Source organism: Eriocheir sinensis, chromosome 6 (assembly GCF_024679095.1).
Source record: "Eriocheir sinensis breed Jianghai 21 chromosome 6, ASM2467909v1, whole genome shotgun sequence".
NCBI classification, from domain to species: Eukaryota; Metazoa; Arthropoda; class Malacostraca; order Decapoda; family Varunidae; genus Eriocheir; species Eriocheir sinensis.
The window spans coordinates 3354700-3585765 of record NC_066514.1 but is presented as its reverse complement, the minus strand read 5'-3'; the positions used below and the strand labels follow the sequence as shown (position 1 = coordinate 3585765).

Here is a 231066-nt window from a genome sequence, read left to right as displayed (position 1 = left end):
GTTTTTTCTTCTCTATTTCTCCTTTCTTTATTTTTCTTTCATTTTTTCTTTCTTTTGTCTTTCTCTCTTTATTTTGCTTGCTTTCTTTGTTTCTCCCATTCTTCTCTCTTTCCTTTTTCTCTTTCTCCTTCCTGTATTTCGTAAAGAATCCTTATAACCAAAAACTAAAATATCTGGATAGGTTACTCTTTAGCCCGCTACCGGCTATGGCTGCCAACAATCAAAGTCCCTCCGCCAAGCTTGTAACCCGCCATTTGGTGATTGTTAGGTACGCCTATTGTTAATGTCCACCAATCTTCATTAGTATAACCACGTAGTGTCTTGAACATGCTTTACTGTTTTACGATGGAACTCTCTAAATGTATGTCACCTCTCTCTCTCTCTCTCTCTCTCTCTCTCTCTCTCTCTCTCTCTCTCTCTCTCTCTCTCTCTCTCTCTCTCTCTCTCATTCACCCTGACACAAACGCGTACGTAGTAATTAAGTATTTACTGTATTAGTATATATGCATATTAATGTTTTCAGAGAGAGAGAGAGAGAGAGAGAGAGAGAGAGGAGGCAAATGTGTGTGTGTGTGTGTGTGTGTGTGTACTGAGACTGTGTGCAGCTACAAAGATAAAGAATGGCACCGATCTTTCATGGTGTTTGACCTCTCTTATATACCTGCCTCCATGTCTCGCTCGACTGTGACGCATCATGACCCTTTCTGAGTAGACACCCGGAGTAGCGATATATAGGGGCTGTTACACTGGGCAAATTTTCCGTGGATCTTCAGTCAAACCACGATTTCCGCTGGCGTGGTTCTCATATTTCCGTGGTTTTCTGGCGGGTCCACGATCTTCCAAAGCTACGGTAGATTTCACAGAAGGACGACTGTATGGCTGGTATTATGACATTTCGTCGCCCAAGAACACATATTTGACAAGGCTTTCGTAGGTGTTGCGGGCATTTCCAGTAGTAGTTTTATGACCCTGGTGATAGTTTAGCCCTTCTTCTGTTCGCCGCCCAAGTTCACTTATTTGACAAGGCTTTCGTAGGTGTTGCAAGCATTTCCAGGAGTAGTTTTATGACCCTGATGGAAGTTTGACCCCTCCTGTGTGCCGTGAACCTAAAGAAACACTCATTAGAACCCGACTGACCCCCTCTTTGACCTTTAGAAATAGCTGATGTGAGAAGCCAAGGTGTCTTATTATACCAACTTATTACTCATCATCATCATCAGCAGCAATAACAAGAAACAAAGTCAATGAGAACCACGCTAGCCGATCTCGTGGTTTGACTAAAGATCCACGGAAAATTTGCCCAGTGTAATATAGCCCCTCCTCCCCTGCCTGGAGTGCATCCCATGTGTTAGGGAGGCTTCACTGATACAATCCTATTTTTTTTTTTTTTTTACGTGTACGCCTATAGCGCCGGTAGGCTTGCTTGAGGGGCCTAGATGGTAGTCGGCCCCAGCCCGTCATGGCGCAGGCAAGTGTTTATAGTGGCGCCATCTTCTCTTGGCTCATGCTGCCCCCCGGAACTCGTTCTTGATTCACTTGGACGGTTTCCTCTAGAGTCCGGGTTGATGGGTGGTCTTCAGGACAGCATGTGGGTAGTTTTAAGCCACTCGGCGGTAACTGAAAAACCCGAGGTGGTAGCGTGGGGATTCGAACCCGCGTCGTCCATCACGCGGTGAATGTGGGCCCAGCACGCTACCACTCAGCCACCGCCTACTTACCTCCAGAATTATTGTAAAAGGGGTTTCGTCTCATGAACTCCCCTCCCGTTACTGACTGTCTATGCATCTCAATCTTGTATCGATATTTTCATGCAAACTGCTTTTCTGAATTTGTTAAATGATTTAGCTCATGATTATGTTGTCCAAATTCCTAATGCAAGAGTTAATCAGAGTAGGTATTCATTGCTTCATTCTCTTCAAATGGTTAGCTCGTCTTACCTTCGTCTTTCAAGAGGAGGGCAATGGCATCTATATGTAGACCCCTCATTGGCCGAATCTGATGCTCCTTTTTAGCCCTATTATCCTTACAGGAGGGGTGCATGCAGTGCTTTTTTACGTGTTTTGTTATGCTTCAGTGATGCCACCTTTGATGTAAAAAAACTAGCTTTTAACACCATGTAAAATCAAAGAAGTCTTCAATATGGTCCTTTGTTGAGTCTACCTTTATTCAGTCTGATCATTTTTTTCATATATGCATTTTTACGGAGGAGGGTAGCCTACGTTTCCTCACGAACTTTTTCCAGTGGGCTCTGTAAGTTGCACTCCCATAGCCTGTCACCGTCCACAGGGTATAAGTGATGTCCCTTCCCTTGTCGCCTGGTTCATTAATCATAACATTGTACCTGCCATTATTAAAGAGTACCCAAAGTTTGCTGCCAGCTGGTAATCTAGGTAATTTCATATGTATACCTACTTAGGGATATTGTCAGTATTTACTTACAATTCTTTTTTTGTTAGCTAACCTCAACTTGTGTTTTTATATTTGTACAATGGAGATTTTTATTTTTTGTAACTAGCCTAGTCAGGGGTTTGTCTGCTAGACCAGCCATCCCCCTTTGTTGTCTTTTACAACAATAAATATTTCAATTCAATTCAGTTGCACTCCTTGGAGACAAAGCTATCCAACAGGTGGTGATTAAAAGCAGGAAGACAAACGCTGGTCTTTATTTCTGCAAGCGTACAACCTTCACAGCTATGTAGCACTCTCTCGCCTGTGACAACCCATACAACTTAAGCCCCGTTCACACTGTGCCGATTCTGGGCCACGACTACCCACGATTCTAGGGTACACGAGGTCTTGGGTGTTGATGTGAAAGGGTCGGGCATGTCGTGAAAGAGGTCTTGAGACTGTTGTCGGATGCTGCGCCGACGTCGTGATGGGAGTCTGGAGTCGTGAGGGTTACCACGACAGTCGGTATGACACCAAGACCCCAATAAAACCTCCCCCCCTTCTTGGAGCGTGGGAACCAACTTGTCAAATTGCATCTTTTTCTTCACGAGTGACTGAGCTATGCACGTTAACCATCATTGGAGATCCTTGAGGGGGAGAGATACGATCATGGAGGTAGAACTGGTGGAGTCGACACAGCCCGCTAATCCCATTCATTGAGGTGAAGCCGACGAACTGTCAAATTTACGGCCAAAAGATGGGGGATGCCCGGCCCGGTTGAGAACTCCATCACGGCCATGGGCACTACCTCCAGACCCCGTGACCGTCTCATCCATTATGATGGTGGTGTTTTTTATTACCGTTTATTTATTGATGCTGTATACATTTCATAAATACCTTTGATCTTACTAAGGTATTTTTGTAAACTTAAAGGATAGACATAACTTGAAAACCCCACCTCCATGACCTCACCTGTACATAGGACTCAGCGACAACTTTATCTGAATTAAAAATGAGTCTACGATCACTCCATACAGCGGCGGATATCAAGGCCTCGTAAGGCTATCGTAGGCAGTGCGGAAAACCAGGTGGGCGAGCCTGGCCGAGCCCTGACCTGACCTGACCTGACAACACCTGACACCTGATTGATTGATTGATAGTTTATTGTTGCAAGTAAACAACAAAGGAGAAGGGAGGAACATGCCATCCCAACCCCCAGGCAGGACAGAGTGTGATTAGGGCGGATTCACTTAATTGGGCTGATGTCGACTCCACCAATTCTACCTCCATGGATACGATACACTCTACCGGAAGTGGGGGCCATTGTGGGGACCAGTGTTGCCAAACTATCGTACATATCGCATTGCATTTTCGTAGTTTCTGACCAATAACGAATGCAAAAACAAACAAACAAACATCAATAAATAAGAGTTTTAACGCTAACTTCAATTTTCTATCGTTATTTGTATAGGTACGAGAGTTTGAGGGTTAAAAGTAATAAAGACGATGTGGTGAATACGATAATCCGACAACGCTGATGTGGACAGAGGCCTAACTACCGAGGGTGAATGCTATATAGCAGTTCTTAGGGTATTTTCCACTTTATAGATGATAATAGAAAGATAGGATGCAAAACTGGCTACCCAACGACATCTGGGTATCCATGATGTTGATCGTGGAGATAACATGTTGTGTTTTAATAACATCAGAATTATGGCGCAGAGGTAACAAATTCTCCACAGTCCCTAACATGGCGGGCTGTCACATCTCTCCACCTCAAGGATCTCCAGCTCTTATACATGCATATTACCTCCGATTTTTCATTAGAAAGTTGTAGTGAGCGTCCCTCCGAAAGGAGCGTCTAGCATACCAGTCTAGAGGCGAGGACCAGGCAATGATGGGATATATACGAGAGCCACCCAGAATAATGCAGCGGTATAACATAATTCTAACTGTAGAAGAACATTCCATAAGTTATATGAGTGAACATCCTAAAGGTATGAAATGCAAGTAATACGGGACAATGGTGAGGGCAGAGCGACAAGCTGTAATTTGAAAGCAACATGAGACATAAAGAAAAATATCGAGTTGCCTGTCACAATATTCTGAGGATCCTTTGCATCATAAATAATTTGGACCGAGATGCACAAGCTTTTAAAAAGTGATAATTTCCATTTTCTGCACAAGCAATTCAGCGTGTATGGGCAACACACATACACACACACACACACACACACACACACACACACGTGTTTGTGTGTGTGTGTGTGTGTGTGTGTGTGTGTGTGTGTATAATATATATACACAGTGCTCGTCATTGAAATTGTCGCCAGGATCGCCGTTGAACATTTAACCCGGTAGCTGCGGGGGTCATGTTTCTTAGGTTAGGTTAGGTTAGGTTAGGTTAGATGAAAAGCCCCGCTAAGCTAAATAATGAGAAAGAATCATCACTCACGCAAACCATTTCATAATAAATATCAACGCATATGTGATCAGTTTATGCATCATCTATTTTGGGAGGTTTATATCATGGCAGAAATTTGGCCCGTCGTTGCTACACGGTAAAGCCACAAATTTGGCCCGTCGCTGCTACACGGTAAAGCCACAAATTTGGCCCGTCGTTGCTACACGGTAAAGCCACAAATTTGGCCAGTCGTTGCTACACGGTAAAGCCACAAATTTGGCCCGTCGCTGCTACACGGTAAAGCCACAAATTTGGCCCGTCGCTGCTACACGGTAAAGCCACAAATTTGGCCCGTCGTTGCTACACGGTAAAGCCACAAATTTGGCCAGTCGTTGCTACACGGTAAAGCCACAAATTTGGCCCGTCGTTGCTACACGGTAAAGCCACAAATTTGGCCCGTCGCTGCTACACGGTAAAGCCACAAATTTGGCCCGTCGTTGCTACACGGTAAAGCCACAAATTTGGCCCGTCGTTGCTACACGGTAAAGCCACAAATTTGGCCCGTCGTTGCTACACGGTAAAGCCACAAATTTGGCCCGTCGTTGCTACACGGTAAAGCCACAAATTTGGCCCGTCGCTGCTACCGGGTTAAAATTCGCTCACTCCTTTTGCCGGAGCGCGGGTGCCTTAAATCAAATTATTACGCATCTGTTAACTCAGTGTGTGTGTTGGAGGGCGTGCAGAGGCGGGAAACACCGACACTTGCCTGTCCATAGCTGTCAAGTAGTGGTGTTCCAGGTGATGTCTTCCCCCGTCACCCCCTACCCCCCTCCCAGACTGGCTTGCAATTGCCTGGTTGTTCATCGGTTTTACTGGACAATGGTTCACTACAGGACCTTGTCAAGTCATGGCATCACAAGCATTACATCTCCCCACAAGGCTGGACACTCGACACGAGATTATCTCCTAGCAGACAGGCGTCAGCATCCGCCAGACCCAAAGATGCGTGAAGCAGGCTTGCCAGATTATCGTACTCAAAACATCGCATTTATCAGTTCCAGGGCCCAAAACTTTCCTACCCACACAGATAACGAAATTCCAGTTCAAGTTATCGTTAAAAGCATTACATATTGGCGTTTGTTTGCGATAGCTGTGACTCAGAACCGGAAAATACGATGTGCTGAGTTTCTGAGTACGATAATTTGGTAACCCTGGCGTGAAGCGTGTGATGGAAACCGGTGACAACAAAGTACCAGAGAAGAAAAAGCCACCTGGCAAGACTCGCAAGACATCCGTGCGACTGGTACACCGTGAACTTGAAAGTCACCCTCGAGTACCAGCCAGAAAAATAAAGGAAGACAACCCAAGACTGCTGAGTGACGTGTCTGTGAGGACATTATCACGGCGTATCCACGACCAACGTTGCCAGATTATCGTACTCAGCCTCTCATGTTTGCCAATTTCCGACCCAAAAACTGCCTCCTCGACCCCAATAACTCCCTTCATATATAGTTATCGTTAAAATGGTTAATAATTGGTGGTTTTTGGCAATAGCTAAGGCTCAGAAACCGGTTAAGTACGAGGCTCTGAGTACGATAATCTGGCAACGTTGTCCACACGACCTCCGCTACATCAGTTATGCAGCGAGATCGACCGAAGCACATGTGGTTTCTGTCGCCCAGCAGGACCCTCGAGCAGGAGCGTGGTGTGCTGTGGAGCGAGTGATGAGGCACAATTTTAAGTGACAGCTAGCAGGCCCCTCGACCCCCGCTACCCTGCACCGGCCGTCTGGCTCCCTGATTCGTTGATGGTATGGAGCTGCTTTTCTTGTCATGGTGTGGGAAGTCTTGTAGTAATACCCAAGAACACCACAATGAATCAAGGGAACTACCTGGAACTTCTGTGTGACCATCTACCGGGGTATTTTGAGACGTGTCACGCCGCCACCCTCACACAGGACGGCGTGGTGTGCTGTGGTGTGTTGTGGTGTGCGTGGTGTGCTGTGGAGTGCGTGATGAGGCACAATTTTAAGTGACAGCTAGCAGGCCCCTCGACCCCCGCTACCCTGCACCGGCCGTCTGGTTCCCTGATTCGTTGATGGTATGGAGCTGCTTTTCTTGTCATGGTGTGGGAAGTCTTGTAGTAATACCCAAGAACACCACAATGAATCAAGGGAACTACCTGGAACCTCTGTGTGACCATCTACCGGGGTCTTTTGAGACGTGTCACGCCGCCACCCTCACACAGGACGGCGCCACACGGCTAAGTCAGGGAAGCAATGCTGCCCTCAAAAGGCAGAACGCATTAACTCCAAAAATGCCATTTTTGAGATTTTCATATCAATGGAATCTACACATTCAGTGAAATTTAATGTCATAAAACAACACTACAAAGATCAATTTATATGTCGAACAAATTACAGTGTGCAGATGGAATTAGCAAAAGAGCAATGACTAATCAAATCTTTATTATCAATTTTCTCAAAACCAAAATTTTGGAGTTAATGCGTTCTGCCTTTTGAGGGCAGAATGGCTCAAGGCCCAACGGCATCTCATGGCCCTTCAGGCAGCCTTCCCGCACGTTTGGAGGAGTGTAGGAAGCGTAAAGGGAAGACCACAAAGTACTAGTTGTAAGATAAATAAATTTGTTTGTTTATATTACCCCACACAGCGGGAAACGGCCTGCGACAATATTAATGACGAGCACTGTGTGTGTGTGTGTATATATATATATGTATACACGTTCAATAGTTTATCACTTTATTCATCTATCGATGTATGTATCTATTAAATTATAATAACTTGTTTATTTATTTATTTATTAGTTTATTCATTTCATTACAATTTTTAATATTCTGTAAAATCTTAGATTCATACGATTACATCAATTCTATATAGGTATATTCAGAATTTCACCCATGTATGACTTAAGACGCCAACTTCTTAATATAAGTGTCTAGCATTTGTTGACCTATTCGGTTACATGGTGATAATGACGAACACCATAAACTTACGTGATGATTTTCATGACCCAAATGGTTGGAACAGCAGCGGTGCCTCGCGGTGTTGTGCGATGTTTGACCCGCCTGGTGCAGCGTGTGGCCGCGGCGCACATGCAGGGCTCCACTCAGGCGTCGTTAGGGATTTAATATAATATACATTTCGATGGTGTATTATGACAAATGTTATATGCGTATACATACATATTCTGTATTCTCTTAACCTATAATTCTCACTTATCAATAATCATGTGACCCAGCACCGGTTTAATCTTATATGAATGCACTATGCACTGGGCGTGAACGATGTGGATGATACAATGTTGAAGTGTAATGGTCACGGCTGCCTCCATGGCCCGCCAGCTGTGTCAGAGGACGGCCCATGGTCCTGATTTCGGAGAGTCCCATCAACCTTGCCTTCTGGGAATCTTGGCCACCAGGTCGGACCAGTACTTGGCATAGTTCTCCAACACCGTGCCTCTGTAGGAGATAAAAACATGGCTACAGTATTTTTTTTACAACAAAGGAGACAGCTCAAGGGCACACAAAAAGGAAACAATAATAAAAAAAGCCCGCTACTCGCTGCTCCTAAAAAAAAAGAAATCAAAAGAGGTGGCCGAAAGAGAGGTCAATTTCGGGAGGAGAGGTGTCCTGATACCCTCCTCTTGAAAGAGTTCAAGTCGTAGGCAGGAGGAAATACAGATGAAGGAAGATTGTCCCAGAGTCTACCAGCGTGAGGGATGAAAGAGTGAAGATGCTGGTTAACTCTTGCAATACCTATCTAATCGTGCCTCACAACTGTCGGATGTCTTTTATTAGGGGTTTCCTTCTAGTGCATTATCGAAACAGAATTTGCTTAGCGATTAATTAGTCCTGACAATTTGTTTTCACAGCCAGAGAGGAGTTCTATTGGTCTGCACTGGCGAACTATATAGTCATGGTGGAGATCTTCCAAACCGCACGTATAGTTCAATTACAGCGTTAAAATAGCGCTACTGTAATACTGATACGTTTCCCTACAGGCGGTGGCTGAGTGGTAGCGTGCTGGGCCCACATTCACCGCGTGATGGACGACGTGGGTTCGAATCCCCACGCTACCACCTGGGATTTTTCAGTCACCGCCGAGTGGCCTAAGACTACCCACATGCTGTCCTGAAGACCACCCATCGACCCGGACTCTAGAGGAAACCGTCCAAGTGAATCAAGGAGTCCCGGGGGGCAGCATGAGCCAATGCAAGATGGCGCCACTATAAACACATGCCTGCGCCACAATGGGCTGGGGTCGACCACCAGGCCCCACTAAACAACAACAACAAAAAAAAACACTCTTGAAACTCCCGCAAGATTACCATGTAGCTACCCTTGAATCGTTGCACAACACGGCTACATTATCACAAGAAGAAAGTGACGGTATTTTATTACAGCCATGAAACGGTTCTGTTTACAACACAGTTAATGCACCGCCTCAGGAGGGCAAAAGATACTTGCTTCCGCTAAATGTAGTTCCTCCTCCGCTAACCTTAAGTCCACTGAAAAATCATATAGGTTTGTCCTTGTATTGTGTATGTTGAATTTAGTTTGTTTATTTGTGATCACCTTTATCATCATCTCATTTTGTCATGCTATACCTTTCTGGAAAGCTCTTTGTCTAAGCTACAACAGATTGAAATTTCAGGTCATTAGCTCTGTTTTTAAGGGTTTTAGAGCCAAAATACAAACAGATGCTAAATTCATATATAAAAAAGTTAGCGGTTAGCGGTTAGCATTAGCATCCACTAATTTATTTACCAGTTTAGCGGTTTAGCGTAAGCGAAGCCAACATTTTAGCGGTTAGCGGTGCCGCGATTTTTCTTCATCAGTGTGTGTGTGTGTGTGTGTGTGTGTGTGTGTGTGTGTGTAAATTCTGAAGCCCGTATTCTTAAACATTTCGCTGCCCAAGTACACCTATTTGACAAGGCTTTCGTAGGAGTTAGGGGTATTTCCAGGGGTAGTTATATGGCCCTGGTGGTAGTTTAACCCTTCCTCTGTACCATGAACCTGATAAAACACTCACGAGAACCCGATTAATCTTCTTTTCGACCTAAGGAAAACGTTGATGTGAGGAGAGAGCCTTAAGAATATCGACATAATTATCATCTATTACTGCAAACTCACAGGCATGATTACAAACGAAACCAAATTCTAGTGTAGTTACCTGTTGTTATTTTACCATCCTTGAGATTATATTATGAGTGGTGGGAAGTTTACTGGGGGTCGTATTACAAGACACAAGGCTTTCGTAGGAGTTGCGGGCATTTGCAGGGGTAGTTTTATGGCCCTGGTGGTAGTGTGAGTCTTCTTCTGTACCATGAACCTGAAGAAGCACTCACTGGAACCCGACTGACCCCTTCTTTGACCTTTAGAAATGGCTGATGTGAAAAGCGAGAGTGTCTTATGATACCAGCCCTATATGGCCGTATTGCTAAACATTTCGTCGACCAAGTTCACCTATTTGATAAGGCTTTCCTAGGAGTTTGGGGCATTTCCAGGATTAGTTTTATGGCCCTGGTGGTAGTTTGATCCCCTATTCTGTACCGTGAACCTAAAGAAACACTCATTAGAATCTGATTAACCCCCTCTTTGTCCTTTATAAATAGCTTATATGAAAAGGTAAATGTCTTATAATTTGATAATATAATTTGATACTTACGTGAAGTACACCTCCCCCTGGCCGTGGGAAGGCGCGTGCCAGGCCAGTACAACCTCTGTCTTGGGGGGCACTGTGCTGTGCGTCACCGCGGAGCACTCAGGGAAGACGGTAACATCCTTCGTCTCATGGAAGGTTCCGATCCACTTGTTGGTCTTCGCGTCACGGGCTTGCACGAAGAACCCCTTGAAGGTCCCACCGGTGATGTGCACTGTGGGGGCAGAGAGGAAGGAAGGAAGGTTTCGTTTAGTCGGTGCAACATCTGTGGTAATATGCCGGAGAGAGACAGAAGGGGAAGGAATTATAGGAGAAGGGAACAGACCCCAGGAGACGGGACACAACATCTGTGGTAATATGCCGGAGAGAGACAGAAGGGGAAGGAATTATAGGAGAAGGGAACAGACCCCAGGAGACGGGACACAACATCTGTGGTCATATGCCGGAGAGAGACAGAAGGGGAAGGAATTATAGGAGAAGGGAACAGACCCCAGGAGACGGGACACAACATCTGTGGTCATATGCCGGAGAGAGACAGAAGGGGAAGGAATTATAGGAGAAGGGAACAGACCCCAGGAGACGGGACACAACATCTGTGGTCATATGCCGGAGAGAGACAGAAGGGGAAGGAATTATAGGAGAAGGGAACAGACCCCAGGAGACGGGACACAACATCTGTGGTCATATGCCGGAGAGAGACAGAAGGGGAAGGAATTATAGGAGAAGGGAACAGACCCCAGGAGACGGGACACAACCCCCGATTAATACCTGGTACCCATTCACTGCTGGGTGGACAGGGGCGTAGGGTATCGGAAAAGCCGCCCAAATTTTTCTACTCCGCCCGGTTATCGAACCCGGGCTCTCTCGGTTGGGAGCCGAGTGTGCTAACCACTGCACCACGAAGCCCCCAAGGTAGAGAGGAAGGATGATTTTGTTATTTTGCGGTGGTGCCCAGTGAAAAAACACATCACTGCCCCAAGACGAACAGTGAAAGGATGGATGATTTTGATTTCTGCGGTGATGCCCAGTGAAAAAACACACCACTGCCCCAAGACGAACAGAGCAGACTTTAAGCCGTAGGAAATACACCTACAAATGCTGCTATTAACAATATGTAATGTTTCCTACATGTATAAGCATGCGGTGGCTGAGTGGTAGCGTGCTGGGCCCACATTCACCACGTGATGGACGGCGCGAGTTCGAATCCCCACGCTACCACCTCGGATTTTTCAGTCACCGCCGAGTGGCTTAAAACTACCCACATGCTGTCCTGAAGACCACCCATCAACCCGGACTCTTGAGGAAACCGTCCAAGTGAATCAAGGAGTTCCGGGGGGCAGCATGAGCCAAGAGAAGATGGCGCCACTATAAACACTTGCCTGCGCCATGACGGGCTGGGGTCGAATACCATCCAGGCCCCTCAAGCAAGCCTACAGGCACTACAGGCATAGACGTAAAAAAAAAAAAAATGATGTTTGTTTATAGCTAACCCCGTATAGAAACGATACCATTGCCATTGCCAGGCGTCAGGGTGTCAAAAATGTGTTAATTTGAAAACTATATAATAAAATAATCACATTCCAACCACAAATAATCATTACTAACTAAAGGTACTGGTGAGAATATATGAGAGTATATTTTTTGTTCCACAGTGTAACCTATGTCTAATATGTATTACTAAACATATCCTCACCCAAGTACACACATTTGACAAGGCTTTCGTAGGAGTTGTGGGCATTTCCAGGAGTAGTTTTATGACCCTGGTGATAGTAGGGTCGTTTACAAGACACTTCGCCGCCCAAGTACACACATTTGACAAGGCTTTCGTAGGAGTTTTGGGCATTTCCAGGAGTAGTTTTATGACCCTGGTGGTAGTTTGTGTCGTATTACAAGACACTTCGCCGCCCAAGTTCACACATTTGACAAGGCTTTCGTAGGAGTTGTGGGCATTTCCAGGAGTAGTTTTATGACCCTGGTGATAGTTTGTGTCGTATTACAAGACACTTCGCCGCCCAAGTTCACACATTTGACAAGGCTTTCGTAGGAGTTGTGGGCATTTCCAGGAGTAGTTTTATGACCCTGGTGGTAGTTTGTGTCGTATTACAAGACACTTCGCCGCCCAAGTTCACATATTTGACAAGGCTTTCGTAGGAGTTGTGGGCATTTCCAGGAGTAGTTTTATGACCCTGGTGATAGTTTAGCCCTTCTTCTGTTCGCCGCCCAAGTTCACCTATTTGACAAGGCTTTCGTATGAGTTGTGGGCATTTCCAGGAGTAGTTTTATGACCCTGGTGATAGTTAGACCCTTCTTCTGTACCGTGAACCTAAAGAAACACTCATTAGACCCCGAATGACCCCCTCTTTGAGCTTTAGAAATAGTTGATGTGAGAAGCGAAAGGGGTCGAATTACAAGATATTTCGCTACCCAAGTTCACATATTTGACAAGGCTTTCGTAGGAGTTGTGGGCATTTCCAGGAGTAGTTTTATGACCCTGGTGATAGTTTAGCCCTTCTTCTGTTCGCCGCCCAAGTTCACATATTTGACAAGGCTTTCGTAGGAGTTGTGGGCATTTCCAGAAGTAGTTTTATGACCCTGGTGATAGTTTAGCCCTTCTGTTCGCCGCCCAAGTTCACCTATTTGACAAGGCTTTCGTATGAGTTTTGGGCATTTCCAGAAGTAGTTTTATGACCCTGGTGGTAGTTTGACCCTTCTTCTGTACCGTGAACCTAAAGAAATACTCATTAGACCCCGAATGACCCCTTCTTTAAGCTTTAGAAAGAGTTGGTGTGAGAAGCGAAAGGGGTCGTATTACAAGATATTTCGCTACCCAAGTTCACATATTTGACAAGGCTTTCGTATGAGTTTTGGGCATTTCCAGAAGTAGTTTTATGACCCTGGTGAAAGTTTAGCCCTTCTTCTGTTCGCCGCCCAAGTTCACCTATTTGACAAGGCTTTCGTAGGAGTTGTGGGCATTTCCAGGAGTAGTTTTATGACCCTGGTGATAGTTTAGCCCTTCTTCTGTTCGCCGCCCAAGTTCACCTATTTGACAAGGCTTTCGTAGGAGTTGTGGGCATTTCCAGTAGTAGTTTTATGACCCTGGTGATAGTTTGACCCTTCCTCTGTACCATGAACCTAAGGAAACACTCATTAGACCCCGAATGACCCCCTCTTTGAGCTTTAGAAATAGTTGATGTGAGAAGCGAAAGGGGTCGTATTACAAGATATTTCGCTACCCAAGTTCACATATTTGACAAGGCTTTCGTGGGAGTTTTGGGCATTTCCAGGAGTAGTTTTATGACCCTGGTGATAGTTTAGCCCTTCTTCTGTTCGCCGCCCAAGTTCACCTATTTGACAAGGCTTTCGTATGAGTTGTGGGCATTTCCAGGAGTAGTTTTATGACCCTGGTGATAGTTTAGCCCTTCTTCTGTTCGCCGCCCAAGTTCACCTATTTGACAAGGCTTTCGTATGAGTTTTGGGCATTTCCAGAAGTAGTTTTATGACCCTGGTGGTAGTTAGACCCTTCTTCTGTACCGTGAACCTAAAGAAACACTCATTAGACCCCGAATGACCCCTTCTTTGAGCTTTAGAAAGAGTTGGTGTGAGAAGCGAAAGGGGTCGTATTACAAGATATTTCGCTACCCAAGTTCACATATTTGACAAGGCTTTCGTGGGAGTTTTGGGCATTTCCAGGAGTAGTTTTATGACCCTGGTGATAGTTTAGCCCTTCTTCTGTTCGCCGCCCAAGTTCACCTATTTGACAAGGCTTTCGTAGGAGTTGTGGGCATTTCCAGTAGTAGTTTTATGACCCTGGTGATAGTTTAGCCCTTCTTCTGTTCGCCGCCCAAGTTCACCTATTTGACAAGGCTTTCGTAGGAGTTGTGGGCATTTCCAGAAGTAGTTTTATGACCCTGGTGGTAGTTTGACCCTTCCTCTGTACCATGAACCTAAGGAAACACTCATTAGACCCCGATCGACCCCTTCTTTGAGCTTTAGAAAGAGTTTGTGTGAGAAGCGAGTACAAGTTGTCATATATAGTCAGGAGGAAGCGGTGGATTAGGGGGAGTCTGGGGGGGTCTCTCCGTCCGTACCTCGTTGCCACATCTCTTGTTTCCAGTTGTGGGATCAGAGAGAGAGACCTCCATTAGTCTCCATTCATTTCCTCCTCTCTCTCTCTCTCCATTTCTTTCTTTTCTTGTTCCTTCTTTATTTCCTTCATTCCTTCATCTTTTCATCACTTTCATTCTTCCTCTCTCTCTCTCTCTCTCTCTCTCTCTCTCTCTCTCTCTCTCTCTCTCTCTCTCTCTCTCTGTAATGACGTCATGCGAGACCTAATGCCATATTTTAAGATTTTAAGACACCATGGATCGTTTCTCACATCAACTTTTTCTTAAGGTCAGAGAGGGGATCAATCTGCTTTTCATGAGTGTTCTTTTAAGGTTCACGGCACAGAAGAAGGGTCAAACTACCACCAGGGTCATAAAACTACCCCTGGAAAGGCCTACAGCTCCTACGAAAGCCTTGTCAAATATGTGAACTTGGGCGACGAGATGTTTTAAAATACGACCCCTAGACCCTAGCTAGTTAATTGTCAGGTTGGTATTGTGAGATGGTCCCACCCCCCATACCAACTATTTTAAAGGACAAAACGGAGGTTAATCGAGTTCTAATGAGTGTTCTTTTATGTTCACGTCACAGAAGAAGGGTCAAACTACCACCAGGGTCATAAAAGTACCCCTGGAAATGCCCTAAACTCCCACGAAAGACTAGCAAATTACGAGGTTCATCGGGTTCTAATGAGTGTTCTTTTAGGTTCACGTCACAGAAGAAGAGTCAAACTACCACCAGGGTCATAAAAGTACCCCTGGAAATGACCTAAACTCCTACAAAAGACTAATAAATTACGAGGTTCATCGGGTTCTAATGAGCGTTCTTTTAGGTTCACGTCACAGAAGAAGAGTCAAACTACCACCAGGGTCATAAAAGTACCCCTGGAAATGCCCTAAACTTCCACGAAAGACTAGTAAATTACGAGGTTCATCGGGTTATAATGAACGTTCTTTTAGGTTCACGGCACAGAAGAAGGGTCAAACTACCACCAGGGTCATAAAAGTACCCCTGGAAATGCCCTAAACTCCCACGAAAGACTAGTAAATTACGAGGTTCATCGGGTTCTAATGAGTGTTCTTTTAGGTTCACGTCACAGAAGAAGGGTCAAATTACCACCAGGGTCATAAAAGTACCCCTGGAAATGCCCTAAACTTCCACGAAAGACTAGTAAATTACGAGGTTCATCGGGTTCTAATGAGCGTTCTTTTAGGTTCACGGCACAGAAGAAGGGTCAAACTACCACCAGGGTCATAAAAGTACCCCTGGAAATGCCCTAAACTTCCACGAAAGACTAGTAAATTACGTGTTCTTGGGCGCGTCTACATAGGTCTGCTGTTGACTATTGGTTGGTGAAGGTGTCTCGGGGCTTGTAGGTGACAGGGCAGGTAGGTGACAGGGCAGGTAGGTGACGGGGCAGGTAGGTGACGGGGCAGGTAGGTGGCGGGGCAGGTGGGTGACGGGGCAGGTGGGTGACAGGCCAGCAGTGAAGGGTGAGTTTGTGCGTGACGCTGCACCACGCTTCCCGCCGTCAGAGGCTGAGCCGGGTCATGTTCCCTCACTTTCTCCCTTTCTCCGCCTCCTCAGGGCAGCTGTCGACCTCTTTACCTCTCTCTCTCTCTCTCTCTCTCTCTCTCTCTCTCTCTCTCTCTCTCTCTCTCTCTCTCTCTGTACTTTGAAATATATATGTGTGTGTGTGTGTGTGTGTGTGTGTGTGTGTGTGTGTGTGTGTGTGTGTGTGTGCAATCAATTACAAATTCCACACCTGTAAACAGTTAATTAATGTAAAGTTGGTTGCATATGCTATAGCTGCGCGTAGCCTCGGTGCTCATTTCCGTCGCATGACCTTTGAGTTTCTGATGGGTGAGAATCATTAACCCAGGACACAGGCCGGTATGGCATCTGCTGGAATACCATCGTCTATAGTCTGTCGAATCCAAAGGCGCGTCCACACCAGGAATCGTAATTTGCATGTCAACAATGTATCACAGACGTTTCCCAGGTTTTTCGAGAAGCAGCTGAGAAACAACGTGGATACATTCACGAAAGAATTGAGAAACATTGAAAGAGAATATATATATGTGTGTACTTCACCACGGAATGATCAAGTGTTGGACTCGTAATCGCCAGCAGGTACCCTCCCCACATGAGCAAGTGCACTTTAGCGTCGATCTGTGTGTGTGTGTGTGTGTGTGTGTGTGTGTGTGTGTGTGTTCCTGTGTGTGTGTGTGTGTGTGTGTGTGTGTGTGTGTGTGTGTGTGTGTGTGTGTGTGTGTGTGTGTGTGTTTCAAGTCTTGATAGTAAAGCATAAACTATTTTTACAATACAGTCAAATTTCATTTATATATTTATGGATGAGAGAGAGAGAGAGAGAGAGAGAGAGAGAGAGAGAGAGAGAAGGGAGAGGGGCACACCCTGACCGCTGGGAGTGCCCTCGCTCAGGGGTGCGGGATAAAGACATATCCCACACCTCACTCACGGGGAAAAGGGATTGGGATCATAATTATCATTCATTCACATACTTCAATATCTAGCTAATTAACAAAATTTTAATCTCAAATGCTTCCCAACTGTTTCTGAGGACCGCCCACACCAGGAAAGTTTGTATGGAAACTCAGCTTTTACATTTGTAGCCTTTTCCATTTAGCGTAACCCGTTTCTGGGTCATGATCTGTAGAGTCCCTTGATAGATAGAGTCCCGACAGCCTAAGATTTGGACGCCATTATTGGCCCTGTCTTCGCCGCGAGACCGTGTGCTAGTGTTTGAAAAGCGCGGCGAAAACACAGGGTCAATAATGGCGTCTTGTCGGGACTCTGAAGGTGTTATAATGAGGCTCGTAAAAGGATCTCCGCCTGTCAGATTATAGCCGCGGGCTGATGGGAGCTGGAATGGCTTTTCTGTGCCTGGTGTCGATTCGTGGTATTTTGGGAGCCACCGTTCGTAATAGTTCATCAGAATCAGTGGTTGACCTTCCAAGAAAATTAATTAACTAAACCCTGCTCCGTTAACTCTCGGCTCCGCCAAAAGCAAGTCATTCTGTAATGGTCAACTTTCTATAAACGACCGCACCCATACGTGTTCCCTTGTGTTCTTCCTGCTCTCCAGTGAGTGCAATAATAAGTAAAACACAGAGGCCAGTGTAGCAATTTCCGCACACACCGACACCCTGAGAACAACCCTGAGGCGTGGACAAGAAACATCATTTCCCGAGGGTATTCAAATGTATGCCAGTGGTTTACCGAAACACTTGGGAAACGTCTGGGATTCATTGTTGTCATATAAACATTCCTGGTGTGGATGCACCTTAAGACCTCTGCTATTTACAAGGATCCGTTTTAGATCACTGGTCTGGCTGGAGAACCCGTGTTCTATTTACCACTGAGACCTGGATTCTCATGATCTGGGTGATCCGTATCATGATCTGCCTGATCGAGAGGCCGCGGCGGGTTGTAGCAGACGACACCTGCAGTCTCACGCGGTTACCTACACTCAGGATCAAAGGACAAAGGATCTACCGGAAAGCGCGTCAAATTTTGAATCAACCGGCGCATGACGTCATCAGGTGGAAGGTTGGTGGGTTCGGCTATGGTTTACGCGGCGGCGGCGGCCCATTGTTGCCAGATCTACCGGAATATCATGAGATTTACTGAAATTGTGATGAATCTCAGAAATAATTTATCAATCTCATGAATAATTTGTATATTGCTTTTCCAAATTTTCACCTAATAGTTATAAAGAAATACTGATATAATGCTTTTAAACTTAATTATATCTACATAACATATATCACAAGAACCACTACATATATATTTAAGTACGTCTGCCGAATTTTTACCGAACTACTGAATTCTCTCGCAATAATCTACTGAAATTTTCTCTGCACCGTCTGGCAACACTAATTACGCCTCAGTAGCCAGCCGGAAGCGGTGGTGTACGGCTTGCTTGTTCTTGTCAAATCACAATGCCTTGCAGTTGTTCAGTATCTGGCTGCAAGTCTGTAAGTAGGCTATTTAACGCTCTAGAGAAAGCACCTTATAGTCTGCCTAGATCAAGGGTGTCCAAACTTTTTTTCACAAACGGTCACATGCGGAAAATATACGAAGGGTCGGGCCACTCAGTACATCTATGGAAGGAGATAGATTTTAGAGTTTATAGTTTTACAGGAACTACCACGTGTAGGTCAACTGGCCTCTTGCAGATTCCTTACTTTCTTATGTATGTATTTTTTTAAGGAATGTAATTAAGTAGATATAGGTAAGTGTACCTTTAAAGGAACCCATTTTCTTTGTCTTATTTTTTTTATGTATACAGGATAAACTTAAATCCTATTGTAAGAGGATCGAGTAGCATCATGCTCGTTAGAGAGGATTTGAATGTAAGCTTATAGTTTTCATTTCAGCGTCGCCAAATTATCGTACACACCGTATTGGATTTTCGTAGTTTCTGACTGATATCTATAGCAAAAACAAACAAACAAACATCAATGAATAACAGTTTTAACGCTAACTTTAATATTCTTTCGTTATTTGTGTAGGTACGAGAGTTTGAGGCTAAAAAGTGATAAATACAACGTGGTGAATACGATAATCTGGGAACGCTGAGCAAGATGCGTTACAAAGGCGATCCCGCGCTTACTACTGTGACCCATAACAAAGGGACGGGCAGTCATTATTCTTAAATTTAAGGTTTAAGGTCTCCCATTGTGGCCAGAAAGGTATTTAGCATGTTTTGTATTTATATACCGTATCTAGAGTATGCATATATAGACAGTCAAGTGAATTATAGTGAGTATAAGCGAGAAACATTACCTAAAGATGTGTGCACGTAATTTCTTTGTGTGTTAAATCCACTACAGAAACCTATAGAAGATACGATATTTGTCAATCAAAGACAAAGACAATGAAAGCCTGTTTAGAATCTATTTGAGTTACCGCTCGACGTAAATACTTTCGATTTTATTTGCGTTACCGTTCGACGTGAATACTTCCGTTTTCTATTTCATCTCTCCTCGCTCCACCTGCTGACGTCATTTTCTGCGCGCCGGTTGACCCTGTGTCCTTTGATCCTGCTTACACTCAGCGTCTCCTCCGACTTTATTTCGAGTATACAACCCAAGAGCGCCTCCCATAATGAGTGAGGAGCATATAATAAGATGATGTTGCAGAAATGGTTTTGTAGGCAGTAAAGATGTTAAATAGAAGTTTTACAGAACATAATTGTGGGAGATTTACAGGCCACACCAAGCCCCCTTGTCATGACGTGTTTATAGATTATGTGGCATTATAATTACAATATTACTATTTATTGCTTCTTTTAGTCTTCCATAGATATATATGTATGTGAGTGTGCGCGTGTAATTCACCACGGCCTGATAACAAGGTGGACTCCCTTTCGCCACCAAGTACCCTCCCGACGTAAGCAAGTGCTCATTATCGTCGATCTCTGGGTACTGCCCGGACCTCACCTCATCCCCCTTGCTCAAGAGGGACAGTAACCACTCCTAGTCAACGGAAAGAATCCGGCCTGAGCGGGGCTCGAACCGCCGCCTGTTTGGCCGTGAAGCCTTGCAGCACGGCGCTCTAACCGACTGAGCTACCGGAGCGATATGTGTGTGTGTGTGTGTGTGTGTGTGTGTGTGTGTGTGTGTGTGTTTTGTTTTGATCTGTCGCTCTGCGTTCTATTTACCAAGAGCGAATCCAGATCAGATTCAGATCCGGGCCAGTGATCCAGAGCTGACCAGTGTTCTAACTGGCTAGCAAATAGCCGACCTACTGCAACACCACCACCCCATCACCCTCCTCAGAGGAGCTCGCTATCGCCCCCCCCCATTCCCCCCCCCCCTCTCTCTCTCTCTCTCTCTCTCTCTCTCTCTCTCTCTCTCTCTCTCTCTCTCTCTCTCTCTCTCTCTCTCTCTCTCTCTCTCTCTCTCTCTCTCTCTCTCTCTCTCTCTCTCATTTACGTTATATATAATATCTTTTGCTTGATATATATATATATATATATATATATATATATATATATATATATATATATATATATATATTTATTTTTGTGTGTGTGTGTGTGTGTGTGTGTAATTAAAGCTTTTGGTAAGGCGTCACGCGAGAGACGGCTCTGGAAATGTAGAGAATTATGCTGACTATATGTAACCTGAGTACAACGTATCTGTAGGGAGGAGAGACGGGAGCCGTTATGAGAGACAGCTCCCACGTGGAGGACAGGAACAAGTCAGGTGACCCAAGGGGCGGCATGGGCTCCTATTCTTTTTTTTATTTTTTTTTTACTTATATCAGTGGAAAGAGTTAATAGTTAGGTGGTCAAGAAGCGCCATGTGGATAAGTAGGACAAGACGCAGATGTAACTATCAAATAGGAAAAAAATAACCAAGTCCAAAAAAAAAAGACATGGGAGCAATAATATTTGGGTAGGCGGTGGCTGAGTGGTAGCGTGCTGGGCCCACATTCACCACGTGGTGGACGACGCGGGTTCGAATCCCCACGCTACCACCTCGGATTTTTCAGTCACCGCCGAGTGGCTTAAAGCTACCCACATGCTGTCCTGAAGACCACCCATCAACCCGGACTCTTGAGGAAACCGTCCAAGTGAATCAAGAAGTTCCGGGGGGCAGCATGAGCCAAGAGGAGATGGCGCCACTATAAACACTTGCCTGCGCCATGACGGGCTGGGGCCGACTACCATCCAGGCCCCTCAAGCAAGCCTACCGGCGTTATAGGCATAGACGTAAAAAAATAATCAGACAGCCTACTACCAGAATAGCACAAACAAGATTGCTGGAGAGACAGATCACGCGTAAATGTGAGAGTGGCTTTCATTTATAGGGATGAGGAAATAGTAAGGGAATCGTTCGTAATTATGGCGCAGGCAAGTGTTTATAGTGGCGCCATCTTCTCTTGGCTCATGCTGCCCCCCGGAACTCCTTCTTGATTCACTGGACGGGTTCCTCTAGAGTCCGGGTTGATGGGTGGTCTTCAGGACAGCATGTGGGTAGTTTTAAGCCACTCGGCGGTGACTGAAAAATCCCAGGTGGTAGCGTGGGGATTCGAACCCGCGTCGTCCATCACGCGGTGAATGTGGGCCCAGCACGCTACCACTCAGCCACTGCCTACCCAAAAGTGAGTGTCATGAGCTCTTCCCACCACTGCACAGGCTCAAATGGCCAACGGTACAGAGCCGAGCACCGCAGCCACGCGCACCAATAACGTATGCACCCAAATTTACCTTACCGGAACGAGTCTAGCGTGATCAGACCATGGTGAATGACACACACACACACACACACACACACACACACACACACACACACACACACACATATTGAGGCCAAAGCGTTAAGTCGTGAATGAGAGATTATATAGTTTCCTTAGCAGAGAGAGAGAGAGAGAGAGAGAGAGAGAGAGAGAGAGAGATAGATAGATAACACACACACACACACACACACACACACACACACACACACACACACACACACACATAAATACATACGCCCACACACACACACACACACACACACATATTTGGGCCAAAGTGTGAAGTCGTGAATGTTAAAAGTCAGGGCGCCCATTGATGTCATGCAGGTCATCAAGTCTTAAAACTCGATTCACAAGCCTATATGGATGTGGATAAACTCTGTCGAAGCAAAGGTGTGTGTGTGTGTGTGTGTGTGTGTGTGTGTGTGTGTGTGTGTGTGTGTGTGTGTGTGTGTGTATCTATCTATCTATCTATCTCTCTCTCTCTCTCTCTCTCTCTCTCTCTCTCTCTCTCTCTCTCTCTCTCTCTCTCTCTCTCTCTCTCTCTCTCTCTCTTCCTTCTTTATTTCCTTCCTTCCTTCTTTTCTTTCTTTCTTTATTCCTTCCTTCCTTCCTTCATTTTCCTCTCTCTCTCTCTCTCTCTCTCTCTCTCTCTCTCTCTCTGCTAAGGAAACTAATCATGAAAATAGGTCCAGTATGTACACGCTTTGTTCATTCAGCATTGAACACGTTTTTGGGTGGAGAAATGGAAGACAAACTTCTGGGAGTCAGTGCATGACGAGGCACGCCCTTTGTGGCGAAGACAATGAACAATCCCCTCTCGTGTGTCCTTGGTGCGGGAACTCACGGCGGTAGTGGTCAGGGGCTTCCCGTGGCTGAGTGGGTGGGGCTCCGCGCAGGCTACTGGAACCACTTAAATATCCCCCTCCTTCCCCCCACCCCTCCCCTACCCCACTCCCCATCCCCGATTCTCCTTGTCCTGAGCCCTGATCCTTCCCCTCAGAATTCGTGCCTCCCCTAAGAGCCCCGCCTTCTGAGACCCTAAACCCTCCTGGCAAGATTGGCTGGCTCAACAGTTCCCTCCCTTAAGAACCACGCCCTTCCGCTTGCTTAAGTTAGGTATTTCTATTACGAGCTCATTCGGGGAGGCCGCTGGCTGGCGATTACGGGTGCAACGCGTGACCAGCTCATGTTGACTGACACACACACACACACACAGAGAGAGAGAGAGAGAGAGAGAGAGAGAGAGAGAGAGAGAGAGAGAGAGAGAGAGAGAGAGAGAGAGAGAGAAGTAAGGAAGAATGATAGAGATGAAGGAAGGAAGGAAGGAATAAAGAAAGAAAGGAAAGAAGGAAGGAAGGAGAGAGAGAGAGAGAGAGAGAAGTAAGGAAGAATGATAGAGATGAAGGAAGGAAGGAGACAGAGAGAGAGAGAGAGAGAGAGAGAGAGAGAGAGAGAGAGAGAGAGAGAGAGAGAGAGAGAGAGAGAGAGAGAGAGAGACTGGTTAAACGAAGCAGGCCACCATCTGTTAGTCGTTACAGTTTGTGCATTGTGTCCACCGTATCATTATTTTGCAAGAGGTGTGGTCACAATCAACGCGTTATTTTCTTTCCCTTTCATAATCATAGCAGGGCCAGTTACTGTCTTGTTGTTGTATGATTCATGTTTTATTACTGTTGTTTTTGTGTTAGAATTGGTGTCATGTCAACTTTGGCGAGTGTTGTTTACGTTCCCATCGCTAACTTTTGCTATTGTTGCTAAAGCTCCCATCGCTAACTTTTGCTATTGTTGCTAAAGTTCCCATCGCTAACTTTTGCTAGTGTTGCTGAAGTTCCCATCGCTGTTATTGTTGTTTTTGTGTTAGAATTGGTGTCATGTCAACTTTGGCTAGTGTTGTTTAAGTTCCCATCGCTAACTTTTGCTATTGTTTGCTAAAGTTCCCATCGCTAACTTTGGCTATTGTTGCTAAAGTTGCCATCGCTAACTTTTGCTAGTGTTGCTAAAGTTCTCATTGCTGTTATTGTTGTTTTTGTGTTAGAATTGGTGTCATGTCAACTTTGGCTAGTGTTGTTTAAGTTCCCATCGCTAACTTTTGCTATTGTTTGCTAAAGTTCCCATCGCTAACTTTGGCTATTGTTGCTAAAGTTGCCATCGCTAACTTTGGCTAGTGTTGCTAAAGTTCCCATTGCTAACTTTGGGTATTGTTGTTTAAGTTCCCATCGCTAACTTTGGCTATTGTTGCTAATGTTCCCATCGCTAACTTTGGGTATTGTTGCTAAAGTTCCCATCGCTAACTTTGGCTAGTGTTGCTAAGGTACCCATCGCTAACTTTGGCTTGTGTTGCTGAAGTTCCCATTGCTGTTACTGTTGTTTTTGTTAGTAGTCGTAGTAGTAGTAGTAGTAGTAGTAGTAGTAGTAATAGTAGTAGTAGTAGTAGTAGTAGTAGTAGTAGTAGTAGTAGACGCACAGTAGAACGCTTGTAGTAGCATGATTCTATATGTTCCGCACCAGGTATATCATTGCGGCACGCTTTTCTTTGTCCAAGTCAAGGAAACATTGAATTCAAGGCGCGGAAAGAAAGAATAGACAGACAATAGTGGCAGGGGAGCACCCATCGCCTTTACCAACAATAGACTTGAAAACAGGAACAATCTTGGTCACTAGGGGTCGTATTTTAAAACATTTCGTCGCCCAAGTTCACATATTTGACATGGCTATCGTAGGAGATGTAGGCCTTTCCAGGGGTAGTTTTATGACCCTGGTGGTAGTTTGACTCTTCTTCTGTGCCGTGAACCTAAAAGAACGCTCATTGGAACCCGATGAACCTCGTAATTTACTAGTCTTTCGTGGAAGTTTAGGTCATTTCCAGGGGTACTTTTATGACCCTGGTGGTAGTTTGACTCTTCTTCTGTGACGTGAACCTAAAAGAACACTCATTGGAACTCGATTAACCTCCTTTTTGTCCTTTAAAATAGTTGGTATGAGGGGTGGGACCATCTCACAATACCAACCTGACAACCAGCTAGGGTCTAGGGGTCGTATTTTAAAACATTTCGTCGCCCAAGTTCACATATTTGACATGGCTTTCGTAGGAGCTGTAGGCCTTTCCAGGGGTAGTTTTATGACCCTGGTGGTAGTTTGACTCTTCTTCTGTGCCGTGAACCTAAAAGAACACTCATTGGAACCCGATGAACCTCGTAATTTACTAGTCTTTTGTGAAAGTTTAGGGCATTTCCAGGGGTACTTTTATGACCCTGGTGGTAGTTTGACCCTTCTTCTGTGACGTGAACCTAAAAGAACGCTCATTAGAACCCGATGAACCTCGTAATTTACTAGTCTTTTGTGAAAGTTTAGGGCATTTCCAGGGGTAGTTTTATGACCCTGGTGGTAGTTTGACTCTTCTTCTGTGACGTGAACCTAAAAGAACGCTCATTAGAACCCGATGAACCTCGTAATTTATTAGTCTTTTGTAGGAGTTTAGGTCATTTCCAGGGGTACTTTTATGACCCTGGTGGTAGTTTGACTCTTCTTCTGTGACGTGAACCTAAAAGAACGCTCATTAGAACCCGATGAACCTCGTAATTTATTAGTCTTTTGTAGGAGTTTAGGTCATTTCCAGGGGTACTTTTATGACCCTGGTGATAATTTGACCCTTCTTCTGTGACGTGAACCTAAAAGAACGCTCATTGGAACTCGATTAACCTCCTTTTTGTCCTTTAAAATAGTTGGTATGAGGGGTGGGACCATCTCACAATACCAACCTGACAACCAGCTAGGGTCTAGGGGTCGTATTTTAAAACATCTCGTCGCCCAAGTTCACATATTTGACATGGCTATCGTAGGAGTTGTGGGCATTTCCAGGGGTAGTTTTATGACCCTGGTGGTAGTTTGACTCTTCTTCTGTACCATGAACCTCAAGAAACACATATTTGACAAGGCTTTCGTAGGAGTTGTGGGCATTTCCAGGGGTAGTTTTATGACCCTGGTGGTAGTTTGACCCTTCTTCTGTACCATGAACCTCAAGAAACACATATTTGACAAGGCTTTCGTAGGAGTTGTGGGCATTTCCAGGGGTAGTTTTATGACCCTGGTGGTAGTTTGACCCTTCTTCTGTGCCATGAACCTTAAAAAACATCCATGAAAAACAAATTGATCCCCTCTTTGACCTTTAGAAATAGTTGATGTGAGAAGCGATGGTGTCTTAGAATACTGCCCTTAAGAACCAGCGTTACCAGATTATCGTACTCAGCCACTCAGCACATCGTATTTTCCGGTTTCTGAGTCACAGCTATCGCAAACAGACACCAGTAAGAAGTGATTTTAACGATAACTTTAACTGGAATTTCGTTATCTGTGTGGGTAGAAAAGTTTCGGTCCCTAGAACTGATAATTGCGATGTTCTGAGTACGATAATTTGACAACGTTGCTAAGAACCCAGTTGAAAATGCGAAAAAGTTGGAAAGTTTCGTTTAGTCGGCGCAACATCTGTGGTCATATGCCGGAGAGAGACTTTAGGGGGAAGGAATTATAGGAGAAGGGAACAGACCCCAGGAGACGGGACAAAACCCCCGATTAATACCTGGTACCCATTCACTGCTGGGTGGACAGGGGCGTAGGGTATCGGAAAAGGAAAAGTTGGAAAGTTTCGTTTAGTCGGCGCAACATCTGTGGTCATATGCCGGAGAGAGACTTTAGGGGGAAGGAATTATAGGAGAAGGGAACAGACCCCAGGAGACGGGACACAACCCCTGATTAATACCTGGTACCCATTCATTGCTGGGTGTTGAAAATGCGACTTGTGTATATGTATTGTATATGTATTATAACGAAATAGTTACACACACACACACACACACACACACACACACACACACACACACACACAGAACCGTGGTGCAGTGGTTAGCATATACGAATTAGCGTGTCCAGGTTCGAATCTCAGCCCGGGCAGTCGGCGGGCATCCCACCCAGCTGTTCATCCTCCCTTTCGGGCTATTCGATAAACAGATACCTGGCGAATGCGACGGAGATGAGCACCGAGGCCGCGCGCAGCTATAGCGTATGCCCCAAACTTAGGTACCTTAGCTATAACGATCGAGTCCACTGTAGGGAAAGGCGTTTTGCAATGATCTCTGCCTATATGATTATGTTCGTGAACCTCTCTTTCGGCCACCTCTGTTGATTCGTTTTTTAGGAGCAGCGAGTAGCGGGCTTTTTTTTATTATTGTTTCCTTTTTTTGTGCCCTTGAGCTATTTCCTTTGTTGTAAAAGAAAAAAAAAATACTCCACATTGCTCCGAAACAATCCCTAATTCCATCTCCTTCACTTGACCCTTGCCTGTCTTGACCTCTCTTACAGTTCTTGTGTTGTCGCTATATTGCTCTCGTTATCCCCCTGTCATAAGTTCTGCGCATAATCGACGTTACCAGATTATCGTACGCATAACATTGTATTTTCCGGTGGCCCATAAATATTGCAAAAAAGAGAATAATAACTACCGCTTTTAACAATAATTATAAATGCATATCGTTGTCTTTGTGGGTGCGGTAGTTTTTGGTCAGAAATCGGTGAAAACAATACGCCAAGTACGACAATCATGTACCGTTGCGCATAATACGACATGCTCCAAATCTTATGCGGCTATTCATTAAAACATCATCGAATTTTATATATTTTCTAATCCATTTTGTTATCCAATTCTCTTTGATTTTTTTTTAAAGTCTATGCTTATAGCGCCGGTAGGCTTGCTTGAGGAGCCTCCAAGGATGGTATTCGGCCCCAGCCCGTCATATGGCGCAGACAAGTGTTTATAGTGGCGCCATCTTCTCTTGGCTCATGCTGCCCCCCGGAACTCCTTCAATCACTTGGACGGTTTCCTCTAGAGTCCGGGTTGATGGTTGGTCTTCAGGACAGCATGTGGGTAGTTTTAAGCCACTCGGCGGTGACTGAAAAATCCCAGGTGGTAGCGTGGGGATTCGAACCCGCGTCGTCCATCACGTGGTGAATGTGGGCCCAGCACGCTACCACTCAGCCACCGCCTTCATGCATTGCTTTCTCCCTAATGAGATGAGGCAAATTTGTGAACCTAATGTAGGACTGGCAGCGTGTGTTGATTGTGGACCTTTCTCTCCGGGGAAAGCGACAGGTTATAATTTATGACATTACTGCGTGTTTAACAAAAGCTTTCCATCTCATTCCAACTTCTTAAACATTCATTTGACTGTATTCCCATCAAACTACACATTTAGGTCTATATTGCGACTAGGAATAACTAAACACTGACATTATGAACTTATAACTCAGTAGCTACCTGTTTAACCCGGTAGCTGCGGGGGTCATGTTTCTTAGGTTAGGTTAGGTTAGGTTAGGTTAGGTTAAAGGTCCCTCTAAGCAAAATAATGAGAAAGAATCATCACACAAGCAAATCATTTCATAATATATATCAACGCATATGTGATCAGTTTATGCTTCATCTATTTTCGGGGGTTGATATCATGGCACAAATTTGGCCCATCGCTGGTACACGGTAAAGCCACAAATTTGGCCCGTCGCTGGTACACGGTAAAGCCACAAATTTGGCCCATCGCTGGTACACGGTAAAGCCACAAATTTGGCCCGTCGCTGCTACACGGTAAAGCCACAAATTTGGCCCGTCGCTGCTACACGGTAAAGCCACAAATTTGGCCCATCACTGGTACACGGTAAAGCCACAAATTTGGCCCGTCGCTGCTACACGGTAAAGCCACAAATTTGGCCCATCGCTGGTACACGGTAAAGCCACAAATTTGGCCCGTCGCTGCTACCGGGTTAAGGGGAGAGTCCGGTTTAGATCGGGGGTGCCATATCTCCGGTAAATATGCATGAATCGCTCTGATTTTTATGTTGTGAAGTATTGGCATCATTTACATCAACATTAGACATTGACCCCCATTCTTGTCCCCCTCCCCCCCCCTCCAACTACAACTACAACGAAAATTTAAAAGCGAATCTCCGTCGTTATTATTGACCCCACAACCTTCATTTTTCTGTGACTTAGAGACGTTATAATATGAAATGTTTCTTCATCGTTAGATTTTTCATTTCAGCTTTTGAATTTGTTTGTTTCGATCGTTACGAATGGCGCCGATCGATGCTATATATTTTCCACGTGAAACTGGCCGATGGGGCAGTGCATGGCGGCTGCAGAGGAAGCAAGAGGTGTTGAGAGAGTGTGGCAATTAAGGTGCGGGGCTTGGCTAACCCCGCAGCCACCACTTACCCCATCGGCCAGTTTTAAGTGGTGGTTCTATAGCGGCGATAACAGCCATTAGTAACGATCAAAACAAAGTGACTGAAGGCGGCTCTAACAACTCAAGGCGTGACGTAAGGGTTAAACTTGCCTATCATTGTGGGGGTTGCAACACACTCGATCCCCTCCTCCCAGAAAACATTAAAGAAAACATGACCTACACAGCTTAATGATCGGATTCTCTGGATTGAAAAGAACACCAGGAAAGGAAAAGGCGTGACGCAAAGGTTAAACTTGCCTATCATTGTGGGGGTTGCAACACACTCGAGCCTCTCCTCCCAGAAAACATTAAAGAAAACATGACCTACGCAGCTTAATGATCGGATTCTCTGGATTGAAAAGAACACCAGGGAAGGAAAAGCCGTGACGCAAAGGTTAAAATTCCCTATCATTGTGGGCGTTGCATCATCCTCGAGCCTCTCCTCCCAGAAAACATTAAAGAAAACATGACCTACGCAGCTTAATGATCGGATTCTCTGGATTGAAAAGAACACCAGGGAAGGAAAAGGCGTGACGCAAAGGTTAAAATTCCCTATCATTGTGGGGGTTGCAACACACTCGAGCCTCTCCTCCCAGAAAACATTAAAGAAAACATGACCTACGCAGCTTAATGATCGGATTCTCTGGATTGAAAAGAACACCAGGGAAGGAAAAGGCGTGAAATAAAGGTTAAAATTCCCTATCATTGTGGGGGTTGCAACACACTCGATCCCCTCCTCCCAGAAAACATTAAAGAAAACATGACCTACGCAGCTTAATGATCGGATTCTCTGGATTGAAAAGAACACCAGGGAAGGAAAAGGCGTGAAATAAAGGTTAAAATTCCCTATCATTGTGGGCGTTGCATCATCCTCGAGCCTCTCCTCCCAGAAAACATTAAAGAAAACATGACCTACGCAGCTCAATTATCGGATTCTCTGGATTGAAAAGAACACCAGGGAAGGAAAAGGCGTGAAATAAAGGTTAAAATTCCCTATCATTGTGGGCGTTGCATCATCCTCGATCCCCTCCTCCCAGAAAACATTAAAGAAAACATGACCTACGCAGCTTAATGATCGGATTCTCTGGATTGAAAAGAACACCAGGGAAGGAAAAGGCGTGACGCAAAGGTTAAAATTCCCTATCATTGTGGGGGTTGCATCATCCTCGATCCCCTCCTCCCAGAAAACATTAAAGAAAACATGACCTACGCAGCTTAATTATCGGATTCTCTGGATTGAAAAGAACACCAGGGAAGGAAAAGGCGTGACGCAAAGGTTAAAATTCCCTATCATTGTGGGGGTTGCATCACGCTCGATCATCTCCTCCCAGGAAACATTAAAGAAAACATGACCTACGCAGCTTAATGATCGGATTCTCTGGATTGAAAAGAACACCAGGGAAGGAAAAGGGATCATTTCTGCCAGGTTCTGCAGAGTTCCTTCTAAAATAATATTGTTTTGCAAGAATTCTCCCTAAGTTGCAATGTCTCGCAAAATAAACGCGTGTCGCAACCAAGCTGTTGTTTTCACTTGTCCGAATTACCGAATGGCTAGTCTGCCTTGAGCCAAACCCAGAAATTTCCGTGCGTGGAGAGAGAGAGAGAGAGAGAGAGAGAGAGAGAGAGAGAGGTCGCCGCTTCCTTTTATTGTCTCATTTTCTTCATCGGATAATTCAGTTGTTCCCAAACTTTTTTACAAGGCCGCCTATTGTGTGTGTGTGTGTGTGTGTGTGTGTGTATTTACCTAGTTGTGAAATACAGGAAAAGAGACATACTAGGCTTGTGTTGTCCCGTCTCCATAACGCTTATTATCCAGTTTGGCTTTAAATTCATGAATCGTTTTTGCACACACAGTCTCCTCGTCAAGTCCGTTCCATGTTATGCTTCTGTATGGAAAACTGTATTTCTTGATGTCTCTCCTACAGTCGCTCTTCTTCAGTTTCTTACCATTGCCTCTTGTCACACTTCTGTCACGTTCCACTAGGTCTTCCCTGTCCAATTTCTCCAATCCCTCTTGTGTCCTGTACAGTGCTATTAGGTCCCCTCTCTCTCTTCTGCTCCCCTGTGTTGTTAGTCCCAATGTCTCCGGTCTTTCTTCATAAGTACGTTCTCTCAGAGTTTCCGGTAATTTAGTCGCTGCTCTTTGTATTCTTTCCAACTTTCTAATTTCTTTCTTCAATCTAGGTGACCGCACTGATGCTGCATACTTCAGTCCTGGACGTATCATCGATGTTACTAGTTTCTTCACCATTTCTTCATCTAAATATGTAAATGCTGCTTTTATGTTTCTAAGAAGATTGTATGTTTCCCCAGGTATCCGGTCTATATGTTTTCCAAAGGGTAACTTAATTGTCTGTTAGGATTTTCTTCATTTTTTTTTCATGAATCTTTGTGTGTGTGTGTGTGTGTGTGTGTGTGTGTGTGTGTGTGTGTGTGTGTGTGTGTGTGTGTGTGTGTGTGTGCAAAACTTAAATTTTCGGCAGACGGAATCATGCCCCCCCCTAGGCCCCCCCCCCCCCCGCGCCCCCCCAGTTTGCGAACCACAGCTCGGCTAGGGGAAGGAAAAAGCGGAACTGGAACCCGCAACGCCTAGTCTAACATTTGTTCAGCGAGGGGAAAGGAAGACGTGCGCCGGGAAGAGAATGGAGGAGGATGAAAGGGCAGGAAAAACTCTCACACCCTGCCAAGCGTTGCACCACGCGGCCTCTATTGCAACGTTGCCAGATCGTCGTACTCAGCCGATTATATTTCCCGACTTCCTACCCCTAAACTTCTGGGCTCCAAATAACGAAACTCATTTACAGTTATCGTAAAAAGAGTTAGATTCTGATGTTTCTGGGGCAATAGTTACTAGCTAGGCGTCAGAAACTGGTATATACGATGCTCGGAGTATGATAATCTGACAACGTTTATGGAAGAGTTGGAGGAGACTCAGGGACGCGCGTGATCGGGGACGCCTCACGTTCACTCTATCATTAACCACCTTATTTCATGCCAACCAAGTGATTTTCGTGCACTGGAAGCTTCTGGTGGCGTTGTTACAGAGCAAATTATACATCCATCAGAGTTGCTAGATCCTAAAATAGAAGTTAGACTTAATGCGATAAGACATTTCGGCGCCCAAGTTCACATATTTGACAAGGGTTTCGTTGGAGTTGTGGGCATTTCCAGGAGTAGTTTTGCGACCCTGGTGGTAATTTGACCCTTCCTCTGTACCGTGAACCTGAAGAAACACTCATTAGAACCCGACAGACCCCCTCTTTGACGTTTAGAATAGCTGATGTGAGAACCGAAAGTGTCTGTAATACCAACCCAAATCCACGACATTTTAGAAGAGATCAATCAACTTGTAAATAAAAAGGAAAGGGTCTTAATTACTACCTTATCCAAGCGTATGGCAGAAGAACTTATCGATTATTGGATACAAGCATATATGGGGTCGTATTACAAGACATCTCGCCGCCCAAGAACACATATTTGACAAGGCTTTCGTAGGAGTTGTGGGCATTTCCAGGAGTAGTTTTGCGACCCTGATGCTAGTTTGACCCTTCCTCTGTACCGTGAACCTGAAGAAACACTCATTAGAACCCGACTGACCCCCTCTTTGACCTTTAAAAATAGCTGATGTGTGAAGCGAAAGTCTTGTAATACCATCCGTTGACCTGTCCTTCCCCTGCTGGTCACACATTATACCTCATTGTGGGAGGGAGGGAGCTTCATGAATCACTTTTCCCTGTCTTTCCCATCGTGGTTACATGATTACGTAATTGCAGAGAAGCAGGTAGCTCTTGTTTAACCCAAGGGTGATGAGGTCGCTGCACGCTATAAGGAAATTGCACGTAACAGAAACTTAAGTTTTTCTCTAAGTCTACATGGGGTTTGAGCTGCGTGAAGATATAGAAAAAATAATTGAATAGATAATTAACCGTGTAGCAGCGACGGGCCAAATTTGTGGCTTTACCGTGTAGCAGCGACGGGCCAAATTTGTGGCTTTACCGTGTAGCAGCGACGGGCCAAATTTGTGGCTTTACCGTGTTGCAGTGACGGGCCAAATTTGTGGCTTTACCGTGTAGCAGTGACGGGCCAAATTTGTGGCTTTACCGTGTAGCAGCGACGGGCCAAATTTGTGGCTTTACCGTGTAGCAGTGACGGGCCAAATTTGTGGCTTTACCGTGTAGCAGTGATGGGCCAAATTTGTGCCATGATATAAACCCCCCAAAATAGATGATACATAAAATGATCACAAATGCTTTGATATATATTATGAAATGGTTTGTGTGAGTGATGATTTTTTCTCATTTTTCTCGCTTAGAGGGACCATTAAGAAACATGATCCCCGCTGCTACCATCGGGTTAAATAAAAAAAAAAGTCTATCAAAGGAAATAGATTGGAATTGGCTTGTTCAAAACCGGCGTTACACTTAAAAGTATCTCTCTCTCTCTCTCTCTCTCTCTCTCTCTCTCTCTCTCTCTCTCTCTCTCTCTCTCTCTCTCTCTCTCTCTCTCTCTCTCTCTCTCTCTCTCTCTCTCTCTCTCTCTCTCTCTCTCTCTCTCTCTCTCTCTCTCTCTCTCTAATCATCTACGGTTACTGGACAAAATATTCCTTGAGATAGGGGATTTTCCAACTTTCTCTCTCTCTCTCTCTCTCTCTCTCTCTCTCTCTCTCTCTCTCTCTCTCTCTCTCTCTCTCTCTCTCTCTCTCTCTCTCTCTCTCTCTCTCTCTCTCTCTCTCCCCTTTCCCTTTCACTTTCATAATGTACTTTTCTTCTGGTATACAAATAGGTAACCACTTTCCCTTCTTAAGTTCTTATGTTCTTATGTTCTTTTCCTCGCACCTTCCCCTGTTCTTCTCTCCTTATCACCTTAAAAAACCTTCTCGTTGGAGTTCGTTGACACATCATTCGCGGTATTAACCATCTTTCCTTAACATATATTTCTCTGTCCTTTTCGTATGGTAATTATCTTGTAGGGAATTATTAGTGCAGCGAAACATCCTTATTCCATTCCTGAAACAAAAACAAAATTCCTAGGCGTTCCAATAATCATACTATGCAAATTCTCAACGGTGTCTGCCGATCGCAACTGTAAAACCTGGAAAAGAAAAAAACTCTTCTGCTTCAGTGACTTGCACCAATGTTTTCTCTTCCCTTCACTGCAAGCAACGTGTATTTAGAGAAAGGAAGAGAACGGAGCGGAGGTTATGCCAGATGCTTCAACTTGTATTGGGTCATCAGAGGTTGCTGTGACCTTTCAGACTGTTGGCCAATGGGGTACATGACCTGCGAGAGAGAGAGAGAGAGAGAGAGAGAGAGAGAGATATTTATATAATTGCAATAAATAAGATGTAAAAATAAATAAATAAAAAAGAGAGAGAGAGAGATAGAGAGAGAGAGAGAGAGAGAGAGAGAGAGAGAGAGAGAGAGAGAGAGAGAGAGAGAGAGAGAGAGAGAGATGTATTCAATTGAAAATATAAGATTTAAAAATAAATAAAGAAAAAGAAAGTGAATTATAAGAGAGAGAGAGAGAGAGATGTATTCAATTGCAAATATAAGATGTAAAAATAAATAAAGAAAAGAAAGTGAATGATAAGAGAGAGAGAGAGAGAGAGAGAGAGAGAGAGAGAGAGAGAGAGAGAGAGAGAGAGAGAGAGAGAGAGAGAGAGAGAGAGAGAGAGAGAGAGAGAGAGAGAGAGAGAGAGAGATGTATTCAATTGCAAATATAAGATGTAAAAATAAATAAAGAAAAAGAAAGTGAATGATAAGAGAGAGAATTACATAGAATTATATGGAATTACATAGATAACCAGAGAGAGAGAGAGAGAGAGAGAGAGAGAGAGAGAGAGAGAGAGAGAGAGAGAAAGTTGGGACATCCCCTATCTCAAGGAAAACTATGTCCAGAAACCGTAAATGATTAGAGAGAGAGAGAGAGAGAGAGAGAGAGAGAGAGAGAGAGGACTATACAACTGGCTCACTATTTTATATTGATCCATGTCTCACACACACACACACACACACACACACACACACACACACACACACACACACTTAGAAGAATATGAAGCGAATGGGGAAGCAATAACCAAGCAGGGTAGTTAGTTTTTCAACATTCTGACAATGCTCCGTCAGTGAAAAAGCTTAGTTAGTAACTCAACACTTAACTTTAATGACTCAGCATCCCTACGGTGACTCAGTACTCCCCAGACTGACTCAGCACCCTCCAAGAAGCATTCAGCACCCTCTAAACTTAACATCCTATTTAGACCCTCCTAGACTGACTCAATCGATCCTCTTCAGACTCATCCAGCACTTAACACCCTCTGTCTGACTCATCGTTCCCTAAGACTGACTCACCAATAACCAGAGATAGCATAACACCGCCTGGGTTGACTCATTCATCCACAAGAGTGACTCAAAACTTCCGAACAGACTCAAGGTTAACGTATGATTTCAACATTCCAATTCTCAATACCAATCAGACTGACTCAGCTTCTCCAAGACTGACTCAACAATCCTCAGACTTACTCACCACTTGCCAAACTGACTCAACAGCAATTAGACTGACTCAAAACTCCCGGACAGACTCGATCTCAACATTCCAATTCTCAATACCAATCAGACTGACTCAACAATCCTCAGGCTTACTCACCACTTGCCAAACTGACTCAACAGCAATTAGACTGACTCAAAACTCCCGGACAGACTCGATCTCAACATGCCCATACTCAGTACCAATCAGACTGACTCAGCTTCTCCAAGACTGACTCAACAATCCTCAGACCTACTCACCACTTGCCAAACTGACTCAACAACAAGCAGACTGACTCAACTGACTTCACGCCCCAGACTGATTGAACACCTCAGATTGCGTCAACCCGAACCAGCCTGACTCAACTCTTGTCAGACAGAAGTCAACATCCCCCGACTGAGTCACCATTCACCAACCTGACTCATCATCTTTCAGACTGACTCAGTGCCCACCAGACTGACTCAACATATCTCATACGAATTCAACACCTCTAAACTGACACCGGGGCTTCGTGATGCAGTGGTTAGCACACTCGGCTCACAACCGAGAGAACCCAGGTTCGATTCCCGGGCGGAGTGGAAAAATTTGGGCGGCTTTTCCGATACCCTACGCCCCTGTCCACCCAGCAGTGAATGGGTACCAGGTATTAATCGGGGGTTGTGTCCCGTCTCCTGGGGTCTGTTCCCTTCTCCTATAATTCCTTCCCCTTCTGTCCCTCTCCGGCATATGACCACAGATGTTGCGCCGATTAAATGAAACTTTCCAAACTTTCAAGACTGACACACCATTCCTAGCATAATTCAACGCCCACCAGACTGACTCAACACCCTCTCAAATGATTCAACACTCCCCAGACTGACTATTTACGCTTTGGATGACTCGAACAATACCTTAGAGTGACTCAACACAGCTCCAGACTGACTCAAGAGCCTAGACTGTCTCAGCAACCTTCTACACTGATTCAATACCCAAGACTGACTCAACGCTCTCATAGACTGACTCAACAATAACCAGATTGATTTAACCCCTTGGCTGCGGATTTCTTACAGTCAGACATCACCAAGTTACAGGAGTGGAGCAATAAGTGACTGTTACAATTCAATGAAGAAAAATGTAAAGTCATGCACCTTGGGAGGGGAAATCCAGCACACCAATGCCACATGGGAAACACTCCACTATCCACCACAGAGGCAGAAAAAGACCTGGGAGTATATGTTACCAGGCTACCAGTGAAGGGATATCCAGCATACCAATACCACATGGGAAACACTCCACTATCCACCACAGAGGCAGAAAAAGACCTGGGAGTATATGTTACCAGGCTACCAGTGAAGGGATATCCAGCATACCAATACCACATGGGAAACACTCCACTATCCACCACAGAGGCAGAGAAAGACCTGGGAGTATAATTTATGTGTTAGCAGGCTACCAGTGAAGGGATATCCAGCATACCAATACCACATGGGAAACACTCCACTAACCACCACAGAGGCAGAAAAAGACCTGGGAGTATATGTGTTACCAGGCTACCAGTGAAGGCAAAATCCGTGCCAATCACAGCGGACGGGTTAACGTTCCCCAGACTGATTGAATGACCACCACCTATCCCTAGACTGACGCTAGATATTTTAAACATCGTATTTGTGATAATTACTTTTGGGACGAAGTTATAAGCGATAAGTGTTGGATTTTTTACATACACAAACTCACTCGTAAAGAAAATTGTATAATCAACAAATCCATCTAACCAAGCCTTAACCCGGTAGTAGCGACAGGCCAAATTTGTGGCTTTACCGTGTAGCAGCGACGGGCCAAATTTGTGGCTTTACCGTGTAGCAGCGACGGGCCAAATTTGTGGCTTTACCGTGTAGCAGCGACGGGCCAAATTTGTGCCATAATTTAACCCCCCCAAAATAGATGATACATAAACTGATCACAAATGCTTTGATATATATTATGTAATGGTTTGTGTGAGTGATGATTTTTTTCTCATTTTTCTCGCTTTGAGGAACCATTAAGAAACATGATCCCCGCTGCTACCAGGTTAAGAACGGATCCAAAAAGAAAATTCAACCACATTATTGTTGTTGATGAAGACAAATATAACAGGCGTGAGTCAATTAAGAACCCCAAGACTGACTCACCACTAACCAGCCTGACACAACACTTCTATACTTACTGGAAACGCTCAGATTTCCTCACCACTGGCCAGCATGACTCAGGACCCCAAACAGACCTACACCTAATTTTTTTAAACGTCGTCGTAGTCTTTAGCAACAGTAATGTAGGTGATTTCCCTTTTCTTTAACAGTTTTTCAAGGCGTGACCACCGTTGCTTGATTGTCGTACTCAGAGCTCTGGGATGTCACGTTATCGCACTCGCCACACTGGATTTTTCTGTTTCTAACGCATAACGATTGTAAAAAGCCGCCTTAGTTAAGATTTTTGGTGATAACTAAAAGAGGGTGAAGTTGTTTTTGACGGTGCAACGGTTTTTTAGTCTGAAAATGACGAATAACTGTTCCCAAGAAGCACCAATAATTAACCATTTTAAACGATAACTATATATGAAAGTATATATATGACAATTTGCCCAGTGTAATAGCCCCCGAAGTCAGAAGGGTAATTATGGTGAATGTTCCCTCCACACGAATGAAACTCTCACCATTCCTACAATTCATCCTGCTCATTATATCTACTTTTGCGACTTTCACTTTTATAATCATTCCTTAGCACGCAGCTCACGACTTGCTAACCATCAGATTATTGCACTCTCGGGCTGGTATTATAAGACACTTTTTCTAAAGCTCAAAGAGGGGATCAATCTGGGTCTAATGAGTGTTTCCTTAGGTTCACGGCACAGAAGAAGGGCTAAACTACCACCAGGGTCATAAAACTACTCCTGGAAATGCCCAAAACTCATACGAAAGCCTTGTCAAATGTGTGTTTCTTTAGGTTCACGGTACAGAGGAAGGGCTAAACTACCACCAGGGTCATAAAACTACTCCTGGAAATGCCCAAAACTCATACGAAAGCCTTGTCAAATGTGTGTTTCTTTAGGTTCACGGCACAGAAGAAGGGCTAAACTACCACCAGGGTCATAAAACTACTCCTGGAAATGCCCAAAACTCATACGAAAGCCTTGACAAATGTGTGTACTCGGGTGTTTAGGAATACGGACCTCATCTTCCCCGAGTGTTCATTTCTCGACTAACCAGCAATGAAGGATCAACAGCTGGCCAGATCATCCGCCGATACCCCGAGGCACGCCACTCAACAGAGGCTTGGAAAATCGTAACCAAGCATTTAGATTTGATCCTCTTCAATCGTATTTCGCTTAGTAATCGTGTGCTGCCTTGTTCAAATAATAAGTTGGAAAGTTTCGTTTAGTCGGCGCAACATCTGTGGTCATATGCCGGAGAGAGACAGAAGGGGAAGGAATTATAGGAGAAGGGAACAGACCCCAGGAGACGGGACACAACCCCCGATTAATACCTGGTACCCATTCACTGCTGGGTGGACAGGGGCGTAGGGTATCGGGAAAGCCGCCCAAACTTTTCCACTCCGCCCGGGAATCGAACCCGGGCTCTCTCGGTTGTGAGCCGAGTGTGCTAACCACTGCACCACGAAGCCCCCCGTGTTCAAATGATAATACAAATAATAATAAGAAGAAGGCTTTTGTAGGAGTTGTGGGCATTTCCAAGAGTAGTTCAATGACCCTGGTGATAGTGTGACCCTTCCTCTGTACCATGAACCTGTAGAAACACTCATTAGAACCCGATTGACCCCATTTTGACCTATAGATAATACAGATAAGAAGAAGGCTTTCGTAGGAGTTGTGGGCATTTCCAAGAGTAGTTCTATGACCCTGGTGATAGTGGGACCCTTCCCCTGTACCATGAACCTGTAGAAACACTCATTAGAACCCGATTGACCCCATTTTGACCTATAGATAATACAGATAAGAAGAAGAAGAAGGCTTTCGTAGGAGTTGTGGGCATTTCCAAGAGTAGTTCTATGACCCTGGTGATAGTGTGACCCTTCCTCTGTACCATGAACCTGTAGAAACACTCATTAGAACCCGATTGACCCCATTTTGACCTATAGATAATACAGATAAGAAGAAGGCTTTCGTAGGAGTTGTGGGCATTTCCAAGAGTAGTTCTATGACCCTGGTGATAGTGTGACCCTTCCCCTGTACCATGAACCTGTAGAAACACTCATTAGAACCCGATTGACCCCATTTTGACCTATAGATAATACAGATAAGAAGAAGGCTTTCGTAGGAGTTGTGGGCATTTCCAAGTGTAGTTCAATGACCCTGGTGATAGTGTGACCCTTCCTCTGTACCATGAACCTGTAGAAACACTCATTAGAACCCGATTGACCCCCATTTTGACCTATAGATAATACAGATAAGAAGAAGGCTTTCGTAGGAGTTGTGGGCATTTCCAAGAGTAGTTCTATGACCCTGGTGATAGTGGGACCCTTCCCCTGTACCATGAACCTGTTGAAACACTCATTAGAACCCGAATGACCCCCTTAAGTAATAGATAATTTGAGAAGCGGAAATGTCTTGTAATACCGCCCTAGTGTTTACGTTTCCTCCTGGGTGAAGGAAGATGAAGTCAACGATGGTGGTGGTGATGGAAATGATAACAAATGATATAATGATTAGGTAAGGTTTGGAGCATACGCCATTAGTTAGACGTGACCGCGTTGCTTAGCTCTGTACCATTGACCCCATTGAACCCATTAACCCAGGACACAGGGACAGAATGGGTAGGCGGTGGCTGAGTGGTAGCGTGCTGGGCCCACATTCACCGCGAGTTCGAATCCCCACGCTACCACCTCGGATTTTTCAGTCACCGCCGAGTGGCTTAACCCGCATGCTGGGACAGAATGGGTGGACGGTGGCTGAGTGGTAGCGTGCCCGCGTGATGGACGACGCGGGTTCGAATCCCCACGCTACCACCTGGGATTTTTCAGTCACCGCCGAGTGGCTTAAAACTACCCACATGCTGTCCTGAAGACCACCCATCAACCCGGACTCTAGAGGAAACCGTCCAAGTGAATCAAGGAGTTCCGGGGGGCAGCATGAGCCAAGAAAAGATGGCGCCACTATAAACACTTGTCTGCGCCATATGACGGGCTGGGGCCGACTACCATCTAGGCCCCTCAAGCAAGCCTACCGGCGCTATAGTCGTACACGTAAAAAAAAAACCAAAAAAAAAAACGCCCGCAGATTCGTTATTATTATTATTATTATTATTATTATTATTATTATTATTATTATTATTATTATCTTAACAATTATCATCATGTGTATAGCAGAACAATGTAAAATATGCAAACAATAACAGGATGTGGTTTTGCGTGATGGTGGTCAGCGAGCGGAACGTGGGATCCCAAGTTCAAATTCCGTTGCTGTGGAGTGATGATTTTCAGTATGGCAGAGTAACCGAAAATAAGTTGCACGCTGCCAGATGCCCAACGACCCAACCGGATTATCGTACTCAGCCTCCTATAGTTCCCAATTTCCGACCCCAATATAACAGTTTTCATATATATTTATCATTGATTGTCGTACTCAGCCTCCTATAGTTCCCAATTTCCGACCCCAAAACTATCCCCTCGACCCCAATAACTGGTTTCATATAGGGGCAGCATGAGCCAGTGCAAGATGGCGCCACTATAAACACTCGCCTGCACCAGAACGGGCTCCTTTCCTCCCCTCTGCTCTGCCATACAGCCCCAACACCCATCTCCCCTCTCATATGTTATCTACCTATAAGTAACATATAACAGGAAGAAATAGGTGTTGAAACTGTATGGCAGGGCAGAGGTGAGGAGAGGACCCGCGAAGTCAACACCACAACGGCCTCGTCAATGTCACAAGATAAAAACACAAAATTAGACTTACCGTAAATAACGCTTCCAGGTTCGTAATAGGAGTCACTGGCCAGGAAATTCAACTTCATGGTATGTCGTGGCTGAGGCTTCGTGCCATAGTGATTGGGCTTGTTGCCGTAGATGCAGGCTTCAATGGGCGCGCCGTCCGGAAAGGCAGAACAAGGGCCCCATACCACAACCACCACGGCCAGGAATACCGCTAAGGCTCCCGACGCGTACATCTCTCACGGCTTCTCTCGTTCACTTCTCTTCGAATTTACTTAGTTAACTTCTTTTTCTCTCTCCCTGTGTTGAGGAGGCGTCTTGAACTCTTGATAATCTTCGTCGATATTGTCTTTCCTGCTGGCCAAGACTGCTTCGCTATTTACTGCTTCCTGCGCCGTGGTTGCCTGCTGCTCACTCCGCCGCCCCTCCACTGTTCTGCTGCCTCCTTGGATGAAAGTGAATGTGCGATTGAAGGGGAGCCGCGAGAGACGTGCTATTTATACCTTCCTCCAGAGTGAACGCCCGCAACTCACGAGCGAGAGAGAGAGAGAGAGAGAGAGAGAGAGAGAGAGAGAGAGAGAGAGAGAGAGAGAGAGAGAGAGAATTACATAGATTTACATAGAAATCTCCATTAATCAGCAAGAGAGAGAGAGAGAGAGAGAGAGAGAGTTACATAGATTTACATAGAAATCTACATTAATCAGAAGGCTCCAAAACGTTGCATTTCTACTCTAGTTGATATTAAGTTGAAGGAAGTGACGGTCGAGCTTGTTTTTAAAGGAGTCAATCGTGTTCAGAGAGAGAGAGAGAGAGAGAGAGAGAGAGAGCGCTCATCGACATATATGCATTTAATTGCAATATGTAAGATGTAAAAAAAAAAAAAAAGAAGAGAGAGAGAGAGAGAGAGAGAGAGAGAGAGAGAGAGAGAGAGAGAGAGAGAGAGAGAGAGAGAACACTGACAATAACAACAGCAACAACAACAACAACAGCACCACCGTCACCACCCGAGACAGGACGTTCCCCGCCACTTAATGGATAGTCTGAAGGCCGCAGGAGGTTCGGTGCCCTCAGAGTGCTGCACAAGGCCCAGGCGCAGCACACACCACACCTCGCGGCCCTCGGAGTCCCGTGGAGGAGGTCAGAGCGAGCTACGAGGTGATCTGTGCCACGTTCAGCAGCAGTGGAACACCTTCACTCAGGTACAGGTGGAGGGAGGGGGTCGGGGGAGGCTGTTTCCTCTTAACCTGACAAATTGCATCTCCTTGGCCTCTTAGTTATTTCTAAATTATTTGAGTTTCCAAGTAAGCAAATTTTAACCAACAAAAATCACGGGTTTAATTAGGATATGCATCACCATCTTCGCCATATAATAATAATAATAATAATAATAATAATAATAATAATAATAAGAAGAAGAAGAAGAAGAAGAAGGAGGAGGAGGAGGAGGAAGGCAATAGTGGTGTGTTTAAGATGAGTTTATCCCTGACTAGTTTCGCTCATGTTTCTTCTGGGAATTTTTTCAGGGGGTTCCCCTCTGAAGAAGCGAAAGTTAAACTAGTCGGGGAAAACTCTTTTCAAACACACCGCGTTTACTTCCCCCTCCTTCACTTATTAAATTGTCGAAAACGTCCTTACAATAATAATAATAATAATAATAATAATAATAATAATAATAATAATAATAACTAGCGGGAAACACGAAAAATTGCACGGGGTCACCATTCCACGCCCCCCCCTTCCCTCCCCCCCCCTCACTGTTCGGAGAAAGATACTACTCTCGGAAAATAGATCCTCCCCCCCTACCTCCCCTCCTCCCGTTGCTACCGTTGCCGAGAACAATCCTCTTCAGCATCTCTCTCTCTCTCTCTCTCTCTCTCTCTCTCTCTCTCTCTCTCTCTCTCTCTCTCTCTCTCCGATGAGGGCGGTATGTGAACTGTGTCAATCCCGGGCTTCACTTCTTCGGGGAAATGGGTCTTTAGTATAGCCTACAACTTCTTACCAGCATTGCCAAACTGTCGTACTCATCGCATTGCATTTTCGTACTTTCTGACCAATAACGAATGCAAAAACAAACAAATAAACATCAATAAATAGGAGTTTTAACGCGAACTTCAATTTTCTATCGTTATTTGTGTAAGTACGAGAGTTTGAGGCTTAAAAGTGATGCAGACGATGTTGTGAATACGATAACCTGGCAACTGTGCTTCTTACCCAACACAGGAGACGGGACACAACCCCCGATTAATACCTGGTACCCATTCACTGCTGGGTGGACAGGGGCGTAGGGTATCGGAAAAGGAAAAGTTGGAAAGTTTCGTTTAGTCGGCGCAACATCTGTGGTCATATGCCGGAGAGAGACTTTAGGGGGAAGGAATTATAGGAGAAGGGAACAGACCCCAGGAGACGGGACACAACCCCCGATTAATACCTGGTACCCATTCACTGCTGGGCGGACAGGGGCGTAGGGTATCGGAAAAGGAAAAGTTGGAAAGTTTCGTTTAGTCGGCGCAACATCTGTGGTCATATGCCGGAGAGAGACAGAAGGGGAAGGAATTATAGGAGAAGGGAACAGACCCCAGGAGATGGGACACAACCCCCGATTAATACCTGGTACCCATTCACTGCTGGGCGGACAGGGGCGTAGGGTATCGGAAAAGCCGCCCAAATTTTTCCACTCCGCCCGGAAATCGAACCCGGGCTCTCTCGGTTGTGAGCCGAGTGTGCTAACCACTGCACCACGAAGCCCCCTTGCATTACCGGAAAATATCAAACTCCGAGAATATATATCTGAAAGCCGGAATAGTGGAAGTATGCTGCTCAGAATCATACAGTTTCAAGTAATGACTGAGAATTACAAACTGAAGTAAACTTGACTATAAAGTAAGAGATTATCAGTCATTGAGGTTTGTGGTGACGGACCTTTGAGAAGTTATGTTTGAGCACCTTAATTAAAAAAGTACATTTCTTTATATAAATTCTCGTTTCGAAATGACTTAGAATTACAATTTGAAGTAAACATGACTTCAAGAGGTTATCAGTGATCATTGAAGTTTGTGGTGACGGACCTTTGAGAAGTTACGTTTGAGCACCTTAATTAAAAAGTACATTCCTTTATATAAATTCTTGTTTCGAAATGACTTAGAATTACAATTTGAAGTAAACATGACTTCAAGAGGTTATCAGTGATCATTGAAGTTTGTGGTGACGGACCTTTGAGAAGCTACGTTTGAGCACCTTAAATAAAAAGTACATTCCTTAATGTAAATTCTCGTTTCGAAATGACTTAGAATTACAAACTGAAGTAAACATGACTAAAACGCAAAAGGTTATCAGTCATCATTGAAGTTTGTAGTGACAGACCTTGGAGAAGTTATGTTTGAGCACCTTAAATAAAAAGTACATTCCTTTATATAAATTCTCGTTTCGAAATAACTTAGAATTACAAACTGAAGTAAACATGACAATTAATAACGCAAGAGATTATCAGTTTAGACCTTTGAGAAGTTATGTTTGAGCACCTTAATTAAAAAGTACATTCCTTTATATAAATTCTCGTTTCGAAATGACTTAGAATTACAAACTGAAGTAAACATGACAATAACGCAAGAGATTATCAGTTTAGACCTTTGAGAAGTTATGTTTGAGCACCTTGATTAAAAAGTATATTTCTTTATATAAATTCTTGTTTTGAAATAACTTAAAATTACAAACTGAAATAAACATGACAATAACGCAAGAGATTATCAGTTTAGACCTTTGAGAAGTTATGTTTGAACACCTTAATTAAAAAGTATATTTCTTTATATAAATTCTCGTTTCGAAATGACTTAAAATTACAAACTGAAGTAAACATGACAATAACGCAAGAGATTATCAGTCTAGACCCTTGAGAAGTTATGTTTGAGCACCTTGATTAAAAAGTACATTCCTTTATATAAATTCTCGTTTCGAAATGACTCAGAATTACAATTTGAAGTAAACATGACTAAAACGCAAGAGATTATCAGTTTAGACCCTTGAGAAGTTATGTTTGAGCACCTTGATTAAAAAGTACATTCCTTTATATAAATTCTCGTTTCGAAATGAACTTAGAATTACAAACTGAAGTAAACATGACAATAACGCAAGAGATTATCAGTCTAGACCTTTGAGAAGTTATGTTTGAGCACCTTAAATAAAAAGTACATTCCTTTATATAAATTCTCGTTTTGAAATGACTTAAAATTACAAACTGAAGTAAACATGACAATAACGCAAGAGATTATCAGTCTAGACCTTTGAGAAGTTATGTTTGAACACCTTAATTAAAAAGTACATTCCTTTATATAAATTCTCGTTTCGAAATGTCTTTGTCTAACTGTTTTTTCTCGTTATTGTAAGAAAATGCCAGTGCCGAGTTCCTGATACAAGCTCATACCCTTAAGGAGAACCGCCGAGTCATCGCAGGCCGATTACACTTGCTTGTGACGTCGAGGGGAGTTCCTTTGTGTTCAACGGTTCTGTTAGTGAAAGTATGAGGCACAAAGACTGTCCCGTGTGTGTGTGCCTGAGTGTGTGTGTGTGTGTGTGTGTGTGTTTGTTTACAGCAGAGGAGACAGTACAAGAGCGTAAAAATAAAAAGAAAACAATAATGAAAGAAAAAAGCCCGCTACCTACTTCTCCTGACTAGAGTAGAGGGGCCGAAAGAGAGGTCAATTTCGGGAGGAGAGGTGTCCTGATACCCTCCTCTTGAAAGAGTTCAAGTCGTAGGCAGGAGGAAATACAGATGAGGGAAGATCGCTCCAGAGTTTACCAGGGTGAGGGATGAAAGAGTGAAGATGCTGGTTAACTCTTGCATAAGGGGTTTGGACAGTATAGGGATGAAAGAGTGAAGATGCTGGTTAACTCTTGCATAAGGGATTTGGACAGTATAAGGATGAAAGAGTGAAGATGCTGGTTAACTCTTGCATAAGGGATTTGGACAGTATAGGGATGAAAGAGTGAAGATGCTGGTTAACTCTTGCATAAGGGGTTTGGACAGTATAGGGATGAAAGAGTGAAGATGCTGGTTAACTCTTGCATAAGGGGTTTGGACAGTATAGGGATGAAAGAGTGAAGATGCTGGTTAACTCTTGCATAAGGGGTTTGGACAGTATAGGGATGAAAGAGTGAAGATGCTGGTTAACTCTTGCATAAGGGGTTTGGACAGTATAGGGATGAAAGAGTGAAGATGCTGGTTAACTCTTGCATAAGGGGTTTGGACAGTACAGGGATGAGCTTGATCAGGAAGTCGTGTGAGGCGAGGCCGCGGGAGGGGGGGAGGCATGCAGTTAGCAAGTTCAGAAGAGCAGTCAGCGTGAAAATATCGATAGAAGATAGAAAGAGAGGCAACATGGCGGCGGAATTTAAGAGGTAGAAAACTATTTGTATTTAACTATTTGTAGTCTACCAGGCCCGAGCTAAACTCTAATAGTCCCGTCTCCATATCTACATTTATCCAGCCTTTCCTGCTTTGTGTGTGTGTGTGTGTGTGTGTGTGTGTGTGTGTGTGTTTGCTTAGTTGCATTTACCTAGTTGTAGTTTTCAAGGCCTGGGGTTTACGCTCGGTGGTCCCGTCTCCATATCTGCGCATTTAACCAACTTTCCCTTCAAGCTTTGCACACTCCTCGCCGATACTACATCCTCACTCAGTCTGTTCCAAACCTCTATATTTCTTTGCGGGAAGCTATATTTCTTTGTCTCTCAAGCATCTTCCCTTTCTCAATGATTTACTATGTCTCTTGTGTTCCTGGTGGTAATTCCTTCTTGTGGTAGTAACTCCTCGTTGTCTACTTCTTCCATTTTGCTGAATAATTTGTAGATTTGTATTAAGTCTCCCCTTTCTCTTCTTTGTTCTAGTGTTGGTAAGTCCATTTCCTTATGACTGTTCCAAACCTCTGTGTGTGTGTGTGTGTGTGTGTGTGTGTGTGTGTGAATAGGTAAAGTAGGAATTAAAATAGCAGAAGAGTAATAGCATATAGTTAAAAATTCATCCCAGGGGTAGTTTTATGACACTGGTGGTATAGTTTGACCTTTTCTACCGTGAACCTAAAAGAACACATTTAGGGACTATCACACTGGGCAAATTCTCCGTGGATCTTCAGTCAAACCACGATTTCCGCTGACGTGGTTCTCATATTTCCATGGTTTTCTGGCGTGTCCACGACCTTCCAAAGCTACGGTAGATTTCACTGAAGGATGACGGTATTACCCACCATCATCAACATCAATAACAAGAAACAATTGAGGAACACGCCAGCGGAAATCGTGGTTTGACTGAAGATCCATGGAAAATTTGCCCAGTGTGATAGACCCTTTTAACTCTCCCCGAACCCCCCCGGGAAGTGGAATTAAAACCGCTATCTCAAGGTGGCAATCCAGACTCCATACCCAATGAACCATCCCATCGAACTCACAAGCTCTTGGGGGCTTTCCAAACACCAACACTGTATTTAATGAACCATGCTCTACTTAATATTGTAGTAGTAGTAGTAGTAGTAGTAGTAGTAGTAGTAGTAGTAGTAGTAGTAGTAGTAGGAGTTGTTGTTGTTGTTGTTGTTGTTGTTGTATAGTAAATGACATTACATGTAGCTAAAGTCATAAAATCATCAAGCTTTTCGAATCCCCTCTCTCTCTCTCTCTCTCGTTGTTGTCGTTGTTAATATTTCCTCCCTAGCGGAAGCGCGGGCTATGTGGGAGCTCCTCTGGGAAGGCTTGCTAGATGGATTTTCTTAGTGTGTCTCTCTGATTTCTATGTAAATGTGTGTAAATCTATGTAAATCTCTCTCTCTCTCTCTCTCTCTCTCTCTCTCTCTCTCTCTCTCTCTCTCTCTCTCTCTCTCTCTCTCTCTCTCTCTCTCTCTCTCCCTCAAAAATCATATTTCCTTCCTTATCTTACCTTTTAAACCTTCTCCTTTGCTGTTTACTCGCAACAATAAACCACCAATCAATCACTCACTCACCTGGCGGGAAGAACAATCACAGCAACAAAAAACATCGTCACATGAAACATACGTGGTTGGTGGAAAGTCCTAACCCTTTCCCTTCACTGACTCTGTAACTTTCTCTGCCAACCTCCTTGCCCCAGAGCCCCCTCACCACACACACACACACACACACACACACAAGCGCGCGCTAAGGCCGATTTTACTGGCTTCCACTGCTGGTAACTGGTTCTTTCAGTTCATCCTGCCTGATTACGGTTAAATTAACAGACTTGTGTTCACTTCCCGTCTTCCAGTAACTCAGATAAATGTCTGATATTTTGCTAACTTACTTGTAACAGACACATTCTCTCTCTCTCTCTCTCTCTCTCTCTCTCTCTCTCTCTCTCTCTCTCTATCTATATAAATCTCTCTTCTCACATCATTATTTAAAGCTGTGTTTCTCTCTCTCTCTCTCTCTCTCTCTGCTCACATCATTATTTAAAGCACTATTAAATAACGTGAACAACAACAACAACATCATCAACAATAACAACAACAACAAAAGGAACGTTCCTGATTCCTGCCACTCGTATACTCGCTCGTTCATACTTTCTGCCACTCTCACGTACACTCGCTCGTTCATACTTTCTGCCACTCTCACGTACACTCGCTCGTTCATACTTTCTGCCACTCTCACGTACACTCGCTCGTTCATACTTTCTGCCACTCTCACGTACACTCACTCGTACATGATTCATTCCACCCTCACACTCGCTCGTTCATGCTAAGTCTACATACACCAAGTCACGTCACACGCAGGTTTGTGGGAGGAGACACGGCCGAGGCGTGGTTTATGCGTGACGTTGCTTGGAGCCAAACTAGAGAATGTAGAAACAGGGATTTAGAGAAAACGAAGAAAGGCGGACTAATATAAATCAATCACATCAACATGCCCTCCCTCACACCCCACACCGCCGTTTGTAGGCATTGGAATTACAGTCACGCAATAGCACAATAAAAAGACATATTTCCGTCAGTGGCTTGCCTGAACGCGCTGTGAAAGAAGGCGAGAATGTACATCCAGAGTGCACATACGGCCCCAACTTTAGTCACCCCTGAACTGGCGGGTATTTTTTTTTTGGCTCCAAGTGACGTCATCCCGCTGCTCCGCCCCAAAACCGCCTCCTGCGCGTACCGGTCGCATTTTTGAAGCAGAGTGACTTGACTTGGTATATATAGACTTAGATTCCTGCCACCCTCACTCTCGCTTAATTCACTCGTACTGCATGACTCGCCACCCACTCCCTCACCCTATCATGACTCACCAGAAGAGTGGCTTACGCGTCCCGTTACTCAACTTTTAATTTCGCTAACAGATCCTTGGCTGGCTTCTGACCCACTACCCGGAAGAATTAAAACACCTTTGGGATAAAATTCTTATCATTCCTGTATTGGGGGCTTCGTGGTGCAGTGGTTAGCACACTCGACTTACAACCGAGAGAGCCCGTATTCGATTCCCAGGCGGAGTGGAAATAATTGGGCGGCTTTTCCGATACCCTACGCCCCTGTCCACCCAGCAGAGAATGGGTACCAGGTATTAATCGGGGGTTGTGTCCCGTCTCCTGGGGTCTGTTCCTTCCCCCTCCTGTCTCTCTCCGGCATGTGACCACAGATGTTGCGCCGACTAAACGAAACTTTCCAACTTTCATTTCTATATTTGTCTTTTTGCTTAACTCTGAGGAGCACCAAGCAGAGATTTTGTTTTCGTCTGCAATCTTTAATATATGAAATTGAGGTCATATTTGAATCACGACTCTCCTTGATCATTTCCTACTCCATTCTAATCATTCCTATATTTGGCTTTTTGCTTTACTCTGAGGAGCAGCAAGCAGACTTTTATTTTTTCGGGTGTATTCTTTAATATAAGAAATTGAGGTTACATGAATCACGAATTTCCTTACCCTTCTCTGACTCCAAAGATTTATTAAGCACTCAATGAACAAATGGTGACTCGTAAACAATAGGGCAACACATGTATTAATAGTTGTATAATCACATTCTGCCCTGCCTGGGGGTTGGGATGGCAGGCATGTTCCTCCCTTCTCCTTTTATTTATGTCTATAGCGCCGGTAGGCTTGCTTGAGGGGCCTGGATGGTAGTCGGCCCCAGCCCGTCATATGGCGCAGGCAAGTGTTTATAGTGTCGCCATCTTCTCTTGGCTCATGCTGCCCCCCGGAACTCGTTCTTGATTCACTTGGACGGTTTCCTCTAGAGTCCGGGTTGATGGGTGGTCTTCAGGACAGCATGTGGGTAGTTTTAAGCCACTCGGCGGTGACTGAAAAATCCCAGGTGGTAGCGTGGGGATTCGAACTCGCGTCGTCCATCACGTGGTGAATGCGGGCCCAGCACGCTACCACTCAGCCACCGCCTACCCCTTTGTTGTTTACCTGCAACAACAAACTATCGATCAATCAATATAGCAAGTACAGACCTTACAACATCATCATCAGCATCATCAACAGCGGGGGGGGGGGGCTTCGTGGTGCAGTGGTTAGCACACTCGACTTACAACCGAGAGAGCCCAGGTTCGATTCCCGGGCGGAGTGGAAAAAATTGGGCGGCTTTTCCGATACCCTATGCCCCTGTCCACCCGGCAGTCAATGGGTACCAGGTATTAATCGGGGGTTGTTTCCCGTCTCCTGGGGTCTGTTCCCTTCTCCTAGAATTCCTTCCCCTCCTGTCTCTCTCCGGCATATGACCACAGATGTTGCGCCGACTAAACGAAACTTTCCAACTTCATCAACAGCGGAAGCAGCCAAGATTCACAACAGGGTAAAGGCATTTCACATAATTTTCCACCCCTCGCTACCTGATGTTAGTTTCCTCCAAGCTGCTCCTTCCCTAAACCCTAACTTCAACATTTCATGGGTTGTCACGCTCTTACTTGAGTTGTTTGTCTGTTACTGATAATGAGCAGGATAAGTTATATGACCTGTCCAAGTTTTTTTTTTTTTTTTTCAAGGGCATGAAAAAAAAGATAAGAAATGTTAAAAAAAAAAAGCCCGCTACTCACTGCTCCTATAAAGAGTTAGAGGAGTGGCCGAAAGAGAGGTCAATTTCGGGGGGAGAGGTGTCCTGATACCCTCCTCTTGAAAGAGTTCAAGTCGTAGGCAGGAGGAAATACAGATGAAGGAAGATTGTTCCAGAGTTTACCAGCGTGAGGGATGAAAGAGTGAAGATGCTGGTTAACTCTTGCATAAGGGGTTTGGACAGTATAGGGATGAAAGAGTGAAGATGCTGGTTAACTCTTGCATAAGGGGTTTGGACAGTATAGGGATGAAAGAGTGAAGATGCTGGTTAACTCTTGCATAAGGGGTTTGGACAGGTTAGGGATGAAAGAGTGAAGATGCTGGTTAACTCTTGCATAAGGGGTTTGGACAGTATAGGGATGAAAGAGTGAAGATGCTGGTTAACTCTTGCATAAGGGGTTTGGACAGTATAGGGATGAAAGAGTGAAGATGCTGGTTAACTCTTGCATAAGGGGTTTGGACAGTATAGGGATGAAAGAGTGAAGATGCTGGTTAACTCTTGCGTAAGGGGTTTGGACAGCATTTTTAGGGATGAAAGAGTGAAGATGCTGGTTAACTCTTGCGTAAGGGTTTGGACAGTATTTTTAGGGATGAAAGAGTGAAGATGCTGGTTAACTCTTGCGTAAGGGTTTGGACAGTACAGGGATGAAAGAGTTAAGATGCTGGTTAACTCTTGCATAAGGGTTTTTTGAAGTATAGGGATGAAAGAGTGAAGATGCTGGTTAACTCTTGCATAAGGGGTTTGGACAGTATAGGGATGAAAGAGTGAAGATGCTGGTTAACTCTTGCATAAGGGTTTGGACAGTATAGGGATGAAAGAGTGAAGATGCTGGTTAACTCTTGCATAAGGGGTTTGGACAGTATAGGGATGAAAGAGTGAAGATGCTGGTTAACTCTTGCATAAGGGGTTTGGACAGTATAGGGATGAAAGAGTGAAGATGCTGGTTAACTCTTGCATAAGGGGTTTGGACAGTATAGGGATGAAAGAGTGAAGATGCTGGTTAACTCTTAATCGTCACGGTAGGCGATATAGGTTGGTATATTATAAGACAATTATGTGAACTTGGGTAGCGAAATATCTTGTAATTCGACCCCTTTCGCTTCTCACATCAGCTACTTCTAAAGGTCAAAGAGGGGGTCAGTCGGGTTCTAATGAGTGTTTCTTTAGGTTCACGGCACAGATGAAGAGTCAAACTACCACCAGGGTCATAAAACTACTCCTGGAAATGCTCACAACTCCTACGAAAGCCTTGTCAAATATGTGATCTTGGGCGGCGGAATGTCTCAAAATACGACCCCATGCCATAAAACTACTCCTGGAAATGCTCACAACTCCTACGAAAGCAATTGTTAAGTCTGTCAAGATACACACCGTAACTGCTTCATCGCTGACTCACAACGCGCACTTTGTCTCTGACGGAACCATATCTACAGCTGTTTCCAATTACCTCGCCACAACCCTTTTCCTGATTCATCCCTGACTAACAACCAAGTCGCCGTTAAGGCCTTGGGCGGCACTAAATTAAAAGTCTTGGTCTTTCTTGTTCCACCTGTGCTTCGTGGTTGTTGTTTTTATCTTTTGTAATTTCCTGTGTGTGTGTGTGTGTGTGTGTGTGTGTGTGTGTGTGTGTGTGTGTGTGTGTGTGTGTGTGTGTGTTTGTGTGTCTCTCTCTCTCTCTCTCTCTCTCTCTCTCTCTCTCTCTCTCTCTCTATGCTGTCGGTGGAAAATACACAGAGAGAGAGAGAGAGAGAGAGAGAGAGAGAGAGAGAGAGAGAGAGAGAGAGAGAGAGAGAGAGAGAGAGATTTACATAGAGTTGCATAGGCACTAAGACCCTATATACCGTCATTCCTGTTGCACTCAACCACTAAAGGCGAAGTTCCCTCCATTATCGCGTTACATCGTCGGTGAAAATATATTTGGTGCAGTCTTGAAGGATGTTCGATTCCATATGTTTGTCGTTGAGCCGTCACAAAATAGCCTGTTTTTCGACCCTTTTGCCGCGATTTGGACACTTCCTAGTTTTGTGCTTATAACTTTTTTTTTATTTATGTAGTTCTTTCCATTTTTTCTTATTATTAATCTGTGTTAATAGAGCTTTCATTTGCCACCAAGCACGCCTTTCTAGCTTTAGTAGTTTTCGCTCGAGCTCGATCAAAATTCGCGACGAACATTCGCCGAATCTGACTCATTTCACGCGCCGAGACGAAAAACCTTCCTCGCGCCACAAAAATTAATATATCTGCATAAAACTTCATATATGAGCGCTTCAACATGTTAACTATCTTGTAATAAAATAATTTTGAGATATCCATACAAAAAGTTACTATTTTTATATAATCATTTCACTATATAAATCAACCTATATTAAGCCCCTTATTATACATGTTATTTCTTATTCTATTTAGTATTCAACCATATTTCTTCCCATTTGTGAATAATACATTTTAGTTTCTTTTGATACCAAGTATGATTGATTGATTGATAGTTTATTGTTGCAGGTAAACAACAAGGGAGAAGTTCTACCCACACATGTATTAATAGTTGTATAATCACACTCTGTCCTGCCTGGGGGTTGGGATGGCATGTTCCTCCCTTCTCCCTTGTTGTTTACCTGCAACAATAAACTATCAATCAATCAATAAGCACAAAACTAGGACGTGTCTAAATCGCGGCAAAAGGGCCGAAAAACAGGCTACTTTCTGACGGCTCGACGACGAACTTGGAATCGAGCTATCAAAAAATCCTTCGAGTTGGTCAAACTACATTGCCACGAGGGGCTGCATGCCAAATTACAGCCTTCTAGAGGCAATAGCAAGGACACACTAGACGAAAACAGCAAAGTGTCTGGAGTTCGTCAAAATCGCTCTCGACAGGGTTTGCGTTTCGAGCTCTAGCGACGAAACTACTGGGAGTAGGGAAATGTTATGCACCATATTGGAAAGCACATTGGCAGGGCTAAATCATTTGTTAAATAAGGTTTTTGAAATTCTCAAAAAATGAGCGGGTTTCAAGGTTGGGAACCCAAAAACAGGTATTTTTCAGAGTCGTTTTTTGCGAATTTATTCAATTTTTTACCCTTACGAGTTGTTTTTTGAGCCCGGTCGCTTATTACAAAAATATAGCCCTTTCATTTTGCCGTCGATTGATACGAAAATCCATTGTATCTTTTTAATTTCCTGGTGCTGCTACCCATACATGTATTACTAGTTGTATAATCACACTCTGTCCTGCCTGGGGGTTGGGATGCCATGTTCCTCCCTTCTCCCTTGTTGTTTACCTGCAACAATAAACTATCAATCAATCAGTCAATTTCTTCCTACCATTGTATCTTTTTAATTTCATGGTGCTGCAACCCACACATGTATTAATAGTTGTATAATCACACTCTGTCCTGCCTGGGGGTTGGGATGGCATGTTCCTCCCTTCTCCCTTGTTGTTTACCTGCAACAATAAACTATCAATCAATCAATCAGGGTGTGCCGATACGAAGGCCTGACTCTCCAACGGGTCTGTACAGCAAGAGCAAGAGCAAGAGCGCGGAAAGTCAGCTGACGTGTACTGTCAATACTAGCGGCCGGCACAGCAGTCTGGCAGGACCACGCCCCCCACGCCCCAGGCACGCCCTTACAACAACCAGCCCTGACCACCCTGCACCACTGTGGCTCTGGAGGATGTGGCTCTAGAGGATGTGGCCCCTCAGCCCCTTGAAGCACTGATGACGGACGGCTGACCTTCCTTTCAACGGTGCAATGTTTACCTGAAGATCATGGACAGGTGAGACACAGGTGTGGTCCCATAGCCTAACTAGCCCCATTAAAAAGACCCAAGAAGAAGAAGGAGACAGGTAAACTTACGGGCACACGCTGTAGCTGCGCGTGGCCTCGGTGCTCGTCTCCGTGTTAGCCTTGAACCAGTGGCTTTCCTTGCTTTTGAGATTTGGGAATTTTCCTTAATTTAGGGATTTTTCTGGGGATATTCTGGAAGCCCATTTTTCAGCTGTGGCTTTTCTTACTTTCGAGATTTGGGAATTTTCCTTAATTTAGGGATTTTTCTGGGGATATTCTGGAAGCCCATTTTTCAGCTGTGGCTTTCCTTACTTTCGAGACTAGGGAATTTTCCTTAATTTAGGGATTTTTCTGGGGGAATTTTGGAAGCCCATTTTTCAGCTGTGGCTTTCCCTACTTTCGAGACTAGGGAATTTTCCTTAACCTAGGGATTTTTCTGGGTATATTGTAGAAGCCCATTTTTCAGTGATTTTGCCTGTCCTGTCCCCCCTAATACCCCCAGTTCCCCACATTTATTTATTTATTTATTATTGTTATTATTATTATTATTTTTTTACAGCAGAGAAGTCAGTTCAACGGCATAAAAAAAGCCCGCTACTCACTGCTCCTATAAAGAGTTAGCGGAGTGTCCGAAAGAGAGGTCAATTTCGGGAGGAGAGGTGTCCTAATACCCTCCTCTTGAAAGAGTTCAAGTCATAGGCAGGAGGAAATACAGATGAAGGAAGATTGTTCCAGAGTTTACCAGCGTGAGGGATGAAAGAGTGAAGATGCTGGTTAACTCTTGCATAAGGGGTTTGGACAGTATAGGGATGAAAGAGTGAAGATGCTGGTTAACTCTTGCATAAGGGGTTTGGACAGTATAGGGATGAAAGAGTGAAGATGCTGGTTGACTCTTGCATAAGGGGTTTGGACAGTATAGGGATGAAAGAGTGAAGATGCTGGTTAACTCTTGCATAAGGGGTTTGGACAGTATAGGGATGAAAGAGTGAAGATGCTGGTTGACTCTTGCATAAGGGGTTTGGACAGTATAGGGATGAAAGAGTGAAGATGCTGGCTTGTGTTGGGGGGTAGGGGGACTGGAGTGGCGGACTTGTAAAAACTTACCATTAGTTTAAATTCATTAGGCACGCAGTATGAGCTGGCGGATATATGTTGTGGCATCAACGGTGGGTCCACTACGCTGGCCAGTGATATTAGTGGGTAAGAGCAGGATGGGAGCGGGTGTACATCAAGCATTGAAAAACTATCTTTCTACTCATGCTCATCCCTATACTGTCCAAACCCCTTATGCAAGAGTTAACCAGCATCTTCACTCTTTCATCCCTATACTGTCCAAACCCCTTATGCAAGAGTTAACCAGCATCATCACTCTTTCATCCCTATACTGTCCAAACCCCTTATGCAAGAGTTAACCAGCATCTTCACTCTTTCATCCCTATACTGTCCAAACCCCTTATGCAAGAGTTAACCAGCATCTTCACTCTTTCATCTCTATACTGTCCAAACCCCTTATGCAAGAGTTAACCAGCATCTTCACTCTTTCATCCCTATACTGTCCAAACCCCTTATGCAAGAGTTAACCAACATCTTCACTCTTTCATCCCTATACTGTCCAAACCCCTTATGCAAGAGTTAACCAGCATCTTCACTCTTTCATCCCTATACTGTCCAAACCCCTTATGCAAGAGTTAACCAGCATCTTCACTCTTTCATCCCTATACTGTCCAAACCCTTATGCAAGAGTTAAGCATCTTCACTCTTTCATCCTACTGTCCAAACCCCTTATGCAAGAGTTAACCAGCATCTTCACTCTTTCATCCCTATACTGTCCAAACCCCTTATGCAAGAGTTAACCAGCATCTTCACTCTTTCATCCCTATACTGTCCAAACCCCTTATGCAAGAGTTAACCAGCATCTTCACTCTTTCATCCCTATACTGTCCAAACCCCTTATGCAAGAGTTAACCAGCATCTTCACTCTTTCATCCCTATACTGTCCAAACCCCTTATGCAAGAGTTAACCAGCATCTTCACTCTTTCATCCCTATACTGTCCAAACCCCTTATGCAAGAGTTAACCAGCATCTTCACTCTTTCATCCCTATACTGTCCAAACCCCTTATGCAAGAGTTAACCAGCATCTTCACTCTTTCATCCGTATACTGTCCAAACCCCTTATGCAAGAGTTAACCAGCATCTTCACTCTTTCATCCCTATACTGTCCAAACCCCTTACGCAAGAGTTAACCAGGATCTTCACTCTTTCATCCCTCACGCTGGTAAACTCTGGAGCAATCTTCCCTCATCTGTATTTCCTCCTGCCTACGACTTGAACTCTTTCAAGAGGAGGGTATCAGGACACCTCTCCTCCCGAAATTGACCTCTCTTTCAGCCACCTCTTTAGATTCTTTTAGTGAGCAGCGAGTAGCGGGCTTTTTTTATTATTGTTTACTTTTTTTGTGCCCTTGAGCTGTCTCCTTTGTTGTAAAAAAAAAAATTTAAAATCTCCACAATTAAAATCATCATATTTTACCCCCAAAAACAGTCAGTGTCTCAAGATTAGAAGGCTACCCTTTCCTCCACAATCCCCAGCAGATCTAACAGGGAGGTTGCCCCCCTCAACCCACTTATTATTGTAATCTAAACTATCCCTACTTAATCATAGCTAACAGGGGGGTATCTGCTCCCCCTCGATCCCTCCCGTATTCAAGACCAGTTATTTCAAGTTGGTCTGTGTTGATTTGTAGTGTACAGGAAATGACCTTGACCTTTTGGTGCACTTTAAGCTACTTTGTAGTTGCTTATTTTAACTGATTTACTTTTAAAATTAGATATGAAAAAAAACGGAAAAAAAAACTCCGGTTGGGTTTGAAAAAAAAAAAATGTCGGGTTGGGTTTGAAAAAAAAAAATGTCGGGTTGGGTTTGAAAAAAAAAAATGTCGGGTTGGGTTTGAAAAAAAAAAATGTCGGGTTGGGTTTGAAAAAAAAAAATGTCGGGTTGGGTTTGAAAAAAAAAAATGTCGGGTTGGGTTTGAAAAAAAAAAATGTCGGGTTGGGTTTCAAAAAAAAAAAATGCGGGGTTGGTTTTTAAAAAAAAAATGTCGGGTTGGGTTTGAAAAAAAAATGTAGGGTTGGGTTTGAAAAAAAAAAAATGTAGGGTTGGGTTTGAAAAAAAAAAATGTCGGGTTGGGTTTGAAAAAAAAAATGTCGGGTTGGGTTTGAAAAAAAAAATGTCGGGTTGGGTTTGAAAAAAAAAAAATGTCGGGTTGGGTTTGAAAAAAAAAAATGTCGGGTTGGGTTTGAAAAAAAAAATGTCGGGTTGGGTTTGAAAAAAAAAATGTCGGGTTGGGTTTGAAGAAAAAAAAATGTCGTTCCCAAGTACGGTTGCTAAGGGTCATAAAGTTTCTGCAATAATAGAGAGTTTCCAGGAATTTGGGGAATTATGAGGAATTTTCACGTGTATTTGTATTAAGGGAGAGGGGAAGAGAGAGAGAGAGAGGAACGAGGGAAGGAAAGAGAGAGAGAGAGAGGAACGAGGGAAGGATAGAGAAAGAGATAGAAGGAAGGGAGAGAGGTGAGGGGAAAGAGAGGGGAAGGGAGGTTGAAAAACAAAATGGCAGAGACTTTTTTGTGAGTACCGAACAGCAAAGTGAGATTTTAATGACTATTTAATTCATAAGAAGTCTACATACAATACAGTTATGGTATGTATCACTGATGAATAATGCTATTTATGATATTTTACGCTACCTCATGCAAGCGTATACCATCCTCTCCTTAACCCGTCCGCTGCGATTGGAACGAATTTGACCTTCACTGGTACCCTGATAACATATACTCCCAGGTCTTTCTCTGCCTCTGTGGTGGATAGTGGAGTGTTTCCCATGTGGTATTGGTGTGCTGGATATCCCTTCACTGGTAGCCTGGTAACATACACTCCCAGGTCTTTCTCTGCCTCTGTGGTGGATAGTGGAGTGTTTCCCATGTGGTATTGGTGTGCTGGATATCCCTTCACTGGTACCCTGATAACATACACTCCCAGGTCTTTCTCTGCCTCTGTGGTGGATAGTGGAGTGTTTCTCATGTGGTATTGGTGTGCTGGATATCCCTTCACTGGTAGCCTGGTAACATATACTCCCAGGTCTTTCTCTGCCTCTGTGGTGGATAGTGGAGTGTTTCCCATGTGGTATTGGTGTGCTGGATATCCCTTCACTGGTAGCCTGATAACATATACTCCCAGGTCTTTCTCTGCCTCTGTGGTGGATAGTGGAGTGTTTCTCATGTGGTATTGGTGTGCTGGATATCCCTTCACTGGTAGCCTGATAACATATACTCCCAGGTCTTTCTCTGCTTCTGTGGTGGATAGTGGAGTGTTTCCCATGTGGTATTGGTGTGCTGGATATCCCTTCACTGGTAGCCTGGTAACATACACTCCCAGGTCTTTCTCTGCCTCTGTGGTGGATAGTGGAGTGTTTCTCATGTGGTATTGGTGTGCTGGATATTCCCTCCCAAGATACAGGACTACATTTTTCTTCAGTGAATTGTAGCAGCCACTTTTTGATCCATTCCTGTAGCTTGGTGAGGTCTTCTTGTAGGAAATCCACAGTCAGCGGGTTAAGAATGGCCAAATCGCCCATGAGTCAAGATACAACATAGAATCTACACATTATATATATATTTTTTTTTTTTTTTTACAGCAAAGGAGACAGCTCAAGGGCACAAAAAAGTAAACATTAATAAAAAAAAAAGCCCGCTACTCGCTGCTCCTAAAAAGAATATATGGTATACAACTTTCTTGGACAATCAATTATTATTATTTTTTTTCACACAGATGAGGGAAGATGACGTGGGTCGTTGAACAGAGACGGACATGGGCAGAGTGGGTGGCGTTGCGGGTCCTGCGAGTTGGACCTGTTCCCACCCACCTCGCTATAATCATGGACGGGAACAGACGGTATGCGCGGCGAGAGCAGCGCGAGACTTTGGCCGGTCATACACAGGGCTTCCACAAGCTGACCGAGGTGCTTTCCTGGTGTCGAGACTTGGGTGTCACACACGTCACAGCCTACGCCTTCAGTATAGAAAACTTCAAAAGGTCCAAGAGTGAGGTGAATGGCTTAATGGAATTGGCAGCAGAGAAATTTTCTAAGTTGCTGGAGGAGCAGGACAAGCTAGCTGAACATGGGGTGTGCATCAATGTGTTAGGGGACATCTCCCTGCTTCCAAGCCACATCCAGCAGATGGCAGCACGCGCCATTCTGGCCACTCGCCACAACAACCACTTCTTCATTAACCTGGCCATGGCCTACACTGCACGAGAGGAGATCACCTCGGCTGTCCATGAACTGGCCCAAGGTGTGGCTGAGGGCTCGCTGCAGCCTTCTGATGTTACCGAAGAGGCATTAGAAGCTTGCCTGTATGGGAAAGGTAACCGGGAACCTGACCTATTGGTTCGAACCTCTGGGGAGCATCGTCTCTCAGACTTCCTCCTGTGGCAGAGCGCTTATTCGTGTCTGTTCTTCACCCATGTGCTGTGGCCGGATTTTTCCATCTGGCATCTATTTGGAGCTGTTTTCTTTTACCAGCGTCAGTACCACACCTTGGCTGCCGCAAAACGGGAAGCTCTGGCCCAGCGGTGCCGCACCCTTGAAGAACGGGACATGGAGCAGTGTCGACACCAGCACGGTGACAAGGTGACTCAGGAACACCTGGTTGCCCAAGGCGCTGCCCGCGCTGCCCGCCTGCAGGCATTTTTAGATCACCGGGAGCAGAAGCTTCTGACTCATCTATATAAATTAGTCTCCCTTCCACTGGGGGAACAAGAAGGGAAGGAGAGGGAAATGCAGTTAATTTGACAGCATAATCTCAAGTCTCTTTTGTCACCATCACAAAATTATGTTATTTAAAGTAAACAAACTCAGACATTATGTTATTTAAAATTATGTTATTTAAAGACAAACTCAGACATCACCAATATTTTCTTCACAGCATCTCAACCATCTCTTGTAGGGTATTTTGTTTGATGTGTTACTCTGTAAATAAAGCACCAATTGTTTGTACGGATGTATTGATATACTTTTATAATCCATATGCTTTTGTGCTGTGTGTGTGTGTGTGTGTGTGTGTGTGTGTGTGTGTGTGTGTGTGTGTGTGTTATTTTACCTAGTTTTGATATACAGGAAATGAGCTTTGCTTGTGGGGTTCCATCTGTGATTCTCAGTCAATCAAACTTTGCTCTAAATTCAATAAGTTTTATTTATTTATTTATTTATTATTATTATTATTTTTTTTACAGCAGAGAAGTCAGTTCAACGGCATAAAAAAAGCCTGCTACTCACTGCTTCTATAAAGAGTTTGAGGAGTGGCCGAAAGAGAGGTCAATTTCGGGAGGAGAGGCGTCCTGATACCCTCCTCTTGCAAGAGTTCAAGTCATAGGCAGGAGGAAATACAGATGAAGGGAGATTGCTCCAGAGTTTACCAGCATGAGGGATGAAAGAGTGAAGATGCTGGATAACTCTTGCATAAGGGGTTTGGACAGCATAGGGATGAAAGAGTGAAGATGCTGGATAACTCTTGTGTAAGGGGTTTGGACAGTATAGGGGTGAAAGAGTGAAGATGCTGGTTAACTCTTGCATAAGGGGTTTGGACAGTATAGGGATGAAAGAGTGAAGATGCTGGTTAACTCTTGCATGAGGGGTTTGGACAGTATAGGGATGAAAGAGTGAAGATGCTGGATAACTCTTGCATGAGGGGTTTGGACAGTAAAGGGATGAAAGAGTGAAGATGCTGGTTAACTCTTGCATAAGGGGTTTGGACAGTATAGGGATGAAAGAGTGAAGATGCTGGTTAACTCTTGCATAAGGGGTTTGGACAGTATAGGGATGAAAGAGTGAAGATGCTGGATAACTCTTGCATAAGGGATTTGGACAGTAAAGGGATGAAAGAGTGAAGATGCTGGTTAACTCTTGCATAAGGGGTTTGGACAGTATAGGGATGAAAGAGTGAAGATGCTGGTTAACTCTTGCATAAGGGGTTTGGACAGTATAGGGATGAAAGAGTGAAGATGCTGGTTAACTCTTGCATAAGGGATTTGGACAGTATAGGGATGAAAGAGTGAAGATGCTGGTTAACTCTTGCATAAGGGGTTTGGACAGTATAGGGATGAAAGAGTGAAAATGCTGGTTAACTCTTGCATAAGGGGTTTGGACAGTATAGGGATGAAAGAGTGAAGATGCTGGTTAACTCTTGCATAAGGGGTTTGGACAGTATAGGGATGAAAGAGTGAAGATGCTGGTTAACTCTTGCATAAGGGGTTTGGACAGTATAGGGATGAAAGAGTGAAGATGCTGGATAACTCTTGCATAAGGGGTTTGGACAGTATAGGGATGAAAGAGTGAAGATGCTGGTTAACTCTTGCATAAGGGGTTTGGACAGTATAGGGATGAAAGAGTGAAGATGCTGGATAACTCTTGCATAAGGGATTTGGACAGTAAAGGGATGAAAGAGTGAAGATGCTGGTTAACTCTTGCATAAGGGATTTGGACAGTAAAGGGATGAAAGAGTGAAGATGCTGGTTAACTCTTGCATAAGGGATTTGGACAGTATAGGGATGAAAGAGTGAAGATGCTGGTTAACTCTTGCATAAGGGATTTGGACAGTAAAGGGATGAGCTTGAGTAGAAAGTCATGTGTGATGAGGCCGCGGGAGGGGGGGAGGCATGCAGTTAGCAAGTTCAGAAGAGCAGTCAGCGTGAAAATATCGATAGAAGATAGAAAGAGAGGCAACATGGCGGCGAAATTTAAGAGGTAGAAGACTATTAGTATTAGTAGAAGACTATTATGGTCTGAACAACCTTTGTGCAGGCTGTCACACTTTTCAATACAATTTTTGGAAACGTTTTATATATGGAAATCTTTCAAGCATCTTTTCACTTTCCTTTTATGTTCTCTTGTTATTTCCGTATGATGAATTTCTAATAAAATGCTGAGGTAGGATTTTGCTTCGCTGTATTGAAGGAAGATTGCTTTATCAACATTTTCGATCCCGTTTACAATTTTATAAGCTTCAATTATATCTCCTCTCGTCCTTCTCTGTTCCAATGTTATCAGCCATGACCTTTGACATCTCTCTTCATCCTCCATGTCTCAGTTCCAGTGCTTGTTTCGTCATCCTCCTTTGCGCCCTCTCCAGTTCGAGGATGTCTTTCAATATTTTCGATCCCGTTTAGGATTTTATAAGTTTCAATTATATCTCCTCTCGTCCTTCTCTGTTCCAATGTTATCAGCCATGACCTTTGACATCTCTCTTCATCCTCCATGTCTCAGTTCCAGTACTTGCAAGTTCGAGGATGTCTTTCCTGTAGTATGGGGACCAGCACTGCACTGCGTATTCTAAGTGGGGGTTAACGGGTGAACAGTAGAGTGAAGAGATCAACCCCCCTAGGAATTTGCAGGCTATTATGTTTATTTATATAAGCTTCCACAAGCACAACACTTGGAGCTGGCTGAGGACTTGAGTGCCGAAACCTTTAATAGCGTCTTCCATTTAGCGTAACCTGTTTTTGGGTCGTGATCTGTAGAGTCGCTTATAGAGTCCCGACTACCTAAGATTTGGACGCCATTATTGGGCCTGTTTCCGCCGTGCTTTTCAAACGCTAGCACACGCTCTCGTGGTGAAAACAGGACCAATAATGGCGTCCAAATCTTAGGTTGTCGGGACTCTATCTATTAAGGGACTCTACAGATCACGACCCAGAAACAGGTTACGCTAAATGGAAGAGGCTATAAATAGTATAAGGATTCCTGTGATTCGCAGCTAAATGATAATGCCTAAGGTGTTTCATTTACTGATAACGCCAGTAATTTTTTAAGGGAGCTCTCATTATTATAAATCATGAACCATCTTCTGGTAAAACAGTCCCTGGAAGCACCGTTGCCAGATTATCGTACTCAAGATCCGCGTATTTACCGGTTTCTGGCCCATTGCTGTTGCCATGAAACACCAGTAATTAACCATTTAAACAATAATCTTACATGAAGGCAGTTATTTGGGTGATGAAAGCAGTTTTTGGGTCGGAAATCGGCAAACATAATTGGCAGAGTACGACAATCTGGCAACGTTGCCTGGAAGTAAGAAATCTCCCTTGGACTTTTATGAACCCTTAAGCAACTTGGCAAAACGGCTTCACAGAAAGAATGATTGGTATAGCAGCGGGCTACAACCTCCCATGTTCTCTGTATAATTCATTTTCAAAAACATTCCCCTAGCTACGCATACTCGATTTGCTCCCTCCACCCACACTCCCAACCCCTGAAGCTATGATGCCCTCTTGCCCCCCCCAAAATCTGCCAAATCTATGGGCCTGTAATTGGGAGTGACGAGTATATTTAAGTCAAACGAAATAGACGGTGTTACTTAAGCATGCGGTCTATGTGGCCGTTTCTACTTTAGCTTTTTCTTCTTCTTAAAGATAGCGCCCCTTAAGGGAGACTGGCCTTTGCCATATATGTGGCGGACCGTAGTGGAGTTGAGGATTCAGATCCTGGACGTGTGCGCGAGTTTGAAAAGCGCGGGGATAAGCAGGCCAAGGTTGTCGGTACTATTAAGGGACTCTAGGTGTATATATATAAAGGGAGCGTTGGTAATACAAAAAGGGAACTAAAATGAAAGAACCTATAATAATAATAATAACCATAAGAATAAAGTACAGTGCAGGGTCTGGGAGGTTTATACATTGGCTCCCTCAAGTCCCCGTACCAGATTATCGTACTCAGAACATCGTATTTACCTGTGTCTGACCCATAACAATCGTCAAGAAACACCAATAATAAACCATCTTATCGATAATCTTATATGACGCCAGGTTTTGGGGTGGAGGAAACAGTTTTTAGGTCGAAAATCGGCAAACATAAGAGGACGAGTACGACAATATGGTAGCGGTGCCTCCAGTCCGGACCACCGTTGCCAGATTATCGTACTCAGAACCTCATGTTTACCGATTTATGACGCATAACAATTGTCAATAAACACCAATAATAAACCATCTTATTGATAATCTTATAAGACGCCAGGTTTTGGGGTGGAGGAAACAGTTTTTAGGTCGAAAATCGGCAAACATAAAAGGACGAGTACGACAATATGGTAGCGGTGCCTCCAGTCAGGAGTCCAGCGTTACCAGATTGTCGTACTCAGCCTTCTCTGTTTGCCCATTTCCGACCCAAAAACTGCCTCCTCTACCCCAATAACTGCCTTCATATAGAGTTATCATTAAAATGGTTAATTACTGGTGTTTCCTGGCAATAGTTAGGCGTCAGAAACCGGTAAATATGAGGCTCTGAGTACGATAATCTGGCAACGCTGGGCAGGACGTTCTGGGCGGATGTAAACAAACCTGCGTGGACGAGGATCAGCAGGTGATGGCGACTCCCTTACGTATATAAAGAGCCTATTAGGGTGACGCGGCTCAAGGGCACAGTGTATGATTTGACAGTTTTTAGGTCGAAAATCGGCAAACATAAGAGGCCGAGTACGACAATATGGTAGCGAGGCCTCCAGTCCGGACCAACGTTACCAGATTGTCGTACTCAGCCTTCTCTGTTTGCCCATTTCCGACCCAAAATCTGCCTCCTCTACCCCAGTAACTGCCTTCATATAGAGTTATCATTAAAATGGTTAATTATTGGTGTTTCTTGGCAATAGTTAGGCGTCAGAAACTGGTAAATATGAGGCTCTGAGTACGATAATCTGGCAACGCTGGGCAGGACGTTCTGGGCGGATGTAAACAAACCTGCGTGGACGAGGATCAGGTGATGGCGACTCCCTTACGCTGATGTATATAAAGAGCCTATTAGGGTGACGCGGCTCAAGGGCACAGTGTATGATCTACCAGAGGACGGGGATCAGGAGAAGGTAGCCCCGATAATTTCCTCAAGGAGACGCGAGGGAGGGAAAAGACCTAAGCTGAAGTAAAGAAAAGGAGGAAAATACCCACGAGATGGCGGGCATGAGATAGTACTTAGGTAATTATTGAGGGGCGTGTATTTAAAGGACATGTATTTAAGGGACATGTATTTAAGGGACATGTATTTAAAGGACATGTATTTAAGGGACATGTACTTTTGGGACATGTATTTAAGGGACATGTATTTAAGGGACATGTACTTTTGGGACATGTATTTAAAGGACATGTATTTAAGGGACATGTACTTTTGGGACATGTATTTAAAGGACATGTATTTAAAGGACATGTATTTAAGGGACATGTATTTAAGGGACATGTACTTTTGGGACATGTACTTAATGGATCATGTATTTAAAGGACATGTATTTAAGGGACATGTACTTTTGGGACATGTATTTAAAGGATCATGTATTTAAGGGACATGTACTTAATGGATCATGTATTTAAGGGACATGTACTTAATGGATCATGTATTTAAGGGACATGTATTTAAGGGACATGTACTTAATGGATCATGTATTTAAGATGAGCTACAGTATACACCGCCTTGTGTCTAGAATTAGGAAGTCTCATTGGCTCTCTCTCTCTCTCTCTCTCTCTCTCTCTCTCTCTCTCTCTCTCTCTCTCTCTCTCTCTCAGACACCGAGGCGCCAACACCCTCATGTCTCGCCCACCCCTCTCTCTCTCTCATTTATATCATGGCAAAAATTTGACCTGTCGCTGGTACACGGTAAAGCCACAAATTTGGCCCATCGCTGCTACCGGGTTAAAAATATCAGAGAGAGAGAGTGATTAAGGCTTTTTTAGTGCTTATTTTGTATTCTTAATCTGCTTCTTTAACTTTCTTTTGTTTCCCTACAGAACGGCACACTATGGGGACAAAGAAGACATCCCTTGGAGTTGGAGAGTGAGCCTTCTCCTCTTGTCTCCAGTTGAGTTCCTGGTTCCAGTTCATCTCCAACCATGGCCTCAGAACAGGGGGACTCGTCCTCTTCTCAGGATGTGACTCCTGTCCCTGCCGTAGCCCTCGTACAGTCCCAAAATGAAGTTCTCCTCCCTTCCAACAACTGTCCAAATTGCAAGTTGTTGAGCCGGGTGAGTTTGGGCTGGGTAAGGCTGTGACGATCATTGGGTTATGCTACACCTGTAATTTAAATAACACTTACCCATCTTGTCATTTTGGTGAGTCATCCCTCTATCGCATTCATGAGTTAGTGTATTTAATGTTTCATGAGTTTGCATATTCATGGATTTGGGGGTCTAAGTGAAGGACAGTTCTTGCTTGGAAAACGTACAGTAGACTCACCTATTATACTTGATCATGCCTTTCAATGTCCCAGTGCATATACATGGATTTCGGGGTCTAAGTGAAGGACATTTCTTGCTTGGAAAACGTACAGTAGACTCACCTAAGATACATGAGCATGCCTTTCAATGTCCCAGTGCATATTCATGGATTTCGGGGTCTAAGTGAAGGACATTTCTTGCTTGGAAAACGTACAGTAGACTCACCTAAGATACATGAGCATGCCTTTCAATGTCTCTGTGCATATACATGGATTTCAGGGTCTAAGTGAAGGACAGTTCTTGCTTGGAAAACGTACAGAAGACTCCCATAAGATACTTGATCATGCCTTTCAATGTCCCTGAGCATATTCATGGATTTGGGGGTCTAAGTGAAGGACAGTTCTTGCTTGGAAAACATACAGAAGACTCACCTAAGATACATGAGCATGCCTTTCAATGTCCCTGTGCATATTCATGGATTTGGGGGTCTAAGTGAAGGACAGTTCTTGCTTGGAAAACGTACAGAAGACTCACCTAAGATACTTGAGCATGCCTTTCAATGTCCCTGTGCATATACATGGATTTGGGGGTCTAAGTGAAGGACAGTTCTTGCTTGGAAAACGTACAGAAGACTCACCTAAGATACTTGAGCATGCCTATCATATCCCTGTGTCCTGTACCCTCTCTTCTCTCTATTCTTTTCTATTCAGTGGGTGGACTTAATCTACCTAGTTTCACATTATCTCAGTGTCTCGAAACACATGAGAAATTGATTCAGTCTGGAGAGGGAGAAATTAACCTGGTAGCAGCGACGGGCCAAATTTGTGGCTTTACCGTGTAGCAGCGACGGGCCAAATTTGTGGCTTTACCGTGTAGCAGCGATGGGCCAAATTTGTGGCTTTACCGTGTAGCAGCGATGGGCCAAATTTGTGGCTTTACCTTAGTAGCGACGGGACAAATTTGTGGCTTTACCGTGTAGCAGCGATGGGCCAAATTTGTGGCTTTACCGTGTAGCAGCGACGGGCCAAATTTGTGGCTTTACCGTGTAGCAGCGACGGGCCAAATTTGTGCCATGATATAAACCCCCCAAAAATAGATGATACATAAACTGATCACAAATGCTTTGATATATATTATGAAATGGTTTGTGTGAGGGGTGATTTTTTCTCATTTTTCTCGCTTGGAGGGACCATTAAGAAACATGATCCCCGCTGCTACCGGGTTAAATGAATCTATGTAATTGTTTTTTGTGTGGTTTAAAAGAGTGATTATAACCCTCACTTATATGACAGCAGGAGTAATAAGCTTTTTCCTATTGTTTCAGCACTTGAAAATCAGCCGAGAATGGAATAACTTCTTCCGCCTCAAACTGGACCAAAGGGAGTGAGTATTGTTATATTTCCAGGAGCAGTAAGTCATTTTACTTTCACTGGGGTCAAAGAGTTTCCACTATTGTTTTTGTGCACTCATTCAGTTTTCTCCAGAACCAGAGGGCTTCGTGGTGCAGTGGTTAGCACACTCAGCTCACAACCGAGAGAGCCTGGGTTCGATTCCCAGGCGGAGTGGGAAAATTTCAGCGGCTTTTCCGTTACCCTACGCCCCTGTCCACCCAGCAGTGAATGGGTACCAGGTATTAATCGAGGGCTGTGTCCCGTCTCCTGGGGTCTGTTCCCTTCTCGTATAATCCCTTCCCCTTCTGTCCCTCTCCGGCATATGACCACAGATGTTGCGCCGACTAAACGAAACTTTCCAACTTTTCCTTTTCCGATACCCTATGCCCCTGTCCACCCAGCAGTGAATGGGTACCAGGTATTAATCGAGGGCTGTGTCCCGTCTCCTGGGGTCTGTTCCCTTCTCGTATAATTCCTTCCCCTTCTGTCCCTCTCCGGCATATGACCACAGATGTTGCGCCGACTAAACGAAACTTTCCAACTTTCCCTACCATGCCCTCTCTCCACTCTTGCCACACTTCCAAATCTAACCTCACAAATTTAAGATTTTATATATTTGTTGTTACTTCACAGCCATGTTGAATTAGTGTGAATCCTTCCCATTTAAGAATATAATCGTGTCAATAAACCATGGCTAACTAGTGCTGGGATTTAGCCTCATGGTTGGTCTACTGTCTCAAAATTTGGGTGAGTGTTGGAAGCTCTCCCGAAATTGACCTCTCTTTCGGCCACCTCTTGTGATTCGTTTTTGTAGGAGCGGCAAGTAGCGGGCTTTTTTTATTATTGTTTCCTTTTTTTGTGTGCCCTTGAGCTGTCTCCTTTGTTGTAAAAAAAAAGGGGGGGGGCGGGAATGTTGAGTTTGGTCCACACGTTCCACATCTCATAAGTGAAATAGAAGAGACAGCATTCATAAATCAGGTCACTACAGGGCAAGGTTCAATCAGGGGAATCTCATCGTTCTCAGCATGTTACTTCACGTGGCTGCCGACTACAAACGGCAGAAGCAGAGGTGTCTTCAGCTGCAGATGTCCCTGGACCAACAGAGCAGGGAGTGTGGGGAGATGCGGGAACAGCTGACCAATTTGCTGCTTGAAATGAACCCACTCAGGTAAGTACACTTCCTTCCTGTCCTTCTCCCTGTTTGGCTCTGTTATCTGTTGCTGTGATATTGTTTGAGCTTATCTTGTTCTCTTGTTTATCTTCCTCTCAGGTTTTTCATAGGGGGCTTCGTGGTGCAGTGGTTAGCACACTCGGCTCACAATCGAGAGAGCCCAGGTTCGATTCCCGGGCGGAGTGGAAAATTTTGGCGGGTTTTCTGGTACCCTACGCCCCTGTCCACCCAGCAGTGAATGGGGGGTATTAATCAGGGGTTGTGTCCTGTCAAACTACCACCAGGGTCATAAAACTACCCCTGAAAATGCCCACAACTCCTACGAAAGCCTTGTCAAATGAGTGTTTCTTCAGGTTCACAGTACAGAGGAAGGGTCAGACTACCACCAGGGTCATAAAACTACCCCTGAAAATGCCCACAACTCCTACGAAAGCCTTGTCAAATGAGTGTTTCTTCAGGTTCACGGTACAGAGGAAGGGTCAAACTACCACCAGGGTCATAAAACTACCCCTGAAAATGCCCACAACTCCTACGAAAGCCTTGTCAAATGAGTGTTTCTTCAGGTTCACGGTACAGAGGAAGGGTCAAGCTACCCCTGAAAATGCCCACAACTCCTACGAAAGCCTTGTCAAATGAGTGTTTCTTCAGGTTCACGGTACAGAGGATGGGTCATAAAACTACCCCTGAAAATGCCCACAACTCCTACGAAAGCCTTGTCAAATGAGTGTTTCTTCAGGGTCACGGTACAGAGGAAGTGTCAAACTACCCCTGAAAATGCCCACAACTCCTACGAAAGCCTTGTCAAATGAGTGTTTCTTCAGGTTCACGGTACAGAGGAAGGGTCAAACTACTCCTGAAAATGCCCACAACTTTTACGAAAGCCTTGTCAAATGAGTGTTTCTTCAGGTTCACGGTACAGAGGAAGGGTCAAACTACCCCTGAAAATGCCCACAACTCCTACGAAAGCGTTGTCAAATAGGTGTTCTTGGCCAACGAAATGTCTAATAATGTGACCCTTAGTGTTCTGTAGGGGTAATGAAAGACTTATATATATTGCAGGGAGAGAGTTCAAGTTGCCGAGGATGCTGTGAAGGAGGAAAGGGTGCGTAGAGAGAAGGCTGAATCCAGTGAATATAACCTCCGCTTTCTCGTCGACCAGCAAGCTCACAAAATAAAAGCCTGTGAGAAATTGAAACCCAATCTTACGGAAATCTTGGAGAAGAGGCTCGTCCTTCTCCGGAGCGAAGTGAAGCGATTGAAGGAAGAGAACTCACTGAAGTCACGTAAGTTATGTCTTCAGGTATTTTTTATTCCATACATGTCGATTTTCATTTATATTATTCTTGTTTTTTATTTATTTATTTATTTATTTTACGTCGTGGCATATTGCGCTGGTTGGCTTCTTTCTGGTGGAGCCTGATGGTCGGCCCAAGGCTTCTTCCTGGTGGGGCCTGATGGTCGGCCCAAGGCTTCTTTCTGGTGGAGCCTGATGGTCGGCCCAAGGCTTCTTCCTGGTGGGGCCTGATGGTCGGCCCAAGGCTTCTTCCTGGTGGGGCCTGATGGTCGGCCCAAGGCTTCTTCCTGGTGGGGCCTGATGGTCGGCCCAAGGCTTCTTTCTGGTGGAGCCTGATGGTCGGCCCAAGGCTTCTTCCTGGTGGGGCCTGATGGTCGGCCCAAGGCTTCTTCCTGGTGGGGCCTGATGGTCGGCCCAAGGCTTCTTCCTGGTGGGGCCTGATGGTCGGCCCAAGGCTTCTTTCTGGTGGAGCCTGATGGTCGGCCCAAGGCTTCTTCCTGGTGGGGCCTGATGGTCGGCCCAAGGCTTCTTCCTGGTGGGGCCTGATGGTGGCCCAAGGCTTCTTCCTGGTGGGGCCTGATGGTGGCCCAAGGCTTCTTCCTGGTGGGGCCTGATGGTGGCCCAAGGCTTCTTCCTGGTGGGGCCTGATGGTCGCCCAAGGCTTCTTTCTGGTGGAGCCTGATGGTCGGCCCAAGGCTTCTTCCTGGTGGTGCCTGATGGTGGCCCAAGGCTTCTTCCTGGTGGGGCCTGATGGTCGGCCCAAGGCTTCTTACTGGTGGAGCCTGATGGTCGGCCCAAGGCTTCTTCCTGGTGGGGCCTGATGGTCGGCCCAAGGCTTCTTCCTGGTGGGGCCTGATGGTCGGCCCAAGGCTTCTTTCTGGTGGAGCCTGATGGTCGGCCCAAGGCTTCTTCCTGGTGGGGCCTGATGGTCGGCCCAAGGCTTCTTCCTGGTGGGGCCTGATGGTCGGCCCAAGGCTTCTTTCTGGTGGAGCCTGATGGTCGGCCCAAGGCTTCTTCCTGGTGGGGCCTGATGGTCGCCCCAGCCCGTTCTGGCGCAGGCGAGTGTTTACAGTGGCGCCATCTTGCATTGGCTCATGCTGCCCTCCCGGAGCTCATCTTTAATCCTAGAATCTAGAATCCGGGTTGATGGGTGGTCTTCAGGACAGCATGTGGGTAGTTTTAAGCCACTCGGCGACGGCGGAAAAATCCCAGCTTGGTGGCACCGGGCGGGGATTGAACTTGCGTCATACTGAACGCGGCGCCATCACGCTATCCGTTGAGCCACCGCCTCCCCAACATGCAGCTTTAGTGTATGATTTCAACTCCTTTACAATGCCGGGCCCTCATCATAAGTGCGAGCGTTTGTAAGTCATGCACGCGTCATAACGTAAGGACTATCTCTATCATATAAGTAGGGGGCTTCGTGGTGCAGTGGTTAGCACACTCAGCTCACAACCAAGAGAGCCCGGGTTCGATTCCCAGGCGGAGTGGAAAAATTTGGGCGGCTTTTCCGATACCCTACGCCCCTGTCCACCCAGCAGTGAATGGGTACCAGGTATTAATCGGGGGTTGTGTCCCGTCTCCTGGGGTCTGTTCCCTTCTCCTATAATTCCTTCCCCTTCTGTCTCTCTCCTGCATATGACCACAGATGTTGCGCCGACTAAACGAAACTTTCCAACTTTTCCTTTTCCGATACCCTACGCCCCTGTCCACCCAGCAGTGAATGGGTACCAGGTATTAATCGGGGGTTGTGTCCCGTCTCCTGGGGTCTGTTCCCTTCTCCTATAACTCCTTCCCCTTCTGTCTCTCTCCGGCATATGACCATGGACGTCGCTGAAAAATGACTTAGGGGATTATTTTATGAGGGTGACAATGTGTTCATGTACAGGCCGAAAGTTTATAGGTATTAGAATGTCAAAAACAATCTTTTATATGTTTATTTTATATGCTGGAAAATGTATAAAATCAGCTTATGTGGTAGTTTTAGAGTGAGATTAGAAAGCAATCTATAGAGGTCACCAAAGATGTTGCACTGGTTATGTATCGGAATGATAGCGATGGTGTTAGTCCTGTTCATCCTTTACATGCTGGAAAATGTATAAAATCAGCTTATGTGGTTGTTTTAGAGTGAGATTAGAAAGCAGTCTTTAGAGGTCACCAAAGATGTTGCACTGGTTATGTAACGGAATGATAGCGATGGTGTTAGTCCTGTTCATCCGTGACGCTGCTATCGAAGCTGTCTGTGTCCCTGTCGTCAATCAGAGGCAGGTGGAGAACGCCTTGAGCTTCCACCCCAATCGGGCATTCATAGTGGTCTGCTTTCCTTCCTTGCCTCCAGCCGTACAGACTTACTCCTATCAAGGCCAAGATTAGCACGGCCGCCACTGCACCGGTCACTGCAAGTTGGACGCTGTAATCAGACCACCACACGGTCACACTCACCCGCGCCTCTTGCTGCTGGGCCATGAGGTGCTGCCGAGACCCAGGGCAGCAGGTGACGCGGATCTGTGGGACATAACAGTGTTACTCTCGTCTCTCAGGGCGGAGACACGCAACCCTCACACTTTGCCTTGGAGTACTCTCTGTGCGTCTATGAAAAACTACCTCGTAAAATCAACCCGCAAAGCTTTATATTCTTATTTGAATTTATTTATTTATTATTATTATTGATTGACGCAAGGGTTATGTTCCTGGAGATGGTGCGTTATTTAAACATAATTTCCCCATAAGAAACAAAGGTAATAGGGGGGGTTAGGTTCCTGGAGATGTTGTGTTATTTAAACATAATATCCCCATAAGAAACAATGGTAATAGGGGGGGTTAGGTTCCTGGAGATGTTGTGTTATTTAAACATAATTTCCCCATAAGAAACAATGGTAATAGGGGGGGTTAGGTTCCTGGAGATGTTGTGTTATTTAAACATAATTTCCCCATAAGAAACAATGATAATAGGGGGGGTTAGGTTCCTGGAGATGTTGCGTTATTTAAACATAATTTCCCAGAAGAACCAATGCTAATAGGGGGGGTTAGGTTCCTGGAGCTGTTGATGTAATTAAACATAATTTCCCCATAAGAAACAATGATAATAGGGGGGGTTAGGTTCCTGGAGATGTTGCGTTATTTAAACATAATTTCCCCATAAGAAACAAAGGTAATAGGGGGGGTTAGGTTCCTGGACACTGGGAAAGTCTGCCTATTTTTGGGAATTTGTTCCTCTCACCTTGAAAAAAACACATTATCAAAGAACAGACAAAAATGGACCCTCTTCACATACACAGACAAGCACACAGACTTACGCTTATGTACAAGATCACAAACACTCACATTGACCCACAAACATAGCTACGCAAGGCAAACAGTTAACATACTCGTAACACACACATCCATAAATACCAAACATATCACACTAACACTGACGCACACAAGCACACATACTTCCCACGCACCGTACACCCCTGGAACAGCCTCCCTCAACAGATTTTAGACTGCGGTACAATAGACTCACTCAGAAAACAAATACACACTCACTTATCAACACACCAACACTAACACTGACGCACACAAGCACACATACTTCCCACGCACCGTACACCCCTGGAACAGCCTCCCTCAACAGATTTTAGACTGCGGTACAATAGACTCACTCAGAAAACAAATACGCGCTCACTTGTCACAACAACACACCAACACTAACAATTAAACTCAATTCACTTCCCTCCCCTGCACACTTAGAAATCAACTTCAATACAAGCATATATAGTACATCCACACACAAACTGTACTCACCTGACACATATACTCTCCTGTGTGGTTCGCTCCTAAGCTGGAGAGCGTTAGAACCTGCCGCAGATAAGTACCATTGTTGTAGTCCGTCTCCGAGACCGCTGGAAAACCTGGGCACAAGTGGAGGGACTCATGAGGGGTGAGAGAACATCTGCCCTCGGGACTCCCCCCCGGATGGAAAAGCCACAGCTGTTCCTCCAGGATAAGATCAGGCACCAGAGACATATGGCACTCCAGGGTGAGGGAGGACCCAGCCGTGAAAACCACATTGCTGTTAGGTATAAGGTGGGTTGAGTTGAGGGCGTCCAGGCAGGATTGGTGGCATGGCAGTGGAGGCCCGGAGGAGGGGGTAGCTTGGGATGTTTGGGGTTGACTTGAAGTTGTGGAGGATAGCTTGATTGTTGATGTACTCGTGGAAGTTGATGTACTTGTCGAAGTTGAAGTGCTTGTCGATGTTGATGTACTTGTTGACGTTGATGTACTTGTGGCCTGTGGAGTCACTGACGCGGATGTTATTTCTGAGGTGTTTGGCGGAAGGTCGCTTGGTGGGGCTGCGTACATTGGTTGGGGTTCATTTGGCATCAACACTGAATGGTCATGATCGAGTGGTCCAACCCTAAATGGTCGACTTGTCCCGCCATTTGCCAAACGAACCACTGTCAACTGGCCTTCTGCATTGCAATTAAGACATGGGAGGGACAGCAGGAGGAGTAACTGGCTGATTGTAAGCATTGCAAGATGGCTTTGATTGTAATATATTAGTAGTCTGTGGAGGAATGGCAGAAATGTCAGACACAGTTGTATGAAAAATGCACACACACATACTTTAAATTTTTTTTTATATATATATATTTACTTTACGTCTAGGCCTATAGTGCCAGTAGGCTTGCTTGAGGGGCAACTGCTTCGTGGTGCAGTGGTTAGCACACTCAGCTCACAACCAAGAGAGCCTGGGTTCGATTCCCGGGCGGAGTGGAACAATTTGGGAGGCTTTTCCGATACCCTACGCCCCTGTCCACCCAGCAGTGAATGGGTACCAGGTATTAATCGGGGGTTGTGTCCCGTCTCCTGGGGTCTGTTCCCTTCTCCTATACTTCCTTCCCCTTCTGTCTCTCTCCGGCATATGACCACAGATGTTGCCGAACTAAACTAAACTTTCCAAACTTAGAGATGGTTAGCCCCCGCCTCCCATGCGCGGAGGCAAAGTGTTTATAGATGCTGCCCCATGCTAATACTACTAAGTTGTGTTTCAATTATAAAAAAAAGTCCTTGATTTTAAGAGCAACCTGTAACTTACTAACCCACAGCAAGGCAGGGTGTTTCTTAATCTATTCCTCCCAGCGAGAAAATGAGAAAATATCACAGTATAAAAAAATTAAATGCCTGTCGCTGCTACGGTAAGTAAACACAATTTGTTGCGCTTGCTCTACGGTAAAGCCACAAATTTGGTCAAGCATCTGCTACCAGGTTAATATCTCAGAATGATCCAACCCCCAGAATAGATGATACATATATGAAATGTTGTGTGTGGGGTTTTTTTTTTTTTTCGGCTTGAGGGACCATTAAGAAACATGATCCCTGCTGCTACTGGGCTAACTTGTTGTCTTCTGCTCGGAAATGCCCACAACTCCTGAGAAAGAAAAAATGGCTTTTTCTTCGATACCCTATGCCCTGTCCACCTCTGTTCCTTCTCCTATACTTCCTTCCCCTTCTGTCTCTCTCAGCATATGACCACAGATGTTCCCGCTTATAGTAAACTTTCCAACTTTTCCTTTTCCGATACCTGTCCACCCAGCAGTGAATGGGTACCAGGTATTAATCGGGGGTTGTGTCCCGTCTCCTGGGGTCTGTTCCCTTCTCCTATACTTCCTTCCCCTTCTGTCTCTCTCCGGCATATGACCACAGATGTTGCGCCCACTAAACGAAACTTTCCAAAAACCACCAGGGCCATAAAACCACTCCAGGAAATGCCCACAACTCCTACGAAAGCCTTGTTCAGTAGGTGTTCTTGGGCGGCGAAATGTCTGATGATATGACCATTAATCACTTGTTGCAAATATCTACTACCATCAGTAAGTAACAGCTTGCATTTGCCTCGGTCATCAATTACTTTTTTCCAAGCTTTATAAGGGCTGGGCTCTCACCAAATACCTCCTCCTTTCTCTGCAGCTTGAAACATGATACTTTCACTCACCTCCTGGCAAGGCGATGGTTGTGATAAGCGGGAGATAACACCTGATAAGCAATTGTGTCCGCCTCACACACACACACACACACACACACACACACACACACACTATAATCAGACCAAAGTTGGAATATGCAGAGCCAGTGTTGTCTCCCCTTGAGAAGAAACACATAAAGAATTTTGAAAGAATACAAAGGAAGGCAACAAAAATGGTTCCAGAGCTCGAGGGATTAACAGACAAGGAAAGACTTAAGGAAATGGACTTACCAACACTAGAACAAGGTAGAGAAAGGGGAGACTTAATACAAATCTACAAATTATTGACAACGCTACCGCCAAGTGGCTTAAAACTACCCACATGCTGTCCTGAAGACCTCCCATCAACCCGGACTCTAGAGGAAACCGTCCAAGTGAATCAAGGAGTTCCGGGGGGCAGCATGAGCCAGGGGAAGATGGCGCCACTATAAACACTTGCCTGCGCCATGATGGGCTGGGGCCAACTACCATCCTGGCCCCTCAAGCAAGCCTACCCGTGTTATAGGCATAGACATATATATATTTTTTTTTAAAGCAAGGGGTAAGTGTAGGTTGCCTTCACTCAGCACCATTGGGGATATTTTCAAATGTGAAACTCTACAAGCTGCAAAGAAGTACAGTAAACCCTCGCTCCTATGGATCTTGATATAATGAATTGCAGTTTTAATGAACTTTATTTGACGTTCCAGTATGTTATTATGAATTATTCCTGCATCCAACATGAAAGATGAGCACTCAGTTACATAATCAACCATTTATTGGATGATTCTACATGGAAAACAGTTTTAACCCAGTAGCAGCAGGGATCATGTTTCTTAATGGTCCCTCCAAGCGAGAAAATGAGAAAAAATCATCCCTCACACAAACCATTTCATAATACATATCAAAGCATTTGTGATCAGATTATGTATCATCTATTTTGGGATATCATGGCACAAATTTGGCCCGTCGCTGCTACACGGTAAAGCCACAAATTTGGCCCGTCGCTGCTACACGGTAAAGCCACAAATTTGGCCCATCGCTGCTACACGGAAAACCCACAAATTTGGCCCGTCACTGCTACACGGTAAAGCCACAAATTTGGCCCGTCGCTGCTACACGGTAAACCCACAAATTTGGCCCGTCGCTGCTACACGGAAAACCCACAAATTTGGCCCGTCACTGCTACACGGAAAACCCACAAATTTGGCCTGTCGCTGCTACACGGTAAAGCCACAAATTTGGCCCGTCGCTGCTACACGGTAAAGCCACAAATATGGCCCGTCACTGCTACACGGTAAAGCCACGGCCCGTCGCTGCTACTGGGTTAATGGATTCAGTAGAGGAGAATGTGCAAGTTTCTTTGTTTCTGAGCTGCAGGGCTAGTGTGAAGGAGCTGCGTTAGTGTAGTGATATTAATACAAGGTTTTTCTACAGGTTCTGAGTGGGAGCTTAAGCAACAGGTGTCCCTGGCTCACTCCAAGCACCAGCGGACCCTCAAGAAGACTCGCTGGGGGCTCAGTCTTGCTCTCAAATATGGAAGTCACCTCCTCAGCCAAGGTCGGTTTTAATGTCACTATTTTGTTAACTAATTAATTTAACCCTCCCTAATCACCAATGACCATATACTCTCCAAAGGGGCTTCATGTTAGACAGTACAATCTATATAACTCAGCACTATAGGAAAGATTAGCCTCGCCCATTTCTTCAGCATTCCCTCAGCAGCTCTCATAGGCAACTTTACTGAAATCAACAATTATCGTTCAATGAAACATTCACGGAAGGCAAGGAGATGCAGGAGAGGTGACGCTGCCCACAATCACATAAATACAAGGTCTCCTCTATTAACAAACACTGGAGTGAATCTGCTTGTAGTGAACCCGTGGATATGGGGTCACTGGTATAGATTTCTTAGCAATGTTGATTTCATCCAAATTTGGCGTGAATACACAAACCCGCAAATGACAAATCTGTAAAGAGCGGGGGGTCAGCTGCAGCATGTTTTAATATATCATGATGTTAGGTTTATGGAATACACAGCTCCTGTACAATATGCTAAGCCAAAGAAGCTGTATAGAGAATATAGTTGCTAACCTCTTTGGGGACTGCTGACTTGGTGATATCCTCATCTTATTATTTTCATCCTTCAAAAATTTAGATGAGTTGAGATTTATCCAATTATAATTTCGTGCTCTCAAAATGTTAACTGTAGTGATATTTTAACCCGGTAGCAGCGGGGACCATGTTTCTTAATGGTCCCTCCAAGCGAGAAAAATGAGAAAAAATCACCCCTCACACAAACCATTTCATAATATATATCAAAGCATTTGGGATCAGTTTATGTATCATCTATTTTGGGGGTTTATATCATGGCACAAATTTGGCCCGTCGCTGCTACACAGTAAAGCCACAAATTTGGCCCATCGCTGCTACACGGTAAAGCCACAAATTTGGCCCGTCGCTGCTACACGGTAAAGCCACAAATTTGGCCCGTCGCTGCTACACGGTAAAGCCACAAATTTGGCCCGTCGCTGCTGCACGGTAAAGCCACAAATTTGGCCCATCGCTGCTACACAGTAAAGCCACAAATTTGGCCCATCGCTGCTACACGGTAAAGCCACAAATTTGTCCCATCGCTGCTACACAGTAAAGCCACAAATTTGGCCCATCGCTGCTACCGGGTTAAACATTGGAATCCAGGTTAAATGACTTCCTGTATCCTGAACACAAGCATTGAATGTCATATTTTAATTTCATTGTGACTACCCTTCTTTCCAGGTCAACTCCTACAGGAATCATCTCCGGAGTGGGTTCGCCTGAAAACCGTGCATCGAGAGGTCGAGAATGTCCTGCACAAGCAATACTTAGCCCTCTGCCAACATATACAAGTGCGACCCCTCGAGGCAACTTGGCTAGATGACTTTGATGCAGAGTGTGAGGATGACGAGGTTGGTGGTGAGGACAGTGAGGGCAAGCAACTGGAGAATATCATTGCATCTGACAGAGAAGAGGAAATACGTGAGATAACCAAAGGGGATGGAGACCAGTACTATAAGTCAGATATCTCCAAAGCTGTGGAAAAAGGTTCACCTGAGCATAGAGCTGTCAGAAGGTGTGAAATGCCTTGCTCTAGGACCCCAAAAAAGGACTTGCCAGAGGTGGTCACAACTTCTGCTTCGTACACACCGCCTGGAAACCGTCACAACACTGTACATGGGGCAGCTTCACATGTAGTAGATTCATGTTGCAGTGAGGATGAGAAAGGTCTTACTAAATCAACTTCTATTCTCGACACCAGTGGAGAGGAGATTGAGAGCGATCCCTTACCCAATACAGATGACAGTAAGGATAGAAATGCTATAACTAAATCAATTTCTATTTTGGACTCCAGTGTTGAGGAGATTGAGAGTGATTCCTTACCCAAAACAGATGTCGGTAAGGGTAAGAAAGGTCTAGCTAAATCAACTTCTATTCTCGACACCAGTGGAGAGGAGATTGAGAGTGATTCCTTACCCAAAACAGATGTCGGTAAGGATAAGAAAGGTCTAGCTAAATCAACGTCTATTCTCGACACCAGTGGAGAGGACATAGAAACTGATCCCTTACCCAATAGAGGAGGCAACAAGCATGAGGAAAGTCTAACAAAATTACCTTCTATTCTCAACACCAGCGTGGAAATCCGTGAGACTGATCCCTTACCCAACAGAGGAGGCAACAAGCATGAGGAAAGTCTAACAAAATTACCTTCTATTCTCAACACCAGCGTGGAAATCCGTGAGACTGATCCCTTACCCAACAGAGGAGGCAGTCAGATTGAGAAAGGTCTAACGGAATTAACCAGCGCAGAAGACATTGCAAGTGACTCCATACCGAGATGTCATAAGAGTATAGCTGGAACAACTTTTGGCCCACCAGATACAGGGATGGACACAGTTAAACACATCAAAACAACTTCCACGGACAACATTGCCAGAAAAGACCCAGAAATTGACCCACGAAATACAGGGATGGACACAGTTAACCGTAACAGCACAACTTCCACGGACAACATTCCCACAAAGGACCCAGAAAGTAACCCCTCAAACAGTACAGTTGAGGCTGGTCGTCACACATCTGCCAGAGTGACGGCAATGTACCCCCGAGAATCGACTAAACAAAGATCCAATTATGAACTTTTGCCAAGACCACAGGACAGTGATGTTGACCCAGCCATACCATCTTTAGAGCCTAGTGACCCAGGTCCTTCAGTAACCTCATACCACTTGGATGAGGAGCTGAGGGTCATTCTGCAGAAGATGAAGCCACATGAAAAACTGGAAGATATGGACGCCCTTTCGCCTTATAGTTCAGAGGGACACAGCCATCCGAAGACAGGCGTTCATGACCCATATGTGATCCATAGCTTACTGGCCCCATTAAGTGAGTCTGAAGAAGAGGAACAGGAGATGAAAATACATAACGGAGAGGATGAGATTGGAGATGAGATTTCCGTTCCCCCGAGGATTTTCACCACGCAGATGTCCGAGGGGTTTTCCGTGGGGAGCTCATACAGGGACAACATTCTCCAAGAAGACCTTGATCTTTCTACGGACACTTTAGACCCGGACGACGAAAAGGAGGACGAGAAAGTACATCGAAAACGAGCGTCAACGTTTAGCTTCCCATCAACTCAAAGCTTCTCCTGTGATCTGGAGGATAGCGTTCCACCCCCAGGCCTGGAGTCCGAAGAAGCAGAGAAAGATAATGTTTCTATAAGGCATCAAAAACAGTGTCAGCACCACCTCCAGCAGCCAGTTCATAAGGGCGTCAACAACAATCGTCCTTGTACTGACACCCCAAACACACAAAATAAGGAGAGTCCCAAGGAGCAGAGGGTAAGGTTAGCTGTAGTTAACTCTGCTGGGCCTGATGGAAGGGGACCAGTGGGTGCAGATGCCCAGGAAATGTTTAATGAGGAGGATAAAGGAGATTGCGAAAATGAGGAAGCCTTGAAAGGGGTTCGGACAAAAACTCCTGAACCACGGAACAAACAAAATACCGGGGTTGTGAGAGCAGAACGCAGAACAATCGTGGAAGAATGTACGATTGAAACACCACAGGAAAGCCTTGAAAATATTAATAAAGAAACAGTTGGCAAGGAAGGAAGAACAGAAGTTACTGAACCCCAGAAAAAGCAAAAATTCGGGGTTGTGAAAGCAGAACGCAGAACAATCATGGAAGAATGTACGATTGAAACACCAGAGGAAAGCTTTGAAAATATTAATAAAGAAACAGTTGGAAAGGAAGGAAGAACAGAAGTTACTGAACCCCAGAAAAAGCAAAAATTCGGGGTTGTGAAAGCAGAACGCAGAACAATCGTGGAAGAACGTACGATAGAAACACCAGAGGAAAGCCTTGAAAATATTAATAAAGAAACAGTTGGCAAGGAAGGAAGAACAGAAGTTACTGAACCCCAGAAAAAGCAAAAATTCGGGGTTGTGAAAGCAGAACGCAGAACAATCGTGGAAGAATGTACGATTGAAACACCACAGGAAAGCCTTGAAAATATTAATAAAGAAACAATTGACAAGGAAGCAAGAGCGGAAATCGACAGAGAAAGCCTAACAGAATCTAAAACCCGAAAACCCTTAATAACCATGAAACAAAAACTCTCAACACACACGGAAGAAAGAAACACAGATGGGATAGGAAACGTCACAGAACCTGAGAACGAAAGAACCTCAAGAACCAGAAAAGGGAACTCCATTGACGATGAAGAAGAACAACCTCGTGAAGCTGACGAAGGAAAAAACGTAGATGGTATAGAAAGGATAATCACAGTTCCGAGTGAAAACGTTGAAGCCATCATAGAAAATGCTGCGGAGAATGTGGGGAAAAGACCGTCAGATGCTGTGGAACATATGTTTATTGAGGAGGAAAAAAGAACTGTCGCTGTGGTAGAAAAAGACTCTGAAATGATGAAAGGAAGAACTACAGAAAAGGCTGAAGAGACTCCTATTTGTGAGGACGAAGAAATCACAGATGCTTTGAAGGGAAGGACAAATGTTGCTGTGTTAAAACCTTCTTGGGTTGTGAAAGAAAAAGACTCTGAAATGATGAAAGGAAGAACAACAGAAGAGGCTGAAGAGACTCCTATTTGTGTGGAAGAAGAAATCACAGATGCTTTGAAGGGAAGGACAAATGTTGCTGTGTTAAAACCTACTTTGGTTGTGGTAGAAAAAGACTTTAAAATGATGAAAGAAAGAACGACAGAAAAGGCTGAAGAGACTCCTATTTGTGAGGACGAAGAAATCACAGATGCTTTGAAGGGAAGGACAAATGTTGCTGTGTTAAAACCTACTTGGGTTGTGAAAGAAAAAGACTCTGAAATGATGAAAGAAAGAACTACAGAAAAGGCTGAAGAGACTCCTATTTGTGAGGACGAAGAAATCACAGATGCTTTGAAGGGAAGGACAAATGTTGCTGTGTTAAAACCTACTTTGGTTGTGGTAGAAAAAGACTCTGAAATGATGAAAGGAAGAACAACAGAAGAGGCTGAAGAGACTCCTATTTGTGAGGACGAAGGAATCACAGATGCTTTGAAGGGAAGGACAAATGTTGCTGTGTTAAAACCTACTTTGGTTGTGGTAGAAAAAGACTCTGAAATGATGAAAGGAAGAACGACAGAAGAGGCTGAAGAGACTCCTATTTGTGAGGATGAAGGACTCACAGATGATTTGAAGGGAAGGACAAATGTTGCTGTGTTAAAACCTACTTTGGTTGTGGTAGAAAAAGACTTTAAAATGATGAAAGGAAGAACAACAGAAGAGGCTGAAGAGACCCCTATTTGTGAGGACGAAGAAATCACAGATGCTTTGAAGGGAAGGACAAATGTTGCTGTGTTAAAACCTACTTTGGTTGTGGTAGAAAAAGACTCTGAAATGATGAAAGGAAGAACAACAGAAGAGGCTGAAGAGACTCCTATTTGTGAGGACGAAGAAATCACAGATGCTTTGAAGGGAAGGACAAATGTTGCTGTGTTAAAACCTTCTTGGGTTGTGGTAGAAAAAGACTCTGAAATGATGAAAGAAAGAACTACAGAAAAGGCTGAAGAGACTCCTATTTGTGAGGACGAAGAAATCACAGATGCTTTGAAGGGAAGGACAAATGTTGCTGTGTTAAAACCTACTTTGGTTGTGGTAGAAAAAGACTCTGAAATGATGAAAGGAAGAACAACAGAAGAGGCTGAAGAGACCCCTATTTGTGAGGACGAAGGACTCACAGATGATTTGAAGGGAAGGACAAATGTTGCTGTGTTAAAACCTTCTTGGGTTGTGAAAGAAGGAAGCCCTGGAAGTATACGTCAAAGAGCTCTGTACACCTCACAAGAAAGTCTTTCAGATATTGCCGTAAAGAAAACGCATAAGAGTCTGGCAAAACAAACCACTGAAAATTTGGAAACTGTAGAGCACAAAAACATTCCAGTTGATGTGCAGCAAAGACCCACAAACATTTTAAGAGAGAAAAATAGAAATCCAATCGACGAAATAACCTCGGAAAGAAAAACTGTTTATGACATGGAAGAAAAAGTTATCGGTAAAAGAAGTCCCAATTTCACTGTGGAGAATAAATTTACTCATGTAGAAAGCAACACTCAAGATACTGAATACCAAACTACACATGCAATAGAGGAAATTCATGAAGGTTTTACCAAAGCTGCAGAAGATAATAATTGCAATGCCTCGGAAGAACAGGCAAGCAACACCATTAGAGCAAAATACTCTGAACCCATTGAACGGAGGGCTCTAGATCCCCTTGAAGATGCCGTAGAAAACACAACTGACACGTCCACGGAAGGAAACTCCAATGCTGTTGAAGGAAAACGAGAAAAAACTCATCAATCCGAGGCAGATCGATGTAAACAGATTATGGAAAATATTGACGCTGATGTTACAGAAGGAGAAAACACGACCACAGAGGAAGAAAGCAATGTTAGCAGTGAGGAGACCAACGCTCGATCGTCAAAGAGGAGGATGAAACAGGCGCTCTTCAGTGTGACTCAGCCGAAACGAGGGAAAGATGAAGGCGTTATCGATCAGGGAGAATTTCCTTGGATCCGACGGTTAAGGAGACAGGAGAAATTTGAGTGGGAGTCCGAGGAAGCATCAAGACCGGGGGAAAAAGGCAAGAAATTAAGAGTTTGTGGCGTGAGGAGAACGCGAGAAAACGTTAAATTACGAGAGAAAAGAACAACGAAACAGGAGCTTGATAAAATAAAGGAAGTGAAACGCATGGAAGAGGAGAAGAAGAAAATCAGAAACAAAAATAAACGGAGAGAAAAATCAACAGAGGAGGGAAGTGAGGAGGAAACGGAGGGAAAAATTAAACATCAAGCCTTAAGAAAAGAGAATGGAAGGAAAGGAAAACAGCAGGAAAAGAACCAGGAAAAGGAAGGCGCAATAAAAACAGAGAAAATTGAAAGAACGCAAAATGAAAATATAATGAAAGAAGTTGAGGGAGGAGGAAAACATGGAGGAGAAATGGAGCGGAACGAGGAAGATACTCCGGAAGAAACAGCGGAAAGTAGAAGGAGGGAGAGAAAGGGGAGAAAGAAGGAGGGAAATGAGAGAGAGAAAGCAGATGAGAATGAGCGGAAGAACCAGAAGGAACGGAACAGAATGGGAGAGAAGAGAAAATCATCACAAAAAGGGAAAATTCATGAACCCAAGAAGAGGAAAGCAGAGGAGAGCAAGTCTGGGCCGAGCCGGAAGGAGCTGGAAAAAGGGAAGGAGGAGGCGGAAACGGAAAACCAGAAGTGCGTCCGTGAGGGAGAAAACACCAGAGAAACACAAGGATGCATTTTGTTCAAGGGAGGCAACTTCTTAAACGTCAACAAGGGCCCGGAGAACATCCTTTTCAGTTGGCGTTTAAAGAGCACTGAGACAAAAAAGCTAACACTCACTAACTTCATCAAATGCGGCAAACTTACAAGAGTCATCCCCGACCCTCTTGGTTCTGTGCGGCACTCGGTATACACAATGGAGTGCCGAGTTCATCCCGGTGAGGAGCGGGTTACAAGTATTGAGTGTGGATGGACTGAACCCACAGAAGCCTCGTCTCAAGGAATGCATGAGGGACGGGTTATGGCTTGCACTGATAGGAATATAGAGAAAGAGAATTTACGGAAGGCAAACACATCAGTGGTAAGGAGAGGGTTGGTGAGCGAATCAAGAGAAGACCGGATTACTAAGGAAAACAGGAACAGACGCACAGAAGAGGGTACAGTAGGAAATGAGAAGGGATTTAAAATAGGGAATGGGAGAAAGAGAAATACGAGCTCTTCCTCAGATGCGGAGATGAGTCTATGTTCTTCAAGGGGACTGGAGAACAGGAAAAGGCCCCAGCAACTCATAGGAAATAGGAGACATACCAGCTCTTCCTCAGATGCAGAGATGAGTCTATGTTCTTCAAGGGGACTGGAGAACAGGAAAAGGCCCCAGCAACTCATAGGAAATAGGAGACATACCAGCTCTTCCTCAGATGCGGAGATGAGTCTATGTTCTTCAAGGGGACTGGAGAACAGGAGAAGGCCCCAGCAACTCATAGGAAATAGGAGACATACCAGCTCTTCCTCAGATGCGGAGATGAGTTTGCGTTCTTCAAGGGGACTGGAGAACAGGAAAAGGCCCCAGCAACTCATAGGAAATAGGAGACATACCAGCTCTTCCTCAGATGCGGAGATGAGTCTATGTTCTTCAAGGGGACTGGAGAACAGGAGAAGGCCCCAGCAACTCATAGGAAATAGGAGACATACCAGCTCTTCCTCAGATGTGGAGATGAGTCTATGTTCTTCAAGGGGACTGGAGAACAGGAAAATGCCTCAACAACTCACTACCCAACCAAGAAATTCAGCAGTCACTCACTCCAGCCGTGAACCGAGCAATACCAGTGGCGTTCGACAGCTCAAGACCAAAGCCTCTAAACTTAAGTTGTTCGGGTTAGACAGCAGCAACAGCTCGGAGATGGACGAAGAGAAAATGGTTGTAAATAAGAGCAGAAAATCTAAGGAAAGAAAGCATCGCAAGGTGGAAAATTTAGGCCATAACAGGGGTGTGCATTGCAGGCCGAATCTACCATTGTGTTCTTCTGTAAGTGAAATGAAATCCAGAGAACAGGTACAAGGTAGTCGAACCGGAGAGCTTCCCACGAGTAGAGTGCGTTCTCATGCCTCCTCGCTGGTGAAAAACAAGTTTGGAGAGAAGAGTACACCAGAAAAAACGCCTCCTGAACGATCTTGCGGGAGTCAGGAAAACGATTCAGACTCGTCCTCAGACATTCCCCGACATCCTTTCGCCAGAAGGTGCAAAGCGTTATTGATAGCGAGTGACAGTGACGACCAGGTTGACAACTCCAGGATTTTTCAGCGGAAGAGAAGGAGGAAGAGAAAGGCGAGGCTGAGCGATAGAACTGTGAATGAAGGCAGTGACTCAAGTAGCAACAGTGACCACTCCTCGTTAGGGAAGAAGAGACACCTAGCTCATCGCATCACCGTCAAGCCTTGTAGTCCCCATGCCAGGACTCAGACGGATATGCAGAGGAAGGTAAACAAGAAAGAAGTAATTCCTCAGATCGACCACAGACCAGTTGCAACTAAGAAAACACTATTATCATCCCAAAGCTTCACTCCCAACTCACTTCCAAGTACCGAAGGGAGAGCCAGAACACTTCAGGAAGATCGCCCTGCTGAGGAGACCCCTAGCACTCCCTCCAACACCATTAAGAGGAAGCGTAGCGTGTTGCTGTTTGAGACTCCACCACGGCCTCTCAGGAAACAGAAGAGAAATAGTCCGTTCAGCCAGGCTTCCATGGAACACAAGGCGGACTCCAGTGATGTACGCAATGCCACATATGACCCTGATGGAGTGGAGGATCAGGAGGAAGATTCTCTAATGTTGCCAAATGTGGAAAATGATTCAGCCATGCTGCCGGAGAAGGGGAAAGATACACAACCCAGGAGTGAAAGTGTGACTCGTGGGTTGTCAAATAGTAGCGACCAGGGTGAAAATGGTTCCCTGGTGCAATCTGAGAGTGACGCAGAGAATGGCTTGGTTATAGAAGAGAGCCATGACATCAACTGCACTGAATCTAATCTGAGCAGCCCAAGTACTCCTGTTGCTTCTGTTAAAACTCAAGAACTTGGACAGCGAGTTCCACGCCTGGGACCTGTTGTGTTGATCGACCGCCCAAAACTTAAACCAAAACCTGCTCCACTCCCTGCGCCAGCCCCAAAGTTCACGGCTCGCGCTGGCCCAGAATACATCGACAAGCTTTTTTCGAAGTTAAATCAGCAGACTGGAGTATGTTCAGAAGCGAATCAAAGTGGTAAGAAAAGTCCCCTTGAGCCTCCACAAGACAGCCGTTCGAAACAGCCTCAAAGAAATGCCAATGCACATACAGAAAGAACCAGCAGCGTGCCCCACCTTACCCAGCCTTTAAGAGGGGCAAACTACCAGGGTCAAAGTCCAAATTTTCTCCCAAATTTTTACGGCACATTAGGCCCTGGTGCAGCCAAAGACTCCTCAGCACCACCAAGACACGGCCCAAACTTCACTCTTGCACAAACTCAACCAAGCATATCTCTCTTGCCCCAACCCTCATCGAGTCATATTTCCTCCACAAGCGAGCAAGCCAAGGCCAATCTGACCTCCCACACACCTGGCTGTATGCGTCTCACCCATGACCAGCCTCAGCTCACATCCACCCAACCTTGTTCCATGCCTTTAAAGCCCGGCCCTGCTCCTGGTCAGCCCCACTCAACACCCGGCCACCCTCGCACTATGTCCGGCCAGCCTCACTCAACACCTGGCCACCACCCCATACCTGGTGAGCCATCTGAGTCTCTGGTACAAGTGTCTCATCCTCACCAAGTACCATGGCTGCCCAGTATCACTATGCGTCACGGCAAAAGACTCGCCCCTATTCCAAGTAAGTGTTTTTGTGTATATTTAAATTGGTTGTTCATTTCGTACCGTATGTGTTCATGTAAATGTCATAATTTTTGAGCGATTTCATAAAAAACATTTAGGTTGGTATCATCTCGCATTAACAATTTCTAAAGGTTAAAAAGAGGGTTAGTTGAGTTCTAATGAGTGTTTCCTTAGGTTCACGGTACAGAAGAAGGGTCACACTAACACCAGGGTCATAAAACTACCCATGGAAATGCCCACAACTCCCACGAAAGCCTTGTCAAATATGTGTTCTTGGGCGGCGAGATGTCTTATATACAACCCTTATTATCAATCTGTATCTTATCACATGTCCAAACCATTTCAGTGTTCCCCCTGTCACCCATTCAGCCACTCTACCGTACCCAAATTCTCACAAACATCATTCCACCAAATTCAGATTCAACAGGGACATAGGCAAAAATTGGTTTACTAACGATGGTGGATGAGTGGAATAGGCTTAGCAGTCATGTGGTGAGTGCCAATACAATCGTCACATTCAGAAATAGATTAGATAAATTCATGGACGGCGATATTAGGTGGGGTTAGGTTCAATGGAGCTGCCTCGTACAGACTTACCGGCCTCTTGCAGACTCCTATGTTCTTATGTTCTTATGTTCTTAACCCATCCTGACATACAACTCTTATATCTATTTATTTATCTATATCGCTGGTGCCCTGTTTCTGCACTCATTTTCAGCACACTCCCTCCTTCGCCTGCTAACATTATTAACTATTAAATGCTTCAGTTATGTGAGTGGGTTAAATTAACTATTCCTGATCATTGTGCTGTAGCTGAAGGGGTACTAACTCAAGTCTTGTTGCATGGGGGCTTCGTGGTGCAGTGGTTAGCACACTCGCCTCACAACCAAGAGAGCCCGGGTTCGATTCTCGGGTGGAGTGGAAAAATTTGGGCGGCTTTTCCGATACCCTACGCCCCTGTCCACCCAGCAGTGTACCAGGTATTAATCAGGGGTTGTGTCCCGTCTCCTGGGGTCTGTTCCCTTCTCCTATAATTCCTTCCCCTTCTGTCTCTCTCCGGCATATGACCACAGATGTTGTGTCCCGTCTCCTGGGGTCTGTTCCCTTCTCCTATGATTCCTTCCCCTTCTGTCTCTCTCCGGCATATGACCACAGATGTTGTGTCCCGTCTCCTGGGGTCTGTTCCCTTCTCCTATGATTCCTTCCCCTTCTGTCTCTCTCCGGCATATGACCACAGATGTTGTGTCCCGTCTCCTGGGGTCTGTTCCCTTCTCCTATGATTCCTTCCCCTTCTGTCTCTCTCCGGCATATGACCACAGATGTTGCGCCGACTAAACGAAACCTTCCAACCTTCCAACCATAAATAGAATAGTTTGAAATTCATGATATTTATTTTTTCAGTGGAACAAATGAAGGAGACACTGGAGGAGGTAGTGGCCACCAAAATACAGAGCAGGTGGTGGAAGGCTGGGCTGAACAAGATCTGCGTCTCCCTCACCGATGCCTCCCTTCCCTTCTTCCTTAGGTAAGTGCATTTGAGATGTAGGTCAGCATTACAAAACACACTCTCTTCTCACATTATCTATTTCTAAAGGTCAAAGAGGGGGTCAATCGGGTTCTAGTGAGTGTTTCTACAGGTTCATGGTACAGAGGAAAGGTCACACTATCACCAGGGTCATAGAACTACTCCTGGAAATGCCCACAACTCCTTCGAAAGCCTTGTCAAATAGGTGTTCTTGGGCAATGAGATGTCTTAAAATACGACCCGTAATGCCCCAGACAGAGGAAAGGTCACACTATCACCAGGGTCATAGAACTACTCCTGGAAATGCCCACAACTCCTTCGAAAGCCTTGTCAAATAGGTGTTCTTGGACGATGAGATGTCTTAAAATACGACCCGTAATGCCCCGGGGGTGGGTATAAGGGGTTTCTGTACGCTCTTTCAGAATTTTTTTTCTTCTTTTTTTTTTACGTTATGGCCTATTGTGCTAGTAGGCTTCTTCCCGGTGGGGCCTAATGGTCACCCCAAGGCAGCCCAGGGATAGCATGGGGAGACAGAGAGCATGAAAGCCATAAGTGTAAGCCTTCTCTCCTTCTGCCTCTGATATATACTTAACCCTTTCAGTACGTGACACAGACGTCGCCATCATAGTATGGAAAGGGTTAAAAGGAAATGGAAGAGGATTAAGAGGAAATGGAAAAGAATCTGGGGTCTGTTCCCTTCTCCTATGATTCCTTCCCCTTCTGTCTCTCTCCGGCATATGACCACAGATGTTGTGTCCCGTCTCCTGGGGTCTGTTCCCTTCTCCTATGATTCCTTCCCCTTCTGTCTCTGTCTCCGGCATATGACCACAGATGTTGTGTCCCGTCTCCTGGGGTCTGTTCCCTTCTCCTATAATTCCTTCCCCTTCTGTCTCTGTCTCCGGCATATGACCACAGATGTTGTGTCCCGTCTCCTGGGGTCTGTTCCCTTCTCCTATAATTCCTTCCCCTTCTGTCTCTGTCTCCGGCATATGACCACAGATGTTGTGTCCCGTCTCCTGGGGTCTGTTCCCTTCTCCTATGATTCCTTCCCCTTCTGTCTCTCTCCGGCATATGACCACAGATGTTGTGTCTCGTCTCCTGGGGTCTGTTCCCTTCTCCTATGATTCCTTCCCCTTCTGTCTCTCTCTCCGGCACATGACCACAGATGTTGCGCCGACTAAACGAAACTTTCCAACTTTTCTCATTCTTCCTCAATTCCTTCCTTTCTTTCTTGTTTTCTCTCTTTCCTTATGTGTAAGAAAATCATTAATAAAAGAAGTATAAGTATCGAGTGTCTTTTGTTTTCCAGAATGGTGCTTGAGACCATTTTACGCTCAGACCCGCTGGAGACTCTACAACATTACAACGGTTTGCCCCCAAGACTGTTCCGGCTGTTCCAGGTGGTGTGTGTGGTGGAGCAGCGACTGGCGCCCCAACACCCAAATGGCCTACGCAGGGCTTTGCTACGAGCTATTCAGGCTATTGTGACCCAGCCAGATAGTAGAATCAGGGTAAAGCCTCTTGTGGGTTCTGTCATGCATGTCATATACTTGTTTTACAGTCTGCAAGCATTCATGAAAATTGTATTGTATATCATTTGAAAGCAGATAGTTTTTTTCTCAAGAGTCAACTGTTGTTTTACATTACTATATGCCTTAGAATTAGATATAAAATCAACACTTAAAACTGTATTCCATGTAGAATCATCCAGGAAATGAGGGATTCTGAAACTGAGTGCTCATCTTTCATGTTGGATGCAGGAATAACTCACGTTGAATTAACCCAGTAGCAGCAGGGATCATGTTTCTTAATGGTCCCTCCAAGCGAGAAAAATGAGAAAAAATCACCCCTCACACAAACCATTTCATAATATATATCAAAGCATTTGTGATCAGATTATGTATCATCTATTTTGGGGGGTTTATATCATGGCACAAATTTGGCCCGTCGCTGCTACACGGTAAAGCCACAAATTTGGCCCGTCACTGCTACACGGTAAAGCCACAAATTTGGGCCATCACTGCTACACGGTAAAGCCACAAATTTGGCCCGTCGCTGCTACACGGTAAAACCACAAATTTGGCCCGTTGCTGCTACACGGTAAAACCACAAATTTGGCTCATCGCTGCTACTGGGTTAAATGCTTTACATATTTTTTTCATCTTGCAATGTTGTGTACAGATTCATATTATTAAGAGCCAAACAACAACTTGACCAAATACCTAAGTGTTCACATTCCTCCTACAGCCACACAGCCTGGCCTGCCTCGCTGCCTGGTACATAGCCTCAAGTTCCATCGACGGTCATCCCGAGGCCGGCCAAGAATGGGGGAGGGGTAGAGCTTTCCTCGTGGATCTTCTCTTCCACCATCCTGGCACGGTCCACTTGTCTATCCTAACAGCAGCCCGGACTTGCCGCAGTGTCTTTCTCAAGCATGTTAAATACAGAGGTTAGTGTGTACCTCAATCCATGGTACAGTCTTAATTAGCAAGAATTACCTTGGCTCTGAGATTTGTTTATAGTTTCTTCCTTTCTGTCAGCTATCCTTTAATGTGCTCACAACTTCTATTCTTTTTCCCAATTTGAGTCAGCGTAGTTTTGAAAGCCCTTCTCTTAAGCCCTAAATCTATTTCTCAGTCAAATATATTAAAATTTCAGGGATCAAATTCTTCATGAGATTGACTTACATGGTACTCTACTCTATTGTAATGCCAGTGTTTGACTAAGAACGGATGAATAGAAATTAGGGAGGAATAAGTAGTTTTAAGTATTATAAGTGTGTAATTCCAGTATTTAATTAAGAACGCATAAATAGAAATTAGGGAGAAATAAGTAGTTTTAAGTATTATAAGTGTGTAATTCCAGTATTTAATTAAGAACGCATAAATAGAAATTAGGGAGAAATAAGTAGTTTTAAGTATTATAAGTGTGTAATTCCAGTATTTAATTAAGAACGCATAAATAGAAATTAGGGAGAAATAAGTAGTTTTAAGTATTATAAGTGTGTAATTCCAGTATTTAATTAAGAACGCATAGATAGAAATTAGGGAGAAATAAGTAGTTTTAAGTATTATAAGTGTGTAATTCCAGTATTTAATTAAGAACGCATAAATAGAAATTAGGGAGAAATAAGTAGTTTTAAGTATTATAAGTGTGTAATTCCAGTATTTAATTAAGAACGCATAGATAGAAATTAGGGAGAAATAAGTAGTTTTAAGTATTATAAGTGTAATTCCAGTATTTAATTAAGAACGCATAAATAGAAATTAGGGAGAAATAAGTAGTTTTAAGTATTATAAGTGTGTAATTCCAGTATTTAATTAAGAACGCATAAATAGAAATTAGGGAGGAATAAGTAGTTTTAAGTATTATAAGTGTGTAATTCCAGTATTTAATTAAGAACGGATAGATAGAAATTAGGGAGAAATAAGTAGTTTTAAGTATTATAAGTGTGTAATTCCAGTATTTAATTAAGAACGCATAGATAGAAATTAGGGAGAAATAAGTAGTTTTAAGTATTATAAGTGTGTAATTCCAGTATTTAATTAAGAACGCATAGATAGAAATTAGGGAGAAATAAGTAGTTTTAAGTATTATAAGTGTGTAATTCCAGTATTTAATTAAGAACGCATAAATAGAAATTAGGGAGAAATAAGTAGTTTTAAGTATTATAAGTGTGTAATTCCAGTATTTAATTAAGAACGCATAGATAGAAATTAGGGAGAAATAAGTAGTTTTAAGTATTATAAGTTTGTAATGCAAGTATTTAATTAAGAACGCATAAATAGAAATTAGGGAGAAATAAGTAGTTTTAAGTATTATAAGTGTGTAATTCCAGTATTTAATTAAGAACGCATAAATAGAAATTAGGGAGAAATAAGTAGTTTTAAGTATTATAAGTGTGTAATTCCAGTATTTAATTAAGAACGCATAGATAGAAATTAGGGAGAAATAAGTGGTTTTAAGTATTATAAGTGTGTAATTCCAGTATTTAAGTAAGAACGCATAAATAGAAATTAGGGAGAAATAAGTAGTTTTAAGTATTATAAGTGTGTAATTCCAGTATTTAATTAAGAACGCATAAATACAAATTAGGGAGAAATAAGTAGTTTTAAGTATTATAAGTGTGTAGTTCCAGTATTTAATTAAGAACGCATAAATAGAAATTAGGGAGAAATAAGTAGTTTTAAGTATTATAAGTGTAATTACAGTATTTAATTAAGAACGCATAGATAGAAATTAGGGAGAAATAAGTAGTTTTAAGTATTATAAGTGTGTAATTCCAGTATTTAATTAAGAACGCATAAATAGAAATTAGGGAGAAATAAGTAGTTTTAAGTATTATAAGTGTGTAATTCCAGTATTTAATTAAGAACGCATAGATAGAAATTAGGGAGAAATAAGTAGTTTTAAGTATTATAAGTGTAATTCCAGTATTTAATTAAGAACGCATAAATAGAAATTAGGGAGAAATAAGTAGTTTTAAGTATTATAAGTGTGTAATTCCAGTATTTAATTAAGAACGCATAGATAGAAATTAGGGAGAAATAAGTAGCTTTAAGTATTATAAGTGTGTAATTCCAGTATTTAATTAAGAACGCATTGATAGAAATTAGGGAGAAATAAGTAGTTTTAAGTATTATAAGTGTGTAATTCCAGTATTTAATTAAGAACGCATAAATAGAAATTAGGGAGAAATAAGTATTATAAGTGTGTAATTCCAGTATTTAATTAAGAACGCATAGATAGAAATTAGGGAGAAATAAGTAGTTTTAAGTATTATAAGTGTGTAATTCCAGTATTTAATTAAGAACAGATTGACTAAAGCTACTTATTCCTCCCTAATTTCTATTTATCGGCTCTTAATTAAATACCTGCATTACACTATTATACTTGAAATATCCCTCAATGGAGTCTCAGTGTTTCCTTGAAGTGTTACTGGTTTAAGAGCTTATTTAAAGTGTTACACAATAGTCTGTTCATAGCAGCGTTGTCAAATTATCGTACTCATCGCATTGCATTTTCGTAGTTTCTGACCAATAACGAATGCAAAAACAAACAAACAAACATCAATAAATAGGAGTTTTAACGCTAACTTCAATTTTCTATCGTTATTTGTGTAGGTACGAGAGTTTGAGGCTTAAAAGTAACAAAGACGATGATGTGAGTACGATAATCTGCCAACGCTGGTTCAGAGCATGAGGCCGGTTCAGAGTGGAGCTGGTATCATCGTTTACCTCTCACCATGCTGCCAAATCAACCTTCGTAAACGCGTCTCTCTCTCTCTCTCTCTCTCATTTCCCATCCAAGTGCTATTTGAAAGTGATATTTTATGTATTGTTTATATAGTAAAGGAAGCTACATACTACAATGAGTGTCGATGTTTAGGATTATAACAACAATCTGTATAAATTCTATATGTGGTAGTGATTCCATGTTTTGGTGGTGGTGGTGGTGGTTGGTGTGTCCCACTAGGTCCTTCCCCTGGGTCGAGAGGCGTTTTGGTGGTAGTGGTGGTGATGGTGGTGGTCGGCGTGTCCCTCTAGGTCCTTCCCCTGGGTTGAGAGGCATTTTGGTGGTGGTGGTGGTGGTGATGGTGGTGGTTGGTGTGTTCCACTAGGTCCTTCCCCTGGGTTGAGAGGCATTTTGGTGGTGGTGGTGGTCAGCGTGTCCCTCTAGGTCCTTCCCCTGGGTTGAGAGGCGTTTTGGTGGTGGTGGTGGTGATGGTGGTGGTCGGCGTGTCCCTCTAGGTCCTTCCCCTGGGTCGAGAGGCGTTTTGGTGGTGGTGGTGGTGGTGATGGTGGTGGTTGGTGTGTCCCTCTAGGTCCTTCCCCTGGGTTGAGAGGCGTTTTGGTGGTGGTGGTGGTGGTGGTGGTGGTCGGCGTGTCCCTCTAGGTCCTTCCCCTGGGTTGAGAGGCGTTTTGGTGGTGGTGGTGGTGATGGTGGTGGTCGGCGTGTCCCTCTAGGTCCTTCCCCTGGGTTGAGAGGCATTTTGGTGGTGGTGGTGGTGGATGTGATGGTCGGCGTGTCCCTCTAGGTCCCTCCCCTGGGTCGAGAGGGAGAGAGAGAGATAAACAGGTGGGTTGTGGGTGGGTAGGTAGGGAGATGTTGCTTATCTGATAATTGGCCGTCGAACTTGCAGTGGGAATTCAAGAATCTGCCACACCTTGAACAGACTATACTTCCGTTCTTATGGTAATATTCTTCCACAGAACTGTCAGGGGTGGAACAAGTGCTGATATGGTTGGCACACTATGGGGCATGGGTGGGCCAGCCTAAGGTGCGCTCAGATCTCACCGAGTGGCTAGCCCAGCACCTCGACAGCAAGAAGCCTCCACAGAACCCAGCGACTGTTACCAAGAAATTGATCACCATGCTAGATCCAGAGATGAACAAGGACATACAATGGGGGGCAGTTGTTGGGCTTGTTGTGTTGGCGAGATGGCAAGGCCGACTTTGGGCACAGAAGCACCTACTCCCTGCCCTCTCAGCTGCTGCCACAAAGATTACAACCATTGTCAAAGGGGACTTGATACAGCAGGAAGATCTGAAGAACAAGATTTCTCACCTCTTTGGTAAGGCATTCTTTGGTTTGCATTGTTACTGAATGATTAATCTGTTTCACTTATATAAAAGAAATTAATGGAAGAGAAATCGAGAAATTTGGAAAGAATTGATAAGGAAGCTAAAATAGACATCAATCAATAGAGGCAATTTTTATATTTTTTTAATTTATTGATCTATTTTTTTAGAGTATGATAAAGTACAATTACTAACCCTTACATTGACACCAAACTCACCTCCTTAGACTGATTAGTAACTGTGCTATAAGTGTATAGACCTAAACATCATATAACACACACATTTTACAAACACCTCCGACATGAAAAGATTAACATGGTGTCTTTCTATACCTGCAGATAACCTTGGTCAAGCTCTGCCGTGTGGGCCAATGGAGAGTCAGACAGGTGAGTGAGATGTTCTTGTATACATCATCATCATCATCGTTTAACATCATTTATCCCCTGTGGCGGGGTTGGACGGGATATCAGCCTCGTCCACTGTTCCCGGTCCATAGCCATATCTTCTGTGATGTTAGCCTCCTCATATCTTCCGCCACCTTTCTCCATGTCTTCCTGCTGGTCTTCTGCCCTCTACCTCAAAGTTCAGTGCATGTCTTAGAATGTGTTCTCCTCTTATGTCCAAACCAGCAGTCTCCGTCTCTCCCTGTTCCAGCACTCCCTGTCAGCACATTCAATCCTGGTACTTCCAACTCTCCCTGTTCTGGCACTCCCTATCAGCACATTCAATCCTGGTACTTCCAACTCTCCCTGTTCTGGCACTCCCTCTCAGCACATTCAATCCTGGTACTTCCAACTCTCCCTGTTCTGGCACTCCCTATCAGCACATTCAATCCTGGTACTTCCAACTCTCCCTGTTCTGGCACTCCCTATCAGCACATTCAATCCTGGTACTTCCAACTCTCCCTGTTCTGGCACTCCCTCTCAGCACATTCAATCCTGGTACTTCCAACTCTCCCTGTTCTGGCACTCCCTCTCAGCACATTCAATCCTGGTACTTCCAACTCTCCCTGTTCTGGCACTCCCTCTCAGCACATTCAATCCTGGTACTTCCAACTCTCCCTGTTCTGGCACTCCCTCTCAGCACATTCAATCCTGCTACTTCCAACTCTCTCGCTCCAATACTCCCTCACCTTATTGATCCACTTAACCCAGTAGCAGCAGGGATCATGTTTCTTAATGGTCCCTCTAAGCGAGAAAAATGAGAAAAAATCACCCCTCACACAAACCATTTCATAATATATATCAAAGCATTTGTGATCAGATTATGTATCATCTATTTTTTGGGGTTTATATCATGGCACAAATTTGGCCCGTCACTGCTACATGGTAAAGCCACAAATTTGGCCCATCACTGCTACACGGTAAAGCCACAAATTTGGCCCATCGCTGCTACACAGTAAAGCCACAAATTTGGCCCGTCGCTGCTACACGGTAAAGCCACAAATTTGGCCCGTCGCTGCTACACGGTAAAGCCACAAAATTGGCCCGTCGCTGCTACACGGTAAAGCCACAAATTTGGCCCGTCGCTGCTACCAGGTTAAGGACAATAGGAGACACTAGTGGATCCATAAGCTCTCTGAGGATTCAAACCAGAGAGGGCATAGAAAACATCACTCTTTAGGAATTCTAATAACAGGCGTTGTGGAGTTGTAGGGGAGATGAGTAGGAGGAATATGCCCAAAATCGTCAAGAGTATAACAATTGGGGTAACTTTGAGCGATGAATTCAGGTTTTAAGAGACAGATGTAAGGGTAGAGGGTAGCGGGGCACCTATCAGGTCAGAGGTAAGAACGAACATGTGTTATCTGATAGGAGTGGTCATACAGGTAAGCTTGGAGGAAACCCACGACCCGCGTCCGGTATGGTCACTCCAATTAGATTACATGTGTTTGTTCTTGCCTCTGACCTGCTAGGCATCCCGCTACCCTCCGCTCCGCCCTCCCAGCAAACCATGTGCAGTGTGGCCGCACCCTAATAGCCGTGCTGCCACCAGGACTGAGGAGAGGAGGGAAAGATGAAGCGTTGAAATTGTTAGAGAAAGCAAGGTTGTGGGAGTTTCTACTGATGAAGGAATTTTTGATTAGGTGAAGAATATATCTCTGGTCCAATCCTGAGCAGAAATATAAGGATAGTCATTTGCAGGAGTCACCTGAGATGTTTTTTGTATGGAAAATTTGTTGATGATGAGAGGCGTTCGTGACCCGAGGTTCCTCAATGAACGTGTCGACAGTGATTAAACCAAATGTCTTTTATTCCTTCAGGTGATGTTGTGAAGGAGATGGAGGGGGCCGTCAACACCTTACTTGGCTGCCACCAGTGATCGTTGCACAAGACTGTCACCTCGCCCCCACATCAGTGACATCACATTGCTGAGCCGGTCACTCGTCTCATTCCCGGTGACCTCAGCACAAGTGTGTTAATTTTAAGTTTTTAATTGTGCTTTTCAAATATTACTCAAGTATTCATTATTTTTATGTAGATATTAGTCCCAACACATCTGTAAATATCTTAATGAATAGAGACCTTGGATGAATATTCAGAAGATTTATAAGTAGAGTTTGGGGCATGCGCTATGGCTGCTCATGGCCTCAGGGCGGTGCACTGGCCTGTGACCCTGTGGTGAATGAGAACCTATTACCCCCGGACCATCCAGGTTGCCACAGTTCACCTTCCCCAGGTGTCCCCAGGTACCCTTTTATTAACCAGCTCGTAAGGGAAGATGAACAGCCGGATGAGCTGCACACTAACTGCCCGTGCTGGGATTTGAACCTGGACCTGTTGATTTGTAGCCAGGCACACTGACACCACAGGAAAGATGGGAGGATACGCTGCAGCTGCACATGACAGTAGTGCTCATCTGTGACCTGTTGGCCCTTTAAGCCCACTGCACCTCAAAGGCATTGTGGGTGTGTATATAGATATAGATATAGATATAGATATAGATATAGATATATACACACACACTCAGCCCTCGATTTAAGGGACTGAAAGGGGGGAAGGGCGGTCCGTTGCTTGAAAATGCTTACATATGATAAATACCGGTATACAAAAAAATGACTTTAAAACTTATCCTTACCACTTTTCATGTGTCCCTTTAAGCCCACTGCACCTCAAAGGCATTGTGGGTGTGTATATAGATATAGATATAGATATAGATATAGATATATACACACACACTCAGCCCTCGATTTAACGGATTGAAAGGGTGGAAGGGCGGTCCGTTGCTTGAAAATGCTTACATATGATAAATACCGGTATACAAAAAAATGACTTTAAAACTTATCCTTACCACTTTTCATGTGTTTTCTTTGGGCTACTTTCGTTTTTTACTAGTGGACGCATCGGCACAGTGACTCACGGCACACTGCTGCAGCTTCTGTTTACTCATGATATTGTAAACTGTTTGTCTCTTAACAGTTAACACCACGCTCATCACACACGCTTGCTGCACTCAACCCACGTTCTAGTTTCTTTACCAAATCAGTTTCTGCATCACTGTTAGATTTACATGTTTGTTTTTCTTGTTTGGCCTCCACTGAATTTCCTTTCCTATTTTCTTCCCCTGCTTGAGCGCCGCCATGCGTGTTCACCTCCGCCAGTTTGTTCACCTCCGCCAGCTCATGTAAATCCCGTTCCATAGTAATCCCCCGCCACACAGTAAGCTAGGGGACCCGGGACAATACCTAAATGAGTGTTACCTCATGTAATAATCTGATATCAGTCTTGCCTGTAATATTTACCTCTGACAAAATGAGCGCTGCAGAGTCGAAATGAAGCAGCCGGCCGCCAGTTTTCCCTCCTCACAGCTGCTATCCGCTTCCCCCGCTCTTCTGGATTCGCTGGAAATCTATAAAATGACGCAGCATCTCTCCCCTGTCGGTTAGAACATCCACCCGCACAGCATATGTATCCCATGACGAACACACAGAGCACTTGTTTAGCCACCACCAAGGTTTGCTTTGATAAGTGACCACCAAGATGGCTGCGCAGGCCCACGCTACCCCCACGCCCCCACTAATGACGTCAGCTGCAAAACCTCTATACTGCTCCGCGGGGGTCGAGTTGCCATGACGACCCTCGACTCGCCTTGTTTTTTGTGTGGCCACAGAATCGCGCCTTTCCGCTCTCGCTCTTGTTCTGGCTAGCTTTCTCTCTTTCTGTGTGGCCGCAGCCTTAGTCGTGAACGTGAGGGGATTGCAGTGTCAGACAGATCTTCGATATCTCTTGCTTCCGCCATTTTGTTTTTTTATGGATGTTGATAAATGTTGACGGCGAAAACGCGGCTCAAACACCATGTAGGCAAAGTGTACGGAAAACTAGAGCTCAGAGCAGAGTGAGGTATCTTAGTGTGTAGAGTTAAGTATTTGAGTCTAAATAACCAAGAAGGACTTAAGAAGCATTTCAAAACAGTACAGGTTGAAAGAAGAAGAAGAAGAACACCAGTCTTCCTCCTCTTCTTCAGCCGTTGGCGGACCTGACGGCTGACGGCCATAGTGAACTCTACAACATATATTCCATCCCCGCTGTAACATATCGCTTTTAACCCGGTAGCTGCGGGGGTCATGTTTGTTAGGTTAGGTTAGGCTAGGTTAGGTTAGGTTGTTAGGTTACGTTAGTTTAGGTCAAAGGTCCCTCTAAGCAAAATAATGAGAAAGAATCATCACTCACGCAAACCATTTCATAATATATATCAACGCATATGTGATCAGTTTATGCATGGCAGAAATTTGGCCCATCGCTGTTACAAGGTAAAGCCACAAATTTGGCCCGTCGCTGCTACCGGGTTAAGGAAGGATTTTGCTTTATTGACTCATAAACTCATATTTCCTTATCGGGAAACATTATATATGAAGCATTTCATTGAAAATTGAAGAAAGGATGCAAGAGTTACACCTCCGAGGCTGGCGTAACTTACACCCGAGTTAATCCTTTTTCTGTTTTCTGAATCCCGACGGAAGTGCGGAGCGATGTATCTTGGAGTTTCATCAATGTAAGTGCTCTCTGAATCTGCCCCGGGGCAATATCATTTTATTTAAGAAGCTACTTTCAATAGCATCTATTTTACACAAAATCAACAAAAATTTGTATTTTATAAGATTAAAATCTTCCTTTGTGTCCCACCAAATGAAAAATGTAAAGAGTAAGAAATAATATAACTGGTGATGAGAAATATCCAGTTAGATGGAAGTACTTTACTGAAATCCAGTTAGATGGAAGTACTTTACTGAAATTCACGTTTTGAGAAAATGGTGATTAAAGGTTTTACATAGGAATTTTACGTAGGAATAATAATCCTACTGTCTCTTTGCACCTGTAATGATTTCTTCAGAATTTTGTCAAGTACACTATGCATTCTTTTTTTTGTGTGCAAATAAAAATATAAAGAAAAGTGGAAAATGTTCATGCCTTCATTAGTCACCCTGCATTTCCTCAAAATTTCCCTCCCCCATATCCCTCATCCTTTTCAGCCTGGCATGTCTTTTACTCCTTGGAAGGGATATTTCCAGTGATGGGATTCAACCGATTCACACCAGTTCGCAAAAACCTGTTCTTGAAATTTCTTTAATCCTGAGAACCGGTTGTTACCGTTCGCTTAAATCAGGGGTTCTCAATTTTTCCCCCATGAACACCTTTGGCTTATAACTTATTTTTGTAAATCCCTCATAGAGAAAACCTGTTATTAACCCCTTCAACACGAGAACACGTATACTGCGTCCTTGCGTGCCCCGTACCATATCCGAGGACTCTCATACTGGATCCAGGCTCACTTTAGCCAATATACAAGTTATTTTATCTCTTTATTTATGCTTACATCTCAACATTATCAATTAATCTATGTTTCTTTATGTGCACCATTTAATTCTGCATGTTTTCATATATTATACATGATGATTGTGTTGAGTTTATGGCTGAAAACTTGTTATATTCAATAGCGACATTTGAAATTTGGCGTGCACGGCGATCTCGGATACGGAACGGGGCACTGTTTTGGCCCAGCCGTAGTGAAGGGGTTAAAAAAATGGAATCCCACCACTGCATATTTCCATTCATTTTTGCAGTCTTTTCTTTTTCAATTTCACCTCCGTTCCACATTTATTAGCTTACTAAGTTTTTCCAGCTCGCTGTCACTAACTAGATTATTTTTCCGTTCCACACTCGTGTCTGCACTCTGTCCTGCCTGGGGGTTGGGATGGCATGTTCCTCCCTTCTCCCTTGTTGTTTACCTGCAACAATAAACTATCAATCAATCAATCATTCTGAGTGATTCACAGCTGGGACTTGCCTGAAGAGGTATCTGGTCGGACTGTACATTTCTCCATCTGAGACGAGAATTCTTCATCACATCTTTCCTCTTTGATTTCAGTCAGCTTGAGCGTCCCATGATTGCTGTCAGTGAAAACCAAAACAATAGATAATAGGCGAACCTCACATCACCAGACCCGATCCAGGATTCAGTACGTTTCCTAAGTTAAAGGCGGTAATGTTACAATTGTATTTCATAAAGAATCCTTATAACCAAAAACTAACTAAAATTATGAATATTCTTTTTTCTTGAACAGAACATTGAATAAACAACAGAACAATAATATGAAAATACGTATACCAACTGTTGCCAGATTATCGTACTCAGTACAGTACCCTCTCGAGTTTCGCGCTATCCGAGTTTCGCGATCCATGAGTTTTGCGGTTAGTCCTAAATTCTTACCATCCCGACTTTCGCGCATTATCACCCCGAGTTTCGCGCTGCATTGACACGTACGGGTCACGTCTACTTACCATCGGCGTCACGCACGCTACCTTTAAAGGTAATATCACACTGGACGTTTTCCTCCAAACATTGTGGCTATGACAAGAGAGAGAGAGAGAGAGAGAGAGAACGGGTCGTTTTGAAGTCACAGTTGAAGGCGGCTGCCTTACGATTGGCTGACAGTTCTGAAAACACGCTTGTGATTCGCTAGGAGTCCGATGACGTCATCACTGCCTTAAGGCGGTGTCACAATGGCCGTTTTCGTCCAACCGTTGGGGTACGGGCAATGCCCGTACCCCAACCGGGAGCGAATTCACGGCTATCCACACAGGGCTTTTTTCTTCCGCCGCGTTGGCGCCACCTTGGGCAACCGGCAACTTCAACATTTCCTGGTGTGCGTCACACACGGCCAAGGTCGGTTGCCTGTATCCACATCCACAATGTTAAGGGGCTATTACACTGGGCAAATTTTCCGTGGATCTTCAGTCATATATCGTCGATTTTTGCCTACGTGGACACATTAACGCCCGCGCTCCGTGGTCTTGCCAACGTTGCCAGATTGTCGTACTCAGCCTCTTATATTTACCGACTTCCGACCCAAAAACTGTCTCGTGGACCCCAATAAGGAGATTCACTTATAATTATTGTTAAAATAATTAATTCCTGATGTTTCTTGGCAATAGTTAGGCGTCAGAAACCGGTAAATACTAAGCTCTGAGTACGACAATCTGGCAAAGGTGGTCTTGACCGACACATTCTAACAACAAAAAAATATGGCTGACGCCTGACGTCACTGTTTGCACCCCCGTTTTCACTCAAAGTGACACTCAATTCGTACAAGCAACGGAAATAGAAAAGAATGTGGAGGCGGCAATGGCTTGCAAGAAGAGAGAAGGGCAGTGAAGTGATGCAGCCGTTGCAAGAACTATACGTCTAGAAAACAAAGGCATGTCCCGTATTATCTCAAAGTGACCTCGGAGGCCTTGGTCCAGGCAACAACACTCATAGCTGAGCGAATGTATGGGGACAGTTGGGTGTAGCATCCTCTTTTCTCTTTTCTTGTTATTGCTGATGATGATGATGATGGTGAGTAATAGCGTCGTCCTTCGGTGAAATCTACCGTAGCTACGTAAGATCGTGGACACGTCAGAAAACCACGGAAATGAGAACCACGCCAGCGGAAATCGTGGTTTGACTGAAGGTCCACGGAAATTTTGCCCAGTGTGATGCCCCTTAAAGCACGTACATGCCCTGTATCGACATGGCGTCGTCTGCTAAAGTAAGGGATGTCGTGGCTTGTGCTGCCATTACCCAAGTTAATTATGGACTTGTTGCTGCAGTTAAATGAAAGGAAAAAACAGTTGTGGGTGTGGCGTGCCTGTGGTTCCTCCGTGCCAGTTCTCATTGTCACCACTGCACGTGCGTGGCCAACCCACCCATCTTGACTCAACCAGATAAACACATGGATCGAATAACAACACACACGCACACACACACACACACCAGACTCATTAAGAACCATTGCAGATGTTTCTGACAAACAGAAACGACTTCACCATTTCTTGAGTGTGTTAGGGAGTACATATTTGGTGAGTGGCTCGATCACATGAACCAAACCTCCTGGCTCCTGGCAAGAAGAGAGCAGTCGTCTTTAACACTGCTCTCTTCTTGCCATTGGGTATGTTTGGTTTGTATGAACCACTCACCAAATAAGTTCTAACACACTCTAGGAAATGGCGAAGCCATTTTTGTTTGTAAGAAACATCTGCCATGGTTCATGGTGAGTCTGGCGTGTGTGTGTGTGTGTGTGTGTGTGTGTTGTTACTCGATCCACGTGTTTATGTGGTCGGAGTCACGATGGGTGGGTTGGCCGCTCACGCGCAGTGGTGACAATGAGAACGCCACACCCACACCTTCTTCTTTCCATTTAACTGCAGCAACAAGTCCTTACTTAAGCAGACAACGCCATGTCGATCCAGGGCAGGTACTTCGTTTATGTTGTGGATGTGGATACGGGCAACCAACCTTGGCCATGTGTGACACACACCCGGAAAAGTTGGAGTTGCCGGTTGCCCTAGCTGCCGCCAACGCGGTGGGAAGAAAAAGACCCAGTGCCCGTAACCAGGTTACGGACAACCGACAACTCGCTCCCGGATGGGCGCACGGGCGTTGCCAGTAGCCACAACGGTTAGAGGAAAACGGCCAGTGTGACACTGCCCCAAGGCAGTGAGGCCGCTGACCGGGTGAACGCCGGTGATGACGTCATCGGACTCCCAGCGAATCACAAGCGTGTTTTCAGAGCTCAGCCAATCGTAAGGCTTCATCTGTGGCTTTAAAACGACCCGTTCTCTCTTTCTGCTTTCTTCCTTTTTCCAAGTTACGTATTTTGAGATAGCAAGGGAGTAAAGGAGGAAAAAATGTGAGCTCCGAGGGGCAGCATGAGCCAATTATAATGGCGCCACTATAAACAGTTGCCTGCGCCATGACGGGCTTGGGGCCCACCATCAGGCCCAGATGGATAGTCTACCGGCGCCATAGCCCACATGTAAAAAAAAAAAAGATCTCCACGGGTCGGAACATATAAGCGCTTTTTCAGGGTTTTCAATACCTCAAGTTTAGCGCTATACCTTCGGAACGAAACGAGCGCGAAACTCGAGAGGGTACTACATGTATAGTATTTACCGGTTTCTGACGCCTTACTGTTGCCAAGAAACCTCAGAATCCAACTCTTTTAACGATAACTATAAATTGGTTTCGTTATTGGAGCCCAGAAGACAGTTTAGGGGTAGGAAGTCGGAAAATATAAGCGGCTGAGTACGACAATCTGGCAACGTTGAGTCTGCAGCCCTGAGGCCCGAGGCAGCGCGCACGCCATTTTGCGTGTATCAGATACCTTAAATAGCATATTTTTTACTGCGCAAAGCAGGTGATGTCACTTATTATGACTTCGTGAGCTTTCATATTTATCTATTTGTATATATTTCATGGCAAAACTTACATTAATTACTAGTTTCATTTTTACTAGTGACACGAATGTGTGACTTTATCAAAATAGAATTTCACTCAAATATAAGTGAATCAAACACCTCAGAAATATTACCAGTGTGTGTATGAATGAATACTAATCAGTCAACTTAGAGAGAGAGAGAGAGAGAGAGATCGGTGTAATTGTTAGAAGCAGGTAAAATAGAGCAAAATAAAAAGGCAAGTTCCAAAAAGTTCCAATTATTTTATACTTTACCATTTAAACTTTGCCACCTAAACCAAATGTAAAAAGATATATAAGAGAGTTGAAATTGAAACTTAAAAAACATAAAAACTGTCATCAATTTGCAAATCATGGTGCTACTTGCTCAACATAGCCTTTTCCAATTAGCATAACCTGTTTCTGGGTCGTGATCTGTTGAGTCCATTGATAGATAGAGACCCGACAGCCTAAGATTTGGACGTCATTATTGGTCCTGTTTTCAGTACGAGAGCGTGTGATAGCGTTTGAAAAGCACGGCAAAAACAGGCCCAATAAAGGCGTCCAAATCTTAGGTAGTCGGGACTCTATAAGGGACTCTACAGATCACGACCCCAAAAACAGGTTACGCTAAATGTAAAACGCTAATGTAGTCCCTTGTTGTGCTTTCCTGCTTACCATTGTATCTTTTTAGTTTCATGGTGCTGCCTACACATGTATTAATAGTTGTATAATCACACTCTGTCCTGCCTGGGGGTTGGGATGGCATGGTCCTCCCTTCTCCCTTGTTGTTTACCTGCAACAATAAACATTCAATCAATCAATCAGGTATATTCAGAGTTGCCGTACATCTGGTGTCGCCCAAAAACTTGAAATATTCTTCAATTATCGTTAATTACCTGTGCGTGTTTCTCTGGGACTTGTAACAATTATACTTCAATACAATAAATGACACTTTTGGTAATAGAAATGTAGATGATCATTCTTGTTGTTTTATTTATTTGTAAACGAGAGAAAATACTCTCTCTCTCTCTCTCTCTCTCTCTCTCTCTCTCTCTCTCTCTCTCTCTCTCTCTCTCTCTCTCTCTCTCTCTCTCTGTCTGTCTGAGAGAGAGAGAGAGAGAGAGAGAGAGAGAGAGAGAGAGAGAGAGCGGCGCATATACCTTGTTAATTAAAAGTCGTTCTCCATTCGTCCAGCAATTGAGCAGCATTCATTAGCAATCGGGCAGTATTACATAATGTACAATATTCGGGATAAACTCACAACAAATGCTCTGATTAATAGCTATTTATTATACATTATCCTGCCCTTACCTAACATATTTACTAGGCTTACCAATATGGGCCAGCACACGGCCATCATTCCTAGACAAGATAGGGGGCTTCGTGGTGCAGTGGTTAGCACACTCGCCTCACAATCGAGAGAGCCCGGGTTCGATTCCCGGGCGGGGTGGAAAAATTTGGGCCCCTGTCCACCCAGCAGTGTACCAGGTATTAATCGGGGGTTGTGTCCCGTCTCCTGGGGTCTGTTCCCTTCTCCTATAATTCCTTCCCCTTTCTGTCTCTCCGGCATATGACCACAGATGTTGCGCCGACCAAACGAAACTTTCCAACTTTTCCTTTTCCGATACCCTACGCCCCTGTCCACCCAGCAGTGAATGGGTACCAGGTATTAATCGGGGGTTGTGTCCCGTCTCCTGGGGTCTGTTCCCTTCTCCTATATTTCCTTCCCCTTCTGTCTCTCTCCGGCATATGACCACAGATGTTGCGCCGACTAAACCAAACTTTCCAACTGTTCCCTTCTCCTATAATGCCTTCCCCTTCTGTCTCTCTCCGGCATATGACCACAGATGTTGCGCCGACTAAACGAAACTTTCCAACTTTTCCTATAATGCCTTCCCCTTCTGTCTCTCTCCGGCATATGACCACAGATGTTGCGCCGACTAAACGAAACTTTCTTTTTTTTCCTAAACAGGATTGCCAAATCACGTAAGAGAGTTGTCAGATGGTTTTTTTTTTCTTAGGTAAGTTTGATTCTGTGTCCGATATTTTTCTTTAATGGAGACTTTGAAATTTGATTTAATACATAACTACTCATTATTGCTGATTTATAAAATGTTTTCAATTTTTTCAGATAATAAGATATTTAAATTTGACTAGAACCAATAATTAACGTAGATATTACTTGTCCAGTTTAGAACATATCTTTATATATCAATTGTATACTATGCACTGCCCCTAAACTCTTTAACAGCTTGCCACTGAATATAAAAGGACTACTCAAGACAAGTATCTATATAAGTTGCAGTCTCCCAAAATTTAAGAGAAAAAAAAAATTACTACGTAGTTATACAGAACCCCTAGCAGCCATATACTTTTGCATATAGTAAACTACTCACTAAGGAATGTATATATTGTTAGGTTGTATTTTATGTCAAATTTAATGTTATGTGTTAATTAAAGGTGGAATAAAACATCTATATAAATTTACATCTCTGTCACGAGCTAGGTACGGCTATACAGACTGTCGCTGAAATTATGTTAAACTGTAATTCTCTACATATGTATTTATTAATAGCGATAAATATTTACTTACACACACACACACACACACACACACACACACATACTTAAAGGGCGTTGCTAAACTTTGGAACAACCTTCGTTAGTGTGTTTCCTCCTGCCTATTATCAAGAGGGGATCTGTATATAGGCCTACATGCATCCACCGAATCGACCCTTCATCTTTTTTTCGGCTAATCCATTACAGTGGTCCTCTGCTGGGCGGCGCTAGCGGACTTTTTTCTCTCTCTCTCTCTCTCTCTCTCTCTCTCTCTCTCTCTGGAGCTGCCTCGATCCTTTACTGTAAAAAAGAGGAGTAGGACGTTAGTTTTAGCTTTCGTATTGATTTTAGTTGTTTATAACAGCTTCGCAAATATAAGAGTTGGCATACACGTACTGCAGGGTTAGCACCGGGTTTGCCATTAGGCCTAGAGAGAGAGAGAGAGAGAGAGAGAGAGAGAGAGAGAGAGAGAGAGAGAGAGAGAGAGAGAGAGAGAGAGAGAGAGAGAGAGATTATAGGCTATATAGTTATATTTACTCATTCCGAGTCAGATTTGGTAATGAAAAATCTATTTATTGGTATTGAATCTATAGCTATATAGGTTACTTTTGTAATTTGACTATAATTTACTGCTTTATCCGGTCAGTGGTTATAGCTAGCAGGCCGATCGAGCCACAAAATAAGCCAAGTATAAGCAAGTTAGATTGTAGCCTATCCATTTGTATTGCCTACGCGTATAGGCCTATGCAAAGTCGGGGATAAATAATAATTATAATAACAGATAACTCGATCATGGGTTCAAATAGCCATGCAGTCATTCAGCTAAGTGAAAACGAAAATACAAGATAGCTAGCTACCCCACGGAGGTAAATAAACTTTCTTAACAAAAAAGTGACACAATGAAAATCCGGATACAATCATACATAAAGCAACTAAACAACTTTACCGTATTGTTAAAACCCCTCGATCGATCTCTCCCTTCGCCTTTGTTGTTTACTTGCAACAATAAAACAATCAATCAGTCATGCAATCTCTCATTTCGACTATTTTCAAATGACAAAAGCTTATAAAAGGGTTAATAAATTCTCATGGCGCAATTAGAAGCAATTATGTAAAACTATCACAAGGCTCCACATTACCCATGAAAATTCCGACATAATATCATACGAGACCTTTTCATGTAGACACAATGATGTAGACGTTTATATGAATACAGGCCTATGTGCGATGTTCAGTAGTATGTATATCTCGGAAAAAAAGGATGCTGGGAGATGGAGCTGCCAGGAAAAAGGAAATTCAAAAGAGGAAGGCCTAGGAGAAGGTATCTGAAAAAGGATATGCTGGAGATGGAGCTGCCAGGAAAAAGGAAAATCAAAAGAGGAAGGCCTAGAAGGTATCTGAAAAAGGATGCTGGAGATGAAGCTGCCAGGAAAAAGGAAATTCAAAAGAGGAAGGCCTAGAAGAAGGTATCTGAAAAAGGATGCTGGAGATGGAGCTGCCAGGAAAAAGGAAAATTCAAAAGAGGAAGGCCTAGAAGAAGGTATCTGAAAAAGGATATGCTGGGAGATGGTGCTGCCAGGAAAAAGGAAAATTCAAAGAGGAAGGCCTAGAAGAAGGTATCTGAAAAAGGATGCTGGGAGATGGAGCTGCCAGGAAAAAGGAAAATCAAAAGAGGAAGGCCTAGGAAAAGGTATCTGAAAAAGGATATGCTGGAGATGGAGCTGCCAGGAAAAAGGAAAATCAAAAGAGGAAGGCCTAGGAGAAGGTATCTGAAAAAGGATGCTGGAGATGGAGCTGCCAGGAAAAAGGAAAATTCAAAGAGGAAGGCCTAGGAGAAGGTATCTGAAAAAGGATGCTGGAGATGGAGCTGCCAGGAAAAAGGAAAATCAAAAGAGGAAGGCCTAGAAGAAGGTATCGGGAAAAGGATGCTGGAGATGGAGCTGCCAGGAAAAAGGAAAATTCAAAGAGGAAGGCCTAGGAGAAGGTATCGGGAAAAGGATGCTGGAGATGGAGCTGCCAGGAAAAAGGAAAATTCAAAGAGGAAGGCCTAGGAGAAGGTATCTGAAAAAGGATGCTGGAGATGGAGCTGCCAGGAAAAAGGAAAATCAAAAGAGGAAGGCCTAGGAGAAGGTATCTGAAAAAGGATGCTGGAGATGGAGCTGCCAGGAAAAAGGAAAATTCAAAGAGGAAGGCCTAGGAGAAGGTATCTGAAAAAGGATGCTGGAGATGGAGCTGCCAGGAAAAAGGAAAATCAAAAGAGGAAGGCCTAGGAAAAGGTATCTGAAAAAGGATGCTGGGAGATGAAGCTGCCAGGAAAAAGGAAAATCAAAAGAGGAAGGCCTATAGGAGAAGGTATCTGAAAAAGGATGGTGGAGATGGAGCTGCCAGGAAAAAGGAAAATTCAAAAGAGGAAGGCCTAGAAGAAGGTATCTGAAAAAGGATGCTGGAGATGGAGCTGCCAGGAAAAAGGAAAATTCAAAGAGGAAGGCCTAGGAGAAGGTATCTGAAAAAGGATATGCTGGAGATGGAGCTGCCAGGAAAAAGGAAAATCAAAAGAGGAAGGCCTAGAAGAAGGTATCTGAAAAAGGATGCTGGAGATGGAGCTGCCAGGAAAAAGGAAAATCAAAAGAGGAAGGCCGAGAAGAAGGTATCGGGAAAAGAATGCTGGAGATGGAGCTGCCAGGAAAAAGGAAAATTCAAAGAGGAAGGCCTAGAAGAAGGTATCTGAAAAAGGATGGTGGAGATGGAGCTGCCAGGAAAAAGGAAAATTCAAAGAGGAAGGCCTAGGAGAAGGTATCTGAAAAAGGATGCTGGAGATGAAGCTGCCAGGAAAAAGGAAAATCAAAAGAGGGAGGCCTAGGAAAAGGTATCTGAAAAAGGATGGTGGAGATGGAGCTGCCAGGAAAAAGGAAAATTCAAAAGAGGAAGGCCTAGGAAAAGGTATCTGAAAAAAGGATGCTGGAGATGAAGCTGCCAGGAAAAAGGAAAATCAAAAGAGGGAGGCCTAGGAAAAGGTATCGGGAAAAGGAGGCTGGAGATGGAGCTGCCAGGAAAAAGGAAAATCAAAAGAGGAAGGCCTAGGAAAAGGTATCTGATAAAGGATGGTGGAGATGAAGCTGCCAGGAAAAAGGAAAATCAAAAGAGGGAGGCCTAGGAAAAGGTATCTGAAAAAGGATGCTGGAGATGGAGCTGCCAGGAAAAAGGAAAATTCAAAGAGGAAGGCCTAGAAGAAGGTATCTGAAAAAGGATGCTGGAGATGGAGCTGCCAGGAAAAAGGAAAATTCAAAGAGGAAGGCCTATAGGAGAAGGTATCTGAAAAAGGATGCTGGAGATGAAGCTGCCAGGAAAAAGGAAAATCAAAAGAGGGAGGCCTAGGAGAGAAGGTTCATGGACATCGAGGGAGGGATGACATGCGGGTGGTGTACTGGTTGGCGTGACAGAGAAAGAGATTCAGTTCGGTATTCTCAGCTGAAATGGAGTTTAATCGGGTTTCCATGGGTGTTTTTCACGTTTAAGGTACATAAGAGGGGTCAAACTACCACCAGGGTCATAAATGTACCTCTGGAAATGGCCAATACCCCTTCAAAAACCGTCAAATGGGAGGGTGTGAGCGGCGAAGCGTTTGAGAATATAGGTCCTCAGGGGAAAGAAGAGATGGAAACAGATGATCAACGGTAGCCAGGCGAAACAGGACTGCCAGGAAAACAGAAAATCAAAAAAGGAAGACCCATAGGAGAAAATTAACGGTCATGGGTATTCTAGGGGGGGATGACATGGGGGGGGGGTGAAGTTGTTAGCATGCGATTCAGAGGAAAGAAGAGATGCAAACAGATGATCACCGGTAGCCAGGCGAAACAGGACTGCCAGGAAAACGGAAAATCAAAAAAGGAAGACCGATAGGAGATAATCAACGGTCATGGGTATTCTAGGGGGGGATGACATGGCGGGGGGGGTGAAGTTGTTAGCATGCCAGAGAAAGCGCGATTCCTCGGAGATGGAGATGATCACCGGTAGCCAGGCGAAACAAGACTGCCAGGAAAACGGAAAATAAAAAAAGGAAGACCCATAGGAGAGAATTAACGGTCATGGGTATTCTAGGGGGGGATGACATGGCGGGGGGGTGGAAGTTGTTAGCGTGCCAGAGAAAGCGATTCAGAGGAAAGAAGAGATGCAAACAGATGATCAACGGTAGCCAGGCGAAACAAGACTGCCAGGAAAACGGAAAATCAAAAAAGGAAGACCCATAGGAGATAATTAACGGTCATGGGTATTCTAGGGGGGGATGACATGGGGGGGGGGAAGTGGTTAGCGTGCCAGAGAAAGCGATTCAGAGGAAAGAAGAGATGCAAACAGATGATCAACGGTAGCCAGGCGAAACAGGACTGCCAGGAAAACGGAAAATTAAAAAAGGAAGACCCATAGGAGATAATTAACGGTCATGGGTATTCTAGGGGGGGATGACATATGGGGGGTGGAAGTTGTTAGCATGCCAGAGAAAGCGCTTCAGAGGAAAGAAGAGATGCAAACAGATGATCAACGGTAGCCAGGCGAAACAAGACTGCCAGGAAAACGGAAAATCAAAAAAGGAAGACCCATAGGAGAGAATTAACGGTCATGGGTATTCTAGGGGGGGATGACATGGCGGGGGGGGTGAAGTTGTTAGCATGCGATTCAGAGGAAAGAAGAGATGCAAACAGATGATCAACGGTAGCCAGGCGAAACAGGACTGCCAGGAAAAAGGAAAATTAAAAAAGGAAGACCCATAGGAGATAATTAACGGTCATGGGTATTCTAGGGGGGGATGACATGGCGGGGGGGGGGTGAAGTTGTTAGCATTCGATTCAGAGGAAAGAAGAGATGCAAACAGATGATCAACGGTATAGCCAGGCGAAACAGGACTGCCAGGAAAACGGAAAATCAAAAAAGGAAGACCCATAGGAGAGAATTAACGGTCATGGGTATTCTAGGGGGGGATGACATGGGGGGGGGGTGAAGTTGTTAGCGTGCCAGAGAAAGCGATTCCTCGGAGATGGAGATGATCACCGGTGGCCAGGCGAAACAGGACTACCAGGAAAAAGGAAAATTAAAAAAGGAAGACCCATAGGAGATAATTAACGGTCATGGGTATTCTAGGGGGGGATGACATGGCGGGGGGGGTGAAGTTGTTAGCATGCCAGAGAAAGCGCGATTCCTCGGAGATGGAGATGATCACCGGTGGGGGACCCTAACCAGGAGAGGCCAAGGGAAGAAGAGGAGTAAGAAAACGTAAAATAGACAGCCGCTGAGACCTGGTAACCCCTCAGAGCACTACTTTGTGTGGCGGAGAGCCGTGACGTTGGGGCGGGCGGCGGCCGTCATGCAGGCTGCGGGAGGACCTTCTCGCTGAGTTTTTGGGCCGAGGACCCGATTTTCCCTTATACTCTGGCTATGGACCCTGCACCCAACACACCTCGGACCCCCATACGTCACCCTAAGCACCCCAGCGGCAACGTGGAGATAGGTGAGCGCCTTAAAACGAGGAAGGAAACCCTGGGAAACAGACGGGGGGGATGGTGTCCGAGGTGAGGCGTGTTCATCTATTTTCCCTTATTTTCCTTTTCCCAGAGTTATATTTCCTGATCGTCCGGTTCCTCTCGGCGGGGCCCTGCAACCAAGCAACCCAGGTGAGTATGGTTGCTGGGGGAGGCTGTGTAGGGGGCTTATTGAGGTGCTGAAGGGGGCTGACCTGTGATGTGCTGTGTTCCAGGTGCTGAGACGAGAGTTGCTGCTCCACCAGGTGAGACCACAGCCTAAGACCACGTGGACGGCGGGGCGGGGCGGGGCGGGGCAAGGCGGGGCAAGGCGGGGCACTCCAGCAACCTCCTCGAAGGGCGCCCCCCGTTACCACCCCAGCCACATGCTTTAAAACCCATAAATAGGGTTTTTAATGTTTTTTCCCCCTGTGGTTTTATGTGTTTATAGTGTTATATATTAGTATGTGAAATGTCCGGGCTGGGGAGGGTATTTATGGGCATTGGGGGAGTCTATCATCCATTTGACAAGGTGGAATTGTGTCTATGTGTTCTGTAAATTGATTTCTGGTCCTCGAGTGTGATTTCTGTCAAAGTGGAAGCTGGGCGGGGTCAGGGTACACATATTTCCCGCCCATTGCCACCGTTGTCATGGGAACCTCAATACCCAACTATTAATAATTTAACACTAATTTGCCTCTCTAAGTCTTCGGTTTAATATTTCCTACCACACCATGTAACGCTCATTCAGTCACCTCCATCATGCCACTCGCTAAGTAGCCCATTAGTGTTTTAAACTGTCAAAATTTACATGGGTTGGCAGGGTGATATGGGGTATGGGAGGGAGGTTCAGGGGTTAGGGTGACGGGGTGACGGGTACTCCCCCATGCCCGGTCATTTCCTCCCTCCTTGCAACAGTTCTAATACGAGTTTCTTATTAAAACGACTTCAGCTTCTCCCCAAGAGGTATGACTGGCAGGGAAATGTCCACACCAAGACCTTTGAACAGTGGGTAAGTACGGCATTTTGCTCATTTGATACTATTAAGGATGACTGCATTATTGTTTCTATAGCATTTATTGACGTGTACATTTAAGGTGCAGTGCTTAGCTTGTAACGTGTGTCATACTAGTATTTACAAGAGGGCATTTTATGTATAGTGGGGTACCCGCAGCCCCTTCATGGCAGCATACCAGGCAGTCCTCGGCCTAACACGCTCCTCAGCCTCCCTTCTCCTCCAGTGATCTTAAAACCTTGCAAACACCTTCCATTGATGTTCCCAGAGACTTTTCAGTGAGCATAGTCAGCTGTGATGCAATGCGAGCCTTAGAAATCATGGAAAAACATTAGTGTGCAACTCGTAGGCTGATGTTACAAGACTGCCATATCAGAGCACCTCTTTCTAAAGGTCAAAAATGGGATGAATCGGGTTCAAGTGACTGTTTCTTCACGTTCACGGTATAGAAGAAAGGTCACACTACCACCAAGGTCAGAAAGCGACCCCTTGGAAATGCCCAGAAGTCCCAGGAGAGACTTGTCAAATGGGTGTTCTTTGTGGCGAGATCTCATAAGGAGTCCCAAGTGTTGTGGACATGTGCCAGCCAACCAGTGACCGAGTACGCAGATGGTGGGAGAAGATGCGTAGTTCTGATAGGCTGAGACCAGGAAGGAGGCGGGGCTAGTGTGCGATCGATGTGGAAGTTCCCGCCAAACAAAGGAAATTTTTCATCCGCCATGATGTCCGCTCTGACTCCTCTTTTCCCCCCCTAGGCTTAGTATGTCATGCTTGATAGTTTGGTTATAAATGAATAGTCTGGAGTTATGGATGTATCAGTGGAAATATAGACGGCCTTGTAACCTCCTTGTCCATGTCCAATGACCCGCTGTGAGCTCTTGCAATCCTATACCGCTCGATTGCATTGCGGTACCCAAGTCCAGGAGGGAATTCTTGATACTAATCGATTGTCTTAGGAGTTTCTTCATAGATAGATTATACGGTATGCGAGAAATGCCGTCATATTCGGGGTTAGTCTTAAAAGATGATGTAGATTAGGACGATACATAGCTCTTAACTTTGTACCAGCACTGTCTACTGTAATTATAAGTTTGAAAGCAATTTGCGTTGTCTTGGGTCTTTGGGAGTTTCTTCATAGATAGATTATACGGTATGCGAGAAATACCGTCATAATCGGAGTTTGTCTTGAAAGATGATGTAGATTAAGACATTACATAGCTCTTAACTTTGTACCAACACTCTATAATTTTAAGTTTGAAAGCAATTTGCGTTGTCTTGGGTCTTGGGAGTTTGTCCATAGATAGATTATACGGTATGCGAGAAATACCGTCATAATCGGGGTTAGTCTTAAAAGATGATGTAGGTTAGGACGATACATAGCTCTTAACTTTGCACCAGCACTGTCTACTGTAATTATAAGTTTGAAAGCAATTTGCGTTGTCTTGGGTCTTGGGAGTTTGTCCATAGATAGATTATACGGTATGCGAGAAATACCGTCATAATCGGGGTTAGTCTTAAAAGATGATAGAGATTAGGACGTTACATAGCTCATAGTAACTGTACCTCCACTGTCTACTGTAATTATAAGTTTGAAAGCAATTTGCGTTGTCTTGGGTCTTTGGGAGTTTGTTCATAGATAGATTATACGGTATGCGAGAAATACCGTCATATTCGGGGTTAGTCTTAAAAGATGATGTAGATTAGGACATTACATAGCTCTTAACTTTGCACCAGCACTGTCTACTGTAATTATAAGTTTGAAAGCAATTTGCGTTGTCTTGGGTCTTTGGGAGTTTGTCCATAGATAGATTATACGGTATGCGAGAAATACCGTCATAATCGGGGTTAGTCTTAAAAGATGATGTAGATTAAGACATTACATAGCTCATAGTAACTGTACCAGCACTGTCTACTGTAATTTTAAGTTTGAAAACAATTTGCGTTGTGATTTGTTGATTGATGATTGATTGATAGTTTATTGTTGCAAGTAAAAACAAAGGAGAAGGGAGATATTTTGGCAGTAATCGATTGTCTTGGGAGTTTCTTCATAGATAGATTATACGGTATGCGAGAAATACCGTCATAATCAGAGTTAGTCTTAAAAGATGATGTAGGTTAGGACGATACATAGCTCTTAACTTTGCACCAGCACAGTCTACTCTAATTTTAAGTTTGAAAAAAGGCAGTGATCGATTGTCTTGGGAGTTTGTCCATAGATAGATTATACGGTATGCGAGAAATACCGTCATAATCGGGGTTAGTCTTAAAAGATGATCTAGATTAACACGTTACATAGCTCATAGTAACTTTGTACCATCACTGTCTACTGTAATTATAAGTTTGAAAACAATTAGCGTTGTGATTTGTTGATTGATGATTGATTGATAGTTTATTGTTGCAAGTAAAAACAAAGGAGAAGGGAGATATTTTGGCAGTAATCGATTGTCTTGGGAGTTTGTTCATAGATAGATTATACGGTATGCGAGAGATACCGTCATAATCGGGGTTAGTCTTAAAAGATGATGTGGGTTAGGACGATACATAGCTCTTAACTTTGCACCAGCACTGTCTACTCTAGTTTTAAGTTTGAAAAAAGGCAGTGATCGATTGTCTTGGGAGTTTGTTCATAGATAGATTATACGGTATGCGAGAAATACCGTCATAATCGGGGTTAGTCTTAAAAGATGATGTAGGTTAGGACATTACATAGCTCATAGTAACTGTACCAGCACTGTCTACTTTAAGTTTGATGGCAGTTAGTTTATTCTGTAAAGCGACATTCTCTGACTAATGACGCGATTTATCATACACCTTTGGTACCTGTTGTAGCTATGTGATGAGAATATATAGTGACAATATACGGTAACCTAACCAACTATAGATTGCTCTCCTCCAAGACTTTTTTTTTTGTCATTTTCACGTTTGAGTAGGGAGCAAAGTTTATGGTAGCGAGATATTACTTAAACTGCATTCATGAGTTATGCACATGTCGAAACTGAGAGAGCCCGGGTTCGATTCCCGGGCGGAGTGGAAAAAATTGGGCGGGTTTTCCGATACCCTACGCCCCTGTCCACCCAGCAGTGAATGGGTACCAGGTATTAATCGGGGGTTGTGTCCCGTCTCCTGGGGTCTGTTCCCTTCTCCTATAACTCCTTCCCCTTCTGTCTCTCTCCGGCATATGACCACAGATGTTGCGCCGACTAAACGAAACTTACATGATTTAATCTCATGCATCAATTACATGAAAACTTACTGAGAGGTCGAAGTTTGGTAATGAACACAAGTCCATGTTATTGCATAAATAGAGTATATACTTGTGTGATGGGAATTGGATGAGGGTATATTCGATACTACATTCTAAACCACATTTTCAACTTAGCAAAATGGGCATGTTTTATAACTTCATTGATTGCTGTGAACTAATGCAGTACAGGGTAATCCCATGCATCTTTAAAGTAATGCGGAAATGGGCGTATTTTACAACCATTGAATGATTGCGGAAAATAATAAAAGTTAGGGTATCTTTCTATTGTTTGCCGATACTCGCCCCTCGCAACCAAAACTGGCTAGGGGGCCATTGAGACTGCGGGGAATGCGGTGGTAAACATGAAATGCGTCACAAATGCATAGTTTTTGAGTTATCTGGGGTTGAAAAATACCCTGGATTTAGGGAAATTCCTTACAATTACTTAGATGTAGGGAAATTTCATACATTCCGGGATTTTTTTACAACGTACGGAAACCACGCAATTGCACTTTCTCTTCATACCAAAGAGTAATGTTCAGAACAAGTAATCCATGACAGGAAAATCCCTGCCCACTCTTTTCAGATAGGACTTTATCCTCTCATTTTAATTAGTATAACTTATTTAAACATGTAGCTACATAACACATGCATTTTTTATGTAATGTATTTCAATAATGATATTTGAAATCTTTCCTGATTGTCATTTCTTAGTTTTATCTTTAAAATATGATTTATTCAGTTCTGGTGAAGCTTACTTAGAGTTGCAGTTCAGCTTTCCTTGACTTTTATGCACATAATTATACTTTTCTTTCCATCTGACCTCCGGTGTTATAAAGTGAGATGCAAGAACTATTTCTGATCTGCAGGATGAGGAGAACAAGCACCTGCCGTCTGACCACCTGGCCCGTTTGGTGGCCAGGTTGCGTCCGGTTATGGACCAGCTGGTGCAACTGCCTCATCCCTCGGCTAATACTCTGCTTGGGGCAGGATCTCAATCTTTGCTGCGTACACAGGAAGGTGAGCCTCAGGGTCCGTCATATATATATATATATATATATATATATATATATATATATATATATATATATATATATATATATATATATATATATATATATATATATATATATATATTAAAGAGTAGAGGTATTGTTAGTTGGCATGTGCTCTCTGTGATTACAGTCATCTTCCCTCAAGGGGTTAAGCAGTGTTTGTACAATTGTAAACTGGTTTTCAAAACTCAGTAGGGTAAAAAAAATTACAGTGCCTCCGTGGCCTAGTGGTCAATCATGCCTGGCTAATACTGCGCGGACCCAGGTCCGAATTCTAGTCCGGGCAGTTGTTGTGCAGCTCACCCAGCTGTTCATCCTCCCTTCTGGGCTGGTTGATAAATGGGTGCCTTTGAAAATTTTGGAAAGGTAGACGGTGACAATCCCAGATTTCACATTGGCCTGCGTCCGAAGCTAACTGGCTCTTACCTGCCACAGGCTCAAAGGGCCAACGGTTCAGAAATTGGTACTGCAGCCAAGGCAGCCATAGTGCATGCAACACCTTTTGCCTCTGTAATGCAGAAAATAACATTCACTGTGTATACCACTTCTTCATTGTTATTGGTGTCTGCAGTAATTGTGGAATCAGTTTCAGAATAAATTATATCTTCTTGTACATAGATCCTCCTGAATATGACGGTGCTTTCTGAGTTGATACAAGAGGAGAAAACAAAGGATTTGCTTAAAGGTATAAATACAAAACAGTTTCCGCCTGACGGTCGCTCACCCTAATTACTCTTTTTTTAACCTTACCAAAGTTTGAAAATCATGTTCTAGTTGTACAATTACTGCTTAACCCAATTATGATAACAAAATTTGCCTAGCTTATGCAAAAGATGAGCTATGTGAAGAAATATGAACATTATCTGAATCATCCTCAGTTTGTTGGGTTACTCAGACGTCAGACACGACGTACGCCAACAGCCAATCAGCAGTATCCTTATCACCTGGCTAGAGATCGAGCCACTGCTGAGGGGATCTAGCTTAAGTGAGTGGACTATAGTTTATCTATGCCAGGGTTCACCACCAGCCAGCATCTACTGCAGAGCCTCAGAGTTCAGAAGTGCAGCTGGCTGGATGGGTAAACACCAACCCTTCCATAGAAATCCATGTGCTTTCTGCAATATGGTTGGTATGGAGCACATTGGGGCATTTTCAGTTATGTAACAAGTCAAACAAGCCATTGTGGAATATGAGACATTTTTGATAGCTCATGATTTGCATGGCAAGCATTTGATGGTAATTGTAAGTCAAAGTCTCCCCTGGTAATGTACTTCAATACAGGCCTTTTGCATGTATTATCCTTCACTTAGACATTGCTGAATGTTATGATGCTAGTGTTAGGTCAGTCAGCTGGTTCCTTAATCAAAAGCAGAGCAGGTCTGGGATTTTGCAGGGCAAGAATCTTGAGATTGATGGCAGGCCTTGGCATTCTGTTGCTAATGTTCTTTGATGCCAACCTCATGTAGAAGGTTTGTATCAAGGAACATTACCCAGGGAAGCCAGTGGTATGCCAATGCAAAATGTCAGTGATATAACAAAAAATATGTTTCTCGTGTTCCTTTGTGGCTTGTATGACATATATGTTTGAAAGTGCCACAATGTGCCCCGTACCCTCTTACTGACAAAATGTGTATTTGTCATGGGTGGGTCAGTGTGCTTCCCAGCCAGCCAGCCTGCCGGCCTGCTGATACTCCAAAAGTTAAGGCCCTCTGATGGCTACCAACCCAGGTGCTCTGTGGTGGACCCCAACACTGATGATCTACTGTCTACCTGTCAGGGTTGTTATGATTTAAATTATAAATCAAGTGGTTTAAATCAATTTAAATCGGAGTAAAAATAAATCATGATTTAAATCAAAATTAAATATATGTGTAAAATGCTTGAAAAAGTCCGTTGCTTGAAAATACGGTTTTGACATTTCTAAAGCTGATGTCACACCGGACAAATCTACCCAGCCTCCCTTCTAGCTCGGAACTAATTTTTTTTTCGTGATCCGGGCAGCCAGGCGCAAGTGTGTGAGCGGCCCCGGCCATGCGCTGGGCTTGAGCAGCTGATGGGCGGCTGATGATGGGTGTCAGCGGCTTGGCCCGTGCATCGGTGCCATTTTCGTTGGGGCCCGTGTGTGTGTGTGTGTGTGTGTGTGTGTGTGTGTGTGGCTGTGTTTATTGTGGGCCCGGGCTCCTCAATTTGCTAATTCTTGTTTTCCACTTGTTGCGTGGAACTTCTTTCTTTTCTTCCATCTCTTCTTTTTCAAAAAGAAGAGATGGAAGAAAGGAAAGAGGTCCCGTGCAACATGTGGCGGATGAGAAACCCAAACCCACAAACACAGCCACACACGCGCTGCTCCGATGTGGATGCCGTGCGGGTGGCTGACGTTCATCATCGCCATTACCGTCGTCAGCCGCCCGTCAGCTGTTTGGGCCCAGCGCGCGGCCGGGGCTGTCTGCACGCATGAACCGCATGTGTTTATTGTTATTTTAGGGTTTTGACGTTTCTAAAGCCGATATCACACCAGACAAATCTACCCAGCAACCAACAGAATGTCCGTTGCTGGCTATTTGTCCGTTGAGATTTTGTGGTCCGTTAAATCCGAAATCCAAAAAGATCCGATTTAAATCAAATAAAACTTTTTTTTTTTTTTAATCGTGATTTTTTCCAACCCTGCTACCTGTACATATTGTATGCATTCAGTGTGTCATTGATGATAGAGCGCACATCATTAATTCAGCATGGTGTTTGGAGATGGATTTACCATTTTGTGGGCAGATCAATTGCTACATGAAAATGGGGAAAGATAGGTTTGACCCATTAGCAGCGACGGGCCAAATTTGTGGCTTTACCATGTAGCAGCGACAGGCCAAATTTGTGGCTTTACCATGTAGCAGCGACGGGCCAAATTTGTGGCTTTACCGTGTAGCAGCAACGGGCCAAATTTGTGGCTTTACCATGTAGCAGTGACGTGGCAAATTTGTGGCTTTACCGTGTAGCAGTGACGGGCCAAATTTGTGGCTTTACCATGTAACAGTGACGGGCCAAATTTGTGGCTTTACCATGTAGCAGTGACGGGCCAAATTTGTGGCTTTACCATGTAGCAGTGACGGGCCAAATTTGTGGCTTTACCGTGTAGCAGTGACGGGCCAAATTTGTGGCTTTACCATGTAGCAGTGACGGGCCAAATTTGTGGCTTTACCGTGTAGCAGCGACGGGCCAAATTTTGGGGTTTAAATCATGGCACAAATTTGGCCCGTCGCTGCTACACGGTAAAGCCACAAATTTGGCCCGTCGCTGCTACACAGTAAAGCCACAAATTTGACCCATCACTGCTACCGGGTTAAGACTATTATATCTGTGTATGAGTAGAGGGTTATACTGTGGTCTGGGTTTAATGAAGAGATTGTACATGAAAAGTTGTAGTGATTCTTAACCTCTTACTTTCCAAAGATCTATGGAAGAGCTACAACACTGTTTCAAGTGTGGCGGTGAGGCGACAAGGGCGTGCTTCTCTTGATCCAATAAGACTGAGGGGGTTGCCATGCCTCACACACTCTTTGCTGGGCCGGGAGTTGGGGGCTGCCGTGCGTCGCTCCCACGTTCTCACCAACAAATTCTTCAGCCGCATGCAGCTGTGTCTACGTTCTATTGGTCATCTCTCAGCTGTTTACTGCATGCTGTTTGATCGGACTGGCAAGTACGTCTATCTTCTGCTTGTGTCTGGTACCTATATCTGTTATCTATTGCAGCCAGCCTACTTTGTCTCCTAGGATTAAGTTGATCGCAGGATAGGAGAGGAGAAACCCCAAAATGTTACAAGTGTGCTCCAATGCTGAAAAGAAATGCATAGATCATGTGAGGTTCAATAAGCCTGAAATCAACCATTCCGTGCATGACCAGTGGTGTGTAGTTCTTCAGACTGAAATTAAGGGTTGTAACATAACTGATCATGGCTATTAACTAGTGTTTGAGACGAGGATAAATTGTGTATTAAATGTTCAGTGAGTTTGAAATAGTCATTGGATATTAAATTGGGATACTTGTATAAAGAAAATATTAAATAAGTGGAAAATGGATAGCTTATGACAGACTCGATTGGCTGGTAAAGTGATGGTTTGTGAGCGGAGTTGAAGTGAGGTTGTGGATTTTGTATGCCCATATAGAGTGGGACTTGAATGTGAAAAAGAATGCAAGATAATTTTGAATGGTGAAGAAATGGAGGAGGTCAATGAGTTTAAGTACCTTGGATCAGTTTTGTGTAAGCATGGTGGTACAGAGGGAGAGACAAGAGAAAGGGCATTGCAAGGAAGAAGGGTGGTAGGGTCTTTGGGACGCATCATGAATGGCAGAAGTGTGAGCATGGAGGTCAAGAGGGATTTGAGAAATACAGTAATAGTACCAACCCTCACGTATGCAAGTGGGCCTGGAATGAGAGTCAGAGGTCTAGAGTGCAGGCAGCGGAAATGAGTTATTTGAGGAGTGCTTGTGGTGTGAGTAGAATGGATGGAATGAGTAATGAAAGTGTGTACGAGCGTTTTGGAATGTGTCATGTGGGTGAAGGGAAGAAGTGTGGAGTGGTGGAAGAAGTGAAGCGACAGACTTTAAAGTGGTTTGGCCACATGGAGCGAATGGAGGAGAGTAAGATGACCAGGAGGGTGTATGTGAGTGAGATAGAGGGAGGGAATGCTAGAGGACGACCTCCAGTGAAAGGGAGAGATAGGGTGCAGGAATATGTCAGGGAGAGAGGTGAAAGATCCTTGAGAAACTATGAGCAGGCAAGGAGGGAGTGCCTGGATAGAGAGAGATGGAAGCTCTCTCCCTCCATACCACCATGCTTACACATAACTGATCCAAGGTACTTAAACTCATTGACCTCCTCCATTTCTTACATCCCATATTTTCCTTATAAATCTTACATCCGATAAAATGAATGGATGTATTTCCTATGGTGTGGGGAGTTTTCGCAAGTCTTGAATACTGATTTATATTCAACGCCTCATTTTTCCCATATTATCCTCATAAATCTTACATTCAATATTTTCCTTATAAATCTTACATCCGATAAAATGGATGTAGTTCCTATGGTGTGGGCAGTTTTCACAAATCTTGAATACTGATTTATATTCAACGCCTCATTTTTCCCATATTATCCTCATAAATTTTTTACATAATTAATTTATCACGATCCTTACAGGTACATCATCACAGGTGCAGATGATACTCTAGTCAAGATATGGAGCACTCTGGATGGCCGTCTCCTAGCCACCCTGCGAGGGACCTCGGCGGAGATCTCTGACCTTGCCATAGACAGTGAGAACACATTGATAGCCGCTGGTTCCTGTGATAAGATAATTAGGGTGTGGAGCCTTCAAACACTGGCCCCAGTAAGTATCCATGAGTGGGAGTGTTGGTTCTCGGATTGTCACGCAAGGTTGTATGTTTAAGGATTTTCATAGTCTTTTAATCTCTTTCATTTTTATAATTTTTTGTTCTGCCTCTCTTGATTTATTAGTAGCATTTTTTGTTCTGCCTCTCCTGATTTATTAATAGCATTTTTTGTTCTGCCTCTCCTGATTTATTAATAGCATTTTTTGTTCTGCCTCTCCTGATTTATTAATAGCATTTTTTGTTCTGCCTCTCCTGATTTATTAATAGCATTTTTTGTTCTGCCTCTCCTGATTTATGAGTAGCATTTTTTGTTCTGCCTCTCCTGATTTATTAATAGCATTTTTTGTTCTGCCTCTCCTGATTTATTAATAGCATTTTTTGTTCTGCCTCTCCTGATTCATTAGTAGCACAGATTTTGAACAACATAGGAAAGGTCACATTACCGCACTATTTTAAAAGCCATCATTAGCTCACCACAATATGTACTGTAAAATTAAATCCGACTGTGTGAATGAATTATAAAAACTTGAAGAAATTATGACTTTCGATGGCCAGAAGGAAGAAAAGTTTATTACCTGAGCACAGATCGTGAGTTCTTCTTGTTGGTACCAGAGAATTTGGGAGTCTGTCCACCCCAGACCATGAGTGCTTCCAGTGGGTGCCTGAAGTGGTCTGGCCCAGGCTATGAGCTATTTGGTTGACAGAAACGATGCTGCAGTGTGATGCCAAAATTCAATTAAGTACGGGAAAGATAGAAATTAGTGAGGAAAAGTAGTTTTAAGTAAATATAAATTCCACCTGGCAACAGTGGTGACACTTATATTTACTTAAAAATACTTAAAACTAATTTACCTCCGTAATTTCTATCTTTCCTGTACTTAATTAAATTTTGGCATTACAGCAGAACTCTTCCTCGGTGAAAGGCTGCAACGATTTCGGTAATACAATATAATAGCATTTGTAAACATTATCCTCAGTTTGTGATTAACATTTACCTAAAACTTCCAGGTGGCCGTTTTAAGCAGTCACACGGGGATGGTGACAGCACTTCAATTTTGCCCTGCGCCAGACAATGAAGGGGTGCTGGTGTCCACAGGGGGCGACGGCTGCGTTGCCTTCTGGACATATGTGTGCCGTGGTGGAGACATTAGATTCGAGTGAGTTATAGATTTATGTGTGTCTCTGTTTGACCACAAGGATGACCTGGATGTGATGAGTCCCATATCTGTGTGGTGGAGACTAGAACATCAAAACTAGTAGTGGATTCTTAACCCAGTAGCAGCGATGGGCCAAATTTGTGGCTTTACCGTGTAGCAGTGACGGGCCAAATTTGTGGCTGTACCGTGTAGCAGTGATGGGCTAAATTTGTGGCTTTACCCTGTAGCAGTGACGGGCCAAATTTGTGGCTTTACCGTGTAGCAGTGACGGGCCAAATTTGTGGCTTTACCGTGTAGCAGTGATGGGCCAAATTTGTGGCTTTACCGTGTAGCAGTGATGGGCCAAATTTGTGGCTTTACCGTGTAGCAGTGATGGGCCAAATTTGTGGCTTTACCGTGTAGCAGTGATGGGCCAAATTTGTGGCTTTACCGTGTAGCAGTGACGGGCCAAATTTGTGGCTTTACCGTGTAGCAGTGATGGTCCAAATTTGTGGCTTCACCGTGTAGCAGCGACGGGCCAAATTTGTGCCATGATATAAACCCCCAAAAATAGATGATACATAATCTGATCACAAATGCTTTGATATATATTATGAAATGGTTTGTGTGAGGGATGATTTTTTCTCATTTTTCTCGCTTGGAGGGACCATTAAGAAACACGATCCCCGCTGCTACTGGGTTAAAAGTGTGTTATTGTAAGTTCTAATCTTCTTGCTAAGGAAAGGAGTTTTTTATTGCATTATACTTCAATATTTCTAACCTATTGATTTGCTGATGCTTATAATTACAATAACACATGAGAAAAGATACAAAAAGTGAGTGATTAAAAGTCCAATCTTCTCTTCTTCCCGCAGCTCAAAGCCTCTCAAGGTTAATGAACGTGTCCGGCCAGGCAACGCTCAGCTCATATGCGCCTCCTTCAGCCAGGGAGGACACTTTCTTGCTCTCGGGGGAGCTGACCACTTTGTCAGGTCAGTTTAGGTTGGCCTTGTTAGTTTGACCCTTAGAACAGCAGCTACTTTTGTACTCTCATAATTTGATAAAGGTGAATCTATCAGTCTATTTTGCTAATGCTTGTGATTTCCTATAGTTTGACCCTTAGAACAGCAGCTAGTTTTGTACTCTCATAATTTGATAAAGGTGAATCTATTAATCTATTTTGCTAATGCTTGTGATTTCCTATAGTTTGACCCTTAGAACAGCAGCTACTTTTGTACTCTCATAATTTGATAAAGGTGAATCTATCAGTCTATTTTGCTAATGCTTGTGATTTCCTATAGTTTGACCCTTAGAACAGTAGCTACTTTTGTACTCTCATAATTTGATAAAGGTGAATCTATCAGTCTATTTTGCTAATGCTTGTGATTTCCTATAGTTTGACCCTTAGAACAGCAGCTACTTTTGTACTCTCATAATTTGATAAAGGTGAATCTATCAGTCTATTTTGCTAATGCTTGTGATTTCCTATAGTTTTAAGATGTCTTCCTCATAGTTAACACCATTCATCTATCCATTATCAAGTTTTATTTATCTATATGTTTATTTATTTATTTATTTTTGTTGTTAAGGATGTTTTTCTACCTGGGTCTGCATACACTGTATATACTCAAGCCTTCTATAAAGCCTACCTATCATTTGTCATCATCATCTAAACCTCTACTACACTACTTGAAGTCTCATGGATGAAGAAAAATTAAATAAAAGGGGATTTTTATTTATTTATATGTTTGTTTATTTATTTATTGTTGTTTTTCTACCTGGGTCTGCATTCACTGTATATACTCAAGCCTTCCATAAAGCCTACCTATCATTTGTCACCACCATCTAAACCTCTGCTACACTACTTGAAGTCTCATGGATGAAGAAAAATTAAATAAAAGGGGATTTTTCCACCCGGGTCTGCATTCACTGTATATACTCAAGCCTTCCATAAAGCCTACCTATCATTTGTCACCACCATCTAAACCTCTACTACACTACTTGAAGTCTCATGGATGAAGAAAAATTAAATAAAAGGGGATTTTTATTTATTTATATGTTTATTTATTTATTTATTGTTGTTGTTAAGGGTCTGCATTCACTGTATATACTCAAGCCTTCTATAAAGCCTACTTATCATTTGTCATCATCATCTAAACCTCTACTACACTACTTGAAGTCTCATAGATGAAGAAAAATTAAATAAAAGGGGATTTTTATTTATTTATTTATTTATTTATTTATTTAATGCTTCTGTAAGGTTCCTGGCATTTGTTCCTGTATAGCGTAACTCCTTCAAATACTTACTCCGACCTTGCCAGGAAATCATCTATCATATCTTTTATTTTGGCCCTGCACAGCGTTGCCAAATTATCGTACTCATCACATTTAATTTTCGTAGTTGCTGACCTATAACTATAACAACAAAGAACGAAAAACATCAATATTCAACAGTTTTAGAACTAACTTTGATTTTCTCACGTTACTTGTGTAGGTACGAGAGTTTGAGGCATAAAAATGATAGATACGATATGTGGTTAATACGATAATTTGGCAATGCTGGCAGTGCAGAACAGTTCCATTTCTTCATGTCCTCTCCCTATGAAGGATCCGCCTTTTGACACAAGTCCACTTCAGAGTTTACCAGCTCGGGGGCGAGGAAGGCGTGGAGAAGTTGTTGGAATCTGAACGACATCAGGACCGCGTGGACAGCATTCAGTGGTGCCATCGAGGCCTCATGTTCGTGTCTGGCAGCAGGGACGGCACTGCCCTTATCTGGCGCTATGAAACCCAGCACTGGAAGACCACAACTCTTAACATGCTTCGTAGGTTACCGGGGTAAGTTCATAACGGTTAAGGTTTTCAGGATAGGCTTTGTTTAATCACAGTTATAAGTTGGCAACCCATTCCTCCATCTTAAATGTAAGGGAAGGAGTCTTGTTAGTTAGTCCCCATAATTAGTACGCATGTGTTTCCATTCCTCCTCGTGGGAATATTAAACTCACTTTACGAGAAATTAATTTTATGTTACGTTTCCAAGAACCAAAATTCACGCAAGATCTAAACAGATTGTACAAAGTCTGTCCAATGAGAAAAACATTTTAACCCGCAAACTGCTGTACACCTTCTGGGCGGCTGAGCGGTAAGCTGCTGTAAGCCTTCTGGAAGCGGGCTTTTCAAACAGGCGCCAAAAAGTTTCCGCCGCGGCTTCAGATACTGCCAGAAAAACATTTTTGTGATAGAAAAATCTAAGAAATATGCAGGATACAACACATTTCGAGCTACAGATATGTGTATTGTAATATTTATGACACGTTTATGTAACTTAGATATCATTTATTGAAGGTCAATCTCTCGCTGATATAGCCGCACTAGGCGATGCACTCAGAATCTCAGTCCCGCAGCTTACGGGTTAAACTCACTTTACGAGAAATCAAATTTATGTTACGTTTCCAAGAACCAAAATTCACGCAAGATGTAAACAGATTCTACAAAGTCTGTCCAATAAGAAAAACGTATTAAAGACTAAATTTATTGCTTTGCGTACAACACAAGCAGACGTTTCCTTCAATGTACTGCTCTTAACATTGACACACGGCCCAATGTTTTTTCAGGTGTTTATGGAATGCAAGTAGGAATGTGTCTGAGGGATGGTGTGCAAATCTCTACAGTATTTTTATTCCGATGGGTGCAAATGAGTAACCTTTCAGAGTGGATACAAATTTTGGGAGTAGGAATGTGTCTGAGGGATGGTGTGCAAATCTCTACAGTATTTTTATTCCGATCGGTGTAAATGAGTAACCTTTCAGAGTGGATACAAATTTTGGGAGTAGGAATGTGTCTGAGGGATGGTGTGCAAATCTCTACAGTATTTTTATTCCGATTGGTGTAAATGAGTAACCTTTCAGAGTGGATACAAATTTTGGGAGTAGGAATGTGTCTGAGGGATGGTGTGCAAATCTCTTCAGTATTTTAATTCCAATCGGTATAAATGAGTAACCTTTCAGAGTGGATACAAATTTTGGGAGTAGGAATGTGTCTGAGGGATGGTGTGCAAATCTTTACAGTATTTTTATTCCGATCGGTGTAAATGAGTAACCTTTCAGAGTGGATACAAATTCTGGGAGTAGGAATGTGCAGGGTCCAGATCGAGAGAATGGGATAGCTGGGGGAGGATTTTTATCATGTGCTTTTCAAAGAAGACATGGATGTGGAGCAATTCTCGATGCACTCATTATCTATTGACAATAAAGGGTTCAGGATCACCTTTGAAGGATGTTCCTCTCAATTTGAAACTGGTACCATCATTTATATTGTTCATGGCATAGATAGGGCTGTCAAACTCATGTGCTTTGGCAGGCTGAATTATTTACCTGGTAGCAGCGATGGGCCAAATTTGTGGCTTTACCGTGTAGCAGCGACGGGCCAAATTTGTGGCTTTACCGTGTAGCAGCGACGGGCCAAATTTGTGGCTTTACCGTGTAGCAGCGGCGGGCCAAATTTGTGGCTTTACCGTGTAGCAGCGACGGGCCAAATTTGTGGCTTTACCGTGTAGCAGCGATGGGCCAAATTTGTGGCTTTACCGTGCAGCAGCGACGGGCCAAATTTGTGCCATGATATAAACCCCCCAAAATAGATGATACATAAACTGATCACAAATGCTTCGATATATATTATGAAATGGTTTGTGTGAGGGGTGATTTTTTCTCATTTTTCTCACTTAGAGGGACCATTAAGAAACATGATCCCCGCTGCTACCGGGTTAAACTCCATACTCCATGCACTGTAATATGTAAATCTGAAAGGAAAATATATAACACATTTAGAGGAACTATACCTGGCAATGCAGCTGAGCCTTGGCAGGACTTTTGAATGTGGTTAATGGGAACTTAAACCCGTCCACTGCGATTGGCACGGATTTGGCTTTCACTGGTAGCCTGGTGAACTTATAATCCCAGGTGTTTCTCTGCCTCTGTGGTGGATAGTGGAGTGTTTCCCATGTGGTATTGGTGTGCTGGATATCCCTTCACCGGTAGCCTGGTAACATACACTCCCAGGTCTTTCTCTGCCTCTGTGGTGGATAGTGGAGTGTTTCCCATGTGGTATTGGTGTGCTGGATATCCCTTCACTGGTAGCCTGGTAACATATACTCCCAGGTCTTTCTCTGCCTCTGTGGTGGATAGTGGAGTGTTTCCCATGTGGTATTGGTGTGCTGGATATCCCTTCACTGGTAGCCTGGTAACATATACTCCCAGGTCTTTCTCTGCCTCTGTGGTGGATAGTGGAGTGTTTCCCATGTGGTATTGGTGTGCTGGATATCCCTTCACTGGTAGCCTGGTAACATATACTCCCAGGTCTTTCTCTGCCTCTGTGGTGGATAGTGGAGTGTTTCCCATGTGGTATTGGTGTGCTGGATATCCCTTCACTGGTAGCCTGGTAACATATACTCCCAGGTCTTTCTCTGCCTCTGTGGTGGATAGTGGAGTGTTTCCCATGTGGTATTGGTGTGCTGGATATCCCTTCACTGGTAGCCTGGTAACATATACTCCCAGGTCTTTCTCTGCCTCTGTGGTGGATAGTGGAGTGTTTCCCATGTGGTATTGGTGTGCTGGATATCCCTTCACTGGTAGCCTGGTAACATACACTCCCAGGTCTTTCTCTGCCTCTGTGGTGGATAGTGGAGTGTTTCCCATGTATTGGTGTGCTGGATATCCCCTCCCAAGGTGCAGGACTTTACATTTTTCTTCATTGAATTGTAGCAGCCACTTTTTGCTCCGTTCCTGTAGCTTGGTGAGGTCTGACTGTAGGAAATCCGTAGTCAAGGGGTTAAATCATTTTTCTTTTTGGTCCTTTTTTTATATATCTATTTTTTAACTTTTCCTGGAGGAGTACAACTGATGTAACTTAACGCTAATTATACAGGTTAAAATAGCTTTGTATGATGATGTATTTCTTATCTGTCTCTGCCGCCAGGGATGAGCCGCCGATGGAGGATGTGCGGCGGCTGCAGGTCACCATGGTGGGCTGGAACCAGACGGATGAGTTTGTGATCACCGCCAGCAACGACAAGTGGCTGCGAGTGTGGGATAGCTGCACGGGGGAGCTGAAGCAGATTCTCCGAGGCCACGAGGACAATGCCTACGTGATAGAGGCGCACCCCCAGGAGGCCCGACTACTTCTGACAGCGGCCCATGATGGTGAGTTTGCTTGTGACCTCAACTCTTTGCAGGGGGCTTCGTGGTGCAGTGGTTAGCACACTCGGCTCACAATCGAGAGAGCTTGGGTTCGATTCCCGGGCGGAGTGGAAAAATTTGGGCGGATTTTCCAATACCCTACGCCCCTGTTCACCCAGCAGTGAATGGGTACCAGGTATTAATTGGGGGTTGTGTCCCGTCTCCTGGGGTCTGTTCCCTTCTCCTATAATTCCTTCCCCTTCTGTCTCTCTCCGGCATATGACCACAGAAGTTGCGCCGACTAAACGAAACTTTCCAACTTTTCTTTTTCCGATACCCTACGCCCCTGTCCACCCAGCAGTGAATGGGTACCAGGTATTAATTGGGGGTTGTGTCCCGTCTCCTGGGGTCTGTTCCCTTCTCCTATAATTCCTTCCCCTTCTGTCCCTCTCCGGCATATGACCACAGAAGTTGCGCCGACTAAACGAAACTTTCCAACTTTTCTTTTTCCGATACCCTACGCCCCTGTCCACCCAGCAGTGAATGGGTACCAGGTATTAATCGGGGGTTGTGTCTCGTCTCCTGGGGTCTGTTCCCTTCTCCTATAATTCCTTCCCCTTCTGTCCCTCTCCGGCATATGACCACAGATGTTGCGCCGACTAAACCAAACTTTCCAACTTGGACCAACCAGTCCTTTCAATGTTGCCACTCATATTGCTATCATGGCTGATGAGGCAACAGATTGTATCTAGTTGTCATGTTTATGATTAATTAATATACAGTAGTATTCTATACAGCTTTAATGTACAAGCTTTATGATTAGGATTTCCAATCAAGCAACTTAAAACACATGAATAGTTCTTTTTGTTATGATATTCCAGTATGTAATGATTTATTGCATTTTGCTTGTGCTCTAATGCAAGTAAGATGACCAGAAGGGTGTATGTGAGTGAGATAGAGGGAGGGAATGCTAGAGGACGACCTCCAGTGAAATGGAGGGATAGGGTGCAAGAGTATGTTAGGGAGAGGGGGGAAAGATCCTTGAGAAACTTTGAGCAGGCAAGGAGGGAGTGTCTGGATAGAGAGAGATGGAAGCTCTTCTGCCGTGGCCATCCCCTGGTCGATGAAATGATGATGATAATGAAAAATGGTTGAATGCTTACTCAATCTCAAGCCCCCATTATCAGGACGGGGTAGGCCAGCAAGGGATGTTAACGAAGGTGGAGGAAGGTGGAAGCTCTTCTGCCGTGGCCATCCCCTGGTGGGAACTCCTAGGACCAGGCGTCAATGAAATGATGATGATCTAGTGCAGCCCATGTTAAAATTTTACAGCACTTGATTACTGGTTGGATGTAATTTATGTATTTTGACAGCTTTTTATTTTTCCATCAGCATTGTTCAGCTTTTCCATCTGTGAAGTTTTGCTTTCATTTCCAGTTTCTTCTATATTTTGAGAAGTAAATAAAAAGTTGAACTGAATGTTTCTTGAACCCAATCAGGCATGGGACATTTACAGGGGTATAGTGCAGTCATAGTTAACCCAGTAGCAGCGGGGATCAGTTTCTTAATGGTCCCTCTAAGCGAGAAAAATGAGAAAAAATCATCACTCACACAAACCATTTCATAATATACATCAAAGTATTTGTGATCAGTTTATGTATCATCTATTTTGGGGGGTTAAAATCATGGCACAAATTTGGCCCGTCGCTGCTACACGGTAAAGCCACAAATTTGGCCTGTCGTTGCTACACGGTAAAGCCATAAATTTGGCCCGTCGCTGCTACACGGTAAAGCCACAAATTTGGCCCGTCACTGCTACACGGTAAAGCCACAAATTTGGCCCGTCGCTGCTACATGGTAAAGCCACAAATTTGGCCCATCGCTGCTACACGGTAAAGCCACAAATTTGGCCCGTTGCTGCTACACGGTAAAGCCACAAATTTGGCCCATCGCTGCTACACGGTAAAGCCACAAATTTGGCCCGTTGCTGCTACACGGTAAAGCCACAAATTTCACCTGTCACTGCTACACGGTAAAGCCACAAATTTGGCCCGTCGCTGCTACACAGTTAATTATGGTTACCGTGTTTACTGGCATTGATGATACACATTTTTTTATTCTCAAAATAAGACAAAAAATTAACATTCATAGTCAACAGTGAACATTGCATCACACTCACCCCGCCCCCTCCTTTGAACAGGCCAGCTCATGATCTGGGATGTTGTGACGGGTGACCTGGTCTGGAGCTTCAAGAACACCATTGAGGGACAAGGTCATGGCGCTCTGTTTGATGCCAAGTGGTCACCAGATGGCCTCACAATAGCTGCCACAGATTCTCACGGACATCTCATTCTCTTTGGCATTACTCCGAATGATCGTTACCAGCAGGTATGGAAAACCTTTAAAAAACATTGACGTACACCAATTGTCACTAAGCATTTTTTTAGTTTTCTTTAATGGCGTAATGGTTGGTTTTGTTTATAAGTTCTTTTGGTGGTAAAATCAAAGTTGTAGTAAAACCAGTATTCCAGTGGTAGTGTAAGGTTAACCCACGCACTCCCTCGACCAAGACTGAGGGCCGCTTCCACAGTCACCAATGGCGGCGATCGACGCTGTAATTTTCCACGTGAAACTGGTCTATGGGGGTGTGTTGAGAGTGTGTGGTAAGGTGCGGGGCTAGGCTAACCCCGCAGCCGTCACTCCCCCATCGGACAGTTTGACGTGGAAATACTATAGCTCGATCGCCGCCATTGGTAACGATCAAAATAAAATGACTGAAAGTGTCCCTTAGTCTTGGTCTTTCCCCATGTGCTGCCAGTCAATATGTCCCAGGTTATTGAGGGTTGTGTTAAATATGTAACCTTGTTTCTGTTGTATGGAGTATATTATATTTGGTTTTCTAAATGTGTGGTGATTTGCCGAACACTTCTGTGACTAGTAGATGTGCAGTTCCTTACATCTAGCCCAAAGAAAATTGTAACAGTGTTCAGTATAAGTAACATGTATATTCTTCTGCTCGTCATTTTCCTTAGATTCCGAAGGAGTTGTTCTTCCACACCGACTATCGGCCTCTCATGCGGGACGGCAACAACCACGTGCTGGACGAGCAGACTCAGATGGCGCCCCACCTGATGCCGCCGCCATTTTTGGTGAACATGGATGGCGACCCTTACCCCCCACAGTTTCAACGGCTTGTTCCCGGAAGGGAGACTTGCCGTCAGGACCAGCTAATTCCCAATGTGCTTCTCAATGCCAATGGTGAGGGTAGGGATTAGAGCTCCTTTGTACCAGCTCTGATGACGTGGATGGAAAGGACTTCAAACCTGAATGATGCATTCATTATGAACACTTTGATGCTTGTTATAAAAAAATCTGAGAATGCAAAAGTTTCATAAGTGTGTGTTGGTAAGACTCATGCTTGTATGAATGGATTGTAGTAATGTTTGCTGTATTGCAGGAGATCAGGAAGTGCTGGACATTTCACTTCTTGATGCTGAAAGTGGGGGTGGCCCTGCACCAGGGCCACCCCCAGGACTAGGACCAGGGCCAGGCTCAGGACCAGGGCCAGGCTCAGGACAAGTGCCAGGGCCAGGGCCAGGCTCAGGACTAGTGCCAGGGCCAGGGCCAGGCTCAGGACTAGTGCCAGGGCCAGGGCCAGGCTCAGGACTAGTGCCAGGGCCAGGGCCAGCCTCAGGACTAATGCCAGGGCCAGGGCCAGCCTCAGGACTAATGCCAGGGCCAGGGCCAGCCTCAGGACTAATGCCAGGGCCAGGGCCAGCCTCAGGACTAATGCCAGGGCCAGGGCCAGCCTCAGGACTCATGCCAGGGCCAGGGCCAGCCTCAGGACTTGGGCATCATGGGGAGAGTAGTGCCACAGTGAGCGGTCAGCGGCCAAGCATTGATGACATGATTCAACGGTTGGCTCAAGAACAGGACCAGCGCATCGCTTATGACCGGCGACCCTCAGAGTCTGGGGAGCCGCAAGCAGGGCCAAGTGGGGTGCGCGAGCGTCGGGAGAGTAGCAGCAGTGGTCTGAGGGCTGGCGGAGAGCGCAGAGCTAGCTCAGCCGGACCCACTAGTGACCACTCCTATGCAGTGGCCAATCAACATGATCCCCTCTCTCCTCGAGCCAGTGAGTAAAGGTGTTCCCCAATTTAAGCTGTAAAAATGATTATCAGCTCAGTAAATGTACTTCACATGGTTCAAAGGACAGCAACGAGCCTGCTTTAAGGGGCTATTACACTGGGCAAATTTTCCGTGGATCTTCAGTCAAACCACGATTTCCGCTGGCGTGGTTCTCGTATTTCCGTGGTTTTCTGACGTGTCCACGATCTTCCAAAGCTACGGTAGATTTCACTGAAGGACGACGGTATTACCATCATCATCATCATCAGCAATAACAAGAAACAAATGAGAACTACGCCAGCGGAAATCGTGGTTTGACTGAAGATCCACGGAAAGTTTGCCCAGTGTAATAGCCCCTTGGCCCATAGGAAGTTTTAGGTCAGATATAATATTGTTCATGTTGAGAGGCTGTCATCACCTAGGAGACCCTATTTACCCTGGCGGTGTCCTCTGATGACGAGACAGCACCCATTGTTATGATGTTGGTGTTGGTCTTGGTGTGGGAGTCACCAACTTCTGGGTGTCATTTGTGTCGTATGGCCACGGCAGAAGAGCTTCCATCTCTCTCTATCCAGACACTCCCTCCTTGCCTGCTCAAAGTTTCTCAAGGATCTTTCCCCCCTCTCCCTAATGTACTCTTGCACCCTATCCCTCCATTTCGCTGGAGGTCGTCCTCTAGCATTCCCTCCCTCTATCTCACTCACATACACCCTCCTGGTCATCTTACTCTCCTCCATTCGCTCCATGTGGCCAAACCACTTTAAGGTCTGTCGCTTCACTTCTTCCACCACTCCACACTTCTTCCCTTCACCCACATGACACATTCCAAAACGCTCGTACACACTTTCATTACTCATTCCATCCGTTCTACTCACACCACAAGCACTCCTCAGATAACTCATTTCCACTGCCTGCACTCTAGACCTCTGACTTTCATCCCAGGCCCATATGTGAGGGTTGGTACTATTACTGTATTTCTCAAATCCCTCTTTACCTCCATGCTCACACTTCTGCCATTCATGATGCGTCCCAAAGACCCTACCACCCTTCTTCCTTGCAATGCCCTTTCTCTTATCTCTCCCTTTTCATTTATTATTACATTTTCATTACTATCAAAAAACATGTATCCTGCAGTGGGAACGCAGAATGTAGAAAAATAACTAAATAAAAAAGGCCTTATAAGAGATTTCATGAATAAGAGGGGACTCCATTTTAGATATTACATTCTGTTTTACCTTCCATTAACTTTTCCATGATTAGTTTTCTCAGCTACTCAGCACCTCATATATATTTTTATCACTGTTCAAATTTTTCTTCCTTATGTGTTCTTCTGAAATACCAATTCGTCTGCATGTGGGGGGTTGTGCCCTGTCTCCTGGGGTCTGTTCCCTTCTCCTATAATTCCTTCCCCTTCTGTCTCTCTCCGGCATATGACCACAGATGTTGTGCCGACTAAACGAAACTTTCCAAAACTTTTCATTGTTGTTAGAAGCTTTCATTCCTCAGTCCTCTCCTTACCAGCATTCTTACATTATTTTCAGTTTGTTGCAAATTTTGAATTCTATTTTACTATTAATATATAGACTCTACATTTTGTAAGTTTAACATTAGAAGTTTTAGCGTATATTATTAACCCGGTAGCAGCGATGGGCCAAATTTGTGCCGTGATATAAACCCCCCAAAAATAGCTGATACATATTCTGATCACAAACGCTTTGATATATATTATGAAATGGTTTGTGTGAGGGGTGACTTTTTCTCATTTTTCTCGCTTGGAGGGACCATTAAGAAACATGGTCCCCGCTGCTACCGGGTTAAGCACTCTTGCAGTCTCCCTATGTTCTTATGTTCTTAACCCGCCGTCTGCCGGCTATTTGAAGACCTGTAGCCAACCCCAGTGCCGGCTTTTTTTCGACTTTTCAAAAATTACCTAGATAGGTTCAGAATCATGCAAAAACATGGAAAACATCAATATAAGTACTCACCGAAGCCTGGAACGGATGAATTTTGCCTCCGTTATGTCTCGTCGTGGCCGTGAAAAAGTATGCGCAGGATCCGTAGACTTTATTTTTACACAGAACACTAACGAATGTTTTCGTTGGACTATTTGTTACTCCGTACACACTAAACCAATTGTTCTGAGTTTTTACCACCATGATCACTGAACCTGTGGGCGTTGTTCATGGGCACAGTGATGGGCGGGGGCGCTATAGGACACGCGAATAAGTAGCGGATATCTTGTAAACATACGTTTTTTGTAGTGTTTTTCACTATATATTTTTCTGTGGTTGCTGTCATGTCTGCGCACTACATAATAACATATTTACACATAAATGAGATCAGAATATATATGTACAGAGAATTTGTATAAAAAAACGTCGTCACTCAGTGAAGCACAGGGAGATACTGACGCCGGGCGATGCCCGCGCATGCGCGGTGGGGCTGGGTGACTCACATGGGTAGCGCCCAGCCCGCCAAAGTTCAAACGTGATGCCTACGGGATATCTTTGCTTTATCTTTCAACTTCCATTTATAATGATTTTTTTAACATCAGACCGTATATATACGGCGCTGGCATTGTCCGCGGCATAGGGTTAGACCGTATATATACGGCGCTGGCAGACGGCGGGTTAATATCAATATACCCATTTTCTCACCACCTGACATCTAGTATATTTGTTGGTGGAGGAGAATAGTCCAGTGTTTTTCTTGTACTTTTGAAGCTCCATTTCAGGTTCCACAAACAACAAACTTCTCCTGGCTGGCGGTGAATGGCCAAAGCCTTCATATTGGTTGTACTTCTCATTGCAGGCCGTGTAGGGGCGCGGAGGGTAGGGGATGTGGAAGGGGTGCGGCAGTCTACCGGAAACTGGCAACGTGACCCCAACATGAAATGGAAGAGACGGTTCATTGTGAGGCGGTTAAAGCCATCTGAAATCAAGCAGTCCGTGGAGGCTCGCACCGTCATGGGAGAAATGGAAATGCAGCTCTTCATGGAGGAAAGCAAGAAAAAGCCAGAACCAATCCGCTCTCCTCAGATGCACCACCACCACCACCACAGCCAGGCGGACAGGAAAAAGAAGAAACAGAAAAAGCAACAGCAGACACACGCCTACTCCACTCGGTCTGTGAGAGAAATGGAGTCTTTCGATAGGCACGACTCTGAGGTTAGTCTCTGTCTTGAGTTATTTACAGTGATAAAGTATTGTTTGATCTTAAAGACACCAAGGCTGGGGAGTATATGCTAAACTGCACATTGCATCAGCGTTCATCTCTGTCTCTCTGGCTCTTGAGCTTGTGTATGGATCTCAGACTCCTCCCGGGAAATACTTAATGTCTTGTGTCTGCACGCCCCAAAGGCAGAGCCACCCATTGCTGCTAATCTCGATAGCGAATATCCTTCAGAAATTACTTATATTTATTGCATCCTCACCAATAAGCCTCTGCCATTTCTTTTTAAACTTCAGGTGCTTAAGTGTATCATACCATACAACGCATTTGCTAATGAATTTCTATAAAAATCAGGTGATAAAAATATTATATGGATCATAACTGCAAGGAGGTTAGCGTCCCGCCCACAACCACGAGCTGGGATTAGTTAGTATTCAGAAAGTCTTAATGTGCGACAACTTATGAGGGAAATGAAGGAAGGCATATTAGGTCAGGGATAATAAGAAGCACTCAAAACAAATGCTTGACTTCCTGGCTATTGCTTGGAACATGTGGTCTGTCTCTCTGTGTTCTCCTACTCATAGATTGACAGTTTGGGCTGCTTTTCCGATACCCTACGCCCCTGTCCACCCAGCAGTGAATGGGTACCAGGTATTAATCGGGGGTTGTGCCCTGTCTCCTGGGGTCTGTTCCCTTCTCCTATAATTCCTTCCCCTTCTGTCTCTCTCCGGCATATGACCACAGATGTTGCGCGGACTAAACGAAACTTTTCATTGTTGTTAGAAGCTTTCATTTCTCAGTCCTCTCCTTACCAGCTTTTCAATGAGGTGAATCAGTATTTCTTAAAAGTAAGAGCGACTTGTAGATTTTCAGGGACTGGGGTTTGTTGGTTGACTGGCCGAGAGCAGTCTCATCATCCTTGTTCAACTTAACGTACAAGGCAGAGTATTTTGCATGAACAGTACAGATATAGACCTTCAACATGTCATATTCTTTAAGAGAGTTCTAAATAGCAATCACTCTATTAGGTGTTGACAGATAGGTGATTAGTTCTTGACATGATTTCCCTAAGTACCAAGTAGCATAATTTAAGGCTATTGATTAATGACGGTAACTGACCTCTCAGGATGCAGAGCCGGTGGGAGCCTCAAGCAGCTCGGGCAGCTCGTCAGGCTCTGAGGTGGTCAATGAAGAGCTACAAGAGTCTTCCAGCTCAGAGGAACAGTCCACTGATTACTCTGACTGGACGGCTGAGGCAGGCGTTAATCTGGAGCCCCCCAAACGTACTGCCCACAAGCAGAAGAAGAATCCTAAGAAGAGGCAGCGTCGAAGGGCCAGTAGTGAAGATGATGAAGACCGAGCCAAGGATGATGAGGATGATGATGATGATGATGATGAGGACAAGACCAAGGTGTGGGGCTCTCCTAGGGTGCAGCGAAAGGTGAGTGGGACAGATTTTAACCCGGTAGCAGCGATGGGTCAGATTTGTGGCTTTACCGTGTAGCAGCGACGGGCCAAATTTGTGGCTTTACCGTGTAGCAGCGACGGGCCAAATTTGTGCCATGATATAAACCCCCAAAAATAGATGATACATAATCTGATCACAAATGCTTTGATATATATTATGAAATGGTTTGTGTGAGGGGTGATTTTTTTCTCATTTTTCTCGCTTGGAGGGACCATTAAGAAACATGATCCCCGCTGCTACCGGGTTAAGAGAATGGCTGTCATATTAGCCTTGTTGGATGCGTAAAATATATGCATTTAAGCTTCTGAAAATACCTAGACTTTTGCATTGTTTTCTGTCAAAGTTAAGGTAATCATTTAGTTAGGAGCTGAGCAATTAGGATGTTAGTACACAAAACTCTGAATGTGTTTTGTCAGATTTGCCAACTTAGCATTTGCATCATTCCTTCCCCATTGCCCAGGGGAGCTTCGTGGTGCAGTGGTTAGCACACTCGGCTCACAACCGAGAGAGCCCGGGTTCGATTCCCGGGCGGAGTTGAAAAATTTGGGCGGCTTTTCCGATACCCTACGCCCCTGTCCACCCAGCAGTGAATGGGTACGAGGTATTAATCGGGGGTTGTGTCCCGTCTCCTGGGGTCTGTTCCCTTCTCCTATAATTCCTTCCCCTCCTGTCTCTCTCCGGCATATGACCACAGATGTTGCGCCGACTAAACGAAACTTTCCCTTCTCCTATAATTCCTTCCCCTTCTGTCTCTCTCCGGCATATGACCACAGATGTTGCGCCGACTAAACGAAACTTTCCCTTCTCCTATAATTCCTTCCCATTCTGTCTCTCCGGCATATGACCACAGATGTTGCGCCGACTAAACGAAACTTTCCCTTCTCCTATAATTCCTTCCCCTTCTGTCTCTCTCCGGCATGACCACAGATGTTGCGCCGACTAAACGAAACTTTCCAACTTTTTCCCCATTGCCTCATATAAACTAAGGATTTATCTGATTATTATAAAACCAGGATATCTTGAGGTAGTTTAGGTAAAGCAACTTCTTCTTGGTGCAGCGAGGGCCCGTCCAGTCCATGGCAGACATCAGTGGAGGCGCAGACGAGATCCCTGAAGAGTTTCGTCCCCCCGAGTGGCTGACGGAAACGTTCCCAAAGAAGGCGCCGTATTTCCCCCAAATGGGTGACGAGCTGATATATTTCATGCAGGGGCACATGCTCTACGTGGAGGCTGTCATGAACCGCAAATTGTACACCATCGACAAGAGGAACCTTCCCTGGAACAGAACTACTAACAAATTAAGGGTAAGTTTCGATTACTAGAATTATTAACCCGTACAATGACCATAGTAGTAGTAGTAGTAGTAATAACAGTAGTAGTAGTAGTAGTAACTCCCAGATAAGAAATGTCCACTTAAAATTCAACCTCTTAAACTTGGCCTTAGAAGGATAATTCAAGAGTTTTTTTTTTACAACAAAGGAGACAGCTCAAGGGCACAAAAAAAGGAAACAATAATAAAAAAAAGCCCGCTACTCGCTGCTCCTAAAAAAAAGAATCCAAAGAGGTGGCCGAAAGAGAGGTCAATTTCGGGAGGAGAGGTGTCCTGATACCCTCCTCTCGAAAGAGTTCGTCATAGTTGTGAGCATAGATGATACATAATGGTTAGGCATAAGTATAGACAGTACTTAATGGGATATTTCAACCTAGTTTCTATGTCCTATCAACCTTGCACATTCCGTATGACATAATACTTGATATACGTAATTTCATCTTCTCCCTCCTTTCTTCAGCGCCAGGATTGTGTCTGAAGCATGCAAATCCCTTGATACATAATACTTGATACATAATATTCATCCCTCTATGTCCTCTTCAGCAGGGGGCTTCGTGGTGCAGTGGTTAGCACACTCGGCTCACAACCGAGAGAGCCCGGGTTCGATTCCCGGGCGGAGTGGAAAAATTTGGGCGGCTTTTCCGATACCCTACGCCCCTGTCCACCCAGCAGTGAATGGGTACCAGGTATTAATCGGGGGTTCTGTCCTGTCTCCTGGGGTCTGTTCCCTTCTCCTATAATTCCTTCCCCTTCTGTCTCTCTCCGGCATATGACCACAGATGTTGCGCCGACTAAACGAAACTTTCCAACTTTTCCTTTTCCGATACCCAACGCCCCTGTCCACCCAGCAGTGAATGGGTACCAGGTATTCATCAGGGGTTCTGTCCTGTCTCCTGGGGTCTGTTCCCTTCTATAATTCCTTCCCCCTTCTGTCTCTCTCCGGCATATGACCACAGATGTTGCGCCGACTAAACGAAACTTTCCAACTTTTCCTCTTCAGCACCAGGAGTTTGTCAAGATCATTGGTGTGAAGTACGAGATCAAGCCTCCTCGCCTGTGCTGCCTCAAGCTAGGAATCCTCGAACCAGGCACGGGACGGCTGACCTCTGACGCCTTCACCATCAAGTACCACGATATGCCTGATGTGCTTGACTTCCTCGTGCTCAAGGCTACCTATGATGTGGCTGTTAACAGGAATTGGCAACCAGGTAAGGATCAGTGCCCGTGGTCTCCTTCTCACCTTGTCTGTGATTTTGTCCAACAGTGGTTTGAAAATATTTGTAATTCCAAACAATTTTTGAGAGTACATTAACCCGGTAGCAGCAGGGATCATGTTTCTTAATGGTCCCTCTAAGCGAGAAAAATGAGAAAAAATCACCCCTCACACAAACCATTTCATAATATATATCAAAGCATTTGTGATCAGATTATGTATCATCTATTTTGGGGGGTTTAAATCATGGCACAAATTTGGCCCATCGCTGCTACACGGTAAAGCCACAAATTTGGCCCGTCGCTGCTACACGGTAAAGCCACAAATTTGGCCCGTCACTGCTACATGGTAAAGCCACAAATTTGGCCCGTCACTGCTACATGGTAAAGCCACAAATTTGGCCCATCGCTGCTACACGGTAAAGCCACAAATTTGGCCCGTCGCTGCTACACGGTAAAGCCACAAATTTGGCCCGTCGCTGCTACTGGGTTAAAGTCTTTATTTCAGTTAGTATTTCCATGTATGAGTTATAAATATTCTGTGCATCCTTCCATAGACTTGCAAATGTGCTAAATATCCCCCTCTCGTATTTGTGCAGGAGAGAGGTTTCGCTGCATCATTGACGACGCTTGGTGGCTGGGCACCGTCGAGAACCAGGAGCCTCACCTTGCGGAATTCCAGGACTCCTTGTTCATGTGTTACCGTGTTCTGTGGGACAATGGAGAGAGGGAGCGACTCAGCCCTTGGGACATGGAGCTGATTGACGAAAACAGTGAGTGTCTTATTACTAAACATTTTGTCTCCAAAGTTCACATATTTGACAAGGCTTTCATAGGAGTTTTGAACATTTCCAGGGGTAGTTTTAAGACCCTGGTGTTAGTCTGACCCTTCTTCTGTACCATGAACCTAAAGAAACACCCATTAGAACCTGATTGATCCTCTCTTTGACCTTTAGAAATAGTTGATATGAGAAGGGAAAGTGTCTAAGAATACCTATCTAAGTGTCTTCCTCCTTCAAAATAACTTTTCCGATACCCTACGCCCCTGTCCACCCAGCAGTGAATGGGTACCAGGTATTAATCGGGGGTTGTGTCCCGTCTCCTGGGGTCTGTTCCCTTCTATAATTCCTTCCCCTTTTGTCTCTCTCCGGCATATGACCACAGATGTTGTGTCCCGTCTCCTGGGGTCTGTTCCCTTCTATAATTCCTTCCCCTTCTGTCTCTCTCCGGCATATGACCACAGATGTTGTGTCCCGTCTCCTGGGGTCTGTTCCTTCTACTATAATTGCTTCCCCTTCTGTCTCTCTACGGCATATGACCACAGATGTTGTGTCCCGTCTCCTGGGGTCTGTTCCCTTCTCCTATAATTCCTTCCCTTCTGTCTCTCTCCGCATATGACCACAGATGTTGTGTCCTGTCTCCTGGGGTCTGTTCCCTTCTCCTTCTGTCTCTCTCCGGCATATGACCACAGATGTTGTGTCCTGTCTCCTGGGGTCTGTTCCTTCTCCTGTAATTCCTTCCCTTCTGTCTCTCTCCGCATATGACCACAGATGTTGCACCCACTAGAAACTTTCCAACTTTTCCTTTTCCGATACCCTACGCCCCTGTCCACCCAGCAGTGAATAGGTACCAGGTATTAATCGGGGGTCGTGTCCCGTCTCCTGGGGTCTGTTCCCTTCTCCTATAATTCCTTCCGCATCTGTCTCTCTCCGGCATATGACCACAGATGTTGTGTCCCGTCTCCTGGGGTCTGTTCCCTTCTCCTATAATTCCTTCCCCTTCTGTCTCTCTCCGGCATATGACCACAGATGTTGCGTCCCATCTCCTGGGGTCTGTTCCCTTCTCCTATAATTCCTTCCCCTTCTGTCTCTCTCCGGCATATGACCACAGATGTTGTGTCCCGTCTCCTGGGGTCTGTTCCCTTCTCCTGTAATTCCTTCCCCTTCTGTCTCTCTCCGGCATATGACCACAGATGTTGCGCCGACTTAACGAAACTTTCCAACTTTCCTTCAAAATAACCTACTCATAGAATATCAACCAACCTTATAATCATGTCCTCTTGATCTATAACTATTTACTATATAACAGTGTGAAAGATCCTAACTCAGAAATAGGAAAGCTGTTTGTCACATTAAAATTGACCTTACAGATTCACACAACAAATTTTACAGTTAATTGTAATCAAAATTTTAGTTCATTTACTTAACCCAGTAGCAGCGGGGATCATGTTTCTTAATGGTCCCTCCAAGCGAGAAAAATGAGAAAAAAATCACCCCTCACACAAACCATTTCATAATATATATCAAAGCATTTGTGATCAGATTATGTATCATCTATTTTGGGGGTTTATATCATGGCACAAATTTGTCCCGTCGCTGCTACACGGTAAAGCCACAAATTTGTCCCATCGCTGCTACACGGTAAAGCCACAAATTTGTCCCATCGCTGCTACACGGTAAAGCCACAAATTTGTCCCATCGCTGCTACACGGTAAAGCCACAAATTTGTCCCATCACTGCTACACGGTAAAGCCACAAATTTGTCCCATCGCTGCTACACGGTAAAGCCACAAATTTGTCCCATCGCTGCTACACGGTAAAGCCACAAATTTGTCCCATCGCTGCTACACGGTAAAGCCACAAATTTGTCCCGTCGCTGCTACACGGTAAAGCCACAAATTTGTCCCGTTACTGAGAAAAAAATCAAATTAATGTAGTTCTTTTTCCCCCCAGTGGAGAGTGTGGAGTGTGGCGGAAGTGTGGCCGTCAAGAAAGAGGAGATGGAAGAGCTGCTCTACACGCCACAAAGTGAGGAGTGGGTCGGCCGGGATCCTGACCTGGAGTGTGACAGGATATCCCACGGTCTCTCTCAGATCATGAGCTTGGCCATAGCGGAGCCCTTCCTAGTGCCTGTGGACCTCAATGTGTACCCCATGTATGCCCTTATCATTGACTACCCAATGGATCTAACCACCATCAAGGTAAAGACGAGAGAGAGAGAGAGAGGGAAAGAGTGTGTGTGTGTGTGTGTGTGTGTGTGTGTGTGTGTGTGTGTGTATTTACCTAGTTGTGAAATACAGGAAAAGAGCTGTTCTGGGCTTGTGCTGTCCCGTCTCCATAAGGCTCATCATCCAGTTTGGCTTTAAATTCATGAGTTTTTACACACACAGTCTCCTCGGCAAGTCCGTTCCATGTTATGCTTCTGTATGGAAAACTGTATTTCTTGATGTCTCTCCTACAGTCGCTCTTCTTCAGTTTCTTACCATTGCCTCTTGTCACACTTCTGTCACGTTCCACTAGGTCTTCCCTGTCCAATTTCTCCAATCCCTCTTGTGTCCTGTACAGTGCTATTAGGTCCCCTCTCTCTCTTCTGCTCCCCAGTGTTGTTAGTCCCAATGTCTCCAGTCTTTCTTCATAAGTATGTTCTCTCAGTTTCTGGTAATTTAGTCGCTGTTCTTTGTATTCTTTCCAACTTTCTAATTTCTTTCTTGAATCTGGGTGACCACACTGATGCTGCATATTCCAGTCTTGGACGTATCATCAATGTTACTAGTTTCATCGCCATTTCTTCATCTAAATATGCAAATGCTGCTTTTATGTTTCTAAGAAGATTGTATGTTTCCCCAGGTATCCGGTCTATATGTTTTCCAAAGGATAACTTAATTGTATGTTAGGATCACTCCCAGATATTTTTCTTCATTTTTTTTCATGAATCTTTGTGTGTGTGTGTGTGTGTGTGTGTGTGTGTGTGTGTGTGTGTGTGTATACCCGAACAGGGCACCAGAGATAACAATAGAATAGATAGATAGATAGATAGATAGATGATATTCTGTTAGGCTCTTTTCTCATCTGACTCACGAATTTCAGTCTTCTAAGGTTGATCTCTGTATTTAATTCAGGAAACATGAGCCATCACAATGTTCAATTTTCTTCTTTTCTCTTAAATTTCAGAGCCGTTTGGATAACCGGTTCTACAGAAGGATCAATGCCGTGCAGTTTGATGTCCGCTACATTGCCACCAACACAGAAAAGTTTAACCAGAAGGGCAGCAACATTGTCCGCCATGCTAGGATAGTCACCGAACTGTGTCTTAAGCTGATCAAGTAAGTTAGCTTTGTACTTACTTAGTTACTGCTTCCCCAACTTAACCCGGTAGCAACGACGGGCCAAATTTGTGGCTTTACCGTGTAGCAGTGACGGGCCAAATTTGTGGCTTTACCATGTAGCAGTGATGGGCCAAATTTGTGGCTTTACCATGTAGCAGTGATGGGCCAAATTTGTGGCTTTACCATGTAGCAGTGACGGGCCAAATTTGTGGCTTTACCATGTAGCAGTGATGGGCCAAATTTGTGGCTTTACCATGTAGCAGCGATGGGCCAAATTTGTGGCTTTACCATGTAGCAGTGACGGGCCAAATTTGTGGCTTTACCGTGTAGCAGCGACGGGCCAAATTTGTGGCTTTACCATGTAGCAGTGATGGGCCAAATTTGTGGCTTTACCATGTAGCAGCGACGGGCCAAATTTGTGCCATGATATAAACCCCCCAAAAATAGATGATACATAAACTGATCACAAATGCTTTGATATATATTATGAAGTGGTTTGTGTGAGGGGTGATTTTTTTCTCATTTTTCTCGCTTGGAGGGACCATTAAGAAACATGATCCCCGCTGCTACTGGGTTAAAAAAGGAAGAAAAAAAAATCTCCTTTGTTATCAGCTCTTATACAAACTCCTTACTAAGCAGGATATAGGTGTTGCGTCCATTTCAGTTGCATGTTTTGGATTTTGGATAATTTTTCTCAGCATTCTTTGTTTTATCCTATCCCTTAACCCCTCCTGGACCGACCAGTATCAAGCAGCTCTGTGTGGGGATGAGGTCTGGCAGTGAGTGATACATTAGGTGCCTCCTCAGATGTGCTAAAATCAAGGTCTCTTCCCTTCCCCTTTCCTTCTCTTCTCTTCCCCTTCCCTTCTCTTCCCTTCTCTTCCCTTCCCCTTTCCTTCTCTTCCCTTCCCCTTTCCTTCTCTTCTCTTCCCCTTTCCTTCTCTTCCCTTCCCCTTCCCTTCTCTTCCCTTCCCTTCCCTTCTCTTCCCTTCCCTTCCCTTCTCTTCTCTTCCCTTCCCCTTCCCTTCTCTTCCCTTCCCCTTCCCTTCTCTTCCCTTCCTTCACTTCTCTTCTTCCCTTCCTTCTCTTCCCTTCTCTTCCCTTCCTTCACTTCTCTTCCCTTCCTTCCTTCACTTCTCTTCACTTCCTTCCCTTCCCTTCCCTTCTCTTCTCTTCCCTTCCATGCTATTCCCTTCCCTTCCCTTCCCTTCTCTTCCCCTTTCCTTCCCTTCCCTTCCCTTCCCTTCCCCTTCCCTTCCCTTCCCTTCACTTCCCTTCCCCTTCCCTTCTCTTCCCTTCTCTTCCCTTCCCTTCCCTTCTCTTCCCTTCCCTTCCCTTCTCTTCCCTTCTCTTCCCTTCCCTTCACTTCTCTTTCCTTCCCTTCCCTTCCCTTCTCTTCCCTTCTCTTCTCTTCCCTTCCCTTCCCTTCTCTTCCCTTCTCTTCCCTTCCCTTCTCTTACCTTCCCTTCACTTCCCTTCCCTTCCCTTCCCTTCACTTCTCTTTCCTTCCCTTCCCTTCTCTTCCCTTCCCTTCACTTCTCTTTCCTTCCCTTCCCTTCTCTTCCCTTCACTTATCTTCCCTTCCCTTCTCTTCTGCAATTTAGATCAACTAATTTTACTTATCTCTTGTTCCATTACTATTTCTGTCATGTTCTTTTCTCCCCAGGGATGGAACGTGCATTGACCCAACCAACTTGTACCATGAGCTGCAAGCCAACTACTTGTCACCAGACCACAGTGACAACAGTCTCGATGACCCTGAAGGCAGCAGCCCACCTGGGACCAGCAGGGCCAATAGAGGGGCAACAAAAAGCAGAGGACAAGCTAGCCAGGACAATCGTTCTTGGCAACAGATGTGCAAGGATCTTCTCAGGAGTATATTTGAAAGAGAGGACTCCATGCCATTCAGGTAAGGGAACTTGAGTTTGTTAGAGATATGTCAAAGCATAGTAGGGGGCTTCGCGGTGCAGTGGTTAGCACACTCGGCTCACAACCGAGAGAGCCAGGGTTCGATTCCAAGGCGGAGTGGAAAAATTTGGGCGGCTTTTCCGATACCCTACGCCCCTGTCCACCCAGCAGTGAATGGGTGCCAGGTATTAATCGGGGGTTGTGTCCCGTCTCCTGGGGTCTGTTCCCTTCTCCTATAATTCCTTCCCCTTCTGTCTCTCTCCGGCATATGACCACAGATGTTGCGCCGACTAAACGAAACTTTCCAACTTTTCCTATAATTCCTTCCCCTTCTGTGTCTCTCCGGCATATGACCACAGATGTTGCGCCGACTAAACGAAACTTTCCAAACTTTCTACTTGTTATTCTGTTACTGACTGTCGTTGTGAGTTGACTGGATCACACTGAAGGAGGAGTTAGCTGAAAGTGTTGCGATTGACAGGTGAAACTCATGCTAGATTGAGAGATGTTTGTAGAAATTGAGCTTTTAGTCTAAATATTTGGTTGCACATCACTATAAATCTTATGTATAAATCCATCATATGTAGGGACTCATTACTAGACATTTCGGTGCCCTAGATCACATATTTGACAAGGCTTATGTAAGAGTTTGGGGCATTTCCAGGAGTAGTTTTATGACCCTGGTGGTAGTGTGACCCTTCCTCTGTACCGTGAACCTAAAGAAACACTCATTAGGACTCGACTGACCCTGTTTTTGACCTTTATAAATAGTTGATGTGAGAACCGAAAGTATCTTATAATCCCGACCTTAATGTCCAGTTCCTCAGAGGTCATTGCTTCCACAGGTACCCGGTCGACCTGGAGCGTTACCCCGATTATAGCCAAGTGATAGACGTGCCCATGGACTTGACCACGGTGAGGGAAGAACTCTCCGCGAATGGTTACGCTGCGCCACATGACTTTGCAAAGGACATGAGACTCATCTTTACGAACTCCAAGAATTACAACACCAACAAGAGATCCAGGGTTAGTAGACTGTTAATCCATAAGTACTTTACTCAAATATTTGTTTTATTATTATTATTATTATTATTTTCATTTATTTATTTATTACTTTTTTTTACGTCTATGCCTATAGTGCTGATAGGCTTGCTTGAGGGGCCTGGATGGTGTTTGACCCCAGCCCATCATGGTGCAGGCAAGTGTTTATAGTGGCGCCATCTTCTCTTGGCTCATGCTGCCCCCCGGAACTCCTCCTTGATTCACTTGGACGGTTTCCGCTAGAGTCCGGGTTGATGGCTGGTCTTCAGGACAGCTTAACCTCTGACCCTGCCATCAGCTGTCCCTTTCTTTTACACTAAACATTCCCAATCTGTCCAACTCAAAATCTTAATTGTAAGCTTCATATTTCATCTCTCTCTTAACCCGGTAGCAGCGGGGATCATGTTTCTTAATGGTCCCTCTAAGCGAGAAAAATGAGAAAAAATCACCCCTCACACAAACCATTTCATAATATATATCAAAGCATTTGTGATCAGATTATGTATCATCTATTTTGGGGGTTTATATCATGGCACAAATTTGGCCCGTCGCTGCTACACGGTAAAGCCACAAACTTGGCCCGTTGCTGCTACACGGTAAAGCCACAAACTTGGCCGATCGCTGCTACACGGTAAAGCCACAAACTTGGCCGATCGCTGCTATCGGATTAAACATTCCCAATCTGTCCAACTCAAAATCTTAATTGTAAACTTCACATTTCATCTCTCGCTTAATCAGCTTCCTCGAGGTTCAGCGTTTTGCATCATCTCCAGCAATTCTTTTTTCCCTCCCAAATGCAAATCATACACAAAAGCCTTGTCTGCCCTTGTATAGAGTATGCATCTCAGTCTCATATATGGGGGCGGCTGTACACACATAGCCCTTCTGGACAATATAATCAAAGTATTTTTCCCTCATCAGCTTCCCTTGGGGGGCTTCGTGGTGCAGTGGTTAGCACACTCGCCTCACAGCCGAGAGAGCCCGGGTTCGATTCCTGGGTGGAGTGGAAAAATTTTGGCGGCTTTTCCGATACCTTACGCCCCTGTCCACCCAACAGTGAATGGGTACCAGGTATTAATCGGGGGTTGTGTCCCGTCTCCTGGGGTCTGTTCCCTTCTCCTATAATTCCTTCCCCTTCTGTCTCTCTCCGGCATATGACCACAGATGTTGCGCCGACTAAACCAAACTTTCCAACTGTTCCCTTCTATAATTCCTTCCCCTTCTGTCTCTCTCCGGCATATGACCACAGATGTTGCGCCGACTAAACCAAACTTTCCAAAACTTTCAGCTTCCCTTTTTTGTTTCTCTGCATTACTCAACACTACGATAGCAATAGATAACTAACTTCCGGCACTATCTCAACTATAGTCGGTTCACCCGAGTCTGAAATGAGCATTATCGTGTCCTGGGAACCTGCTGTCACCGACGTGTCCGATTTCGTGGATGCTGTATGTTAGCCTACGCATAGTAAACAGACATCAGTGTCAGTAATAAGCAGGCATCAATAACAAGCACCGTCAATTATAGCCGATTGTAAGGTTACCCAACTCTTGTATCAACTTCATATCATTCCAATTGTATGTTTATTTCAGATCTACTCAATGACTCTTCGTCTGGAGGCTTACTTTGAGGACCAGATTAAGTCCGTTTTGTCCAGTCACAAGTCTAAAGGTAAGCGCAATCCTTCTAAGGCTACGCCCCGCCCGGCCAAACGAAAAGCTGCCCCTCCTGCCCCCAAAGTGAGCAGTGGGCGGGCCGGCCCCTCCCAGCCTCCAGCCACCTCCCAGAGGGCACCCCCTGCCTTCATGCCCACCGACACCCCCAGAAGGTTGCCTGCCCCGCCAGCCCCGCCAGCACTTGCCCCCGCCAAGAAAGGCGCTGGACCCAGCAAAACAACCAGCCTGAGCAGAGTGACTGGACCCAGCAGGCCAACCACCTCTCGCCCCAAAAGTACGTGGGGCTGCTGAATGCTGCTGACCTTGGTGGATGGGGCCGCTGAGAGCCAGAAATGCTGTATGGTGCTTGCTGCCTGCCTGCTGGAGGGGCTGGCTGGCCTGTGGTGCTGGCCAGAGGTAGCTCACAGACACCACCACCCCTGCACCACACTCACCATCACCTCTACCACTGCCAAAATTGACTAACACATTCAGGAGCTTAGCAGGAAATGTTGATCACCTGTAGTGAAACCAAATTGTTGAGTCTGTTTGGGCGGAGGCTCCCACGGGTCCATTTCTCCCTTGCTTTGCCACATAGTCCCAACACATATCTCCTCCTCTCATATGTAAGGTAAAAGTAACATAGGATAGGAGAAAATAGGTGTTTGGACTGTGTGGCAGAGCAGAGGGGAGAAGTGGACCCGCGGGAGCCTAAGCCCAAACGGACTCGACAATTTGGTTGGACTATAAACTAAACGTGAACGTGTGTGCCGATGGGAGCAAGGCACAGGGCGGGGCAAGATGCATGACCCCTCATTCGACTTAAGATCAGTTTTGAAATGACCAATTGATCTCTTTACAGAATTACATGTAAGCATTAACTGCATGAACTAAATTACTTAATAATTTTTAATACTATATACTAATTTAAGCTATTTACTTAGTATTATGGTACGATCGTCCATAGAACCCCTGTGGACTACATTGGCTAAGGTTCACAGGGATGGAAGGGGAAAATCGGGGTATTCAGTGGGCATTGGTTAAGCTCAGTGTGAGGTGTGGTTGTCCTGTGGTGAAGTAGGGTTGTATTGCCTCCACCACACATCTGAAATATTGCTAGGGTAGTTTCCTTCTCACTAAAATATTTCCAAGTTATCACCATCTCTGTTATGCTTCTTTTCCTTTATTCTCTGCGGCTTCATTGATACTAATTCACCTTGATGTATGCTTCCCTCAACAACTCGCTCAAATGCATGTATGGATGAATCTCTCTCTCTTTCTCTCTGTGTGTGTGTGTGTGTGTGTGTGTGTGTGTGTGTGTGTTATTGGATTAACCTCTATTGTACTGGGCTTCATGCCACCAAGTCGCTCATTCAAGGTTTATTTTACCCCAATCGGAAATAATAGTAAGGTCTGAGGTTAAGCGTTCTGCAGCCTCCAGCCTTGAAACAAATTTGGTTTGAGTACTGGGGTTCCGTATCCCCAAGTTAATCCGTTTAAAATATTAACACAAAGATGTTTTCAGGTTAATTTGATTACTGTATATAGTAAGCCCTCTATAAAGTGGACCTCTGTATTCCAAATATTGGGTTATTTGGACCTTTTCATGGCTCAAAAAGGAGTTGTAAGGTGGTTCGGTCCTTTCCTGATAAAAATACTGACAAACTGAATGATCTCGGCCATCTTCAAAATTAACTGCAGGCCAATATTGTGAAACATGCTGCTTATTAATGCTATTTTCATGCTTAACAGTCTTGGGAATTTGCTAGCTGCATGAACCTCTGTTGCTAAGGTCTCTCTATGCAGGCTTATCTCTGTGGTGTCCAACTTCCTGATTAACAGTCTTGGGAATTTACAAGCTGCATAACCTCTGTTGCTAAGGTCTTTCTATGCAGGCTTATCTCTATGCTATCCAACTTCCTGATTAACAGTCTTGGGAATTTACAAGCTGCGTGAACCTCTGTTGCTAAGGTCTTTCTATGCAGGCTTATCTCTATGCTGACCAACTTCCTGATTAACAGTCTTGGGAATTTACAAGCTGCATGAACCTCTGTTGCTAAGGTCTTTCTATGCAGGCTTATCTCTATGCTATCCAACTTCCTGATTAACAGTCTTGGGAATTTACAAGCTGCGTGAACCTCTGTTGCTAAGGACCTTCTATGCAGGCTTATCTCTGTGCTGACCAACTTCCTGATTGTCTTGGGAATTTACAAGCTGCATGAACCTCTGTTGCTAAGGTCTTTCTATGCAGGCTTATCTCTATGCTATCCAACTTCCTGATTAACAGTCTTGGGAATTTACAAGCTGCGTGAACCTCTGTTGCTTAGGACTTTCTATGCAGGCTTATCTCTATGCTGTCCAACTTCCTGATTAACAGTCTTGGGAATTTACAAGCTGCATGAACCTCTGTTGCTTAGGACTCTCTACACAAGCGTATCTCTGCTGTCCAATTTTTTTATGCAAGGATCAATCACCGTCACTTCCCATCCCTTCACTATTTAACTTCTGAACAGCCTGTATTCCCTCCTTCATGTAATTAAGATTTTTCAGGAGTGTTGTATCAAGAATCTTTTGCAACCGTAAAGTGTGCTTGGTATTTTTGTTTGCTTTTTCAAGAACTTGTTGCATGGTTTTTTTTTCTCTCGCCCCTTTTCTAAATTAAAAGTGGGGCTCCGTTTAGAATATTTGCAACTGAAATTCTAAGCACTTTCATGTTATATCCGTTGACATGATCGTCCCACATTCAGCGTACTTAAACCATTGCAGATGTTACGGATTGCTATTTCAACGTCTGCAATAGCAAGGCTTTGTTTTAACCCCAAGGCTATTTTGATAAAGGTTGCAAGCACTGTAGCCCCCTCCTGTTTGCTGCTTCATAATTTCTATTGGAGTTTCACATACTTGCCTTATTCAGTTCTTGAGGGCACACTTGAGTCTGTATTTCATTTATAGTTAACTTTCTTTGCATTCCTGTAGCTCAATTTAATATGCCCTGTATGTCTTCAGTTCTTGAGGGCACACTTGAGTCTGTATTTCATTTATAGTCAAGTTTCTTTGCATTCCTGTAGCTCAATTTAATATGCCCCCTAAACCACGTCAGATAGGAACCTGTCCCCTGCATTGACCACATCAGGATATCAGTGTATTCCTAGCCTGCTCAACCCTCATTCATGGATATTTCTTCAGTACTCACAATTATCAGTTTCCCTCATTTTTGCATTCATATCATATCATATTGATCATGAGCATTCCTCTGGTAGTATCTTCAGATAGGAACCTGTGCCCTGCGTGACCACATCAGGATATCAGTGTTTTCCTAGCCTGCTCAACCCTCATTCATGGATATTTCTGCGTTTCACAATAATCAGTTTCCCTCATTTTTGCATTCATATCATATCATATTGATCATGAGCATTCCTCCGGTGGTATCTCAACATTTTTAAAAGTTCCTTGTTTTTGTACTTTCATGAACAAGAGGATTAATTTTGGACATTTTCAACAAACTGAGTAGGTGAAAGGATATTTACAATTTTGCCTTAGCGGAGCTGTAAAGGGATATACACAGCTCATTTCAACTATCATTAATTTATTATCCACATATTAAATTTTTAAACATATTGGATAATTTACGGCAAAATCTGAAACACGTTCTGCCAGTTATCATCTTTTTCGATGTGTCATTATTAAGTTATTCCTGAAAACAACGTAACACAGCTTCTGAAACCCATACTAATTGTCCTTTTATACCACAGTTAAAACATTGAGGCAGTAATATTTTAATCTGGCTAAATCTCATAGAATGCTTTTTTAACCCGGTAGCAGCGGGGACCATGTTTCTTAATGGTCCCTCCAAGCGAGAAAAATGAGAAAAAAATCACCCCTCACACAAACCATTTCATAATACATATCAAAGCATTTGTGATCAGATTATGTATCATCTATTTTGGGGGTTTATATCATGGCACAAATTTGGCCCGTCGCTGCTACACGGTAAAGCCACAAATTTGGCCTGTCGCTGCTACACGGTAAAGCCACAAATTTGGCCCGTCGCTGCTACACGGTAAAGCCACAAACTTGGCCCGTCGCTGCTACACGGTAAAGCCACAAATTTGGCCCATCGCTGCTACACGGTAAAGCCACAAATTTGGCCCGTCGCTGCTACAAGGGTTAACAGGTTTAGTGTGCGTATGGTTGATAGAAATGTAGACAAAATTTAAGTTCCCCTCCCTTCCTTACCCTTCCCTTCCATCCCATCCCTTCCATTACCCTCCCCTTCCTTACCCCAGTACCCACAGTTAGCCACATATAGCATTTAAGACAGCTCAAAAGGAATGGAGACGGGAGTATAACTTAAGATAAATTAGTAGAAAATGATCTGTTAGCCTTGAGTGTGATAGTATTAAATTGCAGCCTAGGGACAAGGATTATACCCAGGAGTCTTGTGCTAAATTTTTTAATGTCATTTAATCTACAGACTCGTCAGCTCGAACCAGTTGTGACACAAGGAGGACGACCACTCCCCACACCTCCTCAGGCCAACACGCATCTCCTCACTACACCAAACTCTCCTTCTCGACGGCTTATGACGACGGGGCAGATCTGGCGGAGGACGATCTTGACGATGAAGACGTGGAGGCGAGCATTGAGCGTTCAGCTGGAAAAGACAACATGCGTAGGTCTAGGAGAGTGGCCAAGAAGAAGCTGCTCAACGGGGAGGATGAAGATGACTCTGGTGAGGAATACAACCCTCGGAATCGGGCTAAAAGGTCGGCCAAAATGAAGAAGAAGGGAGTCGCTACGCGCAACCGTGGCCGCGTGACTGTGCAGTACAATGAAGACAGTGACGAGGAGGAAACATCTGTGACTAGAACCACCAGTGTTGTCAAGGTCACAAAGAAAGTGCGCAGTGATGCAAGTGAGAGTTCTTCGAGTAGTGGGGAAGAGGGAGCCGGGCCCAGCAAAAATTGGACTAACGGCCAGCTGTGTGGAACAAGGACTAGACTTGGTAGCACATCTTCCAGTGAGGATGAAGAGGCAGAAAAGACCAAGAAGTCCAATGGGGTGAATGGTGTGGCTAGGAGGGTCAGGGGTGGGTTGGTAGGGAAGAGAAAAGGGAAGGAGATTGCTAATGTGAGCGAGGACAGTGAAGACAGCAGTGATTCAGCAAGTGACAGTGAACCTCAGCCAGTGACGAAAAAGGCCAACAACAAGAGGAAAAAACCGAGTAGCAGTGATGGCAGCAGTAGTAACAGCAGTAGACCGAGAAGGAAGAAACCGCAGCAAAAATCATCAGTAGAAAGACACAGCAGTAGAATTCAGCATTCAAAAAACAACAAAAGCCAGGTTGTGTTAAATCGACAGGCAAAAGATGAGAGTGAGGTGGAGTTTGACGAAGAAGATCTCGAGTCCAGTTCGGAGGAGAGTCTGGAGGAGGAAGCCGTGAGCAAGAAGCTGCGTAACAATCGACGGCCGAATCGTGGGGTGGCTTCTGGGGTAAGGCGGGCCAGGAGAGTTATCGACTGTGACCCAGATGAAGAGGATGACGCTGACCTCTTGACCGACCAAGACTTTATAGATGATGATGATGTCACAGAGGAGGAAGATACGTCTGATGAGAGTTCCTCCAGTGACGAGGGAGGTCGGGGCCGCAGTGCCACTAACAACAAGAAGAAAAAGAGTAAAACACCCGCCAAACCCAAGTCAACCAAACAGAAAAAACAGCCTAAAAAAAAAGCCAAATCGGGTGAAACCAAAAGCGCACCAACCAAGAAGAAGCCACCGAAGAAAGCCACACCAGGCACCAGTCAACCGGCAACCAAGAAACGCACCCCGCCGGGCAAACGTCACTCGGTGCAGGAACTGATTTCGGTAAACAGGCCAGGTCAGGACCCAATCCCTTATCAGCCCATCAACATGACATCGCAGCAGGTGATGATCAACGACGTGAAGCATCGCGGCAGAGTAGTGGGTCAAGTGATAACATCTCGGTACCAGAATAACGATGAAGACAGTCAGAGTGAAGCGAGTTCCTCCTCCTCCTCGGCTTCGGCTTCCTCCTCGTCTGGGGATAGCGAAGATGAGAACCAAGACAAGGCAGCGCTATCACATCACAGGCACCTACACAAAGCCGGCAAGAAGGGCAAAATCCGCCGACAGAAGAGACCAAGGGTTAGTGAGGATGAGGAAGATGAGGTGAGTGTCAGCAGCCGCGGCAGAGTAAGGAAAGCAAGTATTATGATGAAGGATTTTATATAGTATTAGGTGGAGGTGCCTCAGGAATACCCACCCACAGCACGGGCCTCCTGCTGTGAGTCTTAGTCTTCCTCAGGTGTGCCTGTCGATTGGGTATATGCCCCAGGCCACTTGCACTACCCTCAAGGGATTTCCTTCACTGCCCTGGGTCTCAACCTGTCCCACATGTACCTGCCCCAGGTCTCGTTACGGTGCTTCAGGTGTTCCTCAAAACTTTAGGCAGGAGCTTATTACACCTCCAGGCTCCACTTAGCACACCTGACCAACCATTCACTGCCCTGGGGTACTCCACTGGACCCCCAGCAGGGACCTGGGTAGTCAAGTAGTATTGAACTGTGATACTCTGTAGATAATATAGGGAGGGAGAACAGGGAGATAGGTAGCCACATACATTTCTTTGTAATTTTCATTTTCAGCCATTCACTCACTTATCATCACTAGGGAACTTTTGTTTTATAAAGTGTGATGTACTTTTCATACAAACCACTCACTCAGGGTCACTAAAAAAAAAAAAAAAAAAATGCAGTGACAAAAAGCATATTTATTTTTCTTACTCTGGTGTTGTTGTTGTGCTGTTCTGTGTTAGCGTTAAGTTGCCCCGTCACTGCTGCCGCTGGAGAGTGTTGGACAGTGGCCTTAAACCCCCACACCCCAACACTGTGCCAGGGCTCCTCCTCGGCCAGCCGTGATTTGCTGTAACCAAGATGATCTCCCTCCGATTCTCCTCACCGAACCAGAGTCTGGAAGTGATGTAGAAGTTGAAAAGTTGTTTACACTGCCCCAGAAACTGCTATTAAAAATGTGTCCTTTAAGATATGATCGCAGGTAAATTCATTTTTCGAGGACTCTTTAACCCGGTATCAGCAGGGATCATGTTTCTTAATGGTCCCTCCAAGCGAGAAAAATGAGAAAAAATCACCCCTCACACAAACCATTTCATAATATATATCAAAGCATTTGTGATCAGATTATGTATCATCTATTTTTTGGGGGTTTATATCATGGCACAAATTTGGCCCGTCGCTGCTACACGGTAAAGCCACAAATTTGGCCCGTCGCTGCTACACGGTAAAGCCACAAACTTGGCCCGTCGCTGCTACACGGTAAAGCCACAAATTTGGCCCGTCGCTGCTACCGGGTTAAAGTGGTTAAAAGTGTCTTCATTGACCTGGTGCGTTACAAAAATTAGTTTATGACATGCTTGAAACTTGAAGGAAGGACTTGCATTTATATTTCTTCTTCATTTCGAAAGTTGTATTTTTAAATGTCTGCTGTCTGTCTCCTGTCATGGTTTTAATTGATGCTATTTATCTTTTTAAATGACAAGGTTGTTCTTGAAATATACGCTGTAATTTGAAAACACATGCTTCATCAGTTAATTCTTAATATGGACAATTATATAGGATGAAGATATTTGATAACTGCATGAATGAGGAGGCTTATGATTGCTGTGAATGTTCAGGGAAGTACTTGAAGAGGGTATTTCACGGGAACGATTTTGGATGAGCAGCCCCGTCGGTAAGGAAATGCTGACAGGTGGGACTCTGCTCATGAACCATAGGGGGTACTAGAGCGGGCAGGCTGGAGCTGTTTTCTGCTTCTCACACAGACCGCTCATGTTAGCACGGGCACCTCGCTTCACGCTGACTCGCTGGCTGGTTCTCACTCCTCCCACCTCAATGACGTCAGCTTCAAACTCACTCTCATCTCTCTCTCTCTCATCTCATCTCTCTCTCATCTCTCTCTCTCTCTCTCTCATCTCTCTCTCTCTCCACTTTTTTGTACTACTTTGAATGTTTATATGTCGCTTCATGGATAGTTTATTTATAGTAGTTTATAGATCTTTACATTTCCACCCAGAATCGTGCCAAATCTATTCTTCGACTTGTCAAAACCTTGCTTTTTCTAATTCTTTCCATGACTTCCGGCACCTGGCTAAAAATATCTCCTCCAATTTCACTTCTTCCTGTTTCCCTCCTCTTCTTAACCTTGACTTCCTCTTTCCCTCCTCTTCTTAACCCTGACTGCACTGCCGTCTCATCTATCTCTAAGGCTGAACTCTTCACCCAAACTTTCTGTAACAACTCCACTCTGGACGATTCTTAGCATATTCCTCAGACTCCTTTATGCCTGGAACTCTGGAGCGATCTTCCTTCATCTGTATTTCCTCCTGCCTACGACTTGAACTCTTTCAAGAGGAGGGTATCAGGACACCTCTCCTCCCGAAACTGACCTCTCTTTCGGGCACTCCTCTAACTCTATTTAGGAGCAGTGAGTAGCGGGCTTTTTATTATTATTATTGTTGTTTTGGTTTGCCCTTGAAATGCTTCCTCTACTGTAAAAGAAAAAAAAAGATAGCCCTCGCTCTCTCTCCTCTCTCCTCTCTCTCTCTCTCTATACTACATTGAATATTTATAGGTAGGGACTTTGCATATATCTTATTTATTCCTTGTTGGGTTCTGATTAAGCCTTTTGCAATCCAATGTTTACGCTCCACAATACTAAACTGAACACTTGTTATTCATTCACCTTCTGCCTTCCCTGTCTTTAAAACTTTAACGTAACATTTAAACCTCCAACCGTATTTGTATCACATGAAAAACTCTTAAATTCATCTCATTCATCCAGGTGAGGTGAGGAAGGGTGAGGCGTGTATTGATTGTAAATGAATGTTTTTCGGCGTAAAAATAACTTTATTAAAACAATATGACCGACAAATTAATCAACATCTATTTTTATTTGAAAGTAGATATTTTTTTTTTTTTTTTTTTTTACAGCAAAGGAGACAGCTCAAGGGCTCAAAAAAGTAAACATTAATAAAAAAAAGCCCGCTACTCCCTGAAAGTCAAGATCAAGACCAAGATTGCCTAATGCCCATCCAACGCAGCATCCCCGTGTGATTAGTGCGTGTCTGTTCCCTCAGCAAAAGTCACCACCCGAAGGTCCCGAGCAAAATCGTTCCCGTGAAATCCCGGCTTAAGTGGTTGGAATCTAAATATTTTGATACGTTGATAATTAAGAAGAATCTAAACCATCTGCTATTTCCCCTTGTGTCGGATCAAAATGTCAATTACAGCTTTAATCTGCAACATTCAATGGTTTTATCTGTTGCCTCAGAGAATTTTCTATTTTAACCATAAATATTCCTGACGATATCAGCGATTTCAACACAGTCAAGATATACTAACATCAGAATGGAAGGTATGCATTGACCCCCCAGTGTCTGCTTATCTTGTATATACACATAAACACACACACACATATACATACACATATATACACTACTCTGGATTTCCTGGATATCAGATTTTCCAGACAAGGCAGCCCAAAATGGCGGACACTATGTAACCATCTTTGTTGACGTTTCATGGAAGTTTTCAGATAACGTGTTTTAGCTAATCTCTCAGATGTCCTACTTCAACATGCTGGACAATGTGCTAAAAGTTCAGGGCACAAACACAGCCCCTCCGCCAAGTTGTACCCCACACTTGGTAATGTTAAGTGGGCCTATTACTGGACCCAAGATTTTGTACGAGAAATCTGATATCCTGGAAATCAAGGGTCGAGTGTATCTGATATCCTGGAAATCAAGGGTCAAGTGTATCTGATATCCTGGAAATCAAGGGTCGAGTGTATCTGATATCCTGGAAATCAAGGGTCAAGTGTATCTGATATCCTGGAAATCAAGGGTCAAGTGTATCTGATATCCTGGAAATCAAGGGTCAAGTGTATCTGATATCCTGGAAATCAAGGGTCCAGTGTATCTGATATCCTGGAACTCAAGGGTCAAGTGTATCTGATATCCTGGAAATCAAGGGTCCAGTGTATCTGATATCCTGGAAATCAAGGGTCCAGTGTATCTGATATCCTGGAACTCAAGGGTCCAGTGTATCTGATATCCTGGAAATCAAGGGTCAAGTATCTGATATCCTGGAACTCAAGGGTCGAGTATCTGATATCCTGGAACTCAAGGGTCAAGTGTATCTGATATCCTGGAACTCAAGGGTCAAGTGTATCTGATATCCTGGAACTCAAGGGTCAAGTGTATCTGATATCCTGGAAATCAAGGGTCAAGTGTATCTGATATCCTGGAACTCAAGGGTCGAGTATCTGATATCCTGGAACTCAAGGGTCAAGTGTATCTGATATCCTGGAACTCAAGGGTCAAGTGTATCTGATATCCTGGAAATCAAGGGTCAAGTGTATCTGATATCCTGGAACTCAAGGGTCAAGTGTATCTGATATCCTGGAACTCAAGGGTCAAGTGTATCTGATATCCTGGAACTCAAGGGTCCAGTGTATCTGATATCCTGGAAATCAAGGGTCAAGTGTATCTGATATCCTGGAACTCAAGGGTCAAGTGTATCTGATATCCTGGAACTCAAGGGTCAAGTGTATCTGATATCCTGGAACTCAAGGGTCAAGTGTATCTGATATCCTGGAACTCAAGGGTCCAGTGTATCTGATATCCTGGAAATCAAGGGTCGAGTATCTGATATCCTGGAAATCAAGGGTCGAGTGTATCTGATATCCTGGAAATCAAGGGTCGAGTGTATCTGATATCCTGGAAATCAAGGGTCCAGTGTATCTGATATCCTGGAAATCAAGGGTCGAGTATCTGATATCCTGGAAATCAAGGGTCCAGTGTATATGTTTGAAATGTCTTGTGTATTTTGCAAGTAAATTCTGCTAAAGAGACTGGCTTACTCTGATGTCTTTGCCAAAACTTGTTATCAGTTAATTATTATTTGGGAGATAACTAGTACGAGGTGGTCACTCACTTCCCTGGAGCTGTTTCAGTATCTCTTAGACTTTTCTCTGTCATTTTATCTAGCTTCCATGGTGACGCAGTTAGTACGCCAAGCTAAGAATCTGCAGGCCCAGGTTCGAATCCTGGCTCAGGCTGTTCGCCCTCCCTCTCAGGTTGGTTGATAAGTGGATACCTGCGTGAACCTAAAGTGAAATCAAATTGTCGAGTCTGTTTGGGCATAGGCTCCCGCTGGTCCATTCCTCCCCTCTGCTCTGCCACACAGTCCAAACACCTATTTTTTCCTTACCTTACATATGAGAGGAAGAGATTGGTATTGGGACTGTGTGGCCGAGCAAAGGGGAGGAAAGGACCAATGGGAGGCTCAACCCAAGCAGACTCGACAATTTGGTTTCACTGGTAATTCAAATATCACACCTCCCCTGTGTTCCAAACTAATGGGTTCTTACATAGGCTAAAGCCCATGCATAGCTATAGCATAAAACCCCAACTCTATCTTTTTGAGTGTTTTGACAGTACTCAGAAGGATAGGTAAAATAGATCTGAAAATATCTAAATACCTTGCAACAAATCTATCTCTGTCAAAACCTGGACATATTTAACCCAGTAGCAGCAGGGATCATGTTTCTTAATGGTCCCTCCAAGCGAGAAAAATGAGAAAAAATCACCCCTCACACAAACCATTTCATAATATATATCAAAGCATTTGTGATCAGATTATGCATCATCTATTTTGGGGGGTTTATATCATGGCACAAATTTGGCCCGTCGCTGCTACACGGTAAAGCCACAAATTGGCCCCGTCGCTGCTACACGGTAAAGCCACAAATTTGCCCTGTCGCTGCTACACGGTAAAGCCACAAATTTGGCCCGTCGTTGCTACCGGGTTAAATTGTATTCCTGAGCGACATAACTTCAACTTGCAAAATTTAAAAGTTACCATCAGCATAGTCTTCAGAAATACAATCCACTGCAGTTATTGGGTTTCTACTTATCTTAAATCTGACTAGCTTGAGAGTTGATGAAGGAGATAATTAGAATTGCCCTGGATGATATAAGTGGATGACGAGAAACTGATGATAAAAGATACATGTGATTTTCATTTATCTTGTTTTTGCGATAAAAGATACATGTGATTTTCATTTATCTTGTTTTTGCGATAAAAGATACGTGTGATTTTCATTTATCTTGTTTTTGCGATAAAAGATACATGTGATTTTCATTTATCTTGTTTTTGGTTAAGGTTAGTTATTCTCTGCATTGCTATGTTACCCAACCCAGACAGCTTTTAAAACCAACAGTTGATATTGATATGTTAACCAACCCAGACAGCTTATAGAATTAACAGTTGATACTAAATATATTTTGAGGTCATTTACCACTGAGGTTTCTGCCTGTACCATTCTTATCCTGGTAGACACTGTAATACCATCCATGCAAATCAGTGCAGAGAATAATAGACCTTTTGCTAAAACATGATGAATGAAAATTACATGTATCAATAGTCCAACCAAATTGTCGAGTTCGTTTGGGCGTAGGCTCCCACGGGTCCGTTCCTCCCTTCTGCTCTGCCACACAATCCTAACAGCTATCCCTTCCTCTCATATGTAAGGTAGAGGTGTTGGGACTGTGTGGCAGAGCAGAGGGGAGGAATGGACCCACGGTAGCCTATGCCCAAACAGACTCGACAATTTGTTTTTTTGGGTTTTGTTTTTTTGGTCTTGTGTGAAAAAGTTAAAAGCAATTAAAACAAAAATCACCAATCCTGCATTTTGGTTTTTTGGTCTTGTGTGAAAAAGTTGAAAGCAATTAAAACAAAAATCACCAATCCTGCATTTTGGTTTTTTGGTCTTGTGTGAAAAAGTTCAAAGCAATTAAAACAAAAATCACCAATCCTGCAATGTAATTTGACAGCTCAGGAGCCAAGGATCTTACAAAAAAGGTCACTTACCACGGAGAGGTGCGATCCTTCCTTGACGTTTCTGCCTGTACCAATGTTATCCTTGTACCAATGTTATCCTTGTACCACTGTGAAGCACTTTGTAACACCAGCCTTGCGTACTTGTTCAACAGTCTGCTGGATTAAATTTTTTCATTAGTATAAGTAATCATATTTTCATACATAAGAATTTTTAAACCAAGCTGCTGCCAATCACTATTTATTTATTTATTAACTATTGAACGTATCTTTTATATTCACTTGCAGGATGGAAAAGCAATGTGTTTAAGGTATTTAGAGAAGAACATTGTATTAACACGACTTATTTTGTGTCCCGAGGTAATGTTTCTCACCCACCAAAATCTTAAGGACCAAGGCGAGGGAAATGACGGGACACACAGCTACAGTGCATGCCCCAAACCTTACTTCTGTCGCCTCACCAACCTCAAGACTCTCCCTTATTTTGTGTCCCGAGGTAATTCTTTCTCACCCACCAAAATCTTAAGGACACACAGCTACAGTGCATGCCCCAAACCTTACTTCTGTCGCCTCACCAACCTCAAGACTCTCCCTTATTTTGTGTCCCGAGGTAATGTTTCTCACCCACCAAAATCTTAAGGACCAAGGCGAGGGAAATGACGGGACACACAGCTTCAGTGTATGCCCCAAACCTTACTTCTGTCGCCTCACCAACCTCAAGACTCTCCCTTATTTTGTGTCCCGAGGCAATGTTTCTCACCCACCAAAATCTTAAGACCGAGGCGAAGGAAATGACGGGACACACAGCTTCAGTGTATGCCCCAAACCTTACTTCTGTCGCCTCACCAACCTCAAGACTCTCCCTTATTTTGTGTCCCGAGGCAATGTTTCTCACCCACCAAAATCTTAAGGACACACAGCTTCAGTGCATGCCCCAAACCTTACTTCTGTCGCCTCACCAACCTCAAGACTCTCCCTTATTTTGTGTCCCGAGGCAATTCTTTCTCACCCACCAAAATCTTAAGGACACACAGCTACAGTGCATGCCCCAAACCTTACTTCTGTCGCCTCACCAACCTCAAGACTCTCCCTTATTTTGTGTCCCGAGGCAATGTTTCTCACCCACCAAAATCTTAGGACCGAGGCGACGGAAATGACGGGACACACAGCTTCAGTGTATGCCCCAAACCTTCCTTCTGTCGCCTCACCAACCTCAAGACTCTCCCTTATTTTGTGTCCCGAGGCAATGTTTCTCACCCACCAAAATCTTAAGGACCAAGGCGAGGGAAATGACGGGACACACAGCTTCAGTGCATGCCCCAAACCTTACTTTCGTCACCTCACCAACCTCAGGACTCTCCCAGATGAAATGTCAACCTTTGTATTTTTTTTTCTGAAGTTAATTGGTGTAAAAACAACCCCGAGATATTTGCAAATTCAGCATTTTTTCTTGTCACCAAATCTCTCTCAAATCAATGTACTTTATATTTTTTTTACCCTTTGGTTGTGACGAAATATAAATCCTTAAAACAGATTAGCATACAATTATCAAGACTTGTAGTAAGCGTAGGGGTTCTTCCTCTTAATCCTCTTCTAAACATCTCAAGAGGAAATGGAAAAGGATTAAGAGGAATTCAGAGGAGGATTGAGAGGTTCAGAAGAGGATTAATCCCCTCTCATTTCCTCTTGATCCTTTCCATACTGTGATGCCGATGTTTGCGTCACGGATGGAAAGGGTTAATATAATTTTGGCAAGCATATTCTTTGGGACCAAATTTTAATTGAAGTAATTTTGATGGAGTTTGTTGGCACTGTTGCTAGGTACTTAAATTAGGGATGCATCCAAAAGACATTCAAATTAGGTGCATAAATGATTTTTCTCATGAAACACCGACATTCCTGCCAGAGAATAGTCTAAAGAATTATCATTGGCTAAAAGCAAAGTGTTTTTAACCCAGTAGCAGCGGGGATCATGTTTCTTAATGGTCCCTCTAAGCGAGAAAAATGAGAAAAAATCACCCCTCACACAAACCATTTCATAATATATATAAAAGCATTTGTGATCAATTTATGTATCATCTATTTTGGGGGTTTATATCATGGCACAAATTTGGCCCGTCACTGCTACACGGCAAAGCCACAAATTTGGCCCGTTGCTGCTACACGGTAAAGCCACAAATTTGACCCGTCGCTGCTACATGGTAAAGCCACAAATTTGGCCCGTCGCTGCTACACGGTAAAGCCACAAATTTGGCCTGTCACTGCTACACGGTGAAGCCACAAATTTGACCCGTCGCTGCTACACGGTGAAGCCACAAATTTGACCCGTCGCTGCTACACGGTAAAGCCACAAATTTGCCCCGTCGCTGCTATACAGTAAAGCCACAAATTTGGCCTGTCACTGCTACACGGTAAAGCCACAAATTTGACCCGTCGCTGCTACACGGTAAAGCCACAAATTTGACCCGTCGCTGCTACACGGTGAAGCCACAAATTTGGCCCGTTGCTGCTACACGGTAAAGCCACAAATTTGACCCGTCGCTGCTACACGGTGAAGCCACAAATTTGACCCGTTGCTGCTACACGGTAAAGCCACAAATTTGGCCCGTCGCTGCTACACGGTAAAGCCACAAATTTGGCCTGTCACTGCTACACGGTGAAGCCACAAATTTGGCCTGTCACTGCTACACGGTGAAGCCACAAATTTGACCCGTCGCTGCTACACGGTGAAGCCACAAATTTGACCCGTCGCTGCTACACGGTGAAGCCACAAATTTGACCCGTCGCTGCTACCGGGTTAAGTCACATGAAAGTTAATGGCCAAATAAGATAGAGATCCAAATATTGAATTCGACAGTTATCTAAAGTTGCCAATTATTTCAAAGAATTATACGTAAGTTATTTCTGGGAGTGGAATGTTGACAGACCTTAACATTTACCGGTCGATAAGGTTGATGAATTTTGTGTAATCCATATTGCTGAAAGATACATTTTAACCTAACTTAAAGAAATGCAAGAACATCTAGATCGGTTGTTTTGAAATTTCATGTATTATAAATCTTGAGCTATATCCATGAGGTGATGTGCTGTATATTCATGCCTTTGAATGCATAAAATTAACCTGGTAGCAGCAGGGATCATGTTTCTTAATGGTCCCTCCAAGCGAGAAAAATGAGAAAAAATCACCCCTCACACAAACCATTTCATAATATATATCAACGCATTTGTGATCAGATTATGTATCATCTATTTTTTGGGGTTTATATCATGGCACAAATTTGGCCCGTCGCTGCTACTGGGTTAATGTTACTGTCCTACTCATGGAACAAAAGACTGACATTATATGGAACCATTTCACAAACAGACAAGATCATTGTTTAAGTTTTTCACTCGGTCACTAGACATCGAAGTGCACAAATCTGGCTGCAAAAGACATACTGTAAAAAGTTTAAAAAAGTGTGTGCTTTCATTAACATTTTTTCACCAACTGAATCAAAGTAATTTCCCAACTATAGCTTTTCAAATATGTCGAGGCTGGTCTGGCGTAGGCTCCCGTGGGTCTTTTCCTCCCCTCTGCTGTCCCACACAATCCCAACAGCTATCCCTTCCTCTCATATGTAAGCTATGGGTAACATATGATAGGCAGGGATAAGGTGTTGGGACTGTGTGGTAGAGCAGATGGGAGAAATTGGACCCATGGGAGCGTACGCCAAAACGGACTCGACAATTTGGTTTCACTATGGTGGGGAAATCTGATGATGACAAAAACAGGTGCATCTCTTCAGCATCCACAGGTGTTAATACTGTTCATAAAATCCTTCATGTCCTTTCATCATATTTGTATATTTTGTAGTTAACTGCTTAGATCAATGCCATTAAGGATTTGCTCATTACTTTTTTAATAAACAAATTATGAATTTTTTGTTTTAATTTAGTCAGCGATGGGTGGATGCTCCATGAACATTGCAACTCTGAGTAACATAGTACATGTGTGATATATATTGTCAGTTGAGAAATTCAGTGATTGGCCAAAAATTAAACTGGAGAGGGATAGAATCAGTAGAGGATAGTTTAGAAAGGAAAGATCTGCCATACTCCTTAAAGCTTTCAATATGTAAAGCAACAGATAAAGTTTCACTAGTCAGTTATTAAGGGAAGAGTATCACCAGTAGAATGACCCTTGCGAAATCTGTATTGGTGATCAGAGAGAAGGTCAAAAGTTGATAGATGCTTACGAACTTTCTTAAGGATTATTTCAAAAGCCACTCTTTAGATGGTCTTTTGAGGTATTAAGAGTGCATGGTTACTCATCTTAGGCAGAGGTGTTCTTCCAGCAACAAGGAAAGATAGACATTAAAAGGCAGAGACCAAAGTTTGTCCAGGCAAGATGTCAACATGTTAGCGAGAAAAAAATAGTAAAAATCACCCCTCACGCAAACCAATTCATAATATATATCAAAGCATTTGTGATCAGATTATGTATCATCTATTTTTGGGGGTTTGTATCATGGCACAAATTTGGCCCGTCACTGCTACACGGTAAAGCCACAAATTTGGCCCGTTGCTGCTACATGGTAAAGCCACAAATTTGGCCCGTTGCTGCTACACGGTAAAGCCACAAATTTGGCCCGTTGCTGCTACATGGTAAAGCCACAAATTTGGCCCGTTGCTGCTACACGGTAAAGCCACAAATTTGGCCCGTCGCTGCTACATGGTAAAGCCACAAATTTGGCCCGTTGCTGCTACACGGTAAAGCCACAAATTTGGCCCGTTGCTGCTACATGGTAAAGCCACAAATTTGGCCCGTCGCTGCTACACGGTAAAGCCACAAATTTGGCCCGTCACTGCTACACGGTAAAGCCACAAATTTGGCCCGTCGCTGCTACCGGGTTAAAAATTATGCGAGCCACTCCATCAGGTCTATATACCTTCTGAGGATTCAAGCCAGAGAAGGCATGAGAAACATCGTTCTTATAAATCTTAATAACAGGCATAGTGGGGGGGTGGTAGGAGGAATGCCCTGAATCGTCAAGAGTGGAATTTTCAGAGAAATTTTAGATGGTGAGTTCAGATTTATAAACAGACCAAACATCGTGCTACCATCAGGCCTAAGGAGGGATGGAAAAGATGAAGTAAAATTTTGAGGTTTTTGTCTAGGTGCCAAAAGTTTAATAAGAGACACCAAGGTTTTGGCATTTTCTGTTGGAGTTTTTGGCAAGTTGAAGAATAAGTAAAGATTATGAAGAGCAGGAGTTTTAGGCTCAAGTATCTATTGTGAGCTTGGAAAGTTTCGTTTAGTCGGCGCAACATCTGTGGTCATATGCCGGAGAGAGACAGAAGGGGGAAGGAATTATAGGAGAAGGGAACAGACCCCAGGAGACGGGACACAACATCTGTGGTCATATGCTGGAGAGAGACAGAAGGGGAAGGAATTATAGGAGAAGGGAACAGACCCCAGGAAACGGGACACAACATCTGTGGTCATATGCTGGAGAGAGACAGAAGGGGAAGGAATTATAGGAGAAGGGAACAGACCCCAGGAGACGGGACACAACATCTGTGGTCATATGCTGGAGAGAGACAGAAGGGGGAGGAATTATAGGAGAAGGGAACAGACCCCAGGAAACGGGACACAACATCTGTGGTCATATGCTGGAGAGAGACAGAAGGGGAAGGAATTATAGGAGAAGGGAACAGACCCCAGGAGACGGGACACAACATCTGTGGTCATATGCCGGAGAGAGACAGAAGGGGGAAGTAATTATAGGAGAAGGGAACAGACCCCAGGAGACGGGACACAACATCTGTGGTCATATGCCGGAGAGACAGAAGGGGGAGGAATTATAGGAGAAGATAACAGACCCCAGGAGACGGGACACAACATCTGTGGTCATATGCCGGAGAGAGACAGAAGGGGAAGGAATTATAGGAGAAGGGAACAGACCCCAGGAGACGGGACACAACATCTGTGGTCATATGCCGGAGAGAGATAGAAGGTGGAAGAATTATAGAAGAAGGAAACAGACCCCAGGAGACGGGACACAACATCTGTGGTCATATGCCGGAGAGAGACAGAAGGGGGAGGAATTATAGGAGAAGATAACAGACCCCAGGAGACGGGACACAACATCTGTGGTCATATGCCGGAGAGACAGAAGGGGGAGGAATTATAGGAGAAGATAACAGACCCCAGGAGACGGGACACAACATCTGTGGTCATATGCCGGAGAGACAGAAGGGGAAGGAATTATAGAAGAAGGGAACAGACCCCAGGAGACGGGACACAACATCTGTGGTCATATGCCGGAGAGAGACAGAAGGGGGAAGGAATTATAGAAGGGAACAGACCCCAGGAGACGGGACACAACATCTGTGGTCATATGCCGGAGAGAGACAGAAGGGGAAGGAATTATAGGAGAAGGGAACAGACCCCAGGAGACGGGACACAACATCTGTGGTCATATGCCGGAGAGAGACAGAAGGGGAAGGAATTATAGAAGAAGGGAACAGACCCCAGGAGACGGAACACAACATCTGTGGTCATATGCCGGAGAGACAGAAGGGGAAGGAATTATAGGAGAAGGGAACAGACCCCAGGAGACGGGACACAACCCCCGCTTAATACCTGGTACCCATTCACTGCTGGGTGGACAGGGGCGTAGGGTATCGGAAAAGCCGCCCAAATTTTCCACTCCACCCGGGAATCGAACCCTGGCTCTCTCGGTTGTGAGCCGAGTGTGCTAACCACTGCACCACGAAGCCCCCTCTTGATGAGAACGTGTATGATACAACCAGGGCTTTTTAACACAAGGAGTAATGAAAGAATATGGAATGTGTGCCGCCATTCCAGAGACAGTCACCTCCGTAATGCACTTTGCAAAAATAGAAGAGTTTATGATGTGGAAGTAGTAAGAGAAGGCGGTGGCTGAATGGATAGCGTGACGGCGCCGCGTTCAGGACGAGTACGCGAGTTCAATCCCCGCCCGGTGCCACCAAGCTGGGATTTTTCAGTCACCGCCGAGTGGCTTAAAACTACCCACATGCTGTCCAGAAGACCACCTATCAACCCGGACTCTAGATTCTAGGATTAAAGATGAGCTCCGGGAGGGCAGCATGAGCCAGTGCAAGATGGCGCCACTATAAACACTCGCCTGCGCCAGAACGGGCTGGGGCGATCATCAGGCGCCGAATCAAATATTAAATACAATATATGCTGACAATATATGTTGAAATAATGAATTATATTGTAAAACTACATAAGACTGGTTAGAAATAAAAATTATGATTTAAAACAATTAATAAAAGTATATAAAACCGCCTGAAATTAAAAACACGTGGGTCCAGGCAGCGTTGCCAGATAATCGTATCCAATGTTGCATTTACCGTTTTTAGACACCTAACTATAGCAAAAAGACACTAATAATTAAACCTTTCAACGGTAACTATAAATAAATGTAGTTATTGTAGTGAAGAAGACAGTTTTGGGGTCGGAAATCGGGAAACATAAGAGGCTAAGTACGACAATCTGGTAACGCAGGGTCCAGGAGCAATAGGTCTGGATATGGAAATGGTGTGATTGGAGGAGCCTACGGGATGGATTCATTGATTATATTATTGGGGCGTTTCGTTTTGGCGCCGCAAATACAAGTTAATGTGGCGCCGAATAAAAGAATAAGAAAATCATCACAATAGTTAATTCCTGATGTTTCTTGGCAATAGTTAGGCGTCAGAAACCGGTATTATGCTCTGAGTACGACAATCTGGCTACAGTGTGACAGCAACGGTGCCAGATTGTCGTACTCAGCCTCTCATATTTACCGACTTCCGACCCAAAAACTGTCTCGTGGGCCCCAATAAGGAGATTCACTTATAATTATCCCTAAAATAGTTAATTCCTGATGTTTCTTGGCAATAGTTAGGCGTCAGAAACCGGTATTATGCTCTGAGTACGACAATCTGGCTACAGTGTGACACTCAGACACTCCACCGTTGCCAGATTGTCGTACTCAGAGCATCGTATTTACCGGTTTCTGACGCCTAACTATTGCCAAGAAACATCAGGAATTAACTATTTTAACGATAATTATAAGTGAATCTCCTTATTGGGGTCCACGAGACAGTTTTTGGCTCGGAAGTCGGTAAATATAAGAGGCTGAGTACGATAATCTGGCAACGTTGCTCTATTCAAAGGTCCTGATTTCCGATTTGAATGCTGCCACACTGCCATCCTTGAGGGTTTTGGGATATTCAAGATGGCCGCCATTATGGACGCCGAAATATATTGTACTTTTGGTCATAATTTTGATAAAGAAACAAATTAGCCTACATACGCTAGAATGTTCATATTCAATAAGAAATATTTCATTTTATCGGTAAAAACTATTCAAAATGACCACTAACAGGTTCCCACATGTTATTAATGAGCGTTTAGCGATGAATATCTCGTCTGTTCCTTTCAGGCAAAACTCAAGGAAGCAATATTTAAACCCAACAAGATGTTTCCTAATTTCCAGACATTTCAGTATAAAATCAATGTACAAAGCAATGAAAGAAAACAACAAAATATAACTGCTCTCTGGTGTACATGAGGCAATAGGGAAACGGTTAGCGAGGTAATGGGAGGGTCTGAGGAGGGCTTCAGCGGCCTCCTCACTACCCATATATACCTCACCGGGAGTGGCTTGCGCCCGTTCGGTAGGTGTCTTTCTATCTATTCCAGCCAGAAGAGTAGTTTAAATACCTTGCATGCAGGGGTTAATTTGTCTAACATGTTGGTATGATGATTCGCCGATAATTAGAGAGAGAGAGAGAGAGAGAGAGACGGGGGAAGGGGGGGGGGGGGGGGGAGGTGCATTCATGATTGTTTCGAAACGAGCGAATACCTGACTCGGGTAGTGAATGCTATACTAGTGAAACCAATATCAACGTTATCTTACCATTTGGGTGATAATTTAAGTTCATAATCCACTATAAATCTATCATAAGGTTAGCTAAGTTTTATATAACCTCCAAGGCCCAGTGGAGACGTTATGTGGAGATCAGTCCGTGGGATTCACTATGATATCCGAATCCTGAATGACTGATCACTGCAAGGTTTTTATCATCGCCCCAAACACTACACAGAACTATATAGAACACAGATTAATCAACTTCGACTAAGCCTCCATCTGTGTCACTGTGCCTGCTCAAATTCTATTGCTTCACTTACGAGTTACGAGTCGAGCACACTCGGACTCACAACCGAGAGCCCGGGTTCGATTCCCGGGCGGAGTGGGAAAATTTGGGCTGCTTTTCCGATACCCTACGCCCCTGTCCACCCAGCAGTGAATGGGTACCAGGTATTAATCGGGGGTTGTGTCCTGTCTCCTGGGGTCTGTTCCCTTCTCCTACAACTCCTTCCCCTTCTGTCTCTCTCTCGGCATATGACCACAGATGTTGCGCCGACTAAACGAAACTTTCCTCTCTCTCTCTCTCTCTCTCGCTCTTTCCCACTTACGACAAAACTCATATTACACACACACACACACACACACACACACACACACACACACACACACACCGAACTCATCGCATTTCATTTTCGTACTTTCTGACCGATACGTGTAGCAAAAAAGAACGAAAGCCATCAATATTTAACTGGCCTTTAACGTTTAAGGAGCCTTATAGAATATATAGAAATAAATTAACGTCACTTTTAAAATTAGCCAAGAAGAAGTATAACCAAGAGCAGTTACTTAATAGCCAAGGTAATCCAAAACAACACTGGAGATCCATTAATACTATTCTTGGTAGATGCACAGGTGCTAAACATACAGTTATTGAATTAAAGCCACATTGTACTGACATTTCTGAAACATTTAATGACCATTTTTTGAAGGCTGGGGGGCTAGATCATGATATAGTAGGGGATGAATATATGACATATTTACACAACTCACCTAATTACTCGGTATACTTATCACCAGCTACACAGATAGAAATTGAAAACTTTCTTAAGACATTAAAAGGTACATCATCTGGTTTTGATGAAATTTCTCCCTTGGTCGTAAGACAAACTGCCAGCATAATTTCCTTGCCATTAACACACATAGTTAACCTCACATTAAAGAAAGGAGTTTTTCCGGACGAACTTAAGAAAGCTAAAATTATTCCATTGTTTAAGTCAGATAATAGAGATGATGTCAATAACTACAGACCTATATCAGTTCTTCCTGTGTTCAGTAAAGTCTTTGAAAAAGTGATATGCACTCGTCTTGTAAATTTCATTGAGAAAATAATTTATTTTCGAATTGTCAGCATGGTTTTAGACCAGGGCACTCTACTGAGTCGGCCATATTTCAGTTTACCAATAATGTGTATAAATATCTGGAAAAGAAACATTATTTAGTTGGAATTTTTTTAGATCTTTCTAAGGCTTTTGATTCGCTATGTCATAAAATTCTATTAAGTAAACTTAGTAATTTTGGGATTCGGGAGTTCCTTTAGAATTATTCAAAATTATTTAACAAATCGATTTCAAGCTGTTTACTGTAATTCTAAATATTCTTCTTTCAAGCCTATCAAAATGGGTGTACCGCAAGGATCTATCCTAGGACCTATACTTTTTCTCATCTATATTAATGATATTGTCAATGCTAGTAATAAATTTAAGTATACCATTTATGCTGACGACACTAATTTACTATTAGATGATAAAAATATAAATAGTTTGCATATAAACATTAATAATGAGCTCAATTCAATTAATATGTGGCTTAAACATAATAAGTTAAGGTTAAATATCACTAAAACAAAATACATTATCTTTCAAAACCGATCAGTCACTACTAACATGCCACCTATAACACTTGAAGGAAAAGTACTTGAACGAGTTTCTTATACTAAGTTTTTGGGCGTTGTCATAGATCAAAATATCAATTGGAAATACCAAATTAATTATGTTGCAAATAAACTATCTAGGATATGTGGCATACTGTATCGAATAAGAAATAGCCTTACACAAGAAGCACTTATCAGTATTTATTATACACTTTGTTACCCGCATCTCATTTATTGTGTATCTGTGTGGGCGTGTACGTGGCCTTCCTTTCTTAAAAATCTTCAGGTTTCTCAAAATAAGATATTTAGGTGTATGTTTTACATGAACAAGTTTGATTCCACACATAACGTATTTTCCACACATAGATTTCTTAATTTTAAAAACATTCATTGTTATTTTCTACTATTATTTATTTATAAAAACCTCGCACTGATGCATGGAACTCATCCTTTTCAAGTTATTAATACATTGCATAATACGCGCAGGAACAATATAAATCTTATCTCTCCACAGTTTAGGACAGTTCTTTTCAGAAATAGTATTTTATGCTCAGGACCTCAAGTTTGGAATTCTTTGCCAGTAGAAATAAAAAATCTCCTTAATAGTAATAATTTCTCTCTATTTAAAAAGTCAGTAAAAACACACTTATTTGCAATCCAAAACAATCACGGTTAAAATTATAATTTATTCCTGAAACATGAACACAAATTTACATTATTAAATCTAATCAGTGAATTGCATAGTACTATTGTCCATATTATTTTTATTTTTATTATTATTATTATTATTATTATTATTATTATTATTATTATTATTATTATTGTTATTGTTATTGTTATTGTTATTGTTATTATTATTATTATTGTTATTATTATTATTATTGTTGATGCTGTTGTAGTTGTTATTATAGTTAACATTTTAGATATAATTATTATAACTTCATCTGGTATTATAGTTAATGTTGTTATTTATTGTATATTTGTATTTAGCTTTATGGTTGGGAGCTATCTGCAACCTTTAGAAAGATAATAATAGTACAATGAAATAAATATACAGTCTGTCGGGAAGCTTCGGCTTGACAGGCTAGATTCGTTGCCAGAATTATAATTATATATATATATATATATATATATATATATATGTATATATATATATATATGTATATATGTGTATATATATATATATATATGTATATATATGTATGTATGTGTATATATGTATATATCAATGTGTGTATATTATGGCAATAAACATTACTTACTTATTACTTACTTACTTACTTACACACACACACACACACACACACACACACACACAAACGTTCATACAGGTTTGGAGTCTTCAATACTTTTCTTCGTGTCTACCACCACCAAAACAGCACTATTAAAGTAATTACCAAGGAGAATAGGAGTTAAGTGTTAATTACCTTATCTTAGGTGGTGATGGTGGTGGAGGGGGTGACGTTAAGGGCACAGTGGGGGTTCAGCCCATCGCGCCGTGCCCAGGGGTACTTGCGGGGTACTTGCGACGGCTCCCACGTTTCCCCTCCTGCGCCGGCGACCTCACTGACTGGCTTCAGACCTGTAGGGGAAGAAGCGGTTAGCAGACGGAACGAGGTTGGGGGATTCTCTCTCTCTCTCTCTCTCTCTCTCTCTCTCTCTCTCTCTCTCTCTCTCTCTCTCTCTCTCTCTCTCTCTCGACCGTCACTTTCTTGAGCTTAATATTAACTAGAGTAGAATTGCAACGTTTTGGAGCCATCTAATTAATGTAGAATCACCATGGGGTCTGTGTGGTCTAAATTTCTATGTAAATCTATGTAAATCTCTCTCTCTCTCTCTCTCTCTCTCTCTCTCTCTCTCTCTCTCTCTCTCTCTCTAGCTCCTCCTGTCTCTCCCCCTCTCCCTCCTTTCCTCCATGCCGTCCCTACCTTCCTCCCTTCTCTCCACCACCTTCCTGCGCTAACCTGTACACTCCCTCTCCTCCTTCTCCTCCCCCCCCCCCTCCTTCCCCTGGTCCGCAAGCCTCCCTCCCCCTCCTCGCTCGCCCCGCCGCTAGTTGAAGCTTCGGAGCGGTGATCAAGTCGAAGCTTCACGTGATTAGGACTCGCTGAGATCCATCCCTGTTTGCATGTATTTACTCTAACAGAAGTACTGACCCATAGTTATAGATACATGGACGGATAGATGAGTGGATGGGTTGAGGGTTTGAGTGTTACGGAGAGATAGGTATAGATCAGATACGACTTAGATGAATGGATGATTGAATGATTGATGGCTTATTGTTGCAAGTGAACGACAAAGGAGAAGGGAGAGATGGGTTAACGGACTGAATAATACGAAGAGTTGAATATACAAGACCAAATATGGAGATAAATAGGTTTACGAGTGGATGGGTAGGTCGGCATCAACGTTGCCATATTATCGTACACACCGTATTGCATCGTCGTAGTTTCTGACTGATATCTATACCAAAAATTAATAAACAAACATCAATAAATAACAGTTTTAACGCTAACTTTAATATTCTTTCGTTATTTGTGTAGGTACGAGAGTTTGAGGGTTAAAAATTATAAATACAATGTGGTGAATACGATAATCTGGCAACACTGGTCGGCATTCAACTATTTTCAAAGGACAAAAAAAGATTAGGTTATTAAGGATCATCACTCCAAACCAATAGTCGTTGTAATTTATGTAAGGTAGGTATTAAGACATCATGGCCTCTCATATCAGCTATTACTTAAGGTCAAATAGGGGGTCAATTAGGTTCTTGTGACTGTTTCTTTAGGTTCATGGTACAGAGGAAGGGTCACACTACCACCAGGGTCATAAAACTACTCCTGGAAATGCCCACAGCTCCTACGAAAGCCTTGTCAAATGTGTGTTTCTTTAGGTTCACGGTACAGAGGAAGGGTCACACTACCACCAGGGTCATAAAACTACTCATGGAAATGCCCACAACTCCTACGAAAGCCTTGTCAAATGTGTGTTTCTTTAGGTTCACGGTACAGAGGAAGGGTCACACTACCACCAGGGTCATAAAGCTACCCCTGGAAATGCTCACAACTCCTACGAAAGCCTTGTCAAATGTGTGTTTCTTTAGGTTCACGGTACAGAGGAAGGGTCACACTACCACCAGGGTCATAAAACTACTCCTGGAAATGCCCACAGCTCCTACGAAAGCCTTGTCAAATGTGTGTTTCTTTAGGTTCACGGTACAGAGGAAGGGTCACACTACCACCAGGGTCATAAAACTACTCCTGGAAATGCCCACAACTCCTACGAAAGCCTTGTCAAATGTGTGTTTCTTTAGGTTCACGGTACAGAGGAAGGGTCACACTACCACCAGGGTCATAAAACTACTCCTGGAAATGCCCACAACTCCTACGAAAGCCTTGTCAAATGTGTGTTTCTTTAGGTTCACGGTACAGAGGAAGGTTCAAACTACCACCAGGGTCATAAAACTACTCCTGGAAATGCCCACAGCTCCTACGAAAGCCTTGTCAAATGTGTGTTTCTTTAGGTTCACGGTACAGAGGAAGGGTCACACTACCACCAGGGTCATAAAACTACTCCTGGAAATGCCCACAGCTCCTACGAAAGCCTTGTCAAATGTGTGTTTCTTTAGGTTCATGGTACAGAGGAAGGGTCACACTACCACCGGGGTCATATAACTACTCCTGGAAATGCCCTCAACTCCTACGAAAGCCTTGTCAAATGTGTGTTTCTTTAGGTTCATGGTACAGAAGAAGGGTCACACTACTACCGGGGTCATAAAACTACTCCTGGAAATGCCCTCAACTCCTACGAAAGCCTTGTCAAATGTGTGTTTCTTTAGGTTCATGGTACAGAGGAAGGGTCACACTACCACCAGGGTCATAAAACTACTCCTGGAAATGCCCACAACTCCTACGAAAGCCTTGTCAAATGTGTTTCTTTAGGTTCACGGTACAGAGGAAGGGTCAAACTACCACCAGGGTCATAAAACTACTCCTGGAAATGCCCACAACTCCTACGAAAGCCTTGTCAAATGTGTTTCTTTAGGTTCACGGTACAGAGGAAGGGTCACACTACCACCAGGGTCATAAAACTACTCCTGGAAATGCCCACAGCTCCTACGAAAGCCTTGTCAAATGTGTGTTTCTTTAGGTTCACGGTACAGAGGAAGGGTCACACTACCACCAGGGTCATAAAACTACTCCTGGAAATGCCCACAGCTCCTACGAAAGCCTTGTCAAATATGTGTTCTTGAGCGGCGAAATGTCTAAATACGACCCATGAGTCATATAGCACGTTAAAGAACCTACCGTTGTATCCTTAGTTGTATAATTACACTCTGTACTGCCTGGGGGTTGGGATATCATGCTCCTCCCTTCTCCTTTCTTGTTTACTTGCAACAATAAACAATCAATCAATCAACGCATTTTCGTATACGTTTTTGGGGAGGGGCCAGGGGGGGCAAGCGCACTGCGGGTCGTATCACAAGACATTCGCCGCCCAAGAACACCTATTTGACAAGGCTTTCGTAGGAGCTGTGGGCATTTCCATGAGTAGTTTTATGACCCTGGTGGTAGTTTGACCCTTCCTCTGTACCGTGAACCTAAAGAAACACACATTTGACAAGGCTTTCGTAGGAGTTGTGGGCATTTCCAGGAGTAGTTTTATGACCCTGGTGGTAGTGTGACCCTTCCTCTGTACCGTGAACCTAAAGAAACACACATTTGACAAGGCTTTCCAGGAGTAGTTTTATGACCCTGGTGGTAGTTTGACCCTTCCTCTGTAACCTGAACCTGAAGAAACACTCATTAGATTAACCTAACCTAACCTAAGGGTCGTATATAAGACATTTCGCCGCCCAAGAACACCTATTTGACAAGGCTTTCGTAGGAGTTGTGGGCATTTCCAGGAGTAGTTTTATGACCCTGGTGGTAGTTTGACCCTTCCTCTGTAACCTGAACCTGAAGAAACACTCATTAGAACCCGACTGACCCCCTCTTTGACCTTTAGAAACAGCTGATATGAGAAGCAAATGTGTCTTAAAATACCAACCGCGCCTCGTTAATGTTAAAGCTGTATGATTATGACCTAAACTGAATGATGCGAGCAGATGAATATAAAAGATAGAGACTTACCAAAGAGACGAATGCACAACGCTCCACCATCGCAGCAAGAAGGACAGTGCAGGCGTCAACCGGGCGGGCAGCGGGGAACCGTAGCGAGGCGGGGAGCGGCGATTGGCGGAGGCGGGTCACGTGATTAAGCTGTCTCGTCTCCTATTGGCTGGCCGGCGCGTGCAGCCTCGGCCTTACCTGGGGAGGGCGGCGTGTGGTGTTTTGGTAATAAAATGACTCCACAATCACATTACATCCTGCCTGGGGGTTGAGAGCCTTTGTTGTATGGGTAGGCGATGGCTGAGTGGTAGCGTGCTGGGCCCATATTCACCGCGTGATGGACGACGCGGGTTCGAATCCCCACGCTACCACCTGGGATTTTTCAGTCACCGCCGAGTGGCTTAAAACTATCCACATGCTGTCCTGAAGACCACCCATCAACCCGGTCTCTAGAGGAAACCGTCCAAGTGAATGAAGGAGTTCCGGGGAGCAGCATGAGCCAAGAGAAGATGGCGCCACTATAAACACTTGCCTGCGCCATGACGGGCTGGGGCCGAACACCATCCAGGCCCCTCAAGCAGGCCTACTGGCGCTATAGGCGTAGACGTAAAAAAAAAAAAACAATCCTGCAACAATAAACTATCAATCATCAAAATGACCCTTCAGGAAACTTGTGATCTATTGATGCAAAGGAACTCGTGCAGATATTGACAATTAACATATACCTCTTTATTTTCCTCTATTTGTTGTTTTATCTATTGTGAGACGATGAGATGATTTAATTCGTTGTGTTGATAATCCCTATAGCAATGAATACAATACATATAACAATGACAGAATATACCATTTATTACTACATTATCGTTTTATCGTAAAGGGACTGCACACACACACACACACACACACACACACACACACATATCACATCATCTAAAGGTTAACCAAGCCCGTGATGATGGTGGTGGTGGTGGAGGTGGATCGAGGTGGTAGTGGTGGTGGTAGAGGTGATGGTGATGGTGGTGGTGATGATGGTGATGGTGTTGGTGGTGGTGGTGATGATGATGGTAGGTTTTAGGACCCACCACCTAGTCTGGATCATATGGGGTCTGTGTGGTCTGAATATCTATGGAAATCTGTGTAAATCTCCCCTCTCTCTCTCTCTCTCTCTCTCTCTCTCTCTCTCTCTCTCTCTCTCTCTCTCTCTCATTGTCAACACTAGTAGAGGAAGTTGGTTGGATTTACCTGTTCGAATGTGTAAGTGGCTCACGCAAGGTTTGCCATCACAGTCAGGAGTAAACGCCATAATTATCGGCATCTGGCAATGTACAATAGCGTCAAATATTAGCGGAGTGTGTGAAACAGTCTGAGCCAAAGCACCATGCTGATCCGAGGCTTTGAAACATGGTTGCGAAAAACGGTAAGTCATGGGGTCTGATATGGGTAGTAGGAGAGCATGGTTACTGTCCCCCATTGAGCAAGAGGGATGGGGTGTGTGAGTTGCCCCTGGAGTTTATTTTCTCTTTCTCTTCTATTTTCCAACACGTCCTCTGCGTGTATCGAAACACACGAGAAATGAATTAAGATCAGGGTATTCGCCGGCTGCCTGGGATTGAACCCGCGACCAGCGTGACGGGAGAGCCACTCCTTACCGAGTCGGCTAACTGGGTTATGGGACGCTCGTTCATCGATCAGGCCGTCGCCGCACTACACGACTTTCCCCTCTATGTAGAAAATTTATGTGTGTTGAGACCTTGACAGTGACCACTATCGGTTCACTATTCCACAGCGGCCATGGAAATTTTACAGTAAAGAGAGAAAGAAGAGGAAATTACTACCCTTAACTTACGCTGCTGGTGACCTAAGCTGTGGGGGAAATTATTAACACATTAAGGCTTCAGGTTGGATCCATGCTGTGTGTCTGAAATATGTGAAAAGGGTCAGCAAAATCATATACCCCTGAAGTACTTACCTAATGAAGATTTGAAGCTATTGAGATTCTGTGCGCTAACTACTGACGGCGGGAGTCTATTCCAGTGATCGATGACTCTCGTATTGAAATAACTTCTGCGCGCCAAAATTGTATTACATCTGTGTCTCTTTAACTCCCCCACACACACACACACAAAGCACTACACCACATAAACCGTTTAACACATTAGTGGACATACGTACCTTTGCCTGTCACACAGATGGTCGAGGTTCGAGTCGCGCTCAGACCTAAGTTTTGGGGCCGACTGGAGCTGGATATATATAGTAAAATAATAAACGATGAAAGGATGAAAGAAAGGAAGGTAGGTCCCAGGGCAAAAGGGGATGAGAGGTGAGATCCCCCGAGGTCATTTAAATCTGGCTATGACCAATGATTTTTGCTCAAATAATTTAACACTTCCCACAGATTGTAAGGTATCAGTAAAACACACGATATAAGCTGCAAAATGTTTTCTTTATTTATTTTATGTACAGTGCAGTGGGCTAGACGACCGCTGTTACTCAGTAGTCATAATTACTCTACGACCCTCGCCCGTTAAATCACTATGGACCTACTGCTGTCTGTTCGGCTACTTCCACTGGCGATGGGATTGTCCAGCGAAGAGTGGACAGTCAGAGGTTACCGACGGGAGCCAGACTGTAGGCCACTTTTACAGTCCTACTACGGGCGGCCAAACAATACCAGATACGTACTAATAAATAGATTTTCTGTGTGGTTTCCTAAAATTTCCACCTCCTTTTTTATATCGATGCCAGCCGAACACTGAACAACACTAACAAAAACTCAACAGTCACCCTCGTAGTCATAGTCCCCGTCTCCCTCGATCACTTCCTACCTTCTATAAAAAATAAAAAGAGGAAATTGTTACTTATGAAAAAGAACACAGGTTTGGTTAGGGGGCTTACAAACTCGGGCCGCTTCCACAGTCATTTCTTTGTTTTGATCGTCACCAATGGCGGCGATCGACGCTATAATTTTCCACGTGAAACTGGCCTATGGGGTAGTGGAGGCTGCAGAGGAAACGAGAGGTTGTGAGAGTGTGTGGCAAGGTGCAAGGCTTGGCTAACCCCGCAGCCGCCATTGATAACGATCGAAACAAACAATGGTTCAGTTCCACAGTTCCCCATGATGGGTTAGTAAGCTCCCAAACCAATACCAAAGCCTTGGAAATTTCCTTGTATAGTGTCTGGTGTTTATAAGTTCACAAATTTGATGAAACTATACAGGAAAAGTCTTGTGTATTTAGTGTGGCATCGAAGACCTCACCGTTTTGGATTGTATGGGATTCTGTAGTTTGGTTCGGGCTGTTACGAAGACACTGTGTTGGACTGTGGAACCGGCCCCAAATTTGTAAGCTCCCTAACCAAACACAAAATCCGACAAAAATTCCTATGTACTTTTTCGTTAATAATAATTTCCTCTTTATTCTTTATAGAAGGGAGGAAGGAAGGGAGGGAGGGGTACACTATTACATTACTACGAGGGTGATTGTTGAATTTTTGTTCGTATTGTTCAGTGTTCGGCTGGCATCGATGTAAGAAATGAGGATGAAATTTTAGGAAACCACACAGAAAATCTCTTTATTAGTACGTATCTGGTATTGAGTAGAAATTGTGGATCATTGTGGAGGATATAGTTTGCTTTGGGCGCGTACAATGGCTGTGTTGGACTGTGGAACTGGCCATGTGTGTCGGTTAGTTTAGGTACGGTGTCAGAAGATAAAGTTGTAAAGTTTCGTTTAGTCGGCGCAACATCTGTGGTCAAATGCCGGAGAGAGACAGAAGGGGAAGGAATTATAGGAGAAGGAAACAGACCCCAGGAGACGGGAAAGAAGTTGGAAAGTTTCGTTTAGTCGGCGCAACATCTGTGGTCATATGCCGGAGAGAGAGACAGAAGGGGAAGGAATTATAGGAGAAGGAAACAGACCCCAGGAGACAGGACACAACCCCCGATTAATACCTGGTACCCATTCACAGCTGGGTGGACAGGGGCGTAGGGTATCGGAAAAGCCGCCCAAGTTTTTCCACTCCGCCTGGGTATCGAACCCGGGCTCTCTCGGTTGTGAGCCAGAAGTTAAAGAAAGAAACTGGAAAGGGAGGGATGGACGCGCCACGCTCCCTCTCAACCCTAAACTTCCACATCAGAACCCCCAATCCAGGCAGTGTGTCAAGAGGTATTCGTATGGAGTATATCATCACCTCCGTAAACAAACCCCCTATTATTTTCTACTTTACAGGAAATCAGAAAAGAACTGCCATTATCTCATGTGGCTTAAGATATAGGCAGAAAATGAAAAGGCCAATTCTATAACACTGAAACCTTGAATGACGAAGGCAACTATACAGAAATGGGCGTCACATGGAAAATTGATGTAGACAAAAACCTGGAAATCGCTAAAAAATGACTTGGGTGATTATTTTACGAGGGTGACGATATTTTGCTGTGTACGTGATTTGCATATTTAATTATTTCACGTAGGAAGAGATATCAACACCAGCTGGTTCACTGTGGCGATTCACACAATATATGGCATTAGCGAAACTGATCTGTTGCTGAAAAGAAGGTCAGTGGGATTGCAACGAGCGTCTTTTTAGGTTCACGGTACAGGAGAAAGGTCAAACTACCACCAGGGTCATAAATCTACCCATGGAAATCCCTCAAACTCTTATGCAAGCCTTGTTAGATATGTGACTAGGGCGCCGGAGTGTCTGAAAATATGGCCCCTCCTGTGGCGCCAATCAGACTTCATAGCCGAGTCTGACACCGAACGTTGGTCTCATTCCGCGGAGGTAGAGTGCTTGACAAAATATTAGGTTTGTTTATCGTGTTGTATTATCCCGTGTGTGTGTGTGTGTGTGTGTGTGTGTGTGTGTTAACCACTGGGGTGTTACAGAGGGATCCTAGTGCACACATCTACAGTCTGGCTCCACGTAACTCTACACAAGGTAAATACATGTAGATATATATATAGAGAGAGCCACAGAAAATGACTGTGCCTCCCTGTACTGTACTCCATAATGCACACACACACACACACACACACACACACACACACACACACACACACACACACACAGTTTTGAGGGGAATAGTCCATCTTTGGTTTAAACAATTTGTACACACATGACAGACTTGAAAGGCGTTCACGACCTCACACGTACACAGACTTCAAACTCAACGTGATCAGTGTTTCAACGCGCGCACACACACACACACACATACGCACACACACACAGTTGCACGTACCTCTACACTATAATCTCTTTTCAATAACTCACATGTACTGGGAAATTCAATATAAACAATCAGATCTATTTACGACAACAGATTGCACCTCAGAGAGAGAGAGAGAGAGAGAGAGAGAGAGAGAGAGAGAGAGAGAGAGGATGGTGCAGTCAGTATCAGAACCGTACAAACATACATGGCCATCAAAAATCACACTCATACATTTGCAGACAATCTTTGCGTACATTCCAATATTTCATAACGAATCAGATATACGCCTGAAATGGCCACAGGACCCTGGTGTTTGTAGCCGCCCCGGAGCCTCAACATTCTCATCCCCTTTCCAGCTCTCCGGCACAGGGCACAGTGAAGGCCGCTTGTGTAGCCAGCGTCCCACGGCAGCACAGGGCCACCAGGTGATCTTGTGATGTGGTGGCGCGGTGCAGACCAACGCCAACATACTCTTCACTTTTCACCTACCGCACTTCGCCCTTGTTACGCCACCATGAAATTAAGGACAGTGAAGAGTGCGTGGAAAGTATACTCGAGGACCTGCGGCGTTGATTAGATAATAATGAAAGAAAATAATTAAGTACATGCATACATAAATAGGATAAAAATATAATTCTATATCAATATCTAATCAAGGCGGTAAAATCAATATATATAACATGTTAATAAAAACTTCAGTGTCTCTCCAAAACAAGATACAGTAGTCCCTCAAATAGTACGCTTTCCAATAGTTCGGTTTTGGTTTTATGTGGATTTTCTAAGATGTTTTTTTAGGATTTTTAAATTTCGCGACAAGCAGGAAATTTAAAAACCCAAAAAGATCTATGACAATCCGTATAGAACCGAAATCGAACTATTGGAAACCGTACTATTTGAGGGACGACTGTACAGTGAAAACAGAATCAGAGGTCGGTGAAACAACAGACAGTTCGACCAGAAAACCTCGCCTACCACTCTACGGCAGCCAACACGATCAATGACGCGCCGGTAGCCTTGACAGATCGGCTACTTCTGTGGAATGTCCCTGACAAGACGCTTATGATTAGTGACTGTACAATCTTCTCGCCCGCACATGTACGTTGAGGGCGGGTGTAACACTGTGCCTCGATCTGCATGTAGAGAAAACCTGATTCGCTGTCCGTGGGAGTTTGTGGAGCCCCGTGATTCCTCTCATTTCTCCGCCAGACAAGCCCGCTCCAGTTGTCGCACCCAGACACACCACTGCAGAAATCTTCCTCTCATATGCACGGACAGGCGATCTCGTTACCGTTGCAAAGGTGTTATCCAGCAGACATCATCGACGCACTGGGGGAAGACGTGCAGGCTTCGGTCGAAATACTTGTGACCGTTGAAGAGTGACGCGGTGCAGGTATTTCTCAGAGCAAGGCCTGCTGTGTGTCGCTATTTCTGCCTTCCGGGAAACATGTACACTGTGGCTCCCAACCCTCTGTGCAACGAGGCCTCACAGCATGTAAAACGAGTCCGTATGCAATATATTTTCCTGCTACAATCGCTCAAGGGATGAGTCGTGTGTATCCCAGAGGCGGGCAGGCCGGGACACAGACCTTACTACTGCAACGCTCTCACACACACACACGCACACACACACACAAACAGCAGAACCGGCAGAGGACAAGCGAGTAATGGGCAAAGAATCTGCTGCTTGGAACATAAGTCATTGAGAAATAGAACCCACAACAGCGTTTCCACTTTGTCCGGAGTTGTTTGACGTCGCTGCTAAAATATAATCTACACTTTGAAAATCCCTTTGAGTTCCAGCATCACATTAATATTTATTGATTTTTTACTTCCGTGATGGACCTAAGCCGTATCTTTTTCCTTACATATCTTTATTTCACTTTTGTTGCAGTTGCCGCTCCAATGAGACGGCAAGAGACAGGTTTTCCTTCACTCGCTGCTCACCGGCCTCGCTATGATGGGCTGCACTCCCCCATGCCACCCCCAGGTCACACGGGTGCTGGGCAAAGGGTGTGAGCCTCTCCCCACTGGCCGCTCTGGGCCCTGGATATCCCCACTGCAGCCTTACAACACAATTTCCGAGCAACTCTCAAGGTCCGTTTTCCTTTTCTGCAATCCGCCTCGACTCGGTGCCATCACGGCCAGGGGAGAGACACTCATAGCCACCTCAGCTTCTTGGAATACGAGGAGGAAATACCTGTGTTTAACCATTTCCTTGAGCCTCAATTCACACCAACTCTTGACATATCCAGAGATTTCCCTCGTGAGCAAAAACACTTGGTAATTTTCCGACGAGTGAACTTTTCTTGTCCAGGGCAAACGCAACACATTTTCTACCTTACTGTGTGTTATGTACATTAACCATCTTGCCTTCGACACTTCTGATCATGCTGGTGTTCGCTTTGCATATAGCTTATTCCTTGCTGTCCGGAGCTTGTGTTCTGAGCCAGGCACGCTTCACTCCCTCTCGGCTGACTGCTGTGTGTCTGCCCTGCAAAATAATTAGAATTAGCAACACAATGATGATGAAAATACTAGTTCAAGTCATGTAACTCCTACAACACTCCCTTCTCGTATTTTGTGACTTGTTTCTATACAGCTAAACTCTGGCGAGGGTCATATCTACACCTAAATGTGACTACCGTTATTGCAAGCTTGTTTTTTAATAGTCATCCCTTAAATAGTACAGTTTCCAATACAGTCGCCCCTCAAATAGTACAGTTTCCAATACAGTCGCCCCTTAAATAGTACAGTTTCCAATACAGTCGCCCCTCAAATAGTACAGTTTCCAATACAGTCCCCCCTCAAATAGTACAGTTTCCAATACAGTCCCCCCTCAAATAGTACAGTTTCCAATACAGTCCATATACAGGGGCCTTGTCCGCCCTCGTATGGAGTATGCATCTCATGTGTGGGGGGGCTCCACTCACACAGCTCTTCTGGACAGAGTGGAGGCAAAGGCTCTTCGTCTCATCAGCTCTCCTCCTCATACTGATAGTCTTCTACCTCTTAAATTCCGCCGCAATGTTGCCTCTCTTTCTATCTTCTATCGATATTTCCACGCTGACTGCTCTTCTGAACTTGCTAACTGCATGCCTCCCCCCCTCCCGCGGCCCCGCTGCACTCGACTTTCTACTCATGCTCATCCCTATACTGTCCAAACCCCTTATGCAAGAGTTAACCAGCATCTTCACTCTTTCATCCCTATACTGTCCAAACCCCTTATGCAAGAGTTAACCAGCATCTTCACTCTTTCATCCCTCACGCTGGTAAACTCTGGAACAATCTTCCTTCATCTGTATTTCCTCCTGCCTACGACTTGAACTCTTTCAAGAGGAGGGTATCAGGACACCTCTCCTCCCGAAACTGACTTATCTTTCGGCCACCTCTTTGGATTCTTTTTAGGAGCAGCGAGTAGCGGGCTTTTTTTTTTTTTTATTAATGTTTACTTTTTTGTGCCCTTGAGCTGTCTCCTTTGCTGTAAAAAAAAAAAAAAAAAAAAAGTCGCCCCTCAAATAGTACAGTTTCCAATACAGTCGCCCCTCAAATAGTACAGTTTCCAATACAGTCGCCCCTCAAATAGTACAGTTTCCAATACAGTCGCCCCTCAAATAGTACAGTTTCCAATACAGTCCCTCAAATAGTACAGTTTAAAACCAAAACCGAGGGGCGACTATATTGGAAACTGTACTATTTGAGGGGCGACTGTATTGGAAACTGTACTATTTGAGGGGCGACTGTATTGGAAACTACTATTTGAGGGGCGACTGTATTGGAAACTGTACTATTTGAGGGGCGACTGTATTGGAAACTGTACTATTTGAGGGTCGACTGTATTGAAACTGTACTATTTGAGGGGCGACTGTATTGGAAACTGTACTATTTGAGGGGCGACTGTATTGGAAACTGTACTATTTGAGGGGCGACTGTATTGGAAACTGTACTATTTGAGGGGCGACTGTATTGGAAACTGTACTATTTGAGGGGCGACTGTATTGGAAACTGTACTATTTGAGGGGCGACTGTAATGGAAACCGTACTATTTGAGGGACAACTGTAAATGTTTGTGTATATAAAAACACACACCTCACATATTCCCCAAACATGTTAATTTGCATCGATAGTATACCGTACAAGCACATGACTTGTACCGAACAGCACACCACGATTGACTTGTACGAACAACGGACCTCTCTGCATGCCTAGGTTTAATCTCATTTCAGGTACACAAAAAGAGATATGGCTTTATATTTATTTTTGTTTTTTTTACAGCTAAGGAGATAGTTCAAGGGCGTAAAGAAAAATACATAAAAAAAGCCTGCTACTCACTGCTCCTGAATAGTGGTCAAAGGAGCGTCCAAAAAGAGGTCAATAATAAGGGGATTTTAATTGTTTGCTGTGTGTAAATAGCATCTACTACATTGACTACTACTAGGTAATATTCGAACTAGCCAATAATAGTATCACATTCAATATTTCATGCTACCTTTGTTATGACCGATGTGATTTACACGCAACGTATGATTAAAATATCTTTCATTTCCTCGGACAAAACTAGATGCCATTTTGAATACTTGAAATGAGATAAAGCTTATTAACCCAGTAGCTGCGGGGATCATGTTTCTTAAAGGCCCCTCTAAGCGAATTAATCAGAAAAATTCATCACTCACACAAGCCATTTCATAATATACATATATCAACGCATTTGTGATCAGATTATGTATCATCTATTTTGGGGGGTTTATATCATGGCAAAAATTTGGCCCGTCGCTGCTACACGGTAAAGCCACAAATTTGCCCCGTCGCTGCTACACGGTAAAGCCACAAATTTGCCCCGTCGCTGCTACACGGTAAAGCCACAAATTTGCCCCGTCGCTGCTACACGGTAAAGCCACAAATTTGCCCCGTCGCTGCTACACGGTAAAGCCACAAATTTGCCCCGTCGCTGATACACGGTAAAGCCACAAATTTGCCCCGTCGCTGCTACACGGTAAAGCCACAAATTTGGCCCGTCGCTGCTACACGGTAAAGCCACAAATTTGCCCCGTCGCTGCTACACGGTAAAGCCACAAATTTGGCCCGACGCTGCTACACGGTAAAGCCACAAATTTGGCCCGTCGCTGCTACACAGTAAAGCCACAGATTTGGCCCATCGCTGCTACTGGGTTAAAGCCTATTGTTCGTTTGCGTATGATTTGATGTAATTGTTCTAAGTCTGTCCTTTTGTGCTTGTATGGTTTACTGTCGATGCAAATTGGCATGTTTGGGGTCTCTATACAAAGGCGTGAGGGTTCTTTGTATATCAGGACACCTCTCCTCCCGAAATTGACCTCTCTTTCGGCCACCTCTTTTTATATTTTTTGATTTTTTTTAGGAGCAGCGAGTAGCGGGCTTTTTTTTTATATTATTGTTTCCTTTTTTTGTGCCCTTGAGCTGTCTCCTTTGTTGTAAAAAAAAGAAGAAACATGTGGTAGGCATTGGCATAGAATGTTACTTTTCGACAAATCACGGACTACAATGTGAATTTTTCCAAATCTATCAAAATAGACGCTTTCTGAATGGACAGATGAAATGAAACTGACTACACTACTACTACAAGTAACTCTCAATTTACGCGAGTTTGGTTTACATGTTTTTGAAATAACGCGTGGTCCAAAATCCATATAAATGTTTAATTTACACGTTTTTTCACTTATACGCGATATTTTATGGAGTGGCCACCAGATGTCTCACGCAACTGGACTCACACGGCGCCGCGGCCACACAGCTGAGCTCAGTTCTTCCCGCGCGCCACTTGAACAACAATACAGTACCCACGCTGCCACGCTACTCAACAACAACAACACCCTCGCTGCTGTGCTACCACGAGGGGAAGGGCAGCCAGAGGAGGAACCACGAGAGGGAGAGGAGTCAGAGTGATACAGTAGGCAATAAAGGTACAAACCTACCTCTTGTTTGATTTACATTGTTTTTGATTTACGCGACCTCTTCAAGGACACAATACTCGCGTAAATCGAGAGTTACCTGTACCACCTAATACTCACTTGAGATTTTTGTAGCGTTCCTTCTCGTAGCTATTGTCGGGTCCCTCACACTCAAACGACGCCATGGCCAGGCCTGGGGAGGAACGAGAGGGAGGGGGTGAGGATAGCAGGGCATTCAAGTATTTTTTTTCTCCCTTTAACCACGATTATGCGGCATATGACCACAAATGTTGCGCCGACTAAACGAAACTTTCCCTTGCACTCCTCTACTCACCCGTCTCGGACAGCACGGGGTCGGTGTTCAGGTGGTGGATGACGTCCGGTGCGCGCTCGAAGGGGCACGTCACCTGCTTCCACGCCATGAACTCCGTCACCTGCTTGGCCAACTGCCAGAACTTGTCGAAGTTGATGTGGCCGTTGGGTAGCCTGGAAGGGGGGGAGGGAGTAGAGAAGGAAGGGACACACACACACACACACACACACACACACACACACACACACACACACACACACACACACACACACACAGCTTTCCAATTAAACACAAACAGCTCATTAGGCCTTTGAATCACTCCCTCTGGGCTCTACAAGACACCCCCTCACCCCACCCACCTCTCTCTCTCTCTCTCTCCTTCAGTGGTCCAGTGTAACACGATTGACTCCTTAAAAACAAGCTCGACCGTCACTTCCTTCAACTTAGTATTAACTAGAGTTGAAATGCAACGTTTTGGAGCCATCTGATTAATGTAGAATCACTTAGGTTTAAGGACAGGCCACCTAGAGGTCTGTGTGGTCTGATTTCCTATGTAAATCTATGTAAAACTATGTAAATCTCTCTCTCTCTCTCTCTCTCTCTCACACACACACACACACACACACACACACACACACACACACACACAGGAGCAGCGAGTAGCGGGCTTTTTTTTTATTATTGTTTCCTTTTTTTTGTGCCCTTGAGCTGTCTCCTTTGTTGTAAAAAAACACACACACACACACACACACACACACACACACACCTGCTAGCACATCCCTCGTTCAGGAAGTACAGATCCTTCACCAGCAGGCTAAAGAATGGAATCACAATCTTCTGTCTGTCATCCACCGCCCCCGCGCTCCGCCACATGGCTGCCTTCAGGGTGGACCGGTAGCTGGAAAAGTTGCTGGAAGGGTCCATCTGATGCTCAAGCACGGAAAATTTGGCACTCTGCACCTTGCTCCACTGTAGGAAGAGGGAGAGAGAGAGGGGAGGAGGAGGTTAATGATTGGACCTGTAGAAAGGGAAGGTTTGGGAGAGCGGAAGAAAAGCGATGGATGTTAGTGCGGTGAGGGAAGCTGTGAATAGGATAAGGAAAGTGATAGATGTTTGTGCCGTGAGGGAAGCTGTGAATAGGGGGAGAAAAGGGATGGATGTTAGTGCCGTGAGGGAAGCTGTGAATAGGGGAGAAAAGGGATGGATGTTAGTGCCGTGAGGGAAGCTGTGAATAGGGGAGAAAAGGGATGGATGTTAGTGCCGTGAGGGAAGCTGTGAATAGGGGAATAAAAGGGATGGATGTTAGTGCCGTGAGGGAAGCTGTGAATAGGGGAGAAAAGGGATGGATGTTAGTGCCGTGAGGGAAGCTGTGAATAGGGGAATAAAAGGGATGGATGTTAGTGCCGTGAGGGAAGCTGTGAATAGGGGAGAAAAGGGATGGATGTTAGTGCCGTGAGGGAAGCTGTGAATAGGGGAGAAAAGGGATGGATGTTAGTGCCGTGAGGGAAGCTGTGAATAGGGGGAGAAAAGGGATGGATGTTAGTGCCGTGAGGGAAGCTGTGAATAGGGAAATGCTTGGAAGAGAGAGAGAGGAGAGGAGGTCAATGATTGGGCGTGTAGAAAGGGAAGGTTTAGAAGAGGGGAAAGAAAAGTGTTAGAAAGGGAAACTGAGGATAGGGAAAGGCTTGGAAGACAGAGGAAGCAAGGAGGAAGTTAGTTCAGGGAGGTTAGGAAAGGGAGAGAACGGGGAGGCCAGGGAGGGAGGGAGAAAGAGGGAGGGTTACTTCAGGGAGGTTAGGGAAGGGAAGATGAGAACGGGGAGGCCAGGGAGGAAGGGAGAAAGAGGGGAGGTCAGTTCAGGGAGGTTAGGGAAGGGACAATGAGGTCGGGGAAGGCATGGGAAGGGAGATAATGAAGGGGAAAGAGGAAAAAGGAGAAGGTTAGGTTCTAGGGAAGGGATGTTTAGCATAGAAGGAAAACGGGGAAGGCTTGGAAGAGGGGGATACTGAAAGAAACGGGAAGGAGAGAGAGAGAGAGAGAGAGAGAGAGAGAGAGAGAGAGAGAGAGAGAGAGAGAGAGAGAGAGAGAGAGAGAGAGAGAGAGAGAGAGAGAGAGAGAGAGAGAGAGAGAGAGAGAGACCTCGGATGCTGCAAAGGTAATTCGGGAGGTTGGACAGGATTAAGATGTTTGATTGTTTCGTGTGTGTGTGTGTGTGTGTGTGTGTGTGTGTGTGTGTGTGTGTGTGTGTGTGTGTGTGTGTGTGTGTGTGTGACAAGGGTGAAGACTTATTACTGTCCCTGGGCACCGTGTCGAACTTGCTGTCATATGCTGCAGATTCATAAACGTGTACAGAGCCTAGTAACTCAGCGCCTAAGTCTATATACACCAAGTCAAGTCACGCGCAGGTTTGTGGGAGGAGACACGGCCGAGGCGTGGTTTATGCGTGACACTGCTTGGAGCCAAACTAGAGAATGTAGAAACAGGGATTTAGAGAAAACGAAGAAAGGCGGACTAATTTAAATCAATCACTTCATCATGCCCTCCCTCACACCCCACACCGCCGTTTGTAGGCATTGGAATTACAGTCACGCAATAGCACAATAAAAAGACATATTTTTTCGTCAGTGGCTTGCCTGAACGCGCTGTGAAAGCAAGCAAGCATGCACATCCAGAGTGCACACACGGCCCCAACTTTAGTCACCCCTGAACTGGCGGGTATTTTTTCTTGGCTCCACGTGACGTCATCCTGCTGCTCCGCCCCCAAACCGCCTCCGATGCGTACCGGTCGCTGTTTTGAAGCAGAGTGATTTGACTTGGTATATATAGACCCTCCACCCTCGATGTCTCTCCATAATTGAATATCCTTTACCCTCGTCCTAATCTTGGTTCTCTAGTGTAATGTTTTTTGTTTTTTTACAATCTCAAAATACTCAGTCCTTTCTTCTCTACTGTCTGACCCCTGACCTTTGACCTTTGCCTTTCGTATCCAGTCTTGCCAATTCGACATTTTATCCTCCTTCCCAAACCTCCTCCTCTTATGCCTATTCGTCCTCCATAATCTTTTAAATCCTATTATCCTTTCTCTCTTCATTGTTATCCGACTTGTTTTCTATTCCATTTAACTATTCTGATTTTTCCTCTTCCTCCTTTTCCTGTTTCCTGCACCTCCCTTCTTCCTCCTTCTCTTTTCCATCATTGAGTCCGTAATTTTTAGTTCAATAAGTTTTTTTTTTCTTTCTGTAATCTTGTATCTTCCTCTTCCTCCTCTTTCTTCTCCTCCTACAACCTATGTATTCCTATGTCTTCTTCTTCTTCTTCTTCTTCCTCCTCCTTCATCTCCTTCTACAACAACTCCTCCTCCTCCTCTTCCAATCCTCCTCCTTCATCTCCTCCTCCTCCTTCTCCTCCTTCATCTCCTTCTACAACAACTCCTCCTCCTCCTCCTTCTCCTCCTCCTCCTCCTCTTCCAAATCCTCCTCCTCCTCCTCCTCTTCCAAATCCTCCTCCTCCTCCTCCTGCTTCATCTCCTACACCAACTCCTCCTCCTCCTCCTCTTCCAAATCCTCCTCCTCCTCCTCCTCTTCCAAATCCTCCTCCTCCTCCTCTTCCAAATCCTCCTCCTCCTCCTCCTCTTCCAAATCCTCCTCCTCCTCCTCTTCCAAATCCTCCTCCTCCTCCTCTTCCATCATTCCCGAGTCTGTAATTAATGACCAAACTTGAACTATGGTGGAGAAAATGTACAAAACGGGCCAAGAGCGATCACTCAAAGGCAAGAAGAAACAACAAAAACAACAGCAAAAACGACGACAACAGATGAATTAACACCCGGGAGGCGGTGGCTGAATGGATAGCGTGACGGCGCCGCGTTCAGGACGACGCGAGTTCAATCCCCGCCCGGTGCCACCAAGCTGGGATTTTTCAGCCGCCGCCGAGTGGCTTAAAACTACCCACATGCTGTCCAGAAGACCACCTATCAACCCGGACTCTAGATTCTAGGATTAAAGATGAGCTCCGGGAGGGCAGCATGAGCCAGTGCAAGATGGCGCCACTATAAACACTCGCCTGCGCCAGAACGGGCTGGGGCGACCATCAGGACCCACTGGGAAGAAGTCTTGGGCCAACCATCAGAACCAAAGCACTCGGGACGAAAAACTCGCGCAGCAAAATAAACAATCAAAGCATCGTTGGAATGGAGGAAAGAAATGACGGTAAAAGTTGGAGAGGTAAGGAAATTAAAGGAGCATAAAAGGGAACAGGGGATGTGAGGAAGGGAAGGGAAGGGAGAGAGAGGATTTGAATGCGTATATAGAAACTTGACGCCGCAAAAGGAAGAAAGGAAAGAATGTTTACAGAAAAGGGGAAAAAAATGATAACGAGAGAGAGAGAGAGAGAGAGAGAGAGAGAGAGAGAGAGAGAGAGAGAGAGAGAGAGAGAGAGAGAGAGAGAGAGAGAGAAGAGGAAAAAAATGAAGAAAAGAAGAGAGGAGGAGAGAAGAGGAAAGGACATGAGAGAGAGAGAGAGAGAGAGAGAGAGAGAGAGAGAGAGAGAGAGAGAGAGAGAGAGAGAGAGAGAGAGAGAGAGAGAGAGAGAGAGAGAGAGAGAGAGAGAGAGAGAGAGAGAGAGAGAGAAGCGACGCCGTACGTGAGACCTAACACACACACACACACACACACACACACAGTCCTGAAATCCACTATCATTAACCGAACGCTCGCTTGCTCAAATTTACCTTTAGCGAGAGAGAAAAAAAATCATCAGAAAAAAATATATCGATCACGCATTGAAAACAAGAAAAACGCGACGTACAGAGCAACTCCTTAACCCGAAAGAAAAAAACCCACTAAGAGAGTAAGAGAAAAATGAAACCCAGCACCCCAAAAATATAGGGACGGAGCCCAGGTCTTCGTGCATGCAAAATAGAGCGGACACAAGAAAAAATATTCGCTCTCTGAATGACACACCTAACAGGGGGGGGGGGAGAGAGAGAGAGAGAGAGAGAGAGAGAGAGAGAGAGAGAGAGAGAGAGAGAGAGAGAGAGAGAGAGAGAGAGAGAGAGAGAGAGAGAGAGAGAGAGAGAGAGAGAGAGAGAGAGAGAGAGATCATTTCCTATCATCCGTTTTCTTTGCACTTATCCAGCGTTGAAGGAAAATGGGAAGCGAAGAGAGAGGGCGGGAAGGCATGGAGAGTGTTTGTGTGTGTGTGTGTGTATGTGTGTGTGTGTGTGTGTGTGTGTGTGTGTGTTAGGCTTACGAATACCTTCAGTGATAGGGTTTATAATGAGAGAGAGAGAGAGAGAGAGAGAGAGAGAGAGAGAGAGAGAGAGAGAGAGAGAGAGAGAGAGAGAGAGAGAGAGAGAGAGAGAGAGAGAGAGAGAACAGGGAAATAGATGAACACTGGATAAGCCTAAAGAAAGGTCACACTTTTTATGACTGAAAAAACGAAGAACAACAACAAGCATAACACAATACAAACTTATAATATTAACCGCCATCACCCCCTCAGCCTCCCCAAACAATACCACCAACAACAACCCCGACTATAAGTACAACACCAATCACCAGAATCACTACCATCACTACCAACACTATCACATGCATACAGGGTACCACCAGAACCATCACTCCTGCAATCCCACCGCTACCACCAGTGTGATCTCCGCCCAGAGGCAACCGATTTGTAGAGTTAATCGACCACTAACCACCAATTCCAGCCAATAGCAGCACACGGCCAACCACGTCAGTACACAGCAACCACAACCATCACCAAAGTCACCTGTCCTATCCCACCGCTTCCACCAGTGTGAACCACGCCCAGAGGCAACCAATTTGTAGAGTTAATCCACCATTACAACCACTTCTAACCAATAGCAGCACACGGCCAACCACGTCAGTACACAGCAACCACAACCATCGCCAAAGTCACCTGTCCTATCCCACCGATACCACCAGTGTGAACTTCGCCCAGAGGCAACCGATTTGTAGAGTTAATCCACCATTACAACCACTTCTAACCAATAGCAGCACACGGCCAACCACGTCAGTACACAGCAACCACAACCATCACCAAAGTCACCTGTCCTATCCCACCGCTACCACCAGTGTGAACTCCGCCCAGAGCAAACCATTTTCCATAGTTAATCCACTCCTTCCACCCACTACTACCAACCAATAGAAGCACACAGCCACTACCATCACCAAAACCACCTCTCCTCCTATTCCACCGCTTCCACCAGTATGAACCACGCCCAGAGGCAACCGATTTTCTATAGTTAATCCACCACTATATCTCCACTATCACTCCTTTCACCCACTACTACCATCATATAGAAGCACACAGCCACCACCGCCGCCAAAGCCAACTGTCCTATCCCACCGGTGCCACCATTTTATAACACCACACGCAATACAGCATCCCAGCATCCCAGCATACATCATAACCACCACCATCACCACCACCACCACCACTCCTCCTTCCTTCCCACCGCAGAACACCACGTCAGAACAACTTACTGTCTTCTTGAGGCGAGACACGGTTGACATGTTCAGCCCCGCGATGATGCCCATGAGGGAGTTGAAGTTGCCAATGTTGAAGCACTCGCGGCCGACCTCTACCCACCACTCGATGACCCGAACTCGCTGCTTCCTCTTCACGTGCTGTAACGAAGGCAGGGTGTGAGTGGACTCAAATGGATGGAAAGTTGGAAAGTTTCGTTTAGTCGGCGCAACATCTGTGGTCATATGCCGGAGAGAGACAGAAGGGGAAGGAATTATAGGAGAAGGGAACAGACCCCAGGAGACGGGACACAACCCCCGATTAATACCTGGTACCCATTCACTGCTGGGTGGACAGGGGCGTAGGGTATCGGAGAAGCCGCCCGGGAATCGAACCCAGGCTCTCTCGGTTGTGAGCCGAGTGTGCTAACCACTGCACCACGAAGCCCCGACTCCAATGAATGAATAAGATAGATAGATAAAGATACTGACAGACAGATGGTGAAAAGAATTGTCATACATCTAGGTCAATTAACAATGTAATACTCCACTTAAATGCCGCAGTCCATCATCTTCAATGTAGGGAAATCAGATAAGGGGAAACTCAAATGTAAAATCCATGTTGTACAGTATATGTTTGTCCTGTCTGTTGGCTGATTAGTGGAAGTCAATAAAATATTTAATCTACGGTCAATTACTGTTTAGGGAAAGAGAGGGGGAGGGGGAGGAGGTGGGGGACTGGTTCTAATCTGTCGTTGTATTAGTGAATTTAACATACAGCTTTTAATTCTGGCTGTCATGGAAGAGAACAAATTTACTCGTGGTGATATGCAGCCCTTAAAGCACTCAGCCAGGTCACCACTGTATTGCCGAGAGAAGATGGCGCCACTATAAACACTTCCCTGCGCCATGACGGGCTGGGGCCGAACACCATCCAGGCCCCTCAAGCAAGCCTGCCGGCGCTATAGGCGTAGACGTAAAATAAAAAATAAATAAAAAATCCCCGTTTGTATCACTGAATCCTGTTAGTCAAGTCGGTATTTAGGACGTTAATCAAATACCTCTTCTACAGATTCAAGATTGACACCGACTCATTTCCTATAAGAGTGGATTTAGTCGTGACATTTACGGAACTTGAACGCGGATAAGAAATAAAAATAGTTCTGAGTTAAATACAAATAGAGAAAATGTGTGTGTGTGTGTGTGTGTGTGTGTGTGTGTGTGTGTGTGTGCGCCCCATTTTTCTCGCTTTTCGTTGTGGTGTAGTATTTCCAAGTTCCTTTTTGGCTCAGTGTTGACATACAATTTGGAGATGGAGGCGAGGGAGAGGGAAAATACATTGAAAAGAAGGAGAAGGAAAAGAAAGTTGGAAAGTTTCGTTTAGTCGGCGCAACATCTGTGGTCATATACCGGAGAGAGACAGAAGGGGAAGGAATTATAGGAGAATGGAACAGACCCCAGGAGACGGGACACAACCCCCGATTAATACCTGGTACCCATTCACTGCTGGGTGGACAGGGGCGTAGGGTATCGGAAAAGCCGCCCAAATCTTTCCACTCCGCCTGGGAATCGAACCCGGGCTCTCTCGGTTGTGAGCTGAGTGTGCTAACCACTGCACCACGAAGCCCCTGGGGAGGAGGAAAAGAAAAAGAGGAGGAGGAGGAGAAAGGAAAAACAAGGAAGAGGAGAAGGAGGAGGAGGAAGAAGAGGAGGAAATGCAGAATTGGACATGGCAGAAGTGGACGGGGTGGCCGGTTCAGAGTGGGTGGGGGGAAGAGTTATGGGCCATTAAAACACCCTTAGTATGATAATTGACCAAACACTCCATTAATACTACCAATGCTGACACACACACACACACACACTCACACTCTCACTCTCTCTCTCTCTCTCTCTCTCTCTCTAGCCGTTAATAGGTAAGCAAAGTACCAAGTTCGTGATGGATGGTCCAAGTATCGCAATAGCACTTAATAATTTCCTTCCTTTACTTATTCATTCCTGCACTCTAATAAATCCCACCGCGGTATTGTCACTCAGCGCAGCGACCCTAATCTATATACACCAAGTCAAGTCATACGCAGGTTTGTGGGAGGAGACACGGCCGAGGCGTGGTATATGCGTGACGTTGCTTGGAGCCAAACTAGAGAATGTAGAAACAGGGATTTAGAGAAAACGAAGAAAGGCGGACTAATTTAAATCAATCACTTCAACATGCCCTCCCTCACACCCCACACCGCCGTTTGTAGGCGATGGAATTACAGTCACGCAATAGCACAATAAAAAGACATTTTCTTTCGTCAGTGGCTTGCCTGAACGCGCTGTGAAAGAAGGCGAGAATGCACATCCAGAGTGCACACACGGCCCCAACTTTAGTCACCCCTGAACTGGCGGGTATTTTTTTTTTAGCTCCAAGTGACGTCATCCCGCTGCTCCGCCCCCAAACCGCCTCCTGCGCGTACCGGTCGCAGTTTTGAAGCAGAGTGACTTGACTTGGTGTATATAGACTCAGCAGCGACCATCACTCCTTCAATCCCACCGCTGTCACCAGTATGAACACCGCCCAGAGCAAACCATTTTTTATAGTTAATCTACAACCACAACCACCACCCATCATTCCTAGGGACCTGCAAATTGCCGCCGTAGGTATTGTAAAAGAGGGAAGGCGGTGACTGAGTGGTAGCGTGCTGGGCCCACATTCACCACGTGATGGACGACGCGAGTTCGAATCCCCACGCTACCACCTCGGGTTTTTCAGTCACCGCCGAGTGGCTTAAAACTACCCACATGCTGTCCTGAAGACCACCCATCAACCCGGACTCTAGAGGAAACCGTCCAAGTGAATCAAGAAGGCGTTCCGGGGGGCAGCATGAGCCAAGAGAAGATGGCGCCACTATAAACACTTGCCTGCACCATGACGGGCTGGGGCCGACTACCACCCAGGCCCCTCAAGCAAGCCTACCGGCGCTATAGGCATAGACGTAATAAAAAAAAACGAAAAAAAACGAGGAATATACTCGAACGATTAAACGAATAGTCTTTGGTCTGTATTAGTAAACGTACCGAACTCTCTGTATTTCCATTTCCCCAATTTCAATGAAAAGACTAACCGGGTCTTCTTGGATGATTTATTTTTCCCGTTCAAGGTGCAGAGGCCGTGTAAAACTGTCACTAACATTTCAAAACACTCCATGAGAATCCCCAGGGGCTTCGTGGTGCAGTGGTTAGCACACTCGGCTCACAACCGAGAGAGCCCGGGTTTGATTCTCGGGCGGAGTGAAAAAATTTGGGCGGCTTTTCCGATACCCTACGCCCCTGTCCACCCAGCAGTGAATGGGTACCAGGTATTAATCGGGGGTCGTGTCCCGTCTCCTGGGGTCTGTTTCCTTCTATAATTCCTTCCCCTTCTGTCTTTCTCCGGCATATGACCACAGATGTTGCGCCGACTAAACGAAACTTTCCAACTTTTTCCATGAGAATCCCTGAAACTTCCACGAGAGACTCCCAGACAGGTGAACCCAGGTACCGATACGTTTAACAATCCAGGCTTCTGACTCTTCTCTTTAATTAAAACTTCTGTTCTACACACTCCATTGAACTTGCCGCATCCAGTATTGGTAACATAGCACCTGGCGTTTGAATTAGGGCTGCAGCAGTGTTCGAGGGCAGCAATTCTCTCGCCAACCTTGCAACGGCAGTCCCTCTCCCCTCCCACACACCCTAACCCTTGACGGCAGGTGCATCGTTAGTCGAAACTGAATGTTGCATGACACACCACCGTTAACTCGAAAGCTGGAAAGTTTCGTTTAGTCGGCGCAACATCTGTGGTCATATGCCGGAGAGAGACAGGAGGGGAAGGAATTATAGGAGAAGGGAACAGACCCCAGGAGACGGGACACGACCCCCGATTAATACCTGGTACCCATTCACTGCTGGGTGGACAGGGGCGTAGGGTATCGGAAAAGCCGCCCAAATTTTTCCGCTCCGCCCGGGAATCGAACCCAGGCTCTCTCGGTTGTGAGCCGAGTGTGCTAACCACTGCACCACGAAGCCCCCTGTAACGGAGCTGAGAAAGGCTTCCCACATCATTAAAATATCCACAACAACCATCAGTAACGCCCATACTACAAGTTCTTCCTGCCTAAGCCATTCCCGTGACGTCCGTTCCAACGCTATCAGTTAGGCAGCTCCCCTTTCCCCTTCCTGCGAGTGTTTATAGTGGCGCCATCTTGCATTGAACTCGCGTCGTCCTGAACGCGGCGCCGTCACGCTATCCATTCAGCCACCGCCTCCCCCTTACAAGCTGTCTATGAACAACTGCCACGGGGTTAAGTACTACACCTAACATAATGCTCTCTCTCTCTGTGTGTGAATGATGGTAATAACATGTACCGTTGTGTGTGTGTGTGTGTGTGTGTGTGTGTGTGTGTGTGTGTGTGTGTGTGTGTGTGTGTGTGTGTGTGTCGGCGTTGATATAATGTTGCAGCTGTGCACAACATCTGGGTGGCTAAGGGTTGGATGAAGGGGGAGGGGGGATGGAGAAGGGGGAGGCTGAGACATAAATACCCCCCACCCACCCCCTCTCCCTCTCCACCCTTCCCCGCCTTTCCCTCCCCCAAAGACATTTATTTTCCTTTCGTAATTGCAACATAACTCTCCTTCCTACAATACTTAGTGCCGTGTAAGTTATGTCCTGACCCCTAATTTCTCTTTCACTCTGTTGTTCTACTGGCCCGACTACGAACTGGCCTATTTTTTCACTGTTTTTCATTTTTAAGTTAGGTTTCGATTCACTGCTGGTCCATTTTTGGGGGGCAGGTCGTTTCTCTAAGTTAAGTAAGACGGCTTGTAAGTTAAATTCTCAGTCTTATTTCTCCCCCACATTGTTGTTTCTACTGGCCGTTAAACTCCCCGGCTACGAACTGGTCTATTTTTTCACTGTTTTTCATTTTTAAGCTAGATTCTGATTCACTGCTCGTCCATTTTTGGGGGGCAGATCGTTTCTCTAAGTTAAGTAAGACGGCTTGTAAGTTAAATTCTCAGTCTTATTTCTCCTCCACATTGTTTTTTCTACTGGCTGTTAAACTCCCCGGCTACGAACTGGTCTATTTTTTAACTTTTTTTTCATTTTTAAGTTAGGTTTTGATTCATGGCTGGTCCTTTTTTTGGGGGGCAGCTTGTAAGTTAATATGTTCTAAGTCCTGACCCCTAATTTCTCTTTCACTCCGTTGTTCTACTGGCCCGACTACGAACTGGTCTATTTTTTCACTGTTTTTCATTTTTAAGTTAGGTTTTGATTCACTGCTCGTCCATTTTTTGGGGGCCAGCTTGTAAGTTAATATGTTCTAAGTCCCGACCCCTAATTTCTCTTTCACTCTGTTGTTCTACTGGCCCGGCTACGAACTGGTCTATTTTTTCACTGTTTTTCATTTTTAAGTTAGGTTTTGATTCACTGCTCGTCCATTTTTGGGGGGCAGGTCGTTTCTCTAAGTTAAGTAAGACAGCTTGTAAGTTAATATGTTCTTAGTCTTATTTCTTCTCCACATTGTTGTTTCTACTGGCGGTTAGACTCCCAAACTACCAACTGGTCTATTTTTTAACTGTTTTTCATTTTTAAGTTAAGTTAGCCTGGTCACATACAGTCCCAGGTCTTTCTCTGCCTCTGTGGTGGATAGTGGAGTGTTTCCCATGTGGTATTGGTGTGCTGGATATCCCTTCACTGGTAGCCTGGTAACATACACTCCCAGGTCTTTCTCTGCCTCTGTGGTGGATAGTGGAGTGTTTCCCATGTGGTATTGGTGTGCTGGATATCCCTTCACTGGTAGCCTGGTAACATACACTCCCAGGTCTTTCTCTGCCTCTGTGGTGGATAGTGGAGTGTTTCCCATGTGGTATTGGTGTGCTGGATATCCCCTCCTAAGGTGCAGGACTTTACATTTTTCTTCATTGAATTGTAGCAGCCACTTTTTGCTCCACTCCTGTAGCTTGGTGAGGTCTTCTTGTAGGAAATCCGCATCCAAGGGGTTAATAAAGTTGTGCATAAACATTCTGCTATACTAATTTTCCCTAATTCTTTACATCCCTCCTAAGACTGCAGAATAACGTAACCTTGCCAGCACTCAACGCCTTCTATTAAGTGACATTCTATCCTCCTACCGTACACTCTGGCCCCATTTTTTTTAAGGCTTGCTTGAGGGGACTGGATGGTGTTCGGCCCCAACCCGTCATGGCGCAGGCAAGTGTTTATAGTGGCGCCATCTTCTCTTGCCCCTTCCATAACGGCTGCCACTTCTCTTTTCTCTCTCTCTTTAATCTTGCGTCATTGCCTATGTTGCTGTCTCGCTAATGTTCCTTTTTTTCCTCTCGCTTTTATAGTCTGGTGGAGTTTTCTTCCCTTGGGGCTAATCACCATGTTTCCCTACACAGCTAACTTTATTACCAGCAGGCTCACGTAGGCTCCATATATCATGCCGTAATTTCTCTCTGGGGTGTTTTATCTCCTCCTGTTTTCCCCTCTACCGCCGCCCCATTCTCGACGTAAAAGATCTCCCAACTTTATGTATATACAAGAGTCATACACAGACATCCTTCAAGTAGCAGCGGTTAGGTTGGTTGGTTGGTTGGTCTGTCTGTCTGTCTGTCTGTCTGTCTGTCTGTCTGTCTGTCTGTCTGTCTGTCTGTCTGTCTGTCTGTCTGTCTGTCTGTCTGTCTGTCTGTCTGTCTGTCTCTCTCTCTCTCTCTCTCTCTCTCTCTCTCTCTCTCTCTCTCTGTGTGCAATGCAAGTCAGTACAATGTTTCAGAGCTAAAATCTCTTCTTTTCTTCTAACACTAACAGCCTTGCAAAACACTAACAATGTGTATAGCTATCACATCACGGAAGGTGTAGGTGTATTGTAGCCACCTGTGGGAGGCAACCTTCATTTGTAAGCTGGACAGATGTCACGTCCATATCAGCAGTGAGGAGGTTCCATTACACCACCGTCGCGGACAACGCACACTGGTTGGTAAGAGTGGCCTCTGGGAGCTTCGGCAGGGAGACGTTGCCTAGCCCTCTCTCTTAAGCCCCGTTCACACTGTGTCGACTCTCCTCTTTCAAGACATGCCCGACCCTTTCACATCAACACCCAAGGCCTCGTGTACCCTAGGGTCGTGGGTAGTCGTGGCCCAGGGTCGGCACAGTGTGAACGGGGCTTTACTCTCATCGACAGGCGACGCGGCATTATGGAAAAAAAAAAAAATAAATAAATAAATAAATAAAAAAACAACACAAATGTCTCTTCCCTTCCTGGTTCATTTTTCAGCCCCCGCGATCGTATCTCCCACCATCAACCCCCCTCCCCCCCGCCCCCCACAGCCCACAGACTTACCTCCCCCGCCCCCCTCAGCCCACAGCCTTACCCCCCCCCCCCTCATCGTGAGCATCCACCTCATTAACAGTGTTCGCTTAACCACTTTACCAGAAATATATTTAGTTTTCAATATTCAAGAACCTTAGAGATAACTTCGCTTTCAGACTCGGGGGCCATCGCTTTCGTTTTATTTTCTTTCCCTCCTCGTTTCAAGAAGAGAGTCTGGTCGTTTGGAGAGCCCGGGGTGGAGGAAGTTCCGGCACGCGGGGCGGGGCGGAGGGGTGGGGCGGGGCAGAAGGGCGGGGGAGTAAGGGCGGGGCGGGACGGGGCGCGCCGCGGGACGTCTGCTGAGTGAGGCAATAAAATCGTCCCTTTGGTCGTCGTCCTGGGCGTCGTCGTCTCAAAGGTTGGACCAAGATCAAGACCAGGCTCAGGAGTGGTAAGGGAGTGGATGGTGCTGCTGCTGGGGCCGAGTGGAGAGACGAGTGGACGAGTGATAGAGGCGATGAAAGAGTTCCTGGAGAGCATGTGGCGTGCAAGATGTATGCGGTGGCTGAGTGGTAGCGTGCTGGGCCCACATTCACCGCGTGATGGACGACGCGGGTTCGAATCCCCACGCTACCACCTCGGGTTTTTTTTAGTCACCGCCGAGTGGCTTAAAACTACCCACATGCTGTCCTGAAGACCACCCATCAACCCGGACTAACCGTCCATGCGCCATGACGGGCTGGGGCCAACTACCATCCAGGCCCCTCAAGCAAGCCTACCGGCGCAATAGGCGTACACGTAAAAAAAAAAAAAAAATAAATAAAAAAGTTTAAGCAAAAGTGGATCAGGCGATTTTTCCCGCGTCTGTAAAATATATCAAAACTTTCTGCTCTTCAAATTGAAATGGGGAGAAAAAATAAAAAGCCTCCCCGTTGTGTATTCTGATCCCCTGTGTGACAAGTAGATTCTGTTAAAGTTTGACATTCATAAAGAGAACTGTTATTTTTCCTGCACGATTCCTCTCAAAGTAAAATTCATGTGATTTCTTGGTTTCCTGTAATCCGTTTATTTTTTCATTTATTATTATTATTTTTTTTTACGTGTACGCCTATAGCGCCGGTAGGCTTGCTTGAGGGGCCTGGATGGTAGTTGGCCCCCAGCCCGTCATGGCGCAGGCAAGTGTTTATAGTGGCGCCATCTTCTCTTGGCTCATGCTGCCCCCCGGAACTCCTTGATTCACTTGGACGGTTTCCTCTACAGTCCGGGTTGATGGGTGGTCTTCAGGACAGCATGTGGGTAGTTTTAAGCCACTCGGCGGTGACTGAAAAATCCCAGGTGGTAGCGTGGGGATTCGAGCCAGCGTCGTCCATAACGTGGTGAATGTGGGCCCAGCACGCTACCACTCAGCCACCGCCTACCCTATATAGGAGAGTCGTGCAACAGCTTTTTTTTTTTATCTCTACATGATTTCCTTTTGACCAACTTCCTAAATGTAAGTAAAAACAGACGGGTTTGCTTCCAGGTGGCGGCATCGTTGAACCCCACAACGTAAGTCTATATATACCAAGTCAAGTCACTCTGCTTCAAAACTGCGACCGGTACGCGCAGGAGGCGGTTTTGGGGCGGAGCAGCGGGATGACGTCACTTGGAGCCAAAAGAAGAAAATACCCGCCAGTTCAGGGGTGACTAAAGTTGGGGCCGTGTGTGCACTCTGGATGTGCATTTTCGCCTCCTTTCACAGCGCGTTCAGGCAAGCCACTGACGAAAAAATATGTCTTTTTATTGTGCTATTGCGTGACTGTAATTTCAATGCCTACAAACGGCGGTGTGGGGTGTGAGGGAAGGCATGTTGAAGTGATTGATTTAAATTAGTCCGCCTTTCCTCGTTTTCTCTAAATCCCTGTTTCTACATTTTCTAGTTTGGCTCCAAGCAACGTCACGCATAAACCACGCCTCGGCCGTGTCTCCTCCCACAAACCTGCGTATGACTTGACTTGGTGTATATAGATTTAGGGCCCACCTTATTATATTAGCACCGGCGTCTGTTCTCCGTAAATATAGGAAGATAAGTCTCCCAGTGTTCTCTCGTGCTCGGACACTTTAATAGCGGTCGAGAGTTTTGTTATCTGTTCCATTCTTATTTTTTTTTTACGTTATTTCATATTCTATTCGCGTGTGAAGGCCTGTTCCACGCATTTCTCGTTAGGGGCCTCTCTCTCTCTCTCTCTCTCTCTCTCTCTCTCTCTCTCTCTCTCTCTCTCTCTCTCTCTCTCTCTCTCTCTCTCTCTCTCTCTCTCTCTCTCTCTCTCTCTCCCCCTTCTCCCACCCCCACCCACACACTTGCGAGGTAGTCAGGTTATTCGTCTCCTCGCCCTCTTAAGAACTTGGTAACCTTTTGATCTTCGTCTGGACGGTGCTTCACTCTGTAATGCCTTCAAGAATTGTTCCTGGACCTGCTAAACGCGCGCCTCTCCCCGGTCATGGGCTCGAACACTACGCTTGGGTGCCCCAAGCGTGTTCGGAGTCTCGTCTAAGAACTCCCGGTGTCACGGCCCAAAGTTACAAACAAGGATCTGAGCATGCGCGGGCGAAGTAATCAAACGCAGAATTTTCGGCACGTATACTGAAAACACAAACACACAAATGCAACTTTAACCCGGTAGCTGCGTCATGTTTCTTAGGTTAGGTTAGGTTAGGTTAGGTTAGGTTACGTTCAAGGTCCCTCTAAGTAAAATAATGAGAAAGAATCATCACTCACGCAAACCATTTCATAATATATATTAACGCATGTGTGATCTATGCATCATCTATTTTGGGGGTTTATATCATGGCAGAAATTTGGCCCGTCGCTGCTACGGTAAAGCCACAAATTTAGCTGCGTCGCTGCTACACGGTAAAGCCACAAATTTGGCCCATCGCTGCTACACGGTAAAACCTGATTTGTGCCGTCGCTGCTACCGGGTTGAGATTGATATAATGTGAGCAACTGTTTACTCTGTTAACAAAGATCTCACCTATTGCACAAACTAAACACCAATTTCTCTTTACACAAACTCCCATAAACCTGTCTGTGTGGCCCACTCAAACACGCTTTATGCTGTCCCGGTATGTGACAAACAAACTAGATGATTAATAGCTTAATTAGATTCACGATTTTGGAGTGTCGTTCTGGCGATGCAAAGGCTTCGTCGTGTTTGTTTACCTTGCCCCGGAGTCGCCCGCGTATGAATACTGTTTCGTTAACTTCTGGCCAGGTGTAACTTCGGGCGAGCACTTGTCCCAGCGTGCCGCCCACCCGCCTGCTTACAGCTCCCAGACTCTGCTTCTCCTCTTCCACTCCACTCCTGTTCTTCAAGGAGCAGTGTTTGACTCTCCTTTCATAATTTTGTTTTGCAGTTGTTTTCTCAACAATTTCATCTCTTTCTTGATAAAACTCGCTGGTGTTGTTTTCTTACAATGTTTCTGGCAAACTTCAGATTACAGCAAAAACGTTCTGGTACGCATTGATGAATTGGCGTGACGGCGCCGCGTTCAGGAGGACGCGGTTCAATCCCGCCGGTGCCACCAGCTGGGATTTTTCAGCCGCCGCCGGTAAGCTAAAACCACCACATGCTGTCCAGGGCCACCTATCAGCCCGGACTCTAATTCTAGGATTAAAGATGAGCTCCGGGAGGGCAGCATGAACCAATGCGAGATATGGCGCCGCTATAAACGCCTTTCCTTGCCAGAACGGGCTGGGCCGACCATCAGGGATCCACGGAAGAAGCGGGCCGACCATCGAGATCCACCGGAAGAAACGCGGTGGTATCAGGATCCACAGGGAAGAAGCCTTGGGCCGACAACTCAGGATCACCGGGAAGAAGCGGCCGACCATCCAGGATCCACCGGGGAAGAAACGCCGGGCCGACCATCAGGAACCAGGGAAGAAAGCCTTGGGCCGACCATCGGATCCACAGGGAAGAAGCCTTGGGCCGACCATCTCAGGATCCGGGAGAAACCTACCAGCGCAATATAAGCCTGACGTAAAAAAAAAAAATAAATAAAAAAAATGAGGAATTTGACTTCAGAAGTGTTCATTTTTCAGTTCCTTCGACAAAATGACCTTGCCGTCCATATCAAGATTTTTGTTCCTGATCCGTCTACCTGTCCTCAAAAAAAAAAATCACCGTGGTGGCAGCGGCGTCAAACATAAACATGTTGCCCTCACGCTCCACAGGGCCGGTCGTCGCCTGCACCTTCGCCGCCCGCCGTCCCTAACTTCCGCAGTAACTCGCTGTGAGTCAATGGACTCCTTACTGATCTGAACTTCCCATTGTGGTAAGCCTCACTCGCGAAACATTGCCCTCACCGACCCACTGTCCCTATCACGTCCTCCTGACTCGTATGCTGAGGGTTAGAAAAGTTGAAAGTTTCCATTTGGTCAGCACAACATCTGGTCATATCCGGAGAGAGACAGGGGAAGAATTATAGGAGAAGGAACACACCCCAGGAGACAGGACACAACCCCGATTAATACCTGGTACCCATTCTGCTGCTGGGTGGACAAAGGTGGCGTAGAATGGTATCGGACCATGCCATACATTTTTCCACTCCGCCAGGAATCGAACTCAGGGCTCTCTCTGGGATTTGTGAGAGCTGAGTGTGCTAACATCTGCACCACGAAGCCCCCATGCACGAGAACTATTCACGCCCCGCCAAGTCGCTTCTGGTCACGCCTTTGCTGCATGAATCCCTCCACTCGCCTCGCATATTTTCTCACACTACACGAGACAAGCGAAAGTGGAAATAGTAAAAAAAAATAAAAATAAAATGTCGGGAACACGCTGCCCCCATAACGCTAACGACCGAGGAGGATGTCGAAGGAATTATCATTTTTTTTTTTTTTTACAGCAGAGGAAAATAAGAAAACAATAATAAAAAAAAAGCCCGATACTTACTGCTCCCAAACAGAGTAGTGTATTGACTTTCCCTTAACATCACATCATATTCTATTTCTCGTTCTCTCTCCTTTCAGCACAAACTTCTAAATTCCTTTTTTCTACACTCATCTTTTACATACGTACCTCTCCTGTTATTACGTCACTACATTAGTGGCCAAAGACAAAAAGCAGTTTCAGGGAGGAGAGGTGTCCTGATACCCTCCTCTTGGAAGCAATTCAGAGTCGTGGGTGGGAGGAAATACAGATGAGGGATGAAAAAAGGATGAAAGAGTGAATCATGCAGGTTAACTCTTGCATAAAGGGGACTTTTTGGACAGTATAGGGATGAAAAGAGTGAAGATGCTTTTCAGTTAACTCTTGCATAAGGGTTTGGACAGTATAGGGATGAAAGAGTGAAGATGCTGGTTAACTTTCTTGCATAAGGGGTTTGGACATTATAGGGATGAAAAGGAGTGAAGATGCTGGTTAACTCTTGCATAAAGGGGGTTTGGACAGTATAGGGATGAAAAGAGTGAGGTATGCAGGTTAACTCTTGCATGAGGGAGTTTGGATAGTATAGGGATGAAAGAAGTGAAGATGCTGGTTAACTCTTGCATAAGGGGTTTGGAACAGTATAGGGATGAAAGAGTGAAGATGTTGGTTAACTCTTGCATAAGGGGTTTGGACAGTATAAGGAGATGAAAGAGTGAAGATGCTAAGTTAACTCTTGCATAAGAGGAGTTTGGACTGATATAGGGAAGTTGAAAAGAGTGAAGATGTTGGTTAACTCTTGCATAGGGGTTTGGACAGTATAGGGATGAAAGGTGGTCTTGTTAGGTTTGGACAATTATGGGGATGAAAGAGTGAAGATGCTGGTTAACTCTTGTATAAGGGGGTTTTGAACGGTATAGGGATGAAAAGGTGAAGATGCAGGATTAACTCTTGCGTAAGGGGATTTGGACAATGTAGGGATGAAGAAGAGTTATAGAAGATGCAAGTTGATTAACTTTCTTGCATAAGGGGTTTGGACAGTATAGGGATGAAAAGAGTAGAGATGTTGGTTAACTCTTGCATAAGGGGTTTGGACAGTATAAAGGGGATGAAAGAGTGAAGATGCTGGTTAACTCTTGCATAAGGGGAGTTTAGACGGTATAGGGGATGAAAGAGTGAAGATGCTGGTTAACTCTTGCATAAGAGTTTAGACAGTATAGGGATGTGGTAGAATCACTGGATTAACTCTTGCAAGGGGTTTACGGACAGTATAAGGGATGAAATTAGAAGATGCTGGTTAACTCTTTGCATAAGGGAGTTGAATGGACGAGGTATAGGGGATGAAAAGAGTGAAGATTGGTTAACTCTTGCATTCCACCTGCACTCACTTGCCATATCGTGGGGAATTCAAACTTGCGTAATAAGAATCTTCATGTTGCCGGGAAGAGGAAAAGAAAAAAACAAACACATGACCAGTACACTCCCTGTCCTCCCAGCACTCAGGGTTTCCTGGTAATGGAACTCCGTTATATAAACAAAGTCCGCTGAAAACGCCGGACTAAAGTTGGAAGCGGTCACCGCATCAACAATTAACTCGCCGGGAATGTTTAAAGAGTCATTGGCTCTTCCCACGCCATCCTTATGAGTGGACGCGCCACTCTGTATAGCTGGCCACAAAGCTTTTTTAACCTGTGTCTGCATGGCTCACCGCGCCCTCATCAGCACCTTTCCGTGAATCACCAGACCAGTGTGACTTCTGCTTTTTTTTTTTTTTTTTCACGTCGGCCTATTGCGCTGGTGGCTTCTTCGAGTGGATCTGATGGTCGGCCATGTTCATTGAGCTTGTTCCCGGTGGATCCTTGATGGTCATTAAAACTTCTTCCAGTGGTGAATCTGATGGTCGGCCAAAACTTCTTCCAGTGGATCCTGATGGGTCGGCCCAAAACGCTGCTTCCAGTGAATCCTGATGGTCAGCCCAAAGCTTCTTCCAGTGGGGCCTGATGGTCGGCCCAAGGCCCTTCGGTGAAGTTACCTGATGGTCGGCCCAAGGAAGCTTCTTCCAATGGATCCCCTGATATGGTCGGCCCAAAGGCTTCTTCCCGGTGGATCCTGATGGTCGGCCCAAGGCTTTCTTCCGGTGGATCCTGATGGTCGGCCAGCCCGTTCTAGCGCCAGGCGAGTGTTTATAGTGGCGCCATCTTTTTGCTGGCTCATGCTGCCTCCAGATGTCTGTAATCCTAGAATCTAGAGTCCCGGGTTGATGGGTGGTCTTCTATGGACGCAGCATAATGGGGTAGTTGCAAGCCACTCGGCGGCGGCTGAAAAATCAGCTTGGTGGCACCGGGCGAGATTGAACTCGCGTCGTCCTAGACACGCAGCGCCGTCACGCTATCCATTCAGCCACCGCCTGCTACGTTGGACTCAAAGGTAAACTTTTTTTCATTCATTTGACGCTAGAATCATTTGCCTCGATGTGGCTGCTTTACCTACTTTCTTTTATATTTTACCAAACTGAAACTATATTTCTTTTTTTAACCGACGGATATTTTAAGTCGCTCATTTTCATTATTTCTCTATATTCTTTCACAAGCCTCCAACACCATCCAGCACCAGATTTACACGACACATTCTCTTATTTATAATGTGGTATTCTTTCCACAGCATCAATTACCCATCCGCGGTGGCTAAATGGATAGCGTGACGGCGCGCCGCCGTTCAGGACGACGCAGTTCAATCCCCGCCGGTACCAAGCGGGATTTTTCAACCATGCCGCCAGGTGGCCAAAAACCCCACATATTACTCTCAGAAGACCACCTATCGCCCGGACTCTAGAGGAAACCATGCCAGAGTGAAGGTCAAGGAGTTCAAAGGGCGGCATGACCAAGAGAAGATGGCGCCACTATAAACGCACTTGCCTGCTGCGCCATGACAGGGCTGGGGAGTCAGTACCAATCCAGGCCCCCTCAAAACAAGCCTACCGGCGCTATAGGCGTGACAGCAAAAAAAAAAAAAAAAAGGGGGGTGGCGCAGGAGGCTGCTGTAACAGGGTGTTTCGAGGTGTTAGAGCGCAGGGGGTTGCATTTTCGCGGCATTCTCAGGAAGGAAATTCAAGCGAGAAGTCGATGGGTGACTCCTCCAGCTCCTGCCCCTCCCCTGCACTTCACCCACCCTCCCCACCCCTCCAACATGCCACAGCTCAGCTCCTGCCTACGCATAATGCCTGCCTCTCTTTGCACAAAACTTTATCCACTCAGGTGAGTTGGGAAAAGTTGAAAAATTTCGTTTAGTGAGCGCAACATCTGTGGTCATATGCTGGAAAGACAGAAGGGGAAGAAATCATAGGAGAAGGGAACACATCCCAGGAGACGGGACACAACCCCCGATTAATACCTGGTACCCATTCACTACTGGGTGGACAGGGGCATAGGGTATCGGAAAGAAAAGATTGAGGAAAGTTTCGTTTAGTCGGCGCAACATCTGTGTGGTCATGTATGGCGAGAGAGAGACAGAAGGGGAAGGAATTATGAGAGAAGGGAACAGACCCCAGGAGACAGGACTGACAACCCCGATTAATACCTGGTACCCATTCACTGCTGCTGGGTGGACAGGGGCGTAGGGTGCATCGGAAAAGCCGCCCAAATGTTTCCACTCCGCCCAGGAATCGAACCCGAGCTCTCTCTCGGTTGGCAATGAGCTGAGTGTTGCTAACACTGCTACAGAAAGCCCCCTACACTCCAGTGAGGCCATCCACTCCCCCACGGCTAATATCAATCACGTCTTGATATTATTTCACCTCCACACATATGCACCATAATATAGGCAGTCATCCACCCATTGAGTCACGCTTTGGCTGTTCAGCATCTTTTAATGGGTTACAAAGTCTATATTTGCTACGACACCACCAAAAACGCAAAGAGAGAGATGGAAACAGATCACAGCCCTGGAACATTGGCTCTGTGCTGCAAATGTGAAATATGTAACGATCCTAACACTTATATTTTCTTGAAGGCCTGTCCAATCATCCTTACTATCACTATCAGCCATTGGGGTAGGCGGTGGCTGAGTGGTAGCGTCACTGAGCCCACATTCACCACGTGATGAGACGACGCGGGTTCGAATCCCGCTACCACCTGGGATTTTTCAGTCACCGCCAGTGGCTTAAAACTACCCACATGCTGTCCTGAAGACCAACCATCAACCCGGACTCTAGAGGAAACCGTCCAAGTGAATCAAGGGAGTTCCGGGGGCATATGTGACCAAGAGAAGATGGCGCCACTATAAACACTTACTCCGCGGGCAGACTGGGACCCGACTACCATCCACGCCCCTCAAGATTTTTTTTTTTTTTTATAACTGGAGAACAAAGATTATGCTAAACGTGTTCCACCTTTCTCTGCCTGTTATTGATGTTCTCCCTCCTGCTCAAGACACCCTCGGCAACCCTTACAGCACCCCGGGTTATAATTTTGGGTCGCTTTATAAGACATTTCACAGCCCAAGAACACATATTTGACAAGGCTTTCGCAGGAGTTGTTGGTATTTCCAGGAGTAGTTTTATGACCCTGGTGGTAGTGTGACCCTTCTTCTGTACCATGAACCTAGAAACACCTTTTATGTTGATAAGGCTTTCGTAGGAGTTGTGGGCATTCCGGGGTAGTTGACCAGCCTGGTGGTATGCTTGAAATATTCCTCTGTACCGTGAACCTAGAAACACATATTTGATATAAAAGACTTTTCGTAGGGTTATTGGGCATTCCAGGGGTAGTTGTATGACCCTGGTGGTGGTGTGACCTTCTTCTGTACCATGAACTAGAAACACATATTATTTGACGGGCTTTCGCAGGAGTTTGGTATTTCAGATAGTTTATGACCCTGGTGGTGGTGTGACCCTTCTTCTGTAGCATGAACCTGAAGAAACACTCATTAGAACCCAACAGGCCCCTCTTTGACCTTTTGAAATAACAATTAATGTGAAGCGAAGGGTGTCTAAGGAGAGCCACAAAGCTCTCCTCGGTACTCTGCTAAGCGTGAGTAGCCACCAGAGTAGGAGAGTCTATTGAATCCTGAATGTAACACTCGAGGTTGCTAGTCTTCTTGAGGTCCTTATAGCACGCGTCCAGGTTGTGTCCTTGGCAGAAGGCTTGCACAATTCCTCCAGCGATACGATAACCTCCAGTTCCACGTGGGTCAGCTTGTTGCGCCATGACCAGGGGACTTATACACCTCCGTGATATCCACCGCTGAGAGGGGAGGGAAAGGAAGTGGTGGTAGTAGTGGTAGTAGTATTAGAGTAATACACACACACACACACACACACACACACACACACACACACACACACACACACCCACACATTCCGTATCCTCGACACAACTTCCAAGCAATACTAAAACCTGAGCGAGACGGCTGTGTGTGTGTGTGTGTGTGTGTGTGTAGTGTGCAACCTGTCACCATGTTTAAACCAATTCTTCCCACTGCTCTGAGTCCTGTGCAATGAAGGCCAGTTAAGCCGTGACACTTGGGTGGTCAAACCCATCACAAGTTAGGATGCAAGGGGATGGGCCAGAAGGGCTGGAAGGAGGTGGAGGGACTGAGGAAGGAACTGGGCAGAGGAGGGAGGGAAAGAGAAAACAAAGAGGAGTTAGAAAGGAGGAGGCTAGGGCGGGGGAGGAGGGAGCTTGGGTGCTTGGTTTTTGGCACTGCAAGTCAAGGAGAGGAGAGGAGAGGAGGAGGAGGAAGGGGAAGAAGAGGAGGAGGAGGAGAAAAGAAGAGAAGAGGAAGAGGAAGAGGAGAGGAGAGAAAAGGAGAGGAGGTGGAGAGGAGGAAGAGGAAGAGGAGGAGGAAGGGGAAGAAGAGGAGGAGGAGGAGGAGGAGGAGGAGGAGGAGGAAGGGGAAGAAGAGGAGGAGGAAGGGGAAGAAGAGGAGGAGGAGGAGGAGGAGGAGGAAGAGGAGGAGGAAGGGGAAGAAGAGGAGGAGGAGGAGGAAGAAGAGGAGGAGGAGGAGGAGAAAAGAAGAGAAGAGGAAGAGGAAGATGCGAGGAGAGAAGAGGAAGAAGAGGAAGAAATCGCTAACATGGCATTATAAAACCGGGAAGCCTTTGTCTGTGTCAGATGTAGGGAGGTTGATGAAGGTTGCTGAGGCGTTAGAGGTAGCATTTGCTGTTGGGGTGAAACAGGAAGGGGCCTACAACACCAACCTGAGAGATGAAGTCCAGGCGGTGGGGCGGGGCCTGAAGGAGCCCTTTTCCTCGTAACGTTCCAGCTGGGTCAGTTTGTTGAGACGTAGCAGAACTCTGAGGGAGGAAGACAGGCTGAGCTATCATAGAGCCATCCTGAAATAGGGGGGGTTGGAGGACGACACTACTGACGAGGGAAGAGAAGGTTTCGTTTAGTCGGCGCAACATCTGTGGTCATATGCCGAGAGACAAAAGGGGAAGGAATTATAGGAGAAGGAACAGACTCGTGGAGACGGGACACAACCTCGATTAATACCTGGTACCCATTCACCGTTGGGTGGATAGGGCGTAGGGTATCGGAAAAGGAAAATGGAAAGTTTGCTTAGTCGGCGCAACATCTGTGGTTGGTCATATGTCGAGAGACAAAAGGGGAAGGAATTATAGAGAAGGAACAGACCCCAGGAGACGGACACAACCTCGATTAATACCTTGGTACCCATTCACTGCTGGGTGGACAGGGTGTAGGTATCGAAAAAGGAAAGTTGAAAGTTTCTGTTTAGTTTATGCAACATCTGCGGTCATATGCTTGAGAGACAAAGGGGGAAGGAATTAGGAAGGAACAGACCCCAGGAGACGGACACAACCCCGATTAATACCTGGTACCCATTCACCGTTGGGTGGACAGGGCGTAGGCATCGGAAAAGCCAACAAAAATTTTCCACTCCACCCGGGAATCGAACCCCTAGCCTTCTGTCGTGAGCTGAGTGCTAACCACTGCACTACTAAAGCCTCTTTTCAGGACTGGGACACAGAAAGGAACAGAGTGATTCAGCGCCTTGATTCCCAGGACGGCGCCGCTGTGGTGAGGCGTCACACTCGGAGGTCTAAATACATCTTGACTATTCATCATTTCTGTCAGCTCAACTTTCAACTCCTGGGCTTGTGAAGGAGGCAACAGGCTGATGAGGAATCTGAAAACCTCAGCCTGTAAGTGGCGGCCAGGATTCGAACCGCGTCCTCCTGAGCTCTGAACGTGGGGGCCAGCCTGCTGCCACCCACTCAGCCACCACCTCCGGGAGCACACGATCATGTGCCAAACAAACCCAACCGTCTGCCTGCTGCTTGTGAGGCTCTCAAAAAAAAAAAAAAAAAAATAAATAATAATAAAAATAATAAAAAAAATAAATAAAGATATAAAAAAAAATCAGCAGTAGACTACAATTCAAGCAAGATTTTGTAGGCCTGACCCCAAGTAAGTTCCCTCCACCACCCTGGCGTGAGTCCTGGACGCACAAATACTGCTATCAGATCCAAAATATTACGCGCTGATGGAAGCCGTCACGCGTCAAGTTGTGTACCATTAGGAGGGAGCTCCTCGATACGCAGGCGGCTACGTCCAGGCAAGTCCCAGCTTTTTCTGACGTTAACCTGGTAGCAGCGACGGGCTGAAATTTGTATTTCACCGTGTAGTGAAGACGGGCCAAATCAGGCTACACCGTAGCAGCGACGGGCCACCCTGTGGCTTCACCGTGTAAGCAGCGACGGGACAAATCAGGTTTTTACCCGTGTAGCAGCGACGGGCCAAATTTGTGGCTTTACCGTGGTAGCGACGCTTTCAAATTTGTGGCTCACCGTAGCAGCGACGGCCAAATTTGTGCCATGATATAAACCTCAAAATAGATGATACATAAACTGGATCACAAACATTGATATATATTATGAAATGGTTTGTGAGGGGTGAGTTTTTCTCATTATTCTTCGCCGAGGACCATTAGAAACATGATCCCCGCTGCTACCCTTTAATGTCCACCTCTTTCCTTCTATGGCGCGTATGCTCGACACACGCACACGCCCGACGGGCAGGGCGTCGCGCGGCATGAAATCAAGTGCCGCCCACTTGTCCGTCTGGCAAGTTGAGTGAATTCATGTGTGTGTGTGTGTGTGTACTGCAATGTCGGGCATGACGATATCTTATGTCTGAGGTTGAGAGTTTCCTGTTTAGTCGGCGTAACATCTGTGGTCAGCATGCCGAGAGACAGAAGGAAGGAAAGTCTTGTTTAGTCGGCGCTACATCTGTGGTCATATGCCGGAGAGAGACAGAAGGGGAAGGAATTATAGGAGAAGGGAACAGACCCCAGGAGACGGGACAACCCCCGATTAATACCTGGTACCCATTCACTGCTGGGTGGACAGGGGCGTAGGGTATCGGAAAAGCCGCCAAAATTTTTTCACTCCGCCCGGCAATCGAACCAGGGCTCTCTCGGTTGTGAGCCGAGTGTGCTAACCACTGCACCACGAAGCCCACCGTGTATTTGAAGTCTGTGTGATGAGCCAGTAAATCAGTATGTTATCAAGGTGATCGTGGGAGTCAGCGGGGAGGGGTCTGGGCGGAGGAGACCTACCTGTGTCACGTCGCGGCGCAGCGCGGGTTGGAGCGCGATGCAGCGGTGCGTCATTGTGCGAACGCTTCCCATCATGCGCTCGTCCCGGAAGTCATAGGGGAAGGTCTCACTCCACTCGCCGAGCAGCTGAACCATGTGGGCCACGAACCGACCCAGCTTGTCCTGCGGGGAAGGAGGCGGGTGAGGGCGCGAAGCGAAAGAAGAATAAGATAATCTACTTATTTATGATTTTTTTTTACAACAAAGGAGACAGCTCAAGGGCACAAAAAAGGAAACAATAATAAAAAAAGCCCGCTACTCGCTGCTCCTAAAAAAAAAAAGAATCGAAAGAGGTGGCCGAAAGAGAGTTCATCAAATACAGAGGAGTCAGTTCAAGGGCATTAAAAAAGGTAACAAATATTAAAAAAAGCCCGCTACTCACTGCTCCTATAAAGAGTTAGAGGAGTGGCCGAAAGATAGGTCAATTTCGGGAGGAGAGGTGTCCTGATACCCTCCACTTGAAAGAGTTCAAGTCGTGGGCAGGAGGAAATACAGATGAAGGAAGATTGTTCCAGAGTTTACCAGCGTGAGGGATGAAAGAGTGAAGATGCTGGGTAACTCTTTACGTGCAGAGTGAAGATGTAGTTAACTCTTGCATAAGGGGTTTGGACAGTATAGGGATGAAAAGAAAGAGTGAAGATGCTGGTTAACTCTTGCATAAGGGTTTGGTATAGGGATGAAAGAGTGAAGATGCTGGTTAACTCTGCATAAGGGGTTTGGATATATAGGGATGAAAGAGTGAAGATGTTGGTTAACTCTTGCATAAGGGGTTTTGGACAGTATAGGGATGAAAGATGAAGATGCTGGTTAACTCTTGCAGGGGTTGACGTATAGGGATGAAAGAGTGAAGATGCTGGTTAACTCTTGCATAAGGGGTTTTGGACAGTATAAGGATGAAAAGTGAAGATGCTGGTTAATTCTTGCATAAGGGGTTTGGACAGTATAGGGATGAAAGGTGAAGATGGTTAACTCTTTGCACATAAGGTTTGGACAGTATAGGGATGAAAAGTGAAGATGCTGGTTAACTCTTGTTTGGACAGTATAGGGATGAAAGCTTGCATAAGGGGTTTGGACAGTATAGGGATGAAAGAGTGAAGATGTTGGTTAACTCTTGCATAAGGGGTTTGGACAGTATAGGGATGAAAGAGTGAAGATGCTGGTTAACTCTTGCATAAGGGGTTTGGACAGTATAGGGATGAAAGAGTGAAGATGCTGGTTAACTCTTGCATAAGGGTTTTGGACAGTATAGGGATGAAAGAGTGAAGATGCTGGTTAACTCTTGCATAAGGGGTTTGGACAGTATAGGGATGAAAGAGTGAAGATGCTGGTTAACTCTTGCATAAGGGGTTTGGACAGTATAGGGATGAGCATGAGTAGAAAGTCGTGTCATGCAGTTAGCAAGTTCAGAAGAGCAGTCAGCGTGAAAATATCGACTGCGGAATTTAAGAGGTAGAAGACCATCAGTGAAGCGAAAGAAGAATAAGATGATCTACTCCTTTATGAATTACAGCACCAAGTTCATCAAATACACGTATGGAGAATAAAGACAAAGAAGGCTCGATATTGCTTTGAAATTAAAATAAGCTTAGCCAGCAAACTAATACTAAAAGTCTTGTCTTGGTTTAATAAGTAATGGCTTGTAGTGTGTGTGTGTGTGTGTGTGTGTGTGTGTGTGTGTGTGTGTGTGTGTGTGTGTGTGTGTGAATGTCAGCATTAGAACATATTTTGTGCTAACAGAGACTGACCATCGGCTTGGATACTATTGAAAAACGCTCGTTTGACGCTGCTCCAATAAGTGAAGTAGATTTCGTTAGAGTATAAAAACCGATCACATGAAAATCCTGGAGTTGGAAAGTTTCGTTTAGTCGGCGCAACATCTGTGGTCATATGCCCGAGAGAGACAGGAGGGGGAAGGAATTATAGGAGAAGGGAACAGACCCCAGGAGACGGGACACAACCCCCGATTAATACCTGGTACCCATTCACTACTGGGTGGACAGGGGCGTAGGGTATCGGAAAAGCCGCCCAAATTTTTCCACTCCTCCCGGGAATCGAACCCGGGCTCTCTTGGTTGTGAGCCGAGTGTGCTAACCACTGCACCACGAAGCCCCCGACCTGATACCGAGGCAGCCAGCGGGGGAGGCGGATTGAGTTAGTTTGTAGCGACAGACAGACAGACAGACAGACAACACTTCGCAACACAATCTCTTGACAAGCGCGACTTTAAAGAAATCCAAACATTAATCTGCCGGCATTTCTTTTCTGTTTTATTTTCTCCTCCTCCTCCTCCTCCTCCTCTTTCTCTGCTTAAACTTCTTTCTCTCGTTTTTACTTCTTGTCGTTCATCCTCGTCCAGTTCTTGGTCTGTCTGTCTGTCTGTCTGTCTGTCTGTCTGTCTGTCTGTCTGTCTGTCTGTCTGTCTGTCTGTCTGTCTGTCTGTCTGTCTGTCTGTCTGTCTGTCTGTCTGTCTGTCTCTCTCTCTCTCTCTCTCTCTCTCTCTCTCTCTCTCTCTCTCTCTCTCTCTCTCTCTCTCATTACAACGTCACCTTGACAACCTGATTTTCCTTTTCAAACACCTAAACAAACCCAAAGCGACACATCCAGTTAGCCGAAGTTCTTCATTACATATCCTCTCTCTCGTGTCCATCAGAACTCACAGAGACTCACACCCAGAAAACTTAGTCGAAGCTCTTCATATACTATCCTATCTCTCGTGTCCTTCAGAACTCACAGAGACTCACACCCAGAAAACTTAGTCGAAGCTCTCATATCCTATCCTATCTCTCGTGTCCTTCAGAACTCACAAAGACTCACACCCAGAAAACTTTAACCACTTCCACGATACAAGAGTGGAACAAACATTGAACGGAAGGCAAGTTTAAGCCATCTCCTCCTGGCTCATGCTGCCCCCCGGAACTCCTTCTTGATTCACTTGGACGGTTTCCTCTAGAGTCCGGGTTGATGGGTGGTCTTCAGGACACCATGTGGGTAGTTTTAAGCCACTCGGCGGTGACTGAAAAATCCGAGTGGTAGCGTGGGGATTCGAACCCGTGTCGTCCATCACGTGGTGAATGTGGGCCCAGCACACTACCACTGAGCCACCGCCTACGATATACTCTCTCTCCCTATCAACCTGCTGTCCCGCCTCCCATGCTATCTCCAGTGTCCATTCTCGTGTCTGCGCCGCTCCTGACTTCTCACTCACCGCCCAGCCGCCGGGAAACACTATAACGAAATCTGCGTATCTGATGCACTGCAGACACAAAGCGATCTCTCCTCTGCACACACGCGCGGGCCTGAAGGAGTTGTTGGCTCGCTCGATTCTTAGCGGACTCAACACTGCCTTTCTTCTTCTTCTTCTTCTTCTTCTTCTTCTTCTCCTCCTCTCATTCTTCCTTTACTCTCGTGCCGTCGTGTTTCGTAGGTTTTGAATTCGCTCGCCCGGAGAGAGGTTACACGAATGATCTTATGTGTGTCTGTTCGTTCGTTCGTTTGAGAAGTGTGTTTGGCTTTTATGAATGTTTTGTTTTGTTTTTTATCTTATGTGTGTAGACAGTGATAACCTTTGCTTGTTCGTTTTCTTATGCCCTTTCCTTCTTCTTCCTCTTTCTCTTCCTCCTCCTTCTCCCTTACTTCCTACTTTTCCTTCTTCTTCTTCTTCTTCTTCTTCTTCTTCTTCTTCTTCTTCTTCTTCTTCTTCTTCTCCTCCTCCTCCTCCTTCTCTCTTTTTATTCTTCCTTTGATTAATATTATTTTCATCATTCTTTTGTTGTTGTCACTGCTAATGTTTTTTTTCTTCTTCTTTTCGTTCTTCTTTTTTTTTTCTTCTTCTTCTTCGTCTTAGTTATCTTCTTCTTCTCGTTCTTCTTCTTTCTTTCCTTCTTCTTCTTCTTCTTTATCTTTTTCTTCTTGCTCTTCTTTTCATTTCATCATCTTATTATTTTTCAAGTCTTGTTATTTCTATCCCTCCCTGTCATGACCACGCGCGCGCATCCCTCGGCGTCCCCTCGGCGTCAATGGCAGACTCACGGTTCACGGCTTCAAGAGGTTTGCGGATTATCTCGACTCCAGCGGCGCGCACAATAACACCTCGCTGACACAACCTCCTCCTCGCCTCTCTTCACCCTCCCACCCACTGACTCTGAATCAACGCCAGCTCGTCAATTAACACACACACACACACACACACACACACTCCAATCATCGCCCACTCTCTCACCAACACCTTTCACTTAACAAGATTTAGTCCGTTTGAGATTGCCGCCCACAGATGTTCTCGTGTGTGTTTGGCGACGTTGTTAATTAAGCTGTTTTTGAGATTAGGTAAGGTAAGGTAAGGTGAGGTTAGGTAAGGTTTGGTAAGGTACGGTAAGGTGAGGTGAGGTGAGGTGAGGTTAGATAGGGTAAGGTTAGGTAAGGTAAGGTAAGGTAAGGTAAGGTTAGGTAAGGTAAGGTAAGGTAAGGTAAGGTAAGGTTAGGTTAGGTAAGGTAAGGTAAGGTAAGGTAAGGTAAGGTAAGGTAAGGTAAGGTGAGGTAAGGTAAGGTAAGGTAAGGTTAGGTAAGGTTAGGTAAGGTAAGGTAAGGTAAGGTAAGGTAAGGTAAGGTAAGGTGAGATAAGGTAAGGTAAGGTGAGGTAAGGTTAGGTAAGGTAAGGTAAGGTAAGGTAAATAAAATACGGTAAATAAGGTAAGGTAAGTATTTTGGTAACAGACGAACAGACACACACACACACACCCACACACACACACACACACACACACACACGTACAACGGGGGAACATAATCACCCTGCTCGTTACTCGTTGAATATTGTGAAGCGCCAATTTACGCGATGGCAAATATATTATACAACAGCAAAAGCACTCGTCATAAAAATAATTTGGAAGCATTTCGTAAAACCGTACACAGTTGACATTTTGCGCTGAAATCTAATTCCTTCAAACTGAATTTTCAAGCACGAGGCTGTGGCGGTGCTGCCCCCTCACGGCCAACTAATGCCAACACATCCACCGCTCACTCTCTGGGTCGCATTATAAGACATTTCGCCGCCCAAGGACACCTATTTGACAAGGCTTTCGTGGGAGTTGCGGGCATGTCCAGGGGTAGTTTTATGACCCTGATGGTAGTGTGACCCTTCCTCTGTACCGTGAACCTGAAGAAACACTCATTAGAACCTGAAGCTGATGTGGAAGGAAGGAATTGTATTATAAGACATTTCGCCGCCCAAGAACACCTATTTGACAAGGCTTTCGTGGGAGTTGCGGGCATGTCTAGGGGTAGTTTTATGATCCTGGTGGTAGTGTGACCCTTCTTCTGTACCGTGAACCTGAAGAAACACTCATTAGAACCCGACTGATCCCCCCTTTGACCTTTAGAAATAGCTGATGTGAGAATGGACAAAAACATTCAAACAACAACAAAAACGACGAGAACGACGCTACGCTATTGGGGTAGGCGGTGGCTGAGTGGTAGCGTGCTGGGCCGACATTCGCCGCGTGTGGGACGACGCGGGTTCGAATCCCCACGCTACCACCTGGGATTTTTCAGTCACCGCCGAGTGTCTTAAAACTACCCACATGCTGTCCTGAAGAGGAGTGCCCCCCCAAAAAAAAAAAAAAAAATAACCCAGCTCCTTTGAACCCCGTCTTTCTCCCTCCTCGTCTCTCACTGCCTCACCCTCGACCAGGTACCCAGCAATCCCTGACACACTCGGACAATGCTCTATTCACGAAGCCTTCATTCACCTCGCGTCCCTGTACTCTCGCCTCGTATTGGACTCCTGGACACTCTCTCTCATCATTCTGCCGACTGTTCAAACGACATTCACGTCTATAAATCCATCTTTTCTTATTGTTTCTATGTGTTGAAGAACCTCGGTATGAAATGACTCTCCGTTCCGACCAAGAAAAATATCCTCTCTCTCTCTCTCTCTCTCTCTCTTATGATTCTGTCGACTGTTCAACGACACTCACATCTATAACTTCCATCTTCTTTTTGTTTTCATGTGTTGAAGAACCTCCCCAGAAAATGTCTCTCCGCCCCGACCCAGAAAAATCTCATGCAAAATACGTCCTCGTCTATATACTCTTGCCTGCCTGCGAGGACTTATCATGCACTTTATATTCAACACAGTGTCTCAATTGGGGAGAGATTTTGCATTACCTGTGCGGTATATTTTTTTGCCTGGATTTTTATTTCTTTCTTGAGATGAGTCCTATGGTCGGCCCAAGGCTTCTTCCCGGTGGATCCTGATGATAGGCCCAAGGCTTCTTCCCGGTGGATCCTGATGGTCGGCCCAAGGCTTCTTCCCGGTGGATCCTGATGGTCGGCCCAAGGCTTCTTCCCGGTGGATCCTGATGGTCGGCCCAAGGCTTCTTCCCGGTGGATCCTGATGGTCGGCCCAAGGCTTCTTCCCGGTGGATCCTGATGGTCGGCCGAAGTTTTCTTCCTGTGGATCCTGATGGTCGGCCCAAGGCTTCTTCCGGTGGATCCTTATGATAGGCCCAAGGCTTCTTCCCGGTGGATCCTGATGGTCGGCCCAAGGCTTCTTCCCGGTGGATCCTGATGATATGCCCAAGGCTTCTTCCCGGTGGGGCCTGATGGTCGGCCCAAGGCTTCTTCCCGGTGGATCCTGATGATAGGCCCAAGGCTTCTTCCCGGTGGATCCTGATGGTCGGCCCAAGGCTTCTTCCCGGTGGATCCTGATGGTCGGCCCAAGGCTTCTTCCTGGTGGGGCCTGATGGTCGGCCCAAGGCTTCTTCCCGGTGGATCCTGATGGTCGGCCCAAGGCTTCTTCCCGGTGGATCCTGATGATAGGCCCAAGGCTTCTTCCCGGTGGATCCTGATGATAGGCCCAAGGCTTCTTCCCGGTGGGGCCTGATGGTCGGCCCAAGGCTTCTTCCCGGTGGATCCTGATGGTCGGCCCGCTTCTTCCGGTGGATCCTGATGGTCGGCCCGCTTCTTCCCGGCGGATCCTGATGGTCGGCCCAAGGCTTCTTCCCGGTGGATCCTGATGGTCGGCCCAAGGCTTCTTCCCGGTGGATCCTGATGGTCGGCCCAAGGCTTCTTCCCGGTGGATCCTGATGGTCGGCCCAAGGCTTCTTCCCGGTGGATCCTGATGGTCGGCCCAAGGCTTCTTCCCGGTGGATCCTGATGGTCGGCCCAAGGCTTCTTCCCGGTGGGGCCTGATGGTCGGCCTGCTTCTTCCCGGTGGGGCCTGATGGTCGGCCCAAGGCTTCTTCCAGTGGATCCTGATGATAGGCCCACGGCTTCTTCCCGGTGGATCCTGATGATAGGCCCAAGGCTTCTTCCCGGTGGATCCTGATGATAGGCCCAAGGCTTCTTCCCGGTGGATCCTGATGATAGGCCCAAGGCTTCTTCCCGGTGGATCCTGATGGTCGGCCCAAGGCTTCTTCCCGGTGGATCCTGATGGTCGGCCCAAGGCTTCTTCCCGGTGGATCCTGATGGTCGGCCCAAGGCTTCTTCCCGGTGGGGCCTGATGGTCGGCCCAAGGCTTCTTCCCGGTGGATCCTGATGATAGGCCCAAGGCTTCTTCCCGGTGGATCCTGATGGTCGGTCCAAGGCTTCTTCCCGGTGGGGCCTGATGGTCGGCCCAGCCCGTTCTGGCGCAGGCGAGTGTTTATAGTGGCGCCATCTTGCATTGGCTCATGCTGCCCTCCCGGAGCTCATCTTTAATCCTAGAATCTAGAGTCCGGGTTGATAGGTGGTCTTCTGGACAGCATGTGGGTAGTTTTAAGCCACTCGGCGGCGGCTGAAAAATCCCAGCTTGGTAGCACCGGGCGGGGATTGAACTCGCGTCGTCCTGAACGCGGCGCCGTCACGCTATCCATTCAGCCACCGCCTCCATGGGCTTAACTCATCATTTTTCCCTGATACAATATGGTTACGCAGCATCTTCAGTGACTACACAAAGTACTTCGGATATTAACTGACGGAGTAATGTAATTCAGCCATATGTCTCAACGCACTGCGAAAACGTATCTTAACCTACAGGACCTCTGAGGTTACTCATTAAACAGCCCCCGTTGACATGGTGTATATTTTGCCCTGACCAGCCTTTGAGGTCGGCACACTGGCGGTGAAAAAAATCATGAATGCCACGACGCGTCTTAACAAAGCAGCATTAATGAGCGTCCACTAATGAAAGGCGGCTCTCCATGAATACCGAAACGCAACACATAAACTGCCCTGATTGCGGTATTATGAGTTTCAACATGAAGTTTGGAAAGTTTCGTTTAGTCGGCGCAACATCTGTGGTCATATGCCGGAGAGAGACAGAAGGGGAAGGAATTATAGGAGAAGGGAACAGACCCCAGGAGACGGGACACAACCCCCGATTAATACCTGGTACCCATTCACTGCTAGGTGGACAGGGCGTAGGGTATCGGAAAAGCCGCCCAAATTTTTCCACTCCGCCCGGGAATCGAACCCGGGCTCTCTCAGTTGTGAGTCGAGTGTGCTAACCACTGCACCACGAAGCCCCCGGTTTCAACACGAGCCTTGCCTGCTATCCTGCCCTGGCTCGGTGTTTTTAAAATGGCATTAAATATAACACTTATGAATCTACCAAAGTACGAATATAAAAGTACATAGGTAATCTTTATTGCAAAACATATCGGCTTATTCCAAATTGCTCTTTAAATAGTGATGTGAGGAGTGGAACAGGCTGGGTTTTGTGTGAGGAGTGGAACAGGCTGGGTTTTGTGTGAGGAGTGGAACAGGCTGGGTTTCGTGTGAGGAGTGGAACAGGCTGGGTTTCGTGTGAGGAGTGGAACAGGCTGGGTTTCGTGTGAGGAGTGGAACAGGCTGGGTTTTGTGTGAGGAGTGGAACAGGCTGGGTTTTGTGTGAGGAGTGGAACAGGCTGGGTTTTGTGTGAGGAGTGGAACAGGCTGGGTTTCGTGTGAGGAGTGGAACAGGTGGGGTTTTGTGTGAGGAGTGGAACAGGCTGGGTTTTGTGTTAGGAGTGGAACAGGCTGGGTTTCGTGTGAGGAGTGGAACAGGCTGGGTTTTGTGTGAGGAGTGGAACAGGCTGGGTTTTGTGTGAGGAGTGGAACAGGCTGGGTTTTGTGTGAGGAGTGGAACAGGCTGGGTTTTGTGTGAGGAGTGGAACAGGCTGGGTTTCGTGTGAGGAGTGGAACAGGAGGCGGCTTGCTCGGATGATGTCGGAGGTGAGGTTAACTTGAGCAAGATAAATGAAGTAAAGTAGACCAGATGAGGCTGAGTTGGACGATGAAGAGTGAGTGGACTAGACCCATTTATTATTATTTTTTTTACAACAAAGGAGACAGCTCAAGGGCACAAAAAAAGGAAACAATAATAAAAAAAAGCCCGCTACTCGCTGCTCCTAAAAAAGAATCCAAAGAGGTGGCCGAAAGAGAGGTCAATTTTGGGAGGAGAGGTGTCCTGATACCCTCCTCCTGAAAGAGTTCAAGTCGTAGGCAGGAGGAAATACAGATGAAGGAAGATTGTTCCAGAGTTTACCAGCGTGAGGGATGAAAGAGTGAAGATGCTGGTTAACTCTTGCATAAGGGGTTTGGACAGTATAGGGATGAGCATGAATAGAAAGTCGTGTGCAGCGGGGCCGCGGGAGGGGGGGAGGCATGCAGTTAGCAAGTTCAGAAGAGCAGTCAGCGTGAAAATATCGATAGAAGATAGAAAGAGAGGCAACATGGCGGCGAAATTTAAGAGGTAGAAGACTATCAGTAGGAGGAGGAGAGCTGATGAGATGAAGAGCCTTAGACTCCACTCTTACAAGAACAGAAAGCATTTTTTTTTACAGCAAAGGAAACAATAAAAAAAAATCCCGCTACTCGCCGCTCCTGTAAAGAATCCGAGGAGGCGGCCGAAAGAGCAGTTCAATTATGCGTTCCTTACCTTGTTAATGGTGGAGAGGTCGTTGTCCTTGAGGCCCTGCTGCGTGAAGCCAACCTCGCAAACCCGCTGCAATAACTCATGGGGCTTGACGAAGAGCCGCGATGACAGCAGGAAGGCGAAGAGGTAGGCTGTGTCGGGGTAGTAGACGGCGGTCGGCACAGCGTGTTGGACCAGCGCCTGCAGCGA

At 44.8% G+C, this 231066-nt stretch overlaps 8 protein-coding genes, 5 long non-coding RNA genes and 1 other non-coding gene across 47 annotated transcripts in view; 7 read left to right on the top strand and 7 right to left on the bottom strand.

The window, feature by feature from the left end:
- Positions 1–2647: 2647 nt before the first annotated feature.
- On the bottom strand, positions 2648–42019 carry LOC126988805 (reelin domain-containing protein 1-like). Its single transcript, XM_050847236.1, has 3 exons — positions 41566–42019; positions 10480–10687; positions 2648–8270 (listed from the first exon to the last, which is right to left on the bottom strand). The coding sequence occupies exons 1-3, from the start codon at positions 41774–41776 to the stop codon at positions 8198–8200; spliced, it is 492 nt and encodes a 163-aa protein (XP_050703193.1). The 5' UTR covers positions 41777–42019; the 3' UTR covers positions 2648–8197.
- On the bottom strand, positions 11306–11379 carry Trnag-ccc (transfer RNA glycine (anticodon CCC)). Its single transcript has one exon. It is a non-coding gene; the product is annotated as a tRNA-Gly (tRNA).
- A 4153-nt stretch (positions 42020–46172) lies between the features above and the next one.
- On the top strand, positions 46173–62506 carry LOC126988946 (uncharacterized). The gene is made up of 3 exons (XR_007742687.1): positions 46173–46249; positions 51615–51869; positions 62289–62506. It is a non-coding gene; the product is annotated as an uncharacterized LOC126988946 (long non-coding RNA).
- LOC126988769 (dehydrodolichyl diphosphate synthase complex subunit DHDDS-like) lies at positions 55091–61413 on the top strand. 2 transcript variants are annotated; one of them, XM_050847179.1, is made up of 2 exons: positions 55091–55360; positions 60190–61413. In XM_050847179.1, exon 2 carries the CDS (start codon positions 60200–60202, stop codon positions 61211–61213), a length of 1014 nt encoding a protein of 337 aa, XP_050703136.1. In that variant the 5' UTR covers positions 55091–55360; positions 60190–60199; the 3' UTR covers positions 61214–61413. The 2 variants fall into 2 exon arrangements, with proteins under 2 accessions (XP_050703136.1, XP_050703130.1); XM_050847173.1 differs by having other exon boundaries at positions 55092–55349.
- Positions 62507–66130: 3624 nt separating the features above from the next.
- On the top strand, positions 66131–83819 carry LOC126986838 (uncharacterized). Its single transcript, XM_050843234.1, has 8 exons — positions 66131–66376; positions 67180–67413; positions 68930–68988; positions 70021–70164; positions 71227–71450; positions 78885–79007; positions 80226–83659; positions 83808–83819. The coding sequence occupies exons 2-8, from the start codon at positions 67282–67284 to the stop codon at positions 83817–83819; spliced, it is 4128 nt and encodes a 1375-aa protein (XP_050699191.1). The 5' UTR covers positions 66131–66376; positions 67180–67281.
- LOC126988761 (uncharacterized) lies at positions 73383–76115 on the bottom strand. Its single transcript, XM_050847162.1, has 2 exons — positions 75248–76115; positions 73383–73966 (listed from the first exon to the last, which is right to left on the bottom strand). Exons 1-2 carry the CDS (start codon positions 75974–75976, stop codon positions 73664–73666), a joined length of 1032 nt encoding a protein of 343 aa, XP_050703119.1. The 5' UTR covers positions 75977–76115; the 3' UTR covers positions 73383–73663.
- LOC126988951 (uncharacterized) lies at positions 73977–75241 on the top strand. Its single transcript, XR_007742690.1, has 3 exons — positions 73977–74147; positions 74286–74423; positions 74630–75241. It is a non-coding gene; the product is annotated as an uncharacterized LOC126988951 (long non-coding RNA).
- Positions 83820–83912: 93 nt separating the features above from the next.
- LOC126988930 (uncharacterized) lies at positions 83913–84742 on the bottom strand. The gene is made up of 2 exons (XR_007742676.1): positions 84474–84742; positions 83913–84059 (listed from the first exon to the last, which is right to left on the bottom strand). It is a non-coding gene; the product is annotated as an uncharacterized LOC126988930 (long non-coding RNA).
- Positions 84743–84749: 7 nt separating this feature from the next.
- On the top strand, positions 84750–99967 carry LOC126988657 (protein split ends-like). The gene is made up of 7 exons (XM_050847017.1): positions 84750–89411; positions 90815–90938; positions 92248–92449; positions 93186–93387; positions 97151–97513; positions 97859–97906; positions 99784–99967. Exons 1-7 carry the CDS (start codon positions 85004–85006, stop codon positions 99840–99842), a joined length of 5406 nt encoding a protein of 1801 aa, XP_050702974.1. The 5' UTR covers positions 84750–85003; the 3' UTR covers positions 99843–99967.
- Positions 99968–102726: 2759 nt separating this feature from the next.
- On the bottom strand, positions 102727–115586 carry LOC126988970 (uncharacterized). Its single transcript, XR_007742700.1, has 3 exons — positions 115523–115586; positions 107914–108031; positions 102727–103909 (listed from the first exon to the last, which is right to left on the bottom strand). It is a non-coding gene; the product is annotated as an uncharacterized LOC126988970 (long non-coding RNA).
- On the top strand, positions 115061–162348 carry LOC126988642 (PH-interacting protein-like). Of its 3 annotated transcripts, none has more exons than XM_050847010.1 (25): positions 115061–115297; positions 115402–115460; positions 115544–115573; positions 116260–116319; positions 120436–120586; positions 124063–124309; positions 125807–125996; positions 127009–127157; positions 128012–128128; positions 129774–129974; positions 133110–133333; positions 135510–135697; positions 136342–136567; positions 136767–137441; positions 140246–140601; positions 141732–142046; positions 143132–143377; positions 144404–144611; positions 145215–145388; positions 147348–147595; positions 148566–148717; positions 150387–150629; positions 151474–151654; positions 153262–153619; positions 157799–162348. In XM_050847010.1, exons 1-25 carry the CDS (start codon positions 115225–115227, stop codon positions 159577–159579), a joined length of 6852 nt encoding a protein of 2283 aa, XP_050702967.1. In that variant the 5' UTR covers positions 115061–115224; the 3' UTR covers positions 159580–162348. The 3 variants fall into 3 exon arrangements, with proteins under 3 accessions (XP_050702967.1, XP_050702970.1, XP_050702966.1); XM_050847013.1 differs by having other exon boundaries at positions 136342–136573; positions 153262–153340; XM_050847009.1 differs by having other exon boundaries at positions 136342–136573.
- Positions 157762–170175, bottom strand: LOC126988812 (uncharacterized). 31 transcript variants are annotated; one of them, XR_007742646.1, is made up of 5 exons: positions 168693–170175; positions 167588–168517; positions 167340–167451; positions 160131–167225; positions 157762–157978 (listed from the first exon to the last, which is right to left on the bottom strand). It is a non-coding gene; the product is annotated as an uncharacterized LOC126988812 (long non-coding RNA). The 31 variants fall into 31 exon arrangements; XR_007742564.1 differs by having other exon boundaries at positions 160131–161564; positions 161596–168517; XR_007742642.1 differs by having other exon boundaries at positions 160131–167112; positions 167226–168517.
- Positions 170176–179864: 9689 nt separating this feature from the next.
- LOC126986829 (uncharacterized) lies at positions 179865–181332 on the top strand. Its single transcript, XM_050843220.1, has 3 exons — positions 179865–180517; positions 180623–180708; positions 181125–181332. Exons 1-3 carry the CDS (start codon positions 179873–179875, stop codon positions 181330–181332), a joined length of 939 nt encoding a protein of 312 aa, XP_050699177.1. The 5' UTR covers positions 179865–179872.
- Positions 181333–184615: 3283 nt separating this feature from the next.
- The window catches only part of LOC126986824 (ras-GEF domain-containing family member 1B-like), a 109387-nt gene continuing 62936 nt past the window's right edge, over positions 184616–231066 (bottom strand). Inside the window, 10 exon segments of the mRNA XM_050843208.1 lie at positions 184616–189888; positions 193442–193514; positions 193656–193807; positions 194401–194603; positions 200144–200287; positions 209084–209103; positions 217409–217432; positions 217435–217609; positions 220887–221108; positions 230881–231066. The exon segment at positions 230881–231066 is cut by the window's right edge and continues 36 nt beyond it. Of these exon segments, the coding sequence (XP_050699165.1) occupies positions 189855–189888; positions 193442–193514; positions 193656–193807; positions 194401–194603; positions 200144–200287; positions 209084–209103; positions 217409–217432; positions 217435–217609; positions 220887–221108; positions 230881–231066 (1233 nt within the window). The 3' untranslated portion in view covers positions 184616–189854.

Bases quoted from the DNA above. Each gene is read 5' to 3' on its own strand.
- LOC126988805 (XM_050847236.1), bottom strand. From the start codon at position 41,776: ATGTACGCGTCGGGAGCCTTAGCGGTATTCCTGGCCGTGGTGGTTGTG. The intron at 10,688-41,565 runs GTAAGTCTAATT...CTGCCCCCACAG, and splicing joins ACCTGGAAGCGTTATTTACG to TGCACATCACCGGTGGGACC. The intron at 8,271-10,479 runs GTAAGTATCAAA...TATCTCCTACAG, and splicing joins CAGGGGGAGGTGTACTTCAC to AGGCACGGTGTTGGAGAACT.
- LOC126988769 (XM_050847179.1), top strand. From the start codon at position 60,200: ATGACGTGGGTCGTTGAACAGAGACGGACATGGGCAGAGTGGGTGGCG.
- LOC126986838 (XM_050843234.1), top strand. From the start codon at position 67,282: ATGGCCTCAGAACAGGGGGACTCGTCCTCTTCTCAGGATGTGACTCCT. The intron at 68,989-70,020 runs GTGAGTATTGTT...CATCGTTCTCAG, and splicing joins CTCAAACTGGACCAAAGGGA to CATGTTACTTCACGTGGCTG. The intron at 71,451-78,884 runs GTAAGTTATGTC...GTTTTTCTACAG, and splicing joins AGAGAACTCACTGAAGTCAC to GTTCTGAGTGGGAGCTTAAG.
- LOC126988761 (XM_050847162.1), bottom strand. From the start codon at position 75,976: ATGCTTACAATCAGCCAGTTACTCCTCCTGCTGTCCCTCCCATGTCTT. The intron at 73,967-75,247 runs GTGAGTACAGTT...TATGTCCCACAG, and splicing joins CAGGAGAGTATATGTGTCAG to ATCCGCGTCACCTGCTGCCC.
- LOC126988657 (XM_050847017.1), top strand. From the start codon at position 85,004: ATGGAAGAAAAAGTTATCGGTAAAAGAAGTCCCAATTTCACTGTGGAG. The intron at 90,939-92,247 runs GTAAGTGCATTT...TTTGTTTTCCAG, and splicing joins TCCCTTCCCTTCTTCCTTAG to AATGGTGCTTGAGACCATTT. The intron at 97,907-99,783 runs GTGAGTGAGATG...TTATTCCTTCAG, and splicing joins GCCAATGGAGAGTCAGACAG to GTGATGTTGTGAAGGAGATG.
- LOC126988642 (XM_050847009.1), top strand. From the start codon at position 115,225: ATGGACCCTGCACCCAACACACCTCGGACCCCCATACGTCACCCTAAG. The intron at 125,997-127,008 runs GTAAGTATCCAT...TAAAACTTCCAG, and splicing joins GCCTTCAAACACTGGCCCCA to GTGGCCGTTTTAAGCAGTCA. The intron at 129,975-133,109 runs GTAAGTTCATAA...CTCTGCCGCCAG, and splicing joins ATGCTTCGTAGGTTACCGGG to GGATGAGCCGCCGATGGAGG.
- LOC126986829 (XM_050843220.1), top strand. From the start codon at position 179,873: ATGGTACAGAGGAAGGGTCACACTACCACCAGGGTCATAAAACTACTC. The intron at 180,518-180,622 runs GTTCAAACTACC...GTACAGAGGAAG, and splicing joins GGTTCACGGTACAGAGGAAG to GGTCACACTACCACCAGGGT. The intron at 180,709-181,124 runs GTTCATGGTACA...GTGTTTCTTTAG, and splicing joins TCAAATGTGTGTTTCTTTAG to GTTCACGGTACAGAGGAAGG.